The 286500-nt window shown below is 45.2% G+C and overlaps 12 protein-coding genes across 23 annotated transcripts; 6 read left to right on the top strand and 6 right to left on the bottom strand.

Annotated features, from left to right (window-relative positions):
- Nucleotides 1-4129: 4129 nt before the first annotated feature.
- LOC119194805 (testis-specific serine/threonine-protein kinase 2) lies at nucleotides 4130-5240 on the bottom strand. Its single transcript, XM_062562028.1, has 2 exons — nucleotides 5108-5240; nucleotides 4130-5021 (listed from the first exon to the last, which is right to left on the bottom strand). The coding sequence occupies exon 2, from the start codon at nucleotides 5007-5009 to the stop codon at nucleotides 4305-4307; it is 705 nt and encodes a 234-aa protein (XP_062418012.1). The 5' UTR covers nucleotides 5010-5021; nucleotides 5108-5240; the 3' UTR covers nucleotides 4130-4304.
- A 57142-nt stretch (nucleotides 5241-62382) lies between these two features.
- Nucleotides 62383-78499, top strand: bnc1 (basonuclin zinc finger protein 1). 2 transcript variants are annotated; one of them, XM_037452169.2, is made up of 6 exons: nucleotides 62383-62438; nucleotides 62528-62744; nucleotides 70202-70304; nucleotides 70651-70886; nucleotides 72217-74324; nucleotides 75486-78499. In XM_037452169.2, the coding sequence occupies exons 2-6, from the start codon at nucleotides 62730-62732 to the stop codon at nucleotides 76291-76293; spliced, it is 3270 nt and encodes a 1089-aa protein (XP_037308066.2). In that variant the 5' UTR covers nucleotides 62383-62438; nucleotides 62528-62729; the 3' UTR covers nucleotides 76294-78499. The 2 variants fall into 2 exon arrangements, with proteins under 2 accessions (XP_037308066.2, XP_037308075.2); XM_037452178.2 differs by lacking the exons at nucleotides 62383-62438; nucleotides 62528-62744 and adding an exon at nucleotides 64963-65024.
- Nucleotides 78500-84509: 6010 nt separating this feature from the next.
- sh3gl3a (SH3-domain GRB2-like 3a) lies at nucleotides 84510-102409 on the top strand. Of its 6 annotated transcripts, XM_037448738.2 has the most exons (11): nucleotides 84511-84733; nucleotides 97308-97376; nucleotides 97640-97712; nucleotides 97801-97944; nucleotides 98098-98231; nucleotides 98429-98587; nucleotides 98929-99032; nucleotides 99598-99713; nucleotides 99810-99842; nucleotides 100299-100364; nucleotides 100573-102409. In XM_037448738.2, the coding sequence occupies exons 1-11, from the start codon at nucleotides 84689-84691 to the stop codon at nucleotides 100830-100832; spliced, it is 1203 nt and encodes a 400-aa protein (XP_037304635.2). In that variant the 5' UTR covers nucleotides 84511-84688; the 3' UTR covers nucleotides 100833-102409. The 6 variants fall into 6 exon arrangements, with proteins under 6 accessions (XP_037304617.2, XP_037304635.2, XP_037304645.2 ...); XM_037448720.2 differs by having other exon boundaries at nucleotides 84510-84733; nucleotides 99598-99842; nucleotides 100582-102409; XM_037448748.2 differs by lacking the exon at nucleotides 100299-100364.
- Nucleotides 102410-104844: 2435 nt separating this feature from the next.
- Nucleotides 104845-106041, bottom strand: gjd6 (gap junction protein delta 6). The gene has a single exon (XM_062561664.1). It carries the CDS (start codon nucleotides 106039-106041, stop codon nucleotides 104845-104847), a length of 1197 nt encoding a protein of 398 aa, XP_062417648.1.
- Nucleotides 106042-109490: 3449 nt separating this feature from the next.
- On the top strand, nucleotides 109491-114497 carry zgc:158785 (uncharacterized protein LOC791214 homolog). Its single transcript, XM_037453719.2, has 6 exons — nucleotides 109491-109916; nucleotides 110455-110552; nucleotides 110672-110862; nucleotides 112097-112292; nucleotides 113407-113616; nucleotides 114294-114497. The coding sequence occupies exons 3-6, from the start codon at nucleotides 110717-110719 to the stop codon at nucleotides 114450-114452; spliced, it is 711 nt and encodes a 236-aa protein (XP_037309616.2). The 5' UTR covers nucleotides 109491-109916; nucleotides 110455-110552; nucleotides 110672-110716; the 3' UTR covers nucleotides 114453-114497.
- Nucleotides 114498-115088: 591 nt separating this feature from the next.
- lmnl3 (lamin L3) lies at nucleotides 115089-121266 on the bottom strand. 2 transcript variants are annotated; one of them, XM_037453706.2, is made up of 12 exons: nucleotides 120258-121266; nucleotides 119535-119691; nucleotides 118742-118867; nucleotides 118443-118613; nucleotides 118226-118351; nucleotides 117840-118060; nucleotides 117532-117751; nucleotides 116697-116804; nucleotides 116483-116599; nucleotides 116075-116182; nucleotides 115895-115949; nucleotides 115089-115320 (listed from the first exon to the last, which is right to left on the bottom strand). In XM_037453706.2, exons 1-11 carry the CDS (start codon nucleotides 120659-120661, stop codon nucleotides 115914-115916), a joined length of 1794 nt encoding a protein of 597 aa, XP_037309603.2. In that variant the 5' UTR covers nucleotides 120662-121266; the 3' UTR covers nucleotides 115089-115320; nucleotides 115895-115913. The 2 variants fall into 2 exon arrangements, with proteins under 2 accessions (XP_037309603.2, XP_037309594.2); XM_037453697.2 differs by lacking the exon at nucleotides 115895-115949 and having other exon boundaries at nucleotides 120258-121265.
- Nucleotides 121267-124142: 2876 nt separating this feature from the next.
- adamtsl3 (ADAMTS-like 3) lies at nucleotides 124143-210434 on the top strand. Of its 4 annotated transcripts, XM_037488224.2 has the most exons (32): nucleotides 124143-124648; nucleotides 126642-126756; nucleotides 139243-139353; nucleotides 174329-174456; nucleotides 181588-181633; nucleotides 183106-183342; nucleotides 187007-187133; nucleotides 190077-190151; nucleotides 190334-190491; nucleotides 191329-191440; nucleotides 191552-191690; nucleotides 191849-191899; nucleotides 192794-193004; nucleotides 193178-193325; nucleotides 193869-193953; nucleotides 196170-196450; nucleotides 196535-196664; nucleotides 197857-198067; nucleotides 198158-198337; nucleotides 199048-199201; nucleotides 200011-200730; nucleotides 201439-201667; nucleotides 201993-202120; nucleotides 202239-202376; nucleotides 202810-202992; nucleotides 203120-203245; nucleotides 205053-205307; nucleotides 205572-205755; nucleotides 207182-207386; nucleotides 207471-207574; nucleotides 208011-208225; nucleotides 208436-210434. In XM_037488224.2, the coding sequence occupies exons 2-32, from the start codon at nucleotides 126691-126693 to the stop codon at nucleotides 208549-208551; spliced, it is 5253 nt and encodes a 1750-aa protein (XP_037344121.2). In that variant the 5' UTR covers nucleotides 124143-124648; nucleotides 126642-126690; the 3' UTR covers nucleotides 208552-210434. The 4 variants fall into 4 exon arrangements, with proteins under 4 accessions (XP_037344121.2, XP_062417647.1, XP_062417646.1 ...); XM_062561661.1 differs by lacking the exon at nucleotides 124143-124648 and having other exon boundaries at nucleotides 125663-126756; XM_062561662.1 differs by lacking the exons at nucleotides 124143-124648; nucleotides 139243-139353 and having other exon boundaries at nucleotides 125662-126756.
- Nucleotides 210435-213242: 2808 nt separating this feature from the next.
- On the bottom strand, nucleotides 213243-218070 carry zgc:153993 (uncharacterized protein LOC767645 homolog). The gene is made up of 6 exons (XM_037454948.2): nucleotides 217743-218070; nucleotides 216618-216666; nucleotides 216224-216385; nucleotides 215364-215496; nucleotides 215132-215236; nucleotides 213243-215018 (listed from the first exon to the last, which is right to left on the bottom strand). Exons 1-6 carry the CDS (start codon nucleotides 217810-217812, stop codon nucleotides 214920-214922), a joined length of 618 nt encoding a protein of 205 aa, XP_037310845.1. The 5' UTR covers nucleotides 217813-218070; the 3' UTR covers nucleotides 213243-214919.
- A 9251-nt stretch (nucleotides 218071-227321) lies between these two features.
- On the top strand, nucleotides 227322-271426 carry ano1a (anoctamin 1, calcium activated chloride channel a). 2 transcript variants are annotated; one of them, XM_037450330.2, is made up of 25 exons: nucleotides 227322-227451; nucleotides 233938-234077; nucleotides 239640-239987; nucleotides 242504-242602; nucleotides 242820-242971; nucleotides 246150-246204; nucleotides 247043-247094; nucleotides 248632-248687; nucleotides 248835-248876; nucleotides 253498-253562; nucleotides 254300-254434; nucleotides 256286-256446; nucleotides 257292-257377; nucleotides 259364-259435; nucleotides 259955-260029; nucleotides 261969-262170; nucleotides 262406-262517; nucleotides 262650-262707; nucleotides 263627-263727; nucleotides 264187-264317; nucleotides 266001-266153; nucleotides 267084-267136; nucleotides 267225-267409; nucleotides 268038-268143; nucleotides 268626-271426. In XM_037450330.2, exons 2-25 carry the CDS (start codon nucleotides 233982-233984, stop codon nucleotides 268917-268919), a joined length of 2889 nt encoding a protein of 962 aa, XP_037306227.2. In that variant the 5' UTR covers nucleotides 227322-227451; nucleotides 233938-233981; the 3' UTR covers nucleotides 268920-271426. The 2 variants fall into 2 exon arrangements, with proteins under 2 accessions (XP_037306227.2, XP_037306219.2); XM_037450322.2 differs by lacking the exon at nucleotides 227322-227451 and adding an exon at nucleotides 228878-229296.
- Nucleotides 271427-272107: 681 nt separating this feature from the next.
- On the top strand, nucleotides 272108-274408 carry LOC119195422 (FAS-associated death domain protein-like). Its single transcript, XM_037450355.2, has 2 exons — nucleotides 272108-272671; nucleotides 273369-274408. The coding sequence occupies exons 1-2, from the start codon at nucleotides 272371-272373 to the stop codon at nucleotides 273635-273637; spliced, it is 570 nt and encodes a 189-aa protein (XP_037306252.2). The 5' UTR covers nucleotides 272108-272370; the 3' UTR covers nucleotides 273638-274408.
- A 921-nt stretch (nucleotides 274409-275329) lies between these two features.
- On the bottom strand, nucleotides 275330-279782 carry LOC134127355 (hatching enzyme 1.2-like). Its single transcript, XM_062562084.1, has 8 exons — nucleotides 279720-279782; nucleotides 278811-278871; nucleotides 278410-278565; nucleotides 278019-278139; nucleotides 277218-277396; nucleotides 276636-276717; nucleotides 276187-276311; nucleotides 275330-275546 (listed from the first exon to the last, which is right to left on the bottom strand). Coding segments are annotated over exons 1-8 (786 nt in total). The 5' UTR covers nucleotides 279780-279782; the 3' UTR covers nucleotides 275330-275544.
- A 2964-nt stretch (nucleotides 279783-282746) lies between these two features.
- On the bottom strand, nucleotides 282747-285388 carry LOC119195523 (low choriolytic enzyme-like). Its single transcript, XM_062561992.1, has 6 exons — nucleotides 285311-285388; nucleotides 284134-284183; nucleotides 283684-283862; nucleotides 283179-283260; nucleotides 282960-283084; nucleotides 282747-282870 (listed from the first exon to the last, which is right to left on the bottom strand). Coding segments are annotated over exons 1-6 (516 nt in total). The 3' UTR covers nucleotides 282747-282868.
- Nucleotides 285389-286500: the final 1112 nt, after the last annotated feature.

The following is a 286500-nucleotide window of genomic DNA, read 5'->3' as shown; positions in this document are numbered from 1 at the left end:
TGTGTCAGCAAACAATTTAGAGAAAGACACTCTTCACTTCCTGCTGGATAAAGTGATGGAGGACATGGCTGAGCTCACTGAAGACGTGGTTTTGGAAGTTGACCAAACAGTGCACTGTAAATGCAAACATGGTATTTAATTAAAAATAGTAAATTGACTTAAATCAGTTTGATTAAAATGCTCTTAACACTCGCTTTTATTAAGTTACTTGTAATTTGTGGTTGGAAAATCTCACCAGCTCAGTCTGCTTGAACTGGATTCACTTAGAAAAAGTACGTTTTTGATAATTGTCATTTGTTTCTGTGCTGGAATGTAGCTAAGTACATTTACCAAATACTGCACTTAAGTACTAAGTATTTTAAGTACTTGAGTTTTTTTCATATTACTTTCTACTTTTACTCCACTACATTTCAGAGGGAAACATGTTTTACATCACTGCATATGTAATAAGAGCCATTTTCTTCTATTGATTATGCTACTTTTTACTTTTAATATTTCAAGTATTTTTTTGTGGTCATATGTTACTTACTTAATTAAAATTTTCACTGCAGGACATGTACTTGTAACAGAGTAGTTTCACGGAGTGGTATTAGTACTTTTGCTTTGTTAGGGTTTTGAAAACTTCGCCCGCTTTTTTTTTTTTTACGACCTGCGCAAATCCGTCCTCTCTTCACCTGACGGTGCAACGGCTCTCGCGTTTATCAGCATTCTTGTGCTTGGCACACTCATTTGGTGAGTCATATTTAACCCTTGTTTAGACCGTTTTCTCTCTGTAAGTAAGCGCCATGTGTTTCGTGCTTGCTAGTAGCCTCGTGATGTGTGCAGTGATGTCGGCTAACGCTAGCTCAACTATATTATAAAAAACGTGGGTCGTAATGTTGGGTGAAGCTTGGTCAATGCTTTATTATTTGTTATATATTTCTTCATCAGTGTTGTAAATAGGGAACATTAAAGACTGTCAGGTCAAAGTTGAGGAGAAACGTTAGTGTAACGGTCACATGCACGAGCGCACCCGCTGCCGGAGGACTGACTCACAATGATGCATCATTTTAGTTTAAGCTAGGCTGCCAATTTCGGTAACCATGCTAATTGAGCTCAATTTAGCCACCAACAATAACAGTCTGTGCTTGTCAAAGACCGGTGTGTGACTGGGGATATCTCCACAGTCAACTAACTTAATGTTATCTTATTCCACCCTGCTCACTCAACGCTAATATTAACTCTAATGTTACTATGTGTAGTCGTGCAGTGCTTGCCTGATTACACGAGGGACGCAGTGAGAGCCCACAGGTACAGACAAAAGTGTCTCCTTATCTGAAAAGATCTTAACACCCAGTCTATCATAGGGAAAGTATTTGCCGGCATACTCAGTGGCCTAAGTTATTCTTTTAGGTCGTGTTGTCTATAATCTGTACATTATAACACTGTCTTTGTGGGTAGTAGGCCTGTGATAGAGTTTTTACTGAACTCAAGATGTTTGTGAGTTGTGGAGAGCTTTGGTTGTGTTAAATTGTTTTTTTTTTGTTGTCATTTACCTTTTGTACTGCAGCGTTCATTTGGTAGCTGTTCATGTCTTGAAGTTCAAAGATTAAAAGCTTGACTATTAGATACATTTTTGTATTTCTATAGCTCTGGTATTTCAAATCTGATACTGCACGTTAGTGTTTTTTTCTTTCTATTTTGCTGGCCTTGATGCTAAAAACCTTTCTTTCCGTTCAGATTTTTAAGACGACAAAAGAACTCCCTATGCAGTGGACGTGTAAGTACTGCACATTTTGTGCTGAAAAGGGGCTACTTACTGAAGCATTACCGCTTAAAACATGGGTGCCACACCCTAATATCACCACTACGGTGCCTTCATGAGGAGTGCCTGTGCCACTAGCAACATGGCACACTCAAAAGGACCGAGGGAACGTGGGTGGAAACCGCTTTCCTTTGTCAGCTCATCTCACAAATGATGGACCAATCAATAAAAAAGGAGCTTGCTGTACACAACATGGTTGAACGATGGCCAGCACTCTTCACAGAGAGACAGGTGAGATATTTTTGTTCTCAATCGATCACAGGCCTATTACCTAAAACAACGGCACAAACTGCTATACGAAGAGTGTGTGAAACTGCGCGCTGCAGAAACCACCCAAACAAGCTCCAGCCAGTTCACTTCATTCAAGACTGGGAGATGAAAACAGGATTTTTTTATTTATATGTGCACCTTATGGAGCTTTGTTTTCAAAAAATACTCCTGTTATACACTATTTATGTTTACATATTATTATTTGAACGGCTGAGCATTTGTTTATTGTTTAATTTATTATTTATTCATTTTTATTTATTTGATTTTGCAACTCCTTACTGAAATAGCTGGTTTCAATTAAACGACTAATGACACGTCATATTTGGCTTTAACTTTGCTTTGACATTTGCGTTCAGGTTTTCTTCCCTTTAATGTGGAGAAAATATCGGGATATATACCGTATATCGATATCCAGCCAAAATATACTGCGTTATGACTTTTGGTCTATATCGCCCAGCCCTAGTTGACATAGGTTTATAATTTGTGCTTTGGGAAAACTTTGAACAGTTGTAATGTGTCAGGCAGGTGGCGGCTGAGGAGGAGGACTCGGACGCAGAGTGAGGGTTCAGCTGACAATTCTTTTACTCTTCACAAAAAGGCCAAAACTCAAAATCACTCGTAGCGAGGAAATATAGCAGGATCAAAAAAATGACAGGACCATCTCCACCGGACTAGATTCTTGGCGTGGGGCTGGTGCGCAGGGTGCACATGACAAGACACACTGGCACAGGACCAGGGGCGACGCAGACTGTGGCCCTCTCTCGACCTGGGACGGCGAGAACGGACTCGGGAGTCCCGGCTCGCAGGTTTCGGGAGAACGGAGAACGGTCGTTTCCGCAATTGGAACAGCAGCTGACTTGATGACGTCACCACGTCAGCTGGTCTCGCTAATACGCTTTAATTTAGTTTTTGACTTAAATATTTTACTATTATCAAGCTTTTGTTTCATTTAAAATTAGAAATGGTATATAATATTGAGCACCAGAAGTTCTGCTGCCGGTTTAGAGTCTCGAGGACGGTCTCCTCGTGTCATTTAATTAAAACATCGTTAGTTTTAATGCACAATGATGGACAATAAACAAGCTGCACTCTGCGGATACAGACAATACGTTAAAGTATTGTCCTCAAACAGACGTAACCGCTGAACATATACATCTTTTGTTAGAACATGTTCAGTTGCTAACAAGACCATCACGTAGTAAACAGCTGCTAATTGGTGCTGCCATGAGGTCTAATTGGCCTAATAGGGTCAATTGTTTCTGTCCCTTTAAAAGCATCAGTTAAGTAGCACTTTGGCGTGCTGAAGAGAAGGCTGAACGGGGGCTGGCCTTCTCTTCAGCACAGGAAAGTGTCTTACTCGCTGCCAACCATAACATAGACATAAGGTTACCGTACAGAAACCCTGTTTTCTTCTCCTTGTAACCTCGGGACCAAAACGTTCATCAATGCAGTGCCGGTAGATCCCTTCCTTTGAAGAAACAGTTCTGACTGCCTCTTTCATGAGCCCAAATGTTTAATCATGATTAATCACATTTATGTCTGTTAACTCAAAATTAATCACAATCAATCACAAATTTGTTATCTGTGTCCCTTCATTCTTTTTTTCCCCATTTTTTTTCCTTCATTTTAATGCTCGTATAAACATGGAAAAGTGGATTGGCTTGCTTTATGCAAATATTTTATTTTACTTTAAAACAACATTGCCAAACAGGGCGGTACGAAATAAAATCATCCCTATAGTGCAGTTAAACCATGGCTTAATATTTTCTTTTTTTTCATGTTTGCTGTGAACAAAGCAGTCAGGGTTCATTGTTTCTGAAATAAGAGGCCTAACAGTTACCAGTACAAGGTAAGCCTACTACTTCTTTGCTTTCTGCCAGCTGCTCAAAGGGGGGGGAGACAATCCGTCAGAACGCCTCTCAGCGGCGCCGCGCTCCCCTCGGCAGCTGAGCTGACCACACGTGCTATATGTCAAAAAGTGTTATTGTCTAAGTTATGGTGAATCAAAAAAGGAATAAAAGGTCATGATATAGTATTTATTCAAAGTTCGTTTAATTTGTCGTAGTACGTGAAAAATATATCATCTAATTTATGTCAACATACAAAAAGTCACTGTAAAAACCAGCATACTTTTCAGCCGAAACATCAACCCATAGTGATAAGAACAAACAAAAAGCATAACAACAGGATAATTTCACAAAAATGCATGTTGTTAATTCATGTATTTATTTCAAGTTTTGTCAGCAGGTGACGGTTCGTCCACCGGTTCTTTGATGGCTTTTGAAAGTTTATCTTCCTCTGTTCCCTTTTCCTTTGGAGTTTCTTCCTTCTCAGGGCTGGCGTTTGATGTGGTGGCCACCTCCTCGTCCTCCAACTTCATGTCCCGCAAAATCCAGGAACTCTTCAAAATGTTGCCGATTGTAATTCTGTCCTCCGCAACAGGGTGCAGGATCCTGTGGATGAGGTCCTTTGCGTCAGATGAAACGGACCTGATGCCGGGGAAGCTGATGTCATGCTGAATTTGAATTTTCAACATCTTCTTAATGCTGCTGGAATCAAAGGGCATTACAGCAAAGAGCATCATGAACAGCATGACACCCATGCTCCACACGTCAGACACTTTGGGGTTGTACGGTGAACTTCTCAGAATCTCAGGTGCTGCATACGACGAGGTGCCACAGAAGGTTTTACTCAGTATCATATGCCCACCGGCGTAAGTAATCCTCTTACTGAACCCAAAGTCACACACTTTGAGGTTAAAATGCGTGTCCAGCAGCGTGTTTTCACATTTCAGGTCTCTGTGAGCCACGTCACTGTTGTGAAGATATTGGACCGCATTGCAGAGCTGCGTGAAAAGCCTACAGCCTGAATCTTCAGGTAGGGCCCCCTCTACATCGATATGCTTCAGGAGGTCTCCTTTCACACATAACTCCATTACCACAAAGACCTACAGGTGCAAAAGTAGATGGAAAATGGTAAATGGACTTGTAGTGCATTTATAGTTTGTGCCGGCCACACATCAAGTATACCTACTCATCCGTCAAAGACTGCCCGCTCGACCTCTGACCCAAAGCACATGGTGTCATTTAAAAGTGAAATAGTTGTAAAAGAGAAAAAATAATTGGACCACCAATTGAAGCACTTTTGTGAGTTTCTGAGCTGGCTGAAATTGTCTGTTGTTTTACTCTGTTGGGCATTTTGTCTTGTCATTTACGGTTTTATTTTGAAATAACAACTCCTCTCGTTTCAGGTCACTTGCCCTTCCTCATGTGTCACCAGTCTGATTGTCTTCCCTGATTCCTGATTGTGTCCACCTGTTCCCCACTCCCCCTCCATGTGTATTAATAGTCTGCGTCTCCCTTTGTCCTGTGCCAGTGTGTTTCGTCATTACCCATGAGTTCTACCTCGTTCTGCCACGTCACAGGTTCCTTTTTGTTATCATTCAGGATCTTCGATCGGCCCAGTGCCTTCACCTCCACGCAGGTTGTTTTTTGGTTTTGCTAAAGTTTTGTATACCTAGGTTAGATCCAACGTTAATCTTTCATAGTTCTTAGTTTTTCCTCCGGAAGGAGTGATTTTGTTTTTGAGACGTTGCCTCCCTCAATAGAGTGCGTTTTGTTATTTTGATAAAATTTAAAAGCATTTTTGTTTTTGATAGTTCTATAGCTAAACTTCTTCCTGGTTTATTTTATCGGAAGAAGTGTGACCTAGGATAATTTCATAGCCCGCCTTAGACTTTGTCTGGAGGACCTTGGCTGAGTAAATAAAGACTCTCTTACCTACCTGAGAACCCTGCGCCTGCTTCCTATTTTTCCTGAGCGTGACAAATTCAGGGGGATTTCTGTTCATATTTAACCAGGGGTGTCAAACTAGCTAGGGGGCCACATATTGTCTACTTTGATGTCACGCAGGCCGGACCAGTAAGATCATTAGCGAAGGGGGGGGGGAGAGATGTCGTCGTTCCCCCTGGTCTAACGCATGCACTTACTAGTTCAGACTTTTTTGTTTATTTTGTCGATAGAAGTAATTTGATAGCCTTTCCTCAAAGGCAGGACATTTTGTTTCATTCCCCAAAAACCACACGGAGAGCCAATATTATATTTAAAAGCAATGTGTTCAAATATGCATGAGCATTCTGTTGTTTTCAAATGAATCACTTTTATACAATCCGTACTTGTAAGAGTTTGCCATACAATTAATATTATTGAAAGATATTTTGGTAAATGGTCCGTATTTGTCTAAGTTTATGACCATTCAAAGCTCTTCAACACTTCATGTCATTCACCACACCACACCCCATTGACAGACATAGTGACCAACACACACACACATATGGTGAAGCTGGGGATCGAACAGCTGATCCTTTGATTGAATTCTTAATTATAACTCCATACCAAAGTGACAATGGTGTTGGAAACAATGACTCGTGGATATTTCAGCACATCATAATTGCCGTAAGCCTCACTAGAGCGGCTTCAAAGCAGGATATATATTATTAAGGTTTCTGAAATGTTAAAGCAACTAGACTGTATGAGGTTATAACACACTTGCTGCAAGGAAAGTATACGCTTTGGAACATTTTCAGTGAGCTGAACTGAACTGGAGCTCTTTTTTGTTAACTACCATTGATATTAAAGGCAAGGAAATATATCCGTGTTACCTTGCCCGTGTGCCATTTGAAGATATCAAGAGTCCTGACAATGTTGGGATGGTTCAAAGTCTTAATAATCTCCATTTCCCGATGCAGAAACGTTTCCAAGTCAACGGAAGTGAACTTCTTTTTGTCTATAATCTTGATGGCAACCCTTTTCCTCAGGCAGGTAGAGGAGGCACACACAACCTTGCCAAACATGCCTTCTCCCAGGTTGCTGACAAAGGTGTAACCGTGGCTCTCCATGAACATTTTACTCATCGTGAATGTTATGACGAGGGCCGAGTTCCGCCCAAAACACCATCTTGTTTTGTTGTGGAATGCCAGTAGGTCCGGGTCAGAACCGTGTATGTTCTAGAGGGAAACTTCTTCAGAACTCTGCTTTGGAACTGCATGCAGCGGGATGAGCAGAAGCTTTGTTTTTGATAGGAAATACATTCCTCTAAACGTAGTAGACAAGACATTATTCAACCAATGCTCAGATTTTTGGTCAGTGACACACCTGTCAGGTGACTGACATGTCTAAACACATCTACTACTCTTATGTTCAATAAAACGTTGTTGGCCATGATTCATTTGTTTTTTTAAATGTACATAACCTACACACAGGAAGTGACAGCATAACAGCTTGTTGATTATTAATGAAACTTATCTTCCTACTTCAGTCCTTGCTTTTTACAAGTAATAACTGCTATAAACAATTTGTTAGTCGTTCTCAGAGGTGCTATTTGTTTTTTTGTTTTATTTATCCTCAGTATTTGTAAAAACAAGAGCTTTTGTGAGACGGCTGCACTTTTTGGTGTTTCCAGCAGAGAGCAGCAGAACACAACCATCGACTTTAGATGAGACAAGTCTATGCTTCTCTAGCAATGTTTCATTTACGTGACATGTATGAAGAGGCACTAGATACTAAGACAGGCGTATTTATGTATTCGGGAGTAGAGAAAGCAAGCTCACATGTCTTCTTAGTAAAGAGCCGTGATCCCGTTTTGGCACCATGATGCGTGTGCCCTGTGGGGAGCAGCAGAGGCGAGGACAAATCCAAGACTGCCTCACGTGCTTCTCATCGGCCTCCTGCAGATGTTGGTGGACTGCTGACACGGTGTCACGTTGCGCTATTTCAACATCGGGAAAACCGTTAGTCCACAACGATTAGCGGCCTTCTATCCGTCTCTGCGGCGGTTCTTCTCTGAACACGTCCACTTCTTCTGCTGTTCACCTCCTCGGCTGCTAACACCTCGACAACAGGTGGCCGGATGGAGAGAGAGGGATTTCTGAGGCGCTGTCATCTTGTTGTATGAGGCTTTTAAGCTTAATGGCATTAGACCCGAGCCACCGGGCTCCATCACGTCCTTGTTCTGTTAGATTCAGAAACGCTCTAAAACTTTTGTGTTCTCTCTCTCTCTCGCACCGTGACTGCTGCTCATTGGTGCACGAAAACCCTGATAAATCTGGCTTTCCATGGCTGCCAGTGGTGCAACTGTCAACTCCCATGATCCTAAATAGCCACAGTCATAACAATGCCTGCGACCAGCCACAACACTTCACAGCCACGAAGCCCCCCCCCCCGGCGCGCTCAATTTATCCTACATTTCGCGCGTTCACACTGACCGTCGCGTGGCGTTAGTGTTAGTTGGCCGAGAGGCCTCCCGACACCCGGCGCGGTGCACCTTCCGTCCTGTCCGACCTGAAGGGGAGACGACCCCGGCCCGGCAAACCGCCGCCATTTGGTCTGCGGCTGACACCCGGCGCGCTGAATAAATGATCTAAATGCTCGCCGGAGATTATTTTGCCACTGCCGCCCCTCAGCAATGACATGGGGTGAGGGGGGGGGGGGGGGGGCGTGTGTGTCCCCCCCCCCCCCCCTCCCCCCGTGGCCCCTTGGATGGCCAGCCAAGATGAATATGAGGAAATGAGGCAGACATTCAGTAAATAATAGTTGCCATTGTGCCCCTCGGCAAGCTTTAGGACCGGGGTAGGCTGGAGGGGCGAGGAGGGGGGGGGGGCTCTGCATGATATGCCAGGGCCCGAAATGGGCACCCAGAACCCAGAGCTGTCACCCCTGCGGAAAACATCACCCTCGCCTCCACAATTTGTGCACTTAACACTTCAGTTGGCACATGACAGGTGCTTATTTCCCCGCACTGGCGTTCCCCCCCCCCAGTGATGCCTCTGAGCCCGCGGCACACGGCATCTGGTGTGGATGTCTGTCCGTGATGCTGCTCGTTGCTCCCGTGTGCGACTACACCAGTGATACTGTTCATGTCTGCTCCGCCTGTAGTGTGTGTGTGTGTGTGTGTGTGTGTAACGGATAGAGGACTCGAATGTCAAAGGCCAGACAGAGCCACATTGATGCGTTTTTTTATTATTTTTATTTTAGTCTGGTTCATTTTCACAGTAAATTAAGTGGAGTCCCATCCACTGCGCATTAACGTAAAGGAAATTGAAATGTGAAAATAATGCGTTCACAAATCTGCCTCTACAAGTATTCATTATGAGCAGGCCCGAGCTTCTGAAAGATGATTTGTATCCGATATCTGATCTATAACCCGAGTACGGTGATGCACTCGCACTCACCTCATGAACAACTAAGAGACCCGCCCCTGTCATTGTTTCGACCTTGCGTGTCACACTCCATCGCCCGTGAGTCCAAAAGGATGCGCGTGGCGGTAGGGTTGCGGGTTAGAGTCCTGATTCCCGAGTTTGAAACGTCCCCCCCCCCCCTTCCCCTTCGGTCAGCGTTGGTTCTCCCAAAGAAATCCCATAGCATCCATACCGGTGGATGTAAGCAGTAATGTTCAGCACCCCCTGAACATGGTTAAGACTCACACACTTCCGGTTTCCTAAATGTTTTTACACTTCTTTCCGGAAACTGCGTGACAGTAGGCACTTTCATTATAACAATAATTATAATAATTTAATGCTGCTATATATATGAAGGCAGCATCCATTTTCATTCTGAACTGTCCACTAAAGCAGTTTAGTTTTTTTGTTCTTCTTTCTAGTCAAGTGAAAACCTAATAATAGAGCTAAGAACGTGTGTGTGTATTCATCAGCGTTATGACTGTGGGGGGAGGGGGGGGGGGGGGGGGGGCTCTTGATAAAGTGGCAAACCATATGAATTCGTGTCCAATAGTTTTCTTGTAAGCGCAGGTGCAAATGGCGGCGCTGGTGTTGCTGCAGTATCTTGCTGTTTGGCCTTGAACGTACCCGTTCTCCCCGGTGCGATGAATAATTGAATTGTCTTGTTGGGGCCGCCTCTCGCCGCCGCGCCCCGGAGTGACGTTCCGACGGATATTGTAATCACACTTGTCATGCTTAACGCCTTTTTTCGCTTCTTGTAGTCAAAGTCACGGTTTCATCCTTTCGCTCTCAAATCCCACGGCCCCCGTGGTTGACGATTCAGAAACACAAGTGGGACTCCTCCTTTTTTGTCCTTGTCAATCACAAGGAGCCCGACTTCTTCTTTCCTGGAGGCCGCGGTCGAGACTTGTGGGAAGGGTTGTCAGGTGGCATTACTGTCCCACTAAGGCTGCTAAATGCCAGCTTTTTGAAATGACAAAGAATCGTGGATGCATTGTTTAACAGATCAGGCATTTATAAGAAGCCGCTCTATGGCTGTCTCTAAGCTGGAATTATTCTGTATTAATGATAAATTCCATTAAGAAAACATGTCTAATGTATTGAATTAGTCTGTCTATCAATACCCTCTGACTTCCACATCCTCTCAGTGTCTCTCAGCCCCAAACACATGGGCTCTTTGCTTTTTAAGTCAAGAATAATGTATTTATTTTCTACGAGCAGTGGGTTACTCAAGCAGGGGGGAACACTGCGTTTGTTGGGGGCCTTTGTATTCCACAGAGAAAATATTGCTTGTTGCTTGAGGGGAAGTGAATGTCACAAACGCTGGAGGCGCTGTGACAACGTATCCTCCATTCTTACTCAACAAATGAGGAATAACTATCGATCACACGTCAATTCCCACTCGTCCCAACTGTCTTTTGAAAACTAGTTAGAATCAAGCAAGAAAACTACTTTTGTTGTATTTGGTAAAATATAGTGAAATACCGTGATAGGGTAAGGCCTAAACTATAAATGATGGGCCTCTCCAGTTCATAGATCTATTTCTATGGCTTATGTAGACAGCAGCACTAAAAAATGAAGTTTATTTCCTGCCACACACTTTACATAAGTGCACCTGTAAAACAGGAAAAGCATTTAGTATTTAGTGCACAGAAGTTAAAATGTCCTCTGTGTTTGAAGCATTAGGTTTTTTATTTAGAGATCACTAAAAATACTATTTTTTTATGTTCAGCAGCAAATGAAACGTCTCCATCTCCAACACCTCTGTCCTTTTTGACATGATAATTTACAAAACATCTATACTTCAGCGCGGCGTCTCTACCGCTGATGTTACAGTGAGAAATTCAAATACAGCTTGTGATTATCATACAACATTCAATCCACTTAACCGGTAAAGTGTTCATTTCAGTGGCAACCAGTTTCAGTAAACATCCCAGTATCATTCAATGCGAAAAAATGGGGAAGCTAACTTTGAAGTTACACATTTAAAATTGATTCCAACATCTTATTCAAACAATTTAGTATACTAATGAATATATATATATATATATATATATATATATATATATATATATATATATATTAAATTAAGAATATTCAGAATCTGATATAACTACCATATCCTAACTATTATAAATAACCAATATGAATGCATTATATTAAAGGATAAATAAATGACAAGTATTTACATAAAATCTGTCTCTATATATATATATAATATTTCTTTCACGCCGGTCCCGGTCAGCCGGATCTGGGTCCAGCTGTTTTACATCTAGTTTCAAAGTTTTTGTCCATATTGACTATTTATAAAATGTATTTTTAATATTGCCTTCTACGGACCAGCCGCCAAATAACCAAATAACCACGGTGAGATGAAACTTATATCAGATTATAAATATCATGCCATAAATAATGTAACTCACCTAAATTAACCACTTAAAAGACAATTCACCAAGATGATCTCACACATCTCACACATGAAATAATAAAAATCAAAAGACAACACATACACATCGAGTGAAAGGGAGTCTCTCCAGCGACAACCAAAGCGCACACGGGTTTGGGGGCCCGGTGTTATCGGCCCCTCCGAGCTGCACTGCGCCGGGTGGAGGCCTGGACCTGACGCATGAGGAAGGAGAAGCCAGCTGTGAGCCAGAGCCAGGTGGTCCCAGTCCCAATACCCCCCACCACATCAGCCCACCGCTGGCCTGATTGGCATTAATTGTCAGGTCGGGTGGGGGGGGTCATGGGAGAACAAAGGGTGAGGTGGGTGGGGGAAGGGCTGAGCTGGAAAAGCTGTAGGGTGTAGGTACCCACTGGGCTAGTATCATCATTAGCTATATAGGTGTTATCCAACCCACGCTGTCATTATAATGCTCAGAAATGCAATAAGTCGAATAAAATTCTACTTAACTGTTTGAAAGGTGCAGATTTTCTTGCATGCTAGAAAGTGTTACTTCACCAGCCATATACAGTACAGTCAGAGACTAATGACGCACTTAAACCCATTCATGATTCTTAATGGCTAGAAGAAAAACAATGTTTTGAGAATCTAACAACCATAATTTTAACCTGGGAACTAAGCTTAGTAGCAGCTCAAAGTTAAGTGAGTTTGCCATGAGAAAGATTTCTTTTTGGACTTCTTTATGCCAATATCAGGATTCATATCAAAGAGAACTTTGATTACGTGGTACATTCACAGCATGTACTTTTGCTCACCGGTTTTAGAGGCACATAATAGGAAGTATGCTTTATATAATGCTGAGTACACATTAAGCCTTGCCCTCCACGTCGGAGTAAAAGCCTTAGAGGACTTTTCAAAAGAATAAGGAATAGCTCCACCACCATTAAATAGCTGTTATTTCTATTACCTTTCCAAGATGAACTCAGATACAATAATAATATCTGTGTGCTGGTCTATTATTCCTTTCTTAAAGGGGTTGACCCAACGTTTTGGTGAAAGCATTACATGGACGTCTTCTATGAATAAACCACAGGTTGAGCCTAACAGGTGTTTATACACACCCATCTATTCAGTTAGTCATTTTCTATACCACTTATCCTTACAGCCGGGCGACTGAAGTCGATCCCGGCTACACGGGGGTGCGAGAAAGGCTAAACACTGGACCGGCTACCAGTCGATCGCAGGGCTGACACAGAGGCCCCACGACCCTTTACTCTCACATTCGGAATCACCACTTGACCGGAGCCCCACAGCCTGTTTTTGGCCTGCGCGTGGAAGCCGGAGTAAACGGGGAGAACATGCCAACACCCCCCCCCCCCCCCCCCCCCTGCTGGGTGCTTCTGAACCCAGGACCATGCTTACCACCACGCCACTATACGGCCCTTGTATCTAGCCACTATTTATTAAGAAAAACATACAAAAAAAACATACAAAGTTTCGAACTGATGTGTGAATATGCACTTGTGACCAATTACTGGCATAGGCGCCATGTTAAGCCTGAAGTTGTATTGTAAACATCTTTTGCACCAGATACTTTAACTGGCTAGATTTGATTTATCCAACACACATGAGGGAATACGGTCCAACGCTTTAGTGTGACCCCGCACAGAAAGCAGGGCATTTTGCCATCAGCGTCCCGCTGACCGTGGACATCCTGCGTCGAACACAAATCAATACCGGGACTAAAATCACACGTTTTATGAGGCAGATGTAGCGGCCTATTGAATTCACCGTGGCTTTTAAGGCCGCTCCTCACAGGCCAGGTCTCAAGATAAACATAACCCCCGTGACTCCCTGTTACTGTTCGTTGAACAGTTCAGACAAACCGGCCGAATGAACCGAGGCTCTTAATTCACTCGTGTGACAGTTACTTTTCAGGGACTAAAAAACTCTCCCTTTCTTAGGAAAAAACCTTTTTATCCTCATGTTTTTACCCATCTCTTTTTTTTTCTCGCCTGAACCCGGGCGAATTCATCCTTTCTTCGCTCCGTGCAGAATGGATGGCAGCGTCGGAGTTAATTGTTCAGGCATGTGCTTGGCTTCCTGGTGGAGAGTGGATGTGGATCAGGGCGGGGGGGGGTCAGGGTTCACAATGACATCTTTTTTTTCCGGGCCCTGGAAATGGAGGAGAGGCCACGAGAGAGTGCTGAACACGGGGGTGAATAGGAGTTCCACCAAGGCACTTAAACCCGTCTCTATACAGCGCCAACAAAGGAGAAAAATCATCTCGCTCCGCGGAGACGCTGCTTCATAGAAACTTGTTAGACATGACACTTGGCCAAACAAAGAGCCTCCATTGGTCCGTGTGAAAGCACTGTGACATACAGTAAATTGGCTTTTGACGGAGAACTCTTTGAAATTTTAAACAAACAAAGTTTTAGATCAAAAAAAAAAAATTCAATTACTTGCATTCATGTTTCTCAGGTAGGTTTCACGCTGAAAGGTCTGCCGATGGACGAGTTCAAACGGAAGCTTGAATCAAAGTGTCCAACGACAAACTGAAAACCAGGAAACTTTACCTCTCCTACCAGTCAGAGTTACTGAACTTAACACACAGTATATGGTTTAATGCATTTTAATGAAAAATGAATGAATTTTAAAAAACCAAAAACCTGAGCCATAGACATCCAATACCTTTACAATAAAAACAGTATCTCCATCTCAGCTCTGCTGCTACAGTGTTAACATTGCCGGCATAATGTTTTCCTGTGCACTGCACTTCTACTTAGTTCCACGAGGCACGTCGTATCGCCTGTGGCCAAAGCGCTGTAGAAAAACAGAAGTTAAAGAGACATGGAAGTTTCTCAATACAAAGAAAGCGGCTGCAAACAAGTAGCTTGAGCATAAACTGTCTCAAGTACTTTTCTAGTGAAAACAATTCAACTTCTATAGAGTTGGGATCAGACTATAGACACTTGGGTGAGCGGGCAGGATGAAAGAAGGAGCAAACACATCTATGGGAGCTCAGGCCCCCCCCCCAATCAAGTCCAGCATCTCGTGGCATTACTTCAGCCAGCTTAAGCCATTTCGGGACACCAAATTGCACTGCAGTCGGACTATGATCCATGGTAATTTGTCTCCGCTTCTGCTGTTTGGTTCCTTTTAACTTAGTTCAGCATAAGTGCAGGTTGAGCAGAGGCAGGAAATCGCGGGGGTATTTAACAAGGCTTGTGTAAGTGATTGTGGCAGATCCTGCCAGCGAACAGCAGGTCCACAGCCCCCCCCCCCCCCCGCACCCTTTTCACTGAGCCCAGCGGAGGGCCTGCATTGATGTGGATAAGGGAATTATCCCTACTCTGGTGACTTGGACTGGAGGACAGTGGAAATTCAATTAAACCAATCTATGTTTTCAATATCCCAAGCCCGCGTACTAACTGTAAGGCTGGATTTGGACGTCTACAGCAGCCCCCCTGGGTTAAAGGTGCTGCCTCGGGGGGGAGAGCGAGTTAATCGGCTTGAGAGGGTTAGTCCGGACCTAATGTGTTATTTGGAGTCGGACGTAAAGCTGGACTTTAGGGCGGGCGCCCCGAGTCACCGCGGGGGGGGGCGGACAGCGCAGTTAGCTGGGGTGTGTTTTCTCTCATGTGGGACATTTGTAGATCATTAACAATTCAGCGCAGCGCGGAGCGAGAAATAACCACGAGACCCGATCGGGTTGGAGCCGGGCCACTCTGTGCAGCGATGGAGAACAGGGCAGATGGTCGTGACCTTCTGAGGCTCCCGGGGGGTTTCACATTCAGGGGGGGGTGGTCAGTCAGCAGGAAGGAGACCAGCACACATGATCCAAATGAGAACGAGAACATTCTTCGGATTATAGGCATGAAGAGTGAGACGGGACGACATGGGAATAGTGAGAGAAAAACTGGGTCAGGAAGGAGCAAAAGTTGCACTTTTGGTTATGTATCACATTTTTACACAAATTGTGGAAATATATGTATCATAGGAAGGCCTAAAATGAGCTGTTCGTCATAGCGGCTGTTCATGTGGGTGGTTGTGCCCGCTAAGCATTCTGTCTTGGACCGCTTCCTTTCACCTCACGTGGCCACGTCTTCACCCCACGTCTCACCCTCACGTGGCCACGTCTTCACCCCACGTCTCACCCTCACGTGGCCACGTCTTCACCCCACGTCTCACCCTCACGTGGCCACGTCTTCACCCCACGTCTCACCCTCACGTGGCCACGTCTTCACCCCACGTCTCACCCTCACGTGGCCACGTCTTCACTCCACGTCTCACCCTCACGTGGCCACGTCTTCACCCCACGTCTCACCCTCACGTGGCCACGTCTTCACCCCACGTCTCACCCTCACGTGGCCACGTCTTCACCCCACGTCTCACCCTCACGTGGCCACGTCTTCACGCCACGTCTCATCCTCACGTGCCAGTGAAGACAGCACAAACAAAAGGCTCAGTATTCAATCCAACATGAGAAGCTCTATTTAATTGCCAATATAGTTTATGAGTTATTAAATATTTTATGCAGGTCCATTCAGATATATTATATCACATTATAGCACTTATATCACACCTTGTTTTAATTGCAATATAATTTCCAAATGCTTTATGTTAATCATTCATGAAATAGTAAATGAGTATTCATGAGCTTCATTTAAGAATGACCACCATGGAGCTCCATACATTCCCAGTGCTTACCATACAAATAAGGGTGAATAATCCTGTGATTATGAAGTCATCAAAAAATCATATTAGTATGTTCACCTGTGTCCAATATGAATAGTGGCCCAAGGAAGTATCACATGTCTGAGTGATGAATGTCACTCCAGAGGTGTCTGGCAGAGCAATGTCTGATGATATTTAATTGACGGGTAGAGTGCATATCTCCACAGCTTCAGGGCGATAACTCAATAATGATTGACTGGCACTCCCCTGTGCGCCTATGTGTTGTGTTACACTCTGTCTAGTACTAACTGCATATTAATTGTCACGATCAAGTCATTTTACAGGAGCAGCGCATTGCCAGTAACTGGATAACAATCACGTAATGGTCAAGGGCAAGAGTATCTGGATTAACAACTGAACCAGGACTGAGGTTTTTTCACATTTGTCCGAGGCAGCGCTGTGTTGTTGGCAGCGTTATCAGCTACTTGCACACGGCACACATCATATGTGGAGAGGAAAACAAGATGTCAGTGGGTTTAAAGGACAAAACGTGGCAGGTGGGATACGAGGAAGCAATGGAGCTAAGATGGCGCGCACTAGCTAACACAGAAAGGGGTTAGCCACAACCGCTAGCCTTTATGTTAGCTCATAGTAAACATTATACATTTTTATGTTGTCTATTTAATGCCATCCTCTTTCCGTGTCCTCCATCCTGGGTTATTCATTTTGTTTAAATGAAGCATTTGGGACGATTTAAAGCAGACCAGGTGTGTGTAGTTCTCAGGCAAAACATTTGCATTCATGTTTTCACATAGAAGTAGTGATTATTTGAAAGCTTTTAACCGCGCTAGTCGGCCCACAACATTGGTCCAAATTGTTGGAAATATTCATGAAATGTTGTGGATTTCCTTAATGAATCTTTTGGTTTTCATCAAAGGGAAATATGTTGACAACTACTGTATAGGGTGGATGTCTGTAGACCATTAGAGAAAAAAAGATTTCTCCAATTCTGCAAAGCTCCTTTCCATTTTGGTACTGAAGAGCAAGCTTCTCTTGAGAAATATTTTGGAAAATGCAATTTTACATTTTCAATAACAAAGGGCAGAACTTCAGTGGACTGGAGAAAATAATGGATGTTTAGTGTGACACCCACAGAGACACCTAAGTTTTTAGTTTGAAAGGATTTCTTCATGTGTGTGAGTAACGGTACAGAGGATGTGACCAGGCCGGGGGGGGGGGGGGGGGGGGAGTCTAGAGTGAATAAAACGAGGCCCGATACAACATATAAAAAACTCCGAGGCATATCTGCCTCTCTCCCTTTCCCTCTCTCACCCCCCACACCCCCCCTCACATTTGTGGGTAATGGATTTTTATCAGGGCAACAGTATCAGGGCTGATTTTGACGAGTCCCCAGGCTGCTCTGCGATTCCTTTTGAAATCCCTTTCTTTAGTAGTCTTGCTCAAGTAGCCTGAGGCCATGGCCCTCCGAGATCACAATGTTATTAATACAAACACGTCAAACCGCATGCTGAAATTCAAAACAGAGGTGCCAAAATGTCAAAGTGTCAAACTCCTGAAATATAAATTACGCTTTAATATTCCTAAGCACTACACAAAATATGCTTCGGCGCATTAACAAAGCACGGGAGCGCACAAGTGTTAAATATTTCAGTGTAATGTCACCAATTGCAGCAGCGGAGGGGATTGGCTGACGGCTGTGATGTGATGTTTCAGGAAGCCGACAGGATTAATGACTGGACTTTGTATGCCACCCTGTCACCCCCCCCCTCCCTCCTTAACCCCCGCCCTGCTTCAGCATGTAATCGCCCTGTAGTGGACTCAGCGATGTCTGCTGAGAGCAGAACAAAACTGTAGCTAATTAGCTAAAATCCCCCCATTTCTTTATTTTCTGCTGTGCATGCTCGGTGCTGTTTGGAGATTTGATCTGAAACGACAAATGACTAAATCTCTTTGGGATAATGAATCCCCCTCCGAAATCCCCCCCCCCCCCCCCCCCCCCAGCTATGAGAAGAATATTTTTCTTTTTTCACTTCTATTATGGGATAGGAGTGGTCAATAACCAAGACTCCCATCAGAATCTGTCTCATGGACATAATTATCACATTCACAGTGTGCTTACAAAACCCCCACCAGACCGCATTCTAGTTTAGGCTTGTTTATTTTATGTACTTACTATTTGTAATGTCACTGGCAATAAAGGTACTAGAAGCACTACTGTATCGTCAATAATGTACAGTTCAAGGGTTTCCTGTCGTGAACAACACCCTGGTACGTTATTGACAATAAAGTACTGCCTAGAGTACCTTACTGCTTAAAAATAATATCACTACAGACAAAGGTCCAGAACCAGAATTTTTGTTTAATTTAGCTCATCCTTCTCCCTCGTCCAAACCCAACGCCCACATTACCCGACCACAGGCTGCGGCTGATGCAGCCTGGAGCTCTACCCTGCAGCAGAGATAAGCAGCGTGCATGAGAGGTCTGGCATCATCACTTCTTCTGCTGGCTCAAATGGAATCACTTAGACTCCCCACTGCTCCATTTGGAGCGATCTCTCTCTGAACTGTTTCACAGTAAAATAAGGTACCGGCAGCGGAGATTTACTGTTATTCTACGGTTAATCTGCTAATCCGTGTAACAGCCTCTTATTTTAGATCAATGAGTGAATGAACTTTACCTCGGCTCCTCTGCTGATCTCATTCTTCATACGTGCTATCATCAAGAAATGTATTACAATGAGGCTTTGTTCAACTTTTGTAAAGAATATGTTCTCCCCCAAAAAACGGGAACAGTCCTTTAAAATACTAATAATAGATAACATTTATTTCATTTCATTTCATTTGAACACGCCAAAACTATATATGGATCAAAAACACATTAAACGGTATTATTTTTGCACTGTTGATTCGAAGTAGCACTTACACACAAGTGCATTAAAAATATTCAATGGGTTTCATTTAATTTCAGTAGTAAATAGGAAAATAAATCGTGTTATTAACTTTTAACCTCTAATTGCTCCGTATGTAACTGAATAGAGTTATCCTTTTTAAATATCAACCTTCCTTAATGAAGCAGCCCTCTCTCTGCTGACATCTGTCCGTGGCGCACCAGAACACTCCATTGCATTAAAGGCCCGGGAAGCACAGCCTCATTACAACATCAATATTTACAGCTCTGTTTTCCCTCACTGGTAGCCCACCAGTTGGCATCTGCCGCACCAGTTAACGGCCAGCTAAGCGCCCCCGCCGCACGCTCCTTGCCACGTAAAAAAGGCGCCTGTCACTTTCAGTGGCCATTGGCGTCTGACGCGAAGGCCTCAGTGACCGGAGAGGGTGGGAACCATCCGGAAAGGCAGAGTTACCTGATGTGTTTTGTCACCTCTTCCGGTTGCCTGAGCAGGCCTCGGTGTTGGCGCGTTGGCCCGCGGGGGCCGGGGGGTGTCGGCCCGCATCGGCGGCGGGCCGCTCTCCGCCCGCCAGCCCCCCCGTCATGACATCTGAGACTAGCCAGGCCGGCCCGCCGAGAGCAAACTGTCAGTCAGCCGGCGCGGGACCTTGAAGCGCTGACCTGCTCGCTGAACTGGACCGCGCTGCACAGCTCTCCTGTGCCGGGAGTGGGGGGGGGGAGGAGAGGATGTGTGATATACCTTCTGTCGCTCTTCTCCCCTCTCGCCCCGCATCCGGGAATGCAGCTGGTTTCTAAGAAGAAGAGTTCAATCTGCAGTTTTTTTTTGTCTTCATTTTTGAATTCTGGCTCACCCGCCTCGTATATGCGGTGCCATTAAATCCATATTCTGAAAGTATATATACTGTGTTCTGCATATAGTTTGTGTCTACCTATCTACCTCCCTTACCCAGGAAGGAAGGGCAGGGTTTCGGGCTGCTTTGCTCACAACATTTCCAACTTTCCCTGTGAAAGCAAAACCATCTGGTAAAACAACACTTACTTACTAATGCTCAAATGCAAGGGAACACATATCACTTAATACTTATAATGTTGTCATTTTTGTGTCTGTTAAAAGGATTTCTTTTTTTTGGTCTTCCTTCACCAGTGAGTCTCGGTGATGAAACGGAGCCAGACACAAACCAGTGATCCCTGCATTCCTCCTGAGTCCTGACATACTTATCTGCAACACATACCACTCTGGCAGGGGTCAGCTGCTGGCAGAGAGACAGAGGGGGGGGGGGGGGGGGGGGGCTGTGTGTTTTCTTTGGGGGAGGGAGGGAGCGGGGGCTCACTGTACCTGGAGGGGACTGAGGAGAGCCCCGGCAACAACCCAAGGAGGGGGGGGACTGCTGTTTCAGAGAAGAACCAATTATATATATATATGTGTGTGTGTGTGTGTGTGTGTGTAGCTGGTCTCAACTGCTGCTTTGCAAGGGGAACGGCAAGGTCCATAATCCAGTTAGAGGTAAAAAAAGGGGGGGGGGGGGAGGGGGGGACGGGTAGGTAGCCCCCAGCCCAACAGCAGGCCGGCTCACAGGTCACTGAACCCCCCCACCCCCCTGCACCGCCTCCTCCTTCTCCCTTGCTCCTCAGCACCACCACCCCAACCTCCTCAGCCTCCCGTCGGGGGGGGGGGGGGGGGGGGGATTACCGAGGAGGAAACATCTGAGGTCAACAGATAAACAACAGCCTGAGCGAGGTACTGTAGCCACCCTTTGGTTGCATCATTCTCCCACCTCACATGGTTAGGGACCGATGGGAAGTGTTTGATCCTGCAGAGTTAAGTCCATCGCATGGACACTGGGAGCCCGGGCTAAGCTCTTCAGAGGCATACCTACAGGGGGGGGGGGGGCCGCGCTGTTGATAGCCAAGATGCGGCGGAATTTAGAAATACGTGGGTGGAGGCGTGGGGGGGATGCAAACAGATGCATGCGCTATCAGGGCTCGGTCCTCTCATCTTGTTTAAGGCTTACAAAATTGTTGTGAAATTGTGGGGAGATTTTCAAAATTATCCCCAAATGGGCTGATGTACTTCAAAAGTGACATCAAAATACTTTGATTCAACACATATATCTTTCAAAGTTGGTAATATTTGATATAAGTGCCTTTAGCATTCATGTAAACAACACAGATGTGACCAAAGCGGCGCGTTGCCCGTCTTTGATCCCCCCCCCCCCCCCGTCTCCGCTTTGATCCGGCTCGCCGAGTAAAACATGTATTTTCCGAGGGGGGGGGGGAATACAGGCCGACACGGCGGTGAAATGGCCCTGGCAGCGTCAGCCAAACATGGGCTCAGGCTGTGGACGCACAGGGCCCGGCAAATTAACTAAACATACTTAGCCGTCTCACAAGTTCAGGGCCTGCGAGCCTCGGCGAGCCTCGGCGAATTGTGAGGCGCCGCTCTCCTAATAACGCATTTACGAGGGGGCCCCCCCCCCACCCCCTCCTCGCGCCACATTCGCAGATTAATGTAGGGAGGTCGACACGCGCTGCACTGATAGCCGATTTGTAACGAGCAGAAAGCGGGGAAAGAGCTCGCAAGAAAAGGAGAGCCGGCCCCGAGCTAACGCATCTGACCTTCCAGGACGCGGCCGCCACCCCCGCCGGCGCCGCCGCCGCCTCTCCACCGCCAGCGCGGTTGCGAATCATTTGCGCTAATTGGCTTTGAGGGCAATTAGCGCGGCGCGAGGACACCGGAGGAGGAATGCTGGGGAGAAAAGTGGCGCAGGAGGGGAAAAAAAATGCATATTGATGCTTAGCATCAAAAAGCACGCCTCTTTGAAGTGCTGCTGCGGTGTCAGCGTGTGACGGGAGAGCTGATGAGGATAAAAGAAAATACTGGACAGGAGACGGGCTCCTGGCTGCAAACAGAGGCCTTGCAGCAGCAGCAGCGCGTGAGTGTGAGGCTGCGCGTTGGTGTGCGAGTAGACGCGCGTTCCTGTGAAGGAGAGGAAGCGTTTGATTGACAGTCCTCAGTTGTATTTGACTGACTTGGGAAGCACTAGAGTGGATACAGTCAGGACCTTGAAGCAATGACCTGCTCGCTGAAAAGAAGCGCGCTGCACACCTCTCCTGTGCCCAGACTATAATTTACCTTCTCTGTGTGTTTTTATGCACTTTATTAACATGCACTTTTCATCAGATCAAACAAATATATGTAATAAATAAATGTAATTAGGTCTGGGTCACAATGGGTGAAAATTACCTAAAAGTAATTACACATATGGGCAGAACAGCAGATTTTTATTTAACAAACACCTTTAACTAAGAAACCCTTTCGCTCCCATTTCCATCACACAGTTAGACACTAAGTGTCTTATTTCAGTGGTCAAATTGATATTGTGTCAGCTTTGTGCCGTCGTCCCGTGCACCGACCCGCTCCATTCGCACATGGGCATAGTTCGACATGTTTGCCCTGTGGGGAACTTTGCCCTCTCACTACGAGGTGATGTATGGATAAATTAGGGATATTCGGGAAAGGTCCTTTTAGATATATCTTCCTCAGTAGCTGACATAAGGCAACTAGTGTGCTCATTGCTTTTATTTTAAGACGAGACAGAAAACAATGTTCTCTTTTCAACCCACGGTATTCACCACTATGTTTTTAGGGGCCCGCTTCTGTCCTTTGGCCAGTATTGTGTTTGTTATGCTGATTAAGAACTGACGAACCGGCAGCCGTCGGCCCTCAGTGTCTGTCACTCTGACTCAGTGGCTAAGCTCTGCTGTGGCTGGTAATTTCTCTCCCCTCTCTCACCCCTGGAGGGCAACAATAGGCCCGTAAAACCCAATGAGAGCAGGCCTGTGCAGCGAGAGAGAATAAAGAGCGCTCGGATAAAGAGAGACGTAAAAGAGAGTGCACGTGTTCCCCTCCGTGCGAGCATGTCGGAGAGCCCGGTTTAGTCCTCCGGAGCTGTGAATGGGCCTCACCTCTGGGCACAATGCGGGTCTCAGCTTGACAGCTGACACTATAATTCCCCCATCGTGACCCCTGATAGGCGGGGTCAGTGCAATATCACCATCACGCTGGCCGCCGAGGGTCCGGCCCGGGGGGAGGTGGAGTTTCTCGTCCCCCCCCCCCCGCTTCCCCCTCGCAGACACAATGTGAATCCAATTACCCGCTTTGTCTCCCCGGCCAAGATGCATGGCCGGGAAACCCTGGGTGAGGGAGAATAACACCGCTGTCGTTGCGATTTCACAACCTTCCCCAAACTGTTTTCTATCTTCAGTGTGAATACGTGGAAGGGGGGGGGTTTGATTTTGATCACGTTAGTCCGGCTAGAGTTGCTCAGCGTGGAGATCGCTTGCTTTTAACAGCGTGTGCACCACGTTGCTCATTTGCTCGCCTCAGCTTTAAATACTCACCTGTGGTCGTGAAAATATTAGGGGAAAAAAAAAAGACCTTTCTTGAGTAATAGCACAATTTGAGTTGATCACAATTCCTCAATAACCAAATAAAGGATCAGTGTGAGCCTCTACCGAAGCGCCGGAGGAAACATGCACGCTAGCAATCAGCTGCTCACCAAGTTAAAGGCAGGTGGCCTTGAGTCGTGTGAAGGGACGGTCCGTACATGATATACATGTCCGAGCTACAACCAACTGGCTGATGCCTGACTTTCAACATTGGTTAACCAAAATGATTATTTTTGGCTGTAGTTATTCTTAGGATATCATTATTTTGTTCATATAATTAACGTAACAGACAGTTTTGGGAATATTATTTATATATATATATATATATATATATATATATATACATACATTTTCAATTCACAAAATCTAAATCATTTGAGGATTTTGAATGTTTTTTTTACAAAAAGAAAAAGAAAAAACATCAGGATTGTCTTTAACACATCTGCTTATCGGCTACATCTTGAGAGCTTCTGTTTTCTAACGTGTACTCAAATAACAACCAACCAACTCACCTTCTTTATACTTAGTATATGTTAAAAGCAACATTAAAATCAGTTCACCCATAGTACAAGCAAGATATCAAATATACAGTACGCTTTTTATTGTAAAGATTCTTGTAGTGACTTCAGGTCCATTTATCGACTTGTTTTTCTCTCACGAGCAAACATGCTCTCGGAGGCCCGTCTTTGACAAGTGCTGTGAACATGCTGTGCCTTACAGCAATGTAAATATCACAGGCTCACGTTTCTGCAGCCGCCACTCTCTGACCCAACTTATTGATTTCCCCCCCCCCTTTTGAAAAATACATTTGAAAAAGGCCCTAAGCTATCTGACACACACTGGCTGCTCTCTTGGCCCCTCGGGCATTTCATGGGAGCAGCAGGGAGTTTTGGCAAGACGAGAGGTCAGGGGTCATCCTGTCGGGGCCATGTCCTGCAGGTCCCCCTCCCTTGATACTGACGCTCAAATAAATCTCCAACCCCGCTCTACCGACGACGCAACATGAAAGCGGGCACAGCCGTTACCGCCGGTTACCACAGCAGACAGGCACCACCTCTCTGTTTAAAGTTTACTCCTCCACCTCCTTCTCCTTTCTCCTGTTCTGGTCCTTATCAGGCCCCCACCTCCCCAGTCACTCCTCGGATTCCCGTCTTTCCTTCCTGGGCCTGGAGAAACTGGCCTTGGCCCGGCCGGTCCGGTCTGACAGAAGACACGACACGCGAGCACAATGGAGCTCTGTGGCTGCCCCGGCTCGCTCTAATCTAATCGCAACGCTCACTCCGCCTCAAGGCTGTCCACTCGCGCTGGACATTCCATCCCATCAGAAAATAAATGCAACGTGGGATTCTGATAAAAAATGTATTTTACAGCCCGGTTGTACATCTTTGCTTTGCTGCGATCTCTCAGTCGCAGGTATGGATATGTGTGCATAAGTTGTTGAGGTTGCACTTGTTGAGGTAGTAACTGTCTGCTGCCTAACCAGATTAAGTGCTGCACTTTAAAAGATGACAAAAAAGTGGTCCGGACATAGCCCCCGTTTTTTGGACGGAATGAGAGTGAGGATGTGTTGACCCCCCCGCCCACAAACTCACAAATTCATCAATCCTGGAAAATCGCAATTTTGATTAAAAAAAAAACCAAGCCTGAGCAGGAGTTATTGTCGTTGTATTTCATGTATTTGAAAAACATCGCACACCAACACACACTGTCCATCTATGCGTAGCACACCCGGCATTCCACAAAGCACAGCGCCATCAGCTTTGGTGTTTCTGTCATTTAACGAAGTCCACGGCGTGGTCCGCCTGTGCTCCGCCCTCTTGCATGTGAGATCAAAGCTGACGCCTTTATTGATTACTAAGTTATTCATCCGTTTCACGGAAAGCTGACGTTCGAGCACAGGCTCCGCTTCAGCAAAACTGCTTCGCAGCAACATGCTATTACACGGTCACACTCAAAATCTATTGTGAGGAATTTCACTCAAGGGAAAGCCCTCCGGGATCCGGTTACACTATTAGACCTCATCAATCTGTGGCGGTCGCTGCGTTCCACGACTCGCTGTGTGATGAAGGGTCCTCGTTTCCGTTCCGAGGGGCTCAGATTCCTTTAACGCTTTTTGTCCACCCGCAGTTTAGACACAGTCCTATTTGGAAAAATGAAAAACATCCAGTGACGTATATATTTAGCTACTTTGCCAAGTGACAAAGTCTAACGTCAGTAGTAAGGATGAGAAGAAGAAATGAGGATTGCACCAATCTGACATACCGATTACTGTCTTAGGGAATCAATGTGTGTATCGGTTGTGTTCCCACTACCAGGGACACAGTATTATTCTGCTTTGTCCATTTCAATGGAAGTCGTTCCATGTTCTATTCAAATGCTTTTGACGTGAATAATTTAAACCATCAGTGTTCCAAAATGCTCTCTTCCTTTGACTCATCATTGCCTAACTGTCTGCCAAGACACGTTTCTTGTATGTCTGACATCTTTTGGTATTCCTGATCCCGATTAACCAGTTATTGACTTGTATGTCATATGTTGGCAATAAATGTTTCCTAATTCCTGATCCAGTGTTTGACAGGATACATTATTGTGGGATATCTGCAGTCTGCGAGAAACAACATCATGTTGAATTGAAGCGTAAAATGACAAAATCACACTGAAGCATGATGACAATCAAAACCCATGCAAAATTTAGTTTAAATAAGATGATGTGTGTATAATATAACTGTGTTAGCCTACAAAGCTTGAGATTACACCTCTGTGACCTTTAAATATTCACACCACATTTAACGCCGCGCTTCGGTGATTGACAACTGTCAAATGGAGGGAGGAGGCTTGTTGTGTGAAGTCTATGTATTGATCCGGCTGTCCACAGGTGGTAGATATATTTGACTGACTTTACATAGGAAGGTGAGCATCCAGACCCTCTGTCCAAAGTCATTAAGTTGTTTTGTACATGATTGTGTGAAGATGTGCATCTATTGATGTTTGCGGTTGGAGGAGCATGACAAGGCAGTGCTGTGACTGACCCGAGGTATTATTAAGTCGAGCAAAACCACAAATAACACTGATATCATACAAGGTATGTGTACATTCTCAAATGGGATTAGGGTTAGGGTTATGAATGAAACCAAATTGCAGTCTTGCTCAAGTTCTTCCTGTGCCATCTTAAGTTTAAAATGTGCACAGTTGCTTCACACATTCAGTTGTGGGTGGGGTTTAATTTAAGATGTGACAGTCATGCATTTTGTTTCAACTCCGTACATTATATCGAAGGCAACTTAACCAAAACCGTGAGGCCAAATGGTGGTTCAAAGAGAGGTGAGCCTGGGTGTGGATGAAAACAAATACTCATTTCAATCAAAGGGGATGCAAAGAAAACACGGTGGTTTCCCCCCCCCCACAACCCTGCACGCTAGAAAGCAGTGCCCCACACCGCTCAGCCATTTGTTGCTCTTAGCCGCTGCACAAACACACGCCGCACAGCCCGTCCCTGTCTGAGCCTATAAGTCACACTCAGTCCTGACCCTGAGGGTGCAAAGAGTGATGGCTTCAGGAAAGGGGGACTTCCTCTGAGAGCAAAGGAGACCAGAGGGGTGGTGGTGGTGAGGAAGCGCAGTGTGTGGTAGTACTGTGAGGACGGCTGTTCAACACTTGTCCCTGAGCAGCCACGTGCACGTGCTGCCGGATCAGAGGACCCCGAGGAGAAGCGAGACGGACCCAAGGGACGTCTGGAGAGAGGGCTGATTTATGCCCCACAGAGGACTCATCGCCTTCCCCATATGGTTGTCACATGTGCGCAGGGGACACAGGTGAGGAGAGGCTGGGGGAGAAAGCATGTGACTGGGACAAGGCTTGGAAGTGAAAGAGAGGCCTGATTTGATATTGAGTAGCTGACCACAACTAGGTTCTCTGGGGGTAACCTGTGTTTGTCTCCACGGCAACGAGCAGCTCCGTCACGTTCTTCTCGTTTCAACAGCCAACCTTAAGAGGTAAGAGGGAGCGGTCTTCAAAGTTCCAGTCCTTAAGATTTCAGTCCGGGTGGGTCTGACAACACTCCCAGTTGCCACGGTAACAGTGAAGTCGCCGAGGGTCAACAAGGGGGTCAGGTCACCAATCCTAAAAAAAATAAAACGAAAGCAGAAGCGCCATGAGGACATGACATGCGTTGTGTTTGAAGCACCCCCCCCCCCTCCCACAGCGGCTCAGGTTACAAGCGGAGGCGAGGAAGACGGAGAGGAAGAGAGCAGAGAAGATATCAGGACACGCAGCATCAGAAAGACATGGTGCAACACAGAAAGAGTTGCCGCTAATCAGGGGGGGGGGGACAGAAGGTGAGGTGTTTGGGAGGTGTGTTTGAGACGGACAAGGGGACTAAACCTATTGAACAGTATAGCTCATTGGCCCTCTCAATGGATCCCCCTTGTTGTCTCCCTCCAGCCTTGCAGCCAGTAATTTGCTTTGTCTCGGTCCACATCTCCCTTAACTTGTTCTGCTGGAGTTTCCAGGAGAAGAAGAAGTGAAGTCTTTGCTTCACCCTCAGGTCTTGCTGGAGTCTCCTGAGCTCATCCTTGTCTCCAGACCTAAGAACTGAGTGAATTTCTGCTCCGATTCTCCGGCTAAACTCACACTACATCTTTCCCTCGCTCACAAACAAGCCGCCCCTTGGTACTTGAGCTCCTTCCCCATTCCCTGCTCGGAGTAGGCCATCCATTGGTTTCTTGCTGAGAACCATGGCCTCCAATTCAGTGCTGATCCTCATCCTACTACGTCTTGGTATCGATGTGATGGTTCAAAACTTTAAATCAGCTGTAAAGCTTGATTATCATTCGTTTTTGTGTGCATTCATTAAATTACATGGCACTATTAAACTCTGTAAATGCACTCTCCATTACCCTCAACACTCGTAGGTCTAAATGTTTCCCAGAGGGAAATATAAAATAATGAGCAAGGATAGTTATGTGAATTATGAGGAGAAGGCTGTTTTTACAACATTTTAAGATAAGTCTTTGCCTTTCTCCAGACAGAACTAGCCTACCGTGAAACTAACGAAGTAGCCACAGATAAATAATGAAGAGGAATTCTTGACAATTATTCCGCTAACATCTTCTGAATGTCAAGTGACTCTCAAGTCCTGAACCAAAAGGTCGTCATCAAAGGCTAAAGCCTGATGGTCTTGACAAGCTCTTCGTCTCAGTCTAAACATCTTCCTCGTGCCTGGTCTGTTCTGGTCCTTTACCCAGACAGCCCCGACCAAAATGCTGTTTCTTCTTTTTTCATGTCTCTCTCTCTCTTTCTCTCTCTCTCTTGAATTGCCACCAGTATTCTGCAGGTGAAATTTTCAGATCTGTCCCAAAGGAGACTGGGGGGTGATCTGTGTTCAGGTGTGAGATGAAGCTAGGAGGAAGGTTAAGGGGGGGGAGGTGGTTGGAGGGCAATGAGGAAGCTGGAGCTGCAGGTAACAGTCAGAGGACGCGGCAGCGAGAGACGATGGGGGATAAAAGGAGGTCGGGGGGGGGCTGTGCATGTGCTCGGTGTCATCTGACTTTCAGGCTGGCTTGCTGATCTCCTCTGATGTACAGTACATGACATGGGCCTGGAAGCCCAGGCCCTAATCAAGGCAACAGCGGCTGCAGTGCCCACCCCCCTTCTTCTCTCTTTCCCCTGACGGAGCCGGGGCCCACGGGAGGCCAACACACCGGCAGCTGCGTCTGCCTCGTCTCCCTCCTCCCCTCCAGTCAGGTGGAATGAGGGGATTGGAGAGGACTGGAAGTGGAACAGAAGGGTATCAGAGTAAAGCCGGAGATATTTGCATGCCTCCAAACGCTTCAGAGCCTCCAATTAGCATGGGGGGGGCCCCCGCTGCCGGCCGCGGGACCTGACCACGGCGGGGCCAGCGGTGGCATTCCTGGGCCGAAGGGGGATTAACACACCCCTGCTCTGGATGGGGATGTGCCAGCGCCGTGACCCGACCATGACCCTGTGCCCAGAACCCGTGAGGTCACACCTTGATCTGTGACATCCAGGCTGAAGCTGCAGTTCCTCATTTGTTTGAATTTCACGTTTAGGACATTTAGGTTGTGAAGGGGGGTCAAATCACAACAAAAGGAAAACCACCAATACTAAGTGCGTTCTGCTTTGAAATTGATACAATAGCTATTGCAGTCTATTTCAACTTCATTTATGACCACAGGGTCAATTTGAAATGGGCATACTAGTTAATTAAAAGTTAAATAAGTACATTTTGTCACAGACAAAACACCATTGCTGGTTGTAATAGCAATGCAATCTGCTTTTGGCTCGCAGAGACTTTGGGCACCTGTCAATCAGCCGATTTTGTAGCATTCAATATAAAGCTAAATAACCAATTGACTTGATTTATGTAAGCAAACAATCAGCTATGTTCATAAACCTGAGCTCTCAGTGCTCACCCTTTATTTGGAGCCATCTCTGATTTATGTTCTAGTCTCTAACGAATGCTGTTGAAGCTGGGCAAACACATTGCATTTTTAATGCTTTCAGATGACATCCCCGGTTATGTTTAGTTTGATCTACATCTTTCACCAGTGGCGGCTGACGGTCACAAACCCCGGCTTGAGTTCCCTTCACCTCCACGGATCAGTTTTCCCATTTTTATCTCAGTGTTTGTATGAATGTATGTCTATATATACACTCACCCAGGGCCGGCGCTAGCCATTTGGGTGCCCTAAGCACAAATGCTTGGTGGTGCCCCCCCCCCCCCAACCAACGAACCAACCAACCACCACCAAAGGAATAACAACCATTCAGAATGTCTTAGTTAGGTTCTCTTTATTCCCCAAATAACTTCTAAACATAAATAATTTACATAAACAAACATGAAAAGAAATAAATTATATAAAAGATAAAATTATAAATTATAAATACCAAATACCACCACAATTACTAAAAACACAGATTTGGAACTGAACATTGTAAATGCAGAAAGTATTCAAGTATATAACCGTGTAAGTAATAATGTGCACATTTCTTCAGTAAATAATATACATAAGTGCAAATAATAATAATAATAAAGTGCAAACTGCACAGTAGAATTTACTTTACCATCTCTATAAAAGAGACCATTCTGCTATCCGATAGAACTATATTACAAACATTTTCACTACCATCAGTTGTCAAAGGCCCTACAGAGGCACACGCCTGCATTTCCTAGCTGCAAAATCAGCTCTCAGGTCATATGATAGTTTCTGCGCCACGTCCCCATTGATGCTGATGACAGCCAGACCACTTAAACGTTCCTGCCCCATTGATGAGCGCAGGTACGTTTTGATTAGTTTGAGCTTTGAAAAGCTTCGCTCAGCAGAGGTAACTGTGACAGGGAGAGTCAGTGCAATACGAAGAGCAAACCACAGATTGGGATATACCTCTTGAAGCCGATTGTTATGCAAAAACGTAAATGATAACATGAAAAACAAATGATAACAGAAACGGTAACGGTAACAGAAACTTGGGGCGGCCCGCGGACGAGTACCGAATACGGCCCACCGGCGGTCCGTGCGGACATTATGAGGCGAGTACATGTGGGCAGCCGGCCAACCGGTGGCCGCTAGCAACGGTCCTCACGAGACAAAGTTTGGGGACCCCTGATTTAAATCATTGTCTTAGCTGAGAGCGACGCGCGAGCATCATCCCGCTGTCTCTTGTTTCCGCCCCCGACTCTTGATGCCTTTTCGAAGCCGTTTCAAAGCAGTCTGCCACATTTGAGATTTGAGGCATAATGGAACAAACCACTGGGAGGTGGGGGGAGGGGGGGCCGCACAGGAGGTTCCCCCTTTTCTCCACTAATTTGGTCTAGGCCTATTACTTTTTGACTTTGTATTGATTTTGCATCTTAGCATGCTTTAGACATATTTTATTTGTTATTTATACTAGTAGCCTACTGTGATGATTTTTCACGTCCCAGATTTTTTGGTGCCCCCCCCAGGCACTTGGTGCCCTACGCGCAGCGCGTGATGTGCGTGTGCGGAGCGCCGGCACTGCACTCACCGGCCACTTTATTAGGTACCCCATGCTAGTAACGAGTTGGACCCCCTTTTGCCTTCAGAACTGCCTCAATTCTTCGTTGCATAGATTCAACAAGGTGCTGGAAGCATTCCTCAGGGAGTTTGGTCCATATTGACATGATGGCAGCACACAGTTGCCGCAGATTTGTCGGCTGCACATCCATGATGCGAATCTCCCGTTCCACCACATCCCAAAGATGCTCTATTGGATTGAGATCTGGTGATTGTGGAGGCCATTTGAGTACAGCGAACTCATTGTCATGTTCAAGAAACCAGTCTGAGATGATTCCAGCTTTATGACATGGCGCATTATCCTGCTGAAAGTAGCCATCAGAAGTTGGGTACATTGTGGTCATAAAGGGATGGACATGGTCAGCAACAATACTCAGGTAGGCTGTGGCGTTGCAACGATGCTCAATTGGTACCAAGGGGCCCAAAGAGTGCCAAGAAAATATTCCCCACACCATGACACCACCACCACCAGCCTGAACCGTTGATACAAGGCAGGATGGATCCATGCTTTCATGTTGTAGACGCCTGACCCTACCATCCGAATGTCGCAGCAGAAATCGAGACTCATCAGACCAGGCAACGTTTTTCCAATCTTCTATTGTCCAATTTCGATGAGCTTGTGCAAATTGTAGCCTCAGTTTCCTGTTCTTAGCTGAAAGGAGTGGCACCCAGTGTGGTCTTCTGCTGCTGTAGCCCATCTGCCTCAAAGTTGGACGTACTGTGCGTTCAGAGATGCTCTTATGCCCACCTTGGTTGTAACGGGTGGTTATTTGAGTCACTGTTGCCCTTCTATCAGCTCGAACCAGTCTGGCCATTCTCCTCTGACCTCTGGCATCAACAAGGCATTTCCGCCCACAGAACTGCCGCTCACTGGATGTTTTTTCTTTTTCGGACCATTCTCTGTAAACCCTAGAGATGGTTGTGCGTGAAAATCCCAGTAGATTAGCAGTTTCTGAAATACTCAGACCAGCCCTTTTGGCACCAACAATCATGCCATGTTCAAAGTCACTCAAATCACCTTTCTTCCCCATACTGATGCTCGGTTTGAACTGCAGGAGATTGTCTTGACAATGTCTACATGCCTAAATGCACTGAGTTGCCGCCATGTGATTGGCTGCTTAGAAATTAAGTGTTAACGAGCAGTTGGACAGGTGTACCTAATAAAGTGGCCGGTGAGTGTATATGTCAGCGTGAGTCATCATTCATCAAGAGTATTTTACATGAGTGGGAAAACCATTTTCTGTCTGTAAGGAGCTGCGGAGTTAGAAAATTATTAATTGCGACATTTCGATCCTTACAATAAACCTCTGTCCGGGGGAAGGCCCAAAAGGGAAGACATAATGAACCAGCAGACTCGAGCACAGAGTACAAAAGAATGGGGTCCAAGGGACTTGAGTTCCCGTGATGGGAGTTGAAGCAGAGAAGAAGGGAGTGTCTCCAGCTGAACAATCAATACCATCCCTGCAGAATGCACTGCTCTGACATCTAAAAAGCCTTTAGAAAAAAAAGGACGCTCTTACGTCTGTGTCTGAGGTAGAAAAGAGCAGATTGTATGTGCGAGAATGAACATGCGCAGTCTACAAACGGACACCTAATGCATCGTATGCTTTTGAAAGGTCTGTGAAGAGCTGTGTATGTAACAAGCACCCTTTATCCCTGCATACACTGATACATGTAATATGTCCTGGAGGCTTTCTCCCAACCGCAACTCAGTACAGAGAGTTCTTCAGCTGTGAAAACACAAACTGGTAAAACCCATATGGTTCTGACAGAAGAACAGACGTTTATCGTTTTTCACACATCCTTCAATGGTTAAAACGGGCTTCACGAGTGTCATTTTTTTTTCCCCTGTCTAATTAAGTGCACAACAGGTTTGTACCCAGCAGCTTCACTAAAGATGATTGCCTCAACTTGTTAGATGTTTTCTGTGTTCAAACACAGCTCAGCAACACATATTAGAAATAGCAGATTAGCTGCCAGTCCTTTTTCTATGACAATGTGTTTTAAAATTCAAGGTCCCAAGCAGCACAATAAAGCATTGCTTCCCAGAGTCTTACAGGCCAAAGAGCTGTAGAATCAGGGCTGGTTTTACATCTCACCACAGGAGAACAGAATGTGACATTGACATGAACCACGTTTTTTCATAAAAAGCAACATTAATATCTTTGAAAGATGTGCAGTTATGCTTCAGCCGTGACGGTTGACAGCTCCCAGTTACTGATTATTACTGTGAATCAATAACATGTCTGGCATGCAAGCTTTCTCAATACTCACAAAGTGAACTGACTATAACGTCAACTGTACAAGTTTAAATTAAAGGTAATAAATCAAGTCAACCTTTACAGTGAAAGCTTAAGCTAAGCTAAGCTAGCTGTTCCACACTAAAACGTCTCATAGGCTCAGATGGAGCAGCATGAGTTCAGAGACACAACTTTACTCTTTAGTCCACCAAATCTTTCTTCTTTCTTCTTAAAGAATAAAAGAAATGCATTTCATTTGTATTGATTGTTTTGACCTTCTCAAACAAATCTGTATTGGCATCAGAAACATTTCTGAAAGGAATCTGGTTCCCAGAATCTCGGAAACACGACAACTTTTGTCCACAGAGACGGCTCAAATCTGAGGATGGTCCTTTATTCAAATTCATAAGTATTTGAGTAGTTATTAGGTTAATACAAGTATAAATCATTTCATTGCTATGGCTATGGCTTCAGGCAGTCCAACCTCTTTACACACAACAGTGTTACATATAGAAGCTGGAAAGAGTCAGACTTGTACCCGTGTTATATTTCCATATGTGTTTAAATCGTCATTGTTTCTGAAGCCGCAGTACATTTCTGCTGATGGAAACACGTCGACCTGTTTGCCCTCCCCAGCCCCCGCCGACTCATCGGGACATGAACGCAGAAAAAGCTTGAGCTGCTCGAACTTGAAAATATTCCCCGTGCTTTCGTGGCTGTGAGTGGACGTTGTTGGAAAAACACAACGCCGGTGGAACCTTTAACGCTAACATTTTGCGACCTATTTGAAAGAAGAAAAAAAAAGAATGAACCTTTTGGGTTGGGTCCTTGAAGGCAGCAGCAGAACTACATCGTAAACTTTCACTGTTGTTGTTGTAGTCAGAGCTGCAGACCAGCAGAGCCAGAGCGTAGGAGAGCAGAGAGTGAATATTTCAGCATGGTTGGAGGCATTAGTGGTGTCAGTGGTGGGATGAGGGTGCCTGTGTGTGTGTGTGTGTTTGGGGGGGGGGGTTGGGGTTAGCAGATAGCGGAGCACATCTGGCGGTGGGGCGGGAAGGAGGTAGGGGTTGGTGGGGGTGGGGGGCCCAGGGTGCAGCCCGTGGCAGCTCCCCTCCCCGTACCAGCCCGTGGAAGGGAGCTGCCTGTCTGTCGCACCCTGATTTATGCACGGCTAATGTCAGAGGAAAGCAATGTGGAAACTGTGGCATAAACACTGAATACCGGCAGAGTTTAGAGATTATGATTCAGAGTCCGGGAGGACTGCTCCTCCAACACAACTTTGACCGCACCATCTCCCTCTCTGTCTCTCACACACACACTCACGCACACACACACACACACACGCTGAGACGTAGCAGCCGTCCCTAGTTTTTAGGGCTTATCTATACAGCTTGCATTTTTTCAGGGTAATTTCTTGTGCTAACCCCCCCCTTCTCTGCTGGTTCAGGTGATCGTCCCAGACGTTTGGTGTTATCACCTCTCGTTCTGCTCTTTGAATTATCGCCTGTATAATTCCAGCCAAACACACTGTTGTCACGACCCCCCCCCCCCCCCCCCCAAATCGGCGGTTTCTCTGATAGCGTTCATGGCAGTGTGGGTTGTACTGTCCTAATTTATGTGTGCGAACGCTACACGCTACACAGCTGCCTTTTTTTTGTGTGTAGGTGTTTGGCTGCGCCGAGGCCCTGAGTGCAGCCAGCCAGGCAAGGAGTTCTCCCAGCGTCTGAAACATTAATGCAGAAACCCGATTAGCCATGCCGTCACAGGCCTCCTCCTCGTTGCCTATTGATTTTCCGTCCGCTCGCCCTCCTCCTTCAAAAAAAGGCCGCGAGGGGAGACTCTTAAGAGCCAGAGCACCTCTCCTGCTCTCCCAGGCCTCCTCTGGTCCGGGCCTTCTCGCCGATACAGCCCTGCTGATTTCTACTGAGACTTCGGAGGGGCTGTAGACTTCTGACGATAACCCTAGGTGCTGTAGGAGTGGGTTTTTTGGGGGGGGGTAGATACGCGGGTGAACTGGGGAGGGGCGCACGAGTCAGTCAGGCTGTGGAGCTGCAGTGATCATGGAGGGCTAATCGGCCTGATCAGTATGCCGGGGTGGAGAAGAGCGCACTCCAGAGAGAGAAGCTGTGTAATCAGAGATGAAAGTTGTTCAGGATCTGGTGAGCTTGACTCTCTCTCTCTCTCTCTCCTCTGGTTTCACTGACCTGGAGCGCTCTCACTCACCCGGGGGGGGGGGAACGAGCGTCTCTGGGCTGAGCCCGGAGGTGTGGACTATCCACACAATGAGTTGTCGAGCTCCACACTGTTTATCAGGGAACGTGGCCAAAGGTTCCCTGGAAAATGAGGTGCAGTGAGGATTTTTCTGTCTGCAAAAGTCACTACGAGGTGAAATTGAACCAATTTACAGTTGAACCAACCGCTTGGTCAGTCATTATTTCCTCTCATTTTAAACTAAGCACCTTTCTACAGTCGGTCTGGGACACTCCGGGGAAGTACGGTGAGTTTCCTCCTGTTACACGCGTGTTTGGAAAATCAACCTCAGTGTACAGTTTCCCGTCATATCTTTGAAAAATAGTTTCAGTTCACTAAACTTACATTAAGTGCATCGCAAACGACTAAACTATAGTGAAATAAATAGATAAAACCTTGACTTCCAAAGCAGAATTCAACAAAGTTAAATAAATTTTAAATATAAATATTACTCAAACAGATTAATGTTTAATGTCATATACTGTAATATATGTTACATCATCAACAAAGACTTGCTCATATACAACCACAGTACGCTACTTGACTAGTAGTTTAACATGAAATTCCATCAAAAAAGTGACATTGTATGCTCAATGAGACAAGAAACCGCATCTTGCTTGAGGTGACATGGCCAAAGGGGGCCACCTACAGGGCACACTCACTGGCCACATAACTCGGCTGGCTTCGGGTCATGAGGCTAAGGGGCCGTGGTTAATGTCAAACCTTTCTTACGTAAGCCCTGAAAGTTCAGACTTCCCTCTCTTATTTGATGAAAGAGGAGTTCTGCTTTTGCCGATGATATTGCGTCCAAGATCAATTGTGCTACCGGCTATACTTTGAGACTCAATAAAATCTATACTTGGTCCTAATGTGGAGTCAGACATTAGGACTTTTGGTGATATTGGTGATTTTGTAGTATTGAAGACAATCACACCCTGTGGTGAAAAACAGCCTCATGGTATTTGGATTGTATATTTAGAAGGTGAAATCATATTGAAGTTGTTGCCTTGACTTTATTCTCTCTCATGAAACCAAGGGCTTGGCCTTGCATCCATTTTTGCATCGAATTTCAATTTCAAATCCTTCCTTCCTTCCTTCCTTCCTTCCTTCCTTCCTTCCTCCTTGAATAGCACAGATTGGAGATGCCGCAATTGGAGCGACATTAATCTGAACCCAGTCGGTGCTCATTAGATGTGAATGTGACTATGACTAGACCAGCCAAAGCGCAGTGGATTGTGCTTTTTGTCTCATGCTTAAACAGACAAATGTGTAGGCGTGTTAAAGTAGCTGCTATTTGCCTGATGAACATGACTCACGCTCTTTAGTGAGCACCATATTATTATAACATTACCACCTGGTAGAGAAGACCCTCCACGGCCATATTCCTGCAGAAGCCAAAATAGAATCATTTATCACTAGCCCTGATGAGCGCATTTTTGGGAGAAGGTCTCTGCGTGAGGGAGACAGACGCAGAGAGCGGGCCACGGAAAACCTGCGCCAAAGAAGCCTCGTCGCTCAGGGCTGCTTTCGGGCGCCGTTAAATCGGTTGTTGACACACGCGGTCGGCTGTGTGCAAACATCTCATTTGGCCAATTATTCCCTTCGCAGAGGTGGTGCAGTCGGGGTGAGGATCGCAAGTGGGGATTCGGCAGAGACGGAAGGACCTTGTCTCCCGCGGGGTGATAATGGAGCTACCAGATGTGTTTTGAAGGAAAAAGGAGCAGGAGCACCGCGAGCCCTGGGTGGCCTGCCACATGTCCGACCTGGGGGAATGTGTGTGTGTGTGTGTGTGTGTGTGTGTGTGAGGGAGTGTAAGCATACTTTTGTCCATGACCATGTCGATGTGTGTGCAGGTGTACGGGCAGGCCCCTGATGTTTATTGGACCACCCCGGGGGTGCAACTCGCCGCAACCAACCCTCTTCGCCACACAAACACCTACACACGGCGGCGGGGGTGCGCGACAAGCCTCCGTCGCACCGCACAGTCCTACGATTGATTGTGCTCGGGGAGAAGATGGCGACTCAGTGTAAATGTGGCTGTTTATCAGAGCGTATCAGAGCTTTCTAGCATTGATAGTTGTGTAAAAGCGGGACGCCGCGTCCACGGCGGGCCACAGTGTGTTGTGTGAATGAGACCCGAGTGCTTGCTTTGATTGTCTGATTGTGTTTGCGATTCCCCAGGAGTGATGGATGGCTCGGGGATAAAGCCCACCCCCCCCCCACCACCACCACCACTCCCCATCCAAAGGCCGCCGGGCCCTCCTGCTCTAATCAATGACATGTTAAGCTGGCAGGCTTTTGAAGTGAGGGGTTCCAGAGGGGCGCTGAGGGGGTGAAGGGTAGTGGTGTGTGTCTGTGTGTGTGTGTGTGGGAGGGGTGTGTGACAGAGGAGTTGAGGGGTATTGATGATGTGCGGCAATGGGACACAAGGGAAGAAAAAAAAAAAGCGAACGAGGGATAAAGGGAGTCCAGGGGCAGGCTTTAGGAGGGCGGGGGGGGGGGGGGGGTGACAAGGAGCAAAAGCCAGTCTGGAACCCATCACACCAACTGGAGTGACTGGGCGGGGAGCTGATGGCTCATCCTGCTGGGTCCCAACAGGTCACGCTCAAACCTGTCCCCAAACAGAAATACCAGCATGTTTTTGTTGGGGGGGGGGGGGGGGGGTTTCTGCCGTTTTGTTCTTTCACATACAAAGAAACGTTATTAGTTTGAGTATTTTACTTTTAATGCAGGTCTTTTTCCTGTCCACGATATGTATCATTCTTACACGGCGCAGGAATCCTAGGAATTGATTAAGGTGAAAGGGTGAGGCCTATATCCCTAGCACCATCTTTTTCCCCTTCTAGAAGATTTTGAGAGGTCTCGCTCCACGTCGAAGGACTGATGATCTGACAACGATTCGTTACCCTTCCTAGACTTTGCACTGGTCATAGATTTGTCACAGTGAAAAAGTGATGCATTGCTGCAAGGTAGATCTGGTGCTGTTAGCCGTGTGGCTTTGTTTTTGGAGAAATGGTCCATTTTTTGGTAATTAGTTTTGTTATAATGAGCAGTAAGAATTGCAGAACAGCATGACAGCAGTGGAGGTACTGATCCGAGGGAATAAATGGCTGACAGACACCCTCCGGTTTGGATGAAGGACCGATAAAGCACAGAAGTCTGGGATCGTAGGGATTGCCATCGGGACTACAGTGTGTGGTTTCATTTAGAGTTATGTAAAAAGGTTGTCTTTTTGTGTTCTTCCACCAGAAAGTCCTTCAAATTGACTTTAAAGCAAACATAGGCAAAAGTCTTAAAACATGTGAGAGGGCCCTCCCTAATGCCAGAGCAACATATTAGTCATCATTAATAAAGAAAAATAATCAAAATCCAAGGGTTTTCTTTAGTGTATTCCTATAGACCTCCGCAGTAGTGACTTAATTAACCTGTTTAATGATAGGACTATTAGTGACTAATTTAAGTGAATTAGCATCTCTCCTACCAACAAGGCTGCGCACCTTTTAGTCTTTAATGGATATCACAAATCTCTCTTTGTTAGCAGGTGAGACACCACTGTCCTTCATAGCAGCTGTTATCCAACTTTTACTTAAGAAACCTACTTTCGCTAACTATAGTGCTACCTCTAACTTTCCACCAGAAAATGACTCAGGTGGGTGACTTTCTACATAACAATGATTTGCATGAGGATTGTCAGTCAGAATTCGGATCATAAAAAGCAAGCAAGTTAGTCCTGGAGTTCCACAAGGTTCTGTGCTTGAATTTGATTCCCCTTGTACATGCTTCCTTTCGGCAACATGATGTGAAAACACTAAACCATTTTTAATAGTTGTTTAATTGCTAAGCAGACAATGATCAATTTTAATTATTGATTAAAACTCGTTTTTTAGGGCCCCTGCTCGAAAATGGCATACCCATGTGTATAGAAATTGCTGGTCTGCATGCCATGTATTTCTCTGTCTATTTGAATTATCTAAATATAAGTATATATGTTGCATGACAAAATAAAGATGGCAATAAAAATAAAAAAAGTTCCAGGTTCATCTAAAATAACGAGCACTTTAAAACCTCCAAACCTCTACCAGATCATAGCACACTATCTAAAAATTCTCTCTGCAAAGACAATTTTGATAAAGTGATTGACAATTCTTTAGAGATTGTTTGAGTAAAAACAGTTTAGTATAAATTTCCAAAATCTTTTGGATCATTTTGTGCCAAACTGCCACTTATGCATCACGAATAATGCATCTCAAACACATGTGTAGGGCTGTTTAAAAAATAAGAAAACAGACGTCTATGTATTTTAACATGAAAAAAAAGACAACTGGCCTGTCATTCCGCGAGGCTCTTTCTACGCGACGGATTGGCCAATTAGCGTGGTTGACACCTCATTCGACCACATCCTAGTTTGATTGCATATCCCCTTCATGTCTACTAACCCTCCTGTCATTTCAGATCCTCCCACATGATCAGCTAATTACCCTCACCTGGTTCTCCTTGGCCCTCTCACCTGCAGCACATCCCCTCGTCAGCCCCTCACCATTTAAGCCCGTCACATTCTGTTGTTCCCTAACAGATTGTCTTGTGTGTTTAACAAGTTTTCCTGCATTTCTAAATTAGCCTGACATACTTCTTCTTCGGTGCTGGCGATCCGACCGGCGACAGGCGACACTGGACAGGGCCGCGAGTTTGAAAAGTTTGTGTTGACCGATCTCAACGCATACTTTTTTACCTTGCCTGATCTTCAAGTAAATCCACCTGTCTCTCGCATCGTTGTCAGAGTCGTGCTTTTGGGTTCCATTATGTATGGATACAGGTCACCATTGACAGCACTGTTAGCCAACCAGAATCAGCAGATTGTCTTCATGGGAATGGGTCGGGCTTGCAAACCAAACCATATAACCGTTGAATCTTACACCAAAGAACAAAAGCTTGTACTGGCTAACAGGAAGTTGCCTCATGGTAACGGCTCTTAATAGTGTTTTTTTGGCCGCTGGTCAAATTTGTCATGGCTAAGATAAGGGCTATTTTTACTATCTTTTGTCAAAAACAATTTCTGTTGATGTTATTTGACTATAACACTTCGTTAGGGCTGGCTCAGGACAGCCTGGACCAGCCCTTACACATACGCTGAGCTCCTCTCTCCTTCTGTAAGAATCCACGTCCCCTTAATCCATCCATCCATCCATCTTCAAACTGCTTATCCTGTACTCAGGGTCACGGGGGGGGCTGGAGTCCATCCCAGCCAACCAAGAGACGGGGGTCCCCTTAATGTACATCCCTAATTTAGTTTCCTTCGGGGAGTCTTTGTGCTTTCTTTTCTCTGAGGTTTCTGTGGATGGGGGTTCTAACTGGACCCTCGTCCTTCCTCCTGCTGCTAGCATTATTTCCATTAGTCACTTTTATTTCTTCCTGTTCAAAGTTCTTTGTGGTTAGTTTGTCTTGTGTCGATAGGGTCCTACAGAGGATGTCTTACACATTCAAGATTGTTAAGGCAGATTTGTGATTTTGAGATCCAAATAAACCAATTTTGATGTTGAAAATGTCACTGCTTTCCTTCCCTTGCCAGTTCAGTACTCCAGAGAAAGTATGTTGCAAAGTATTAAGGCTGCTTTTTGTAACTCTGCAAAGCTTCTCGCTTTGTGCGAGTCTGACATTTTGTGTTTAGTTTTGAATATGTCCGTATGCTTGCATCCAAGGTTGCAGCCTGTGTGTTTGTGGCTCCTACACATCCACGTGCACGTGTAAAATCCCCGCGACTATGAATATGTGCCTCTTGCACTTGTGTTTGCGAGCATGTGAGTGTTGGTGCACGCTGCGGAGCCCTGGGAACTTGGCATCGTGTCAGCGCTGTGTGTCTCAGCAGTGAGGGGGAGCTGCTGTGTTTCTCTGCCCTGTGCTGGATCCCCTTTCAGCCTGACACAATCCCACAATCCAACAGCTCCGGGCGCTCAGCTGCAGCCTCCTCAACACCAGCGCTAACTCACCATGCTCTCATACCTACCCAGATCACGGTCTCAACTCCCCGAGATTTGGCCGCTGTCAGCTGCAGTGGTGCGCCAGCTAGAATGTACTTTACTAGAATTCTGTGTATGGTTTGTTGGGGAAAAGATCATTATGTTTTGGTTCATTTAAAAACAAGAAGATAAAATGCAGGTCTGAAACATTAAACTCGGCCTCCATGAAAGTTGGAACTACCACACATCCTTTCAACACTTTTACTTTCTGCTTTCCCAGATGGGTGTCAGAATAAAGCCTTTAAACTTTACAAAAACATCACTCTGTATTCATTAGTTTCAGATAGTTTGTGTTCCTGTACAACTCATACCTGTACATATTTCTACACATAACCATCTAGTAGTTATTAATCTGAAATGATTTTGTTTGAATCTCATGTCCAGTTCAATGCGACACCATAAGGTGAGCTGATGGAGCTCTCCCATCAGTGTTAGTGTGCATCATCATCATCAGCAGCAGCAACAAAAGCTCTCCCAGATGGACCTTCACAAGATTGCTATTGATTGATTCGCCTCAGAGTGGTGGTGATAGTATGACAAACAGCAGTCATTTCCCCCCCCCGACCCGGATCACTTTGGCCCTCTAGCGAAGCCTTTATCACAAGAGTGTCCGAGGTTTCCTGGAAGTGCTCTTGTGCCACTGGGGAACCGGGTGACCAATGAGCCAGTGGATCAGATGACACTGCGGCAACAATCTCTTTCGTGGCTCCAGGATGTGAATGTGACCAATCTCTACCCATAACGGCACGCCCGTCCCTTAGAAATGACTAAGCCCCCAGAAAGGTCCGGTTCAGGGGTTCTCTCGAAATCTGCTTTACTCTCGTCACGTGTGCCCTCGCTCTCCATAATACTAACGCATGCATGTAAACCAAGAGGGACTTACTTGGTGATGGGGACAGCCCAGAGGTCCATGATCTGTTTTGTCTGAGGAATATGCAGACCTATCGAGCCTGTAGTGTATTAGCTTTCAGTATCACACAAAGTTAAGTTGATGACCTGTAGGTTGCAAACCCAGTCGAAAGCCTACACAAACCCCTTAAGGCATGCACCTTAATCAACTTTTAAGTTGTCACCAAAATCCTCTGTTTGACAGTCGTAGCGTCTATTATCATGTGTCAGGTCCTGATTGCGATCAACCTCAAAACTGAATCCGAACGCATCAACGCAGGTGGAGGACAGAAGGTACTGCGCTGCTTTCCCTATGTGGTTACACTGTGACTTTTAGATGGGTACAACTTTAGATTAGGTGTGTTGGGACGGCATGTCAGTTCCCGCTTATCACATGCATATAGCGTCTACTGAGAATGCATATTTCTGTTAACAGGAAACATACAGAGGCTGAGTGATACATGTCTACAGTCTGAAATTTAACTTCACTTTAGTCTTTAGTTTTGCTCGGTTTAGGCAAGAAAGGTGCATGGCTAGGCTTTGATTTAGCTTTAGCTTGGTCTAACAGGACTCAAAGAGCAGTCTTCCTGATGAAAGTCACGTGTTCATGTGATCCTCTTTCTCAGGTCACTTGCTAAAAGGCCTCTACCTTTTAGTTATATCTGTGACAGTGAAAATGGTTTGGTTTGTTTTTCGTCTCCCATCTTTGGTACCCTATCTTCCTTTTAATGAGTGTAATTTCTAAGAAACCAATATGAATGTCCTTGTTTGTTTGGCCAAACAGTCCAAATGTGGCCAACTGTTCCATTTATTCTGATATACATACAGAGAACACTGGAAAATCATTGAATAATCACGAAGTTGAAACTTGTTGAAGTTCTTGTTAAACTTGTTGTTAGATATCGTATTTATTTAACTCTCCTGTTAATCAACTAGATACCACAGTGCTTACAGCACCATAGTTTCTAATAAAGTTCCAACCCCTCACTTCTATCATCCTTATTTGCTTTGTTTCCAAACAGGACAACAGCCACCGGCTATTTGAACAATTTACAAGGAAGAAGTAGCCAGAGCGACGTTCAATTATAATAAAATGCTGAACGCTGGAACATTTTTTTTCAAATCAAATCAAGTTGTCCTGTTTGAGCGTGCTCTGTTTTCCTTTGTGAACCAATGCAAACAGACTACAAGTCACAGCAAATGAAGCCCTTTGATATATGTCAGTATCACAGCCTATCAAAGCTACCCCAGCGCTCAGGGAGCCACCCTGCTGCAGACACAGACAGTGCCACATCAGCACTGTGTGTGTGTGTGTGTGTGTGTGTGTGTCTCTGCATGTGAGCGCATGTGTCTCTCATCTGTGTGTGTGTCTATGTACTCTAAATGCTGACTGATGTAACTAAGGCTTTGTCAGCCCTTTGGCATAGGTGGAACAGGTGTGACTCTGCCACAGAGCGTGGCTCAGACAAGCCATATCACGGCACAATGAGGTCATTGTGCAACACACACATTCCTACCAAGGGCCCTCGGACTTTTACGGGCGGGGAGGTAGCCATCTGTGTGTGTTGCTGCTGCAGGTGAGGGGGGATTTTGGACGAGATTTTCTGTATGAAAGAGATGTGTGCTCACCAGCTGCGTGTCACTACACTCTCTGAAAGACACACACACACACACAAAGACAGACCAAGTGGCGATTCTCTTGCATTTTAAAAACAGCGTCTTGTGTGAGAGTGGGTCGGCTGGGTTTTTTTCCGAGCATTTCACTCTTGTCTCAGATACCTTCAAGACTGCGTGGGGGGGGCATCAGTACGATATGGATGTTACAACGGGGATGAAATCATCCGGTCTGGCTCATTCGGTGGCATCTGTAGTTGTTTGGTTTCCTGGCTGACACCTCGGCCTCCGTGTCCTAACGCTGAGACACGGCACATTTAACATTCTAACCCCCCCCCCCCCCCTTCGGCGGTTTTCCCCTGGACATGGTTTGCCGTGTTCCGTGGGACGGGCGGTGTTCAGTGTGTGTGTGTGTGTGTGTGTTTGTCTTTGTGATGTTTGGTGACTGGGTCCCTTCTAGCTGCTTCACAGTTTAACCAGCCTTGACTTGCTTTGTGGTGACATGTCTTTACTACACTGGCTGGATGACTGGGAGGATCTGCTCTGTGTGTGTGTGTGTGTGGATCAGAGTGGGTGTAGGGCTCGAGGCTGACTGCTGGGCTATGCTTGAAAGACTTCTGGCATGTGCTGGTGCCTGCATTTTTCACCCTTGACTGGAAGCATATGCTGCAGCACAATCGAGACAGTGTTAGACGGGCTTGGCGTGAGGGACCCAGGCGGCTTCCTCCACATCTGGCAGTGCTTGGCCCTCCTTCCAGGTGAGTCACATCCCCCGGGAGGGTGGCTCTGCTGCGGCCCTCGGCCCCTCAGCGCACGGGCATCTGGAAGTGTCTGGATCCGTCTTGCAGTCACATCTATCTCCACATGCTTTTCCAATTTCGTCACCCGGCCACCTCCGCGGCCCCCATCCACTCGCTGACCCCTGCTGTCTGCCAATTAGCCCCGCCTCCTCGCTCATAGTGACATGGTATAGAAAGGAAGATGACCAAAATGGAAAACGCCGCTGATGTGTTGAGCATGTGGTCACTTTTGCATGGGTATAAATATGAATGAAATGATGTTTTTTTAGATTTTTACTTGGCTCATTAAACTAGTCGTAGCATCTATATTGGTTGCAATGATGCAGTGGCTGAAAACATTGCAACATCTCTCTCAAGAATAAGTTTGACCTGGAAAGAAATGAAAGCACATCATTCCAAACAAACACAAATTGTAGTCCCTCATAGGAGTTAAGATGACCAGTGAAACCCAAACTGGGAATATCCATCATGGTTTAAACAATGTAAATTGTTGATACATTTGATACATGTTGATACATACGTTTCATTTATATGTTTAGTTCCCAACATTCACCTATTATCACAGAGTTGTGAGTTGTGAATGTATACTTAACATAATTCTAAACATACTAAATACAATAGGGAAATAAGACAGTAGGGGTTGGATTACCTAGTATCCAAAGTCACACACATGGATGCAGGCCTTTGCATTTAACCCATTCCAAGATTAAATTGGGGTGCTGTGAAACACCTGGGGGGGCAACCTCCCTCGTGGACACTTTAACATGTTTAACATGAACGGCATTAAACTGTCAACCTCGAATCCTAATTATGGCATCTACAATGTCTTTCAATGTATTATACAGAGAGGAAAGGACATCAATTACAGCCTTTCTATGTGTTGTGTTCTTGGTAATCTGGAGGGTGTGATGGCATGTTACACATTTTCTTGAATCGTTTTTCCATAAAAGTAAATAACCAAGCCTAGCATGTCAAAGTGTGTGTGTGTGTGTGTGTGTGTGTGTGTGTGTGTGTGTGTGTGTGTGTGTGTGTGTGTGTGTGTGTGTGTGTGTGTGTGTGTGTGTGTGTGTGTGTGTGTGTGTGTGTGTGTGTGTGTGTGTGTGTGTGTGTGTGCGTGCGTGCAATGGGGAGGTAAGAGGAGGGGGAGTTAAGAAGAGGTGGAGGGGTCCCCCCCCCCCCCCCCCCCCCGCTCTGACCCTTAAACAGGAATGTCCCAAACAGCATGGATAATTATGTCCCCTAGCCTGATGGCTGTTGGGGAGGCCCAGCTGTGTGTGTCTGTGTGTGAGTGCGAGTGTAGCTCTGGGGAAAAAGAGGGGAGGGGAGGGGAGGGGGGGGGTTGACTGATGGGACCTGCATGTGTCAGAGCGGATTGATCATGACACAAACAGATGTATGTTGGTGGAAAACATATCGGTGTCCGTGTGGAGCGGGTCCATCCTGATCATTAAAGAGATGAAAATAAACATCTTGCTCTGATTAACGCCGGCCGTCCCAGCGGGCGCGTCAGCTGGGACGGCCGACACGACGCGCCGCGCCGCGGCTCTACGCACGGGCTTTTACATAAATGTGTTTTTAGAAACCGGTGAGCCGTGCTGCAGCTGTAATCGGCGTCAGCCTTGTGTCAGCCTCCAGGTCAATCAAGTGGGCCGCCCTGCTTTTCTCCTCTGTGCGTCTAAATAGAGACCCCGGAATGAATAACGAGGAAAACATGTTGGCTTTTTTTTTTCACAAATACAGCCATGTTCTCCCTAAACACCATCTCGTTCTCTCTCTCTTTATCTGTAGCACTCTCTCTTTCTGAAACACACACACGCGGCCTCACCCTCTCAGAGGCTATTTAGAAAGGAATGCTGCCAGAGTCTCACATTTCACTAAGGAAGCAGAAAAACAGGGAGAGAGTGAGTGACATCGAAATTTACGGGGAAAAAAAAAGATCAAGTGGGAGTTCACTTTGGTCCAAGATGTTGTCACAGAGACGTGTATCATTTGAGCGTTGCATTATAAACGTACCTCTGTGTGCTACTGACTGACTGCTGCTGACAACTAATGAAGTCAACACACAGGGGATTCGCCCAATTTGTGTGTGTGTGTTTGAGTGCGAGCATTAGAAACATCCTTTCTTCCTGATTGTCTCTTGGAGGCAACGCATTTTTTCCGGGTCCTGTGAGAGTGGGTCAGTGTCGAGAAGAGAAGCTGGCCGTGTTGTGAGAACCCACGCACCATCTCCTGGGATTCCCACGTCTTTTTGTGTGCCCACCTGAAAGATCTGAAATGCATTCGGCCCAACCTGTACTGGGGAAAACACGTCAAAATCGACGGCGTCGGGTCCTTCTGACGCTCCCGCTAATGGGTCTTGTGCGCTGATACGTTTTTGAAGACATCAGTTCTGCAACGTCCGCCTTCCTAATGAGGCACCTCTCGTCTCTTATGTTGAAATCATAGCCTCAGAGAAGATTTTCTGTGTGAGCATCGATCAGCCCAGACTTGTAAAACAGCTTTCACAATCCAATCCTCTCCTTTGCTGTATTCATTTCAAATTGCCTCAGAGAGGCCGTCTTGGGCCAAGCTGTGATTCAAAGCTGTGCAGTTACTCAATCATAACATTCTGCACCTAGTTTTATTGTTTGTCTATTTAAAAAACAAAAAGGTAAAATAGTAAATCACTTTGCATGCAACTGTTTTTTTTTTTTTTTTACAAGACAGCTAATCACAGCCAAGGGACTGTCCTCAAAGGGACAGCATTTCACTTCAGCTATTGATCCCTGCAACCAACTCCACTATGTTCCCCATTATTAGGTGTATTTATTAAAACAGCAGGGCATGCAGCAGCTTTGAGAGACAGTACCAAGTCAGCGGCAGCAGTTAGAATGTTTGTTTTAGCAGATATCGCTGCTGCCCAAATGTCTTTAAAATGAACGTCCCGCTGTAATCCCCAACATCCTTTTGAAAATGTTGAGTTCATTTTTTGTTCTGGACAGATCTTTAACCGCAACCATTTTATGACTGACTATTATTTTTGACTCAAGGGACTTGGGTTTGTTCCTCTTTCTCAGTCTCTTTATTCTGTTAACCAACATAACATAAATAACCTTTTCTGCCGCTCTAGCTATATTAGTCATGGTAACTAATTAACAATGTAGAGATGCAGAATTCTAAAATAATATAGATTGGAGTGGTCTTTGTACATTAGATGAATTCACACACAAATTCAAATTCTTTGGCAACCAGTTGGCTAATCTAGTTAGCTCATCTTTAGCCAAAACCCCCTGCTTCGGGCCAGGGAATCATTTGGTTCATTGCAGTTTATGTTGAAACTATTTGTTGAAGTGTTAATTGGGCAAACTGGATCGAAGAAACTGAAAAACTTTGTACCTGATATATGTATATAGGTATCTGCATCCAACCCCAAATCTATAAAGATACTTTACTTTTTAAATTACTCACATAAACTACGAAATACAGAATCCGAAGATCTCAACATCAACCGGTTCCATTGGAATTATCGTCATGAAAGGTATATTTACATTTCCTTCTCCATCTAGTGAGGGTTGAGGTAAAAGTAGATATGGCATCCATGAGTCTTTTGGTTAAATTTTCTTAATTGCTAAATAAATACCTTTTGTACAGATCTCTCTTTTACCAGCCCAAAGCGAGCAACCAAAGCAAATAATGCTGCTTTCACCTCACTCTGCTGACCCTAACACCATAGGCCACCATAGCATGCTTGGGACCCTTTGGGTACGGCTTTGCTCAGTGTCAAGTCTCATCTGCTACAAGCCCCGACACAGCCCCGACACAGCCATGCCACAACACGAGCCCTAAAGTGATCAGGCTCTCTGTTCTGCTTCCTTGCGAACACAGACTTCTGTAATCTGAATCATCACCCAGGTTAAAGCTTTCAGAGCTCTTCGGAAAATTTCACAACTACACAGTGACAGCAGGTCTTTGTAGGACCAAGGCATTGTCATGGCAAATGTGAACAAAAAAGGCTATTCCAGGAGGCTTTACTTATAAACCCACAAAATAACACTGTACAACTTAGTCAGGGACTTGGACTGATTTGCACAATCTTGGTCAGAAAATATGTCAATAAGATCCTCCGGGTACAGCTGCATGTTTGAAAATAGAAGTCCACATCACCTCGGATATTTGCCGTTATTGGGCAAAGTTAATGCAGCAATTTTTTATGTGGTGTCATAAAGAGCTTGCAAAGACTCTGATTGAACCTATCATAAGTGTTGGATGGACCAAATGTCATGAATGAAGAGTGTTTGCTCCACTTTGTGTCGTATGAAGCAAAAATAATGGTGTATAATGCATTATCTCATTATAAGGGCAGCTTCGAAATGTAGTAATCCCGATCTGGGTTCCAAAATAGGAGAATTGTTTGGTCATTTATTGGTAGCGAATGCCAATATCAGCCTAAAGACTATGCAAACCAAGAAACTCTTGAATATATAATTATAATATTTCTGCTTTTTCTGGATTTTAAAAAATGGATTCCACAAGCACTAGGGAATGTGTTTTCTGACTCGATTTCTGCTCTTGGCTAAAAGGGAGCGATGTTCCCTCTTCTAAGTCAGAGCAAGACGCAGCAGATCAAAGATGGCATTGAGGCAGGGTGAGAAGGGGTCAGATGCAGTGGTGTGTTTGTTTGGACCACAGTTAGAGGAAAAGTGGAAAGTCCAGCGGTGGTTAATTGGTGTGTTTAGGTCTGAGGTCATGAGGGTGGCAATAGGAACACACGGCTCCGCCCTGAGCGGCAGATGGATGTACAGCCACCACAGAGATGCTGCCCAATCTAATCACAACTAAACACCAGTAAGACACGGACAGGCCTTTCTTCTCCTCCTCTCCGACTCCCCCCTCCCAAAGCTCTCGCTGTGTCCAAAGCCCAGGGGAGGTCACAATGTGTCCCGCTCCCAGCGGCAATGAACCTGTTGGTAAGCTCCCTGCCACCCCCTCACCGCCGAGCACCACCTCCTATTTCTGAAAATACCCCAGAGGCTTGCATGGCCGCAGGGGGTTCAGGATCAAGCGGGAGGAGAGATGATCATGAAATAGGGATTATTTTATTGCTCTTGATCTTCTTCTTTTATAAAACTTTTATGTTTATCCTTTGTAGTGCTGCCCCGATATCTGATTTGCCCTCCATGACTGTTGTGGTCAAAAGAAGTCACATAATAAATGCTTTATTGCTAACTGGGGTTGGTCTGCAAATCATTTTGCAACTTAAAAAACCCATCCGCAGTCCAGTCTGAGGCCTCCTACTTTGAAATCATAGGTACATTGTTACTTTTGTTTCCTGTACTACAGAGTATGGAAGGGCTATATTCACACAGGATAAGGAGAATGGGACTCAGTAGAGTGAATAATTATTGGTATAATACATACATGTTCTCTCTAGAACTCTAAATAGCTGCCTACAGCTCTGCTTAGTCCTCTCTTTCATGCAGAGATGTACTAGTGTATGGTAAATGGTGATTGCACTTGCATCTGTATTCTTATTTACTGGGCTGACTGCACAATCACTAATCAAAAGTAGTTAAAATCCCTAAACAAGAATATTGGACAAGAAAGTAACGGGGGAGCAAAGACATTTGAGAAAATATAAGAAGCAGCTTGGAGCCACAGACTTTACAACAACAAAAAAACTTAAGTGCCACGCAGTAAAGCAGGTTTAATCAAAATGAGTAGTTGCCCTATGCTCATCTCATGCATGATCTGTAACAGGACGTGGACCTGACCAACCCTTCACAGGATAATCATGCATATGTAATGTATTGTTGGATGCATTCTGCAAAACGTGTGTCCACAAGGAAATTAATCTAGTTTTAGCCTTTGTCGACATGTGGCCACAGTCTCTTTCTCTCTATCCCACTGTGTTGACACCCATACCCCAATTGGATGCAAGGACACTAGGGAAAATACTATGAAAGGTGCAGCTTGGCGTTTAAATTGTTCCCTTTGTGCCTGCTCCCTGCTGAAGTGTGTGTGAGAGTGTGCGTCTGTTCATTTGAGTTTTCACTAAGATTACAGAGGTAGGGTTCCCCATCAATACCCTCTGTAAAGGCCAGTGCCTCTTGTCGATGCTGTTCTGCCATTGGTCGGGGCTGGATGAGCCGTAGTTTGGATATGACCACCAATCAAGACAACACTTTTTACTGCAAAAGTACTCCACCACGTTGACTTTGTCCGAAGAGTTGGGCATTTTAAAATGGGGGTAAATGGGGATTAAACAACATTTGGAGTCAGATTTCCACATTTTTTTGAATGATTATGAACATCCACCATTCTTCATTCCTCTTCTGCCATATCTGCCTGTACAGAGGCTGGTTACGGGAAAGGACAAGGCAGCAGATGTCCCCGTACGAGTCATTGTGCTCATGAGTTGCTATGAGCTCTCTCAGGAAGTATGTTGCCGATATGAGTGTTTGTCTGGGTGCACAAGAAAGCTGGAAGGAAGGTCACAGGTCAAGCAGGGCTGAAGCTTCTGGTTGCAGCACTCACACTCCCATGGTCTCAGTCTGACTCACATTGGGTCTGGTTAGCTTCTGTCGTCCGTCTACACAGCTAGAAGATGCTGAAAGGACAGAGCCTTACCACTGGACTGAATAATACTGTCAGTACCTGTGAAACTGCTCAAAGGCTGTTGGTGTCAGAGAAGCCAGAGGTCAGGGTAGGGCTAAGCTACACAACCTTGAGCCGAGTGTGTTTTTGCTGGGGGACCCTTAAATGAGGTAGATCCTCCCATGAACCTGCATCCTTTAGTTCACATGTGTCAAACTCAAGCCCCCCCGCGTTCGGTCCAACTGGGCAGCATCTGGCCCGAACCTGAAATGAGTTTGACACCCCTGCTCTAGTTGAATCGAATGTTCTGGGAGCAATCGAAGATAAATGAAATACAGCTAGATGGCACACACATTGCAGATCGCCAGCAGCTGGGTCTGCGAGGGCCACTGCTCTGTTGTGGGATTGGCAACATCACCCCATTACATATTTCTGTGGTATCCGAGGAAAGGTTACTCATCATTTTTCAGGCGTTTTCCTACAAAAGCCTGCCAAACGTGTCAATATCTGCTAGTTACATCCACAAGGCCGAAGATGATTTGCCTTAAAATAACCATGGTACGGTGCCGTTACGGAACGTACGGGAAACATGCCTCTTGCTACTATCTCGGCTCCCATTGCTGTTTGAAACTCTTACTCACCTCTGGTCTTTTTTCTGGTGCTTATGTCCTGATCGATGATTGCCAATCAAGGACTCGGGCGAGTGACACGCAAATTGGCCAATTGGTCGACTGTTGTTCATATATTTACATGAGTGGCACTGTTTTGAAAGTGTCAGATTCTTGTGTCTGCGTGCAATGTGTACCATGTTGAATTTCAGCTTGGCTGCAAAGCCCTGTTTCAAATTTGAGGGGCAAAAAGGTCTGTGGGTAATCTTGAGTCACTGGGTCAGAATTTCTAGAAAAGAGACACGTCTGTTTTATTCTATGGTGCAACAAGACACACAAATCAAGCACCATCTAACAGCTTAAAGAGACAAACTTCGCAACAGATTTCTCCAACTCACACTAAGACCATGAATAATAATAATACGTAAGTATAAATAAAGATGTTGAGAGAGTTTATAAACCCCCAGCTTAATACAAACCTCAATACTACTTATTCTGTGGTAGTAATGGCAGACTCCCGCAAAGAGTCCAGCAAAGTTTCCAGTTGTGCCTCATCATCGTCACCGTTGGCGCCCCCTCTCACATTCCTTACACATGAAATATTGTCACTACACATTCCTGAGTTACAACTGACTTCCTGCTACGATTAGAAGCTTAGTCTTACAAATGCAGTTGAAACCCTGTTGCTGTTTCTTTTTTTCATTCTGAGGTGATTACATTTTTTTCTGATATTTGCAAACGGCCACTGTGGTTCCCGACAATGAGGGTGCCTAATATTTCAATGTTGACTCCCAAAATAAGTAGCAGGGGGGATGCTGAAGACTGAGAGGGAGAGCCACAGGTTGGGTCTTGCATAGTGGCCTTGAGACCTAGTACTGCACTATCCCTTTATCCGAGGCTCCTGGGCCGCTGAGTGTGTCTCTGTGTCCCCCCGTCCCCCTGCTGAGAGATTCCAGAGGCTCCTCTCTTGGCCTCTCGGGGCTCCCGGGTCACTCGTTTGTCATCACGACCTCTGACCCCTATGGGCCAGTGTGCCTGGGAGGAATGTGGGAGATGTTTACCTTCGCTGAGACTGATGGCGTCCAGGTGGCTCTTTCTCCCTCCTTTTTTTTCCCTTTTCTTTCAATTTTGTGTTTTTTTTACCCTAAGCCAAGCATCAGGCCAGCCGAAGAGAATAATGCAGAACCCATCATGCTGTTGGTGTTCTCGCGGTTAGTACCAGTGTCGGCCAACACAGGTGTTCTCCCTGGATCTTTAGGCTCCGGCACATTTGTGGACAAACTGTTTACATGTGTGTCAGAATGCATGTGAGGCTTGCTTTGACTGGAAAGTAATGAGAGAGGGAGAGAGGAGGAGCTATTGATTGGCTCTCCGTCTGGGTTCGGTCAGAGAACACACTCCACTTCCCAGAGTTTGTCTGTCTATCAGACGGTGAGCCGAGTGGCTAGACAGAGAGGGCATTCACTAATAAGTAATGGACCCCCATTTCCAGCTCCCTCCGCCCTCCACTTCAACATGGTGCCATCTATCACTCTCGCACCGGACCCTCCCAGTGGCTCCTTGCTGGGTCCTCATCTAACTGGAAACTCTTGGAAAGTTTCCTGCCCTCCCCTGCCCCCAGCCCCCTCAGCCCCTTTTAAAGAGCCCATTAAACAGTGTTGTAATGCAAACAGTGAGTCCAAAGAGAGCGAGGGCCAGGTGTCGGGTGCGGAGGGGATGAGTGTCTAATGCAGCCATTACGAGTGGCGGGGGGGTGGGGGTGGATTATCATAAAAGCATCTCCCCTCCCTCTAATGTGGACACGTCTGATCAATACCAGACTCTGGGGAGGGGGTGGAGGGATGAGAGGTTGAAGGATGAGAGAGAGGGAGCAGCTTTATTAATTTGTCTACCGGTGGAGCGCTCTGTCGCCGCTCCATGGGATGGGGGGACAATTAATATAATCCTGTAGTTTCCCAGTCAAAATATTCCATACACTCAAACCGCCCATGCAAAAAAAAAACGTCCCAATCAGCACTCATTGTGTACATATACGTATATGTACCGGTCACCACTTCAGGTCCCAATTGGTATGGTGCCTCTGAGAAACACAAGAGGCAGGTCATTGACAATGAATTCATTATTAGTTGCTATTCTGATTCCTTGAACCCTAAAATTATTTCAAAGAGGTCCACAAAGTATTTAAAAAAAACATTCAACTCAACTGTAAACTTTTAACGTTCCACTACTACCTTTTTACACAACATTTTTCCTCATATTATTAGGCATCATGTTTCATTGTGCAGTCCAGCATGAAAGCCACACCTTGGCATGAACTGAATAGAAGCAGATTTCACGCCTCCCTTTAGGCACATGTAAATGTATGATTTTTAAAATTGTGGATTCAAAAGTACATAGTTTACCTTTAGCAAAAAAAAGGTGCAACGTAACCATTTAGTTCCTGATGTGTAGAAAGTGTGCAGAGGACAGAGCTGCTGAGCTGTTTTCCTTTCTGCTAATGCCTTTACCTGCAGGTGTGTCCGACCCGTGTCCTTAGAGGGGATGCCTTCTCACCATTTCAGTTTCAGCTGGTTCTCCCAGCCCCTGTCCCTGGACAACTCAGCTCTAGACTCAAATGAGATGGAACTTGAAAAACATCCTTGTCACCGAGGATCCTAAATGAGATTCTCACCACTAGGTGGAAAGTAACATTTAAGGGTGACTCATATATTTTATGGTCACGCACAAAGCACATTTGACAGATAGATGGCAGTTGCAGTTGAATCAGGAATGCTTTATGGTCTGTGGCTTTCAACACTGTGAGAAGTTGTACAACAGTAGATTGGAAGTGTTTCCTATTGAGTTTCCCACAGATGATCAATCCCAGACCGTGTTTAAAGGAGGCATTTCTCCACTACTGGGCTCATTTCCACTGTAATTGTGTGTATCTCAACCTGGTTTTACAAAAATACATGACATATACACAATGTGTTGGCACTGTAGAAACAATGCTAATGGAAATTCAGTTAGGATTCTTTTTCATAGCCAACACAAGCAGGAGAGGACGTGGATGGTTTAAATGATACAGGACTTTCAACCACAAGACAGGAAATGGAGACTGGTGTTTGTTAAGTGTTGTTAAGTCCCAGTGAAGTTGTGTACAAGCTGTTTTTCCTTAAGGACTAAGTAGTTTTGCTGCCCAAAGCTTGTGGTTCCTCCCACATATTTCTGTGAGATTTTGTTGGTTTATCTTCATAAAGCACTCCAGCTAGTCCTGCTTGCCAGCTACCTTTGATGAACCATGGATGTATGGAAAGTAATTTCAAAAAAGGCTAAATAAATGTGTGGATCTGTGTTCCAGAAGTAAGGAACTCAAATCCACATTACATTGACATCTTGTAATGACTGTAAATGCCTTAGGCATGACCTCAGCAGTATGTTGTGTCATTCACTGCATCCCAGTTCCCCTTCATTTAAAAGGAAAATCCAATATCATTCATTCCATATTTAAATACCATGGCTGAACACATCATTGCACATCTATTATAGGAATACCATTTTGGGCATGTATAGCGTTAGCGTCTATGCCTTATGTCTAACTTGTTTGACATTCATCCAATTCATTCTGTGAATTTAATTCAATTCAACTATATAGTGAAACCTGCATCAAGATTACGCTTAAGTGCGCTGGGAGCATGTCAAACGCACTCTTATTCTGAAGCAGAGAACCACGCATGAAGCCACGCGAGCACTAGCTTGATTTTAGCAAAAACGATCCAACGCAATCTCACAAAAACACATGAAGGAAAGCCTTACCGGCGCATCATCCGTTTGTTGAATATAACGTCTGTATGTATTAAATTGTAGAGACAATACTTTTTTGTGTGTTTTTGTGTGAACCAGGGTGTAACAAAGCGTTCAGTAACCTGCGAGGGGCTACTGGCTGCTGCAGCCTTGGAGATGAAGCCAACTTGGAAGTGCCAAAACACACATTTTGTTCTTCACATCCTAACACCTTGGACCTGTTCGCCATCCAAGCAGTGTCTTCGTGCTCCGATGGTGAGGGCCGGAGCCCCCCCACTTTGCGCTTCACAACGTCCATTCAGAACCATGTGACGTCGAAGAGACTGCCCATATCAGTCTGTGTGTGTGAGTGTGTGACGTGTGGGCCCAGAGATGTTCGTTCATCGTAGGTCGGTGTAGGTGTTGCAATAGCACCAGTTACATCTCAACTGGAAAGTATTTCATTATTGTAGAAGAGCCAAAAACAACACAGAAGGCTTTTTCCGTGGAAAAAAGGTATTTGTTAAAAGTTCAGAGTACATCTTTCATCTAATGTTACAGACCTTTTCCAAAGACGTCTTCTCCAAAGACATGTTGGGGGTCAGGTCAGTGTACGGTCCCACCACCAGCCCTGAAATTAGGGCTCCCTCAAAAAGTGTAATTGAACTTCTGGCTAGCAATGATAGAGACAAATAAGGATTTCATGTGTAACCAGTCATTTGTTTAAAGCTGATATCCACCAACCTTGTTCAGCAATTCTTTGCCTACTATTTGCCATATGTGTACTGAGCTTGGTAGCATTAGTATCGCTTCCATTTACCTTGTGTCTTCTGCTTTGCCTACCAACTAAAGAGAGAAGAATATATTCATAGTAAGCTCTAATCTCCCATGCTCTTCTTTCAGCATGTGAAGTGCACTCAGTGGACAGCTCTGCTATCACTAATGCTGTTTTATATAAAACAAAAATGGTATGAAGCCCTGCACCTCCCACACACAAGCAGCCTTGACCTCCTCTCATGCTGCATGGTGAGAGCGCTCTGCTCACTTTTTCTGGTTCCATCGTTTTCCATCTCCTTCACACCTAATCGTGCAGCTACTGTTGCATGGATAACACACACTAGCACGGGAAAACAAATGAATCCTGAAATGTTGTACACAATTGTGATATTCAGGCTGTCAAAAAATACCTGTGACATGTCGAGATCTTTCACCAGTACAGATTCCTCTCCTCCCAATTTAAAGTAGTCTCTCTGCTCTCTATGTGATTTCCAGTGACCCAGTGAGAGTGTCTGTAATGAATAATAGCGTGGAATGACAGGTAAACCTGGGGCCATTTGGCGTGGTGGCTGGAGCCTGGTACGGACAGTTTGCAGGCAGCAGGGAGGTAATAGCTCCTCTTTTGGCCTTTTTTAAGGTCAACTAAAGTGAGGAAAGGCAGGCCGACACTTAGACAACACGTGGCATGAACATAGAGGCACACACGCACACACACACACAGTCCCCTTCTTTTGCAGTTTCTGCTTGATAAGATAGTCAGCAGTTCACTTTAACACAAAGCCAGCAAAAGCTACTTTTATTTCGGTACGAGGCACTTATTTGAAGTAATAGCAAACAGATTATAGAATAGCCATCAGCAGATTAGAATAGATAATCAATCGATTAAAACAAATTAACTAATTAATCACACGTTTTGAATTTTATTAATCTTGATTAATGGCGATCAATAAATGTTATTTTTAATGAATGTTAAAATTTGGGGCAATTTTTTAACCTTTATAATAACATTTATGCTTTGGTTAAAATAAACAATATATACTAAATTGTGCTTAGTGTAAATGCAATTGTCATGACAGTAATAAGACTGACATGTAATTTAACTGACACTTTTATCCAAAGCGACGTACATAGCAGGAAGTAGCCTACAGATAAGTGTTTTCTTCAAAACAAAGAGACAACATAAATCATACTCAATCAATTTGATTTGTATTTCTTTGTAGTTTCACGTGTGTTAAACAATATGTGAAGTAATGTCAGACAGCCTGGGTTTAAACCCTGAGCCAGCCGCAGTCTCCACTAATTATATTTTACCCAAATAGAGGATCGTCTGTTTAGCACAAGATGGCAGTAACTTATGAGGAGAGGAAACATCTCTCACTGGCTGACGTTAGCTGACGTTAGCTAGCTAGCAAGCCTTCGTAGCTAACATGAAATAGCTAAGAACGTTTGATTCTTCCTGCACACGCTACATCAGTCAACTGGCAACTGGACCAAGTCATAAAGGCTACGATATTTTTGACAAGATCAAAAAATTAAATTGAAATTATTGTTAGATAAAAAATGGCGGCATGTTTTTCTCCCTCCCAGTGATATCGGGGGCAAAATGATATTTCTTCGGGGCAATTTTGCCCTTAGCCCTCGTGTATTTCCGACCCTGCCCATTCTCACTGAAATAAACTTAAACATACTTTTTACAGAGAAATCTACTTTTTTTTGTTTTCTCTTGGTTAAGACTTGTTTTAATCAATTCAAGTTAAAAAAGCAATGGTGTGAACGTGATTACAATACTAAAAGTGAGGTAAAATAAGTCTTGGTTGCGCAAAGGACAGCCCTGTCTCCAATGTCTGTTTGATGCCCAGGGCAACTGAAGCATTGATTTAACACCAAAAGCATTTTAATCACATTAGGTTTTTCACAGCATTTTCATCATAAATTGAATTGAAAATGAATTCAGGCGTGTCCTTAAATTATCACAAGGTCGCACATCTGATGTAAACGCACACGATCAGCTAAAAGTATTGTCAAACCAAAAAACAACAGCAATGACACGAGAAGCATTTCGCTTGGGTTCATCAAATATAGGAAGTGTGAAATAGTTTGTAACTCTGCCAGAGCTGCTCATCTGCTGAAATACTCAATCCCGTTTGGCTCCCCCCCCCCAGGAAGACTAATGACAGACATGTAAGTAGGCAGCGTGACCTGCACATGGAGTTTATTTGCTGTGGTTTTAGCTGCAGCTTCCACGCTCGAACCCCTGGGGTGCGAATCCGTCTGCTGTGCTCCAGCCGAGGGAGCAGCAATCTGACAAGCAGTGCGGACCTAATCCAGGCCAGGTCTGGGGCTCTACTTGGTATGCATCCCTTAGGTATGGAATAAATAGAAGGCCGGTAAGCAGATCTACTTGCCTGGACGACCGCAGGGGAGTGGAGGGCTTTCCAACCTAGCGTTACATGCCCCGACGGGTTGCATCTCATCCATACATGTAACCTCATAACATTTTGGGCTTTTCACAAATAAGAACAGCTTTGATCTCCTGTGCAAAGTGATGCAGTTTTAATGTTAAACTTCAAGGGTCATTAGTGGCGTTTTTGTCAGTTAGCGAGGCTTCTCTGCAAATCTCTGAATGCTAGGGCAGGAAATGTGGCTAGCCTAGAGGTTGGAGAGGCGCCCTTTTGATTGCAGGGTTGTCAGGTTGAGATCCACACTGGGAAAATGGGGGTGTCTCAAGTGGATGAGTAACACTCCGCCTGCTCTTGCGGAGTTACCTCACCCTCCTCCCATTGTTTCGGTGGAAAATACGCAGAAGAATTTCGGTACAGAGGAGATCATTTTGGGCTAAATTAAGTAACTCAGGTAGGCGGCGTCAGTTAAGTACGCACGCTACGAAGCAATGGTGACTCATTGTGGCGTTACACGAGGCACAAGCAGTGTTCTCTTGTGTATCAGTACGGGTGTCCACGTCGTTGTCAATAAAACAACAAACGGCGATCTTTCAACCAGGAAACCGCCACTTACTAAACTACTATAATGCTCCTAACATAAGTTTCCTGTGATACAGAAGTTTATTTTGAAAAGTCTGTACGCATGCAGTGAGCAGGGAGGGTTTGTACGTGGCCTGACTTCCTTTGCTGCAGCCCTGCACGTCCCAAAACAAGGACAGCCTGTCCGCTGATAGTCAGAAGGATCAACAAGAAGGAGAAGTCTTTTTTTTTTTTGGTTCACTTCTGTAACTCCACTGAACCTTTAAAGTGTGTCTCAACCTGGCATTCCCCCCACTCCAAACTCCCTTCCTCCCTTAAGCTGCCACAGGTGGAGCTCACCAGGTGTACCTGTTTAAACTTGCTGTGTAATTTGTGGATTAGCAGATCCCTCTAATGGCTAAAATCATCAGAGCTTTCACTCTGCCACAGAGGGGGAGGAGGGAGGGAGGAAGAAATAGAAAGGCAAATGACAGGAGAGTACGAGTAATGGACAATGGTTGAAAATCCACGACTATAACCCTCGTTAAACTTGACCTCATTTATCCTGTATAATAATCATCATATATTGAATATTAACATATCATTTGAAGGGGAAAAAAAGGAATTTAGTTCCAATTCCATTTTTCAGTCGTTCAGTAGTGTTAATTAAATCCTTGTCGATATTCGTCGACTTGTGGACAGAAAAGAACTGTGTGTCGCTGAACCCGGTTTGTGAAAGCTCCCGTCCTGGGTCCGTTCAGGTTCACACCAACGGGCAGAAACTGTGGCTCGTCATGTATCGGGAATCAGGAATCGTTTGTTGCCGTCATATGTCAGACATACATGGAATTTGACTTGGCGGTTGGTGCATGACGGCAGACTGTACGACAATGGACGACAGACAACGTAGTGCAGGTATATATATAGGTATATATACCAGGTACATATAGGTATACATATGTAGGGTCACACCTCACAGCCCCACTAGTTACGTCCAGAAAATCGCAAATATATTCATGTCCATTTAGAAGTAACTGAAACATTTTAACCGTCACTTGAGAGTGAAGTGTGCGATCACAGCTGTCTTTAACTGCCTCTCTCCCCTTGATCCCATGACATAAGTTGTGTTGTGCCCTCAACTTTCCCCCAAACACACTTCAGTTTTGTTAGTGGGACTTTTAGCACTGCAACATTTCTTTAGCTTTCACACAATTGACAGCATTTGTCATCTTGCACGTTCGTGCCAATAAGCACCTGAGGATTTTAAACCTTAATAGATGAAAATACAGGATAACCAGGAAGCCATCTGTCGTCTTAACTATGCTGAAAGTCCCAAAGAATTCAAACTGATATTCAAAAAAGAGAGACGCACACGACACCTTTCCACACTTTGATACACTGGACACATTTCAGTCCAAAGACGAGTTAGTGTTGAGGTTCGATACCCGCAGCGGGTATCCGCGTATTCCTAAAGATCCGGGTTTTTTTTGTCATGTGTGAAGTCCCCCTCCTCCGGAGAACCACTCGACACAGACACTGACACATTCCTGACGGCACAAGGCATAACTTGTTATGGAGGCTGTTCGCAGAGCAGTGTTAAGGTGAATCCAGACACACACACACACACACACTGGGCTGTGTGCACCAAGAGGGGCAACGTTGATTTAGGGCATTACTCAGACAGCGAGCGAGCGAGGGGGTGGGGGGGGGGATAGAGGCAGAGTCTCCCCTGACTGCATTAGGAGAGCCTCCAGCCTTTGTGATTCCTTTTGATCAAATCTCTGTGAAAGATGAGTGTCATGCCCTCTTCCAGCCAGCTGTGAGGGGACTGCCCTGTGACTCCGACGGGGGTAGAGACGCGCACGCACGCGTGTGTGTGTGTGTGTGTCCGCGTGCCAGAGAGGCCGTGCACACCTCCGTGTGTGTGTGTGTGTGTGTGTGTGTGCGCAGGCTAGGGAGGGAGCAGGCAGCTCCTGAGGTGAGAATGCCGAGTGGGAGGATCTCATTCCAATCCCTGTGCCCAGTTTCAACACACACACACACACACACACACACACACACACACACTGAACATCTTGAGTAGTTTAGAGCCAGTCCACGGCAACATTAGAGGAGAGAAAGCAGAGGAGGTGCGTGTGTGTGTGTGTGTCTGCATCTGTGCCATGAGAGTAAAAGCACAGTGACTACTACTTCTCTTCTCTTTTTTTTTTTTTTTTAGTGGTGTGGTGTTTCAGTGTGTGTGCGTGTGTGAGTGTGTGACGACAGAGCACATGTGTGTCCGTGCTGTTGGAGGAGATGCTGCAGGGCGCGATGGCTCTCTTGCGTTAGTATCCGTGCGGACGGGAGAGTTGCAGCCAGTTGTTTTGTGGGACTCGCGGGGAATGGCAAACTCACCGGTATCCTTGGAAACATCCGACTGAATGACAATGGCCGAGGTAAGAGATCTCCACTGCTGGTTTGTGTGCGCTCGCTCACACCGAGGCGAGCTGGATGGCGTTTACACGGAGCAGAGTGACAGGCGGAAGGGTTTCAGACTTTTAGGAGCAGTGTTTTGGTGCGTGGGCTCTTGTTTGACGAGAGACATGTGCAGGTCCACAGTGCAGTTGTGCTGCGTGTCCAGATGTGTTTTTCAGTGTCTTAGTCTTAGTCATGTGTTAGTAGTTAGTAGTTGTTACAGTGTGATCAATAGAGCGTTGAACCTTTTTGGATACCTTACTTTTGAGAAAAATAATTTTTCTTTTAAAAGTGCTCCAAATCTAAAAGAACACGTGAAATGACTGCTATTTATGCCCACTTCTCTTCTTTTAGTAGATCTCGATAAAGTCTTCACAACTCATCTCAAAAGCTGACATTGTATACTTGCCTTTCTTTAAAAGATTTGAACTGAAAGTGAGATTGTCCTCACATGCCAAGAAGTCAAAGTCAGTGGTGAATGATTCTCTATTTCTCTTCTTCTGAATTCTTTGTTCTGTAATTGTACTTATTTCATTCCAATCAATCCTTTAGATTTAGAGTTTATCAGATTAACTTAACAATTGTATATTAAGGGATATTCGATCCTAAACGCCACTTCCACCCCTGTTTTAGAGACAGTAATCTATCCTTCTGTTCTCCCCTGGGCCTGTTCTCCTTCCCGCCGCCTGTGGCCCGGCCCGGCCTGCCTTATCCTCCTTAGCCTCAGGTAGCCTCAGGTAGCCTCAGGTAGCCTCAGGTAGCCTCAGGTAGCCTCTTGGCCCACAGTCTATTGCAATGAGATTTAAGAGCAGCCCAATGTTTCACTGTGTCCAAAATGCAACAATTAGCTGAGCTCTGTTTTTGGTGAGGCAGTATCCAGCGGCCACACACTTGCCATACCTGAGTGTGTATGTGTGTGTGTGTGTGTGTGTAATCTGTGCTAAACAGTGGAGGGAGAAACGCTTGTAGTTGATTTTGTTAAAGAGACAAACAGATTGTCCAGACAGACGGGAGGGTGAATGAATGAAGCAGACCGACAACACTAATTGTGTTATCCCATTGTTTTATTCATGAATACAAATCTGAGAGACGCTTACTTTTTGTACAATGTATCATCTAATCCATTATTACACTCACATTTAACCAGAAAGTCACTGAACAAAAAACAGATATTTGAATGTGACGGACTCAAAACATTTAAACGTTTTAAAATGAACATTAAATACGACATTGTCATTGTTTTAGTAATTAAAAAAAAAATGTTTACATAATAATAACAGATATAAGAAATAAGCACAAACACAATTATTAAAAAAGCCTTTTTTAATTCAATAAATCAAATTCTGTTTTGCTTTTTTTTCTGTCTTTCTTGCACATTTCATGCTCCTCCAACAGGTTGCTTTTTATTGTGTGACACCATTACTGTGTATGTGTGTGTGTGCGACACAGAAATGTGAGTAGAGTGGCCCTGTGCGGCTTCAACAAACTAATGTCCTCTCTCTGTGCTTCTCTCGTCTCCTTCTGTCTACCTTTCTGTGGGCGTCTCTCTGTTCTCCTTTAGTGCTGCAGGGCACACACACACACACACACACAGGAAACACAGCACAGGGCCCCTGCTCGTCGCACGGTGTGTGACTGTGTGTGACTGTAGCCCGCCAGCGCCGTCGGCTTCATTAGGCCTATGATGGCCCATCCGTGAAAGGATGAGGGGGGGGGGGGTTATAGTGTTTGTATCTGATCCAGCCTTTTACTCCCTTCAGCGTCTCCTAGAGCTGCGAAACACCCCTCTGGTCCCGGGTGCCCCCCCCGAACGCCCCCCAACTAGACGCACTCACAGCAGCAGCCACCCGTCGCGTCCGGCCCCGCTCTGCCACCAAAAGGCTTGCGCGGATTTGTCAGCCAGATGTGACAGGATTGTCAGGAGGCAGGCAGTGGGAGGTAGAGGGGGGGGGTGGGGGGTGCAGGGGGGGTGATCTGATATTAATCAGAGCGTAGCTGGGAGCAAAACTCTCTCAGACTCGGTGTACTAACATGTTCCCCTCATTCACTCCCTCTCTGAGCCAAACACTCCCTCTCTAAAGGGGAGACACATACACCGGGAAGCCAACCCAACTTTGGCTCCCCCCCCCCCCCCTCCCCCCCCCCATCACCATCACCACCACCACCCCCACCCCGGCACCCTTCTCCTCTACACAAGCTCACTCTCTTTTAAGGCTTTTGCATTTGAGGAAGTCATTCTTTTTTTCCTCATGGACACTCAGGTAAACATCTGTTCCCTCTCCTTTGTTTGCACTGATGTTGTAGCGTGTGAGTGTGACCTGGTGTTTCTGTGACTGCTTTCTTGTGATTGACTGGCGGATGAGTATGAAATAATGAGTTGTTCACGCCGTCTTTGGGCTGTATGGGCTCCCTAATAGGCTCAGAAGCAGCCTGTCACTACTTGTACTCGCATGCTTCTTACCGGGCTCGTCTTCTCCCTTTTTGAAGTCCAATGTGCTGCGTGTTAAAAGGAGCGCGGCATTTCATTCGCTTCGTTCTTTGAAGTGCGACTCACGCGAGGTCAGTGAAGCGCGGGCCGGGGCGGCTCTGGGGCTGAGGGGGGGGGGTTGTCTGTAATAAGTATAATGTCACCTCTTTTTCTCTCTTTCTTGTTTTTTATCCGGGGCTGTGTGTTGAAAGTGCTCCCTCTTTCTTCGGGAGGGTGACATTAAATCAGGGGCCGGGGGGGCCAGGGGCCCGAATCCCGTGGCCCCCGCCGAGCGGCTCATGTATCCTAACCTCGCTTTAACCAACGCTTGTCATCAATTAACATTTTACTGCCTCGCTGTCACATACACAACTTGGACCAGGGCGTGATTTATTCATGACCGTGCACGGCACACACACACACACACACACACACACACACACACACACAGAGAGCCTGTGGGGCCAGGTGTAGTTAACGTGGTCCCCGTTGTGGTGCTGAGCTGGGTTTGTTGGTGGAAGTCGGCGTTATTAGCAGGATATCGGGGTGTTACCAAGAACACCGTCCTCCTACTGGATTCCTCAGGGTTTTCTGTGTGTTCCGGCTATGATATGTTAAGTTATTTATTTTCCCTGTTTTTGTGTGTGTGTGTGTGTGTGGGTGTGTGAGTGTGTGTGTAAATGAATGCTCAGCTTTTCTCTTGAGCAGGCTGTTTGCTTTTTACTGTCTATTTACTACTTTAATAGTTTTGCTTTAATTTCACGTGCTAAATTAACCTAAGCTCACTTTGTCCCCCAATTTTCCACGTGAACTCCTTTTAAAATGTAATTTCCTTTTTAACTCCAGAGTAAAATTGAGAAAAAGTTATTTCTAATGAAATATTTTCCTCAAATTTGAGTTTTTAAAGTGAATGAATCAATCCTTTTTAAAGGCAGAAAATAGGGCGTCCATCACAACCTCCTACGGTCTGAAGATCTCTTTTTATTTCTTCTTTCAGTTTGAACAACAATTCAAAATCTGAAAGAAATGAACAAAAAATAACAACCAAATTCTTTTGTTTTTCATTTTCTTCTGTTATTCATCTTGGTCAATGAACCGATTCCACTCACTTCTTTACACGGGATTAATAAATAACAATAGAAACATTTGTAACTAGAATTGTGAAAGTGACTGAGGAGGTTTTCAATGAAATGTGTTTAATTCATAATAACACATTTATATTTTTCATCAAGGAAAACTCTCGCTGGCTTTATTCCCCCTGTGCCATAATTCTCTCGTAAAGTGATTCATGGCTGCTAGTAAATCGCGATCTGCTTCGCTCTCACTCGGCCGTCGTCGCTCTTCCTCTTCCTCGGAGCTGCTCATCACCCGCTTGTTATTCTCTCTCTGGCACCAGAACCGCGTTGTTCCCCCCCCCCATCGAGTGTCACTTTGTGGCGGGCCCGCTGCTAATTGATTCGTTTTCCGGCGCATTTAGCCGCCCGTCTCTGTCCGAGCAGCTGTTTGCCTCTGCTGAGTCTCTAAAGCGCCGTGACTCTTCAGGACGCGTATAGGATGTTATGCATTTTCTCTTTTGTGCGTGTGTGTGTGTAAAAAAAAAAAAAATGAAATGATGATGTTCCATTTTGACCCGAGCGAGCATATTTTCTTTCTGTCTCATAATGGACGGATATTTCCATATTATATCCATGCATTGTGTATCTACAAGTCACCACACGGATCAGGGGTCAGATACTTCTTTTAAATTTCTATTGATTTTATGCCGTCCATTCAAAGTGCATTTTTGAAAAAGGCTTTTTTAATGGAACTCTTTTTCTTTGCTGCAAAGGAATCAGGAAACAGTTCCCCAAAGAAATACCTCAATCGAATATTTAAGTTTAGAAAGAAATAGAAAAAGCAATTTTTCTCCCATAATCAGAGCAATGTGATTACATATCAGGTGTATGAACACGGCTGCGGTTGAAAACCTCCCCCATGTGAGTTGAGATCAATTACCGTCCGAACATTGGGGTCCTTACCGACCAATCAAAGGCCGAGTGGGACGGGTCAAACTCAGTGACTAAAAAGTAAATCGATCAAACTGCTGTAAGATAACGGGCCCAACTGCCAATTGCTGTGAAAGGAGCTATTCAGCATGCGGAGGAGGGGCCACTTCTTTAAACAACACAGTTGTGCAAAAGACAAAACGCTTTCTTATAACAATTAGCACTTGAAATGATGAAGGCACTTTAAATGAAGGGTGGTACCAAAGGTAAACCGCGCTTTGGTGTTTCATTTGTACCGATTTTTACTGAAGATTTTGTTCGACCAGATGAACAAACGTAACAACGACAAAGATCTCAGCCAGACAGTAATGAGAAAAAAGCATCGTGCCTTCTAAATAAATCTGCTTTGAATTGTAACACTAGTACTCAGCAAAGGAAGCATGCCTACGCTCCCCCACTCCTGTTATACTCCGTTTTTTTAAAACTGAAATTCCTGAATTATTCAGGATTGTGCTGAATTGTTCAGCAAACAGCTAAATTTGCAATATGGATATAATGTGTTCACTTTAAACCAGTCCAATCCGATGCAAACATCGGAGCTGTGTCGAGGTTCTTTGTGTGCCGACCCACGCATACACACTCAGTATCCCGGGCTTTGGACTTACTTCTACGCCTTCCCTCTCTCTAACCTCCCGTCACGACCTCCATCTCTGCGTCCTATTCAGCGTGCCCTCTGAGTGCAAGTGGACCGGCGCTGAAGGACTGGTGTCCACAATCAAGATGTGCACAAGGAGCCTGAATGGGCTTTCACTTTAAAAGTAAAAAGAAAATGGCGCTGCCAGAGCTCCACGATTCACAATCACACATGTAGCGTCTCCGTTAGTGAATATGCTGGGGGGTTTATCACTATTTCTACAGGTCAACATTGTTCACAAACACTGGATCTCAATAATAGGCTTAATTCAAGCTGCACTAACTCTGTTGGAGTGTGCTCCCACGGGAAAAAGTGTCCAAATTTGTTGACAAAAAAAATAAAATAGATCTGACTATTCTGTCAAATATTTTTTTTTATCTGTACTATGAAAATATTTCTTGAGGTTTTACTAAAGGCCGCCCTTATTGTAACACATACATGAACAAAGCCCAATGGTAATTGGAGCGGTGTGTGTGAGTGTGAGGCGGTGGAGGTGTGGGTGGAGGTGGCGGGGTCGACGTGTGGCCCCCGCCGTTAAACACCACTGACACAAAGAACAAGCGACGCCGCGTTAGCTCGGGCTTCACTTACCCAGCAGCATCATTTTGTGCAATTAGTCTTCTTGTCATCGACTTCGGTGATGCGTGCCAGCAGCCGTGGCTCCGTTGTGACAACAGAGAAGAGAGAGAGAGGGTCACCGAGCCCTGGCCTGCCCCACGCCGCCATGTTTCTTCTTCTGTTCCTCTTTCTTCTTCTTTGCAGTAACTCAAAAATGAATTGTTAATCAAGATAAACGACCTGGAGCACACTGCGCATAGGAATGTGTGTGTGTGTGTTACAGGCTGGTGAGCTAGCAGGGGGGCACCTGATTGAGATGTATATTAGGGGTAGCAGCAGGAGGAGGTGGGCTGGGATTAGCCTAATTGGGCCGTGTTGGTTCTCGGTGCTCTGTAATGATGGGATTATGTCGCTGAGAGACGAGCAAAAGGGCTTTTTTTTAATGATTTTTTTCACACCCCATCACTGTCCGGAGCAGACTGAGGTAGCCGGCCCGGAGACAAAACTGACAAACGGATGTCATGGGACCGAGGGCTGGAGCAGCCACACTGTTTCAAGGCCAGGTAGCTGCCGCCCGCCCTTATGTCTCAGGTCAGTTTATCCGTCCTAATGAGGAAAGGTTATTGTAAGGTGAAATAACGCAATACCAAACCTCAAGGACAAGCCCAGCCTCAAGCGCAGGAGCCAAGCGGCTGACTAAATGATGAGGAGGAGGAGCGGGAGGTCCCATCCCCACCCACCCGCGCTCCGCATCCCCTCTGCGCCCGTGGAGAGGCAGTGATCTCCAGCAAGGAGCTAAGCATGCCGCTCATGTATGCCGTAGCCCCGCTGATCATGCATTATAGATGCGGAGGGAGGGAGGCCGCGTAGCACAGCCACTCTGAGGTTTTCGGCGTGTAGTACAGCGGCTTTGATCATAAATCTGTTGATGCTTTATACTCAGTTCCTAGCGTGTAAAGGGTTGATTCTGTCCGGGGCACAGGGACTCAGAGACATTTTTAGTGAAACAGAGTGCTGGAGTCCTCTCCGCTGCCGAGTCAGCAGCTACCCACTAAACCTGACTCATTAGGGCCATTCACTCCTCTCTTGTGTGTGTGTGTGTGTGTGTCCACTTACTCTACTTTTCTGCACGTTGATCCTGAAAAGATAAAAACCCATTAGCAGACAAGCTAATGGACGGAGTCCCTTGACCTCTGTAGGTGTGTGTTTGTGTGTCTGCCTTGGGCATTGATTGATTAGGAGGGTTTTGGTGGTCCAGGTGTGTCCGAGACCTTTCATTAGGCCTACTGTAGATAGGACCGACCCTGCAGCACTTTGATTTTTAAACGGCAAAATTCCATATATATTTATATATATATATATATAGAAAGTCAAACTTTTTTAATTTGCTACCTCCGAGCTCTACTCATATTCTTCTTAAGGTTTACAAAAAGTTATGTCAGGCTACTGTTGGTGGAATCCTTCACATCATCGACAATATTTGAATTCTGTAAATAGCTGCAGCCCCTAAAAAGATACTGTGCCTTCAGTTTGCATAATTCAGATAACAGAAGCATCCGCTGCTTCATAAAAGTATTGGCAGAAGAGAAAACATCGACCGGGCAATATATGTATCTCAGCAAGTCCCAACTGTAGACGGGTGGTACTGTGGGTTGTAAAAACCGGAGTATGTTTCTTTTGTGTTGGCGCTCATTAAAAGAAGAGAAAAAACTGTGTCTTTCTTTGTGTTGACAGGCTATCTGCTGCACTTTGGTGAACTGTAACTGTGACAGCTTCAAGCCTGGGAAGCTGAAGAGGAGGCAGTGTGAAAACTGCAAGCATGGCTGGGTAGCGCACGGTAAGACCTCGCTGCGACGACATTCCACTCAGGCCATTTTCACTCACATTTCATTCGTTTCAGAGATTCCTGCCTTTTTAAAAAGTATCAACCTATTTTAAAGTGTTCGATGGTGTCATGATCACACAGCTCTGATGTTCATTTTTTCATTTATTAACTATTGCTCATACACATGAATCACATCTCTAAGGAAATCTAAGGAGATCTTTTACATGAACTCAAACCACTGGTTTTCATGGCGATATTGATATATAGACTGTGGTTTTGTATTTTTCAGCATCGCTTACATGAATGAACCTTACATCCATAAAATCTAATTAAGTCAAATCTGCTGTGTGTATTCCAGCCCTGAGTAAACTGAAGGTCCACCACATGTACCAGAGCAGCCAGGTGGAGATTGTGCACTCCAACGTGGTGTTTGATATCTGCAGCCTGATGCTGTACGGCACCCAGGCCATCCCCATCCGCCTCAAGATCCTCCTGGACCGTCTGTTCTCTGTGCTCAAGCAGGAGGAGGTCATCCAGATCCTCAACGCACTGGACTGGACCCTGCAGGACTACATTCGTGGATACGTCCTCCAGGTAAGCTCTAATAAAGACATTAAAGCAGTGCATGCTTTAGGGCGGGCTACCATGTGATCAACAGTGTACTGCCAATTAGAACTATAATACAATTTCACAAAGATGTCTTCTCCCTTCCTTCAGTCCTAATGTAATGCTAGATCAACACATTGTGGCTCTGCTCTTAATACATAGCCATAAGATTGATATCAATCTTTTCATTTAAATTTTGGAAGGTAGTTCCCAACTATCTCGGGCATAGTGTGTCACATCATTATTTTCAGGGTGGAAAGCCTCTAAAATTGCCTGGAAGCAAAAACGCAACCCTTAAACTGTGAGTATACTATATTTGAAGGAGAGAGAGAAGTGAGAGGGAATTATTAAGGAAGACGTGGGAGGAAGCTGGAGAAGATTGGTCAGGAAAACAGGGCTGAAGACAGGAGAGAGATGGTATGTAGCGACCAATACCATGAACCCCCTAGTTGCTGTGGTACAACCAGCTCGGGGAGGTCTCCAAACGTGCTGGGTAGATTTGTAAATATTATTTCTTATGCTTCAGATTTTCTCTCAAGCTGAAGCCAAGCCGACCAAGGCCTGGGCTGCAGGCACGATGTCAGTGCGAGCTCTCAGTTCGATTAGTACATCATCAAGTATTCAAGTCGGGGTGCGTTTAATTCATGTTAGCTCATCTAATTGCGAACGTAGAGTCAGAATCCTCGACAGGCGCCCAATGAATGCTCTGTGATGAAATATTAAACACGGTCATGGCACGAAGCTGCTTTTCCCTTTGAAAGACACCCAAACTCACATGTGATTACCGCTGGGCTAAGGGAGAGAGGACCCACTTGATCAATGTGAACCGCCCTGTGATCACCCCAGCCCTACTAGTGTGTCTACATGTATATGTATGTGTTTGGTGCAAGGTTTTTTGCAAGCCTTTGGGAGTCCGTGTATGTGTTTGCTATTATGCCTGGATGCACGTCCTCACTCGGATGTGTGTGTGTTCTCTATCCGCTTGAAGTAAATCCACATGATTTAAATGAAGAGAAATGACCTATGAGATGAAACACTGGAAGTCAGTGTAATGAGGGTTCTGCGCTGCCCGCTCATATTAACGCTCAATCTGATTCCTTCATTTAGCTGCCCTGCCACTCTGCTTTATAGGGTGTGTCATCTTACCCACTCTGTGAATATTTATGAGCAACCCAACAGACATTTATAATGCTAATGATGAAATTGCTCTCGCCCTTCTTTCTCTTTTTTGTTCCCCTTCCCCCTTCCTTCTCAATCTATTTCATATTCCCGCTTCTGTTCTCACCTACTCTCCCCCTTCTCCCTGCCCTCTGTGCAGGATGTAGCCGGTAAGGTCCTGGACCGTTGGGCCATCATGACTTTCGAGGAAGAGATCGCCACACTGCAGCAGTTTTTGCGTTTCGGCGAAACCAAGTCCATAGTGGAGCTGATGGCTCTGCAAGACAAGGAGGGCCAGGCTGTGTTGGTTCCTAGCACCCGCACCAACTCTGATATCCGCACCTTCATCGAGCGCAACACGCCTCGCACCGCTGCCAACCTCTCAACAGCCAAAATCGATAAACTGAGCAGCAGTAGCATGCACCACTTTGAGAACTTTGTCAACAGCATGGCTTTCATGCTGCCTTTCCAGCTGTTAGGCTCGGTTCCTGCACCGTTCCTGGGCTCACCGGCGGGAGCACCACAGCACCCACAGCACCCACAACACCAGCAGCACCAGCAGCCATGCCATGGGTCAATGGAGCAGCAGAGTCACAGGCGAGACGATCAAAGCTGTGATGGTCTAGGGAGGGATAACCCCCTCACTCTTTCACACCCTCCTGAGAGCAGCCTGCTAGGTTCCAGCTCTGTCTCATTCACTGCTGATCTAGAACGAAGTGGAGACAGGAAAATGGACATCATCTCCGCCACAACCAAGATTGAGGCAGAGGACTTCTCCACAAGTGACAACTACTCGGAAGGACCCTCGACTCCGTGCACGCCCTCCATGAGCTCGGACATAACACAGATGTCGCCTGAGAGCAAGATGCGCTGCCTGGAAAGGAATGGGAGCGGCGGCGGAGGGGTCTCAGCAGGCAGCGGGGGCGTATGCTCTCTGAAGAAAGGCAGAGTGTACTGCAACGCCTGTGAGAAGACATTTTACGACAAAGGCACGCTGAAAATCCACTACAATGCAGTGCATCTGAAGATCAAGCACAAGTGTACGATCGATGGCTGCAACATGGTTTTCAGCTCCCTGCGCAGTCGCAATCGCCATAGTGCCAACCCAAATCCACGGCTACACATGCCTATGAACCGTAACAACCGGGACAAAGACATCCGGGGCAGCTTGTCTGGTGATGAGGGCTCTCCGGGAGAGAAGAGGCCTGAATATGGAATCCCCACCCCCGTCTGCGCTGCAGAAAGCCATAAGTCAGTGCCCAGCTACATGGTGAGCCATGTGGACACTGGCTCTAAACTCCACAGCAGTTTGTTCCCCAACATGGGCCAGAGTGGCATCCTCTTCCCCAATCTGAAAACAGTACAGCCAGTGCTGCCTTTCTACCGCAGCCTGGTAACCCCGGCGGAGCTTGCCAACACCCCGGGGACACTACCCTCCCTTCCTCTATTATCCTCCTCTGTACCCATCAAACCAATTGCAGCCCCTGAACCCTGCATGACGGACCCCATACCAAAGAAAAAGTCTCGGAAGTCAAGCATGCCAATAAAGATAGAGAAGGAGCTGGTGGAGCGAGATGAGCTGATGGATAAGGGAAGCAGCTCCGAGGACGAGGCTCCTTTTCAGGGCCGAGACACAGAGGAGTGTGAAAGACTTCGAGGAGAAAGGCATATGTACACAAGACAAGCTGGGGACGAGAGAGAGACGAGAGGAGGTTACATTGGCGAGGAGAAAGAAAGGGAGGGCCACAAGAACTTGTTGGACAACACTTTGGATCGTGAAATGACCGCGAGGGAGGACAAAGATGATGGGCCGACGCAAGCCGAAACAGGGGTCTTCTCCTCCACGGCTTCCCCGTTGGAGGACAGACTGATGGAGAATCACTGTGACAACAGCTTGCTTTGTCAGCCCCCCAAAGGCAATGAAGAGAGGGACGAGAGGGATCATGCAAGCACTCAGCGTGCAGCTGACAAGATCGCAAGGCTCGGATGGGATGACAGCGAGCACAAGCAGTTAAACGGGGGCCCTCTCCAGCTCGTAGACCGTGAGAGAGAGGGATCGGTCGGCTGTGTAGATGACTACGGGGACTTAGGCTTTTCCCAACTCGACCCCAACGGTGACCTTCCACACCACTGTGAGATCTGCAGTAAGACCTTTAAGAACCCCTACAGTGTTAAAATGCACTACCAGAATGTCCACCTGAAGGAGATGCACATGTGCACCGTGGACGGCTGCAATGCTGCCTTCCCCTCCCGCAGGAGCCGAGACAGGTGAGAGGCACTCAACAAATGTGGGTCGCTGACTAATTAAAGCGTGTCTAGTTCCAAGGGTGCAAGGGCTCAACTATAATTTGTTTTTTTTTGTTCAAATGAACAGCACATTCGGTTGTCCTCGCGGCTTCTCTTAGCAGACACCCTGTATATCGGTAATAAGGCATCTAATATTTTCTTCTCTAACATGGACTGCTGAAAATGTAGAAATGTAGTTTCTGGCAGTGTGTACTTACTAAAAGCGTTAGAAAGGATGTTTGGAAAGGAAAGGGCAGAGTCGTACTCATTCACAAAACAGAAATTTCCGTGCGAGCGTCCACCCAGGATTTGGGTAAACTAAAGAAAATAAACATTTTAAGACGTGACACACAGATGGTATGTGTGGACACGGGGCAAGTCACAAAATAATTATACAGCTTTTACGGCTGCTGAACCTAAGACAGAAATAAACTAATTAGTCCTTTCTCTGTGCAGATATTTGGTCCAAAATTGGGAAATGAGCTGGATAAGCTCATTGGACTAATTCACAAACTACACAACGGTACACATTATAAGCAACGTCAGAGAGTTGGTGGTGGCGCATTTTTTACGGGTTCCATGCAGTTTTGGGAAATATCGCTGCCCCTTTAGTTGATCAAGACCTTCAGCTCTGATCATTTCTTTTTCTTTTGTTTTCTCTGACATTGTTGTGCCTTCTCTTCTCTTGGTGCATTGGCCAATTGTATATTACCATGGCCATAAGATGCTCAAAGGAGAAAAATGCGCTTAGCTACAAACATTGTTGCCGTCTAAGCGCTGTAATATAATTTGTGTAATATATGTTTTGAGACGGGTAGAGGGGTTTATGTCATGCACCCACATAAATTGGTTAAAAGGAAGCCAATTATTGTGTGAAACGTTTGACTTAATGTTAATGTATTTGTTTCTTTAAATGTTCTCTATGAACAATATAAATAGTGGTAGAAAAAAAAAGAATTTATTTGGCATGAATGGGAAAGAAATTGCTGACCTAATCATCATTAGGCTTTATGAAATTCTTGCATTCTTTTTTTATTGCTTTAATTTTAGGTCCTCAGTCTGTTTTAGTTTTTTTGTATCGCCTTTTGAACGATTAAAGTTACTCACTATGTAGTGCTTAATACTTTCTTTTTTTATCTACAGACACAGTGCAAATTTGAACCTGCACCACAAGCTGCTGACCAAAGACTCATTCAGCCCAGCCAACCCCCTGTACTTGCCCTCTTCCCACTGTATCGACAGAGACCCGGTTACTCTGGACTACTACCAAGACCAGCGGGACAGGGATCTACCCCATCGAGACCCCACCAGCCAGACGTCCGTCATCTTTCGGGGACACAATCGCATGGGCCTCGTCTTCCCAATGAGCAAAATGTCCACTGCACCAAACAGTGCCGAGGTGTCTCCTTTGGCAGACATGGAGGCTTCAGGAGGCGGAGGGGAAGCCGATGGAAACGGGGAGGACGGGGCAGTGTTGGACCTGAGCACCTCCTCTTCCGCCCCACCTCGTGGCGGCGGCAGCGTCCGTTCCTCCTGGGACTCTGACGGTGCCGTTAGCGAGGAAGGGGTCGAGGAGGACGAGGAGCTCCACATGGAGGACAGTGACGAGAGCTGCGATGGAATGGGCGCGGGGAGGCCGGGGCGCGAGGAGCTGGTGCTCGCGGGGGAGAGAACCCTGGGCTGCATCGGGGGAGGACAAGGCGGGCTTCAGGGAGGTGGGGGCGGGTCTCCGATAACCTGCCACGTCTGCCAAAAGGTCTACAGCAACAAAGGCACGTTCAGGGCCCATTACAAAACTGTCCACCTGCGACTGCTTCACAAGTGCAAAGTCCCCGGCTGCGACACATCCTTCTCCTCTGTGCGGAGCAGGAACCGGCACAGCCAGAACCCAAACCTTCACAGGAACCTAGCCGTTAGCTCCGGCGGGAGCTCCACCATGGAGCAAGAGTAGGGATCGGCGCTCATGTTCCAACATGACCCTTTGGTTGTAATTGTCATTTGTGTTGTTGTCGATGAGTTTGGGCACCTGCAGAAGGCTCACCAGTTAGCACTTTTTCAAAATTCCATACCGTGTATATCCTGCTGTGATATTTTGGGGGAAAAAGTGAGGAAAAAAAAATAAAGTACGATTAGAAGTTAAATGTCTGTGGCAAAATAAAACTTTAAGATGGTTGTGTTCCCTCACCAACGTATAAAGAATCACCGGAACATTGACTATTTTTCAATGATTCCTCTGCATCGGTTTGCCTTACATCCCACTTCAAAGATTCAAAAGATGTCTTTGTTTGAACTGAGACTGTCCGTGTGTTGTCCAAGTGAGAGTTGAGTATCATAGGAGTTGTTTTCTTTCTTGTGTTTTTGTTGTCAGATGTTCACATCACACCTGTGAAGCTGTGCAAAATGTATTGATCAAAAACAGTAGTGAAGTAACCTCGACATATTTTGTTCATTTGGACAATGTTTCTTGAAAAATAGTCTTTGTTGAAAAGCTGTTGTGTTGTGAGCTTGACCAATAAGTTATTGTATTGTGTTATATATGATCTGTCTTTACTGTTCCGGTTGTTGCATACTGCTAATGTTGACCAAAGATTTTTCAGTCCACAGGTATGTATAGAAACCTTTTCCTAATGTGTGAGGGGTATGCAGTATTAAATGGGGCCACTCAGTCTTATTCCGTCTTATTTGTGATTAACAGCAGTATTCATGGACGGGCTCTGTTGTAAGATAAGGTCAAATTCACCAAACTAAAACATAAAAGAACAGTTTTTGATTGATCGCGGTATAATTAAATATTTTGAGGCGTATTTTGATGGTGTTTTTGTAAAAGAAATCTGCTCATGGGACTAGACTTGATTTAGGCATTGCTCTTGTACTGTTTGTGTGGTTGCTTGCAGTATCCTGACTGACTGGACAATAAGCAGGAAGATATGCTGTGTCTGGTGGTTAGAAGCATGTACTGTGAATGAGTCAAACACTGATAGAAAATAACAATGGTAATAATAGAAAATGATAATAATTGCCCCACATAAGCACACCGGCAAAAAAGAACTGGTAAACCCAAATGTTTATTGAACTGTATATTCTGTGAATAGAGTAATTTGTTATCTGAAAGAAACCAAAAAATATACTGTATAAAAAAGACTCATTTCACCTCTACAATTACATGTTTTTCTTTTAATTTTCCTTTTTTTAAATCAATGAACAAGTACGGTGGACCTCATGCAGGAACCACTCATATGAACGGGTGTGTTCTTAAGTGTACCGGTGATTTAGGAACATGCCACATTTACCACACATTTCCGAGTGGCCTGTGGCAGCCTGTGGCAGGGTTCATGTACAGTTTGTCACAAATGGATTGGCTATTTTTGTCATTTGAGCTGTTTTTTAAAAAATACTGAAAAGAATTAGAACTACGCTATTTATGACACTATTGTGTTCCCAGTTTCCTGCACTTCCAATTAAAGGCTAATGTAATTTTATTTAAATTGACCGTTATGCCATTGGACAACACTATTAATTTCAACATGAATATCTCAAACTGAAAAAGAACCTTAAGAAATTGAAACGTAGCGATACATATTTCCTCTGGAAGCATTCCTTCTTCATTTCGTTTGACAGTACGATCCTCACGTGAAAGCTCTGGGAGATTCCTTAATTGCGTTATTGATGCTGATAGACTTATGGACTTTTCCTTTATGGATCTCTGAATGCAGCACTTCAAAACAGGACACATGTGGCAGGACGTGTTGCCCTATGTTGTCTTATTCGGCTGTTAATTATGCTGACACGTAATATGCATTATTGCAGGCTCATTTACGCACATTAAATGTACTCGGTTATCTGAAGCTAGCAGGGTTTCGTGAATCCAACATGGCAAACTAGCATGAAAGAAGAGAAAGTTAAGATGAGAATATGAAAATGGTCTTGCATGAGGTTCGTTATGTTATTATTTCACTACAGTGTATTGTTTTAGTTTCGCTCTGCATTCTGCCTTTGTTTTTATTTGGTATTTAAATGCAATGCAGCAGATTTCGGATCCCATTTGTATGTTGTTCCGATTTGTAAAAAAGAAAAATGGAGTAAAGCTGACATATGTTGATTGGTGTTCATATTTCCTTTGATTTAATGTTACAATATTAATTTCAATTAAATAAAAAGCCATATGTTTGCACATGTTTCAAACGTGTTTTTTATCCACCAACATCGAAAAAAGAAAAGAGGGGGAATGTGGCTTCGCTCATCTCGACAGCGATGCCATGTGATCCGGACTCCCGAGAGTCCTTGTAATACTCTGTGTTGGGCGGAGCAGCAACCGAGCCGCTAACAGGCACACGAAGCAGACGCTGCTGAGAGGATTACATACTGCAGAAAGCATTCAGCTCAGCATATCAGAGGAAACCATTTAAAGGATGAGTTCACCCCAAATTACAACGTATATATTTTTCATTCAACTCTTTTCAGAGTGGTTTTAATGTTTAAAAAACCGAACACTTACTCTGGAAATATTGTCCACAGGCTTCTCCTGGAGGGAATGTTCTGAAATGACTTGACTGACAGTTCCTATATCAAAACCAGATAAGAATAAGAGTAGACAGGGGTAACTAAAAAATAGGGGGTTTTTTTGCATTTAGGGTTCACTGACCCTTTAAGGCACCGAGATGATCCGTCTGATGAGTTGGTGCGAGTCCAAATCAGCGTGTTTGGATGAAGTTCAATCATGGGCGATTGTCTTGGTTATAGCAGAGCAACCTGTCTCCTTTTCATATACATACACACATATACCCTGTATGTACTGTATATGTACAAGGTTAGGGATTCGGTGGCATTGAGCCCAAGGCTTATCTTATGATCTCTCCGCAGTGAAAGGATGTAAGGTCCAAAAAAATAACTGTGTTCAAATAAATCTCTGCTTGACCCCTGCAACGATACCCTGCCCACGTTGGTAAAAACCAACCCAAACAGGTAGACCACAGGCACAGCAACAGCAGCGTGTAAAAAGCTTTTGTATTACTTTTAGATTTTTGTGATTGCTTTTGGCATGACATAAAGGGAAAGGGCCACATAGATGGGAGTCACATTCAGCAGTTATTCAAATTTGCATTGCTCCAAAATGGCACGTACTTCACTCCCAACAAAAAATAGCTCTCCCAATTATTGAAGAGGTGAACTAATCGCAGTAGTACTGCTATGCAAAGTTAAAGGGCATGAATGGAAATGGACAGGGACAGCGGAAGTATAGTTGGGCCCACATTGAAAAAGCGAGGAGGGCAAATCTGTTACGCAACATGCCAAAGTATTGCACTACTACAGAGGGCTGAAAGCCTTGCATAACTCAACAATTCAACCCACCCGTCACATTTACTGTACATTAGTGAGCCTGCAGAGCTGTTCCCTCATCACTCTGGAGCCGAAAAGCCCAGTTCAGACAAGTGGCCTCATCCTTTCCTCTAGCACGTTGCAGAAATCTAGTACCACTCAGAGAGGGCACGACGGGTTATTTCAGTCCCTCCTGTGTGCGGTATGTAGGCGACAATATTCAGCAGAGAACCTGGTTGATCTGTAGAGGTGGAGCACTCGCTCAGCTTCCTCCACAGTGCAGTTGGAACAACTTGCATCTTTGGGGCTATTTTTGAGAAGCAGCGGAACGCTTTCAGAAAGCATCCAGTGGTGAAAGTGACCCTTCTCCCACTGTCCGTGTGCACGCCGGTAGCTAGCTCACAGCTAGCTCACAGCTAGCGTCTGAACTGGAACTGCCTGAAACATTCAGTAGTTAAAGGTGCATGAATAACTAGGGCTGCACAATTAATCAAATATTAATCAGAGTCACGATTTTGACGTTTAAAGCGAGTGCTTCAGTCTTAGCCTCCACCAGCAGCCATCCACCATGGGGTTAGTTTTTTGTGGTGTTGTCATTGCAAGAAATTTGCTGTATATTTTACTGATAAAAAGAATGGAAATCTGGGTTAAGGAGAACTCTTATTTTGGTGAAAAGACTGTAAGTTGGCAGGATCACCGCACATTGGTACAACGGAAGCATTGCACCATATTTTTGTTTTCTTTTGGTCTATTTGAATGGGATAGTAAAAACATTTTGTCCCAATGAATGGGGATGAAGAGTGATCAGGATGGTCATTAAATTGCACAAGGAATAACACAGAGTTATTCTGCTCATGTAAGAGTTCGGCAGAAGTAAAACAGGGACAATCTTGTTTCAGCCATGTTTCTACCATCTATTGAACCATTGGTAAGGTCTTACACAACTGCAATATCACCCAAAAACTGTTGGGGGAAGAGAGAAACCTGACCAAGCAGATGAGTAAGCAGGTTGGAAACCCTTGTTAGTCAATGCTATTGGTGATGTACTGAAGTTTTGGTCACAATAACAACACTTATATTATCTCTGAAGCCTTAATGCAGTCAGCAGAGGTAAAAAACATTAACTTCATGGTGCTCCTCTAGTCACAGTCGCACCACGCTGTATAAGGGCCCTTTCTAGCACACTATTTGTGTTTTTAAAACTTCAAAGTTATGAAAACAGTGGGATATTACGTATTTTACCTCATGGAATTGTTCAAATCAATTTTGGCACCTAAAACAAAATACATTGGCTGAGGGAGTTAAACTAAGGTTTTAACTCATTGCTGGTTTTTGAACTCATTTCCTCGAGCTTTCTGTATAATGCTGTAAAAGTGGACTGAGATTTGGATTTATCTCGAAAACAAAAAAGTCTTCTGATTTACAGATATCTTCTTCCACACTGAAACGTACGGAAAAAAACGTATTTCTGGGCCCCATCAAAGAACAAGTTGTATTTCCACTATTTTTACAAAGTCTAATTGGCTTTGAAAGGCCGGGGCTCTCCCCGGGGGCTATTACAGACCAACAAACTTCCACAACGGCTGTATCTGCGGGGGGGGGGGAGGATTAGGGCCACATGTGAAAAATGTCTGGGTCTGTGAGGGCTCACGGATTCCACAACGCACACTGTCGATCCCTCCAGTAAAAATCAAAAACACTAGACAAGTGCAGCTTTAGTCACGTTCCCCAATCTCAGCTACAGCGGCGTCTGCAATGTCGTTGTGACCATCCGACTACTAAAACGAATAAACTGATATTATTTTTCATGTGTGTGACGTAAATCACAACCCTGCCCGGAAAATCGGAAGATTCCCATGCTTCTCGTGAGAAAACCTCGGGCTGAAAGTAAAGTTTGCTGTGAGCCAGCACCTGGGAGGGATACGCGCACGCTACTGTGAGCTTCCCAAACAGTGAAACTGAGCCCTCTGAAAAACACTGCTTCTGATCCCCCACATGTTCCAGAGAGGGGTCTTTCTGGGGCACTGACACCGGATCCCACCTCTCGGTCCAGTGAGGGGGGGGGGGGGGTCGCAGAACTAGACGATACGGCAGAGAAGGGGGGAGAGAATGGATTGTCCACGGGTGCTTGGGAAGCTGAGGACGGGGGGGGGGGGTATTACCGCCTGGCACAGCGGCCAGATGGACGGCAGATGACTTTTGTTCTTGCAAATACTGAGAAGAAGGAGGAGGAGGAGGAGAAGGAGGGAGACGAGAAAAAGTTGCCAAAGCAGAAGGAAGGAGGGACGGGACGAGGGGGACAGAGGGGGACAGTGGAGTCACGCTTAAATGACAGGGAGCATATGACAGCCGCCATTTAAAATGCCCTCTGAATATCCTATAACCAGTCGAATATCCGACGGTATTACTTCAAAAGTTTTATTAAGGGATTAAGCACATAACCATACATAAGTCCAGTTTCTCGTAAGCACGCAGGACAGCACAGGGGGGAGAAGCTGCTGCTCGGCCGCCCCCTGCTGCTGGATGTGACTAAGTCCTGGGCCAGCCTGTGCTGCTCTCTGGTGGTGAAGACCACCAAACGCAGGCAACGGTCCCTGCACAACACCTCAACAGTTTATGCCAGTGGTTCCCAAAGTGGGGGTCCTTTTTTTTTGTTTTCTTATGATGAAACGCTGTACCTCTACCCCAGGGAAGCAGGGTCTTACTGCTGCTTTCTTTCAGGTTTCTTCCTTTTTTTAACCCCGATAACGTTTTTTTTCTGTATAAATATGAGTCCTAGGACACAGGAGGTTGTTTTGTGCAGATTGTAAAGCCCCGTTGAGCTAATTTGTTAATGATGGAATATACAAGATAAACTGAAACCCTAACAATCTTCTTGCATTGTTTCCTGTTTTATTTTGAAGTTCCCGGCATCTTTCTCAATGTGTTTATTTTACTTCCTGTCTTTTTAGTCTCCCTTCCATAATTCTGTGCTTAACCTGTGGCTGCATCCTTCCACTTTGCGTCACAAGCTTTTCTTCTGCCGCGCCTGTTGCATAGCAACCTGCTGTGCATGACATTAAAAGCCTTGTAACTCCAATATTTTACTTAACACTATATGAAAACGTCCATTGTATATGAGGTATGCACGGTATTGGGTGATATCATTAAAAAACAACTAACCCTCTGTTGTGCAATTCTTTAATAACATTTGACAATATAGTGGCTTTTTACTACCAATGATGGTCATCAGCTAAAGTTCCTAAAGACCTCTCCTTAAGGTGCGTCCTGGGGGACAGGTATGACATGAAGTCCTTTTTACCTAATATGCAACGGTTTCTACCAACACCAATCTACCAGTCATCAGCAGTTACATAAGCTCTATTTCTTAGAAGACTTCTTCAAATCCCCACGCTCACCGGTCACTCTGATTTACATTTTGCCATGGGTTCCTGGACCCTATCTCAATGGACAATTTAAGCCGCGCTGAACTCCATCTTTAGCTCAACCTCCTATCTGGAGCGAGATCACATTTTTTAGGATGATCAACTGATACCCAAACAAAAACCCTCATGCTAACTAGAAATTAAGAGGTTCAGTATACTGAGCTCTTTAACTACCCGCAAAACATGGGAGGACGGTTCATTCAGAATAGGACAAAGAAATGCAAAAATGTAGTATTTAAACTGTATAAAAGTATTTAAACTGAAAAAAGCCTACAACTTCTTCTGTAAAGCAGCACTATATACTGTTATATATTATATATATGCCCTCACTTCATGACATTTTTGACGGAAACATATGACTTCTAGTTCTCGCAATGATCCAATCCAAATATTCGAGTAATTTATGTAAAATTTACAAATCATGATTATAAAAGAGGAGTTCTCCATTTCAAAATCCTCTTACAGTGTTTTTGTTGAGCGTTGTGAACATTTTTAACACTTTTAAAGTCATCGTTTCCCTCCGCCACAATGTCTTCCGCGCGAGCCTGTCAGCCAATGGGGTTTGAGATGTGGCAACATCTCTGCGATTCAGGAAAGCCTGTCCTCCTCCGCCACTCAGCGAGTCACATCAGATAAACATAACACAGTCTCCGGTTTTTATTTTCAAAATAAAATGTATCCGACCAATACCTGACAACACTGGTGAAACTGACAGTGAGATATTCTGTGTTCTGCAGGCTTTTATTGAATAAGGCAGGTAGAGCAATCAAATCAATTTCAGCAAACATCCCCAGTTGATTTAATGCAAACAGTTACGGTATTATTACAGTACTGCTTTGCAAATAAATATTTATTCCAATATGAGGGAAATGAACACTTCGACGTTTTTATGTTTGTCACCCTCACAGGCAATTCTGTGTAATACCCGCCTTCGTGGAAACGCACAAGCTACGGGCAAATGTTGCCCCAGGCTATTTAGAGACCCTCATTGGCTAGATTTGATGTCACACATGTTTTAATTTTGATCAGCAATTGGCTAAAGTGCTTCTTAGAACCGCCTTCTGCGGACAAGTTTGAGATTGCCCCTTGTGCATCTCAAACACGGATGAAGACAGGACGTGCATATGACAGGCAGGGACGTGCAGGAAAAGCATACATTTTGCGCATATATCATATTATTACAAATATTACTGGGTACAATAAGTATTTTTAGAAACACAAAAATTTACATTTTAATCATTTAATATTATGTTTTATTCTCTTTTTCCCTTCTTTGGGCTCAACAAGGGGCGCTCTGGGTGGGGGGTGGGGCCACACCCCATTGCCCTCAATTGGCCAGCCGCCACTGGAGAAGCAATCAAAACGCTCAGTTTAACACTTTTACTTTGAAGACAACACGTCTGTTTCCGGTCTTGTCTTGGTGCTGCACCCGAACTTGACTGCGCTCAGGTCCCCGTCTCCCTCGCTGCAGTGTTGACCGCCTGTGACTGATGAGCGCAACGTTTTGGACTGACCGGGCTATTTCTCCAACGTACATTTCCCACGTTTGCGGAGGGTTTCACGAGAGGTCCTCCACCGAGGCGAAGCTGCACACCCGGGTCCAAGATGTCTGTGGCCGGGCTGAAAAAGCAGTTCCACAAAGCCAGTCAGGTACGGAGACGCCTGTTATTGCGCGTCCATAACAACAATTGTTCGGATGTGCACCGTGTTTGCGAAGGACGGGGAACCGAATCGGGTGATTGGCAGAAACGTAAAGCGGCAAACTGTGAGATCTTAAATGTAAAAGTGTTGGGTCAGTAACTGATTTGAGGCATGTTGAAGATATTTGGTAAACGTTACTTTTTCATTCAGATAAGTTCTGCACGGAGGCAAACACACCCGAGAGATGCGACGATTTACCGTGTTGTCACATGTGGGCGGACAAACACTCGTAGTTTGGGTTCCTTTCAGCCGGTTGTGGGAACAATGTGGCGTTAGGCACGTATCGGCATCGTTATTGACGTGTTCTTCAGCTCGCAGCACTCAAACACAAACACAGTATCACACAGTAGAAGGAGGTCCCGTTGTTCCCGACCCACTGTCACAGGAACCTGAGGATATCGTAATCGAAAGGTGAAAATGGTATTAAACCTTTTGTTTTGAAAATAATCAACAGTGTGTGTCTTTACATACTTTATAAAACGTAAAACCTGTACTGCAGCTTGGTGTATTAAATCTCATATATTACAACTTACTGAATGTTATGTGAGAGGCAACGCGTCAATTAAGCCTGTTTTTTACTATAGAACAGAGGCATTACTATTACTATCAAGTTTGTCCTGATGTGATATTTACGAACCACCCATCTAGGAATGGTCTCGTCCCCGTGTGCGGTGGTTTGAAGCCCCGTCTCCAGGTGGGAACGGGTCGGGTTCGACCAGAGTTTGGCCCACGTGGTCTGTCCTAGCCCACACGTCATCACGATGAGTCACCTCAAGGTTTAGTGTGTGACCGTAGACACCCAGATATCTAATGATCATTGATGGAACACACCGACCCCTTTGTTGTTAGACCGATGCTAAATCCCAACGCCAGTCAGCGGTTACAAAGGCCTGAGCATTTGACTTGGTTGAAGTCATAAATGGTGTCTTAAACGGTGCAGAGAAGCCCCTCCACGTGTTAAAGAGAAGGGGGATAAGTGGCAAACGGACCACTTTACGCTCTGCTAGGCTAAGCTCTCATTTTCACTGATAAGAGCGTGAACGCACCAAAAAACAAACTATTCACTTTGCCACATCGTCAGAACGCTAAATCACTCCCATGGTTCACCACGAGGGCGACCAGGAGGGCGCACGGATTGATGACATCACTAATTGTGCGAGGGGAGTGTGTGTCACATCAGTTGTATTCCAGCGTGCACCAGCTAAATGTCAACCTGCCACTTCCTGTTGGTGTGCTGCTCTGTGCTTCTCAGGGTCATTGCGGTTGTTGGGTCTCCTCCGCGGGCGGAACTGAACACTGAAGCAGACGTTCGGTTTCTCTTTCACAGCCGCTTCCAGTAGACCTAACGGCGCCGGAGCCTGTTCCTCTCGCGGCCCAAATTAACCACAGGCCTTTTACTTTTGCAGACAAGGCGTCGGGTTTACGTATGAGCGTCTACAATATTTCCCACCTGTGTATTCTGAGCGTTGTTCTGGTTGAACATTTTTGTCAGCCACGGTTTCCTGCTTCTGCAAAACTCACAGAGAAACGGTCAAACCAAAACGACCAGAAAAAGCAAACAAGTTTTAGAGTGTCATGACCGAAAAATACTGTTTGGGATTTCACCTGTTTCCTGAAGTGGAAATATAGAGAAACTGGGGAGGATGCCAGCAATAGATAAAAGGGAGGGGAAGGAACCTTCCTGTTTATTTCCAGATCTGTTTTTCCACTGCTGAGGGGGGGCAATGGGAACGCAGTTGGATATAATTGCCAACCTTTTACTATATTTATTAGCTTCGTCAGCTTGATATTGTTTCGGGATTCACCAATGATAAGGAAGGTTTTGGGTAAGAAAAGAATGGAGGGATTCCCCCTTTCAAACGTCTTATTATTAACAGCCAACATATTCAGTTAACAATGACGGAACACTGAAAAGTCCAAACATCCTCGTATTTGATGCTGAAAGCAGAGGATAAAATTCTCATCATATTATCAAAATGGTTGCCTAACACTTAAAAAATAGCTTTGTGTATTTTTGTTGAAACAGAACTTAGTCACAAGTCGGTCAGACTATAATGCCTTTGTCTCCCAACTCCGCTTCAACTCCATCTCACTCATGAACAACACCCCAATATGTTCCTAAATAAATGACGGATGAGTAATATAGAAACTGTGCCTGAGATGTTGGCTGAGGGCACCAACCTGTCCGGCCTCCGTGTCTTCACAGCGCCGTAGTTTCTGATCTGCTGCACAAAGTCCACAGTGCAGGTGGGACCTGTGGTAGCTTTATTGCCATGACGTGTCATGCACAGAAATGGCAGGCCGTGTCATAAAAAACCTGCAATTTCTACTCTCCCTCAGAGAGATACTCCAAGAAGCATGTTTGCTGCAGTGTTGGAGTCCAGCTCATGTTTTATCCTGGTGGTGGAGTCAATCCCAGTGGTACACACAGGACTGGTTACCAGTCAATCGCAGGACTGACATGGAGACAACTCTCACATTGACACACTTGTTTTTTGTCCTTGGAGTGTGGGAGGAAGCCGGAGAGACCCCACGCAGACACGGGAGAAACATGCACACGGAGTCTAGTGCTGGCCAGGTTTGAACCGAGGACCTTCTTGCTGTTAGGGGACAGCGCTAACCGCCACCCCATGGTGCCACCCCTATGTGTCATGTGTTTGCCAATCATTCAAGTGACAATGGGAAAACAGATCAAATGTCCATTTCACAACGTCAAAAGAAATGTGCAGATGCAACCAGCCTAAAGCGGTGAAGGCCAAAGCATATTCATACGCAGAGTGAGACATGTCTACCCTCTTTTAGACAGAAATGAAATGCTGTTGTGTTGATAAGATCAATAACACACGATATTTAGTTTGTTTAGTAAAAGAAGAAGGAATAGACCAGTTCTGTAGGAAGGTTAACCTTTAATGGCTTATGTGGTGTTCTGGCACTATGAAGAAAAGAAAACCTTGAGACTTCATAGGGATGGCGTATGTGCCGCTTATAAATATATAATAATAATAGTATAATAATAAAATGTTAGGGGAAACAGTAGTATGGTATATTAAAAAGTAGCCTCAGGGGAACACACTCGGATCTCGTCTTAAAAACTAATGAGCCACGTCATGTTATCACTAAACTGGGTACAGATGTTAATGTGCTCCAGATGCTGCCTACCCCACAAACTGCCATCCACTGGCTTCAGACAGAGCCGATACCTCTGTGAAATGAGTGCATCAGCATATGAGCTCATTATCCTCCAGTGAGGCCTCCCTGTAGCATCAAAGCCTTCCGGCTGACGACATGATGGACGGGAACTTCCCAAAAAATGAACTCACTTTAAAAGGGGTCTAGAATACTGCTGTTGTCTGTGTGGTTAAGAGTTTTTTAAATATTTTTAAGTAAGTACTTCATACAAGGACACATGTTCAATGCGTGCAACATATAACACATCATTTTAAAAGTTCAGCTCCAAATGTACCACATGACAATTTTGCAACAGCATGTAAATGTTATCTTTGGTCTTTGTCACGGTGACTGAGCATCTGTGGCTTAGAGATGATCATTCACACAGCTGCCAGAGGTCTCAACCTCCAGAAAACAGACCGCATATGTTTCAGTGTGCTGGTAGGGAGTTCTCTGCTGATGCTCTGCAGGGGTAAAAGGACTATGAGTCATCACAGTGGTGGGCCGTCATGGTCTAAACCTCATCCTGAACATGCATTTTATTTGGATTTATTCTATTCCCCATACTCTATTCTCTTGATTTCACCGTGCTGCTTCTAGTCTCAGCTCGAGATTTGGAGGGTTGGCCTTCATGTTATACTTTTATCCAATCATATTTCAGACGCCATGGGTTGCCAGGTTACAAGAGAATCCACAGTGTGCGAGCAAAAACAAAGCTGGAGGGTTAATCAATCAGAAGTCCAGTTGGCGACACCAGGGCCAGCGAGCACGCATAAAATGGTACGACGTGTAGGACCTTTACGCACTAGTGAGAGGCGGAACTATGCAGAGCTGGCAAACTAAACCCGGTGATGTCAATCTGTGTCAATCTACACGCTGATGGAGGAGAAGAGATCGATTGGCTCGCAGATATACTCACAATTTTCATTAGGCTCATTTTCAAGAAAGGCTAGATAGCGTGAGGAGGGGTCTGCAGGTTGGAGACTTGTGGAAATGCTGCGGCTTGAGTAAATTGATGGTGTTTTACTACCCAAGTAAGGAAATTCAGGAAGGGACCAGCGTGTATATGATCAATATGAAAAGGCGATATTAATAGACAAAAGGAGCCACTATGTGATACAGGATGGAAGAGGTGCTTGTGTTTAGTCGCCACTATGGCAACACCACGCTGGTTTTAGACGTATGACTGTTGTCCTTCTTATTGTAGTGCTGCTTCTTCTCGTTTAGTGATTGGCGGTTAAGCTTCGAGGTTCACAGAGATTTGATGTGTTTTTCATTATGTCAATCCTTCCCTGTGGAAGCCAGCGCCTGCATGACGCGGAATGGATCTAGATCCTTGGATGGATGGATACGTAGAGATTGTTTTTTTGTTGAGTAGTGGAGCGGTCAGCCACATGGACTCTGACCCACGTGGTATTTAAGGAAGTTGATCAGATACCAGAGCTTGATGGAAGGTTTTAACACTGGTAAATACTGCGTAAACCACAGCCCTGGTTTCCTGCCTTTCATCTCCCTCTCCACTATTATAGAAAACATGCAACTGTTTAGAGTCCTTTCTGTTTCTTCACATAGTTCATTTGGAAAAACACTGTAATAAGAAATTAACCTTGCGCAGATCTATTAGTATTAATATTCATCGACTAATTGATATGAAATGTCAAGTTCATTTATCACTGTGAGAAGTGCTTTGATTTTTTAAATTTGTACTATGGTCAATAATATGAGATACATATTTTTGTGTCCGAGTATGTTTCTTAAATTTAAACTAATTGCATCAATTCATGACATATATTATTTAATTATCTAAAACCTATCCAGTTTCAATACATTTTAAGTTTATTAAAATAAAATAAATGTTATGATGTTTTGATCCCTATAACCCTGGAAATGTTGGGTGGCGCAACCATCTGAGCAAGTAAACAGGCTTTTAAAACTATTAACATATTTAAATGTTAATAAATTCAATATAGATTAGTATGGCACACTGCTATTGTTGAAAAAAATCAAATAAACCATTTTTTAATACTAAAGATTTTAAGCTGTTGAGATAATTAAAAGAATTGTGTCCGGCAATTTGCATTTACAACAGTGAATAATATGGTACTTTTATTTTGAAGTGCAGCACAATTAACAGGATATTGCATCATCAATCTTGGTAGGAAACACGATTCGGGGCTTGACTGTGATTTTATGTTGCACTCAGACCATAGGGCCTGAGTGAAGGAACAATAATCCCATCAGATCTGTACAGCGCTCATCAGCTAATGAGGCTGCTGATGGTAAAGGGAAGTGTGTCCGTGCTCTGTGGCCTCTAACCAGCCAATTAGCATGACGTAGGACCATTAATACCATTATCAATCAGACTTGTCACATGCATTTTTTTTCAGAAAAGATGAATGCATTTTCCTGTCAGTCACCTGATTGTTGAAGAACTCACTGTTAATATCTGGAGAATATTCTCCCCTGATGCAGAGCAGTATCGTGTGGCTTTGTGGGTTCAGAGTTAAACGCATCTTTTCAAATGTAACACATCATTTATTCCCGACACAACTCCCATAAAATAAAAAAAAACTTTTTTGCTGCATCCTCTCCACCTTTTTAGTAAACCTCTGTGGTAAACACATTTAAGTTAAGTTAATTTGTTATTATAAAAGCTCATATGTTGCAGTAGTAAGATCGCTAGATGTTGACTTCTAACTGCATTGGACTCAGTTTCCCTCTTCTCTGTCTCCCCTTCAGAGGAGGAAGGTGATCTGTCCACACCACCTCAGTCAGACCTGAACTCTGTCTGAATCGGACCACATGTGGTCTACCGATGTTACATTGTGACTAAGTGTTTTTATGCAAATAACAACCAGATATGACCACATATAGAAATAACAAAAACATTTAATTCTGTTTCGAAACCAGGAGGCAATGTGAAAAGGTCCAAACAACTTTCCCAAAAGAAAAGAGCCTGAAAATGTTAATATCGAGCCCTGCAACAAACAGTCAAAAAGAGCCAAAGGCCTCAAAGGACACTTAAACATTGCAAAGCACAGGTAGTGTGGGGTGATCTGTGCCGGGGGGGTGGGGGGGGGTTGTGGATCCACCCCCTGTTTCTGTAAAACCAAACTAAAAAGAAAAAAAGAAATTGGTCATGGTCTATGATTAAGGTTTTTTTATTGTAGTGTCTAAACAATTATAGACAAGTTTGAAAACATTACACAAATATTTTAGTGCTTTAGCAAATTTTAGACCAACACCCATCATGCCACGCACTTATAAACAGAAGACAGGCAGGGCTTAACTCCTCTTGTGGAGTTGCACAGAGCAGTGAAAGAGGTTCAACAGCGAAAGACCATACGTCTGGTGACAAGGGAGATGAAGATCTGCAGGATGACCTTAAAAAGACTCATGGAGAAGAAAAAGATGAGAGAAGAAACAAAGACAGGGTATAAGAGAACAGGACTTGCTAACCAAGTCTTCAAAGAATATATGGAGACAGAGCTAGACGATCATATAAAAGGCACTAGCAGCAATGTTTTTATGGCATAAGTGCAATGTAAGAAGTCTGTGGATGGAAAGCCCATCTTTACATTTAAAGAAAATTACGAAGGATTCATCCCTAGAGCCGATGTGCTCAAGAAACTACCCACATCCCAAAAACTTGGTGGTACAGCCAGAAGGGAGCAGAAGTTAATATTTCCCTGCAGCATTGACATGTGGGATGTTAAGTAGTAGGCCAGATTCAGACCACTTAGACCTCACAGGGGGTAATCTGGAGAAGTGAGGAGATGGGAATGGCTCAAATCTGTTTGACTTGAGCCTACCTGCCATTTGTTTAAGTTAGCTAACATTCATTTTACTTTTGAGTTTGAACTAGGACTCTGATTTCTTTAGTTTTATTGTAGTTTGTAAGTTATTGTTCGCAGGGATGCACCACATCCTGAAATGTATGTACATCCTTAAGTTGAAGGCGTTACTGTCCTGGCCTCACTTTAAAGTCACTTTGAGTAAAAACTGGCACAGCTTAAGGCTGCACGGTTAACACAGTCTACTGGTAGAAGATGTCCGTACGGTGTTATGCCGTGACGTCTGACGTTGCTCTTCGGCAGGCAGCAGAATTTATTTTTACACGTCATCGCGAAGCGGTCGGAGCACCTTGTCTTACGTGTGTTGAGATTGAGTCACGGTTAAAACTTTATTACAATGAATAACCCACAACAAACACTCCTTAACAGGGTTAAACACCACGACAGCTTGTGACACTAGCAATTGTACATTTATAAAAAGTCCCCCTCCAAACTGCATGCTGGGTACAACTCACAACAAGAAGTAACTCTGCTGCTAAATGAAAACACGCAAAAGAGCGACACAGGAGGAACAACGAGAGACCAGAGATGCAGAGCTGTGTCTGTTTGGAGGGTTTTTGGTTTTGTAAATCTCTGGTGGCAACACTAGCAACCACAACGTGCTAACTCGCTAACAGGCTAACAGGCTAACACGCTAACGAGCTACTTTGCCAGCCAGTTACGAGCAAGTTGACCAACAAGCGGCAAACAGGTTTTCGGTAGGCGGCGGCGGCCATTTTGAATCAATGTGTTTACTTGAAAATTCAATACGGTCTTTATACCGGGATACCGTCTTTATACCGTGATGGGGATTATGGCCTTAGGGTGCAGCCCTCGCACATCTCACCCAGCTTTCCCCTGCTGGTGGGCCTCTTCCTTCCTGCTCACACTGAAAGGTAAACATGAAGACATCAGGAAACCTGAGTAAACCCTCCAAACATAACTTCAGAGCTTTGGTTTCACACACACACACACACACACACACACACACACACACACACATATAATAACAATGCTGTTGGGTAGATAACAGTGTGTGTACAGTGCTGAATGAATGGCTCCTTTCCGGGTTTTATCTAACCAAGGACATCTCAAGCTTTTCAACTCACACACACACACATGAGGCACTTTTACACCAAAGAAAACTCAAACGTGCGAAACATTTAGCTTTTGTTTGTCTAGAAGGGAATTGTACCGATGTAGGCGTTTATGCAGAGATCAAATCTGTTAGTAATAGTAAACTTCTGATGTATTAGTCAGCTCGGGGAGCCATGAAGCCCTGCATTGATAACACTGTGGTCTTTGCTATTGAGCCAGTTGTACAGTCCACTATCCTCCTTTCATTGAACCTATCAGCTATTTTAAAAAGTTCTCGTTAAGATTCTGATCACACTGGTTTCATCCTCTGTCCCTTCATTTCAGACGTGGCTCTGTGGGTTTGATCAAAAGTCTTGTGCTTTGTCTCTCTATTGGCTTCACTTTCTGGTTTTGAATGTACACAGATGAGTCGGTGCATCCTTGGTTAAAAGCTGCGTTCTTATCGTCCACCGTGTGAAACAACGTCTCTGACTCACCTTCTCTCGGGCTGTTGGGTGTCTCTTGTCATTGCTGGTTGTGTGTTTATCTCACTCGAGGCTTATCGGAATACACGTCATCGGTCGGTGTTTCCTGTACCGCTGAACAAGTACCGTGAATGCAAGAAGAGCCGGGCTGCTTCAAACAGAAGCACTATGTCTAAATCTTATATGTCTCCATTATCTATCAGTTTTGATTCCATGGTCCAGATCCAACCCCTACAACCGCAGATAAGGGTTGTTAAAAAAGCCTCTGGTGAATTGTGAAAGCTGTGTTCTTTTTAGGGGTCCACTACGACCCACCTCTCCGTAACGGTGCTGTCGCGTTCACCCCTCTCCTCTGGGAAGACGATACAGTTCAGCTAACGCACACAAACACACCACAGTTCCTGTGTACGTGTGTGGAGGCCAGTGATTCAGCGCCTCCAGAGATTCCACGTGTTTGTTGTTGTTGTTGTTGAGGGGAAGCTGCTGTTTCCTCCTGCAGGCCGTGCGGCGTCACTTTCCCTGGTATCGGTGGCATGCGTCAGCTGATCTGCGAACAGACCGTGTGTCACACAACGCCTCACTCTTGTTTTTTCACTTTTCACTGGTATCTAGTGTTCTGCTCCAAACTCGTTTCCCACAAGATGCTCCGTGAAGGAAAAGGAGTCCGTCCTCTACGTTATCTCTGCATTGAAATAATTGGTTTGAGCCCATATTAAACACCCCGTGAAATAGCAGTAATTAAATTAACCTTGCTGTCTTTAAACCCGACCTTTTCTTATTAGTGATTTAATCTAAAGTAAAGTCACTACCAAGAGGCTCAGACCATTTCACCTTTTCCACTGCAGGATTAATGAGTTTTACAGAAATAAATGGGCTTCATCTGACACTTTGTTCTAATTAGTTTCTTGGTAAAAAGATACATTTTATAGATTTACTTAATACTTATTTTTCATGCTAGTCAACTCCAACAGTACACTCAACAAATACGCCTCCCGTCTGGTGCTCTAATCATTATAACTAACATTACATGGTTGTACAAATTTTGTACAAATTTATTAAGAGATTTATTGTATGATTTGTTTTTTTCCATATATTGAAATCCCAGCCAACAACGGTGTTAATTTGCTGGCTCTCGTGACATCAAAGTCCAGCATGTGGGCCCCATACCTAGAATCATTTTCACACCCATGCTATTGAGTATCTGAAGTGGCACAAAGCACTGCAGTCGTGTGCATTGTGGGGGCTGAAGGGGAGACTGGTGGAGGGAGCCTGAAGGCATCCACCCCCTCCATCAGGGGAAGTGAGATCAGGTGTGCCTGGAGACACACACCTGGGACCTCGTCTCCTCATCAAGGAGTGGCTACAAAAGGAGAAGCAGGGAGGACGTCAGAGGGCAGACGTGAGCTCCAGGGCGGGGAAGGAAGAATCGGCCCCCGGGGGGGGCCATGCTGGTCGTCTCAATTCGTTTGGAAATGACCTTGATCTGTTGTTTTGTTTCGTCACGTTGTTTTATTAAAAAACTATTACTACGTAGCATCCGCGTCTGAGTGCTGCGCTGCCATTAGGTTGGAGTCCTTGGTGCAATCCGGTTACACTCTACTGCACTACTTAATACAGTATTAAGTAGTGTGTGTAAAGCTGTGTTGTCTGCACACTGCTGTGAACAGTCTGAAGCTGCCCCCCCCCAGGGCCGCCTGTGAAGCCCTGTGTTCAGAGTACAGGAAGAAGGAACACACTCACAACCACAACACAGTCGCACAATCAAAGCAGGACTGCAGACAAAGGCTCGCTCCAGGCGTCGTCTCTGATGTGTGATTTAAAAGCTCACCTCTTGGAGGAGACCCAGTTCCCTCATGTCACAAAGTACTGAAAAGTATCTTCATTTAAATACACTTTCATCTTTACTCTTCATTGATCTTTTCTGTTGGTCACTGGTTCTCTAAAGTATCTTTTTTTTTTTTTTAATCATTGGTTGAATACACAGCATTAATGGGTACTTTATTGTTCACGTTAATTGAACTGCATCAGGGCCCTGGGTTTACGTAGCAGCCTACGAGAGGATGGATCAGACTAAAAGGATGTGCGCTGGTACCTTCCTGCTCATAGAAAGGCTCCGGCTCCCTCGGTCGGCTAATTTTATCCAGGCTGTGACCCATTTGGTGCCTGCGACTCTCCTCCCGCCGGCAGCACGGCTGGTGGAGCCTCTCTGAACACCTGTCCAAGGGCCGGGTTTGTGGTAAATCGGCCTAGTTAATGTTTAGCGTTATTTTATGTCTGTTGAACTGCTTCCTCCAGTGCTCTTGATGTCATTTAACGACACACCACGGCCCCACCCAGCTCCTCTCACCCCCACCCATCCAGCACAGCAGCGTTCATTCCACCAGGAACGTCCTCTCGAGTAGTGTTTTTAGATGTATGCTGAAGGGCATGATCCACTGTTTGGGAGCGCGCTGTTGTATGTGTACATCTCCCATCTTCTCCATAATCCATCACAAAACACCATCAGAGGCTAAACATCGTGCATTGATGAAACCACTGATACTTCCATGAGACATTGACCCATCACCAAATGCATTTCTGCACGTGCACGCCAGGCTTCAGCAGTATCTGCACAACAAGGAATGGTGAGGGGCTCCTCTCTGGAAGCTGAGATGGGCGACATGCTGCTGTGACTTGAGACACACACACACAATGACGTCACCGCTGAAGGGCCAATGGGTCTGTCGAGGGAATCGGCTCAAAGGTGCAGCAAACCAGAACTGCTGCCAGTTTGGTTATCAGGGGTCGAGGGTGGACTTGGTCACTGATAACACTTCAATATTCCAACTGCCTGGGCTTTCGTATAATTATATAATATAAACGTCTTAATCATAAGGTGACTAATAACGCCAACTCAGATGACACGCACCATGTGTCACTTACACCCAGGATGTCCTATTGCGCTGTAAGGCTGTAGCTTCGCAGTATAACTTGACCCGCCTCGTGGTCATGAGACGGGTCATTGAGTGAGCCGAATGTCTCTGGGTCAGACCCCAAGGACGTCCAGGGCTCCTACCTTGCCCCCGTCTGTGTGAAGTTCTGAGGGCAGGTTACACACATCCACCCATCTCCACCTCACAGTCTTTACAGAAAACAGAAGCAGGCTGCCAGCCATTTCATAGAAACTCAAAGTTCATGAAATATCAACACAAGCAATGCAGAGTCCACTCAAAGTTCATGAAATATCAACACAAGCAATGCAGAGTCCACAAGTGGAGGACGGAAAAGAAGTGGACTCATGTACGAGTTTGCTCCAAATTGGGTTTTAAAAAGGTAGTGTTGGTGAATTAAAACACATTATTAAAGGAGGTCCTGAACTGGGATAGGGAGGATTTATTCAGTATTAGACCCTGAACTGACCGACTGCCCTAAATCTGTTTGTATTAGTCCACTATTTTTCCTCACAGCATTTTAATCCTCTTTAAATCTACCAGAGGAATGCCGTCAAAAGTTCCATTACATTTTAGAGCTGTGCAAGGATCAGAGTATTACTGTGAGGGTATAATACCATTGTATTAACGTTTAGCAAAATAACAAATGTCTCCCTCACACTAATTATCATGTGCATGTTTAAAGAGCTCACTGATCATAGACTAATGTTTACAATGTTTACTGAGGGAATAAATTGAGAGAAGAAGAGTCATTTTCTCAGTCAACCAGACCTCTTTTTCTGGAGTTCAGTAACGGCAAATAGTAGATGGACTCTACTTGCATTTGGATCAGTACAGGTGAATCCAATGAAAGAAATAGGAACAAACCCCTAACAGCAGGCAGCGTAAGAAGGGGCCTGAAGGAAGGAGAAGAGGGAAAACTAGGCTGAGATTGGACGTGTTGACTGTGTGAAAAAAAAAACCCAATCCCTCCTCCCTTGGTCCCACACACCCGGCCCCCTATAATTCTCTCTCTGCTGTCCTTGTGCAGCTGCTCAGTGAGAAGATCAGCGGGGCGGAGGGGACCAAGCTGGATGAAGACTTCATGGAGATGGAGAGGGTGAGTTCAGTCCAGGTGTCTCACCGTGGATACATGAGGCAGGGCAAGTTTATTCATATTTTATTAAGCCCATTTAAGTATTATCAGTAAGATAAAGATTACGCTATGTAAATAATCTAAATGAGCTCAACATCTGAGACATTATAAAATCACTCCTCATTTCTTGGCTGAAATTGATCTCGTTGATTCTTAGGGGGACGACGTTAACGTTTAGTCATTATGCAGCATCTTTTTTTAAACATTCTTGTCTTGCGCCTTTTCAGAAGATCGAAGTGACCAACAAGTCCGTGTTCGACCTCTTGTCAAAAACAACGGAATACCTCCAGCCGAACCCAGGTACGGCACAGCGGATGCATCCGAGTTTCCGACTTTATCCGCCACTACAGCGGCGTGTGACTGTGGGGTCCCGTGTCCTCCTCCGCAGCCTCTCGGGCCAAGCTGAACATGCTGAACACGGTGTCCAAGATGCGAGGTCAGGTGTCGACCACGGGCTACCCCCAGACCGAAGGCCTGCTGGGAGACTGCATGCTGCGCTACGGCCACGAGCTGGGGGAGGACTCTGTGTTCGGTAACGCTTCTCATAGTCGTGGGACGTAGATCTGTACAAATGTTCTTGTCACTCTGAAGCGTTGTTGTTTCGGGATCTGCTTCAGTGTTCATTCCGGTCTTCAAAGGGTTCTGGTTGAACTGGACAGATGTGCTGTGGCCCTCTGTCTTGCAGGCTGTGCTCTGGTGGAAATGGGCGAGGCCATGAGGCAGATGGCCGACGTGAAGGACGCCCTGGACATAAGTGTCAAACAGAACTTCCTCGACCCTCTGCAGAATCTACAGGACAAGGACCTCAAAGAGATCACGGTACAACATTCTAGTGTTCTGACCCATCCGGGAGAGTCTCTGCAGTCCCGTGCTTGTTACCATGGGTACAGGAGGTGTAACGGTCCAGAGACGGAAACGCCCAGGGTCCTGTGTGACGGTTCCTGCTTCCATACGAAAGGAACAACAAGACTGACCAAATGAACTCTGGCTTTGGTGTGTTGGCGCTGTGTTTGCAGCACCACCTGAAGAAGATGGAGGGCCGCCGGTTGGACTTCGACTACAAGAAGAAGCGCCACGGGAGAATCCCCGACGAGGAGATCCGGCAGGCCGTGGAGAAGTTCGACGAGAGCAGAGAGCTGGCGGAGAGGAGCATGTTCAACTTCCTGGAGAATGACGTAAGAGAGGAATTGTAGGAGTCACACGGTGGTTGATGTTGTGCCTGTAAAGGGAGACACGGTGATCCATTAAACCAGCGCGGCTAACTAAGAAGCCATTTTAAATTCATCTCAAAATACAGGTATATTGGGACATTAGGTCATTTTACTTCTGCCTTGGAGAGGCTAAAGTCAGGTGTGCTAACACATTGCTTAGCCATATGACACAGCGTAGGTGACACCACACAGGGGTGTGTGTGGCCAGCATCAAACAGGAGGCAACCCCTTACAAAAAAATGTCCCGATATACCGGAATCCACCCTAGCACTTGGTTATTGCTTGTGTGTTCTTGTGGTCAATAGGTGGAGCAGGCGAGACAGCTACTGGCGCTGATCCAGGCGGCCACAGAGTACCACAGGCAGTCACGTGAGATCCTGCAGGAGCTCAGTGCAAAGCTGCAGAGGAGGTGAGGAAAGCGACCTCACTTTGCCGCCAGTAACTACTTTGCAGTTCACGCAATCAAACTCATCCACTCCAGCTCTGACTAACATTAAAATATGCAAACAAAGCACGAGAGCTTCATCATTTAGTTCCTGCGTGACCTCTACGAAAGAGAAAAGTGTGAGACAGCAGGAAGAGGTGCACACTAATTAGTGTGTGTTTATTGTAATTCTGACTGTGGCCTCCAGAGGCTCAAGGGAACTAAAGGCATTCATTCTCTTTTTAAATAAACTTACAACATACAGTCTGTACACAGAAATGATTCATATATTCAGACTAGTATTAAGAATAATGATGTATAAAGAACGATGATAACATAAGTAGTAATAGTGTCAGTGATAGTATTAATGACACCAGCAGTTTATGTCAACAGTAATAATTAAGTTGCCACATTCCTTCTTCCAGGTGAGTTTTGAAACACACCGTGCATATACTGAGAGTAGATCACAGAGAAGCAGCAGTGTGTAACCGGATGATTTATGTGTGTTCGTCCCCCCCCCCCCCCCCCCCCCATACCCTCCGGCCCCCAGGATATCCACAGCCAGCAGCCGGCCCAGGAGAGACTTCAACCTGAGGTCCATCAGGAGCAGCGTGGACTCCAGTCAGCACAACGGCCTGTCCTCCAGCTCCTCGCTCAGACCCGCCGGTACCGCCCCACCGCGTCTCTTCCCTCAGTCACATGGTTCATGCTCTCCTTCGCCGTCAAGTCTGTACATTCTTTTCTTTCTATTATCCCATACAGATGTCCAGATCAACCCCGCAGTGAATGGTAAAAGTAGGTGTTCCTTCATACAGAGCAGGTGGTGGTATTTATCCTCCCTCAACACAGGCAGATGGCTTTAACTGACAAATAATACACATAACATAATAAGACCGTTAAAGGTTATGATTATTAATCAAGTAATGTGGCTATTACAGCACTAAATATTAAATTGCTGTTATTTATAGATGGGAAATAAACTGCTTATCCACATTAAACTCCAAACGTTAGCGGGTCAGAGCTGTTGTGGCTTTCAACAGTTTGATCCTGTTCACATTGGTGCCGACGTTGTAACAAACACCGCCGCCCTCTAGTGGTCGAGGCCCGACACAACTAGCACACACGCAGCCTGCTGTGGAGCACTGTAGATCCAAAGGGCCATTCGTGATTATCACGTCATCATAAACCGAGTGTGTTTTCTTGTGGTCTTATGCTCAAAAACATCTTCATTTGTCTTCACATCTCATCCAGCTGTTCATATAACATCTGTCCCACTGTCATGGCCCGAGAGCCCCACCATCAATGGCAGTGTTCATCGTGAGTAGCACACGCAGACGCACACGCAGACTCTGCACACACATAACCAGCAACTGCTGAATGGGATGTCAGGCGAAACACACGAAACAAAGTAGAGTTTAAAGGTCATTCCCGATCTTGGATGTATGGATTTCCTCAGTTGTCATGGAGATGTGCCGACCAGTTAGCGTAACCTCATCCACTCTCTCTTTCCGCCGTTTTCCGTCAGCACCGTCAGGTTGCTCAGCTCAGCTGACACGTGTCCCGGTCTCTTCCTGCGGGGCAGCGGGCGAGCTGCTGGACCAGCCGTGCTGCCGCTCCCTCTACGACTTTGAGCCCGAGAACGAGGGCGAGCTGGGCTTCAAGGAGGGCGACGTCATCATCCTCACCAACCGCATCGACGACAACTGGTACGAGGGCATGATCAGCGGCGAGTCCGGCTTCTTCCCCGTCAACTACGTGGAGGTCCTCGTCCCCCTGCCCCAGTGAAGCCCGTCCCGGGGGGAGGAGACTGTCTGTCCTCTGGGGCAGTTGTTCTGTCCCGACGAGACTAGGGATCAAATGTCACCGGTTGAATTGTTGTCTCTGTCGATATTCACGAACCCAATAGAGCGACTGAGAACCAAGCGGCACCCGGCCGCCCTGGTGGGGCCCCTTTGGGTCCTCTGGGTGCGGCCAGGGGGGAGAGATGCCTAATCCACCCCGCCGTGACCACTACAAACAAATGACATGCTTTCATTGGCTTTATACAAAAGTAACATTGTACTCATTCCAGGGTATTTTCTGCTCTTCATGTAGTAACCGCCCCAAAAAAGACAGGGAGGGTGTGTGTGTGGCTGATGGGTGTCTCGTATCATGCTGACAAAGTAGCAGCTAGCTAAAGAGCCTCTAGGGTCAAAGTATGAACACAGTCAGGTGACCTAGCCTTTAAAGAGTTATTTGTCGGTTCAGCAGAAATCAAAGGTTCAAATGAATGTATTTCGTATAATCTTTCAAAATGTCCGTTGAAATCGTCTTGACATCCCGAAAGTAACGGATGAATCCCATGCGCCGTCAAAAAGAGAAAATGTGACACTTGTGGAAGCACTGAAATGAGCCAATGATCCATGATGAGGTTCGTAATGATCCGACTTTTCACTGGAATCACTGGACCGGATGCTTTTCAGGACCCATCGTTCTCTACTAGAGTTCACGAGAGAGAGCTTAGCAAAAAGCATCAATGTGAACTGACCCGTCTTAAAGAAAAAATGGCCAAATTTTCTCTCTCCCTAGAAAAACTTGACTTTGTCTGCCACACAGCTGTAATTGCACAGATCCTTTTCTATTTTGTCTTTCATGTGGTGCGTTGTTCTTTTTGACTGCTTTATGGTTTCCCTGTTCCCCGTCTCTTGAGAGGCAAAGTTGTTGTGCTAGAGGGGGGGCGGGGTGGATTTTCAGCAGAAGTAGATTCCTTTTGAGCTAAAAGGATTAAATATGACTGCTGAAAGCAGACTCCAGACGATGGCTAGCACTTGTCCTGGTTTCTACTGTTCGCTAAAGGCTAATAAGGTGTCCTGCTCCTAAGTGGCCAAAGAACAACAGCTATAAAAGCTGCTTCAAATAATCCCTGATGTAAGCCATATTAGTTTCTAACCCAAACCTCCATCTGTTATGATTAGCAGGAGGAGGAGTGATTAGAAGGTTTATTTACGGAACCCCGGTGGTAGAAGTGCTACCAAAGACTACCAGCCATGTTTCAGGAAGGCTCAGCTCAACAGAAGGGTTTAGATGATCTGGATGAAGGACTCGTCTCTCCTCTCCCTCTCTCACTGGGACACGGTGTAAGGACCGTAGCGCCCCCTCCTGGTCAGACTGGGAGGAACGCCTTGTCGCACTGAAACCCAATGAAAGCGCCTTTTGAAAATGTCCTCTAATGCACTGAAGCTTTAGACTCTGCCCATGTATATAGACATGCACCTTTTATCTTTGTTCATATTTTGTTTCGCTTTTTCGTCAACGTTGCACTTAATTTTTCACAACAATGATAGAATCACCGCCATATATATATATATATATATATATATATATATATATATATATATATATATATATATATAAAGATATGTGTGTGTGTGTGGGAGTCAGATACTTATATTTGTGAAACACAGATGTTCTTTGGTCTGCACTATATTGAATCCACTATCTCACTTGTATAGATGGTAACAATGAGCTGATCCAATAGAAACTCCTTCCAGCTCTCTTCATTGTGGCCATGCTGGTGAACTGGTTCCCATCAGGGTTGAGGGTTGAGCACCTTGGGAGCCTCAGTCGTCTTTACGATATTGACCCATCAGACAAGAGGGGGAAAGAGACAAAGAACCCTACGGCCTTTTTGAATACCTCAACTGTACATTTATTAGAAATTTTTTTTGGATCATACTTTAGTAAGAAACTTCTTTGTTTTCTACAGTTGCTGGTAAGCTTTTAGTATGATACATTTGCAGGAAATTTATATCATCGATTTAAAAAGTAGAAGTGATCTTTTTTTATTTCTAATTTTTAAAGCAGCGTTGGGTATGACAACACTTTGATGTGGAATTATTGTTTCTCGGAACATCTTCCCTCCAGATTGTATTCTAATTGGCTATTTGTTCCATTATGTACTCACTAGGTTCGTTAAGTTGTCTTTTAATGTGTTGTGGACCAACTCAACTATATGTATACACCACAGAGAAACTAAATACAAAGTGTGGATATTTGGATTTAATGATTTTCTTTTGATTGACATTATGGATTTTAAACACATGTTGCCGTCTGCAACACAGTCAAAACAATACATCACAGGAATGTGCATCGAGAGGTTTAATTCTGCATTTTGATTCCAGACACCGGAGAAGAAGACTGAAACCTGCACTAGTTCTAGATGCAATCATCACGAAATGTATGGGCTCATCCTTACTAACCCTCCATTCCCAAAGTGATTCACCAACCAGACCAACTGACTATTGACGTCCACTTGTCAACCTCACTGCAGAATTCTCTTCAGTCTTCGTTGTACAAACGTTAAAAGGTAAAGCACACGTGTTGCACAGATGTGTTTCATTTCTTTTAGTAGCATAATGAATGCAAAAGGTGTTTTGTAGATGTTGTGAATGATTTTATTGATATATATATATATATATATATATATTGCAAAAATAAAGTACATATGGAGCCACCGTTAACATGAGTTTGTTTGTGTTTGGCTTAATCTGTCAATCACACTACATGACCAATTTCTATACTTTTGGTTGCGTTGCTGTTTTTCAGGGTATTTTATTTCCAATGCATCGGGAATTCAAATGCTAAAGCAAACCAAAATGTTTAGGGGAATAGTGTCCGAGTCCAAGTTGTGGACACATGGCCAGCTACAATAGCACCTTCTCAGTTTGATGTGACAGCGTTGAGCTGCATAGAACCTATCCACAGCGTCGAGGATGAACTAGGGACTTCTGTGTTACCTGATTACCCAACATTGGTGTTGGACCTACAGAAAAAAAATATGACTAAGTGGACATCCCCGTTCTCGGCCTAACTGGGGTTAGCAGCATTAATGTTTTCAGGCTTTAAGACACCCAGCACTGGCATGCAAACCGGTTATTCTTGGAAAGAGCATTTGGGTGTCTCCACTCAACAACAATGACAACTGTTGTGATGGTTCCAAGAGACAGGGCTGTGGGTGATTCTGTCCCGGTAGCGCTACATGTTAAGAGTTAATAGATAAGACATTTATCCAGAAGATGAATCCAATTATAACAATGGATATCGTACGTTTAACCTGGAGGATCCTTAGTCTACATAGAAAACCTCACGTCAGATCTGAAACCACCCTGGAATGGATTCTACCTTCACAAAGGTCCCAATGCTTTTGTTGTGTAGTTATTGTTGAAGCTGGTGTTGATTCATTTCTTAAACATTTTACAAGCCGCAGTTTTTTTGTTCTCCAGAATTTTGTTGCAATTTAATGAGAGCTGTGAGCAATAATTGATTGCTGTTTAATTTTGTTAGCATTCATATCTTTATTTGATGGATTCAGTAGAAATACAGACGGGAGAGAGAGAGGGAGAGAGAGGGGCGTATAGCACGTCAACATCGGTCCCCTGTTATAGCTGTATGGTCACATGTAACCAGTAGCCCACTGGACAACCCACTCTGTCACTTCTGTTAATGCCATACAGTCCTTGCTCTGTGACCATTGATTTAACACACTTCCCAAATCCTGATCATCACAACCCTCTGAAATGTGATATTAATTGAAAGGCTAGTTCATTGTACGTAATAAGAAATCTGAATTTTGTATTTACTTTTCTGGTTCTGAATGAATAGGCCAACAAACAATTCTAATTACTTTGTGTTGAATAAAGAACCTTAAACTATGTTTGTAATTTGTATGAGCCCACATTGTGAACTATTATATGTTGTTGGGGACACTTTAAGTTCCAAAGTGACGAGTCGCACTGGTAGAGGCAGCAATGGTTGTAGCCTATATCCAGACCTCCGCACTCCTCTGTTTGGACTCTCTGATCGCCATCTTACTCTTTAGAGGCTGCCTCTCTCCTTTATGGGAGTCCTGTGACTTTGTTTGACCTGGTCTTGTCTCTCGGGCCTCCTCACGCTCCCTCATCCTGCCACAGTTCACAGCGCAGGTCCAGTCAGGCTGGTGACCCACCACCAGGTCCAAAGTGGGCAGCGAAGTGGTGCTGGTCGCGCCCTTGTAGCCTAAAGAGGTTGTGAGACAGGGGCTGTCTGGGGGGAAGGTTTCATACCCCCCCCTCATACCTGGACAGCCTCCCCAGGACGCCCTCTCCTTCAGCCTCACAGCCTGTCTGATCTTCTTCCAGCCCAGGTGGTTAAGTTCCAGCAGGTTGAGCATGATACAGAAAATCCCCACACAAAACATGAAGAGCAAGAATATGGTCTTCTCAGTGGGCCTGGAGACGTAGCAGTCCACCGGCTGGCTGCACGGGACAGACGTACAAAGGAAATGGACAGGTACCTGGAAGCCAAACAGCTTCCACTGGGCCACCACAAAACTCACCTCCAGAACAGCCCGCAAACACACATGGAAGATGTAACATTTAGACAGAACCCCTCCGGAGACCTCTGCAGTTCCCTCTACGACGGTGTAACCTTGAGCGTGGCTCAAGGGCATTGTTTTGTCGGGTTCTCCCCTCAAGAGGTTGTGAGCAGTAACGCCCTCGAGCACATCCGCCAAACTGTGACCCAAGTGCTTATGGGAGCGGATGGAGCAGCTGTCCGAGTCGCAGCTCCGATCAAAAACCTCGCGTCCACTGCGTGGCCCGAGATCCAGGCCCCCCGACTTTGAGATGCCCCCTAGTCCAAGCCTTTGCCTTTGGGTGCAATTGTGGGGCAGCTTGGACAGGTTGTGCCACGTGTAGATGATGAAGCAGAGGGATGGCGTGGAGACGCTGATGATGTGGAAGACCCAGAAGCGAGGTTGCGAGATTGGCGCGAACGCGTCGTAGCAGACGGTGGAGCATCCCGGCTGCAGCGTGTTGCACACAAACATCTCCTGCTCGTCGGTGTACACGTCCTCAGTGGCCACCGCAACGATGAGCAGCCGAAAGATGACCATGACGGTGAGCCACAGGCGACCGATCATGGTGGAGTGCTGGTGGACAGCGTCCAGGAGTCTCTTGAGCAGGGTCCACTCCGTCATGGCGGTCGGAGGCTGCCGGCTGCTTGGAGGAAGGACGAGCTGCCTGGAGAAGGGCAGTCTGATCTGGTCCGATCCACTTCTCCTCCGCCCAGACTCCTACCCTGCTTGACTTGACATCGTAAACCTGTTTGCAGAAGACCTGATTGGGGCTTCCCAACCCGGCCTCGTCCACACTGTCTGGTTTTGAGGTTTTGATTCTGAAGTCTAGGAACGTCTTGTAGAATCAGAGCACCTCTCCTCTGTGGCGGTCGCCTGCTCTCTGCCTGGCTGCTTTGAGAGCACTGGGGCCATTGCGAGAGAGAGCCACCTCATCTTTCATAGATAAGGATGTCCACTTGACATAAGTCACTTGGCTTGTCTTCGCGATCCATTTTAAAACCGAGAGACCTTACCCTTCCTCTATCGGAGGACCTGCTGATAGTGCCAACTGATAGAGCATTCTTCGCTCATTAGTCCTCTAATAGCAAATGTGCTCTTCCTTTAATGGAGACGCATATTTTCACTGATGACCAGTAGAGAAGAGCAGGCTCACTGTTAAACTCTGGATAACACACACTGGACACTGTTGAATGGGTAACGCAGAGCTGGATGTCAGGAAACATGTGACTGAGAACTACTTTTGAAGGTTTGGGGGAAATAAAGTATTCCAGTTCAATGTGGTGTCTGGTGAGGTTTGCGGTTCCAGGTCTCGTTTTGAGTGCTCCTCTCCAGCCACTTGCCAAACCTCTTATCTGCGTTTTAAAAAAAGACCCTTGAAAGGTCTGCTAGCATCAAATCGTTGTGTCCCCAGATAAAACACTCAGTGACCCCTTTCCTTACTTCAAACAGTCCCTGCAAGCCCCGTCTGAGTCTCTGTCTCAGAGCTCTGCCCACAGCCTATTTATGACATGGACAGGGACATTGGATGCAGCGGGAGATGAGGGACCAACACGTATATATTCTCATATATTCTTAGGTGGATCTTTAAGGAGCTGATGGCAAAATCTGAGCGTATCATTTTTTAACGTTCCGCAGCGGACCATCTGATCGTATTAAGTGAAAGCCAGTGTAGAGGTTGTTTTGGTGCAACTGTGTGTGGGTCTGTGATCAGGTGTGTGCGAAGCTTTGTTTTTGTCTACGGCGAATCTCACATTTTGCTGAAGTAAACTGCCCAATATATTGGAGACCTCATTGAGATAGTGACGGCTCAGGATTTCCTAGACAGATCTGAACACTTAATCACACAATACATATAGAGATATAAGATGAAATTAGGAGCCTACCTACATAATTAGACTTTAAGAGAAACACCTTCATTGTTCTATTCTGTAAATAAATTGAATAGATAATATCCCAAAAAAGTGACACATTTAAGATGAAGAAATCTCTGACTACATGTAGACCCAAAATAAAGAATATCATCAATTTGGATATTTCTGAGTAAAGGTCCAAAATTTTACGTATTCAGAAATGCACTCATTCAAATTGATCAGTCATTGAACTGATGTAGATATTTCACATGGAAATGGAAAGTATCATAATGAATAACATTAAATTGCATAATTCTATGCTCGTAGTCGTCAGATATTATTATTCCCTTTTCCAACAAACTTAAAAATCAAAGAATGAACTAATTTTTCTCAAGATTTTCCGATATTTTGTTATAATTTATAAAGGGGAGAACAAAGACATTTTCTGCCTTTTGTTAATATTTACTTTATATGAATTGTGTATACACCCATAGACCCTTGTTGGTACTTTGGTAAATTTCTCATGGCATGCAGGTAGAGCTCAAAGCACATGTGAGAGTGAACGTCCAGACAGCTTCCAACAGTGCTGTTGTCCCCAATCGATCCAGACAGAGCCACACGCTGGATTAACATCTTTTAATGGCCTTTAAGGGACCCGATGAAGAGGGGTCGATGGACTGGAAAGTGGCCCCTCGCTTTTCGTGGGATTAGAGAGGGGCCCAGTCTCGCCTAACACAAAAGCCAATGGTGGAGGCGGGCAAAAGGGTCCGCTGACCCAAACAGACCAAAGATGTATCCCAGACACAACATCAGCCGACCCAGACCTGCAGCTCAAACGGGCCTTGTGCACCACGGGTGAGGACAGGAAGTGGCTTTTTCGCTCCAGAGGGGCGTGTCTTCTATGTCGTTATCCACTGCGTCTGGGCTGTCCGGGGAATTATCCACCCTCTCAGTCTGTTCATGAAGGCATTCCCAGTGATGTGTGTTCCCTCTGGGCTTTGTCAGGAGCAGCCCGGGAATGAATAACAGACGGGATTAGAGGGAAGAGGGCGAGACGCAGAGAGACTGGTGCTCTGCCAGCGAGAGAGGCTCCTTTTTTCTCCCCATTTATCTCCGCTTTTGTGGAGAAAAGGAAAACAGCCTATGAGCATGAATGGAAGGGCTTCTTTTAGATCAGAAGCTGGACTCTGAACCTATTCCACGCAGATATGTTTAAGTGAGTGTAGCTCAAAACTGTCTAGTTTAAAAATCTAAAATAATGAGTATGTAATCATGCTGTGTCTTATTACTCTGTCCCAGAACAAGAACGTTGAAGTCAAAGGGGACGTTAGAGGATGACGTCTCTAGAATGCTTCTGCATGACACAGCGTGTACTGAGAGCTTTCAGAGATAGTGATGGACGAGGGGGAGTGCTCTTGGGGCCGATCCAGGGGCTCGATTTGAGGTAACGAGGGTTGGTCAGCTGAGAGCGAGCAGAGAAGCAAGAGACCGGGAATCCAGAAGAGCAGATTGGCAGCAGGAGAAAAAAAACGACTAGAGTCCCTCCTGTGGCCCCTGGCGTAGATGGAAAATGGTGGCGCTGACTTTAACGCAGTCGATCAGATGATGGGACCGAGGTTTGCAGAAGCTCCATTGTTACACAAGGAGAGCACAAGTAACGGCTGGAGGAGAAGCTGAGACAAATCCGTGGTTTCATTATTCAAGAATTAACGGTTTGATTTTGTTTGGTGGGTGTAGATAAAAACAGGAATTAAATGGGCCGCGCCATTTATCCTAAAAATGGTCTCCATGTGTCTGTTAACATAAAGAAGTTGAAGTGGTTATTTGCTGGTGTCCCTTCTTGCTGTGGCCGCATTTAATGCCTCATACGAAGTTTGAGGTTAACAGAAGCTCTGTGGATTTTCATGTTTTTATTCTAAAAAAGAATTGAATCAGGTCTTCAAAGGATTGCCATCACGATTCAAAGATGGTAACAGTGTAGTGCACTGGGGGCTACTTCTTTTAGCCAAGGGACACATTTCTACTTTGTTCCTCTGCTTGTCCGCACTCGATAACTCTCGGACTTCCATCCCGCCGATGCTGATGCTGATTGGAGCGATGACCCCTCTCCTCTCCAGACCCCTCCTTGGCTGGAGGGGGCCCCTCCCTGGCTGCTGCTCCACCAGAGCAAGGGCTCGCTCTGAAGCCCCCCTAACATGATTAAGGGGGGGGGGAGGCGATGTGATGAGGTGCCGCTGCGCTCGGTTAAAAAAATGACCCTGGTGTGATTTCCATTTGCATTCCCCTCCGTCTAATCCCTCACTATTCTCACTGGCGCTAATCTGCTGGCGGGCTTCGGGAGGAGAAGCCTCCACACACACAGACTGGTGATCGGAGGGGGAGGCTGCTGCCGTTTACACCATCGGAGTGTACGCCATCGGCGAGTGTTTGCGGGCTTCTTGTGCTCTGACACGGCTCAGGGTTTCACAGGGGCTGCTGAGGGTTCGTGGTAAACAGGGAGAGACCCTGGATCCGATGCATTTGACTTCCAGCGGGAGGACTCGAGGCGACTGTGCGTCCTGTGGTTTAAACCTCTGATGTAGGAGAAGGGAAGCTCTGTTACACGTCCTATGAGCAGGAGGGACCTTTCTGTTGGATTGCACACAGGTAAGTGCATGTTCAGCTCAAATTGTTGGAACGGTTGACAAAGGGATGCTGCATGAGAAAATAAGTCCGGACAATGAGAATTTGACTGTCTATTTTTATTTTATTGCATTAAATCTGTAAAAACAACATGATACTCCCTAAAATTATTATTAAGGCTAACATGTCCATGCCCAATAACCTGTTTGAGGGAAATATCTGGATTTTTCGCCCCCCGCTATGTGGACTATGTGTTGATGTGTTGACTATGCGAAGACGTTTGTCCTGTGTGCGTCGCATTGTGTCGTCCTGTGCGTCCTGTCAACGCCTCAGACTCGGCTAACGCCATCTAGTAAGCACACACATCGATCTCCTCACGCTCAAAGAGAAGGTTTTTCTCAAATTTCGAAATAGTGGTTCCATCCTAAAGTGTCATACTTATTTTGAGCCTCAGCAGTGAAGCTATGTATCATCCTGGGGGGCAAAATGCACCTCTTAACTATCCTTGAGTGTCAATATTATCTCTGTCTGCTAATATGTGAAATTCAATCACTTTTCGCAGTTTTCAAGTTGTCTCACAGTTTCCTGCCTGCACAGCGGCGTGGTGGTCAGATAATGCAAATCGGAGCTCATTCAGGTGCCAGACAGTAGAAAGCTTTGGTAGGACATTTATTACGGGTCTGCACATCACGTAGTGGAACATATGGAACTCTGGTACATCCTGAAGTGCTATGAGGAGAGGTGCTTGACATGCTGCACCTGCGTTCGTCTGCTGACAGAAACGATGCTCCTGGCGCGAGGCATTGGCCCCTCATAGAGCGGACATGACGGCAGAGGAACTCCCCGCCCCGTGGGTCCCGGGCCCCGTAGGGGGGGTCCACTTAACGGAGGGACTCGACAGCTGCAGCCCAGAAGTGACACGCTCTCACACAGACACGCCCGGTGAGGAATGTACAGCGACCACAGACAGGTAACCCAGGACATGTACCTCTCCTCATGGACAGATCGCTGTGACAGTAGGCCTGCGTTAACGGGACGCTGTATTCCACATGTGTCATGTCAAGAAAAATGTGTTAGTCGGGTTGTCTCGTGTCTGTCTTGTGAGTTCCTATTTTATTTTGAAAATGAACCTTCCTCTCCCCCTTCCTCCTGTGTCGGTCTGATTGTCTGCCCCTGATTGTTTCCACCTGTGCCCCCACCCTGTGTGTATATATTGTCTGAGTCTCCCTTTGTCCTGTGCCAGTTCGTCTCGTCCCAAGCCTCCACGGAACCAGCGTATTTATCGATTAAACCCGCCACGATTCCTCTGCACCTTGTTTACGCCCGTGTTTATGTTTTAGATTTGCTCTTAGATTGAGTGTAGGTTTTTTTCCTCGCCCACAAGTGATTCTCATTTCAGCAGCTCATTGCCCTTCTTTTTGTAAATAAACTTTTGGTTGGTTTGGGTTCAGGACCACTGTGACAACATATTCCACAAATTCAAAACAGAATGGGTTTAGTGGTTGAATGCTTGGAGTCAGCAGACCTCCATTCAAACTCTGATTCATGATGTCTTCTCAAAGTAAAGTTATGTTTAGTTCCCGCTTATGTTATACACACATGGTCGTTATTTCAAAATAATCATCCAGATCTTTCAGGTCAAGTTAGTGTTCAGTTTGTTTGAGTTGAAGCAACAAAGAAATGGTTTTGGTTTGTTACGTGAATGGGACTTTCTCTTTCTTTATTGCACTGACACAGATGAGTTTGAAGGGGGAAGTGCGTTTGATGCACTTCTAGGGGTGCAAAGCAGCGTCATGTCTGTCAATATAAATGAGTAAAGAAAGGTTTGCTGCTTTGCCGAGAGTAGAAACCTAATGCGGCGTGTGCTTTACAAGTCTGACCCCAACCGAAGCACCGGCCAAGGTCAAAGTTGGCCTCAGGTCTACTATGTCTGTAAATCAAAGGTCTAATTAAATAATGACATTACAGGATTCCTTGTATATAGACGACCGGTTATTTACCACTTAAGCTGTTTGGATTTGTGGATCAGTGTTTAAGGGTGACACTGTTATCTTTTAGTATTAACAATCCCAAAATAAGTTCAAACCAATCGGAGGCCTTGACCGTCTGTGTGAGGGATTACTGACACGGAGGCGTCTCATGGAGCCACCATCACCGGTAGAGTCGGTGTTGACAGAGGTCCTCTTCCGCTCTGTGTGGCGCAGGGAGGAGCCGTTTTGCAGGATCTGCCACGAGGGCCCGGCCCCGGGGGAGCTGCTGTCCCCCTGCGAGTGCTGCGGTAGCCTGGCCATGGTGCACCGGTCCTGCCTGGAGCGCTGGCTCACGGCCTCCAACAGCAGCCACTGTGAACTCTGCCACCACCAGTTTGCGCTGGAGCGGCTGCCGAAGCCCCTGACGGAGGTAAGCTCGTCGCAGTGCACAACGAGCATGGAACCCACCCACGCATTCCTTCCACAATCGATTCAAGCACTGTGTTTGTCGAGAGCAAACCACTGCTGTCATTAATACTGCAGAGGAAGAAAGGAGATACAGTAGGCCTGCTCTTTTTTTTTTAGTTTTACCTAATGAGACCGCAGGAGTCAGTGGGAGGAGCCGTGGTGCGTTCGGGTTCGAGGGCATCCTTCTTGCACCCCTAAAGCCACTTAGCCCGAGAGCCAGATTAGACGGTGTGCTCTGCCCCGGCTGCACACGGCAGCAGAGTGTGTCAGTGGCCTTGTTGTCCTTCTGCAGGCAGTAATCTGCTGATTAAGCACCATGCTCTCCACCAGGTTAAGTAGTGGACAGCATTAGCCGGCTGTCAGCCAATGCGGGACCCAAGAGCTCGGATACACAGCAACGCATGCACCATACCTTACATTAGTGTCAGGATGGTAGAAGTGCTGTGTGTGCAGCTACAGTGTGGATGGCACCTTAATCTTTACCTTCACACGTGACCTTACTTCCACCCATTTAATCAGACACCTGTTTCTCTTTTAGAATAGAATTCTCACAATAAAGGTTACTTTGAATAGCACACAGGAATTTGTTGTTAGTTATTTGTTTTTATACCATCTTGGTTTAGCTTAGTTCATGAATAATATAAGTGAATCCATTAATACAATAATAAAGCACATCCTTACCAGATATTTTAGGGATCTTAAATGCTACTCAGATGCTAAAAAATTCAAATCACTTAATAATCAAGTTAACTATTTTTATTTATTAAAAACTATTCTAAAAATGCTATGTCTTATTCACAACTTTGCAGACAAACACCAACTAAATATCTCTTTCCACATGCCAACGCTGTTTAGGATCTTGTAGCATGCTGTAAATAAGGACTATGCACACATATGCAATCTATTCTAATTCGTATGTTTATACTCAACAGTATGAAACAAGACCTGCTCACATGTAACACACTTCCCACCCAGCTGATACGTACTTGTCCACATTGGGCTCAAATAGCCCCTCCAACAGTGTGCTTTTAATAACCAGCCTTCACGGTGGTCCTTTCCCCCCCCCCACCCCCCAGTGGCTGTGTTCTCCGTCCGTGCAGCAGCAGAGGAGGAGGACGCTGTGGGGCGACGCAGTGTGTTTCCTGTTCATCACCCCACTGGCCGGCCTGTCGGGGTGGCTGTGTGTTCAGGGCGCCATGGAGCTCTACTACACCAACGGCATGGAGGCCCTGGGGCTGCTGGTCCTCACGCTGGCCCTCTTCAGCATATACGTCTTCTGGACCCTGGTGCGTTCAATCGCTCTTCTCTTTACCCACTTTAAGTCTAAATCCAGCCTCGTGTGGCAGAATGTTGGTGATACGTTTGCTGTAGCACCATTTTTATTTTTTATTCCAGTCAAAAAAAACAAACAGCAAACGAGGAATTAGCTGTAAATTATAACCACATCACAAAAATTGCAATATTGAACTTTGAGTAGAAGTGCATTCTTGACCACATACTTTTCCCCATGGCATTTAATACACATTACATTGGTCTTCATCAGCCAATAGGCTTTACCCAGTTGTCGTCATGAGGACTATGGACAGAAGGCTCATTTCCAATGCACGGTCAGGTCCAACTCAACTCGCTTTGGGTACTTTCTCATTGTCTTTAACGTGGCTCTTGGTGGATTGGCGACCAAACAGAAAGCTCCTCACATCCTTGATGCACATGTATGGCACAATTGAGTGAAAAAGCAGCCTCTGGTGGTGGTAGGTTGACTATTTACAAATCCCAGGTGCAGGAGCTATAACACACTACTGATTATTCTTTCTTGGTTCATCTCATTTCAAACTTGTCAAGGTGGTCATTTGAAAGGAAAACTGAAACTTGCCAGATCATGCGTTTGGAAATGCAGCAGTTATGAAACGTGTAACATCACTAAACCTTTGACCAGCTGTTCTGACGCCAGTTTGTTTCTCAGGTATCTGTGCGCTATCACGTGAATTTGTTCCAGACGTGGAAGAGGACCAACAAGAGAGTGAGGTTGCGGATTCCCTTGCTCGCCCACAGCCGACCTGCCCGACTGAGCCGGTCCATAAACACCTTCTGCAAAGGCACCAACAAAGAGACTATGGTGTAGACGCCAGTCATCACGGCAACGGAGCCAAAGACATGATGAATCCTGGGGGGGTCGGGGGGGATTGTCACCTTCCTCTAGAACAATTACAGTAAAGAATCAAATGGAAGAAATCTCTAAACCTTTGTGTCAGTTCCTCGGAATCAGAAGACAAATCACGGCACTTGACATGTGACCTGGAGACAAAGCAGTTTATATCCTCATCGCATGAGATTTCCAATTGGTGACAATCTGAGGAAACCTTGCAGTTCTATAATCTAATTATAGAACCAAATCTTAGCGGTTCTGACCCAGGCGTGCCACGGAGAAGTGACTAGTCGTCTTAGTGTACAATATTTTGGTTGGTAGGCCATCCAGATGCCCAAAGCAGGGTCTACAAGTAGATGCCCATCCACAGGAGACATGGATTCAAACCACGGTTGCTGTGCTCGGCAGTCCAGTTGAAAGAATAAAACCAAAAACCATCTCCATGGCTGGATACCATGAGCCAAATTATTTTTGTAATTGTGCACATAACATTTGTTGGTCATGTGTCAACCATCCCTTAAAGTCCTGCTGCTAAATGTTTGTGTTTAGGTGTTATGTGAAGACATTAAAGAACACAGCTTTACTGTAATGAGCAGTCTTTAATACTAGGAGTTCCCCATAAATACAACTTTATTATTCTAACGGTTTTATTTCACACACATTTAAAATCAAGGCAAAGCTCACGTCTCGCGTCGTAGGAGCCATGAAACAAGTGAGGAACGCGGTTCACCTAAGGAGACAGGAGTGGAGCTCCTTTGAGCCAGAGAGCAGCAGATGTTTCTCCGAGGTCAAAGCCGCTCAGAAGCGATCACATGACTGCACAGCTCCCCTCTTTAGTCAGATCCTGAAAAAAAAAAAAAAAAAACGAACCACAGCATTATCATATTGATCAAATATACAATGACTACCACAGGAAACGTGCCGAGTTCAGCAGATATGGGGATTGGGCTGAAGTCATTTTAATTGAAGTGTTACTGTTGGTTAAGTGTGTAACAGCTTTTAGAAGTTAGGGGTGCATTCAAAATCACATACAGTTCTGTGGACTTTAAGTTTGTTTAAAGGCCAGGAGCCCATTGGCTGATTGAGCCACTTTCTTTGACTTACACCATAAATCACACTTTGGATTTGGCCTGCCTCATAATGACTGACACGTATTGAATACAACATAGTGTTCTGTATCAAAGCCCGACTTCTTGATTAATGAGGCATTTTTTTGCCATTATGCATACGTTGTATAAAACAAGAAGCACATCAACAAAGCTGAATGCAGCATGAATCTGCCACTTTTAAAGGAAATAAAATGAAAGGATGAATGTAAATGTCCATTCAGAACAACTCTTCACTACACCAAACGAGAATGATGGGGTTCAAGCGGATTTGGATGGAGCACCACTTCCCCGAGCCATGCAGAGCCTCACCTCTACAGCACGCTGTCACTCAAGAGACAGAACAACACTTCTTCTTCTTCCTCCTCTTTGGTCGCAGCGAAGTCAGAACAAAACAGACGTCAGGTTTCACGCACTAACGCATTTGGGCCCGTTCCCTGTAGAGCGCGTCACGCTGAGCTTATGAAGCGCGTTTAGGAGAAAAGCCGTTACCTGTCTCCGGAGGTGCTGGACGTCACTGCCCGTCACATACTCTTCATCAAACTCCAGTTCTGCTTCCTGGCCTCCGTCCTGGATGCACACCCGGTGCTCCGCCATTTCCTGGAAGGGAAGTCACATGGAGAGTAAGACATTTGATCATATTCCAATCCAGCGAGATTCCTTGCGCAATGACATGTTTTAAGGCAATGCCTCCTGGAGAATACGGCCTGCAGCCATTTTGGACATTGGATGGTGTAACAGGTCCTCAACAGGGTAAATCAACCCACACAGGACTCATATCTGCATCAGATGTTTATATCTATGAATCCTGAAGCGTAGCTTTATTAAGAGAAAGGTGCATCACTTAGACGTGGGACAAAGCACCTCCCAGAATGCACCTCCACAAAACTCTCCACTCACCGTATGGTTTGGGTCCAGAAGAACCACCTTCACGTGAGTGAAAGGGCCCCAGCTTCTGTGGTCCTGGAGAACCAGGTCCCCAGAATCAGCCTCCGCCGCTGCACCTGCAGCCCAGATCTGACCCAACACGTCACCCGTTAATTCACGTCAGCGCTAGACGGCACGCACGGGCTCCTCTGCAGGAACGCTGCTTCAATAAGGAGCAACTACTCACTGTGAGTGTCTGCCCACCAGCTAGGGTGCAGGAGGAGGGGATGTGGAAGGAGAGGTCCTCAGAGTCCGGGTACAGCTTCCGCACCACCCAACCACCCAGCGGCGTCTCCTGGAAAATACACAAGTTCATTCAGGACCAAGGGATAACTATGGTCAGGTTACTTGGTGCAGTCTCCTGCCTACAATGCAACAGCAGAGCATCTCAAATGTTCCAATTCAACCAAAGTTGGTCAATGTGTTCTACAGAACATAAAAATCATAAATACACACAAGCCATACATACACCATTTCTAAATAATAAATATGACCAGAGAAGTTTCACAAATGACTCAACGAGTGCTGAACCACGAAGTCCACGTCCAACTGTGGGAGAGCAAATGTTCCAAAAAGATTCAGGAGCTCTACAACATAGACAGCGAGTATTTACACATTTTAAAAATTTGTATGGATATGTCAAAGTAAAATATGGAGAAGAGGGGACATTTAACTGTTGACCTTTGCCACATTACTACTCCACGCATGTTAGATGTTACAGTGAATCCTCGTTTGGGTGAAAATCACAACAGTTCACATGAATATATGAAGAGTGTGGAGTCTGTTGTACTCTTGTTTTTTTTTTCTTCTCATGATGCATCGTGCCATCTTTGCACACTCATTGACCTTCTATTGTGCGTGCCAAGTGGATAAAGTGACAATAAGCCAATTAATAATTCAAAGCAGCGTTTAGGGGCAGTTAGAGACTCGTCTCAGTCAAACTAGGACAAACCAAGTCTTGATTCTGAAACGCACAAATGAAGTCAAAGCCCAAAAAGGTATCTGTCAAGCAGCTGCTTTACCGCCTCAGAGTTGTTCTTCAGTCGGACGTATTTTCCGTCCACGTCGACCTCCTCCACGCTCACGGCGCCGCGCTGCGCCGACCGGCCCGACATTTTGGGGGCGGGCGACGCTCCGGACGCTCCGTCGTGTTTCCGCTTCTTGCCTCCGAGCTTGCGGCTTGCGTGCTTGTGAGTCCGGGCTATGGCGGCATGCTGGGAAGGGCTCGGCGACAGCTGCAACCTGAGGAACACACTCACTTATTTATTTTTCTTTCTCCCCAGTCGCCACGCTAGGGTTGCGATGACATTCGACGGAATCGCAGCCGAACCTCTGCTCCTCCACCTCCAGCATCTTCCTGTAGGCGTTGATCTCCATGTCCAGCGCGAGCTTGACGTCGAGGAGGTTCTCGTAGTCCTCCAGCTGGGCGAACATCTGGCTTCGCATAGTCAGCAGCTCGTGCTCCTTCTGACTGAGTCGCTGCTGCCAAACCTCCCGCTCCCCGTCAAGAGTCCTCTCCAGCTCCTGGTGGCGGCTCTCCAGGACCATTTTCTGACGGAGCGAAGGAGACAAACGTTAGCAGCAAGAAAGAAACGACTTTGGAAGCAACCTGCTCAGGACGCCATTACATCTTCACAAAGAGCATGGTGGTCTGATGCTTCATCAATGGGGGGGGGGGGGGAATGTTAAATATAGCTCCTTTAAAAAGAGACCCACATCTTTCTGGTACTGCTGGAGCTGAGAGCTGAGGCTCTCCACTCTGAGCTTGGTGGTCTCCAGTTCCTCTTTGATGGCCGACGCAACGCAGTTCTTCTCCAGCGCCGCCTGCTGGGCATTCTGCAACTGGAGCAAAGAAATGAAGATTTTTTTAAAAAGCAGAAACTTTGAGTAATGCGAGGAGAAGGCTTCAGGAGCTCAAGTTGAGCACGAGCACCTTTGAGCTGAAGGTCCTGTCGATCTCCTCCTTGTAGAGCTGCACCTGGGACTCGTGTTCCTGGCGGAGTTGCTGCATCGTCTCGGCCAGTTTACTGTCAAACTCCCTCCGCCGCCCCGAGTCCAGCTCCACTATGCGGCTCTCGTGGCGGCTTCGGATCTCCAGGATCTCCTTCAAAACAGGAATAAAAGCACAGTGCTGAGTGGGAAAACAACAGAAGGAAGGACGGGAATTGGTGGAGTTCTAAAAATTGTGTTGAGGTGAACGTTGGTGATCGCACACATTGTGTGTCTTTCTACCTGCTCACTGATGTTCCTCTCCAGTCCCAGCTGTTCACGGAGCGTCTGCACCTGGTTCTCCAAGTCCACTCTCTTCAGGATCTCAGAGTTCAGCTGGTTCTTGGTCGCTGCAAGTGTGTCCTCTACCTGATGACACCCCACCCCAGACAGTTAGAACATCTGAAACACAAGGCGGAACATGGCTTCTGGGCTGCTTTTTTTCTGGCTTTACATCCTGCCAAGAGTGGCCTCAGATTCCTCTTCTTGGGTTAGGGTTGTCTCAGGGTTATACTTCAGGTCAGCCTCCATAAGCTGCTAGAGGTCTATACTGCTGAAAGGACTTCCTAGCATCTCCTCTCCCTCCTCCTGTATGAATTGATGTCCCATTAGAGGATCTACTCAACATCCCCTGCCCCAATTATCTTTCATATGCATTAAATATATTGCACATCTTACACATTGTTCATTCTGTTAACATTCCATCCCGATAGAGGGATCCCTACTCTGCAGTAGGGGGGGGGGGGTTCCTGTACTGATAAGAGGCAGTTAATGCATTTGTTTTCTGGTGAATCAAATATAAAATAGTCCACATTCTTATTACCAATTTAGATGAAATTTGTCATCCAGTTTCCATTGTGCCAAAGAAAAGAAGAAAGAAAGGGTTGAAGCACTTTTCCATTGAGGGAATTGCAATCTGCCCTTATCTAAGCTACCAGTTTAAAAGTAGAGGCTTTAAAGACCTCAGACGTGCACAGTTAGCTCCCGTGGCCATGTATTCACTCAGCACGTGGGGACCCGTAGCGTCCGGTCATACGTTTTCCAGCTGGCTTTTCTGCTCAGCGAAGTCGTCGTTGAGCCTCCGGCTGTCCGACAGCAGCTTGGTGAACGCAGCCTCTTTGGCACTCAGAGTCCCTTCAACTTTCCTCCACTGGGCCAACGCGTTCGCCAGCTCACTCTCCTTCTTCTGGTTCCTGGGTGGGAGATCAGCGAGACACACGGGGACATCAAAGACAGTACGGTTATCGGTGCGGCCTTGCTTCCTGTCACACATGCGGATCACTACCCAACAGTCTCGTCAATATAGTGTCAGCAGTTAAGGGTTACAGCAATCTTATTCAGTAATAAACCCAATATCAGAGTAGACAACAGCATTGGAGCATGAAGAAAACAAGACTTCCTCTTGCAGTCTATTTGATGGTACAGAACAATGCAGTTTGGGGACATCTGTAAATAAAAAGGAAGTTTAGGTCCCTTTCTAGAACCCCACTGAGTGCCGCGATGCAGGAACACAACTAGAACCATGCAGGAGACACCTGCCGCAAGGAGGAGGAAACTCCAGACCAGACTGACACGTCCAAAGGTCTCCTCCATCCGTGACGCGCCGGTGCATGCGCAAAAACGCAGGGCTAGATCGCATTAAGCAAGACCCTTAGTGAGCCGGGTCTGGTGGAAAGAATTTCCCGGCATGGAGGGATGGATGGATGGATGGATGGATGGATGGATGGGTGGGTGGATGGATGGATGCTAACGCAACTACCTGCTTTGAAGTTTCTGGTACTCGTCGCAGAGATTTCCATAGTCGATCTGTAACCGGGCCCTCTCGCCGGCCATGCCGTCCAGGGACTTCCGGACATCGGCCAGCTCCTCCTCGTACAGCCGCCGGACGTTGCTCATCTCTCGGCTTTTCGAATCGTCTTTTTCCTCCAGCTGGAACATTATGGAGGAGCGCTCGCTCTCCAGCTCCTGGACCCGCTGGATGTAGTTGGCGAGGCGGTCGTTGAGGCACCGGAGCTCATCCTTCTCCTGGATGCGGTACATACGGTTCGGGCTGGTGCCGGATGCGGCCGGCATGGGGGTAGCGACGCGGCGGCTGGCGGAGCGGCTGGCACGGCCGGCGCGGCCGCCGGAGCCGGCAGCGGGGGTCGAGGTGGCGGAGGCCATGGCGGCGACCGGCTGGGCGAGACACTCCGGAGGAACGATCTGCGGCTGGTCGCTTACGTCGTCGCGTCGCTTCTAGAAGGAAACGATGGGCCGCGGCGGGTTTACGTTCCGTTCCGTTCCGTTCCTAACGTTGTATTAACGGAGGAAGAGGACCAGTCACGTGGATGCTCTCCGGTAATAATGTCCGGTCACCGCGGCACGTGAACAGCCTGGTCCCGGTGGTCGCTGCTTGTTATGGGGCTCCTCTCCCTACGCGCACACGGTGCACAGCTGAAATGAATCATATGTGATGAGTGGACGCACTGACGGTGAAGAGTCGCCACGAGCAGCGCCAAGCGACGCGAAACACGCGCTCACTTCCGGAAGGGATTTTCAAAAGAATACGCACTCGACAGGTTGGGTTTTGGGGTGTGTAATACTAGCAACTATCGAAGTAACAAAACCTCCTTATTGTAACCTACAGCAATTGTTATTGTCTAGACAATCGTCACGTGTTTTAATAAACAGTTTGTTTACGTCGCTATGGTCACAGAGGACAATCTTTGTATTTGAACGTCTATGAACTAAACTCAATTATAGAAGTTTAGATTGTTTTCCAAGTAGCCTTGAAGTGGCCTTTCTTCAAATCCTGTGACCATAAAACACGTTATACTTTCAAAACCTATAACCTTTATGATACAATTGCCCAATGATAAGCGATCTAAAACATTGGCTAGTTAGAGATAACTATCGCACATAAAAAATAATATAAAATGAGTAGTCGTGGCTCATTGTAACATGTTAAATGTAATATTATTTCACCTATGAAGACTAACAAGTTGAGTGAGTTTAATCAAAAAGTACATTTTCACGAGTTGAGTACGGTAAGTATTATTTGAACATTTTAAGACAAATAAAATAGGTAAATGGTAAATCATTGAGTTATTTAACAACAAATCTAAAAGACATTTAACGTTTATGAAAGGAAATATAATTTTTATTTATATATACATCTCAATTGAGAAGGAAGAAAATAAAACCATGAAGCATTGACTACATGTTCACTTCAGTACAGATCAATGTGCAATTCTACAAAAAAAAGTTACAATAGAGCGTAGTTCTACATTTTGGAACGTTTTTTTTCAGGACGACCTTTACTTTGAAAAACTGTATAGCTTCCGTTATTTTCGTTAATAGCACTCAGTCTAGCTTGACTAGAGGGCATTCCTGCAGTGAATCAGCTGATAGAGATGACTGTTCATAAAGCGGTGGCTGATCATGAGACTAAAATGTTGTTGTTGTTTTCCCTACTTTTAAAACGTAATGTTTCTCATCCTTCATTGGTTGAAGTAACGCCCTACATTTAGGTCGACGATATTCAACAATGGATCCCCTGATCTAGTCTGTAATAACCTAACCCTGTTATTAAGAGCATCATTTCTTCACCAATCCCAAATTTCTCTCAAAATGCTGCTGCACATATTTACATGAAAGGTGGCGGCAGACCTCCATCCCACACGGCTTTACTTGTGGAATAATCTAGCATTCATGTGTTCATATACAGTAAGGGGTCACTCTGAGTGGTAGTTATTTCACGCTCAGTGACTGGTTAACGAGACGCGTGGTCTAAACACTACAGTCTTATAAGTGCTCCATATATCAGTGCAGGAGGTGTCCACAGTGCTCGGTGTTGCACACTGGCAGACCCTCAGGCCCTCAGCTCACTCAAGTATTTGTTCATTAGTCAGAGTCCAAACCTGCCCCTCCAGACACTGCCAGCTTCTATTCTTCACCTCGTAATAAAAGCCTCGGTGTGTGTGTGTGTGTGTGTGTGTGTGTGTGTGTGTTGCACTGAGGTGAATGATAAACGCTGACAGACACCAGGCGGCCGCCTGCACGGGGAAACGGTCCAATTGGGATGTTGGAAGTCCAGAACCTTTACTTCCATTTGAGCCCTCAGCTGTTTCTGCGTTTCATTTGAAAAGTCCCTTGTTTTCTGTAACAATTAGCACTAGACTGGCCATAGGTTTTATCCATGTTATTGTCAACAAAGCACAACACTGTGTGACGCGTCCCTCTCGTACTGGTACCGTACCTCGAGAATATGAGAGCTTTGCAGCTCTTTCTTCTCTTCCACACGGGCCCTCGGGGTGATCCGGTTCCTCAGGCGATCTCATTCGGGACAAAAACCTACGCCTCTGAAGTGATGCTGATGCCGTGAGGCTTTAAGCGGTCCGTGTTCCAGGCCAATCAAAGATATGCTGCACTTTTCAAACTTCTTCTGTCAGCGGATTATTCATTTGTGACCTTCAGGTGAGTTTTTAAGACTCCTTTTCGGGTTTTCCAAAGGCATCACTTTATGTTTGCAAACTGAATTAAATTCATTCGATAAAAACCAGAGAATCCTGCACATCCACACATGGATGAGTGAGGTATGGTTTGAACTGACCGCTTCATGTGAGTTCTGATCATTGAGAGGACCATGTGACTCATCTGAGACACGTGTGCTTAGCTGATGAAGAGGAGAAAGAAGTTCTTGCAGGTGGAGGAGGAAGCCAAAGTCTACTTTTATAATTATGCTTGAAAGTTTCTTATGAGTGAACATCGCAAGCATCCTACAGAGGATAGTAAAAAAAAAACATAACTCTCAGTGTACACAAGGGGGCGCTCCACTTACTGTGGACGGATCACAGCAGCATGCCGGGAAACTACAGGGGAAAGATTTACATTTTGAGAGGGTTTTGTGTGTAAGCAAAAATACGGACCGCTGCAACATCATTTGATCATATTTTAAATATTATGTTGACCATTATTCTGTTATTTTCTCCCTGTGACTAAATAAATTCTATCTGAGTGTTATACAAATGACTTCTTATTATTCTAAAAGGTCTGACAATGCAGGGTTTTGAAACAATTAAACATCCAAAGTCGTTCCCTCTGTACAATTTTGTTGAACCAATGCATTTATTCTCCAAAATCAAATAGTATGTTTAATTTAATTAAAATAAGGCAATACTTAAATGAACTAATTACCTTAAGTGGCAATAAATGTTACAGTTTTGAGTTGTTATATACATGTTTAGCTTAAACGAGTTATTTGATTCCACTTAGACTAAAGAAAATAAAAACTTTAGGTGGGCGAATGATTTTTGTTAAAGATGAATAATTGAGACATCAATATACTGCGTCCCTGAATGAATGGGGTTCAATTTCATTTGGACACCATGACTTCACTGGCGAATTTGCACTATTCACAGCATTTACCACACATATTGTGACGTGACAATACTGTACATGTGACCAACATGTGTTGGACTGAGCAGACCGACTACAACCATTTGAACCCACGTGTTCTGCTCCTCAGCACCGCACGGGACAGCGGACGGGCATCGTTTCGTCAAGCTGCAGAGGAGGGTCCGGCCGGAAATGACTTGGGGCATCCTTTCAAAATTCAAGCGTGTTCTTAATCCCCTAGGGATGTTGAATGCGTTCACTGATGCTTCCTTGCTGATAGGAATCAGCAGACGAGCCATTTCAAAACCAACTTCGATTCCACATCTGATCAGGGCCCTTGTGTTTCTAGGATACCATTCGACTTAATGCCTCCCTAGGTGGACCTGTGACACAATCCCGCCCGTCGTTTGTCACAGCATCACAGCGCGTTGTGTTCGCGTGCGTTTTACTCTGAAAGGGGATTAGCGGAAGCTGCGTGTCTGCGTGTGACTTGCCCATGGCTCCAAGTTGCGTGTCCGGCAGGCTGACGGGTTGTCCGCCGCCCGGAGCCTGAAGACACTTTACCTCCTGCGACACCGCAGCCGTCCCTCTCTGTCCCTCTGTGTCCCTCTCTGCCTCCTCCCGGCCACGTGTGTCTCGCGCTGTGGACGCTGGGGGAACCGGGAACCGGGACCCGGGACTCGGCGGAGACACGCACTGCTTGTCGAGAATAACAGATGTTGCATCTCCATAGGAGCGCATAGGTAGCGCAGGACCCCCCCCCCTCCTCAGAAGGTAAGGTGTTTATTTCTCTCCCTCACGCCAGGTCGGAAGCGGAAGGCTCATCCCCGCGCACTCACCCCGCGGGGTCTCGGTGCGGCGGATCCGCGTGATTCCACGAACACGCACCGCTGCGGGAGGGGTCGATTTACCTTTAGAAACTTGTAAAGTCGCTGTGGTCTTTGCACACGCTTCGTGGTCCACTCGGGATGAGAGGCGCATGGTGGGGGGGGGGGTGATCCGCCGGGGCCGCGCACGGTGTTCGTGCACGCAGGTGGATTCCTGCTGTAGAATGTGATGTTCATAAAGACATAAAAACCTGCCGTTGGACTGACTCTTGTTGCTTTTGTTTCATTTATAATTTAATGAAACGCTGAAAAATGAATGAATGTTTTTTAAAGGCAGAGAACCCAAACTTATGTGCATGAAATGTCACCTTTACATCATTACAACTCTCTACTTAAAGTTAATATATCAATTAAAATCCATAAAATGAGATGTAACAGTCCTTAATGTGGGGCAGTTTATAAAAAAAATACAAAATACATTTCGATTGGCCTTTACAGATGACACCATCTGATCCGCTGTATTTACTAGAGGGCTAAACTAACTCCTTTCCAAGAGATGCTAAATGTTAATGTTTGCTTAGTTGTGATGCTGAGTGCCTCTAAAGACTAGACGAGCCTAATGAAACACTCTTTAATCACACAGTCTGTGAGTATCAGAACAATGAAAAGTGTTTTGACAATTGTCCTACGAGATTATATCAGGCAACATACTCGTGAGGATTCCAGAGACCCTGCCCCGACATCTTACCCCTATCTTTTGGGGGGTGGGGGGGGGGGGAGCGCAGAGCACAGGAGGCTGTTGGATACTGCCAGGTGCCAAGAGGTCCAGGGGACCCCTTCGGTTTCCATTTCAATCAAGAAAAACTGCCAATTTTCAAAATCTACGCAGTAAATAGGTAGCTTAAAAATCAAAGTAGTGAAGTAATGGGATTGCGTATGAAATCAAGATTGTCTGTTACTGGTAGCCCACTTACTACGGGAACAAAAGATCCCACCCTCGGACGCAGAGTAGGTGACACTGCCTTGTCTTCCTACTCGTTCTGTTGTATATCGTTCTAAATAAAGCACATGTCGTTCATATTTACATTTGAGTTACTTATATTTTACAAGAAACATTCATAATTCAAGTTCTAAACGCCCCCAGTGGATCAGTTTACTCCCTCCCACATCATCATGTGTGACCTCATATGAGAAGGAAGGACCCCGAGCTGATGATGACACGTATGTTACCTTGTTTGAAGTCCCCAGGAGTAGTGCACGAGTTGGAAGCAAATTTAGCACAGTGGCCAAAAGGTGGAATGGCAATTTCAAGGTTTGTCTTGTGATGCCTTTGGGCCTGAAAAGAATTCCCCCTAAACCATTACACTGAGAAAGAGACATCTGTCAATTGGTGGAGAATTTATTTTTTAGTTCAACCTTTGAACACATGATTGGTTCTGAAAAGTTGTAAAATACCCAGATAGACAAATCCTGAGTTGTTTTCCTTCCTTCGTTCGTGTGAGTGAGCCGAGAAGGAGGCTGGACTGAGGGTTTCGAGGAAAAGCCAGTCTCTGCTCCATGGTCCTCACGCTTTGGGTTGTGAGACATGCACAGTGGAAGTGGAGCTGGATGTTAGCGGGTCACAACAGACAGCGCTAGAAACACATTACGCATATAAGATATTGCAGATTGCATAGTAAGAACTCTTATATTGTGGTTTGTTTAATCTTGCGGGGCCATTTTTAATTCACTGCTCATTGGAGAAGAAGCCACAATAAGTCCTGAAGTGACATCCTCGGCTCTACTAATGGTTGCAGAGCCTCAACTGACTAAGCTGTGGAGCTCAATCTGAGTATGCTTTTTAAATCTCTTCTTGGAAATACAACCTTTGTGGTGTTATGTAATCACAGTCGCCGAGTGCAGAAACGTTTGAACTTGATGTCTCTACTTCTCGTACGCAGGTTGAAGCTCACCAAGCTGAAGAGAGACCCAGACGTGGGGGAATTCCTGATGAAGATGGAGTCATTGGTCTTCTGGAGGGCTGTCTTCATCTTCTTCTCACTTCCTCCTATCCAGGTACTACAAATGGATGGACGGATAGATGGATGGATAAATAGAGGGATGGATGGATGGTTGAATGAATAGATGGATAGATGGATGGACAGCTAGACAAATGAATGGTTGAATAGACAAGTTGAAGGTTGGATGGAGAGATGGAAGGATGGATGGATGAATAGATTGATGGACTGGTGAATAGACAGGTTGATGGTTGGATGAATGGATTGATGGATGGACTGATGAATAGACAGGTTGATGGTTGGTTGGATGAATGGATGAATAGATTGGATGGACTGGTGAATAGACAGGTTGATGGTTGGATGAATAGATTGGTGGATGGACTGATGAATAGACAGGTTGATGGTTGGATGGAGGGATGGATGGATTGGTAGATGGACTGATGAATAGACAGGTTGATGGTTGGATGGAGGGATGGATGGATTGGTAGATGGACTGATGAATAGACAGGTTGATGGTTGGATGGAGGGATAGATGGATTGGTAGATGGACTGATGAATAGACAGGTTGATGGTTGGATGGAGGGATGAATAGATTGATGGATGGACTGATGTATAGACAGGTTGTTGGTTGGATGGAGGGATGGATGGATTAATGAATAGATAGGTGGATAGTTGAATGAATGAATAGATTGATGGATGGACTGATGAATAGACAGGCTGATGGTTGGATGGAGGGATGGATGGATTAATGAATGGACAGATGGCTGCACTGGCTTCACAATTTTCTATTTACCACCTTTGGGAAACACATTCCTGACCCCTCGCTGTACTTCAAACAGATACTTGTATGTTTTGTGTGGTTATTGTAGATTTCCTCTCATACCTTCTGGCTCACATGGTGTCATCATCACAGAATTTAGTGGATCAAATGAACATGTACCACACCACAGAAGCCTTGCTAGGGCTCCCACTAGGGCTGTCAGCCCCGTTGGCTAATTGGATCTCAGCAGCCCGAATCACATTGTTAATGCAGGTCAAGGCGCTGCTGGGTAGTGTGTCTCTGTGCATGTGTATTAGCAGAGTAAATGTCACCTCTTTATATGAAGCAAAAAGGATTGTGGATTTCTCTGGCAAATATAGCAGCTCCTTAATCCCTGACAACAGGCTGCTGTGGAACCACAGCCGACTCCATCATCGAGCCAGAGGAAACATCTTTGTTTATAAAGGCAGGAATCATTCTTCCGTCTATTTTCAGGACCAGTACTTGCTTTTATGGTGCGCTATGAGTTTAAGAATGAGGGTTTGGACAGAGTGTTTCTGCCTCATAAACTCAACACTGCCCCTTGGAATTTGAGGTTTTTAAAAAAGTTGATTCATCGAGTGCAATAAAAGTTGTGGATTTGAAGTGTCGAAACCACTGTTGGGATTAAACTCTAATTTAAAGTATTCCTTCCTATTAGTTGCATTAATACAAATAAACACATAAGATAAGTCAAACATTGTAACAAAGTTTATTTGGACTCACTGTATTTTTCTGTTTTCTTTAATTGAACTGCACATGAAAACTGGGGGTCAGAGTGTAAGAAAAGTTTGTAATATTCCAATGAAAGATGCTTTTTATAATGGGAATTATCACATTTTGAATCTTATTATCCAATATTTCTAGTAATCCTGTAGCTCATAACTAAAATTTCTATTATCTTACCTAAATAAATGGCATCGGCAGTATTATTGAGTTATTGTAAGTTGGTTAGAGCTTGTATTATAAAGTCCTAATTCTGTTTGAACTGTCTTTATTACAATCTACATTAGACCTGTTTATAGCTCTTCTCAATGCTACAAGTGAGCAGGACGACTCTCACACACCAAACAAACACTTTTTCAAAGAATGCACATACACATCCTACAAGACTGGTTTGCCCTGGGAAATAATGTAGGAGACAGGATGCTTCATTTCCTGTTCTTTTAATGAAAGCAATTATTTTGTTTCCACTTAATACCAATGCTATTTACTAACAACTGCTAACATTGCAATTCACAAATAATCTCAAAAGTACACAACCATTTTTCAGATACACATGTCTTTTGAACGTAAAGATGGGCCACTGTCCATCAAAATCATCACAGGCAGCCAGGTAATAAAAGAGCATGGACCAGTTTACAAAGTAACTCCCAGTCAGAGACATGGTTTAGTCTGAAGCACCTGCACTGAGGTTATGGTCCGAGCTGCAGCAAAGCAAACCCAAGCACGAGGGAACTCAAATCCTTAAAAATCTACACAGCCACGACTGTGGCTTCACTGAGACGGACACTTCAAAGCTTCTATGCTTGGTAATCATGGTCCAAATTAGTGTTTTTTTCATAATCATTATACATGCATCATCCTAAACATTCCACATCTAATGAGCACTGTAATGCCTCATTATTCATTGTGCATCATTGTGTATGACGAGGAATAAGCATGAGCTCCTCTCAGAGGGATTGCACTGTTGGTTGTGTGTAGCGGGTTCGTGCTTGTGTGCTGTCCAGGGTACTGAAACGCAGCACACGAGATCAATAGACAGTTTCAACAATGCACCGTATTCTTTATTTTACGTGTTCACGTGGGCTACCATATATTTATTCATACATTCGATTATAGGTCACTTTTGAGCATTATTTTCGAGCTGTTTTCGTTTCAATGGCGCGTCTTTTCATTATCATCTCCCCTCCCACCAGCGTTTTAACGCACAGGCTTACTCATGCCCCCATGCCTACGCTAATAGAGACACACAGGTAGCGGGGATTTTTACTCCCACAATCAGCTGTGTGGTCACGTTGGTACGGAGAGAGTTTGTGTGTGTGTGTGTGTGTGTGTGTGTGCGCGCGATAGAGTGGTACAGTTGACCTGCAGTGACCTGGCCGCTGTCGAAGCAGCCTCCCGGTGCTTCTCGGCTCTTACTTGGTTCCTGTGACTATTGGACCAGCTCCTTCTCTGTCCTCGTGTTCTGCTTTTGAGCCTCCGTCTGCCCGCCCTCCTCATCCGTGGCGGCTCAGCTGCAGCCTGCATGTCTGACCCCTCACAGAGATGTGGAGGGATGGAAGTTAGGATAACGGAAAGCAGAGGGAAGGTTAATATTCAGGTGCTCCAACCTGCCTTTGAATAAGTCAAACACACACACACACACACTGTGACCTTACGCTCACGGTCTGCTACCTGCCAAGCCTTAAAGTCTTATTGCACACTTTATTGTGTAATAAAGAAAGAGAACACAATTCAGTTCTTGTGCGTTGTGTGTGCATAAGTGTGTGTGTGTGTGTGTCTGGATTCCTCCAGTAAACTCTACACGATTTAACATGAACATAGAAGTGCTTCTTTATTCTGTTGGCAATAATTGGATTTTTTCGCAGCCCAGAATATTTGAAAGGACTCAACGCGATCGATATGGCGGCCCGGCAGAGAGAAGTAAGACAGTCACCAAGGCAACAATTAAGCTTCATTTCAGACCAGATCACCAACAATAGAACACTAGCCAAGATGACGGGAGTTATTCCAGCTCTCTCATGTTCCTGCTCGCCCGCCTTTCAGCAGATGTTTTTCACTCTTTCGATCCGTCCCCGCGGCTCACTTTGGTGGTCGTGCCCCCTGTGTGCGTCCCATCGCACGCGGATGCTGAGCCAGCACGGCGTCCTGTGATGGCATCGGACCAGGTACCCCGGAGATCTTGGCACGACAACCGTAACAAGGTTCTGCCAAACTTTTGTCATCACATTGCACTTCCCCACACAAAGGGCAGGAATCTGGAGCATTTGCTTTCTCACTTCCCAACCCAACAGATCACTGCCACTTCATGACAGAATGTTATAAAATGATATTGTGACTAGCCGAGTCATGCATTGGACCTTCCAATGAGAGGCAGCGCTGACTGATTTATCCTGGGATGGGTCCGGATTCAGTTCGGAAAACATCACGGGGACGAGTGAAGAGCAGAACAGCGATGATATAATAAGGAGCGGCAGCATAAACATGGTTTCTATTTGGGAGCAAGAGCAGAAAGTTCCAGCAGAGTGTCGTCTTTCTGAGAGAAAACAGACGGTATTTACAGCAAACCGCAGTAAATAAATGAGATATAGAGGGTAAATAAGCTGTCCAGTCGGTCGGATAATTACCATTGAACCCAATTATGACTGCTACTTTGAGGAAAGACAGCGTGAGCCCACCGGGGGCGGAAGGCATTTGGTGCAGATGCAGCCGCAGCGCTTTCTTTTCTTTTTTTTCCCCCTCCGTAACCCTCCCAAAACTGACTGAAGCCGATGCTCCTCCCTCACCGTGATGACACCGCGTCCAACAATCGGCTGAATCGAAATGCTAAACTCATCCAGATGTGTTCAGTTGTAATGCGGTGAAATGCAGTTATTGGTGAGAAACACGAGGCGGACCCTCACAGGTTCAGAATGAATTAGCAGTGAACGGATGCTGAGGAGAGGAAGCCGCCTGGGATGAAGCACAGAGGAGGTTTTGTTGTTGTTGACATTTCACTGATATTGAGACACCCCCATTAACATCATGTAGGAGTATCCTGGCATGATAATTCTTTAAAAGCATAGCTTAGTTAGCTGTATAATGGATGGGGCGGGGGGGGGGGGGTGCAGTGTGTGGGTGAGAGAGCATGTGTGTAGGGCAGGATGTCTGCTTGTCAGGCTGCAGGATGGAGGCCAATATCAATTTTCATCAATATTGAGATCAGGATTATTTATATATTTGAGGCTGCAGGGTGACTCCTCTCATCTTGCTCTCCGCCTGGTGGTTGGCTGACCTTTATTCGAGGAAGCGCTTGATTTGATATGTAGCAGAGCTACATGAAATGTCAATATTCCTGACAATCATACTCATTAAATTGTAATTACTTAAAATGCGGTTAATTGTGCAGCCCTATGTTCAGGTGATAATAATTGGCTCAACAGATATTACCTTCTTCTTTTTTTTTTGGCGTGTGGCCAACAGGTCGCCGGGCTGTGGGAGGTGTGTTTGGTGCCTGCCCGGGTGGGGTCAGGGGTGAAGTGTATTATACGGACTTTGCGCTGTAAAGTGAGAAGTGAAGGAATGTGTTGGGTACATTGGAACAAAGTGGTGTGACTGAATGTGGATGAGGTGATGGTGGGGGTGGGGGGGGGGGGGGGGCGCTCTACTGTGCACGCTTGGCTGGTCGCGTGGATTATGCCCAGCTGATGTGGGATCAGAATCACGCCTGATTGCCTTTTATTGTCCGGGTGTTTTTTCAGACGTGCGGCGACATTCAGCGCTCCGGGGTTCGGTTCTCACTGACCCCCCTTTTCTTTTAAAACTAAAAATAGGGAAGGCGGGGGAATGTCTCAGGAGAAGACAATGCGCGCTGGTCGGCGTTATCGCCCAGCCACGAGGGACCGGGGAGGGGTGGAGGACAGAGGAGAATACAAAGGCAGCCAGAAGGGTGTAGTGACAACGTGGGAGCTTCATGTTTCCTGTTGGCCCGGGCCTTCCTGGTGCCAGCCTCTTCCTGTCATCCCTCAGCCTCACAGCTGTTCAAACACACTCCGTTGACAGAACCGGCTGGGCCTTTTCCCGCCTCAAGCCGCGCAGGCAGAATCCCTCACCAGCACCAGCTTCTTCCTCCTCCTCCTCCTCCTCCTCCTCCTCTCCCTCCTCCCACGTACTCGCGAACAACAGCCAGACGGGATCCCCGAGCCTTTTCCTCTCACCCTCCTCTGAGCAGCATTGTCCGTGATGCCAACAGTGGATGAGGTATGGCTTGGAGGAATGCGGCGCGCTGTGGCCATTGTGTGGAGGAATGGTGACGGAGGTGGTGGAGGAGCACAGAGCAGCCGGCGGGTAGAAGCAAAAGGGCACCACGACAAGAAAAGACTCTTTTTCTGGTGACCTTTTTTTTTTTTTTAAGGTTACCTAACAATGTGTTCCACAATTTCATTTTTGGGGACGGTAGTTGAAAAATACATCAATCCACCGGTGTGTGTTGACAGAACTGCTTCTCGAATGTACACACACTTTATTTCTGTAACGTTTGAGATATATATATATATATATATATATAAAAGCAGTTGTTAGGTCCACTTAAGACAAATTATTAAGAATTGTATGAAAACCATGAGTTTGTTATGATTGCATTAATTTATGAAAAAAATGTATCATTTACATTCATTCAGTTTAACTAATTTACCTATTGACATTGTTACAATATTGACTGTGATTATTATCTGTACAAATATCTCACAATTACACACACACACACACACACTTTATTTGACAACGTACGATTAGGCTCCAATGTTATTCTCGTTGTTAACGAGTGTCTTAATAATCAAACACTAGAATAATTGCTAGTGCTATCATTAGCACTACTAATGTTGTATTAGCACACGGTAATTAGCATCTTACACGGCCTCAGTTTTTCCAATGACCGTCATTACAGGGCCCTTAATACAAAGCGCTGCTCAGTACCTCGCTGACCTTTAGCCGAGGCCCCCCCCCCCCACAAAAGTACCTCCTCCACGTAGGCTATTGGCCAGCTGGAAAAGCAAGACGACGCGCCCAAAGGTGCATAATAAAGTCAGTCCAGGCTGAACAGAGCCGTGGGAGACAGTCGGGGTGGAAGTGCACGTTGAGAACGTCCCCCATCGCCACGACTCTGCAGCGCAGGAAGGGCTAATGGGGACAAACTGGTGCGTGATCCCACTTTTATCGCGGGTGCACATCAGGGACAGGATTAGGGCCCCCAGGTTGGAGCGGGGCTCAGCAGCCTTGAATGTGCATTGTTGTATTGTTGTTGGGGGTCTTTCATTCCCCTTTAGTGTGAGGGTCTGTGCACTGGTAGATTTTTCAGTGAACTTGTGACAAATTGTGTCCATTAGACGGTAACCGGCCTTAGCGCCACAGCCAGGAAAAGGCTTTCAGTGTCAATCATCTCGCCCTTAGTCCTCCACACTTTCAGGGCCAGCTCTGTTCAAAGGAAACCCAAACCCAATTAAGGGAAAATATCATTTTGACCACGTGAAACGACAGCTGGAACAAAGATTAAATGAAGTCATGTGTCATTTTGGCGTCATGTGCCTCTCGTTTGTTGTGAGTCTTGTTTTGGTGGTTTGCATTCAGCCTCAAAGGAACAAATGTGTAGTTCCTTTAGGAGAGAAGACTACTCTCTGAGAGTGGCTTTGTTTATATCTCACACACACACACACACACACACACACACACACAGCTCAGGCTCAACGTCAGCTCTGGTATTTCAGCTAAAGGTGAGGAGGGAAAAGATCAACGCAGGTCTCTGCAACACGCAGATCGCAGTGAGCCGTCACCAGGGCCCCCGGGCCCCCCCTCCTCCTCTCATTCTTCTTACTTATTCCTTTCCCACCATCTCTGTCCTTGTAACCTCGCCAATGCTAACTCACTTACAACCACTTCCAAGTTTCACGTCTAGTAGTTTTAAAAGCCGGTGACTTGTTTTGTTGGGAAATAGAAGCAGCAGCTGAGGGGGGCGGAGCTCAAGGGGTTAAGCCCCGCCCTAAAGCGCACCGACTCAAATGGATCATCGTTTTATCAGAAGAGAGATTGACAACATTGACTCATGTTTACCATTTTTGCTGCGGGAATAAATCAAGAGAGAAGTGGAGTTATTTTTTTCAAAGACCCTGGTGGACATTAGAGAGATTACATATTTTAAGCCCTGAAAATACATTCAATTATCCTAAATACATATTACTCCAGTGAGGAAATCCATCCATAATAACCATTTTAAGGAAGTACTATTGATTCTAAATTTTGGGGAAAGGGTTGCGAAAGGGAAGCGATGGCCGACCGGGCCTCGCTGTGCACGCGCTCCGAGTTCTATTCATGGAGCTCTCCGGGGTTCTCGTATCTTCAAGTATCTCTTAATTATCTGAAGAGGTAAGCTGTGTTACATTACATGGACACAAAATAACACCCCCCCCCCCCACACACACACACACACGGCGACATTGCATCTTACAGTCAGAGCCTTACATGGTGCTACACATTCTAGTTGTTCCTCCTCCTCCTCCACGCTGAGTAGATACACCTCCAGTGTGAATGGAACAGAATCCATGGGGGCATCTACTATCCCAGAGTTCAGGTTACCCACTAAGCTCCTCACACGTGAACAGAAGCCCACTCACGGATATATTGGGCCCCCCATTAAGGGCGACCTCTCCACTCCTTACCACTTTCACACGGACACACGACTCCGAGTGAACGAGTGGCCCCCGAGCCTTTGCGACAATGCATCTACCTCATCATTAAACGGGTTACATAGGCCTCCTGCAGCGCGTTTCTGCCATGGGAAGAGCGGCACATGTTCAAACTCACGGCTGATAGTCACAAACACCGAGGATAAATCCCACAGCAACTATAGTGCAGAAGTCTACTGTGACAGGTTCCTCCAACAACCACTCAGGTCCTGAGTATTTACAGGGACATTAAACAGTGGAACTATTTTAAACACTCTGGATACGAAATAAACAAAAGAAGAGGAAGAACCTCAGGAGAGGAAGGAGGCTTATCCACAAACCTCCCCTGTTTAAACTGAATCTGAATTTGACATAATTACTCTTCAATAATGCCAAAAATTATGGGTTTTTTTAAATATTCATTTCATGTTGGTATAGTCTTGCGTTTTTGTTACAGTAAGTTTCCCTTATTGAGTTTAAATGTCTCATGTTCCAATGAGGATCCAAGTTTTATTCGATCAAAGCGTCCTCTGTTCTTCTAAAATACCCACAATCCTTTGCCCGCCAATTGGTAACAGAGACGTGCTGGTTAATTTCATTACTCTCTACCTGTGTTGTTCGGCTTTGAGGGAAGCTTTTTATCGTATGTTTTCTGCATTTTGTATTTCGTAATCACCGTTGGTTTTATAAGCGGTTTGTTTCCCAGTGGCCTGCCAGCTGCCCTTTGTACCTTTCTAAGTATTTCTCAGTCAAAGTAGCTTTATCTCATCCCAGGTCGGCATTAGGGTCTCTCTTGTTTGTGCTGCTTCAGCCACATCACAGAATTGTGTGTTTCCGTTCAATCTCGGTCCCCCCGGCAAGAGGAAAGTGTCTCGAGTGTGAGTGTCCAGTTGGGATGGGAGACCGTTTGCAGTCACTCTTAACACCAATTCAGAAATAGTTAGGTGGATAATCACATTTCTTTAGTTTTTTTTGGGGGGGGTCATTGGTTAGTGCAGAAAACAGCGCGTGGCGAGCCTGTAAACTCCAGGGGTGGACGGCTGAGGGTCAAAATAGATGCTGTATATTTAGACATGATGAGATCAAAGCCTTTCCTCCCCCTCTTTCAGCCTCTATAATAAGGAAAGATTATGTTACAGTAGTCAGCGTGTTGTGCTGAATTAAACGAAGGACAGACTGATCCGTGTTACGTGTTGATGGAAAGAGAAGATTCACCGGGTTTGTTTAGAGAGAAATGTCACTTACTGGATCTATGTCCTACACATGGTGCTAATAAAGGGTTAGTAAGGGGTATCCAGGTATCAGGCAGGTATGTGGTGTGTTGTGTTAAGTGACAGCGAAGCTTTGTTGTGGGATCGCGGGTGAATACCAATGTTTAGGCATTAATCGCATGGTTTCATTCCCATTTCTTCTCACCCAATTCGACTATTGTGTAGCTAAATAACGGCCTAAAATGACCAAATGGTCATTTTTTAAACAGCGAGTTGAAAGCGACTTTTGAAGTAGTCATGTAGAGATGTGTGCTGTTCCTTGCGGCCAACAACACAATAGTTAGTTGATTTGTTCAAATGCATTTTTGTAATACAGAGTTTCTGGCGAGAAAGTTGAGGTAGATGATCAGGAATCAAGAATTTACAGACAGCAAGCGATAAGACATCGTGGAAGTACGTGGGACTTACTTATTTACAACAGTGGAACCCTCAGCGCTATAATTCCTACTCGTTTCAAACGTGCACACATACTAACTAGTGAGGATGAATCAAATGAAATATCTCGAGCTGAATGCCCAAGTTAACTGAAATGTTACATTACGTTCATTCGGATGGACCGGACACATTAGCAGTGCAGTGACTCCCATCATTATTCAAAGGGGACGGGAGAAACAGCACAGGATGATGAAGAGGAAGTAAGCAGTGAGTGACCCTGTGTTACAACCAATCGGTGCTGGACGAGGAATGACTGAATCCTCTGCCATTGTGTACCTGGCCAATCAGCAAAGAATATAACACGCAAACTGGTGCCTGCGTCTCCTCCCTCACACGCCATGTAACAGCTGCCTCCTGCGGGACCGGGTGCTGGCCCCCCCCGGGACGCGCGCCGCCCTCTTTGTATTATTATCTCGGTATCGGCTCCCTTGAAGCTATCCAGTGATCCTGTGCGAATCCCTTCTCTCCCCCCCCCCTCCAGGGAGCTGGCAGGGTGACACTGGCCTTCCACTGGTGTGTAAACTCAATCAGGAAAGCGCTCCATTGCTCGGCTCCGACTCAGCAGCTCCACAGCAGCCTGACTTTCTGCCGCTGTGTGTGTGTGTGTGTGTGTGTGTGTGTGTGTGTGTGTGTGGCCTTGTATGGACAGACCCCTGTCAGACGCCACCTTGTGTTTTCACTTCTTGGTGTATAGCACCAAAGAGAGCTGCAGAAAACCCTGTAGTTTTAGGATAACCAGGTTAAAGAGGAAGTGCAATATATTGTGATAAAAGTATTAAGATGATGTGACTCGTATTTTAAATGATGGTTAATTAAAGCATCATATGATAAAAATGTGTACTTACTAGGTTTAAAAGGCACAGATGACCGGGGGAATGTATGGGGTAAGAAGAAGTGGGATTACAGCATAACGGTAATGCTGCTCCTTCATTGGCTGCTGTTATTCAGAGGAAGGATCACAGGAAGCAGGAAGTGAGGCCTCTCACAGTTAATTGAGCACAATGCATTGCCGTGTTGCCGTTAAACGCGTGGTCAGAAAGATGGAATTCAAATCCGAGGATTGGAAGCAGAGATTAGATGACACGGATTGCGTCATCAAACATTTACTTTGCCATCGGAGCCGCTGTGACAACAAGTAAAAACACGGCAGCAGAGGAAATGCACACAGGGAGGAGCTTGCTTTGTATTGCCCATCAATGGGAAACACTAATTGATTAGAACAAGGTAAAAGAATGTAGGCCAGAGGAATGGATTCTTAAATTCGTATTAATGACCGGGAAAACTGTAAAACCGTGATATTTTTTCCTGACAATGATATCAAATGATATATCATCATTTTGTATAGACTGCAGGCAGGAGGCACTATTTGAGTAAAGACGTGTTCATGTTTTAGATTTAAAGCTTCTATTGAGGTTTCTTAATTAGGCTTCACTTGTCTGTCATCACATGGTATGATGTCATAAGAGCGTGAGGTTTCTGTGGTTGCGTAACCGATAGTGCTGTTGGAAAGCGTCCACGCGTGCGTCCCGATAGAAAGCAGGCACACCAGGGTTTTTTTGAAATGTTACTCCAAAACATGAAGGGCAGAGGCTATATTACGCAGCTGTGTTATTCATCACACATTTTGTTTTTTGAGGGCGACACAAAGGAGTAGAAACATCATTTGGCATCACTTCTCCTCTTCTTGGGCCGGAGCCTGGAAGACGCTCAACTCGGACAAAACGGTCCATGACGAGTTATGCGTTGTCATGGTAACGCGACGTGTTGCAAAGTGCTGTCCTGTGTTTGGTACTTCCACCGTTCATTGGCCTGAGGTTCTTGGACTTTAATACAACCAAACTGTACCGTTGCTAAGCAACCAACGTGTCACTTCTGCGTTTCCTGTGAGTGGCAACACTCACTCTGAAAGGGTTAAGACGAGAACACGGGCATCTCCCAGAGAGAGAGAGAGAGAGAGAGAGAGAGAGAGAGGTTACTAGGGGATGAAGGGGAGCCGGTGCAGACGGTCCTCAGGGAGACAGAGCCAGCAGAGGTCCTTGTGCTGGGTCCGTCTCTAAGTGGCTCTAAAAGCATGCAGGACTCACCACTTCTGACAATCTCTACGGGCGGATCGTCTGTCTCGCACACAAGTCGAGGGGGGGCGGCCCCTCACGTGCACGCTCACTGGGGAGTCCTCCAGATGCCAGATGCCAGTTGTTCCCGTTCCCTCCCTGCCTTTTGGAGTATGCTGCTCATTCAAAAGTCCAGTCTTTGTGTATGCATCACAGCCAAATAGGAAATAGTCAAGCGGGGTCGAAATGATGAAGAATGAGCACAGCCTTAATCTCCTGGTGAGATGCAGGAGGGGGGGGGTGGGGGGGCTGGCCTGTTGGGGGACGTGATTTCACAGCCTCTGATTAGAAGAATCAGAAATGTTTGCTTTTCTTCAGATTTATAGACAAAATGGAATAAGAATTTTGACTGTTCAAATGTATTTTCTGAAAAATGAGTACGATGAGTCGATGAGGTCAACCTATTTCCATATCAAACATTTATCTTCAGAAAATGTGTGATACAATTTTTCCTCATATTTTTGTCATTAATATGTGTGTGTGTGTGTGTGTGTGTGTGTGTGTGCACAGAGTCAGCCCCAGAGAGCAGTGTTCCTGCCTGAGTTCTCCCTCTCCCCTCAGGGCAGCTTCATGGAGGACGCTACAGAAGATCAGCTTCTGACCTACAAGTATGACGACCAGGTCAGTGGCACACGCCTCCTTCTCCTCCTGCGGTCCATGATTTCCTCGATTGTAGTCCATGTCAGCAGAAACACTGGAACACACACACACACACACACACACACACACAACTGGAGCGTATCCAAAAGCACCAAGGGATGAAACAATAGATAAAACAGCTTTATTGGCACGGTGAAATGATTCTATTTATTCAATAATTTCAATTCACAGAAAAGAGTAAAAATGGGTTATGGGTTAAAAAACTATTATGAATTGATCAAATTGGTTTGATACCTCCATGTACTTTCATGTTGGGAAGTTCCAATCCAGATCTACTTGGATTACAGACGCCCCCCTTTGAGGTTTTAAAAGGAGATGCCGATCATCTGGAGACGAGCGTTTGTACCTGAGGGCCCAGTGCGGTGTGCACACAATCACCTGGATATGTTGGACCCGTCCCACGTGGGCGTCCCACATGGGACGATATTTATTTTTCATCTATAAAAATGACTCAACAGAAAAGATTAGCAAATAAACAACTGTATTTTTAATAGTTCTATTAGTTTGTCATTAGTAGTTTCACCGACGAGTCAATCGTAACTTTTTCATGTTGCTGTAAAAAAAAACGTCTCCTTCGAACATTTACTACACCGACTTACCAAACCTACACTGCACTAGACAACGCTTGAATCACTTCAACTCATCTTTAACCAGCATACTCACTTCAGGGGAAGCACATTGAATCAACCTCGTTGGTGAACTGTCTGAATGCGACCATTGAACTTTATGGAACCTCCACGTGTCATCAGATGATCCATTGTGGGATCCACTCGTTGCTATTCCTCTCCCTGAGGGCACGGAATCCAACAGGACCCAATTAAAAGGGTTGATCACACACCTGGCCTTCTCTGTCTTTAGAGTGGCCCTCGGGCACTGTGAGCCATCTCGGTCCCGTAAATTTATTCTCACGAACCTCTGTCCGCTTTGATGAGAAGGCGATGAGAAGCACTCCTCTACTTTATACGCGACACTGAAGAAGAAACCTCCACGTCGTGTCGAAGGGAATCGATTTTCGCCCCAGTGGCACCCATTCTTCTCCTTAGGTTTTTAATGAGGGAATGCGAGAAATCGGGTTAAGAAGTTGAGAGAGCGGTGCGTTTTGGACGCACATCATACAAGTGAACCTTGTTTGGAGATACTGTGCTCGGGATGAGCTGCCTGGACCCGTCTGCAGGGCTCAGCGCCGTTGTTTTTCTTGCGTGGAGGCTGCGCAAAGGCTGAGGATGTCACTGTGCTGCTGTGAGCTGTAATCTGCACAGAGGCCCAGTGAGGAAACCATCTCGTTTTACCTTTCAGGGGAGATTGGGCTCACGTTATGTAAGCCCATGTTATAAGCTCAAAGAGATCCAGTTACATGCAGGAGGTCTCTGGCTGCATCCGATCGTCTGTAGTGGAATATTGGTTGTTGCTTTAAATCCGTCTTATCTCCTATTGTTGGAAATAAATGCTCACTAGAATCAGGGTTACGTATTTTTGACCTCTACGTGGACCCTGATCGGAGCCCTGTTCTGTTTTTCCAGTAACCCCGTAGGATAGTGTTAGAATCGTGTAGTGATATGAGTAACCTTGGTAACAGCAGCATGCAATCTGTCCTTCCATTAGTCATCAGATGCACAGGGCGCCGACACATCCGACATTGACGAACATTCAAAGTGTGACACACGTGAAAGACGCACTGCTTAGTGAATGGGCCGACGTGGACAGTTATACTGCAATTTGATGTCACACTTTGTTGCTACCGTTTTAAAGCCTTGAGTTTGGCATTTTTTTGGAGCCAGAATGACCACACTTGTGCCTGTGGAGAAACTGGCTCCTGTTGCTGTCAGTTAGCACGATTTCACTTCTTTATGCACTTTAAACACCAGGTACATTTACAAAAGAACAATGTGAGCCGAGAGGGTCGGTAATGTCTGTGAGCTGAAGGCCACCGTAGCTTCTCCACGCGCTCAGACCATCCGACGGGGATTCGGTCGCTTGCAATCTGCAGCCTCGTCACTAGATGTCGCTAAATCTGGGCACTGTGCCTTTGAACGTGAACAGAACTTAATCACAATATAAGAAAGGAAATGGGAGATTTGTCATCATTTATATGGCACAGCATGTTCTAATTGATGAATTATTGTGCTTAGACCAACTGTGAAAGTATTTCACTGTAACTAAATATTCTTTTGCTAAAAGAAGCTCTTGTTGTATTTGATGATTGGTGTCCAACCTTGGATGGATGAGTTTGTTGAACATACTATGAAAATGCTCTAAATACAGAACTAATACAAAATGATGTATCTAATGAGATTCTCAAGTCAAGTAACATTATTAGGAACATGTTATTTAGTGCTCGTATGCTGTATTAGATTACCAAATAAAGTACCAAAAGAAGTGCCCTTGTGGACTGCACTGCTTCCCTTGACAATGTTTAATTGAGCTACTGTGAACAGAATGTCACACAAAAAGCCTGCGTTAAAGCAAAAGTTCCTCTTGGGCTACTTAAGGGCTCCTGACACTAAACACTTTGCAGGAAGTCTTGAATTTCATTGATAGTAGCTCAACATTTATTGTAAAAAGCCATTGTGACGACATGTAAATTCATGCTAAATGTATAAATGTATCTAGACAATGCGAGGCGGTCGGCCATGATAACTAACATATCAAAACACTGGGACACATTTCCTCATCACGGCCTGGTTCCAACAGGACCGCCTACAAAGGGTAACCGGCTGCATTTCAAAGGAGCTTCGGCTCCCTCCTCCTAGATGGCGGTGTGTAGTCCCACAGGGTCAAACAAAGCGCTACAACAGCAGCTTTTGTTCACTCAGGTGAGAGAGCTATAGCAAAGGTGCACAGATGCTATAGAAGCAACGTCATTGTAATGACTGCCTGTGGGACTCTGATAATGCTCATCTTGTTGTCTGTGCCTCCTGCAGCAGACCCGAGTCCACCAGTGGGTACAAATGAGAGTAACCCAACCTAACGTATCGACCGATCAGAATAACGCTGTGTGGCGGCACGGTGAGTCGTCACCACGCCACTGCGGACCGTAGAATCGGCTGATGTCGACAGCCAATTCTTGCCTGGTGTTGTTGGAAATGCTCTCGAATTCGATGTAAAGCGGTTCAGTGGATATCTGCAGACATTTGTGTATTTTCTCTCTCTTGCCCACCCTGATAGAGGGATCCCTCCTCAGCCTCTCTCCCTACGGTTTCCTTCCTGTTCTGGGGGCAGTTGTTCCTTTGCTGATGACTGGGTTCTGGGACCGCAGATGTCTCATAGGAACAGATTGCAAAGCCCCCTAAAGGCCAATTTGTGACTGTGGGCTATACAAAATTAACTGAACTTAACTGAATTAAAATGGTCGTATGGCTATATTCATTGGAATGATACTTAACTTGAGAGTGTGGAGGGGGGGGGGGGGGGGGCAGGCTTTCAACTGGGATGTTCTTAAGAGCCCACATTCATTGATTCCTTTAAATAAAAAAAACTTGACTTCTATTTTGAAACGTAATACTTTCCAGAAATCTGACTTAAGGCCTTTATTACAGGTGAAATCCTTTTGTTGTACCAGTCGCCCCAAAAACACATCCATCAGTTCAAGCCCAGTTCCATAAATGTACTACACCATTAGTCGTTGTCAGATCACATTGTAATGAACTTCCCCAAACTGGTCCTCCTATGACCAGAGAGAAAAGTGTGGGAAACTTTCAGCAGGGTTTATTAAGTGCAACAGACAGGTCTCTTAACAACATTGAAGCTCCACCAGATAGAAATAAAGTGGATTAATGAGGCCTTCAGGGTCTTTATCGGAAAGTGTTGAGTTGGAATGTTTAAAAAGTTAAGAAGCAATTGATATACATATATATATATATGTATCAATCAATTAACTCTTAATATAATAACTCTTCATTATCAAAATTGCGATTATGGGAGAAAAATATGGATTGCATACTATCGAATGTAGACTTGAATGAGGTATGAAGGATGTTCAGAGGCAGATATTCAACAGTGGCCTGGAACTGATACTGTATAAACTACCGCTGCACAAAATCAATGCATGAAAAGTGCATCACAAATGTGTTTTGCACTAAAGCACGAGACACGCTGTGGTAATGCTTGAAAATGTCGACTTTTTTATATGACTGTATTCCCACCGCCCATGTAGACACGTGTATAATATAATAATAATAATGTAATGCTCTTAAATTGGAATTACTTTGATGGTCCAAAAACCAGTATGAGGATTCAATCAATTGAATCGAACCATTTCCATCCAACGACCTTTAAGTACATCTCTGTCATGAGGTTAATGAAGGAATAAAATATCTGTAGGACACAACCGCTAATGTTTTTTAGTTTTTCAGTTTGAAACGTTCTAAATAGTTTCTGCTAAATACCCCACCGACCCCTGAAATGATGTAAGATCAGGAAAGGCCAAAGCGGTGAATGACACCTCCTGTTTGGTTGCAATCCTTTAGTCTGGATTCAGTCCGACTCTCATTCACAGGCAGCCAAGTCGTTAAATAAATGCACCACGTGGGCTCGTAGTGTGACCGGCTCCTCCAGGAAAGAGGGGGGGGGGGGGGGGGGCGGCAGCCCCATCTGAGGCTCCATTTCTCTCTCCTTCTCCTTGTGGTTGTAACTTTTCTAACGCAATTCCTCCCTTTTGTGTTTTGTTTCACAGTCTCTGGGTTGCTCTTTCTAACTCTATCTCCTGTCTACGGGGGGGGGGGGGGGGGCTACACTAAGATGAAGACAAGAAGCGCTCCTTACCTCCTGCTGCGCCGCCTCGCCACGTTATCGTGGAATTTAAAAAAAGACTATTTTGTTAGAACGATGCCGTGGTTTTGTTGATAACTCCGTCGGAGCGGTTAATAACGCCGTTTTTCTGCTCCATAAAGCTCCCATACGGCCGATGTGATTGAGGAGATGGTAGGAGAAGATCAATGAGTCAATGAGGAGGAGATCTTGAGTTCGACCCAGAGGGGGACGCCAGCTGATGTGGCCTGTGAGGGGGTTCAAACGTATTACCAGTAACACGCCACGCCCCTGGGACCAGGGACCATTGACACAGAGAGTTTATGTACGTTTTAATGTGCTTTATGGCTCATGATATGTGCCGGGCAGCGTGCTGGGGGGGGGGTTAGGAGAGAAGCTGCGGTCGGGTGTTCTTTTAGAATATTTCATTTGAATACCATGATGCCATTTTAATTGACTTTAGTTAAATACAGATTTTAAATACGCCTGTCGATTCCTCTTCTCGTGTATCATTATCAGAGTGAGATATTTCACATCAGAACACACTCACAGGTGTTTCCCCTTATCCTGACATTTCCCAGATAGACAAAGTAGTTGCAGAAATATTCCCTTTTTTCATCAAGGATACGCCATTTTTTTGAGCAGAGGCCAAAAAGCAGGCTGGAGTGTAACATGAATGGGCCTTGTGTCACCTGGCGTCAGTACGTGAGGGGCACACATAGCCTCACCAGACTCGCTCTGCTCACGGCTGGTTGCTATGACAGCACAACCAAAACCTCATCCGCATGAATCTGAAAATACCTCCACATATGACTCATTTCTTTTAATCTGTATTTATTAACCCCGCCTAATGAAGAATCTCCATTTCATTTCAAACCAATCATTCAGCCCTTGGTAACCTAACGGTATATAAACCCTCCCTGCTTAAGAAATAAAGGAAGATGGCAAACATTTCTTTTTTTTTTCCTGAATCGCCTAAAATAAAAATCCTTTACAGGGTGTCCATCCGTATAAAACGTGGACATAAAGTGCCAAGAAGCTCTGTGAGTCACACAAGATGTCCTCACAGTGCTTTGAAATGTTCTTCAAGTACATTTAGTCTACGTTTAGTCAAGTGAAGAACATCACTTTGCTGCCATTAACGTTCAGATGTCAATGAAACATATGAATAATGAATAATCATCATCATTATCGTGACATTTGCATCTTTCACTCTAACACATCCTCTATGACAAATGCTACTATCAGAGAACCAAATCAAAGGCATTTCAAAATTTGATCAAAATTTGATGTTGAATTTCACCAGAAATAGACATTAGAGTTTGCTTTAACGATACTGCAAAAAAAAACATCACATTTTGAGCTCACCCAAGAAAGCGTGATGGATTTACCGCTGACCGACTGTCACGTGACAGAAACGAGGCTAAACTATAGGCTGCTAAACACAGAGCGCTTTTTGTTGAATCAATTATCAACGTTTTTCTCTGGTAACTGTGTTTCCAGCTCTCTCTCCGTGGAGCAATGGTTGCGCTGTTTCCATGGAGGTACAGCACCTTTTTTTATTGCAGTGAAATTGAAACCCCCCGGACGGGTGTAGTGTGACACGAGTGAGTGTGTGGAGCGGACTTGGGGGGGGGGCTGAATGGGGCCAGTGGGCCCAGCAGCTCCGCTACACACATCCTCCAAATCCCCAAACCCAGCCCCAGCTCCCTGTCCCATTCAAGGACGCTCTGAGTAATTTAGGCCCGCAGAAAAGAGGGTTCTTTTGGTATGGTTTTGAGTTGCAGTGATGGGGGGGCTGTTGATGTGCTGTGGTGATCTCATAAAGCGTGGCTGATGTTTCTACAGATAGACGTGGCTACACGGTGGGCTCTTTGAAAGTAGTGAGTTTTCATTCAGTTTCAAACTGAAATGTTGCTTCCAACTAGTTGTGGAATGACTTCGAGGTTCTGACCTCTCAACGTGTCCACGTCTCCTTGAAATGATGTTCTCTTACAACTTAACCAAATCCCTGTGTGTTTGTCATCATCATCATCGTCTTCACGTGTAACCCACGTTATGTCAATGTGACACACAAACGGAGGTCTGTTTTGCAAATCCGTTCCACTCCAACTTCCACCATCCGTGGACTTTGAATATATCAAGACAAAAGGCTTTCGTCTGAGATTGAAACTACTCCCTGCATACCAATATGTTTTTATTCTTTTTAAACATTTCTTTGATTCTGGCTCTGCTGTGACACCCTTCATACTAATTAGAGCCAACTAGAATGCTGCTTACTCCTCCCCTGCAGCATCGCACATGACCCGCAGACAGACACCCGCCAGGTGACGGTGTCCAAGTACCGGTTTGTATTTGTGCTTCTGGATCCCTTGTTTGTCCGCGAGCACACGTGAGAGGAGGCCCATTGAGCACTGAGTGATCGGCCGCGACATCTGGCTTTAACACTTCTCTCCTGTGGTTGTCTTGGAACTGGGCCTGTGGTTGGCTTATGAAGCTGCCGAAAGAGAAACAGAACTGCTGCACTACCTGCCAGCTATGGAACACACCTACACACACACACACACACACACACACACACGCACAAGGGCTTGTATACCAGCCACTGTGTGGAACATCTGGAACACACTGTGAGGTATGGCAGAGGGAAACATGCAGCGAAATGCATTTCATTCACCCCGACATGCATACATCCAACAATGCACGCGCACACACACACACACACACACACCATGCTGCGCACGCACTTACGAGGGATCTAAAGACATCACAGGGCCGAGGCTTTAATAGCTTGTGTTTTCTCAGTGACCCACAAGGCCTCTCCACGCAGAAGGCGGTGTACCGTTTGAAGGGCCGCGTGCACATCGTGTCCGACCTTTTCTCGGAGCCCATTAATCACACGGTGAGTGTCGTCGCGGCATTAAGCCGGCGGATAGCGAGCTGGACATTGTGTCCCTGGAGGAGCTGCAGGCTTTGGCAGGAAGGCCCGGCCTGTTGGTCAAGGAACGAAGGTGGTGGGAGATCTGCATGCACCTATCAGCTAGCCACTCCGGGTTAAGATGAGACCAGACCGGCAGGCTGGCGACCTTGGATGAGGTATTCGTGTAGGCAAGCGTCTGCTCTGCTCTGAGGGGCCCCCCGGGACCACTACCGGCTGCCCTGTGAAAAAACATACCCCCTTCCACAAAGCAGAGAAACCTCTACGGGAGCCCGAGAGGCCAGTTGGAAGAAGGAACCCCTGTGACCCCTGATCCCTTTGTCTCAGGTGATTGTGTGGAAAAAAGGTTCTGGCAGGTGACAGCGTTCACGTTTTCTTTGAAGTGGGTTTTAATTTCCCATTCTCTCCAAACACAAAGTTCACACACTGTCGTGTCTTTTTCTGGGCGTGGCGCTCGTCTGCAGTGGGGGGAAAACAGGGAAGCTTTTAGTCCTTCGTGGAACATGAGGTCGTGAACACATCCCATAACAGAGATGGACTGAACATTCCGTTTTGATGGGTTTTCTTTGGGTTCTGAGGACGTGCTGAAACAGTCGGTGTCAGTCGCTTCTCCTCCAACTCGGCCAGTCGACGGTTGATTTGGAGGACGCCAGAACCACTGGTAGGTGGGATGAACGAGAGCGTTTGGATGCTCAGCCAGGTGAAGTACGCGTGTCCCGCTGGATTCTGATGGCTTAGAGGATTACCTATTTGTTTTGGGTTTGTACTTCACAATCATTCATAATCCCGGTCCATAATCCCTGCTGATTATTATATGTTCACTTGATTATGCGTCTTCAGAGCTGAAGGCGATGAATATCTGTGACTACTGGAGTCTTTCGATGTCTATTGAAAGCTTTCCCATTGAACAACGAATGCTAGATGTAAGGAGTTTTCCTGAAAGGAGGAATATTGTTTTATTAGTTATTTGACGCCTTTGCTTGACTGCGTTTTCAAAGGAGTGCGTGTGTGTGTGTGTGTGTGTGTGTGTGTGTGTGAGAGAGAGAATACGGTTGACAAGGTTCAACAAGCCCAGCAAAAGACGGTAGAAGAAGAAGTTCTCAGCCAAGCTGACTGACTGGGATTGTGCGTGTGTGTGCATGCGTGTGTGTGCATGCGTGTGCGTGCGTGTGCATGTAAAGTTGTTGCTCCTCGAGGGATTTATTCGGTTCTATTCTGGTCCAAATAGAACCCGAGCGCGCCCTGAGTGTCTCTGGTTCGCCGGCAGAGAATAGAAGCTTTCTTGTGTAACTTTATGACTCTGACGTGATCCCTAAAAATAGGGGTGTTTTTAAAACTTGTGACATTTTGCGTAAGTCCTCTCGTGTCTGCTCCGCCGCTTCATTCCAGGCACAAAGGGGGCATAAATTGCCTGCCAGGAAGCGCACAAAGAGATCTGCCATGAGCAGAAATACAGCACACTGAAGCGCCTCTCCTCATTTAAATCATGCTTTGTGAATACATTGCACACAAAGTCCATCTCACGCCGCCTTTCACGGTCTGCTGTCTTCATGTCCCTTTTCTGGCAGTTCTGTGGAAAAAGGTGTCGACAATTCTTCCAAAGAGGTGAGATCATTCCTCCCTGTTAACCCGAAACAAAATACACACGATTTTCAGTTTACTTCATAATTGCACCAGTGTCTGCTTCTCATGCAGTGAGAGTTCTTCTAGAATGTCTCTCTTGTTAAAAGAAAGCCAATATGGAAATAAGAAAACAAGGATTTCAGGCTGGGACACACTAAAACTGACAGAATTACGACTTTCTTGATAATATTCAGACTTTTTTTACATGGTTATGTGAGGTGCTTTTAGCCACAATCTGAGTTTTAACAACAGTAGAATACTACCTGCACAATTTCTACTGTGGTACCAGCAGTGGACTGCAATGGAAAGATAAATATATCTAACATTGAGACCATTTTCACTTTTTTCAACCTGCGTAAGGGAGCCCCTTCTGACAGGGAACTGAAGTAGTCTGTGGAAGTGGTTTGCTCTCTTCAAAAGCACCAGACTCCATTGACAGAAACATTCATTTGACCTCACAGCACACAGGAGATGCCGCTGATGCTGCTGATCGCTGGCCTGATCGCTTCGTTAGCTCCACTTTCATATGGCGATAAGAATGAATTATCCACAGAAATGTCAACGTCTTTGAAAGGCATTAGAAATTAGCATTGGGAAGATGATCCACACTGTCAATGCCGAAAAATGACATTCCCTCATACCAGATATATTTTTGTGTCAATATCTAGATACTAACTAAGCCGAAAAACTTTCAAACAATTAACTAGCAAGTGAATATATTCATTTTAAAAAAGCCCCCCTTAAATTATTTATCACTATATATTTATGTTGGTAATGGCATTCAATTAAACTATTGTTTCTCACATGGACAAGTCGGTTATATCTCTAACACGCTACATAGGAGCGTGTGTTTTCTCCAGCTTCAAATCGCCGTCTAATAGTCTGCCATCATGCTCATGCGCACATCCCCGGGCACTAGGACCTTGGGGAGGCCGCTGCGCTGCTTTTCTCACTCTCCGTCCCTCGTCAACGACAGCTGCGTTTCTACCGTTAGCCCACAACTCTACGTACAACATGCTACATGTCAAACTGTAAGTACAGGTGGTTACACAATATGGCTAACAAGTGTTACCTGGTTACATCTAGGTTTACTTGACGGAAATTAAAGGGAATATTCTAGTGGGATATGGTTAAACACTAAGTTAATTAGCTAGCTAGCTTTTTCATTAAGAAGTGTCTCCAGCGGGCGAATTCCAAATAACATCTCTCGATTCTTTGCATTGATATCTCTCTCTCTAGTGTTTCGAAACAATAATATAATTTCTTATAGAATGATGTTGTTATTCAGTTAATTCTAGAGAAACAGAAAATGTCAGTGTTCCTCATAATGCTATTGTACGTGTATATCATCCGATTCATTGGGCAGATGGATGTAAAAAGATGCTTCAGGAGAGTCAGTGGAGAGAAGCAGGAGTCAAGGAGCCGGTGGGATGGAGGTCAGTGGTCTACAGCTCTAGATAGAAACCAGTGGAGTTTTTAAAAGTTGCCCTGTGGAAGAAATGTCTGAACTGTTTGAAACCACGAAGAGATACCGGCTAAGCCCCGCCCCTCTTTGAATGCTAGCAACGCGCCCGAATTCACCCGTGGTTAAATCTGACAGAACTGTCAAAATAGTCCAGTTGTAGTTTCGTGGCGGTGCAGGGAAGGTTTTTAGGCCAACTAATGGTGCAGTTCTTTTGTGTCCCTACCAAGACCCAAACCAAAAACTGACTCGCTCTACAGTTCAGTACTGGGCGGATGAATACACTCAACAAATAGTTCCTACGTGTTAACTACAGCTAAAACCCACAAATTTTTCACATTTTTACATTTCTGTTCGAATAGGTTTATAAATTGCACGTTGCCCACTGAGCTTGTATGGTTTGTAGATGTATTTTAGGACTCAAATTTGGTCAGATGGTAGACTAGTGAGAATATTTGTGGGTCTAGAGCAGTGGTTCTCAACTGGCGGGTCGCGACCCATGGAGGAAAAAAAAAGAAAATTCATGTGATTTTATTTTGAAGGGACTTTCTGTAATGCAGCGGAGTGTCGTTTTTTTTTTGGCTCTTCCGTCCATGTTGTTTGGCGCCGCAAGACAACCGCTAGCACCCCCCCCCCCCCCCCCCCCCCCCAGTCGGGGGTGCTAGCGTTTAAGTAGGCGTTTGGTGAAAGGGACAGTGACTTAAAGTGTCTGTAACAGGTCATGTCTGTAATCACGGCGGGACACAGGGGACCAAGGCAGACCAACGCTGCATTTATACAAAAAAAAAAGAGGTATTCTTGATGCAGACTAGACCGAGTAATGGTGATATAAGTACTATGTCTGTAACACTGTTTGCAACACGGGTACTTTCACAAGTATGTTACAGCTGCAAGCAATACTTGCATCATATACCAAGTCTAAACCCTTCTCAGTGCTGGTTCTCCCCCTTTCTCCTTATTTTCTCTCCTCGGTTCCCCGAGTCACGGCAGCAGTCACGTAGCCTCCCAGCCAGTGGAAAAGTGATTGAAATAAACACGGCAATGAATGCAAAGCGCTCCACCCGTCCCTCTCCATCTCCTTCTGTTCGGGCATGGACGAGGGCACCTCTGTTGTAACCACAGTAACCGCCCCCCCCATTCCCACTTTGACAACACACACACACACACACACACGATCATTTACTTTACCCACACATACTTTAATTACAGGGGAGTGAGATGGGGGGTCAAATTGGATTGGCATGGTATTTTTTGACAAAAAGGCCCTATGCATAGATTTTACGCTACATTACCCTCTCTGGGGAAAAGCACTTGGGCCTTTTGTGTTCTACAGAGCTCCAAGTACAACCACTTTGTCCCAAAATAACACGCTGTTCAAACTGCTTCAATCAACAAGTCACACACACGTATACTCAGAATCTGAGTAATATGTGAAACGCTGTTAAGTTGAATAAGAGAGTAAAGGGCAGCAAACAATGAAAGAGGCCTGTGTGTTGAAGGACATTTCAGTTTGGTCGGAGGAGCTCAACACAGGAGACGTTGCCCAAACCAGCCCAGACACTATCAATCACTATTCACTCACATGACTTCATTCACATTCCCCATCCAGAGATCTCCTTGACCTCCAGGGCACAAGCTCCCTTCCATAACCTTTAGGCCAATATCAAGCATCTCAATATTTCATTTGCAACTCCTGCAGTTTTCACTTGTTTTTATCTTACTTCAGTCTATTTCTAATGAGCCTATAGCTAAAGAAATTAACTATTTATTGTCATTAAGTATTTACTTTTACTTTTTAAAATTCATCGGCACTCTTGAAGTTGCATAAAAACGCAATATTCAAATGAAAAGTGAATAAAAGATTGGAATTTTATTGATAAAATAACTTATTAATGATGCATTATGTGCTAATTAGAGCTGGTGTGAAGAAGTTGAACACATCGGTAATCCACAAAATATCCAAAATGCTGTCTGCTGTTAATCAACCTTAACATGGATTAGAGCTCAGAGAACAACGTCAGTAACAGCAAAGAGGACATTTGCCAGTTTGTCATGAATATCTCCTTCAGTCAAAGTTCTGAAACCGTGACTGAAGCTACTGCCAAAGTGGTTAAAATAACATCTATGATTGCAATATTAATTGTTTATAGAATAGAAGCCCGATACCCACAAAAGACTGTGATAAATGCTGTTGCTATACAGCTGAATAAATACTTGTTGTTTTCCAACACAATAGCTTTATTATCTTCAAACTTCAAGCGTCTTCTTCCGAGGTGTTTCAAAGGACACTGTTGACTAATTTATTCAGCACTGTTTGATGAATATAATTTAATTATCCTGAGCGAATGCTTTGATAAAATTCCCAATTGGAGCGTCTTGATGATCACAGCACTCTCCTCAGAGGCAACTCAAACAACATATGTAAAGCAGACGACACAGATAGTTTGACCTCTATCTTTCCTTGTGAAGATGCTGTGAGGAAACGATGATGCCAGCTCAAGCGAACGGTTTGCCCCAAATGTTGGATGCAAGTGAGAAGCAGCTCGGACTGCTGGGACATGCTTCCCTTGGTGCTGATGCAAGCCGGATCACATTAATGATGTTGCTCCTTATTCCCTGCACCTAATTGTTTTTGGCCCAGAACCCTTGAACAACATCACACTGGAATAAATATTTACAGCACAGAGCAGCTTCAGCTGAATTTCTTTAGCTGCACTGCGGCAAACTTTGCCAAACTAGGACTTGTATAGTTTCTTCTAACCTCTTTTTGCTCCTCTGTGTCTTCCGCTCTCTACAGGAGGGCTAACACATGAGTTACACTCATCATATTACCAATTTCCCTCCGAGTGACACTCTCAGGTTTTACATTGCTGCTTAATCCCTAAGTGGAAAAGCGAGTTTCTCATAAACGCACAAATACATGAATCCATATTCAAGGAGAGCAGCGGCTGTTTGTGAAGACGCCATTCAAACCGATGGTGACAAGAATAACCCTGACACCACCAAGTGACTCACTCAGTGTTCTGTGTTTGTGTGCAACTCGTGCAGTGGGGACATAAATCTGCTTTCTCAGTCCCATCGGGGGACCTTTCCCAGGATCCATACATTCCAGGGCGAGGACATGGCTAAGGCTAAGTGATGCAAACCAAGTTGTGTATGGGTTAAGTAATTATCATGTGTGGTACACTGATGTATTTATTGTACATTTTAAGTTGGAAAAAAATAGAACAAAGCATGGTAACAAACCATCCGTTGAAAAAGAGTGAGACTTTGTTTTGGGGTGTCATTCTGTCATAGAAAAGCGAGCCAGGCAACCTTTGATCGAACTGCCCCTCTCTGCAGCACCGCTCTATATGATCAAGATGCTCTTACCTTATTGTCTAAAGCATCGGCTCATGTTAAAAGCTTGTTAACTTCCATCATCAACATTCACACATCTCTTTGATGATGTCTATAACTGTTATGTCTTTAAAGCGTAGCAGGCCAAATAAGAGCAGCATTTTGCACAAGACACCATGATTGGATCGAATTAAATCTGATAGATGGGAATTGTGCACTGTGTGAACATGTGCTCGAGCAAATGGATCAAAAGCACTTTATTGTCTGTGATGTCTTGGACACAGAACTAGGTCACAGTAGTCTTTCAAGCCGGGAGCTCCACCTGGATGGATTTCCATGACCCGCTACTTTCCACCTGATCCAGCCGCTGCACCTTTCCCTGAAACCATGGTTACATGCTGTTGTGTTTACCAGTGGACGCTCTGATTCCCTGACACGACGACCTTCTGAGTGTTTCTGCAGAAGTAGTGGCTCAGCTAGCAGAGCCTCCCGCCAACCACACACACACACACACATCTGTTAAGAGCGTTCATTTGGTGTCTGCTTTACTGTGCGGTGATGATAAATTGTTGGCACCTTTATTGAAAATGAAATGCATGCAGTATGAGCAGTATGACGTGAGAGAGGTTTCACCATTTTAATTGTGATGACCTTTCTCAGGATACTGAGTCCTGCTGGCACGTTAACGCATAGTTTCCAACGCATCTATGTAACGTGGATCTTACTATTAGGCCCTTGCAGCAGATTCAGTGATTTTGGGGGCCACAGTATTCACTATGTTAATAAGGTTATTGATCTCTGTGAAGTGCATCTTTTACTCTTATTTCCCCTTATGGCCCCTGTGACACAAACTGAACACTGGACAGGTGGTTGGGGGCATTAAGTTCATTCATTGCATTCATGTAAACTATCCAGGTGAATTCACCTTTAACTTCTAGTTCTATACAGGCAGCTGATAGAGATCCGCTCTGATAATCGCACTGTACTGTGTAGCAGCTAAAGCTCAGTCAAAATAACTTAAATCAAAGGTTATACACATTTAGAATTAAGTGAGTGTTGCTTACCAAAAATGCTGATTGGGATGGATGAATGAACGGATAAATACATTTCCATGCTTGGACCTAGTGACTAGGCAATAACAGACGAGGGCGTTAACCTTCCGCTGCTCTCTATGAATCTCTATAAACAAAAAGCTTTCCAAATGCGGCCTTGAATCCATGACATTAACTGGTAATGTGTTATTTAGACTAGGAATGAATTTAACATTTAAAAACAAGTGTCCCCATGAGATCACTTCACTGTTTTGCTGATGGCTGGGGTAAAAAGTGTGACTGGAAATACCAGCAGCACCCTGTTAATTGGGTTTTTTTGAGGGTGCAACACATTAAGAAAATAGTCACATAAGATTAGTTTACCTAAGACGGCTCTTTGTGTCCGGTGCAGTCGTGGTATTTTGTCAGTCAATGTTGAAGTCGAACAATGTTATTTTTAAGAAGAAAAGTGGATTTTTTTAATCAACTCACAACTGTCTACTCTACAATAATTAAACATCGCTTACTATTTACAATAAATGACATAGTCACAAGGAAAACAGTTTGAATGCTGAAGCAAACTCCTCTGAATGTTGTTAGCTGAAGGGATGTTCCCCTTGCCCTCAGCCTCATACATATGTAGTCATCTCCATGGTGTAGATATCGGTTAGAAGGTTTCTGCTCGTAGGCCAGTACCCTCTTTTCACAGGTCCGATCACTGAAACATACAGAGCTGGCTGACATGTAGTGGCTGTAGTTATTTAGAGGGTAACCCAGACTGATGATGTTAACATCTGCCATTAAATTCCATGGTGGATTTGTTAAAAATGGAGAAATAACAAAAACAAAGGTATGATTTGTGGTCACCAAGGTATTTCATGAGAAGATGGGCTTTTGTCTGCACATAACAGACATTACAGTGGCTTACTTCAGCCCAGTACAGCCTCCTAACAATGGATAATCATTCAAAGCCGCTCTTACTCATCAAATTTATTTTCCTTATTGTTATTTCTCAGAAGTCCTTTTTGAAGACCTTTGGCGCCGACATATTCTGCACACTATGATCAACTCGGATATCTAGTTGCATTTAAGAAAAATGCTCCTGCAGTGTTGGGAATGGGTAATGGGAAACGAGTCCTGTCTAAAAGCCCTTAGTTGGGAGTTCTTCTACCGAATGTTCCCAGATGACCAAAACAGGAAGTTCTACACTTCAATGAATTGATATCTTTGCTTGGGGAGTGGAATGACTCTGACAAGTACACAATGTACCGATGGGAAAAACTGATATTCATTTCCTTCTGGTAAGGTCCTCTTGGCGGTTGTCCTCGTTGTCCTCTTTGTCCTATAGGAAGTTTACTACTTACTGAAAAACATACTAAATGTTTATCATTTGCCAGGACGACTGATGCACTTTTTCTCATTCGATAGATTATCTTCCAGCAGTTGTGCTTCTTTAACAATCACTCAGTACTGGCTGAATGTGCGTGATGCTCTTGTGAAGAAGTGCCTTTATTTTTAGCGGTGGTCCTCACAGAGAATTGAAGCGCCAGGCCTCCGTGCAGAGGTTCATAAATACATAAATAACTAGAAGGTTCCAGAGTGCAGACCTCCGGCGAGGCCATTTCCATGAGTGAAAAACAATTTGCATCCGCCCTGTGATTCAGATCTGCTCCAACATTTTACGACTTCTCCCACGCCTAACCCTTCCATCAGGTTTCATGTAAATTAGGCCAGCGGGCCAACATTCAAACCAACAGAACAGACTCGTCGGGGTCTCTGCTCTGATTTTCCTGTGATGTGGACTTATTCCAACATGTACAATCTGCGTGCGAGTCGAGGAAACCGACTCAGCTGGCACGTCCAACAGCAATCTGAACTGGTTAGTGGGACACTTTGCTTTCTGTCAGCATCGGCATGTTAATGTGAGTCGGCAGCGGGTGTAACTTCACCACTAATTGAAGCACAGTGGTGCAGATGGGACTGGGCCAGGGCAGGCTGTACCTGGTGTGTGCAATGAGTGGGGGTGCTGCTCAACATGCCAGTAGAGACCAATTAACTGCCTTCCACTTGACCCTCCTAAACCCTTGTGTCAGGGTGAGACCTCCTGCACAGGTCTGCAGGGCTCCACAGCTGACAGACCGGAGCTCCTCACACCAGTAGCTCATCTCAGACCCGCAGACTTTGGTCCAGATCGAGAGATGCCCTACCGATTGTGACGTCTGTACACCAAAAAGACTAAACAGGTTCCGACTGAGTACCTGCAAAATGTCTATGAGGTAGTGCCCACATGTACCAGAATGCACTGCACACCAGCCTCTGACGCGCCGATGGTCCCGGCCACCACTTTCCTCTCGCGCGGCTGAGTGGGAAGAATGTTGCACTCAGTGGGAGCAGTGATGCTGCGCTTTGGTCCAGAGGACCGCTGGCAGCTCAGGAGTGAGTTTGGTGGTTGAGATGCTGTCGGTCATCCTGGTTCCCAGTCTGCTTTTGTTCAGCATTAAGAGAAATTGTCTGCTCGTCTCATCAGAGGAAACTTCTCCAAACAGTAGAAGTCTGGTAGGGAGAGAAGCTGATGCTGATTCTCCAGAGAATCGTCACACTGAATTTCAATCAGTTCTAATTGCTCTCTTCCACTTCTTCTGCATCCAGTGAAAAAGAAGCCGCAAACGTGTGATTTCCTTCTCCATGACTGAAAAGGCGCTGACTGGATTCAGACACATATTCCCCCATTTTAGCAGGGCAGCGTGGGGCAGTGCGCTGCGGTGAAGGCTCACAGTTGTGACTCAAAGAGACGGAGCACAGAATGCGTTCATGAGTGCATCCAGCCGTGGTACCAGCTGCTCTTTGCCCTGTAGTCTCTTGTTCGGCGTGTTGGGATGATTTAAAGTCAGGTCTGCCCACCATGAAGGGTCAGTGACCTCATGGAGAGGTCCACCCTGATCTTACAAAAACGTGTCGATATTTGATCTGAGGGAATAAACCCTCTGCAGCGCGGAGCACCTCTGGGTGCTAGAGTAGGTATTCAGCATCCACATCAGAGAGGAACGCTGCAGAGTCTCTGTGGTAAAGTTTCACAACTGTGTTCAACTAAGAAGTGCGATACATATACATTACATTTTTAGACTTTGATACTGACATTTTGATTAAAAATGGATGGCGGGCTGCAGTTCGGACCCCTGGTTTAAGTCATTTAAAACTTCTTCACAGCAGTTACTGCCGTTTGATACTTGAAAGTCATCTTCAACATCCCATGAACACATTTGAATGCAGGCACTGGATGAGCACAGACGTAAAAGAAATGTGTGTATCCACTGTGTGAATTGAATGGGTGCTTCCTTGGCCCATGCTCCAGCATCCCACAAAGCTCTTCAGAAACATGGCTAGTAGATACTCAGTAGTCCTGCTGACCAACAGTCCAACAAAAAAAGAACCTTCTTGATGGAGGTAATTATCTTAGGTATTTGACTCAAACTGCAGGGAAGGGAGTCTGTGATATGTGGAGAGGAAATGTTCTAAACGTATCTATATGCCACTAGATCCATTTTGTAATAAGATGCTAACTTCTCCCAAATTCAGCTTTATTTCATTTTTTTTTTTTCATTGTGTCGGAAATTACAAACATATCCTGTGTATGTTTAATTATTCATTAGTGCAGCGGAGCTCATAAAGACCAAACTATAGGGACAATATTGCATATTTCAACATTTAGCAGTCACCAAGTCAAGCCTCCTCAACTTTTATCTCCAGATGTAGAGCCAAGGACTTCCTCAAGGGAAGGTTACCACGGCTGAGAATTATAAACAACAAAACTGGCTCAACAAGACGTTTGAATGGATAGAACTTCCATGGTTCTACTGACCCAGAGTGGGGTCTCCGAGGTAAACCATTGTACAGCCTAAACCACTGTAAGCTTATTTTATGGAGTTTTCTTCCAACAAACAACTGAAGTTCCAGCAGGTAAAAATGGCTATAAGGCTTTTATTGTGAAATTTACCAACGGACATCAAGCTCCTCCTTCAAGGTCGAGATGCGTAATGGAGTTTGTGTTTGGTCCGGACCACATAAATGACATTGGTTCTGTGTGAAAGCAGTTGGGACAAAATATTCAGTTTGGAAAAACACATTGACCGGCCAATAACCCCCCCCCCCCCCCCTCCAGTGAGAAAGGCGCTGAGGACCTTTTGACTGCAAATGCAAGTCCACAAAAAAATGCATCCATCCATCTTCAAAGCCGCTTATCCCGGCTGGGATTGACTGCAGCAACGGCTTTGGAGATGAATGGTCCCAAAACATAATAGCGCTAATATTTAGGTTTCCGATGTAGACATAATGAAATTGTGTTAATTCGTGGCTGTTGGAGACCACATGATCTGTGTGCTGGGCTCCAACCGCAGTAACCTCATTACCACCACGCCGAGGTGTTCCATTACAATGTGCCTTGGCCTCGGCAAGCTAGTAATATGCCACAGAAAATACAGACTAGAGTCGTTTTATGTCCAGACTTTGTCCTATTGCCCACTCGTATTGAAATTATTTCCACTGAGGACAATTACATGAACACTAGTATATCTGCTTTGAGTCTGACTGTTTTTTGTCATATTGAGGGTTTTTAAACCGTTATTATTTTACCTGGTTTTATTATTCAGAGTGAGTTTATAGAGTCTGATGGAGTCCGTCAGATTGAACCTTCTGTTTCCGTCAGATCACCAGCCACAGGAAGCCAAACAAACAGAACAACAGTCAAACCAAAGCTCATCAGGAAAGAACCACGTCCACACTCTGGATCCGAGCAACTCAAGCCATCATTACATTGTCAAAGGCTACTCCTTGGCTTGTTCTTTTGCGTCTCTTAGTCTCATCTTTTCACATGTATTTTAGTCACACCTATCCTTTATTGAATGCACTTGGTCATGTGACTCAGTCTTTGAGTTTATAGGATATTCAGTGCGACCACGGTCCACTAATATGTGATCTGAGGAGCTGCACAGTAGCAATCGGGAGTTTAATATCTTTCTCAGAAGCAACACAACCGTCGCGCTCACATTTGCAGCTCCACGCGGTCCCCGGCGGTCTGGGGAGTGGCCCCCGCAATAATACCGCCCTGATTTTTATGCTGCTGCTGTCCCCCACTGTGCCTTGTCGGCCTCTAAAGTGCTCTTGCCGAGCTGCTGTGGTATTATAGCTGTCAGCCCGGACTGCAGCATCTCATCGGACGTTCCCTTATCCTCGATCCCTGTGTTTCCAAAGCACCAGCTGCTGCACCCGATAACTCACTGCAGCCGCACTGGGAGGGAATCAAGATGCTAAATATATGTGCGCCTGTGTGTGTGTGTGTGTGTTTGTGTGAGGGAATGTGTGTGCTGCTACATTGAGGCAGCCTTGATGTTCTTCGAACCAACATGTACCCTTTGAATCATGGTGACTTACACAGTACATTGCCATGATTAAAAGGCTGCGTGGGTTTGGGGGTATGGGGCGGACCATGTTGTGCGTGACAGCCCTAACACGTTCGCAGGCTCGTTAGTGAAAGGGCAACACAAGATGTTTCATAAATGTGACAAGGAGGAGGACTTGAACTTTCTATTGGTCATTGTTGGGTGGAACTGGAACATTTTTCACTTGTGGTTCAATTGCTAAAAAGTACCATGGTTATAAAGAGTATAGTATTAGCCACAGTACTAAGCAACTCAAGTGTTTGGTGGAGGTTACTGTGAGATTGTGGTTAGGATGAATCAAAGTGAAAGTGTATTCACAGGCTGCATAAAGGTCAAATTCATTACACATCCACCTCCACAAACTTTCACCCCTCCCTTATTATACGGAGGCTGCACTTTTTACTGCGTTATGTGCAGAATCATCCCACTGAACCTTTTTTTCCTGGGGGGTCCGGCCGAGTTGAAGAAGGGGGTACCGCCTGACCCGGGACCGTGAAGGAGAGGGGCTTCACTGCCCGTAGCTGCCTTGGTGTTGCTTCTCACGCTAAAGCAGCAGTAAACATGGTCCATGTCGAGTAACTGGCTTTTGACAGCGCTAATGTGCCCAGTGACAGATTGCACTGGGTAACTCCACTGGTTCCTACAGGGCGGCATCATTTCCTCATTCTGCGTCTCCTAATTAGGTGTTGAGTGACAACACGGGGATACCGACCTGCTATGGAGCTGAGGCACGGAATTCGAGTCAATAACAAGGAGCTCTTGCATTAGGCCGGGTTCCTCCATTTAATTATTCAGAGCAGGTATAATTGCATTGCTAGTGAAAAGAGACGTGTCCAATAAAAGGGGTCATTTCAGGAGTCTGGGGTTCATTCTGTCCTTTCAAGTGAGGGGGGGGGGGGGGGGTTAAAAAGCTGTTGCTTCTGTTCCGTACTGAATAGGGATGAATATCATTTGGGTTTTTTCCCATATGGGTGCTAACCCGTTTTATTTTTTTATTGCCAAAGCAAATTCTTCAAATTGAACAATATATTAACTGTTTAAATACAGTATTTTCTATATGTAAAAACCAAAAGGGATGATTGGAATTTAGGGAATAGTAATATTTATTATTTAGTGCTACACAGAAGAGCTGCATTAGGCACGTGAGCATATAGTTGTTCTACTGTGTGACAGAACTTATTAACACTTTGCATCCAACGATCTCCTGTTATTCGCGTGACGAAATGAAGTCACGTGTCTGCAGAACGTCGCTAAACACTGACTGGGAGAAGAGAGGAGGGTCGTTGGGGACTCGCGCTGTGACCCCTGGTGTGCTCACCTGCGTGACGGATTGGTTCAAGTTAGCCTGACATCACCTGCGATGTGGGATCAGTGCTGCAGACGCAGACACTCTGGTAATCTGGTGTCGGGCTGAAGCTGGGCATTAATAGATAACAACTGGTGCCCTGGTGACAATTCCTCCTGCTTCTATCTGCTCTCAACCCCTCCACCTCTCTCACATACACACTTCTGTCCTCTGCCTTCACATCCCATAATAGCTAATAGCTAATAGCTGGAAGATTCTTCTGTGAATCACTATGTTGGAGGCTGTCCACCTCCGCTTGTAACACCCAATGCTGGGTGTTACATCAAAGGACCAGACGAACACAGCTTGTTTTTCACTTCCTGTATATGAAGTGAAGATAATTCTACAACTATCTAATCATATCAGTCCTCAGCTTGTTGTCTTTCAAAGTTCTTTTAAATCCCCTTAACTAAGTGGTTGGAGTGTTTTATGGAGATGTGGAGCCCAGGAGCTGGGAGAGCTTATAGCAGTTTGTTTAAATGATATCTTGTGAAAAGTGGTATGCACAGTGTGTATTTTGAATGTTTTTTTACACAGTCACATGTCACAGGGCCCGTGGGGGCCCCTGTTTAGGCAATAATAATACTGTATAAAAAGAGCATGTGACCTCCTCCATATGCTGACTGTCCTGCTCATCGTACTACCTCAAGATTAAGTGGATTACTTATGATTGAGTGGATTGTTTACGGATCATAGTCCATTACCTTTTGTAGGTATAGCTACAAATGGTGTAAGAGAACTAGCTGCTTCAAGTTGTAGCTGACGAAGGTGCAGCATGTGCCAGTGAAAGAGTACGGTCTGCCAGCACAGAGAAGATAGAGTTAAAAGAGAGGGGAACTAGGGAGAGGGAAGGAACCCCAAATAATTGGGCTAGAGAGATGCAGTAGTTTCACATTTGGCAGGACATATGGTCTCTAACAGTAGTCCCCAACCATGCGGCCGCACAATGAATCACCTTTTTTTCTAGAAAAATGTTTCATTGTGTTTATCTGCCACCTTCAAGCCCGGTCCTTGAAATATTTTCCAACATGAAACCGGTCTGTGAGGGGAAAAACAGGTTGGGGACTCCTGGTCTATACCAATATAGCATTCAAGGTTTTTTCTCAATGAAGCAGCTCAATTTCCAAAAATCTAATCTGCATACCATATGGCCTCTAGAGATGTTTTCCCATTGACTTACGTTAGTAAAAAGACGTTGCTAACACAGCGGATCATTTAGTTTTTTCCGGATACAAACTTCCCAGGACCATGACATGAATTGCCTAATTTTATCATTTGGATCCTAAAGTTTTAAAAAATATACCAACAGTGAAATCTAAGGTTGCTCTTCCTTCTTTGAGGCATGTCCTGCAGAAGCTTGAAGTCTGAAGATCCACCGCACAACTTTCACAGGAAAGAATAAGAGCGTTGGACACTTCCCTTCTTGGATTAATGGGTGGATCTGCACATTTTTTCTGCAGACCACTTTTATCTGGACATGTGTGTCATAGTTCAAGTCAATGACACTTACGGCGTGAGGTACGTGGCCTTTCCATAATTGCATTACCGGTAATCACAAGGAGCTTCATGGAGGCCGAGAGCGACCAATCAGACAGATACTGGCCACAGGTCCAATAGCAAAGTAAGGAGAATAAACTAGCTGAAGGTCAAGGAGAAAATACTCTTCTTCTACACATCAGACAGGTGTGAAGTAGTGTGCCCATTCACAATTGTTTACATCATCAAAAACACCTTTCACAATAAAAAAGAGAGAAGTGAGGACAAGTTCCTGAGATCCGGACTGGATGTGCACGGTAAATGATGAGCGGTTACACCACGTGGGTCCTCCCATGTGTCAGACTGTGTCTCTTTGGAGCTTCATCAGAGGGAGCCGGACCGCGCAGGGTTCTGATCATTTGCCCAGCAGGCCCCGGGACTCATTTCCTCCACTCGTACTATTGTGATCTCTCCACCACTCTCTTCCCTCCTGATCCCGCAGCTCTATTTCCTTTTCTCCCTTCGCTCTCTGCCGGCACTCTTTTGATGTGCGCTCTGTGGTTGGTGCTCATCAGAAATACTCGCCCCAAATGCACAGAATGGCTGTGCCTCCTTCTCCCTCTCGCTCTGTAAAGAGAGACGGTGTGTTTCACTGGTGCACTTAAAATGTTAGCTGAAACCAGCAGAAGGTTTGATAATTTCCTCGGTCTGAAGAGAATAGGAATTCTTTAAACACGCTGTAATTCACCTTATTTACCCATTTCAAGGTAATCCATATTTGAAATAATGAAAGGTTAAATGATGGTTTCGATGTAATCTCCACCAACAGGATGAAATTTACATTTTTTTGTATGCGTTATAATCTATGCATACTTGTATATAAGCATGTCAGTGATTACATGTAGTGCAAAGTGCTCAGAAGAATAAAAAGTTACTATACAATAAAGTACATAACCAAGAGGTGTATTTATTAAACTGTTGAGTACGTCATGTGACCACTTCTTCTAGTCCGGAGCACGAGTTCAAGTCAGTCCGCCCTCTTGGTTCAGGTTGCTTAATGAGTCCAGATCAACAATAACTTGTGTAGCTGAACGTATTTCATTGAAGTCTGATACCTCTGCAGTGTTTCCTCTAGGTTAAAGGGAGGGGGGGTAGTAGTCGGGTGACTGATGTGTGGAACAGCTGTGAATGGAAAAATAACAAAACAAAAAATTATACTTTTTTTTCACACCTTTTCGAGGGGGGGGAGGGGGCTGTTATAATGGTAGGGGAAACACTGCTGTGTTTGATGGAAGGGAGACCTGGTTTAACAGTGATGTGGAAACCTGCCTGCTGACCCCAGACTATGTTATTATAGTAACGAGCTAATCCTCGTTACATGTAATCCATGGTTAGGGTTAGTTGGTTATCAACTACCTATTATTAGCCAGCTACTATGGTGAATAAAATGCAATTACTTGTTGCTTTGAGGAGGAGGAGGGTGTTGGTGATCAGCCAAGGCGCTGCTTATGGGTGCATGAAAGATCTACCTTCCTGTTCCCAGATGGACTCTTTTACGTGTGTTGCTGTATCTTTTGTGACTCATGTCATATATCTACTCTGTGAAACCCCAACCACAAGCTTCTCAATCTTGGTATATTTTGGGGGCACCGGTAACTAAGGTAGAACCTCAGTACCTTCACTGCTCGTCCTGATTGGTCAGCTGTCAAAACGTCACCCAACGCTTTTCTGAAAAGTCGTCCTAAGTCCCTAAGCCTCGTTTGTTTGGTGGTGTATACCAGTGGCGTGTACTGGTATAGGTGAATGTTTTTCTGATCTCACTTCACATTGCTCAAGTGGCATATTGTTTGGGAGCAGAAATTATCCTTGAGTTTCATTCCTTGTTGAAACTCCTGTATCTCCTATTACAACCTATTAATGTGAATCTGCATTGAAGTTGTTGTTAAATCCCAAAGCAATTTCTTAAGAAACGAGAAGAAGTCATGTCAAAGCAAAGTTCAGCCCTCCATCAGGAGCGTTGTAAAACCTCATCTCAATCGTGACTCCGATCCTTCACCGAAGAGCAGCGTGTGAAGGCCAAATGCAGCAGATAGACATTGGGTTTTGAAAAGGAGGAGGGCACTCACTGGGAAAGTATTCACATCAAATGCTGGCCGGTTCCAGTTTTATGTTTTGCACTTCCTGTTGCCCTTCAATTTTGGCCCAATCAGGAACATTTTTCTCCAGCGTAGTATTGAATGACTGAAAAGAATGAAGCCAAAGCTGGTGGGTAGTTAGTGATTAAATTGGAGAGAGGAACAATGGATTGATTGTAGTGGAATTGTATAAATATTTTCCTGCTGGTGCTTTGACTGCCCTGCCTTCTCATTGGCTCGGACTCCAGCCAGGGATTAGGAATGGGTTCCAATCCCAGAAAAGAGGCCCTGACAGCAGCACACGGTGTTGCCATCAAAAGTAGCAGAACAAACCTTATTTAACGAGAGCACATCTCTAGGACTTTAGTCACCGCTGCTGTAACTGTTCCAAACAACTAAACTGTGCGCCAAACAAAGGCTTTTTTTCCTTGCAGGTCGCACTCAACAGATTTGAATTGAACTCTGTACATTACTGTGTAATGCATGTTGACTGTAACACTTCCTCTTTAGCTCTAGGCTCCTTAAGCCTAATGCTCCAACACGCTACGTTGTAGTTGGCCTCTTTTAGTTTGCCTTTTGTCTAGCAACATGCTTACACACATACGTGCATCCATTTATTGATACCATTGTCAACAATTGGTTTGTAGAGTGCTGTTTCGGAAGCCTTGAGTTCGACGACTCGCCCGTGGCCATCTTGGATGGCGGACCTCACCGCCATGGCTTTTTTCGTAGCCAGTAGTGACCGTTACATGGCAGTCACACACTTAAGCATACTCAGCTTTTGGCTTTAAATGGACCATAACTTAATAAATGAGAACCACTCTATTGAGGAGACCTTAAGCTAGAGGTTGAGACCATGAGTTCATTAAAAGCCCACCACGTTGACTATAGAGGGACAGGTAGAGTCCGTTTCTCATAGACTTCCATATAATCTGACTTCATTTTGCATCCACAGGACAGGACACAGGACACATTTTTTTCACTTGCAAGCAGAGTTTGTTGTCTGATTGACATTCCTAGAGATGTGACATTCCTAAAGACGTGCATATATATATATATATATATATATATATATATATATACATACCACGATACATTCATGCAATTGTGTTACAGTGGCCTGCAGATCTGGAGAAGAACAATTTCCTAATCGGCAGTGGTAACAGGATGGAGTTGTTTTACTTTGGGGTGAAACAACAGTGGAGAGTAGTGAGGACAAATAAGTCAATCACTGTATGAATTAGTTAATGAAATCAATAAACCGATTTTCAATAAGATCCAATCACTGCAACATTGAGGAATGAACAGCTGTTTCTCCAGGGCAGTTCCATTCTCCGGTCGCCGATGACGTCCACGTGTGGTGTGTTTAACAAAGACGTGCATTCCTCTTTCACCGAGAGAAAACAAACACATTGTGCATTGAATTTAAATTGTGTATCTCCCAGGGACCAGAGGCCATCTGCTCTTGAACTCGGCATGGAGAGACAAAAGAAATCATCTCAGTACGATGACGGGACAAACCTACACTGTTAATACAAAGAGAATAAATACAGAGCACTTTTTCTCTGCCAAAAGTTTTTTTTTTTTTATTCAAATAATAATTGAGGTGATAGAAAACAGCGCAGTGTGTCTGAGTCCTTGCCCCGAGGCGACATGAGAGCAACTCCCCCTGAATGAGAAGGGATTCACAGTCAGAGCCTCCCATTTCTCACAAATACCCTTTACGGTTTTTCCCGGGCTTTAAGCAGTGACGTGCGGTGAGGTTTCTGGCTGGGAGGACGGACTCTTTCAAAGTCAGATTCACAAATTCAACAAAGTCGCATGAATTCACCATTCAACTGGCTGCTTGCACATTGTCTCCTGGTTATGTTTCATATCCCGTATCGTGTACTCTTTTATAATACGGGTAGATGAAATCAAGCGTTCTGATTGGTTGAGAGTGAGTCACGGGGTATACTGAATTGAGCCATGATGTACCTGTTTCAGTGCGGTGATCAAAATAACAGTTAGAATTGGCGTTTGGTTTTAAGCTCAGTAGCATCTGTCTTATGAGACATTTGCTCGTCTTTGGTCGGTCCGATTCAGACTGTATGTTTTCAGTCTTAAAAGACTGATGCACTTGACGTTCGCCACTTGACGTTCGCTACTTGACTGTTTTAGCTAGCACATGCTAACTATGCCATCAGTCTGTAATACGTGATGCAAAAACAACGACAGCAGAAGGAGCCCGTGTGCTCAACACGCCCCCTTCAGGGAGACGGAGGTACTGGCTCAGCCTCCAGCAGTGAAAAGCAGGAAGGGAGGCGCACAGCTCAGCTGCCTCCCTCACTGAGGCGTTATGTCAGATTAACAAGACTAAAAGACGTGAAATACAGGACCCAGGCTATGTGGTGTGAGGACATGTGATAAAACTGTACGAACATCACATTGGTGACATATAGACACATTAATTACACATGCTCAAATTCAAAAACACAAGCAGCTCAACTGAGTTTTTGAGGGAGTGAGTTCACTGAAGTTACTTACAAATGACTCACAGGTCTGGCCATTTAAAACTGCAGCATTACCATCGATATTCACCTCATGGAATACTAGTAAGATGTTTGCTTCTTTGAAAATGACAAAGGGTCACTCTGGTGTTGAGGAACAGAACGTAAAAGGCTCTCCTACAAATACACTTCTGTATGTAAGTCACTACAAAATAAAACAGGAAGCCACCATACGAGTTGTTACATCTGTGGAGACTTTATGCATACTTACCTTATTTGTCCTAAAACTATTTCAAACCCTCTTTATGGAGATAATAAATCACGGGAGATCTGGGCTCACTTTCATTAAAGACATATTCAAGAAGATTTTCGCTTCTACAACTGGGGTTTGAACACAAATGGCTGTGATGGATCACTCTTCATCTCCGGCTCTCCCACATCTCACTTTAACAGGAAAATACTGACACACACACACACACACACACACACACACAGACATTTTCAAAGTCAAGTGCTCAATGCTAATTTCCTCAGGTAGGTACTGCAAGATTGTTTGCTGCTCAGGATTTAAAATGTAATTAAAAGTCAATGAAGAGCAAAATTGCTATTTTGCAGGCAACATCTAAAGCGTGCTCGCAATAGGAAATAAAGCAATGGCCCGCTGAGAAGAAAGGACCCCTGTGTAATGTTCATTTTAGTGACAAAAAGGACAGTTAAAATGAAAATTTCCACGTGATAGAATTAGAGCCACTTTAGGAGATGAGTCAGCAGCCGTGTGGGTGCAACCGATATTCTTCTGCAGGGGGTACAGATATGACAAAAAGCCCTTATTGAGAGGTGAACAGAGGAATGAGATGGTCTCGTGGCAGCAAAATACATGAAATACCATTTACTGCAAATAGCCTGTATTGGAATAATGGCAGATTGGGAGAAGTTTTGTTGCCTCCCATTGGCTATCAACATTCCATATTCAAATGGATATTGTGTGCATGCTTTTATGAAATCTGAACCATGAAAGTTAGTTGCAGTCATGTCCATTGGATTCACAGCTGATACAGTGACGTTCCGGTCACATGGGGGTTCATGTACTGATTTAATTAGGAGATTCCTGCTTGTTTCCCTGGATTTACTTCACCTCCCGCTCTAGTGGGTTTTCGCCTGTAGTTCTGACTGTCTCCCTTGTCCCTGATTGTCTCTTGTTGGTAGTCTTTGGGTTGTGGTGTAGTCCTGGTCCCTGTTGGCCCACGAGGCGTTTTTATTTTACTCCCTCTCTCCTGCTCTTGGACTTATCGTAGTTTAGCAGTAAACTGTAGTGCTTATTACAATGCGTTGTACATTTTCTCTCTTTTTCTCGTTCATCATTGATATCCACAGTGCTTGCATGGTTTGTAGAGAAGAAGAGGTGCACTGCACACCTGTATAAAAGATTAACACCACTGGTGTAAACCAGGTACCAGGAGGAAGGGTTTTTTTCTCTTAAAAAGGATCAGGGTGCAATATATTTCTTTAAAAAAAACGAAATTTAACTTAATATTAAATTTTAACTGCAAAGATACAAATCTCTCAATAACAATGGCAGCATAACTGCCTCAAAACAAAGAATACATGTGTCAATCAAAGCCAGGAGTTACTAGCAGAGCCCTTCCTTGGTGAGCCCTTCTGTCTCTGACCAAAAGTCGATAAAAATATCGATCTGGCTTTGTTTTCATCTACAAACACAACTGAGTGCACCTTTACCAACGTGTTCCCGTTGTGGCGCTGGTGAAGCACACATGCAGCAGGGAGCAGGAACGCATAAGACCCACATCGTCTGGTTTGTTTGAAGAGAGAGAACACGGTCACATTAATGACCATGTTTGCCTTGCAGCAAACCAGCTGTAGGATTTCTTCCCCTCAACAGTATCTGGACCTTTGAGCCCCCCGAGGAGGTGGGGGTGGGGGCAGTGGAAACCAGAGACACAGGCAGCACGTGTATTCGCTCCATCAGTGGAAAGGGCGTGTAGGAGCTTTGACTGCTCGATGGTCACCTTGACTCACCCACCTCTGCCCTCAGAGAGGCAGCGGGCAGGATTTGCATGACGCATACCGACAGAAACATTTGGCCGAATGAGCATTGCTGCTGTCTCTCTGCTGAGGACTACCTTACCCAGGCAGAAAACCCACAATGCTCAACATCTGCTTGGATGCTTTTAGACTGCTAGATGACTCCATGAATGTCAGTGAAACCGCCCGATGAGATCCGCTTCCCAGATTTCCGTCTTCTTTCTTCTAAACAAAATCGCTCCGCACAATAACGGGATACGGACTTGGTCAAAAGATCGAGGGGGTTTTTTCCGCTTCTTGGCCACCTAAAGTCCCCATGTGACACCTCCGCCGCTGTGATTCAATACAGCTTCTCTCCAGAGCCATTCCATCTTTAGCCGGTGGTTATTTGTCCTGTTGCTGTGCGTGATGTCATTGAGTCTCATAGACGTCTGCTGGTGCACAGCTCTACATAATTGGCTGCGCTCGGTAAACACAAGTCTCCCGGATTTGATAAACAGCTGAGCTTTGTGTATAGAAGGCCCCGGCGTGCTGTTGATCAGGACTTGCGTTTTTATTCATCCGTGCGTGGCATTTGGAGGCCAGGTCTCCCAGCGCGAGGGCTCTGCTGCGATCAGCCGGGGAATGAGCTTAATCGTTTCTAATGAGTCCAGAGTCCAACCAATGAGACGGAATTTAACCGCTCAAAGCAATCCAGCAGATCCTTGTTGCCTATCTTCACCGTGAGAAAGAACAGAAAAAATCGTATTTTTCCCAAATCTGGTCATTTGAATTCTCTGAAATGTGGAGTTCCACTTTTATGAAAGATGATGTGTTAGTAAAGTAATCCCATACGTTTACCGGAGGTGTGCTCACCAGCCCCCCTTTTTCTTTTCTCCAGGGAGGAGGGGGGACCGCGGGGTTCACAGCAATAATACAAGCTGAAAGGTAGTGGCGGAGCACATCGGTCTGTCCTTCCTGGCCCCCCAAATATGAGGTCAGGGAGAGCTTGGATTTGTTACTTTAGTTGAAACGACTCTAAGGTTAATCTACCGCTTGTATACGCTCCATCAGCCATGTAAATAGTGCCTGTCTGTGTGTGTTGGTGCATGAGGTCGGGATGCTGAGTGGGGCATCATGACACTGTGTCCTGTCCTCGATAGTGAAGATTCATACGGACTCCAGCAGATATAAAAAGTTGAAATGTACATTATCTGTACAGTAGTTTATTGTCAGTTTGCACCGACAATACATGTGGATGGAGGCGAGGGATTACATCACCCGAAGTGATGGAAGCCAGTTGAGCATATTATTAAACATACTTCATAACTAATAGACTGTATCCTGCATTCAGCACTCTCATCCAAATTAGGGCGGAGGCAGATTTCTCAAATCAGCACACAAAGTGAGATGAATGCTGCCGGCTGTTTTCGCCTGTGTTGATGAAAATGATGCAAGTCTGTTTGCTATCTGTGAAAGTCTGCAGGAGATCGAGTGCGGAGCAGCCCAATAGGCTCTGCGCTTACAAAACATGTACACGTTTTATGACAGAGAGCCAAATCTATGATGCAATTTGGGGTTTTTGGACAAAAAAAAAGGAATGAATCAATAAATAAATCCTTGAATTAATAAATGAATGGATTCACCCAACAGTGGCCCAAAGTTGGAGAAAGGAAAGTTGGAAATGTTTTGGTTGATAAATTATTGGGTAAAGAATATAGAAATAAATCCAAACGTACAATTTCAGAAAATGTGCTGTGCCCTAAAAAGAAATTCTGGAACTTGGTAAACATTGAAAAGGTCTCATAAGCAGAGGTGTACAAATACTTACCTTACTTAAGTAGAAGTTTTGGGTATCTATACTTTACTTGAGTATTTCTTTTTCAGACGACCTTTTACTTCTATTCCTTCCATTTGAAAAAATAGCCTTGTTTCTCCTATTTTTAAAATAACCTATCCAGATAGACCACCTCACCCGGATTGAGTGAATTAGATTGTGGTTGGATGAGAAGTGTAAACATTTACCATCCAGACATCCTATTGGTTTTTCTGCAGAAGAGCATCTTGATGACCATGGGTTTGCCGTAAATGTTTTTTTCAAACTTCTGCCACAACACAGCGACCGGAGCAGCGTGTGTGTACGTCCTCTGACTCGTGTCATTTGGCCGTCACTGGAAAATGGGACCTGGTTTTATTGAAGTCATACAGCATGCGGGTCCATACTGTTGTTTTATCGCCTCGTTTCAATCATCCGAACGGCAGGTCACGTGATCTGAAGGCACCTTCCCATCACATTGTAACAGACTGACTTGTTCTGGGAGCGAGGTCACACATTAAGAGTTTGTTTCCCTTGCATTACTTTTACTTTTATACTTTAAGTAGTTTTGAAACCAGTACTTTTATACTTTTACTCAAAAAAACCCACTTGAGTTGATACTTCTACAAAAGTCTTCTTAAACCTGAATATCTATACTTCTTCTTGAGTAGTGAATGTGAATACTTTTGACACCTCTGCTCATAAGGAATATTTCTGTTCTCGTTCTCTCCACTGCCGCATTCACCACACGGCTTCATCTTTATCTCAAGGTTTGTACACAGGGGGGGTTCATATATTATTCATGAACGGATATATAGGACATATTCATTTGAAATGGCTTATTTTTTTTTTATTCGCATGGCTTGTCTGTCGTTAACCTGCAAATGCTAGATTTCCCCTTTTTAACGAGCTGCAAATGTCTATCCAAACACAACAGTTCACGTGCCATTCCATTGGAATAGTTCTCGGCCTTGTTTTGGTTCCATCATCTAGTCATTCACGAGACTTATTGCAGTCCTTTCTTGTTATTTCTTATTTGATGTATAAACCGTTTTTAATTGCTGTCGCTGTAATGAACCAATTCTCCCTTTGTACTGAGTCCGGGGTTCAGGTGTTGTAATAGAAAGTAGCACCAACACTACAACACGGGGACTATTGTAGTCTCGAGCTCAGTGTTTGTTCTCTGAGCCCGGCTCGAGGACTCCACATCCACCTTTCCTTGTGCAAGACCCTTAACACCAAATGGCTCTGAGGCGGTGCCAGTGTAGGGCACAATTGATGACTACATACTGTACACATGTCGTTTCAATCACATCTCTGAATGACATTTAATCACGTGAATGGAGACATCTGCCTTGCAGGTCTCATCCGGGTCGCCAGTAGACACAGCGGGCCGGAGACGGATGCCCCCCCCCCCCATGCTGCTGGTGTTACTGGTTGTTGGAGGTCTGTGGTGGCCGACAACAAAAGGTGGTTTCGTCCCACTGGCGGCGTGCCGACGGGTCGAACCCCTCCCTGGCGGATGTCTTCGGGTGCAGCGGGGGAAATGAAAAGTGGGAGAGTGCCGAGCTCCAGCGCTCTGCCATCAGTCCGCCGCGCACACATCCACCCCGCCAACGGGAGCCCGCCATCGGCTGGGGCGGGGGCTGAGAAGAGTTTGGCTGTGGCCCAGTGGTCGGGGGCCTGGGAGGCAGGGTGAAATGGGCCCTGTGGAGGCATGTCAGAAATGTTAATTCTGGTTGACCAGGCATAAATAACACTGTCAGAAGAATTAGAGTTAGTTCCTGTGCTTTGGCTGTAACTCGCATGGAAAGCAAGGTTCTGGTAGAGGGCCCGTGTTACACTTCTCCAGGACATCGCAGCACAGGTCGGAGGACACAACTTGGAAGCACTTTGGAAAGTTTGGTTCTTTTGTTCTCTCACTTATTTCCCATAAATATTTAATTGTGCTTCACTTCTCCTCTTCCTACTGTACACACACACACTCACTCACACACACACACACACACGTGTTCCGGGTATGCAATTTCTTTTTCTTTGGCACTATAGGCTCTGCGGTGACATCACTGACCCAAGGGAAGCCAATTTTCCTATTTTCTGTGACACTGAGCCAGGAAAAGGCTCTCTCTTTCCATCACTCCCTCTCCGCTTCAAAGTCTCTCCCCGCTGTTACATCTGAGCTTTTAACGCGGCTGATAAGAAAGGAGAAGGGTCGGGGCTGAGACACGAGGGGGGGGCAGGGGGGCTGCTGCAGCTCGGTGGGTGTCTCACAGGACGGTGAGGTTCTGCTGCTGTTCAGTGGCCACGGAGGGTAAACCGATGCGTGTGTTTAGTGTTTCAGGAGCCCATTACTCACTGCTGGGACTCTTCTGATGGGACTGTGTGTTACATTCAGCTGGCTTCAGCAGCTTTTTATCCAAAGCTACTTCCAATCATGCGTTCAACCAACGGGGTCCGGACCCAGAACAGCCACAGGCAAGACAATACAATTTCCTCATGAAAGCCAAATGACAAAGTGTTATAAGAGCCATTATAAGCTTTTTGCGACAAAGTTTATTGGCTTTTTCCAGAAATATTATGGCGTGAGTAATGCAGCAAAATAAGGTTCATCCAGGAGGACCCACATGTGTCACAGCCAAAGGTTTCAAATGAAACGTGATCTCAGATCATTACAAAACCTCCCCCGCTTCCAATTATAGCTCAAACCACGTTTCACCACGGCTCTCACACCTGTCAGTCTTAACAATATATCACAATCATTAAAGATGCAATGTTTTACATGTTGACTGGGAGTTTCATTTCTTTCCAAATAGCCACGTTGTTCAGGATGAGAGTGAGCGAGAGGGCCCGAGGTTCTGGGGACAGAGTTACACTTTCCTCAGCTTTTGCCACGTAAATAAATCAATCACGTCATGAATGGACATATTCAAAATGTGCACTCTGCAGTTCTCTGTATTGGTACTGTAAGGAAAGGAAACGTTCCTACAAACACGTCAGAACACGCTTGGGGTGGAAGCCACTGGGTGTGTAACCCCATTGAAATGTGTTAATTTGTGGGGGTTTTTCGGTCCTTCTGTAGGCCTCCAGGATGACTCGCTCCGATGAAGACAGGGACATCGGCTGGGACGCCTGGGGCCCCTGGAGTGAGTGCTCACGCACCTGCGGCGGAGGAGCCTCCTACTCTCTACGCCGCTGTCTCAACGGAGGGTGAGCCTCATTTCTGAGAGCGGTGAAACCAAGCAGATGCATCCAGTGTGTGTGTGTGTGTGATCCCTGCTTCATGAAACCTCTACGCTCAATCTGCATTCTGAACAGCACAAAGGATCCTGCATAGACGTTTGCCTGATCCTTTCACTTATTAGGGGAGAAAATGCTTTGGCCAAAGGTTGGTTGTCAACATCATTGATTATGGTTGGTCTAAGGTGGATTGAAGCCACAGTGCAGCCTCACACCCTTTATGGTTTTCAGTTGTCTGAACGTTCACACTTAGACTCTTAGAGTCATATTGGTTTGACTGCATCTGCCCTAAGGCACCTGTTTTGCTATTTGAGTAAACGAATAAACAGTAAATGAAGAATTTCTGAATGTTTTTGATGAAATATCTTTTTCAGACTACTAGGTCATTGTGTATGGACTGCCCGATAGATCAACATCTGCATCTCGAGGTGCTTTAAGCCGTACAGACTGCAAACAAAAATAGGTAATAATACAATCGCAAAGCCTGTGGTTCGGGGGACAAACTGAAATCAAGATCTCTATAACCTTTTAAAATGTCATTTCATCACATTGATCTCTTCTTAATTTGTTGTGAGTCCATTTGAAATCTCACAAAGGCCCAACTAAGCTGTTGTATGTAGTTTTCACCACGCTGTCCATCAGTTATGATGATACCGTAGTGCTAATTAAAGGCAGGGATCAGTGGGGGGGGGAACAGTGTAACGTCACTAAAAACGAGCTTTATTGAACAGAGGGAAAGAAGCAGCTCAAAGCTCAGACGGGGTCCAGGCCGTCTCCCCTGTCGGAAGCCAAGGAGACAGCGTCTGGACCGGGTGCGTCCAGTGTCTTCCTCGCGCTGATAAAAGCGCCGAGTGCGTGGGTTTTCAGACCGCTGCTGTTTTGAAAGGCCACATCCAGACTGTCTGCTCTCATTGCGAGCCTGTCTCTGCTCAGCCATGTGCTGCCTGTTCAGGAAGTGATCACAGGCGATCCGTTTCAGACGCTGCCCCGTGGTATTGTTCTATGGCCTCCTGGCAACACGCTTGTCTCCGTTATCTGACTGCAGCCCTGCGTCCTCACCCACGCTGCTGCTGCTGGAACCTCCAACGCCTTCTCCTGCTTCTTAATTGGTACCATGTGGCTGTGAGTTGAGAATTCATAGTAGTGAACAAGAGCAAGAAATAGCAGGTAATGTGACCTGTAAACCGGCCCTGTGGTTTGCAGAGGTGTGGTTTGCAGTGATGTGACTTGGACTCGAGTCAGACTCGAGTCCAAGTCACATGACTCGAGTCTGACTCGAGTCATGTGACTTGGACTCGAGTCAGACTCGAGTCCAAGTCACATGACTCGAGTCTGACTCGAGTCATGCATTTGATGACTTGAGACTCGACTCGACAAAACGTACAAAGACTTGCAACTCGAATTGGACTTGAATACCGATGACTCGTGACTTGACTTGGACTCGAGCCTTTTGACTCGAGAAGACTTGCTACTTCCCATGAAAACTGGGGGAAAACATTTTCACACCACCGCGCCGCTCTGTTTATCAAAACATTAAAAAAATGTGCGCCACCTGTATGCAGAGAGCGCGCTGCCTGAACAACATCCAATCACTGCAGTCCATTTGACCGTATCAACGAGACAGCTCGTTCATGGTTACAAAAATCGGGATTTTTGAACCCGGATTCAGACTCCGATGGAAATCCTCGCCAACATTATGGCAACGTCCGTTTTAAAGTAGTGTGATGAGCTGAGTTAAAGTTATTAGTTAATCAGTTATGCAGATGTTGCATGTGTTCACGTTATGCTCCGTTACCAGCTGTAGTTACGCGAGACAACCCGAGTTTTGGGGGGGGTGTATGCGGAAGTGTTCGTTCGGCGTGGTGACGGCCAACAGTGACCAAAGTTGAGTTGTTTTATATAAATAAATGCAGCGGAGTTGCAAGTCATCGCCTCCTTATTTACGCTGCAGCATTGGGGTGAGCGTTACAGCACTATAACACAGTCACAGTCGATCCACCATTACCCTTCCCTTCGTAGTCTAGGTCTGTGAGGCAGCGCACCATCACCCAGGGTTCCCCGTCCCCACTATAATAAAAGGACTCGAAATGACTCGAAAATAAAATGGTACGACTTGTGACTCGACTTGGGACTTGCTTTGTCTTTGACTCGACTTGACTCGGGACTCGAGGGCAATGACTTGAGACTTGCTTGTGACTTGCCTAACAGTGACTTGATCCCACCTCTGGTGGTTTGTCCGGAGGAGGCTTTAATGGTTGTGCTTTGTCGTCTCTGGGCCCGTGTCGCTCCACTGAAGGTTTCCTGTGGGGCAAAGAGTTGCTCGTATGTGGTGGAGAGCTACGGCACTCACACTCTCATCAGTCTCTCATCCCCTATTACCCGTCATGCATGCTGATTGCAATAGAACCAGGTCTGTTTCACAGAAAGCTCATAAGACTCATGTTATCCTGAACAATAGCATGCTAACGGAATGTGATTTCATAAACCTACTCTGATATTACTTTTAAAGCTGCTCTCTGAACATAAACATACAGAAGCTGCTACCCTTCAGCACAGAATGGTGTGTGTGTGTGTGTGTGTGTGTGATCACAGCTTCTCGTGTGCTTTTAGTGCATGTTTGCCCATGTGAGCGTTCACACTGCTGGTTGCATTGTTAGTGCTGTTAGCTTCATTAGTTGTGATCCACTGTAAGGACATCCAGATGTTGCCAATTGTACATACTTAACATGCATTTGTTTCATTGTCTTTAAAGAATTTACATTATGTTTACTTAACTGTTTAAGTCCAATTCAGCTGGAAAAGCTCCCCTTTAATGAGGAATTGCTTTAAACTGAAAGGCTACTTCAATTATTTTTGTAAACTGGTTTTAAATCTTTGTCAGGAAGAGATGGACCCAGATCTCTGACTACAGGGGTCCATTTGGGCCTCGCCGCCTTGTTTGGGCCCTAATTACAGCTGTTATTAATGCAGCTGTACTCTGCTCCCTCTCCTTGAGACATTCCTTAAATGGAATTGGTTTCACAGATGTCAACAATTAAAAAAAAAAGTCAAATTAAATATTCTGTTCTGGTCCAAAGAAACTGGAAATCAAATTAACTTTATCTTTGTTCTTTATAGTGCAGAAAATTGTGCTCTCTGATTGAATATTGCAGTCACATCAAAGCAACGAAACACAACTGCGTTTCTCTTGATGTAGTTACACGGTTCTTAATTAAATCCTCCATTTGAAGACTTACAGGTGATACTTGAGGTTAAAGACTTTCTTTACATTGTGTCCGTCATGTGCGACCATAACATTGCGATGAAACGTCTGTGGTCCGTACCGGGTCGGGGTCGAAGGGCATCACGTGATCATGTGATCGTTAACGCTGCACAAAGCCTGAATGAACAGCTGCTGCTGTGTTCATATGCTAGTGGACTTTATGGAATACATGAAGAGAGAAAGGACTTCACAAAGCTTTGTTTAATAAACTCCCACAGTGTACAAGATAAGTACTTGTGTACTTGCTTCATGCAGCAGGTTCATATTTAAAGATGTACGGAATGTACAAACGAGTACATTCAAACTATTCCCAAGTAAACAATAACAACAAACATGATCATTTAAAGGACACGGTAGAGGGTGAAGGCTCTCCTAACCTTTGGCCACCTCTGGCAGTACGTCGTCCTTCAGTCAGAGGGCGCCGGCTCGGTCCCCGGCTCGCCCAGTGTCCGTGTGTCCTTGGGCAAGACGCTTGAGGCCAAAGGGGGAGCAAATGTCGGTTACTGATGAGCATCATGGGGGGGGTGACTGGATGAATGATGACGTGGAGTGTTAAAGAGCTTTGAGCATTTGGAGAACGTTTTGACTGGAGGCTTGAGACAGCGTCTTGTTCTTGGACGTCTCGCTTGGAGAAAGGCAGACTTTGTAATTATGATTTGGAACTTTGGAAGCAGCACTTTTCTGACATCATAACGAAAAACAATAACGGCGCCACGCGCCTTACATGCTGCAAACCCTCCAGGGTCAGTGGCTGCTCATCTCCTACAAACACATCTCTGCTGTCAGGTGTCTTCACACAAGCCCTAAAGACTGATGGTATTCAAGCACTCCTAAAGAAGGCCTTTTTGATGCCTTCCTGTGAGGCTTTCGGATCACATCACTCCAGTACTCAGGTCTTTACACTGGCTTCCTGTCAAACCAACCTGTTGGTTCTTAGAGCTCTGAATGGTTTAGAGCCAAAGTTCATTTCTAATCTGCTGATACCTTTATGAGCCGCCAGGAACCCTCAGGTCCTCTGGGACGGGTCTACTTTCTGTTCCCAGAGTCAGAATTAAACCTGGAGAAGCAGCAGTGAGTTTTTCTGCTCCACGAATCTGGAACAAAGTCCCAGAAAGCTGCAGGTCTGCCGAGTCCCTCGGCCCCTTTAAATCCAGATTCAAGACTTTAATTAACTGTTCTGACCAACGCTTGTTTTATGTAATACATGTTTTTTAGCACTTTGAATTGCCTTGATGAATGTGCTACACAAATCAAATAGCTTTACTGTGCATTATGCATCTCTGCAGGCATGACATGAGAAACATGTGTGCTAAGCTAACATATGTCTGTCTGTGTATTTTCATATTATTTATGTGTGTCCAAAGGGTACCCAGGCATCCATGAACCTAGCAGTGAATACTAGATGTACACATGGTTTATACAACAACTTATTTTTCACAATCCATTTAGTAGGTTGTGAAGTTGAATGTTAGAAAAATGACCATCGGTGTTTCACAAATACCAGGATGGACTCCTCCAACGTCTTCTTTTGTCCCCACCCGAAACGCATGCAGCTTCCTGTCCTCCAACGAGGGGAAGCGAGCCCAGACCCGGCTTGCCGTGGCCCGTGTGTTGTGAGAACAGAACGGACCTGGTCTGTGTCGACGCTCAAAGGAGTGATAACATGTGACTACTGAAACACAACTCGACTCACTCCACAACAGAATCAGCCTGCATGCAGAAAAATCCTTTGTCTCTTTATTATAATAATAATAATAATAATAGTAATGTTTGCAGTTTAATGTTCACATTTTTGGGGAAGTGTTCGGTTATTTACTGACATAACCTCAACAATAAAAGTTGTAAATGAATTGTTGAACGATCGCTAAACAGAAAGCACATCTATCATATCTTAATGATGTTTTCAAAAACTGTTGCGATATTATAATTAGAAAAATCTTTTGATTCCCGACTCAACCTGAATGTGTATATGATAGCTTTCCAATGCTGATTGAGTCTGAGGCAAGAAGGGCTGGCTCCATGTGTCCTTCTAGACTAAATCTTATAAATGAACATGTGTATTTACTAGGGCCCGACTCCGAGTACAAGGACCCACACCCAACCCACACTGCACCAGATGACTGGTTTAAGGACCAGGGTAACTAAGACCACGTCTGAAAAAATAACCAATGTTCTGAATGTCCTTGAAAGTATTGGTCTACTTAAAAAAACCTAGTTTACAGAAGGTCTACTTACCTATAGGCTACCTGAATTTCTGAAAGTACTATATTTCTAAATATGCTATTTCTACACTGGAATTGGTTGAACAAAAATAAAAATCCATGTGAAAAAAATTACTTCTCACTGTTCTCAGGTCAAATATTTGTATGTATAATATATGTGATTATTTTCGATTAATTAATTACGAAGCCTCTAATTAATTAGATTAATATTTTTAATTGAGTCCCGGCCCTAGTATTTACATGTTCATTTTTAAGATTTAGTCTAAAAGACTCAGACAGCCTGTATTCTAGACACCGTTGTTTAATTGTATTTTTTTCTATACATACATTTAGGCATAACTGGCATATTTTAGAACGCTTTCCATGCCCATCATTGGGATGGAAATCAGGAATGACATGTCTCTTTTGCTTTATGGCATTACAAAACCAGGACGATGACCTGGTATTTTGAAAAGCCATAGAAAAGAATACTCAATAGGACATCCTGCCGGGACCCACTTCCTCTCACTTTAGTAGTTTTTTCTCTGTAAAATATGAAAACAGGAAGTCCGAAAAGAAGATAAAGCTTAAATGTCAGTGTTGCACTAAGCCGTAATGGGCCCATGACTAGAATAGATCTACAGTCCTGATGGGTATCCTTTCCCCTAAAAAGCTACCTGGGGGAGCAATGGGCCGGTTCCACTGTGGAAAACAGGCGTATTTACTCAATACTCAGTGGTTGGTGATTGAGTCCCATGTGTACAGGCCGGCTGTTCTCCCCTGCAAGGCCCAAAGGTGCCTTTTAATGATGCTTTTAGAATCCTGCTCAAGCTCCCGAGGTGGTTGAGTGCATGTTTGTCACTCGCAATGTTCCCACCTGTCATGCTATGTGGAGGAAAACCATTTACAAATTCAAATGTCCATTAAACGATTGACAAAATGAAAGTGTAGAGGCCTTAAGTGATTGTTGTTTTTGTAAAAAAAAAAAAAAGCTCTGTACTTTAGCGAGTCAAATGCAATTTGAGCTGAACTGAGGAATGAGCTGCATTTTAAATGTTGGTGGTACGTCCTGGCCTCCTGACGTCCCCGTACTGTATTGAACATGTTCATGTTTCTCCATCATTTCTCCAACATTGCTCCCATGTGCTCTGGTTGCTACACACATTACACCCATCCCCAGACGCACAAGCGGTTTGCCTGTGAGCACTTGTGTTCTTGTTGAGACTCTGAGGCGGCGGAGCGGGTTGCAGCGTCGCCTGGAGCACACGCGCGCTCTCTTCACCCCGGGGATAAATGAGCTGCTAACCGTTTATCTTACTGTTATTGTAAGGCGGCAGGAGAAGTGTGCGCTTTGGTGCTGGAAAGCACACACCCCCAGATCGGCTGTTATTGTTGCTAACGAGGCAGAACGGATTTAACAGCATGTGGCTGCTGTCATGGGGGAAAGGAACCTTCTGCGGTTCTTTCTGAAGCTGTGTGTGTGTGTGTGTGTGTGTGCATATGTCTGGGTTCAGATCTGCTTGACATGTTGAGCTCTTCCAGCTGGATTATTCCAATATTTGATTCTGGTTGAAGCTTGTGCTGGTAGTGGTGTGTTTTTATTTCACGTCCCACTGTTTCCCTGACCTTCCTTTGCAGAAGCTGCGTCGGCAAAAACATCCGCTACAGAACGTGCAGCAACAGGGTAAGTGGGAACGATATTCATTTCAAACTTGAAAAAAAACGAAACCAGAAAGGGTTTAGCTGCACGTTGACACCTTTTTAAAATAAAATGGCAGAATGTGTAGTTTGACCCAGAACCGCTTGTCCAGAGGCTCCAGGGGTCCTGGTGGTTCTGTCGGTGACGTGATTAAAGAGCCACAAAGTCCGCAGAGGGACAAGCAGCCTGAACAGAATTGTCCTATGAGCACTCTATAACAGGCCCGTTGCTAAGTTCCCTTCAGCACCAGGAGCTCCTGCTGAGTCTCGTTCACCTGCTCAATGTGCCAGCTGCTGTCAGACACACACACACACACACACACACCGACACACTCACACAAACACCTGAGGTGTTTGACACCGCTCCTGCTGCTTCGAACACAAAGACAAGTTTGGATATTTTCCCAAAGCCATTTTTTCTTCATTTTGAATGATACAAAATATATACAGTACCAGTCCAAAGTTTGGAAACATTTTGTCGTTTAATTTGATGACAAATTGGGTCCAAACTTTGGACTGGTGCCGTACAGGGAAAAGTGATTATTGACATTAGTTTGGAGTGTGGAAAGGAAAACACTACTGTGTCAGTTGGACTGAATGTACCTGTATAGTTTACATTTTCTATTATATATATATATATATATATATATATATATATATATATATATAATTCTTCTCCTGTGTGGCTGATGACATCAGCGTTTAGTAATTGGAATTTCTAAATGAATGCTCACCAACCCTATGATAACCTCCATTATTTAAAGCAGGGAACTGTTGTTGGGATGGGCATCACTAGTTCTTTAATATTCATAGAGTATGTCACCAATGTGTGTGCCTCTCCCGTCCCAAGCAAATAGAACACAACAAGTGTTGAACGTTAAACCAAAATTAGAAGTGATGGAATTGTGGAGAGTGTAACTGATCCAAACCTGTATAACATCTCTTATTCACTCTTATTGGTTGCCACCCGAACTCATTTGCTGGGATGAAAGAACGTGCGGTCATTGGGCCGTTCATTGTGCTGATTTCTAATGGTCTTCAGTGCGCATTCCTTAATCCCAGTGATGGTGTTAACACTAGTCATCAACACAGTGATCTGAAGTTAGGAGTGTATGCAGCTCCTGAAGGGGCCGCTGCTAAAGGTCGCATCGACACACAGTGAGATGAGAATAAGAGAAGTTTCTCTCATGTTGAATGCATTTCCTTCAATTAAACATTTGAAATAGGTATCTAGCTCTGTTTGGTGGATCAAACTGAAATATAAAGAATAGGACACACATGACATGTGAAATGGAATAAGAAAGAAACAATCGTGAATGGATAAAGTAAAGATTACACGCATGCATTTGTGACTAAGTGTGTCTAGGGCCAATCATTTTTCATACAGTGTAAAAACGTCCTTTAAATGCCAATTATTTAAGTGAGACTAAAAGTAAAAGTCCTTGTTGTCTTCCTCAGGCCTGCCCACCAGAGTCCGGTGACTTCCGGGCCCAGCAGTGTTCGGCCCACAACGACATCAAGTACCAGGGGGTCACCCACGATTGGTCCCCGTCCCCTTATGACCCCTCAGCGCCCTGCGCACTGCGCTGCCAGACCAAGGGGAGAAGTGTCACCGTGGAACTGGCTCCCAAGGTGCTGGACGGGACACAGTGTCGGGCGGACGCCCTGGACATGTGCATCAGTGGAGTGTGTCAGGTGAGCTGCTGTTGTGTCTGACCATGTCCTAATGATTCCAAGATAACTGCTCAAAGCTTGCGTGGGTTAGGATACTCGTAGTAATGAGAGGGGACATCAAACTGTGGTCCCCACAGCGTCATCATCGTGTCACTGCATCTATTCTGGGGACGAGCTTTGTTTTGGGATGCACAGCGCTGGATGTGCTGTGGAACGCTTCCTGTCCCAGGCGGGCTGCTTGATGAGAAGCTGTTTGAGGCAGGCAGGAGGAGGAGGAGGAGGAGGAGGAGGAGGAGGAGGAGGAGGAGGAGGAGGAGGAGGAGGAGGAGGAGGAGGAGGAGGAGGAGGAGGAGGAGGAGGAGGAGGAGGAGGAGGAGGAGGAGGAGGAGGAGGAGGAGGAGGAGGAGGAGGAGGAGGAGGAGGAGGAGGAGGAGGAGGAGGAGGAGGAGGAGGAGGAGGAGGAGGAGGAGGAGGAGGAGGAGGAGGAGGAGGAGGAGGAGGAGGAGGAGGAGGAGGAGGAGGAGGAGGAGGAGGAGGAGGAGGAGGAGGAGGAGGAGGAGGAGGAGGAGGAGGAGGAGGAGGAGGAGGAGGAGGAGGAGGAGGAGGAGGAGGAGGAGGAGGAGGAGGAGGAGGAGGAGGAGGAGGAGGAGGAGGAGGAGGAGGAGGAGGAGGAGGAGGAGGAGGAGGAGGAGGAGGAGGAGGAGGAGGAGGAGGAGGAGGAGGAGGAGGAGGAGGAGGAGGAGGAGGATCACGCTCGACAGATTCATTTTCCAAACAATTATTTACACTCTGTGGCATGCGGGTGATGTGGAGGAAACCCATTACAAGCCTCTCACTAGGTCTTCTTGAATTTGAACTGTCTTAAGTGGAAGCTTTGGACAGCTTGTTTGGATTGCTAGACAGATGCTGTTTGAAGATGAATATAACATATAATATTTGGGATTTGGCATTTTTAGGGCACTCAAGTCAAACCCCAGAGACCTGTACACAAGGGTGATGGTCCCTGAACTCCCAGAGCTGACAAATGGCCATGAACACACTGTCATCATGACCAATGCAATGGCATGTATACAACTGGATGCCCTGGATCCACACCAAGACGCCGTCCCATCCACTGGGACCTACAATAGATTCTGAGGGAAAGCTCCTATTTTTTTTCCAGCCTTTGAGGCTCTCGTTCAGGGCTCCAGGAAACACACCAACCAATTATTCTAAGCTGCTGGAAAACAATAAATATCATTGATGATGGGTGTGATGCTATGACCACATACCTTCTTTATACTCACTATCACTCCATGTCTGAGAAAAAAGGCTGAACAAAGGTGTTGTCATAGTTACCACCGTGGTGGGGTATTAGAGGTATTACATGCCTCTAATCCTCGCAGATACACCTGCTGTGATTTACAGCCTGATCTCGTTCTTGGATTTGCAAGAACAATGAAGAGTTGTTAATAAACTGTGTTCGTTTTATCTTCAAGAAATAATTTGTCAAAAATCTAGAAGATATATGGATTAACTATTAAATATAACACTAATATTCACTTCCAAATACGTAATGCATAACATGACTGTGACAATAAGCTGTTAATAGTTTACTAGTGCGATTGGTAATATTTTACAATAAATTCACAATTAAAATAAAACATCTGTTATTTCACATCACCCAGACTGACCAGTAATAGAAGTATAAGTACTAGTTTACACAACTACTACACTGAAACGTCTTTATTCCAAGTCACCTGTCTTCTTAAGAAAGGGCTCAGACCGTTGGACATAAAGGTCCCAACCACAGCGTGTCGCTCTGACGTGCCTTTGGAGACATTTCACAAGGACACAGGCAGAACCCCCCCCCCCCAACCCCTCCACTTTACCCACCAGCTCAACCTCCTTTGAAGAATGCGCCAGAATCTTTCCTAGAAGGGCTCAGGCTGCTTCTGGAGCATCAGCGGACTGACAACACCAACAATCAGGCCGGACACACTCGAGTACCTGTTGGCAGTGATGTCCCATGGATGACAGATGTGTGCTCAAACAGCAGCTGATGGATGACCTTGTTGGCATGGCGATAGGCCCATGGGCATGTCAGGGATGAAACGGCATCACGTGGCTGGCGATGGAGACGGAAGCTCAGGACGGGGTGCAGGGCTGCCGTGGTACTGTGGTTCTAAATTAGTCAGTGATGGAATGAGGCCAGTCCTTCCTCTGCTGCATGTGTACGGATTAATAATACAACACACAGCAGCATGACATCCACTTGTATACAAGGAGCAGAGATGAAGAAATGAAATTCCATGGAGAAAAGGGGGGTGTGTGTGTGTGTGTGTGTGTGTGTGTGTGTTTTGTGCGTTCAGCATGTCTACAGCTTGTGTGTGTCTGTGCGCGTGAGCACGAGAAAACTTGATTAAATAACAATGGAAGAACAATACAACGAAGATAGATGTGATAGGATAAGCAATATTAATCTGACATAAGATATTTGTGGTCTTCCATTCAAGGAGAAGCACTGAACAAACCAGGGAGGAACCGACTTTCCTCTGATTGCTGTTGGGCAATGATCTCACTTTTGGGAGGCCACCTGTCATTGTTGAGAAGACATTATTGATAAGGGGAATTCAAAGGTTCATAAAGTGTCGTTAAACTATGATGCTCTGCTCTCTAGCGTCATCTCTGAAGCTTATGCTGGAGGGCATTTTAACATTCAAAGAACCACACGTTATGCTCAGGAAAGAATGGGATTGGCATTCATTTAACTGACAAATGACTCATCTGACTATTGGTTTACAAATGAGTCCACTAAGGTGCATGTTGATGTGTCCTCTGGTCAGACACTTCACCCCAAAATGCCCTCGTAGTTCTGACTATGGTGTGTGGATGTCAGTTACTGATGGGCAGGTATCACTGTGTGTGTGTGTGTGTATATATATATATATATATATATGGAGGGTGGGTGTTACAATGCTAACCACGCAGGAGCACCAGCCAGAAGGTGCCAAATCTCTTCCCCTGCTGCTACCCCCTGAAACCATTAACATCCACACTAAAGCAATAGAAGGATCTATCATGACATGACATCAGACATCGTGGTAACTTGAGAATTCCTGCTAGTCAGACTAGATGTTTAAAACGAGGGACTCGTTAACGTCTCGTCTCCCTCTTGATCCACGGGTGTTAACGTTGAATCACAAAAGGATCGGGCAAACTACAGAATACCAAGATACTAGATTAAGGTGCCAGAGGTCGAGGTGGTCCTTGTTCACTCGTTGCGTTTTTTAATCTTCCACCAGTGTAGCCCTGCAGCAAGGCCACGCCACCCATCAGGGAGGTTCATGCCTCACCAGGGTGACAGCAATCGGACTGGCTGCTTCTGAAATGCTGCAGTTCCATCCCCCTCCCTGGAAAATGGAAGTTTATTCGGGAGCACAATTTATTGTAATTCTGAACATGTATAACGTATACGTGAGATAAGGGATCACCAACATTCCCCCCTCGACTGAATAATGAGAACCAGAACATTCAAGAGACCGATATTTTGTACCTTTTAATTGAGAAATAATGATTTTTTTTAGTCTGCCTTCTCGCGATCATCCGATAATCAATCAATCATTGAATGATCATTGCATGTCAATCAGGTCTTACTCATTATGATACACCCATCTCTCTTCATGTTCATATAATGTGTGTGCAGGAGGTGGGGTGTGATCGCCAGCTGGGCAGTGGCGCCCGGGAGGATAACTGCGGCGTCTGCGGCGGGGACGGCTCCACGTGCCGGCTGGTACGAGGACAGGCCCTGCTCCACCTCACGCCAGAACAATGTACGTCCTGCCGTGCTGCTCGGTGTCCTCGTTCCCTCCGCTTTCACTCCTCAGCCCCAGGCTCACCCAGCTGACCCTCAGTCCTCCTTTTAGAGAACACATCTCTGCTCGTTTCATAGCAGAAATACTCACAAATTGTGTTTTATACATGAATTAATCGCCACAAAAACATTAGAATATTCTTGTACAAACATTCCACCAAAGTCCACATATGAAAAAATAACATCAAATTTACCAATATTTCCGACAAAAATAGGTAAATACTTATAAATAAATGTATGTATGTATTTTGACTGTCAACACATTATATTTGTATTTTGTGCCAAACAGTTGAACCTGCATTTACTAACTTCTTGACATCTGTGGACTACGTGTGTGTGTGTGTGTCTGGTGTCTCTCAATTCATAACTTAAAATAGGGCATTAATGACTATTACTAATATTTCAATGGCTTACACCCCCGTCAGGTCTTCTCTGACTAAATAGTTCACTGTATACGGCAAGGCTTTCATTCCTGATGACAGCTTAAAGTCAAGGAGCTACTTGCTAAACTCAGCTGAGCTAACGTCAACAAGTCAACCCAGTTGATGTACGCTTTGTTTGGGTCGTTTGCCCGTGCCACACTGCTGGAGTCCACAAGTCAGATTATTGGCTTAGTTCCTTTCACCGCCCCACCCCCCCACCCCCATATCCTACCTGAGTATAGCGTAAGAGTTCGCCCTTGTTTGTGGCGCGATTATGGCGGTATAAAATGATTCCGTAAACTACAAGAAGTTGATTGATCATTATGACTTTTTCTGTGAGCTCCTGCATATATTTTGACGGCTGCTGGAAACCGCCGTGGTCCAATGATGCTGCAGTTCATCTTCAACTAGCCAATTGACATAAGAGGGAACATATTTAGTGGCTAAAACTACATAACAAGCAAGGGGCAGGCAAGATGGACACCAACTTTAACTTAATAGAACTAAGAATAGAATGAACAGTTGTTGCGCTCCTTGCTGCCCGTGTGCATTATTCTTGTGTTTGGTGGACTTGGAGTGTGTTTGTGTCACGGTTTGGGTTTACTTCCTGTTTTATTTTGTAGTTTCATGCCTCTTGTGTCCCTGGGGTAACTTCACTTCCTGCCTTGTCCTGTCTTCCACTCTGACTATCTGCCGAGTCCCTGATTGTTTCCACCTGTGTCCGATCACCTGCACCCCCCCCCCCCCCCTGTGTATTTAAGCCCTGTGAGTCTTATATGTTCCTGGTCCCCCGGCTGCCTATCCCCCCCCCCCCCCTTGAGCATTTTTTGATTTTGAAGTGGGCTAATAAAGTCTGGACAGCACATCACTTGTTGAGAGAGTGGCCAAGGCTCTGCTTTAAATATGGGGGGAGGTGCTCAGACAGTCCAGCTTGTGTGGTTCAGGCATCTGATGCCTCCCTTTTTAGAGCTTTTTCCAGGCACGGCCAGCTGGTAAGAGAGCCAGAGCACACTGGAGGGACTGGATCTCATGTGGCCTGTGGCTGCCTCGGGGTTTCCCAGGAAGAGCTCGACAGCGTTGCTGGGAACACCGACATGTGGAACATCCTCCTACGTAGCCCCTGATTAGAAATGCATGAAGTCTGCCAAAGTGTGACTGAAATGTATTTTAATTAAATTATCGCATAAAGATATTACATTTATAATATGGCATGCTGCAAGGGTTTAATATTTATGATAGCAATGATAATGATGCACTTTTGAGATGGAATACCCAACAATAGGAGCAAAAATATATTCCAACTAATATTTATATAGATATGCTTGCATTAAATAAAATTCAACGGGCCTATTAAAACACTTAAAAGTTAAAATATAAAAGGAACCAAACCCTCTGTGAGATAACGTAATCCAACATTGCAGGATAGCAGCTCAAATGATAAAAAACACCCAAAATGATGAATTTTTTTTGAAGATGGAACTTCATTTTAAAAAGAGCGTATGAATGTCACTGGTGGAAACTGACATGTCCTCCCTGGCATTTCTAAAACTAACAAGGGCGGCGCACAGTCATTGGTTGAAACTCAGGGCCGCTGAATAAGCGTCATTATTTAGCCCAAAACCAGCTGAATGGTGACCTTGTGAATCTGGAAACAACGGCAGTGACATGTTAATTACCCAAACATCAGCGGTTTTGTTCATCACTGTGGTCCTCACAAACAGACTGAACTAGTCAGCTGGTCCTTGTAATAGTTTTAAAACCTTAGAGGGAATGTGCAAACCTCAGCAATAAGAGAAGGAGTCAGTGAGGTGAACTCCCTCTGGCACACGTGGTTTTGCACTTGCCAGTGTCCATTCAATGAAATTAGTTTTTATGGCCCAAAATACAATATCACTGTATTTGAGGGATTTGGTCATCCTTGCATTACATAAGGAGAATTTGATTTAAAACAGTTTAGTGGGCTTCATTAAATCACAATGAAATGTTCTTGTCTCTTTAGTAGGATATGATATTAAATGGTGTTGAAGGCAATATAGGAGCTTACAAGGCAAGTACAGAGACAATTCCTTTGTCTGATGGGGCCATTAGTGATGTTTTACCAGTGCTGTCTTCTTGCCAATGATGCACTAAAGTGTTTTGTAGGAGGGTGAAGTTGGTGATGATTCTGTGGGTTTATCACTGTGACTAACAACGTTTGCATGTGATCCATTGAAGGCATTGATCATGTCTTTTGACTTCTCCAATTCTAGTAAATTGAGTGTAAATTGAAAAAAATTGCAACCTATCAACTCTGCTTTGAGGACTACAAATCTGTAGGGCCCAATTGGGGAAAGATGCCGACACAACAGGGAGAGTGTTTCACATACGGTACCAGACAAAATGAGGGTGGATAATTCTCTTAATGCATTGCCCCCAACATCTGATATCATATGAATTCTACTGTTGAAATGCAACCTTTCCCACCGTGTGTCTGCCTGCAGCTATGAAGACAGTGGTGGAGGTGCCATTAGGAAGTCGCCTTTTCAGACTGCATGCCAAAGGACCGAATACTCTAGGTGAGTCACAAGCGTTCATAAAGACATCAACTGGCGTCTCCTGGCCGTAGACACATACATTTCAAAGAGCTATCATATCATAAGTGATTGTGCCTGCGTCTTGATAAAGATAATATGTGAATATTAAGTCCACACAAAGGTCTTTCACAGTAATAACGTCTGTCTTGCTCTGTTTCCCTCAGTTACTGAAGCCATCTCTCTTAAGGGGAGAGTAGAGGAGATCAGTCTGGTGTCGCCGGGCTCATATGTGATAGGAAACACCTCTTTGGACCTCCAGAGGGGGACGGACAGGCAGACACTCAGGACACATGGACCACTCAACGCTGATTTCATTATCAAGGTGGACCAAAGAAAACCGACTTAGCTGTTTACTGAAAACATATTTCATTAAGTGTGGGCTTGGATGGGGCGTCACCAGGCGTCCCAACCAATGAGGGCGTTGGAGGCGGGCCTAAGACTGAGCTTAAAGCTCACGTGACGGGTGGAGATTTGAAAAAAAAAATCTCTTACATGGACCTTCCATCTTAAATCTCTTGCAGATGGCGAAGTTGATAGAACCAAAGTTATTTCTAACCACTTGTGTCTTTAAATACAAACAAGCCTGCTCTTAAAACTCTTAATGCGAGTGACCCTGCCTTCTCTTCATCACCAATAGCAAAACTACTGCTGCTCGCTGATGGGAGAAAAATGTTTCCGGTACCGGTTAAGAAAAAAATAAAATAGATTTATGATTTTTATTGTTTTCAATTGGAAAGTGGTGGAACACTTTTGTGAGAGCAGGTTGCTCACACTCTCAGTGATCAGCAATATTTAGATTTCCATTCATTAATATGTACTCTATACTTCAGGGTGAGTGATCAAAACGCCTGTGACAAAAAAGCATTGCCAAAGTGCTGGATACACTGCATTTTGTTAATTGTGTAACATATTATATTTGAAAATGTAAATTGTATTACACTCTTCTTTACATAATTTACAAACTGTTTTTTTCTCTCCTTAATAACAGATTAGTTCCCATTTTATGAAATGTCATTTTGTATTTTGTAAGTGATATTCCTCTCCTTCAGAGGGTTTCTCTTCACCAAGCTCTTCTTTGCTTACCTATTATTATTTACTTAATCTCTATTGTACATATATTTAACGTGACAATGTTCTTTTTAATATTCACGTTGTGTAGATGAAGTACGGAGGCTCTAAGGATACAGTCGTCCAGTTTCTCTTCTACCAGCCCATCAGGTACCAGTGGAGAGAGACGGACTTCTTCCCCTGCTCGGTTACCTGTGGAGGAGGTGAGTTGGCCACAGGTGTCTTTTTCTAACAGCGTTTGAATATCCAGCGTCACTTTGTAGCTATCTGCAAGTTTTTCGGGTAACATACTCTTGAGCGCTTTCCTCCTGCAGGCTATCAGCTGAACTCTGCAGAGTGCACGGACATCAGATCCAACCAGACCCTGCCCGAGCATCACTGTAACAGCTACCCTGAAAACACCAAACCCACACCCAAACTCAAGGAGTGCAACATGGACCCCTGTCCAGAGAGGTCTCATATTGTTGTTACATTCCATTAACCGTTCAGCCTTGTATTACTAAATGGTAAAGAATAACATTGCTGTTTCTTAGAAATGTGCTTATCACTGTGAACCAAATACTGTTGTTACAACAGACATTCATTGTTTGGTGATGTTTCGTCTCTTCCAGTGATGGATTTAAAGAGGTGTTGCCATACGACCATTTCCAACCTCTGCCTCGGTGAGTGGCCATTGTTTCTTTTAAGAGTGACTCCGTTGCTGTCTCTCTTCTCTCTGATGTAACACAAGACGTGAGTCTTTTACATAATTACTTGTTCAAATACATCCTGTGAAGTAACCGGAAGTAAAAGACGTAATAAGGATTCAATCCACATGAAAAATCGATATAATAGCATTACGATCACATTACTATAACATGTGAATCGTATTAATCAGTTGGCCTGACTCATTGGCCCAATTCCATTCACCACACTCAAAGAATTTGAGGCTCTTGTGAAGTTGACAAGGGTTTAGTTCAGTCCCACTTTCATATAACACCAAGAACGCTTTGGAATGGAGAAGTAAAAAGAGGTAAACCAAGCGGGCGCAGGTGGTAAATGGACTTTTCATGTCTTGTGACAAACTCAAAGTGCTTTAACACCACATGACATCATTCACCCATTCACACCCATTCATGACAGGACCTAGCATCCACAGTGGCACCTGTCCATCAGTAACTAACATTCACACACTGTAGTCACAGCTAGAGGAGCAATGCTGGGTTTAAGTGTCTTTTCCAAGGACACGTGGACATGCAGGTTAGCCGGGCCTGGGATCAGAACCACCAACCCTCTGATTGGAGGCCGCGCTCCCCACTCACCCACAGTCTCCCAGACTGGCAAATTAGATTTACCAAAACACTAAGGGTTACACAATGAACATTTAAAAAAAACAAAATCAGATGGAGAATTATATAAATACATTATATGAAATGTTACATGTAGAATTCACACTGGACTAACATGTTCACATTTGACTTGAGAAGAAATGCACCTGTTACAGAAATGTCTGCGAAAGCCAGTTGAGCGGTTTGATAACGCCCATCAGGCTCTGAGCGTCGCGTGTGTTTGCCCAGCTGGGAGCAGGGCCCCTGGACCCAGTGCTCGGCGTCCTGCGGCCAAGGAGGCGGGTGGCAGGTTCGCAGCATGCTGTGCATGGAGGAGGACATGCAGGGACGCTTCTCCCAAGTAGACGAGTGGAAGTGCACCCACTCCCCCCGACCTGTCGCCCGACAGATCTGCAACGCCTTCGCCTGCCCCCAGTGGGTGGCCATGGAGTGGTCTCAGGTCAGTGGGTCATTGTCCTCGCTTGTATTCTCTCTCAATTAATCTCGAGGGTCCACTAGGTCATTAACGCTAGAGGAAAACAGAAAAACATTAATTATTCAAATAAACTAAGCGACCCCCTCAACCAGAAACGGAGTGGCACCCCTAAAGTGTGTGTTGCTGTCTACCTGCAGTGCACGGTGACGTGTGGTCATGGTCTGCGTTACCGCGTGGTTCTGTGCATCGACCACCGCGGGCAGCACATCGGAGGCTGCGGGGCGTCACTCAAACCCCATGTTAAGGAAGATTGCCTGGTCCCCGTTGCCTGCCATAAGCCCCGAGGTAGGACGCCGTTCAAATGCACACTCAAACTTGAGTGAATAGAATGAATGAAAGTACCTTCCCTTCTGTCTCTTCACTTGGTGCTGCAGCCCCAGTGGTCCTTCCCAATGCTCAGTCCCCAGCGACCACTGATGGAGCAGAAGCACAGATTTCAATTACCGCCACTGTTGTTTGAGCTAAATATCATTAGCATATGATGCATAACAGGGCAACATCCTCAAGGACATTCAGAACCAATCTGAGATTGAGTTCAGTTGACTGTGTCTCCGGCTTTCTTTTGAGTAAAGATATTATATTAAGCAAAAATAATCGCAAATACAGTCTGAACCCTTGATTTTGTTGAACTGTTCCCATGTGAATGAGTGATTACAAAATGTTTAACAATACCCTGCTTGTTGTTGTCATTTTACATGAAATGTTCCGCATTATATTCAGTTTGACCAAGCCTTCTTCTTTGATGGGTGAGGACTAGTGCTCTGAGAATGTCCCTGATCCCCAGTGTCAGATTGGGTGTAAACAACTTCCTTTGTGCCTTTCTGTCAGACTCCGTGCCAGTGGAGGCCAAGGTGCCCTGGTTAAAACAACCTCACCAGGTGGAAGAACAGCGTGGTGCTACAGAGGACCCCACGTGAGCACACACACACATTAATTATTTTAATTAGAACACGGGTAGAAATCCTGCGCTCTGATTGGGGCAGAGTGAGTCACGGGGGGGGGGGGGGGTGCATTATTTAGCGCTAAGGTACATTTGCTGTTCACATTGACCCGAGCATTGCATGTCACTGCTCACTATTTTTCCTCTAGACTGATGAAATGTGATGCACAACGTTTAGTGGTGAAAGGCAACTTTTTACTTAATTTTTATAATTTCTCTGGTAACCGTGTTATAAAAGCAATGAGGTTCTTCAGGCTGTACTTTATCTTTATTAATGTAACAGTCCGAGGGTTGCCTAACTACACCCTGGAACTGTTACATTATTGGACGATAAAGTACAGCCTCTCGTACCTTATTGCTTTAATATAATCGTAGCTGTCTACAGAGACACAGAGGTCTTTAACAAGGCTGCCTCAACATATTCGCTCTGGTCTGATGGAGTCCGTTTTTTCTATTTGATCTGATACGTTTGACCAGTGCACAAATTAAAGCAGGTATCAAATTATTATTTGCGTATTTCCAATAACAAGTTTGAATGTCAGTTCAAATTAAAGGGGCTTTGGATGGTGACTTTATGTATTTATTTATTATCTTGCGACCTTGAGCGTCCGTGAAAGCTTCTAAGTGGAGCGTTGTTCTGTCCCCTTTAGTCTTCCCCCGTCCGAGTGGATCATTGAACCAACACTGTGGCTGGACATTGCTTTCTCTATAGATACAGCCATTTCAGCAGTACAGTACAGTATTTGATTAAATCAGCAGATATTGAAAAATAAAAACATCGATCAATAACTAAGTTTTTTTTTATATTTTCAAACCTATCACTTGTACAGTGTTTATTTTCTATGTTCATTTGTTTACATTCATGCATTAAATTGGATGATACTTAAATTGCAGATAGAAGGTGGTGTGCTTTAATGTACTGATTCGATACACACACACACACACACACACAGAGCTTATCCAGGGCTAACTTAGTCTTTCCGGCAGCGGATAAGCGTGTGATTATTGCCTGCCGCTCTGGGCCTGGTCGGCTCTGATAGCCTCCCTGGGATCCATTAGTGGTCTGCATAACGTTCATTAATTCAATTCATAATCCAGCAACAAAAAAACCAAAAAGTACATTAAACACACATCCCCTGATTATTTGACTGGTGGCTCTGAAGAGCCTAAAGCACCCTGCTTAAAAGAGAAAAATGTACACTATAACAGTAACATAAAAGTGTGAATAGAAGTATACATCATGTCACAGCCAGGACCCTGATATTCATTTTAGATGCAGCTCAGTAGAAGTGCTTAGAACTTAACTGTGGTGTATAATTGTTAAACGTTGTCACCTAAGTTGTAAGCATAAGCACACTTATGGTTTGATACCATTAATAAATTGAACATTTTTATTCCAATCCATTTATTCCATTTCCGCGTAAAAAGTGACCATTAAGCATCATCCTGTAACGTAGTGTATAACTCATAGGTTATTGGTGCAAATGTAAGTCTTTCCTAAATGCTTCCTTAAATGTCAAGATTATGTACGGCACCACTTCTAATAATGACTTTTACCAGTGAAATCACCAATCCCTGATTGTTGGTTAGTCCATTACTTTGTAATAAATAAATGAGCCGCCTTCAACGACCTTCTTGGTGAGTGAGCGTGTGATGCAGCCACCGGAGGCTGTTCAGAGTGACTTAAACCGCCAGCACCACATACGGTGATCTGTCACAGAAATCCACCCATCCGGCAGCACGAGTGCCTTTTCACAACCAGCCATCCGCTGCAGTGCACGGGGTCGCACATTAGAAGACGGCCGTTTGGGTTCCTGATCCCAAGTGATACTGAACGTGTGTCGGCTCAGGCGTCTTATCGTTTGACTGAGGGGGAAAAAACCTCACAGTTCCATCAATGCAGCACACTACTAACAGCATGATAACGACTATCCCACCTTAAACAGGTTATTTTTAAACATCAGCAACCACCAACGCTCTTTGAGTCATGCGTCACTCAAGACGTGACTCCAGATGTGCTCTTCTCAATTACACCACTAAAAGCAGATGAGATTTAAAGGCCAACAGTCTGATCACCCTTCTACATTGGATTAGATACCCTTTTTCTCTCTATCTTGTGCATTTTGTGATTTGAATCGGATTACTGTTGCTCTTCCTGGCTGCAGATCGTTCTCCATCCCTGTGCTTAGGTTTGTGCCCGGGCCCTGGTCCGCCTGCAGCACCGCGTGTGGGCCTGGCGAGCAGACCCGGGAGGTGAAGTGCCAGGTGCTGCTCTCATTCACCAAGACCGAGGTGGACCTTCCAGAGGAGGAGTGTGGTGAAGAAAGACCGCAGGTGTTGAGGCCTTGCAACCAAGGGCCATGTAGCAATGTTCCACACCTCTCTGTGCCGGGCCTGGACATGCACACCACGGAGCTGTACCGATGGGACGACAGGGGATTCACTGTTTGCTCAGCCACGTGCGCCGCTGGTAAGGTTGCTGGGCAGTTTAAATGAACCTTTGTCCACTTCTGTCATCCTTTCATGTCCAGCTGATGGTGTGTATGTTCTGTAGGGAAGCAGACGGGCGTTGTGAGGTGTGTAAGCAGGAAGCAGGGCGAGGATGTGGATGATTCTCTGTGTGACTCATCCAGCAAGCCCCCAGTGATAGTCCGCATCTGTGCCCCCGAGCCGTGCCCCCCAAGGTAAGAACCCCCAAGGCTACGACCACATACAATGTTTTCAGGCGACCCAGTCAACCTACTCGGCTTCTGATCCTGTCTCCAAGAATCGCTGCCTGCTGAAGGTTTGCTAGTTAAAGGCGTCAGTGTCCCACCATAACCTCCAGTATGCACAAAGGTGTGACAGCACGTTGATTGGTGCTTGAAGGTTTAATTACTATCAAAGTCCTCCAAAGTATCCCAGTAAGTTATCATATGGTCTTGTGTTTAGAGGGAAACTAAACAGAGCTGCCTACATCACTAGAATAAACACTGGGATTAGAGCTGGAGTGCAGTCAGAGTGTTCGCCACCATTGCAGAGAGCTGTTTCTTTTGGAGGAGTTTATAGGCCAAATTGTTCCACCCAAAACAAATACCTTACTGAATAAACTGAGTCACTCTCAGTCAGGCTGGGGCTGAGGAGGAAATGCCATTGTGTGGCTACTGGATACAGGGACGGGCTTCAATGGATCCATCTGTGTTTTAATCAGATCGCTGTTTATCTGATAAAATAAGGTAATGAAGGCTAAAGGTTCACTTAAACCTTTAAGCCGTTCCTAACTCAAAAATAAATCAATTGATGAAACAAAAGTAAAGGAAACAATTAACTTTGATGAACTGAAAGCACACTGAAAAGAATAAAGTTTCTAGATGAAAACACAGGCAACAGACGACTGGATAACTGACGACTTGCACATTTTGTAACTCTCCACTAGTGTGAAGTGTGTGACCCGTCTGGTGACATGAAATGTGACACTGCTCATTTCCAAAACTAAAGTCGGCGCAATTCTTTGAACGTCTAATTTTTAATACTAGAAAATGTATCAAATTGCTTCGTTCAAGAAATGATTTATATTGTACCTGCAATGACTATGGGCAACCTGCATAATGTGATTATATTTTCAACCTATTTGTTCACATAATGTTTGTCTTGCAGTTGATACATACATTATTCAAGCAGAACAAGGTTAAGAGACAATCGCATTGAGATTAATGCCACTTAAAAAATGATGGTGGATTAGGTAAGAATTTCTCATTTTGCCCCGATTCCTCCATCCTCAGTACAAGACACGTAATCGCTACTGCAAGACGCCAGAGGTGTAATGGATGAAATGTCTCCCCTTCCACCCTAATATTTAGCAGTAGTTTGTGTCTGACCTGTTCCCCCCCCTTGCAGATGGGAGGTGACCGCATGGACCAGCTGCTCGGCATCCTGCGGCGTTGGCATCCAAACCAGGAGTGTGTTCTGCATGCGCCTGTTATCAGTGGACCAGCAGGACATTCTGACCGTGTCAGAGGACGAGTGCAGGGAATTCAAACCTGCCATCCTGCAGCCCTGCAACCAGGTGGACTGTCCTCCAGCCTGGGAGACGGAGCCTTGGCAACAGGTGTGTGTGTGTGTGTGTGTGTGTGTTCTCTCTTATGCATGTTTGTGTGTGTGCATAAAGAACTGATTCAACCCTGCTTCCTCTGTCCAGTGCTCCCAGTCCTGTGGTGGGGGTGTCCAGTTGCGGAAGGTCTACTGTAAGCGGCTCCTGTCCACAGGGGCCCGTAGCAGGCTGGGAGACGGGGCTTGTTTGGGGGGCAAACCTGCTACGAACAGAGGATGCAGCAGCATTGACTGTGAGCCCTATTTGTCAGCAGGAGAATGGGGAAAGGTGAGTGATAGACATGATGGTTTCCCTTTTGAACTGAAGCCAACGCAAGTGCTTAATTGTAACAGCAGTGTGTTCGGCGAAATCAGTTATTTTCATGGAAATCAATGGGATCACAGGGTTTGCTGTGATCAGGCAGGCAAATCGCAGCCATTAACCAGCAGCAAAATGCTGAAATCACCAATTCTGATATCTGAAGAGCCTCTGTGTCGCGCCCTGAGGCCGCCCCCATGAGGTCTGTTTGCGATTGTTGGGGCAGAGACGTTCATGCCAGTGGCCTGCTGGGGGTCCTTCTGTAGGGCTCGGCCAGTCCTTACTAAACTAAATGTTGCAATTTTATTTTGAAAAAAAGACATGTAACGATCAGAAACGTTTCCTGTGTCCGTATGCATGCAACCGGTAGAAATGTCGTACACAGGCAGCAACCTCCAGATGGACAAAGGGGCTTTAACATGGTGTTTGCTCACCACAGAAATAAACACACTTGACCGACATCTTTCTGGTCCAAACTGCTTTTGAACTCAATTCCTCAACATACTAAAACACGGACCGGACCTTTTTTCACATTCATCTTCACATGAACATTGATGTCCTTTGGAGGTGTTGTCGAAGTGAAAAGATGAGGAGGATGAATTCAGTTGGACCTGGCACGTAGAGGCGCTCAAACCTCTGAGTCGAGTTGTGTTGCTGAACTGTTGTGTATGAATCTGCAGTGCTCGGTGTCCTGTGGTTTGGGGATTCAGCGCAGGGAGCCCGTGTGTCTCCAGCAGACCACCATGGGCGACCAGGTGAAAGTGGCCAGGGAGCTGTGCTCGGGGCTGGCCCACCCCCCCCTCGTAAGAACCTGCCAGATGATGGGCTGTCCCAGTAAGGAGCCTCACAAACATCACATGTTCACATTCAAAACCCTTTTTCATGCCACTCTCCGATGCTTGAAGGATATGCCAGTATTTAAGGACAGTTTCAATCGCATAAGTTCTGTATTTCAGAACTGGATTGTATTTATTGGGCTTTTATTGAAGGAAAATATGATTTGCTCTCCTCCTAACTCGATGAATTTGATTGACAGAATAAGTTAATTAAGTTGTGTTGAGGAACTGCACCTATTGACCCAACATTTCCAAACTTTTTTAATCAAGTATAATTGGCAGGGCTTAATGAGCTTCCCACCCACAACAAGTGGGAAAATCAATTATCCACCGCTTTGCAGACATCCTTTGATTACAACATCTCTGATTGCTATCAGATCGGACAATTTGTATAAAAGTGTCAAGTGTTAACACACACATGCAGATAGAGCGTTCACACACGTTTTACCACTGTACCAAGTCCTCTGTGAGCCTTCTGAACAGCTGCAGTGCTCCTTGGTATAGATTCCTTCATTTACCTTCAGTGGTGGACAGACTGTACTTCTATATCTCTTGTTCAAGACTTCCAACGACTCAAAGGGTCCGTTTCTCAACTTCTTCTCAAACAACCTGTTTGTTGAGTAATAATCCCTTCGCCTTGAACCGCTTTCAAATTCTGAAAGAGCTTTACATTTTAATTTGAGTTGGATTTGCTGTTCATTGATTGACCATCTCTTTTTGCTTATATGGACCTAAAAATGACAGAATCATCCGTTCATTTGTTTTAATTGTTGACTGCATTACAAATGACCCTCCCTCCGCCCATAGAGCCCGAGATGAGACGCAAAGAAAACCAAAAGAACCAAATCAGGCAGACAGTGAGACGTCCCACAAAGACCAGAGGCTATGAGCATGGGGTGAAGCAGTGTCCCACGCTCATGGCCGTGCACAAAATCTACATCCAAACCCGCAAGGAGAAGCGCCTCCACCTAACTGTTGGTGGCCACGCTTACCTCCTACCCAACACCTCCTTAGTCATCAAATGCCCCGTCAGGAGGTTCCCCAAGTCCCACGTCCGCTGGCTCAAAGATGGACGTCCCCTGCCCAGCTCCAAGCACCTGGACATCACCCAATTCGGCTCCCTGAAGATCCAGCTTCTGTCTGCCGAGGACGTGGGGGTGTATGCGTGTGTTGCCGGACCCGCCTCCGACATCTTCACCCTCCAGCTTCTAGGTGGTGGCAGCAAAGCGACTGGCAGGCTGACCAGTCCTCCCAAATGGGACCAAACGCTGCCCAGTTGCCACAGACACCACGCGGGCGTGTCCCAGCTGACCGGGGCCGGGGTCCGTGTGTCTTTGCTGCCTCCTGGTGGCCAGGAGGCCCTACTGCAGCCGCAGGTGGAGGAGAGACTGATAAATATCACCCTGAAGGCTGACGGAGGAGAGATCCAACAGGAGCAGGCGTCGCAACTCATTTCCTCTCTGCTGACACACACGTCTGCTGCCCAGCTGTGGACGGGGACCACGGGAGGTGGAGGACAGGCTGAAGGTAGTTACAAGCGGCGTATGCCGAGCTTTGAAGCGGTTGTAAAGTGAATGTTAATTAGGTAAATCCAGAGTTCTTTCTTTGGGCCAATCAGCCTTGGGCCAATTTTACCAACAGTCTCATTGGGTCTCTTTCTCTCCACCTGGAAAGGGTAGAGTTTAGTTGAAATGATTGAATGATTCGATATTGAGAGAATAATTGGGTGATTGTTCTCGTCTGGACAGCCTTTCGCCTCTAGAGTGGGGTTTGGCTTGTAAATTGAACTACTCTATTTCCATTCTCCAGACATCAGAGCACATCATGCTGTTAAATTCTAGGATATTCTCCATTGACATATCTTCAGTGTATGAACCTCATGAATAAAAATGCACAAGCTGTTATGTATTTCTTTGTAATATTTTCTTGGAATGGCGCAATGGAAAATCAGAGCTACTATTCCCAATTTCTCCATTTAAAAAATGGATCAATATATATGTAATGTTGGAGTTAATAGTGATTAGCCAAACATAATTATCAGCCAAAAAGGGCAACCTTTTAAACAGGTACCTTGTACCATCAGCTGTAAATTAAAAGCAAAACAAAGTAACGTACATACGTACAAAAAAAATATTTGATGTGAAAACCTTTAATATAATGTTAATCTGTTAATGTTATGGTCTCAGATCCAGGGATAAAGCTTCACGCAGTGTTTGTATCGGTTTTGTCTCCCAGACAGACGTCCCGACTGGTCGAAACCCCCCTTCGTGCAACGAGCAGCAATCGTCAGGCAGCTGCTGACCCGTCCGCTGGCATTTCAGAAGAACATCAACATCAGCATCGGACAGAGCGCCCTCCTGACCAACGCCACCCGATCCCTGGCCATCCGCTGTCCTGCGGAGGGCGTCCCTCCTCCCAAGGTCAGCTGGACAAAGGATGGCGCTCTGCTGCTTCCCACTGACAGGTAACACCCCTCAGCTGCTGCTACGAGTCAAATCACAGTGTATACAGTTTTCTTTCAATGAACTCTTATCATGGAAACTCCAAATCAAGACACTCACACCCGCGGCATCAAAACCACCAGTTATAAGTTATCAGAAAAATGAACGCATACATATATATATGTGTGTGTGTGTGTGTGTGTGTATAGACTATGCTCAGAGAATTATCTACTAGAAATGAATGGAAGTTGATTTCAAAATCCCCAAAAGCACTACTTTGTGTGTGTGTGTGTGTGTGTGTGTGTTTATACTGTGACACAGGAAGGTGTTTTCTGTGTCTGTCTGTAGGGTCTCCTGGGACATCTCTGGAGGACTCCGCATCCTTCAACCCAGAGTGTCTGACAGGGGACAGTACAAGTGCACAGTCACCAACACACTGGGCTCCGACTCAGAGACGTCTCAGCTGCTGGTGGCAGGTGACGATCTACCATCTGTCACCGTGATACGTGGCCATAAATGATACAGGAGCTTTGTCTGAATGCAAAGGAGATCACTGCCAGTAACAGATACTCTTTCTCCTGTGTGGCGCTTCAGAACCACCAGCCATAGCGGTGTCATGGGGGAACGTGTCGGACCACGGCGGGGTGTTGGGACAAAGCTTGAGGTCCGCGGTCGGCGGGCGAGTCAGTGTTCGCCCTGGAGCCAACCTCACGCTGGACTGCCCCGTTACCGGTATGTATGTATGATGAGTTAAATATGCCTCTCATTGACGTCCTGCCACTGAAGGCAGCACCCTTCCTCCAAGGTGCAGGACCGTCATGGTAGAGTCCTGTGTGTTGTTGACTTTGTGGACAGGACATGGCAGGGATTGAACTGCTCTGAATAACTATCTATAATAGAATCGACAGCAGTGGTTAGTTAAGTTAGTTGGAGACTGCCTGCGATGATGCAAAGCGAGGCTGTGTGTAATAAGGAAGATAGATCGGTCGGGCTCAATGGCTCAAAGCCAGTTTATTGTTGTTATTAAAACGATGATGGCTACAGCAATGTTGTACTTAGATAGTGAATTGAATTCTGCCCTATGCAGAATAATTCTACTCTAATATGGATCTGTAATGTGTTGCCAATACTTTTCATTGGACCTTCTGCTCTCTCTGTCCGTCAGGATTTCCTCCGCCCACAGTGACGTGGAACAAAAAGAACGGACCCTCCGGGGCCGCTGCTGTTTCACTGCCTTCTGGCTCGCTTTGGATCAGGAATGTTTCTCTGCACCACCGAGGCATCTACACATGCACCACTACCAACGCCGTCGGAAAGTCCACAGCTTCTACCGTCCTGCAGGTCTACGGTGGGTTCGCACTCATCAGACGGTGCAAAGCTGTCCCTTCTGATCGTAGTCTCCATCTGGAATAACGTTTTGTGCATTTCTCTTTGTGAATGTGTGTGTGTGTGTGTGTGTGTGTGTGTGTGTTCAGATCATCGCCCTGCTGGGGTTGGCAGCGTCGGTCCAGTCTCACAGGAGCTGAACAGAAGAAGGGTCCTCATGGCGTCACACCGCGGGACCAGTGTGCTTATCAAGCCTGGAGACGTTCTACGTATAGGTACGCCACAGGTCCTGCACAATGTCACCTGTAAAGTCCCTCCACTCATTCACTTCCACGGAGACTGATCCTCTCAGAGAGGATGACTGACAGATGGTGCTGGTTTAGTTCTGGTTTGCACCATCTTGCTTTGCAGATTGAGTCATCATAGCAACATGATGTAGGGCCCCACCAGGGGACAAAACATCACACAACATGTTCCTTCAGAATATTCTCGGCCTGATTCAGAGTGACAGACGACTCTGCCATTGACACAGCATGAAGAGCAGCCCCGTTGTCATGGTAATAATAAAGGTACATGAGGACTCCCAAATGTAGCAGCCGGAACAAAACGCCCACGAGGAGCCTGGATGAGGATCAACCTCTTGGTTCTAAACGTATACCACAACCAAGACTGCTCCTAATTAATGTCAGGTGGTTGTGAAATAAGAGGAAATAAAGAAAACAGGCTAACCCAGCAACAGGACATCGTTACAGAAACGGGGTTTACCATCACCGCGGCGATAGGATGCACGACCCGAGTAAGGAGAGCAGGAGAGAGGCCTGCTGCTCAGACTTAGTAACAGTTAATGGACAATGTTTCCCAGTTGTTGATTCCAGCCTGGTATCTGCCCGGGTACGTCACCAGTTTTTTGTGGCTGCTGTTGACTTTTCTGGCGATGCCAATTCTGAAAACCATCAACAGATCATCAGCAGACACATGACCAAGCGGCGTTTTCATTCATTTTAAATCCAACAAAACATCACATCTATTTGACCTAAATTCTATATTTCCAACATATTATATATATTATAATAATCATAATAATATGAGACATAATATGAAAATTCCAATGCCAAGTTCTTGTTAACTTTTACTGAGAAGCCATAGAAAGCACTCTGAATGCAAACATGACAAACTGGCATTACAGGATAGGATGGCTCCTTGGTACCATCTACTGAGGATCCATGGAGGGAGCAGCTGCTGCATCTGTGAGAGTCCTGCAATCCTCATATAGCTGTCCAACCCTGGTGTAGATGACACCAAAGAAAAGCAGAGCTTTGGCCTGGAGATTCCTCTTCGACAGTCGACAGCGCGCCGTGTGACCTTTAGGAATATTCAAAGATATATTATCTTGAGTGCAGTCAAGAGGTCGCCATTCGGGGGCTTAGAGACATTTCTTCCTACATTTGCGACGGACGCCGCTACACAACAAGGCTTTTGTTTGGTGCACTTGATGAGTTAAAGGTCCAGTGAGGACCAAGTTCAAGTTAAAGGAGATTCATCTTGTTGTCTTACGCACACACTCACATAAGCACACACACAGTTCCGCCTCGTGGTGTCTTATTGCTAAGCCACAATCGTGCATGAAGTAATTTCTCCACTTCTCCCTCTCACATTATTTAGTCATAATAACATCATGTTTTCATCCTTGTAGCATTGTTAGAAGACTAACCACGTGGCACAATGTGTATTCAGCTCTCTTCCTCTAATATTCCTTCACATCACTCCACTGACTAAATCAATTTCACTCATTTTCTAAAATGTCATTTAGCTACGTAATTGCTTTTATCCTGTTTGTGTTGGTTTTATACAGATTTTTCAGACAGATCTTCTGAAAGCATTCCCATTTTAATCTACAAATAAAGTTACTGGCCATCAATAATCTGACCTCCATATCAATGATGAATTGTCTTTTTTTATACCGCAAAATCGTCCTCTTTTTGCCCACATCGTTTCCTCCTAACCGAGGACGTCTGTAGGACCTGTAAACAGAACCCGGTGCATTTGATGCTCTATTGAAATGTTCTCTTTGGTCCTTGTAAGGCTGTCCAGTCCTGGCTGGCCACAGAGTGCCGGTGCTGTGGGCCTTCAACCACCTGACCCTGAAGGACGTGTCCAGTGCAGAGCAGACCCCGGCTCCTGGTCCCGATCGGCGCCTGCAGTACCGGATGCTGGCGGGGAGTCGTGTCCTCGAGGTGGATACGCTGCGGGTCAAGTTCTCAGGCCGGTACCGGTGCCAGACCATGACCAACGGTACCAGACAAACGCTGTCTGCCTGGATCGACGTTCACATTGAAGGTGAGCAGTGAGTCGATCGGATCTAAATCCATTCTTATCCTCTTCTTATTCTTTATCCTAAATATATTTTTGAAGCAGTTCATTAGTTATAATAGTCTCTTCTAATACAATCATTGTCAAGGAGACAAATAAATGGACAGAAAATAAAGTGGTGTCCATCAGTTTGCTCTGTTGAACCCTCCCACAGAGTAGATGACTGAATGGGACGTCCTTCATTGACTTCCTGAGGCGGTGTTGAGCTTATGCTGTGCCCTTTGACCTCAGAGACCAGCTGGCGTGTAGGGGACTGGAGCACATGCAGTGCCACTTGTGGGAACAGAGGAAGCGGGCTGCGCAGGGTGGACTGTGTCAATCGGGATGGAAAGGCTGTGCAGCCCTCCATGTGTCAGCACAGCCCGAAACCCGCCCCGCCCCCAGTCAGCTGCAACAGACACGACTGTCCTCCCAGGTACGCTCGCACGCCGTGGTCAGTGACATACGTGACTCAGGCTGACCGCTTTAAACACAAACGTGTCCCCAAAACATCGTCACGTCCATCTCAGTAGTAGAGACATGACCTGCTGGTATTCCATTTATTGTGTTTCATTTGGCTGTGTTTTTACTACCAGCTGAGGCCGTATATTTAACACTAACAAAAGGTATATCTCCAACTAATGCATTCAAACCACGGTATTAAATGTGCAAAATACAGGGATTATTGTCATTGGAACAATGTTTACAATTATTAGTTTTATCAGTTAACATTGATAATAAATTTTACGGCATGTCACAGAAACTGAATTTAACAAATGTCCATTCAATGGTTTCTTACTATCGTGATTTGAAGATTTTAGTGTGTAATATTCCGCAGAATAGAGAAGTTTAATTTAAGTTGGTTCTGCGGAAGCTTCTCCCCGTCTCTCCAAAGGTTCAGTTTTTCATGTCTCACAGGGTGTGTTATTTTATTATTTTTACAACATTATGTGATTGGCTGCACATCTAAACATCAGGACGCGTATTTAAGTGTTTTCTGTAATTAACACTTAAATACGCTTAAATTGTACTTATAATGGCACTTTTCTATAACATGTTTTGAAACTGCTTATTTGATGAACATTGTACTTTCTTGTTACTTGTCCTTCTGAGTTTGTATCTCTATGTGGAAATGCACTTATTGTACGTCGCTTTGGAGAAAAGCGTCCGCTAAATGACATGTGATGTAATGTAAACATAACTCCGCCCCTTGTAGTCACCAGGCATTCTGTGACCGTCCTATCTGGCTCCATCTGGTGACCAAATCTGGAATTACAGCAACATTTAATGAAAACCTAAAGCTTCTTCAATTAAACATTCAATTAAACATAATATGGCATGCATTACATCATCACAAAGTTCATTTATTTCAGTAATTCAACTTAACCATCTACCAGGACATTTTAGAGCACTTCATGCTTCCTTCAGCAGACGAGCTTTATGCAGATGCTGACTTCATTGTCCAGCAGGACTTGGCACCTGCCCACACTGCTAAAAAGATTCTGAGATTTTGAATTTGGGGTTTTCATTTCAAAATTATATTAAATAAAGGCTTGAAATATCTTACTTTGCTTGTAATGAGCCTATATAATATATTAGTTTCACCTTTGAAGTTGAACTTTTGCACGGATGTATATATGTTAATGTTCATATTTACATGATTGACGTTTTTTCCTATTTATTACTTTCATGCCAATAAATCAAATTTAATACAGACGTGATTAATAGAGAGCGACACAAAGAACAAAAGAAGATTGTGGCGTGTTACATACTCTATATGTATATGTATGATGGAGCTGATAAGCAGCACAGCTTGGTCCCACGTAGTGATGTGTTTCTCTTGTGCCGTGTCATCGGTTCAGATGGCTGGTATCGGAGTGGTCCAAGTGTTCAGCCTCATGCGGGGGGGGCTGGAGGAGGAGGCAGGTGTCCTGTCAGCAGGTGGATGCCAGAGGCGCCGTGAGGAGCCTGACAGCAGCTTCCTGTGAGCAGATGAACCGCCCCCCGGACTCTGAGCAGTGCACAGCCAATCGCTGTCCAGCCTGGGTAACCAGTCCGTGGGGGAAGGTACGCGCTCCGTCACACACTGATGTGTGTACGCCAATCTACACAGAATCAAGTGTTACGGGTCATTTCTTTTCTCAATTTCAGTGTTCAGGGAGGTGTTTGGGCGCAGCCTCCACCATTCAGAAGAGATCTGTCCTCTGCCAACATGTCAATGGCTCCTCGTACCCAGACTGTGATCTCAGAGACAGGTACACACACACATGTTCAAACATCACATCAAGTGACACAAGGAGAAACGGTGACCTTCTCTGATGTGATGTGTTTGAGTGTTAAGATGCACAGTGCCTTCATTTCCACTCCAACTTTAAGTTACCGCTGATACTGACTTATCATTATTATTATTATTATTATTACCATAAGTGTTTCAGCGCGACCTATGACCTATGATCAGATCAGTTTACAATTTTGTTTGCTGCAAAGCCAAGTTGGTAAAAGCAAATCAGCCTAATTAGTATGATAGATTATTCTTTTTGGAACCCCCCCCCCCCCCCCCCCCCAGGTCTGCGTATGTAACATTTTCTTAATGAAGTCCCAGCTTTTCCTCTGCACGGTTCTGCAGAAAACACAATAGTTTTGTCCTGTGAAACGGGTCCCAGCACTAAAACTACAACTTGTGTGATGAAGGCCTCCGTCGGTGCGTAACTGCTCCTCCGCCCGCTGTGATGTGGCGTGGCGTCCTGGCGCGTGGCGGCCGTGCACCGTGCTCTGTGGCAGCGGCTTTCAATCCCGCAGGGTGGACTGTGTTCAGCGCGCGAGTGGCAGGGCGGTGGCTGACCAGAACTGTGCCTGGCTGCAGCAGCCCCCCACCTGGCAGCACTGCAACACCACCAGCTGTGGGAGTAAGTGTGTGTGTGTGTGTGTGCACCCCACAGTGTTTTATTTCCTTTATTAACTAGTTGTCAAACAACGGACAGTTCGATCCAAAGTAAATATTAGTTTAATATCTGCCAGCAGTCCGTTCCAGGGACTTTTCTAGAGAAATACCATATGAGTGTGTGGCCGAGGAATTATGGGACCTGTAGTACATCATCATGTTTCCCCACATGCAGGTGAATGCAAGGACACCACCCAGTACTGCAGTGTGGTGAGGAGACTGAAGCTGTGTCACCTGGAGATGTACAAACAGAGGTGCTGTGGCTCATGTTCACATCTGGACTCCCCTTAGCAGCCGTGAGCATCATAACCACGCCCCATTTTGTACAACCGATAGCCCCCCGTGAGGCCAATGACTACAAGGACACAATCAATGAAAGGGTGCACATCATCTACGAAACAAGTGCACATATTTAAACGGGACACCATTCAGTCCATTTTCTTCTTTAAAGGAACATGAACAGCTTGGACTCGATAATCCTTTTATGAGAACAAGTGGATCAAATTGAGGTTTGGGTCATTATGTTGGTGTGGCCCAGCCAAATGCCTCGTGCATGTACCTCTGCTGCCCTGTTAACAACCCTTAGGTTGGTTGGCTAGTATTTTCCTTTATTAGTTTTGAGTCATGTTATCCACTGCTGACATAATTGAGGTTCATCACTTTAGCAGAAGATTATTGCAGTCATACACCCAAATATTATATAATATCATGTAAAATATTAAAGCTAAATTCCAGCTGAGATTTGGAAACTTAGTTGAGCTGTACTGTCCCAACCACTTTATATGGAGGGTGAAATATGTCCAATGATATATTAGACATTGGTTATCATACTAACAATAACCAAATAGTATGAAATCCAGAAGATGATTTATAATCTAAGCTCAACATTTACATGGCTTCCAGTTTCCCGTGTTTTAGTGTCTTGTGATGCTGTTCCAGAGGTTTTCCAATCCAGATTCATTTAAGTGTTTAGTAGGCACAATAAATTCAAGGATGAGAGATTCTTGGCCGGTTTAGGGGAGATTAGAGGAGGTTTGGTGAAGAGTCTCCTTTGACGAGGCACCTGCAGTAGACAGTAGAAAAGACTCGTATCACAAACCTGACCGGGGCATCACAGTCGGATTTGAGAAAAGCAAGAAGAAGAAGAAAAAGAGTGAAAGATCCAACGTACCACGGCTGATTAAGATTAGAATGAACCGGTAGTCCAGGTGTACCAAGGAGGGGATTATGGTCCGTACAGGGAAACATGATGTTTAGCGATAGAGTCAACGACATCTTAAATGTTCTGCCCCAAACCATCCACACTGTCTTCTACAGCCCAGAGGCCCCCGAGTGTCTCACAGGGGCACAAACGACGTATGAACACGACGGCTGGGTTCCTGCAGTAGGAGTTAGTTGTTGGATTCCCAGTATCATTGGTTTTGGATCCACTGGCTGGTGTGAATGGAGTCAAAGAGCAGCCGCTGATGGTGGAGCTTCAGTGTTTCCATCCCTCAGTGACCACAGACCACATCTACAGTTCCTGCTAAAACACGGACTTCAACAGACAGGTCATTGTGCACAGCGGTCCTCGACCCCCGGGCCGCATGAAATGCAAATAAAAAAAATAATAATAATTTAAGACAATGACCGGATTCTCTCCCAATTACATGCACTTGTCCCTCGGGCGCTATTTTTGCCGTGCGCAGCGACTACTACCATGAAACCATGAACCATGAACCATGAAACCATGAAACCATGAACCATGAACCATGAAACCATGAAGAAGGGTGGGGACCACAGGTTTATCACACCGATATGCTGCATTGTAATAATATGTTTTGAATATACTGTGTTCTAAGTGCAATATCCTATATTAAGTATATGTAGATTGTGTGTGACTTTTATTTTCTTACATCGTCGGGGTCAAGTTGTCTTTTTAACTCCTGTTGAAGATCTTGGTCACTCATCTGGTTCTAGTTGCATGTGAGAAGTGACATCTCCAATGTTTTCTATCTCCATTTGTGAAATCCATCTGGGTGACTTTCTCCATGGTGGGCCTTTGCCACGATGGCTTTACAGTGTTTACCTGATGTGGTAACACTGGTCCTGATGAAATATGATGTAGTACAATACAATATTTGAGTTCTTTAGAACTTGGCAGAGGAATAAAGACAGTTTAATCACTTTGCTCATCTTTGTCTGCATTGATTTTAAATGAACAAACCAAACTAACCTCCATCCACTTCTCAAAGTATGTGGCAACGGGATCCTGAAAGAAATCCTTATTTGAAAGTGGGATGTATATGATTTTGTCCAATGTACATTTTTGTTAAATATATCCTTACCTCTATGCAAATTACAAAAACAATATGTAGGAACTGAGTGATGCTTGCAGCTGGACACGAGGATGGGATCTTTTTAGGTAAGTTCAGAGCATGGCGACACTGATCCGACCCGACTTTGCCCATTCAACCCTGACCCAGTGACCTGAACACTGCTGCAACTACCTGCAAACACGGTCCAAGCCCTCTTTTACACCTACAGCCCCCATTACGCCACGTTTAGCTCTTCATACCATCTGTTTGCGATATGCACTGAATATTTTCACCAGTTCAGCAACCTCACATAGTTTCTGTTCTATATCTGCATTATTTAATGTTAGTTTCATCTGCCTACTGTTTTTGCCTAATTTATTACCAAATAGTACCAGGTCAGGCCATAAGCCACCCTCGATATGGTGCTTTATTTATTCATAGTCTGTATATAATATTTATGATACTTCCTGTTGCACTTCTGGTTGGATTCCAATTTGCATGTTGTTGCTCTGTACTTGTACGTGTGCAACGACAATAAAGTTGACTAATCTAATCTACAGGGCCAGTGGGGGGAGTCCCAATGCTCCCTGTGCTCACGGGGGAGGGGCTGGCGATGGAATGTCCACAGCTGGTTGATTCTGCAGGGGGGAGGTTCTGCTGAGCCGGTATCAGACACGGCTCCTCTCGGTTGGTGCATCTCTGGTCTCTCGTCGTTGCTCCTGCGTCGCTCTTTTGCGTGTTTTCATGTAGCAGCAGGGTTACTTCTTGTTGTGAGTTGTACCCAGCATGCAGTTGGGCGGGGACATTTTTACGAATGTACAATTATTAGTGTTACAAATTGTTTAATTATGTGTCACAGGCTGTTGTGTTGTGGTGTTTCACCCTGAGAGTGTTGTGGGTTATTAACGCCGTTATAAAGTTATAACCATGACTCGATCTCAACAAGACAAGTAGCTCAAGTAGCCGTTGATGCTTTGGTTCTTAGTCATTTTAATTAATGGCATGTTATAATTATTTGGGTGAGCTGTGGATTATTTTCAGGTGTAATCTTTACAGATGAGGTTTTATCGGCGTTTATCACAATTTAATTGGTTGTTGATTTCAAGAGTTTCACAAAATCAGCCCCCCATTTGGCTTTTAAATTGTTACGTGTGTGTGTGTGTGTGTGTGTGTGTGCGTACTGAGACTGATGCCACCGTTCTCATAGACATCACATTGAATGTTTTCCCTTGCATTGCACAGGGTGAATCCGTCCCTGGTAGTCCTCGGTACCTGAGGCCAGGCAGCCAGCATCCGTTGCCTCCGGGAGGGACATCTGCTCATGTGGTGGTGATCATACACCTCCCACCCCCAAGCAGAGGAGAACTCTTTGATTGGGTCCAGAGAAGGAGAGTATCATTGCATCATCATACGAGGCCGTGTGAAGAAATACGACACGGCGTCCTGTACGTATGGGCTGAAGGTCGCTAAGCCGGCTTCAACGTGTCCCTTCGGCTTCGGCCTCTAATATTCTCAGAGAAAAAGAGCAAACAAGGTACTACAAAAAAGATCTGTACCTGCGCATACTGGAATGTCTCCTCTTTAAGAGCTTCCTTTGAATAGAAGGTTATAGCTGCTTTATTGTGACATGGTTTCGTTTAAGGACATTTCTAAACGCTAAATCTGCTGCCTGGACTCCATGCAGTCCAGCTGCATTGTTTGCCAGGACCGCGTCTGCAATGGCAGACACCTGTTCAACACTAAAGATTCCATTAAATTCCTCTGCCGACCTGCAAAAAGCAGGTCAAACCTGCACCACAGTCACATGAATGGGATTTCTAAAACATGCCGATGACTGTAGACGGCTGGTTCTGCTAACAAAGGCATCACTGGAATACACAGTGGTACACATTACAAAAACACTGTGACTGATCTGTTCTCATTCCGATGAAGCCTGTGGTCACTTTGCACGCAGAGGTGGCATCTTTTATAGATGGAGGGGAACCGTTTGCGGATTGAAGCGTTGTGCAAACAAGCTCAGGCGCGTTAGAGCTTTAGAGTTACTAGCTGTGAATAGAGCTTTTCCTTTTGTTCAACACAGTGACTCCAATGAAGCTTGGGGACTTCCGGTGTGTGAACAATGTGTGACGAGAAGACTTCTGACTTCTGAGAAGACTTGTGATGATGAAGATAAAGTGGATTTTAACCTAACCGGTTCTGTCTGAATCTGTGGCTCGCACACACACTCCCTCACTGCAGGGGCTGGTGTGTTTTCCCTCTGTGGTCGCAAGCCTCACGAGAGTGTGTGTGGGTTTTGGAGGCCCATTTTCAGCGTTCTGTCCAGTGTGGCGGAGCAAGTCCGTCCCAGTTCCGTCATCCGTGACCAGCATTGATTTTTGAAAAATATGCCGCATTCTCACCCAATTCCACGTGCTTGTGCCTTTTGACACATTTCAACTCGCTTGTCACAGGACGATTAGCGGCACACCTTGAAGGTGCGGCTGGAGGCCGCCGCCCTGGCTGATAACGCCAGTTCAAAGGTTAGAGGTAAGTGTGAAAGGCGGCTCCCAGCTACGACCTCAAAACAGTGGGAGTAGTGAATGTACTTTTGGTTTAGTTGTTTGTAATGTTTGTGTCGTTCGGTTCCACATCTTTAAACTGTGAAGTTTACACCCCCCCCCCCCCCCCCTAAAAGAACTGCCATAGTGAATATGTAAATTCTTATTTTAATTCTTGGTTGCCCAGGAACAGCCAATGAGCGATGTACAACACATTTGTGTTTTCATTTATTCACAGAAATGGAGTCCAATAGTAAAATAATCAGGAGGTCCCATTACATTTCTTTTCTCCTCTTTAGAAACCACCACCGAACCAGCAGATGAATAGTGTGATATCCCTCTCAAAAGTGCACAAAACATTTGGTAGCAAAAACACCTGAGAAAAGCTCACTTGGCACAAGACAACAGCCCAGAGGTGTTCCCATATGAATCCTCCATTCGGTCACCTGACCCCGACACGTCTCACTCGACCAAAAAGGCATCATTTTGGAATCGCTTCATTTGAACCTGAAAGCCGCAGAGAAGCGTTTCTCGTACTGAGAAGTCGAGTCTTCTGCTTTGCACACAGCTCCCCCTCTTTAGCTAGCGATTACAGAGGTTTTTAAAAGCTTCCCAAAATAACTGTTCATTTAAAAAATAGATTGGGAGAAGTGAGCGTGTTAAGATGAAGTGGAAATACTGCAGACACAAACATGACGGGGGGCCCATTCTGCACATATGTCCCCCAAAAGTAGGCACAGATAACTGCTCCAGTACATCAAGGAAAAGAAGTCCTCTCTCTAAAAACAGGACCATTCACAGTGGAAGGGAAATGGAAATAATGATGATAATAAAAATATACAAAGTGTGTTCTCCTGAATCTTGAGTGAAAGGCCGGACCACGACGTACAAACGGATGCGATGTGTTTGTCTTCAACAGGACACGCGTGTCTTGTGTCTCAGGTGGCGCTCATCCTCGATGACTCCGTGCTGGGTTGGTGCAAGCAGCCTCCTGGTAACCCATGGTTACGCTCATCGTTAGGTTCATAGCGGTTTGGGGTTATCTTGACACATGGGGTGCTCACGCTTTATCGGCTCGCCAGCTACTTTTTAAAAATCGACTATGTCGTGGCGATCTAAACAGTCTCACTCTAAACCCCCCCCCCAATAGAGTTATGGCAGGGTCCTAATCGTTTTTCTACACGGACAACATTAAAACGATGTTTTAACTAACTTGTTTACTTAAAATCTCAAATGAACTCTTGGGAAGAAATTCTGTAAAACGAGTCTCCAATTTAACGTTCCCTTTGTAGAAGTAGGAAATTACAATGTGCAGTTTATATGAACTCTCGCAATTTTACTCATGTTGAGAATGAAAACTGATCTGAAAATTGACCCCGTGGTGTAGCCCTCAGTTTGTCTTACTTTGTTTGTTGGGAAAACCATGTTGCACCCAAACAAACTGGTCCTGGTCCACTACTGGTCCACTACTGGGCCACTACTGGGCCAAGCCAACACCATGAAGCCACTACGCAGGAATACAACATCTAAATACATACACTTTGATTATAAGTCTGTTAGGAGTCATGATCACAGCCCCTTCTGACTGCTACAAGGTGAGCTGCAGCAGCTCTTGTGCTTCCATCTGGTTGCTGCTGAAGGATGATGGAGATGCCCAGTGGACTTTTTTTTGTTTTTTTTTTGTTCTTGGATCCTGAGAAGAGGGTACAATGCTTATCCTCCATTTGATGATTAAAAGGTGGTTGTGATTAATAGTCCTTTGTTAACTAGCTGTGTTTTTCCCAGGTGATGGGACTGCAGCCTTGGTTTGGAGGCTCCGATGCTCTCAGCGCGTCTTCCTGTAGTAAACAAGAGCTACCACCAATGCAACCGATGCTACGATGGCTACATTCCTCCATCGAGAAAAACCACTGATCACCCCCACCTGAAGAGATGGAGAAAGCACGACTCAGGGCTTTGGAGCATATGGTCAAAGCCCTAAAGCATCATTTCTAATGAATAATACAAACGGACAGCCTGTTGTTTGTGGTCACTCACCCAGCCGCCCTGCTGCACGATCCAGGGGTAGAGTCGCTCTTTGATGAACCGGAGAACCCAGCCAATGACTATCCTGATGTTCTCTAGGTGGTTGGAGGTCAGTGCCTTTGGAAATAGAAGCCCATATGAAATAAAAGCCCAGCTGCAGAACGCAGATGGATGTGCAAGAATGACATTTAAAAGAGGCAACAAGGCTTCAAATGTGTGTGTTTTGTGTGTTTCTGGGCGTTACCTTGTAGATGAGTCGGTAGGCCAGATGGAACAGAGCCACCACGCGACCCCAGTTGATGCCATCGTCGAAGATGCTTTTGGCGACCTTCATGAAGATGTCCTGAGCACAGTTGCCCTGAACCTGGCTGATCAGCCTGAGGAGGGAGAAACCGACTCAAATTTTGAATTTGACCTCACTTATCGTCATCCTTCTGGTCTTGCTCCGCTTCACCCGGTGCTGATGCGGATTCCGTTTCCATCCTTACCTTTAATTACCATTGACGCCAGGTGATACATTTGACTCACAGGATGTGCAACTCAGTGTGAAGCACAATCCTGGCGGTAGCGTGCCTCCACCTACCGGTCGAGTTGCATTTCCCATCTCTGACTGTTCCAAATGTCATTTTGTCACCAGCTTAACCTGCCACATGGGCTTCCCAAAATTCAAGACATTCCCTTAACGGATCAACAACCCGAAAAGATAATGCCTTGACGAGGGCTGGGCGGTTTACCGGTAGAAGATGTTCTTACGGTAAGAATCTCTCACATACCGTTCATACCGGTGTTACGCCATAACAACTGACATTACTCTCGCCTCTAGTGGCAGGCACAACATGCTAACGAGCTAACAAGCTAACACGCTAAGGAGCTAACTCGCCGTCACATACCGGGTCAGAATCTGTCTAAATGCAGTGATGTGGATGTTTGGCCACAGCGCGCAGCCCTGTCCGTGACTAAAGCTGACGAGGTCGACTCACCAGGGAGGAAACTATGAGCGACTATTTGACTCGGCTGACGAAGTGAACTCAAGGGCACATGGTGTGAAAGAGCCCCCGTAGACTGGCAATAACTCGGGTGTGTACGGGGGGGGGCCCAGCGTACCGTTGGAGCTCGGCGTTCCTGTTCATCTCATCTGCGATCTTCATGAGCTGCCGCACCACTTCTTTGATTTGTGGATCCTGTTGTTCACCGGGCCTTCCTCCCAGGTGTTCAGGCGACAGGTTCTGACTCGGGTCCTCTGCGTTTATACGGGAGACCACATACCTGGGACGGAGGAGACAGCGTCACTGAGGACATGCCACAAATCCAAAAAGGGACATTTCAAATGGCTGGGAACAACTCTAAAAAGTACCCACTGGATTTCACAATTTGTTTGAAAAAAATGCTAACTTCTCTCTCCTGAAGATCACACATGCTCTCAGATTACTGTTGTATTAGATGTTTTTTTACCAGTTCCACTGCACCAAGTAGTTATTCAAGTAATGATGAGACTTACCCTCTAAGGACCACTGCTCCTTGCTCCATGATGGGATCATCGACCACATCTAGAACAAGGAGAAGACTTTATAATACCCATAATTACCCTCGGTTGGTTAGAATGTAGAGAACCCATGTGTCACATTATCCAAAATAGAAATATGGCCTCCCAGCCCCTGTTATTGTGGGAAAGTGAGTTGTTCTAACAAGAAATGTTGATTTGTGTTTGATGTGCAATTTCAAAAAGCTCAATAATGTATTCTTAAGGCTATACCTCTGCGACATTTTATAAATACTTTACAATGATAATGAATCGATTATTCGAAGGTTCGTCTTCGTATGACGTCACCGACCCAACAACATCTTGGGCTCGTTGCTCGTTTGATGAGCACGTAGCGCACCGAGGGACTTGTTCCAATTCTTCATGAAATAAAGTTATGTTAAATAAAGACAGCGGGGGAAAAAAACCAATTTGTTCATGGTAAATAAAGTGATATCAAATAAAGAGAGCGGAAAAAAACCCGCCGCGAACGCAGTGACCCCGGAACCAGCGTCCGGACCCGCGCGTTTATTGCCTTGTTGTGTCACCAGCCGCACGTATAGCACACCTCACCGGACAGAGCCCACGCGAGGCCTTCACATTGTACCCGCATTCCTCCCGCCTCGGTCCCCGGCAGTCTGTACCCACAGCGGGTCGAGACACGCCGCACCTCGCTGCTATTACAAGGGGTTTGAACGGCCCGCGGGGGAAGAATACGTCTGTAACACGCGTCCAATGTGCACTTAATGGCAGCGTTACACTTCACAGCTAACGGCGGCTAAACCGGTGGGAGACCGAGGTATCCGCTCTGAAGCCACCGTGCTTTAGAAAAGTTAGAGAGGGAGAGAGGGAGTACCGGCCGGGCTCTGGTTCGACGCAGCAGCGGCCCGACGTCCCTCGGAGAACCGCAACAGACGCCTCGCTTCGGGCTTGGTTTGGGGGGTAAGGAGCACCCCCCCCCCCCCCCCCGCTCCCCCCGGCTCCCCACAACAAACCCTCACTCCAACATGCCCGGTACTTCCACGGAGCACCGTGTGTGTGTGTGTGTGTGTGTGTCACGGGGGGGGGGGTGCTGTGCGTACACCTGCCGCGGGCTGCACGTACCTTCCCCTCCCTCCGCGCCCTGAGGTTCCCGGTCGCCGTCGTCTTGCTTTTCTTTCCGGCTGTCGGCCATAACTTTAGTCAAACGTCGGTCAGCGCGGAGCGCGGGCGGCTCTCGGAGCGACGGACGGACGGCGATCTGCGACGTTTCCTCCCGGGCGGCGAGCGCGAGCTTGTGCCGAATCGAAGTCACAGAAGTCCGGACGCCGGGCCGATCCGTTCCATGAAGAGCGTTCGCCTTCTGCACGAGAACAAGGAAATGAGGCGGAAGCGTGCAGTGGCCGCTGGGTGATGTTTCTCCTTCACCTCCTCCCTCAGCCGGAGCACCGAGGAGCGAGAAACCTCACCCGCGTTTACCGGAAACCCATCGGCGCCACGAGTAATCTGATCAAAGGAAGATGCCCGCAGGACGATAGTTACATCGGACATTTTTAAACTAAAAAATAACCTACATGAAAATACGCACTGTTATAAAAGCATTTTCCTTGGCACATTTACCTTTTATTTTTGTCAAAGGACAATGTAACCAAACAGGAGCACTGCACTGTTCCACCACACACCTGTTGATGCTTTTGAATCCAACCTCAATTCTCATAGATTCTCAGGCTGGAATCCACAACCGTTCCATACCGTTATAATAGAATTGCAGGTCAAGTAAAGTCATATAATGGCATTTCTAATAAAGCCCTAGGTGATTTCACTACTTTTATGCTGTGATCCTTATTTCACTTTTTTCGACATGCGTGCTGAGGCCCGCGTGTGAATTGAGACGATCCATACCGACTCCCCTATGGAGCTAAACCAGTCTGTCCACTCCTCAGCTGAGTGGAGAATAAATCCCGGAAGAAATAAACACGTTTGACACACGGCACCTTGAGGAGAGAGAATCAAATCCCAAATGTGGATCAGGAAGGTCAGCTTTGATTCCACTAGAGACACCAGAACTCACCATGATTCACAGTGTCACTGTTTGTTTAATTTAACACAACCAGACAAACTATATAATACTATATACACATGATCAACATTTCAAACAGGAGTACGTAACGGTGGTAAAGTGGCCTGTTAGTGAATTTTGCCCTCGTATTTTACAAGATCTCTCAGAAAGCAGCAGTTTGTGTCACATCTGTACATCAACAGTTACAACAATCTTATTCAAGAGTTTAATGAAATAAGTGCATTAGTGTTTTATCTGTGAAAGTGACCGATGTTACCATTCAAAACATTTCCGATTGACCAAGGAACAGATCAAATGTTACTCGAGTGGGAGTCACTCATCCTTGACATTTAATCAGTACTTGTTTTCATCCGTGACTGAGAACGATTGCTCACACAAATGTGCACGGCCGCATTCACTCTGCGTTTTCTTAGCGAGTGACTGGATTTCTGTAAACCTGCTTTTGTCTCCAGCTGCAGCTGTGGTGGTTCACGGAGAAGCAAGGTGACCTTTTGAACAGCCGTTTGTTGAACTCCACAGAGAGGGATCCTATGTGCACCGCTGTTCTGCGGGGAAACTGTCAACGACCTCTTTCAAAAGGTTGCATTCAGGTTCCAAAAGGATGTGAGCGTACAGCTGCCTCAACCCTGCGTCTTGTCCTCGAAGATCAACCTTCGGATGCTTGCTATGTCAACCAAAAACAGCCATATTTGGCAGGTCCATAAAGGATCGGAGGAATCGACTTAACCACCTCACATTGGTGTGGTGTACGTCACCATAGTGAGCCTGGATGTCACGCAGGAACTGCTGAAACTGTCAGAGGTACAGAGCTTCAGAGCGAATAGAATGGAGCGCCTCTGCCACTGGTTTCATAACATCATCACGTCGGAGATGAGCCTGCTGGTGAACTTCTGCTCCTTCTTCGCCGACTTTATTGCAGATCAGTGTGGACGTTTCCCTTTGGCGCACCATCGCTGATGATCCCGCAGCTCCTCTTAAAAAAAAAAAGTAGTAATCAAGGGGTGTCCGATGCACGAGTGCTTTCCTCGCAGGCTAATGAGAAATCATCCAAAGGCCCTCCTCTGTCCCCCCCCAAGGATGACTCGGGAAATGTGTTATCGATGAAACTTTTTCTGAATACATGAGATCAGAAAAAGTTCTTCTCCCATTCATTGTCCTTGGAACACGTTTGAGATTCAATGCTCTGAGAGGGAGTGGCTAAAGTTCACAGACTTTGGTTGAACTTGCCGGGATCTTGAAAATAACACAGTGAAAACGATTCACTTGGTTGGTGTTCCGCCACAAGGTGGCGACGACGAACCACAGACAGAACTCTGGCGCCTGTGTGACAACACTTTGAGACAATGGCCATTGGACCATTGGGCCATTGGGCCATTGGGTGGAGCAGCGTAGGGCTATGATTTGATGATCCCTCCTCCCTCCACCACACCACACCCTCCCAGCAGCGCCACTCAACCAAAACCTGCATAGCAGGTCTGTGCTCAGCCACCAGGAAGGAAGTGCGTGGTCCTGACGGACAGTAACTTTCCACCGAGCCCCTGAGCAGGCTGTCGGAGTTACAAAGCCTCCCAGGCAACACGAGTGTCATCATTCGTCATCATTTTAATTGCTTTAATGTGTCCCAGTGTTTGGAATGGTGCAACAAATGGGATTGTTTAGCCAGCATTACTGAAATATTACAACCCCAACGTGTGGTGTGTGGCTGGGCACCCGGGTGCACGGGTTTTGCGTCGCTGTGTCGTGCAGACAGACTGAAGCCAAACCCAGTTCTCACACAGTGTATCCGGCAACTTGATCCAAAGGCAAACACAAGGAACAGAGCTAGGGTGCAAACTAAGACCAAAACAAAGCTTTAGCACAAACCTCCCTTTATGTACGGTTTGGGAAATCTATGTTACCCTACCTAACTAATAGTAATCGTCCAAAATGAGGATTGTGCCTTACATGTGAGAGTCTTTTCTCATTTGAGCTCTAAATTATGGGCAATGTTAGTCTTTTCTGGGTCATTTGACTCATGTGAAAGTTTACTTTAAGTTAATTAGATGTAGCTCAAAGATTATGTAGTTATGAATGATATCATTCCCCTGTATCTGGGGCTTTGAGCAACTCTCTGTTTTCTTTTGACTTTCCCCAGCGGCCCTATTTATATTTTAAAGTAATCGCCCCTCCCCTTTCTCCTGATACAGTAAACAACACATAACTGCAGGTAGACTGAAACGGGTCAAATGGAGGGCACGTCTGTAAAACATTCCGTCGTTTTAACTCGTCGACGATAAACTCCTCTGCTGAAGGATCCGCCAAGACACGTCCCGACAAAGCAGGTGCTTCAGTCTCGTTGGACGTTTGCACGGGGTGTTTAACCCATTAGAAGGGTGCCTGTTTTAATCTTTTCATCCGTTTCAAGCAGCACTTGCAATCCTCCACGGGCCTTACAAACATCTGAGTCCTATGCAAAGCAACGGGACATTCTTTCCCGCCTCTCTCTGGGACCGCCCACCTGCTAAGTGAGGAAACGCATCCATTTGTAAATATATATATTTACTCAACATCAAGTTGCAAGAGGTCGGGCTAAAGAGACGGGCTGACGTTGTTGCTGGGTTCTTTGCTGGATTTATCCACTTTTCATTAGAAAAGTGTAGGCAACACTGGGCTTTGAGTTTTTATCTTGTTCTTTTTCTAAATTGCTAAAAAACACACTTTGCCTAGTTGTCACCATGACCTAACGTGACCCCGACTGACCCTATCTTTAACCCTGCAACATTAAGGCAACGTTCATTTCTTCCTCATAAGAGAGACTGTGTAAAGAACCCTGCACACACACACAGACACACACACACACACACACACTCACGGTTAAGCAGGTACTTGTTTTATTTGCTGTCAGGAGCTTTCTGTTCTAAAGTGACAGAGACGTATAGGTGTTAACCTGCATTTATTCATTTCAGCCTGGACGTCAGGGAGGCAGAATCTGCCGCTTGTGTGGACTTCATTCTGACTCGAACAGTTTTATTGCGGCTTGTGAGAGCATCACTCTCATAAGGTTGCTGAGTTGTATCCCAGCCCCCCCCCCCCCCCCCCAGACCGCCACGGTCTGTCCCTTCCTGTGAGAAAATGCCCCTAATCTCACCGTCGGCTGCGGGGGGGGGGGGGTCCAAACTAACAGCCTGTTTTAATTTCAGCCTTGTCATGACAGGAAGTGTGTGTGCGTTGGAGGCATAGAAGAGGGGGGGGGGACTACAGGAAGCAGGGAGGACGGTGCATGGGAATCAGTTAATGGAGTTATTTTTGCTGGGGACACTGGTGTGAGGAGGGCTGCTTGACCCAGGTCTCACACTGATGCTAAATACGGCATCCAGAGCTAATATTAGCGTTACCAGTCATCTGTCACGGGATGTGCACGTTTGGGATGGAGATAAATACAAGGGAACCTTGTACAATAAGAGAAGACATCAGGAGACAATTCAATTAAATCAGGAACTCAGCTTCAACAGAAATTAATGCAGAGGAACTACCCAAAGTCTTTATTCCTATAAACTATATTCCTCTTTCAGTATTTTTGATGAAAATGGGGAAACTGTGAAGCTCTAATAACAGTGAACGTGTGCCTCACCCTGTTTGCACTTTGTTATCAATATCAGGAAACAGGGAAGACTGCCCCACACCTTACAACAACACTCAAATTGAATTTGTTTTTGTAATATTGTAATTCTCACAGGAGCCACATGTCTGTCTGAGATGTTTTCTCAGATGTTTCTTCAGCGTTTCAGCTTCTGGTTTGGTTTGGTAGGTCATTGCGATGTTACTGGAAAAGCCGGTTTGATGCAAACTGAAGCGACTGAGGAATGAACCCGCGGCGTCACATACACACCGATGGCTGGTTTGTCTTCACGTGCCACAAGTAGCAACGTGACAGCTTGCTCTTCGGAGTCACAGCAGGAAACAGTAGTTTAAGACGATCGGGGGGTCAGGGGGTCCCGTCTCTCTGTCCCCGCTCCCGACGGGATCATTATCATTCCATAACGTCAGCCATGCCATGCCATGCCATGCCAGTGAGTTCTTTGTTACATATTCAAAGTTTATCTTACTTTATCCAACTATCAGAAGTCATTTATTACCGCGTACGTTACTCCTAGAGGAATTTGGCTTGGTGATTGGTGCAATATAAGAATATATGAATAAGATGAAGTAAAATACAATTAAAATGTACAAGCAAAATTAATTATAAAAGATTAAAAAAAACAGAAAAAAAACAGGTATGTATGTACATATGTTTCCATGGTGAGAAATCACTGTGCAAATGTTTCTGGGGATTGTTTTTTTTAAACACAAACCATGATCTTTTTTCACACTTGAACCATGCGTGTTGTTGCCTAAACTAACCCATGCTTCCATGACGCGAATCATATGACGTTGTGTGTTTCTGCAAACACAACACGGCGCTGATATAAACAAAATAGTTGTAGTGAAAGGGTTGCTGATAGATAGATGGATGCTAGATAGATAGATACTTTATTTGCAACAATGTGCTCACAAAGGTCACTACGGTGGAGCCCCCAAAGAAACTACCAGTGTCCAGTGTCTTTTCACAGAGTTAACAGCCATACAAAAACGTATCTTCTTTTTGCAGTGGGTGGCAAAAGGGAATCTCAACCACGGATGTCATTAAAAGTAAAAACGCACTCCACTCATAAACACATTGAATACAAGCCCTCAAAATAAAGATCTCAGGTTCCAAGGAGTCTCACAGCACACATCGCATTGATGGTCAGAGACACAATAATGCTTTGTTACTGGTCCAAATATTCCTCTTCACATTTCCATCAGATGTCCAGAGGACAATTTATTCTCTGGTGGGAAGCTGTGAGCACTCAGAGGTGAGAGACACTCACACCTTCAGTCTGAGAGCCGGCCAACTCTTCAGGTACGTGTGAGCAGTATGTTCCCTCGTCAATGGCCTTATTCCTTGGCTTTTGGTTTTTGCCCTGCATCATCCTTCAGAGATTGAAATGAATGAAGTGGGTGTTTCAATACAATGTGATGGGAGTTGGGGCGTTCATCATTTTTGAGTTATTGGCAACTGGATGTTGCAGGTTTGGTGTAGAGGATGAGACTTCATCATTGACCACATGAAAGACAGCGGGCACCACGCCTTCAGTCAGTGGTTAAAGGAGATTACTCTAATGTTCAGTGTCAAAAGCAGACCAGTAAAAATATCTATGTGTGTGCACAACATCTTCAAACCTAACACGTTAGGTTATCAGGAATCAGGAATCAAGAAACGTTTATGGCCATCATATGTTAGACATACATGGAATTTGACTTGGCGGTTGGTGCATGACGGCAGACAGTACAATAATGACAACGTAGTGCAGTAAAGATAAAAATAAAATAAAAATATATGCTATGGGTTAGTACGCTAAAGCTATGGGTTAGTAAGTTGATAAATAAAAATAAAGATAAAGTGCACCAGCTAAACAGAAAGTGACAAGTGAAAGTGACAAAGTGAATGTACATGAGAGTGAGAGTCAATCAGAGGGGGCCCCGGGCTCTGTTGATGAGCCCGACTGCCAAAGGGAAGAAACTGTTGGTGTAGATGGAGGTCTTAGTCCTGATGGACCTCAGCCTCCTGCCGGATGGGAGGAAACAGTTCATGTCCAGGGTGGGAGGGGTCGGCTGCAATCTTTCTGGCCCGCTTCAAAGTCCTGGAAGCGAACGAGTCCTGGAGAGACGGCAGATTGCAGCCAATCACCCTCTCTGCAGAGTGGATGACACACTGCAACCTGCCCTTGTCCTTGGCAGTGGCTGCAGCGTACCACACGGTGATGGAGGAGCAGGGGATGGACTCCATGATGGCCGTGTATGCATGCATTTGGAAGTGGTGTTTCACAGGCTAGTATTTCTGTTAACGAATTGGCATACAATGGCTTGTCTGATATCTAACAGATTAATTCTGTTATTTATACTGCCTTAGAGTCGACCCACGCCGACCCGCCCACGTGAGCTCTCTACTCCCGATTTCTGGTCAGACCCTCGAAAGATGTTCCATACGAATGATCGTGCATTGCAAGTGATTCTGATTGGCTCGTGGGTTAACAAGAACCACGAAAAGAAAACAGAATGAACATCTTCTCAATGCTAACCATTCTTTTTCCTTGTTTTTTTACTTTTCAAGCTCAACTACTGTAAAATGTACAAGAGTTCGCAAAAGGATGCTAACGCAGAGAGAGGCCTCCATCGTCATGGTAAACCTTTTCCGGGGATTTTTTCACTTGTTTCCGGATCGCCAAAATGACCATCAATGCTGTCAACATATCCAGGATTCTAATTCTGGCCTTCAAAATAAATGTAAAGTAAATGTAAAGCTCCTTGCAAATACAGAGAAACTTCTCAAAGCACATACCACGGTATGTTTCCACTGCTTTCTCTCGTCCACGTTACTTTCCTGTAGTAATTAGACATCTTGATTCTCTGACTTGTATGAATTAACATTTCTTAAGTTACAGTAGGAAACTGCGTTGTGTTCATCCTGCCGGCTATAAAAAACAATACTACAGACGGCGCACAATTCTGCTGAAACTTTGATGTAATTTACAGTCCCATTTTACTCCTCCACCAGAACTGTTGCCACAACTCTATGTTCGGTGTCATCCGTGAGTCAGCATCAGAGCTATGACTCACAGGGTGGAAGGGGCTCTGCCGACCTTCAGTGAGAACAGCGCCGAAGACTTTCCCTTGGAAATATGCATGTGTGTGGGACGATATACACACTCACAGGGAGCCTGAGAGGGCTTATGTGGGGTGAAGAGCTGCACAGAGCCGCGGCCTCGTCCTAGTGTAGCGGCGCTATACATAGATGGAGTTTTATCATCTTTTCAGAGTTTACTTTTCTTGCATCTTTGCTGCCGACTGTAGAACTGAACTGCATTGCTGGGAAATAACTATTTACACATTTCTAATTAATTTCCTCTTTTTTTTTAATGTTGCCGTTAAAAGCTGCACAGAGAAAAATAAAAGTAATGTGGTAAAAAGAAGGGTTTTGTTCATGGCAGCTCGTTGTCATGGTTGTGTGTGTGAAGGTCTGGGTGTGGTTTGCAAAACAACACCCAGGGCCATGAAACTCTGGGTATTTGTTAGAAACACAATAGGTTCACTGAGCTCATGCAAATGCACCTTTCCTTTCCCCCGGAAGTAGTGCTGCACTGGCATCAACCTGCAGCACTGGGGAGACCCGAATTACAGGCTCACACCAGCGTCTCTACTGACACATATTTGGGAAATGTTGTTCAAGGACCACTCTTTTCTTTTGATATGTGTGCGTGTGTCTGCGTGTGTGTGTCTGCGCGTGTGTGTGTATGCCCACCACAGAGCAAGTCCAAGCACACACTGAATCTGTTGTCCGAGACGTTCAACCTCCTTTGGTTCCCCTGCTCTGGTTCAGTTACTTTCTGAACTTCACTCTCTGTGTTGAATTGGATCGATGGAGACAGTACGGGTGAGTGCATGAGTTCCCCTTGTAGGCCAGCGCTGAGACAAACGTATTCACACTCCTACAGGAAGAGACTCCCCACACAAACCCTCGGCTGAAAACCGTTTTTTTATTTTTTTTATTTGACTGTGAGGACATGCTAAATTCCACACTAGATCCTGTGGCTTGGGCAGCTTCGCACACCCCATGAGGACAGTTCAGCTCCTGTCACACTCGAGCACTGCTTTACTCAACACGTTTCAGAAATACACAGTGACGTGTGGTTAATGTTGTGGAACAATGAGATTCAGGTGAAAAAGAGGATCAATAATAATGTACAAATGTAACTAGGGATGAATTACTCATTGGCCCAATCAGGTGCCCAAGGGTTTTACAGCCCCCCCTGTCCTTATAATAAAAAAAAGAAATACAAGAAATACAAGACAACAACAAAGAGACTCCCAGACAATATGTTAAAGGGGGCAAAATAACCACAAGAGACACAAAATGACCACAAAGAGAAACCAAATGATTACAAAGGTACAGAGAATTAATGCATGGAGGTACTACTACAAAGGGCCACAGAAGAAATCCCCCCCAAAGAGCCAAAAAGAACCACAAGCAGACACACTGTTAGGAAAGAAAGACCAACACTCAGGGATTCTGTCTTTTTGTACCAATATTCATACAACATAAATAACGCTGATAAGATCTCTGGTCCCAGACCAGCTGGTTCCCACGCAGTAGAAGTGATCATGTCATGTGTCCTCAGATGACACGATGCAGTGTGTGTGTGTGTGCGTGTGTGTGTGTGTGTGTGTGTGTGTGTTTAAACGTCCTTGCCATCTACTACAAGTCCACACACGCCTGTTTGGGAATGTGTGCCTGCTATGGGAAGACTCGCTTTAAGCTTGGCTAAAATCTTTGTGCCTGGGTTCTTTTCAGATATTCAAAATGAATAAATAAAAAAAAAATAAAAGGCAGACGGATAGGGCCATAATTGGATATGTATTATAGGCTTTGTTGTAGAATGTGTGGTCTCTGGGCTTCCGGGACAATAAGCAGTCCCACGTCTCTCCTTCGTCACGTTGCACCACCCACCAACGACGTTCTCCCGCAGTCGCTGTGCGGGAGTGGGAGGAGATAATTTACCTGAGGAGGGCTATAGAAGCACTTCCTCCTCACACACACACAAACACACACACACACAGGTGAGGGGGAATTGTTACCTGTGCGTACTGCTGTCCATCTTCCTACTCAAACTGCTGAACTTCAACTCTGGAGAAAAGGTAAATTATCCATTTGCAAATCACGTGCCGCGTAAAAACTAGTCCGAAACCTTTCATATGGACGCAGTCATCTAATTGGACGCCACATTGTGACTTGGAAATGACTCGTGACTCGTTTCGGGTAAAGTCGGATTGGTGCGCTTTGTCTTGAGGGACAGTTTGACAGGATTTTATCGATTCGTGTCCACTCCCCCATTTTGACCAATTAAGACTTAATTAAGACTTGTATACGCGGGCGATAATGTGCATGTAAATGCTTGTTATGAACAGCGGTGCGCAGGGAAGGCTGTTTGTAGTATGAACACAATGCGCTCTCCACGTCTCAAGCCGCTGTAAACAGACAGTTGTGCGCGGGGGGGCTTCCTTCTGGGGAGGGCTCCGTATCGACCAGTTGGGGTCCCCGCGAGGTGTCCGAAGGGTCCTCTCTTCTCTCCCTGCCGCGAGGCACTGCTGCCCGCTCGTGCGCCTCCGACTACCTCGCGCCTACTGGAGGAGTCCAGCGCGCGTGGGCGGCACCAGCTGGCGCAGTGATTCTGGAGAACAATGCTGCGTTCACGCTCTTTGGAGATCCTGGAGATCACACTACTCGCACGCCTCATGGTAACATACACTGGAAAAGTATTGTAACTAGTACTACTACTAATGTTATAGAAAAAAATAGGATAATCAGCTCTGGCGGAAAACATCTAAATATGCTGATATATTATTGCTCTAATTATTATAAATAACCTTTTATAAATTAAGTGAACAATGTAAATATATACAGGGGGAATATTGGGGCAGATAATTCGGTCACTCTGTGTTGTAATATGAGCTTTTCTCACCTTTTGTTGACTTAGCCAGGCCGGTCATACCTACACACGTGGGACCTTGTCCCACTGGCTTGTTCATTTCTTTTTAGTGACTAATGCTCCTAACAGGTGGAGTAAGTGTAGCAAAAGAAGCAGGTTCCACCCACTGTTAGCACTGCTTCTGTTTGCCCTGTTTACCACTGCTAGCGTCTAGCTGCAGGCTCAGCCTTGTCGTCGCGATGGATATGTTTGGAAAATCAAATTTGGGACCTTTTGAAAACACCTCCTCTGCTTCCTTGATTCTCAGAGACTCCTCTACCCACCTTGAATTAAAAACTAACTTTTTTTTGACACAACAAAAATGTATTTTATGAATCCAGCTCAGAAATGATATATGCACATATACACTTTACACATTTAGCATATAGGAAGTCATACTCTCCCACCAATGCATTTTATATACGGTTATTTTTAGGGAAGGATCCACTTCACAACTCTTGTGGCAATAACTATGAAATAAGCCGTGGCCAGGTGAAACGGGTTGTCTCTATTTCCTACGGGCCGCGAATGCAACATCATTCTAGTATGTTTTTGGCACGACTTTGGCTCAGCTTCCCTTTGCGCGAGTGGTTCATCCCATTGAGATGGAGAACGCCGTCACGCGCGGACGCGATGCTTTAGCACAGCGGGCTCTCATTCTGACGGAGGTGTCATCCAGGCAGGATTTGTTCAAGCCTTCTGTGATGATCTCCCTGAGATAACCACTCACAATTTTGAAAACCTCCTGGGGAAAATATTTCGCTTCAAAAAGCCAACAATTTGACCATTATGTCCCCTAGGCTGCTTCTAAAGAATGAATAAGTGGCACAGCTGTCCGTTCAGCGTTTCCACGCAACAGCGCAGGCTGCTGTGAAGCCACGGAATACACGCGCGAGGGATAGATGCTGTAGCGGAGAGCGCGCCGGCACAGTGAAGAGCTTTTTAGACCCAATGGAGCGACAGGGCGACCGAGGCGATGAGCTGTTCGGGGGCGCAAGTCGCCGCGAGGAGCCCGGTAAGAGCGCTTTGATGACCACGTTTCCACCCGAAGCGCGCGGGTTTCTGATGCCCGTGAGGATGATGTGATGCTATCCGTCTGTTTGCACTTTAATGTTGATGCTGATGCTGATGTCCCTTTGAACAAGCCGTGGCTCCAGGTGGATAGTTACAGCTGGTAACGCACAGGAGCGCACCGACATGGCAACAGATGTTACTTTGAGGGGTTCCTCGCGCACCTGGAGCCCATTAATCATACAGGGATACTTCAGATGAAATGATATCAATTTGTATATAAAAAGCCAGCTGCTGCAAATGAGAACATTCACTTGAAACAGTAAAGTTATGACTCCTTACCTCCTTCCATATGGAGGCCAGAAATAATCATCATCTTAACCTTTTCAGGGCTAACCAATAAAGGTTAATTCTGATTTAAGACCTGTTGCCAAAACGTCTTTGTCTTTGGGGAACGTTATGTCCTTGTGGAATACCTGTAACTACCAATTAAAGCATCATGTAAAACATTCCATGTGCTTTTTTTTTTAACCAGACCAAAAAAGATAATTATGCATTCTAGGGTGAATGCGAGCTGTGCAGTGCAGGAAGGTGGATGTAGGTGAAAAATAAAGATAACATCTAGTCCGTTTGGTTCCTGCGCACATGACCAGTCAGCAACAACAAAAATAATACCAACAAACATAGTTGCCGTGAAGAAACCAGTTTAGTATTTTGCATTTGCGTATCTCATGGCTTTCTATTGCGATGCATACCCCCCCCCCCCCAGCCTTTATGCCAAAGTGGTTTGGCACCAGTGTAATGGCACAATGCTACTTTGGCCTTTGCTCCTAAGGGAGGGTAGTCATTAGGTTCACCACCACAAAGATTTCAGAGTTAGGACAGGACTATGACCATTCCTAGACCTGCCTAAGAGTATTTATACCGATAAAGGTGTGAAAGTCGAGGACCACGCCCCTTGGGAGTGGTGACTACGCCCCTTGGGAGTGGTCTCCTGGTGCGTTCAATGTAGCTCGGATTTTGATCACCTACTAACCAGTCAGCATTCCGACTCTCACAGACCTTAGTTTGTTTTTAGCTCCAGACAGATTCCAACAGAATCTAAGGAGTGGCTCCGTAAGAAGCATCTCAAGGTCCTGGAGTGGCCGAGCCAGTCTTCAGACCTGAACCCAACAGGAAATCTTTAGAAGGAGCTGAAAGTCAGTGTTGCCCAGCGACAGCCTCAAAACCTGAAGGATCTGTAGAAGGTCTGTATGGAGGAGTGGGCCAAAATCCCTGCTGCAGTGTGTGCCAACATGGTCAAGAACTACAGGAAACGTATGATGTCTGTAATGGCAAACAAAGGTTTCTGTACCAAATATTAAGTTTGATACCTACTAATGTATCAAATACTTATGTCATGCAATATAATTTTATTAATCATACAATGGGATTTTCTGGATTCTTGGTTTGGATTCAGTCACTCACCGTTGAAGAGTACATACGATGCAAATGACCGACTCCTACATGCTTTGTATGTGGGAAAACCTGCAGAGTCGGCAGTGTATCAAATACTTGAGTTTCCAATGCACAACGTTTGATTTACATCACTTACCAACACATCACTTTGATTTTAGGTGTTCTTCCACAGACAACGGATTGGACTGTGAACAGATAACTGCGGAAATGGAGCAGCAGCTGCAGCATAATGTTCTGTGATTAATGAAGCAGGAATATTGTTTGAGAGGGACTGGAGAGACAATCCTAATGACAGAAGCATAGAAAGTTGCCTCACAGTGAAAGCAGGAAAAAGCAATTCACTGGAGCTCTCCCATCAATGAGTCAAAAGACCAGTCAAGCAAATTCTATTTCTAAAGACCAATATCACAAGTTGCCCTCAGGATGGTTTTCTATCTGTACAGAGTGGCACCCCCTCTTAATGCTGCGTTCACACCAAAAGCAAAGTGAATTTTTGCAACACTTTACTCTGCTGACTAGTTTTAGTTATTTTGCATCCCAATTTTTTCACTTTATTCACGCCTGAGAGGGGCGTGGCTTCTTAGCTTATAAAATATTTCAACTTTGGGCGATTTTACTTGCTTTGCTTTTTCGCGTCAAACCCGCCGCCCGTTTAAAATTTGCCTCATTCGCGACCAGGCGCGTCTGGGCCTTGACTTTTGCATAGGATCTATTCACGCAAATAACTCTCTTTGCTTTTGATGTGAAAGCAGCAGGGAACTTTCTAAAAAGAAGAGGATAGATTGTAAACATGTGAGATGCACTCAAGTCGGCATTACCGAATGGGAGAGGTTGAATGTCCTGAAGGAAAAAGCTCCAGATAACAACATCTGGAATGAAACCCTGACGGGGAAAGGGAGAAGGATGTCCCAAGGCAGATGATGCTCCACAGAGGAGTGAAAAGAGAGCGAGATGGGCTCAACCCCTGGACACTCATGTGCTTGTGGGACTACAAACAAAATGCTGGCTTAAGAGATGCAGTGTGTAATCTTACTGAAACTATAAACAGAATTCCTGTTAGCAGGACAAACACAGACTTAAGTTCTGGACCTAATGGATCCACTGAGATTGAGACTGATCACCGGGGGGATGAAAGCTTACAAGTAAAAGCCTGAAGAATAAGCAACTAAGGTGACCAGATGAAGGATGGATTTAAAAGCCTCATTTCTTTCGAGCTGTGCTTGATAGGTCGAGCTTGGAGGCAGCAGGGTGACGAGGACTCTAAAGCCTGGGGGGGAAAAATCTGTTTCCTGGATTCTGACTCCCTGTTTTCCTACGGCAACGTGGTAGTAGTCAGTGAAATGGTTTTTATGATCCTGGAAGATCCTAATAACTGCCCAAATTTAGCCAGGCTGGCTTCACTATACTCTGTAGCAGGTCTTTTCAAAGGTTGAGATTGTAGGTCTCCATCACACAGACAAGGCACGAATGAAGGCACCCCCCCCCCCTTTTAATATACCTGCTTAGCTTCTCTTTATTCCTGGATACCTATAAAAGAGTGATTATGTAATTTGATCCCACACACACAGATGTCTGTGCATTGGCTCTGGATTTTCCATGCATACTGTACACTCACTGTTAAAAGACTGACTCCAGAAGGTCAATCACGCATCCGAAGGCGGCAGCTTTCTTAAACATCTTCCCATGTATGCAGTGAAGCACTGTGGTAGCTTCAGCTATCGGGCCTTTTAAAGCACTTCCAATACGCTGATCTGCTTCCAAAAGACAATTCACCACGTTGAACATTTGCATTATAGATATGTGGTCTCAACAGCTATGATGAATGCTGCCCAGGCCATTTAAGAGAGACTCTCATTTCATAGCTGGATGCTAATCATCAGTCACTCTAGCATGATGTTTCTGACGCACAACTCTTCCTGTCAGAACCATGATGATTTTTTTTTAGTTTTGGGGTCAGTTGACATGCCAGATACCCAAAGTAATGTGTAGATGCAACCATGCATGTTTGCTGAAATTTGATCTCTTTTAAACAGACGGGGGCGAACATTTAAAGTAACAACTAACGCCGTGTTTGCCAGACGCTGTGCTCAAGGACGCGATCATTTAGGTGAATGTTATCGAATTGAAAACAATTTCCCTCTTTCAACAGGTAATGCACTCAGAGTTATGTCTTGCAGCATCTCCCGTTATAATCTGTTACAAACCAGAACTTTTTCTTCAATGACGGTTCCTTTTTGTTAATTAACGATATCGATACAGAGAGTTTTGTAAATTTGATCATGAGACTGTGGCCCGCTAAGGGAGCAGGTAAAGGCAGACTCCAATTATGAACTCCATTGTGTGCTTATTATTGCATCTGTGACTTTATTTTGTAACGGCTGCATTACAGCTTCTTGTTAAATGCGATCTGTGCTCCCTCGGGGTAATACTAACTAAAAACCAATCAACCTTTTCTGAGACCATACTCTGTACAATTGTACAGTAATGACATCAGATCAACCATGTGACGGCTGGATCGGTGCACAAAAGGCCCACGGTCATTTGTCATTTAATACACAGGAGCAGCACGTAATGGAGCATGACTATTGATCGAGCGAGGCGTCCATCGGTATCCATAGTGACCGCTTTTGAAGTGTGAAGAGCGGTGACGGCCTCCCGCAATTTATCTGGAGCGTTTCTTCCGTTCATCCAGCAGTGTGCCGTGATGATGTTTCCTGACCTGACATCATGTCCGGCAGGGCACTGAGCTGCAACGGGATGAAATGTTGTTTAGGTGGAAACAAAACTGATGACCCAATATAAAGTATTTTTCTCAAAGGTTTTAAATGATTCCGACATGGGCAGTTTATGCAAGATATGTGGAGGCCCTGCTATGGTTCGATATAACTTTAGACTAAAATGACAAGATTTGATCATTTTTAATTTATTTATCTTATGTGCAGCGCTGCCCATGGAAGGGCAAAGAGGACCACGGGGTGAGGGGATCCCTGCTCCTCAGCGTCGGTTAACACCCTTAAAACGGCGTCTTTTAGTTTTAAATATATGCCATATCTCAACTGTTTTGGTGTTTCATTTCATATTACGGCAGCCCAACAAAAACAGGCATTAAAATCAGCACACGCTGCATGATCTTTGAGACAATAACTCGAGTTTCTGATGTGACATTCCTCTCTTCCTCCCTCCCCAGATTCTCCCACCCTGGCTTGTCGACGCTCTGTTAGCCCAGAGGAGATGAGGAGGAACGACAACTACCTGCCAGTCGCTGGCGAGGAGAAGAATATGGATGTGGACTTTATGAACACCGATGCCATGAGCAACGAGTCCATAGTAAGACACTACATTATTTTGTTATTATCATGATTGGCGGGGTCCAAACGGGAAATATTTTGAACTGTATGCGAAAGGTTCTACACAACTTCCATCTGTGGTTTAATGGTTTCACCCAGAACTCTTCTATGCTGGTTCTATTCGGAACCTTTCCACTTTCTGAGGGTACTAAAAGAAACCCATCTAGGGGGTTCTACCAGAGACCAGTTATATAAATGTTGTGAAAAATCTCTAAATTAAAAAGAACCCGGTGCTTAAACTCTGGCTTTGCCAGTATTCCAACCATCTATGGTCAAAAGCTGCAGTTCATAAAATTGTATTATCACTTCATAAATATTACATATTACTGCGTACAGTGTGTAGTTTTAGCAGCCCCAAAAAAGGTTTTCTACAGTAATATGTGGCTCCAGTTTAGGTAGCTTAGAAAATAAGTGATTTCCCAGGATGTAACGGTTGCTTGGATCCGAGTGATGCCATTAATGCACACATTAATTATAGTGTCCAGGAGGGGAAAGTATTCATTAAGATTTTGTTGAGCCACAGTGTTGTGTGAAAATGTTGCATCAGCACATTTACTGTGTGTACAATCAGTGTACACTATAAAAACTGAATGAAATCTTAAAGCATTCATTGCGACTGTGCCTTCAAGTAAATGGCCTCAGTGTTGTTGAGTCTTAAAGGGAGAGCTTGAATGGGTTATGAAGGCTAATAGAAGGTCGTAGCACATACAGGTAGGCAAATGTACGATTCTCTCTCTATGCTCAGGTACAGTATTCGCCCCCCCCCCCCCCTTGAACTTTTTCCCCCTTTTTACAAACTAGAATTCAAATAGGAATTTTGCCATTTGAATATCACAACCTTAATGAAAAAAAATAATAAACAATAATGAAAACAAAAAAGTCTGCTGGATGCTTATGAATTTACCCCCCTGAATCACTACTTGCTAGAACCCCCCCCCCCCTTTTGCTGTAATTACAGCTGCAACTCTTTTGGGTTGTCTCCACCAGCTTTGCCCATCTAGAGATGGACATGTTTGTCCATTCTTCTTGGCAAGAAACTTTCAACAAATTTTCAGATCTTGCCATTGATTGGATCGAGTTCTCGGCTTTGACTGGGCCATTTAAAACATTAACATGCTTGGATCCAAACCAGGGGTGCCCAAACGGCATTGGGTCATTGTCCTGCTGGAAGATGAACTTCTGCCCAAGTCTCAAGTCTTGTGCACACTGCATCATGTTTTCTTTAAGGATTGTCCTGTATTTGGCTCCATCCATCTTTACATAGCGTTTTGCATCGTTTTCCATTGTGTTCTCATCTGACCACATGTTTGCGGTGTCTCTCACTTGTGGCAAAATCCAAACGGGATTTCTTATGGTTCACTTTTAACACCATTAAAGCCAAATCTGTGAAGTACACGGCGAATAGTAGTCCTGTGGGCAGATTCTACCACCTCAGCTGTGGATCTTTGCAGCTCCTCCAGAGTCCCCATGGGCCTCTTGGTAGCTTCTCTGATTCATTTTCTCCTTGTCTGAGCTAATTGGTGATCTCCTTGGTCTTTGTGATGCTCTTTGTTCAGTAATGCTCTCTAACAAACTCTTAGGCCTTCACAGAACAGGTGTATTTACACTGGGATTAAATTGCAAAGAGGTAGACCGTATTTACTAACTTTGACTTTTAAAGGCTGTTTAGAGCGTCTAAATGTCTCTCCTCCGGTGCAGTTTTTCACATCTCGCGGGGTGTGTTCATTGTTTTACAGCCTGATGGGATTGGCTGCCCATTACCTACCTCTCTAGCTCCACCTGGGGACAAAATCAGGAAGGCCTCACTCACCTAATCAGACCTTACCTCATCAATATCACAATGTCAATATCAATGATTACACCTTTGACCGAAAGCTTCTTCAAGTGAACATAATATGGCATGCATTGCATCATCATGATCATCTAATATGTAATACATGCATGTGTAATATGCTCATCATCAACATGAATCATGGATATTTAACCTATTTTATGGTCTAAAATGGGACAACAGCGTCCATTAGTAAGCACGGATCACCAATTAGCATTAGCATTAGTTTTCCGTTAGCTCCCGCGGTCGTCCACGCCTGCGTGGCGTGATTTTTCGTGGGTAATGGCAGGCGATGTACTGTCACTGGCACTGTCTACTGGCGATCTATTGGGTCCCCGAAATAGGTTATTGTACTACCTCTATGTATTTACAGTCTTCTGCTCCGTATAATAACCCAGCGGGGCTCCGAGCTGTAGCATATTCTTGAACATTTACATTTTCTCATAGACTCACCCAGTTTCAGAGGAGCAGGAAGTGATTTTACATGTCAAATGAATGCAACAGAATGGTGAGCGTAATCGCAGTGAAGTGGCTGTAGAGAGCGCAGCGCTTGAAGTGCCACTTGAGCTGAAGGATATCCTTCAAGCTCAGCAGCTCTAATCAGGCGGCTACACCAACCAATGGACTTGGGGGGGAAGACTGTTTTCTCCCCGTCTTGACTTTAGGAGCAGTTTCATGATTAGGACCAAGTAAATCATAAATTCGGCAGGAAAGCAGCCATGGCCAATTTCAGGGCATGTGAAATGGGCTTAAGACAACATATGCATAATTGATTAATGCATGCGGCCAATGGCGCAAAAGACACATGTTGTCAGGGCTCAGAGGACGTTTTGGTGCCAAATGTGCTTCTGCTTGGCAACATGAGGCGTACTTGTGGGCAAACAATCAGATGTTCCATTTTAGACATGTTTGTGTTTACTGTGGTGAGTAAGGACAAAAGAAGTAAAACTCTAATGTCTTATCTCTCAGGACTCTGGAGATAAATGCCAGATTTATTACGACCCTGTGGCCTTTACACGTTGCTGAAGGTACAATTTAGATTGGAAGCCTTCGAAATGCAAAAGAAAACGGACTGTTCCAGCTACATGCAGCTGGCTGCTGCTATCAAAAACACATATTGACTTGAAAACTGCTGGGTTGTCTCTGCCCTGAGCTTATTATGGCTCAGATGTGTGTGTGTGTGTGTGTGTGTGTGTTTGCGTGGGTGGTTGTGTGCATGTGGAAGCCCACAGGAGAGGAGAACCTCATTTCCCGGTGGCTTAGTGAGAAAGAAGTTCCTACTGGCGAATGATGCATACACCACCACATCCTCAAGTGCCCTCTGAGGAGTGACCTCCGGCCTTTGCAGCTATGACTACTTCCTGTCGAGCGAGGGCTGTGTGTGTGTGTGTGTGTGTGTGTGTGTGTGTGCATGGGGCTGTTTATACACATTCACACGCACAAGACCCTCATCATACAATGACAGACACTCATGAAAACACAGTGTTCTGTTCATTCATCTCCTGCCATGTCAATATTAGTTTATGGCTCTTTTATCTTATCTTCAACATACATCGTTGTGCGATTGTCCCTCTATCACCATGTAAACATCCGTGTTGGATGGCGGCTGCTTTTAGGGCTTACACAAATTTCCCACACAGCACGTGATGTAGTCAGACTCCGTTATTCTGGTCTCTCTCTCAACGTTGCTGCATACAAGCCAAGTTGTACACCTGGTCCCGTCTACAACTGGCTCTTGAGCTATGTTCACTGGCAAGTCGCTAACTTTGTCTGCTATTTAATGCGAGGCTCCCAACTCGTATCTACAATCATGTGTGACTTCTAGATAATCGAACTAGAGAACACAGCGGCTGAGGGGAAAACCTAATGAACTATTAAAGCGTTTTGCATGCGGTCTTCTGGTCCTTGTAAGACGGCAACCTCCAGTTCTGAGAAATGAAGACCTGCATTCTCTCTAGAAACTAATGGGGGTGACCCCTCTGACTGCAACAAGAAGCCAAACTGTATGGAAGTCACTTTATTCTTGTGGTCAATCTCTGGTTTCCGGTCTTCAGCACAGCATGATGTTCATTTGCTAAGTTGCGGTCCATTCAGAATCAAGCAGAACATGGAGCATGGTGTGCTTTTCTTTCGGGCTTAATGTGATTGACGCGTCGCTGCTGCTACCGGAGCTGTATGCGGTGTCTCTACCTCACTGCTCAATCCAACTATGATCATTCATTCATTCATTCATTTAAAAATTAATAAACACAATACGTCATGGCAGTCAACCTGCAATATGACCTTCAAGACTCTATTTAGATACAAACCGTAAAGCACACCTTCTTCCTGTTTGGGTCACTTCATTGGAGCTGCTAGCATGGGTATAACTAGTTTAATCTTGTTTTGACACAGCATCATACACCAGACTATTTGTAGCACATACTTCCTTTTGAGGATAATGTGATTATACAAGGCCACAGTTGTTTTTTCCCTGTGGCGTTCTGATTTTATAGTAACTTAATTCCCCATAAAGCATAATTGTCATGTAACGTAATCAAAACATGTATCTGTTTATACAGTGTGATGAACAGACCGGTAGTTGTACAGTGTGTTAACTTGCCGCAGGTCAGTGGAAGCTGTGGAGGATCTTTGTGTTAACCGAAGCATACACACACACACACACACACACACACACACACACACACACACTCAGGGTTACACACAATAGCCTGGAGTTCAGTTCACCCAGTGACAGGACTCCGCTTTAACGAGAAGAATAAGACTGGACAAGGTCAGACGGATGGTTTTATTTGTTATTTATTTTTTGAAACGCCGTAAAATACATTAGAAAATGAAACTGGAAAATAAAAGGTTGTGCTCCAATGACATCAAATTTCCGTATTTCACGCCAATGATTATTTTTAGTCTTAAATAACCTCCATCATCTCACATTCATCAAAGCAGCCACCTAAAAATCAAAACAAATGTAGTGTACATAAAACGGACCTAATTGAATGCATTTATTAGGGCATGGAATTCCTTGACCTTCCTCCTCCTTTGAAACTGATCCCAATTTTCCAACAGAAAGCACCTCTACGTCAACGTTTCAGGACGGTAATGATTTAAATAAAAAATGTCAACTTTGGCGGCTAATTCTTTTATTATATCAATGGAACACTCTGAGCTAATGTTCATTTACTTAGATGTTCCCTTTTTAAATTCTCCAGGCACAGATCTCCTCATCATGTGAATACACTCTGTGGCCAGGAAAGCATCTTGGTACTTGGATGTGGAATTTGGGGATTTTGGGGACTGACGGATGCATTTGAGCGGGAAATGGTCTGCAGCCACTTCGACCATCACTTGAGCCGAGGGACACAGGATTAGAGCTGGGGAAATGCATTTTTTACATATCATCTTTTCTTTCTAACATTTTTGTGACGCTTTCACGTTACTTGGTTTTACGAGTAATAGTAGATATTATTACTACTCGATTCTGTCCACCTCAGGTTTTCCTACCTTAAACCATTTTGGAATGTATGCTTCCATGTGAATGCCCTAGTAGGTTACTGCTCAAATGTTGATGATTGCATGTGACTGAAAAGTCCCCATGTGCTTGAGACTGACCCATCAAATCACTATCATACACCACTGGAGAGTGTTGACCATGTATGTATTTAAGAACACATGTCACTATACATAATCTATTGCATTCTGTCTCGCTTTTAGCCCATGAAAAATCTCTACGCGGATGAGGGCTCCCCTCTGTATTCCCGGCTCGGCCCCTACTTTACGGATGGCCGGCGGCGGGTGGACTACGTGCTGGCCTACCACATCCAGAAGCCCGGCAGCATCCGGCGCCAGCCCTCCAGGTTCGGCGAGGACGGCTTCTTCCGCCGGCTGCGGCGCAGCCTGAGCATGAGGAGCAGCCGCGCGCCGCTGCAGCCGAAGGAGGACCCCGAGATCGCCGCCCAGGAGCAGCGGGCGGACTACAACGAGGACGACAAGCGCTTTAGGCGCGACGAGTTCGAGGAAAACCTCCTGGAGACGGGGCTGGAGCTGGAAAAAGACGAAGGGGTGAGGGCTGAAAGTGGAGTGGTCACTTGGCAGTGGTCCCCTTTAGCTGTTGACCCTGCACCAGCCAAACCGCCCAGTCCCTCAGTGTCCACGCAGCTTCCAATCACAACGGCGGGAGCCTGACATAGCTAAGAGCAAATTATTCTTCATGTCATGTTTTTGAGGCATTCACGCTGATAGATGACATGGCTTGGTGAAAGCAGGTGTAAGATCATATCACTGATGGTGCACAACCTGAAGGTGACGGGACTCGACCCCCTGGGAACATGTATGAGGGAGAGATTTGAATTTGATTTGGATTCCTCTCGGTATCTTAGAGTTTTGATTCTCTGACCTTTGATTTTCTCATTGTGTGGCCCTACAGAAGAGGTGTGTCTAAGCCCATGCTTCAGGGCCATTTGGGATCGGTGTGTGTGTGTACTGAGTCAACATTCCACTTTAGTGAGTTGGGATTTGGCTGTTTGTGAGAATAGCTTGAGGGCAGGAGTGTGTGACGCTGTGCAGTCCGTAACAGAAGGTGCATTACATGACCCTTGTTGTGTGTGTGCGCGTTTGTAGGACTGCATGACAATGTTTCACAGGGTAACACAGTGCAGCTCATTTAAATTACTATATCTAACTTTCATTAACGTCAAAGTCTGTTATATTTATGATTCGCTCCAGTATTATATTCATTTATATTCTCCTTACTTATTTGTATTTGTTGGGAAAACACCTGTTATTTCGAAAAAAGGTAAATTAGAAAAGCTTGAAATTCAATTGTATATCTTTTATATTAATTCATTTTTTAGTATCTACTAACAACTTCAGACGTTGTAGTTACTTAAGATCTGATTGAGAGAACAGTGCTTTGGTGTCTTCTGAACGGTGCCAATGGAAAACACAATTCAGGCCGTGTAGTTTATCTGTTAAATGACATCATGAATGGATGCTTACTTATGGTGAACAACGCATACAATGTTCATTTTTAAAGGCTGATTGATCAAAGTTGAATGTGTTGACACACTTGTCATCTGATCTGACGCGGGGCATTGAGTTGACTGATGTTTGGTAGAGGGAGCACTGTGTGTCACTGCTGTGTATTTGCTGCATGACCACACAATACTTCTGTTTTTCCTTAGTCATTTTGTAGTCAGTCCTCTGTAGAAAAGACAAATGGAGCTAAATTGACTCTTCATGCAGTGAATCATCCATTCAAAAAGTGCATGAGCAGCTCTGTGACATAATGCAGTTTGATTCTGAATGTGTCCAAAAAGAGGCTTTCAGCAATGCCTGTTTTGTCACTAAATTACTTTAAAGTTTGAGGCACTTGAATACGGAGGCCCGAGTGTTCAATTGACAGACTTTTAAGTAGTTAGATGATACACAATGCAGTGATGGATTATGGATTTATTCCACTTTCCACTGGCAGCTTTGTTTGATTTTTAAAAGGCGAAAGCAGCCACCAGAGAAAAATAAATCCTAGACCACTGACAAGCTACACCGGGTGCACTAGGGTCTGGCACAGGGACGGGGATCACGTTTACATTTTTCAAACTTGCGTTAACCATAGATCTTATTTCAGGCATCCTTCCGAAATATTCTTCGAGAAATCCATTGATTTCCACAACAAGGGAACAGGACCTCAATGCCTGGTGTGAGGACTATGCAGCGCTCTATATTAACCTGGACAAATCAGAGAAAGAGAAAAGTAATAATATTGGTCGTTCTGCACAAAATGAATATAATATTCAAGTGCAAGACAGATGGGTAGGTAATCCCACTCACTTTTGTCTTCATACCACTAACGCAAAATTACACTTCCCGAATTTCCATCTGATGAAGCGTAATTGAAGTTACAGTACTTGGTGTTAATGCAACTTCTTCAACAGTGAGCTGAGGATACACGTATTATTTGAAACCATTACAATGCAGTCATTTAACCAGAGCTCCATTTGGTCATTAGGTTTCCACAGTTACGCCATTTAATTTAGAAAAGCATCATCAGCATCAGCATTTTCATTTCATTCAACGCTGATCCTTCCGACTTAAATCGAGAGCAACAACCGGAGATCAATTACTCGAAGATATTAATTGTTTCTGCATGATTCCAGGTGCAGTAACCTTGTTAAACAAAAGTTTTACTTAATCAGTCCATACTTAGTGTCAGCAGACGGAAATAAAACCGCACCAAGCTCCGTGATGTGCGCAGCCAGTTCGAACTGGTTCTGTATCCAGACAGGTCAGTGTGCCGAGCTGGAGGGTGTGAAGTGAGTCTGGCAGTAGACGAGTGGTTTTACATAACAGTAGCTGCAGAGAGAAAAAGATCCCATATGCAATGATAGAAGAAGCATTTTAGCAGCAGATGCAGTGGCGTTTGCGCACAGGAACCCGGACTCTACCAGACAGCAGAGCTCTGAATCCGACAGAAGAGCCACTTGGGGCTCTGCCACGTTCAAATCTATTATCAGTTGTGCTTTATACCTGTTTAAAAAAGCAGAAATCGCTCCAATGTCCAAAACTTTGTTGCCTTCCAGGGTAAGATCCCAGGAATCGGCTTCCTGAAGGTCCATGCTCCCTGGAACGTTCTGTGTCGAGAGGCCGAGTTCATGAAGCTCAAGATGCCGACGAAGAAGGTACTCCTCCAATCAACCGACGCTGCATTGGTCTCAACGCATTCATGTCCTGAGCCTGACTGAAACGGCTGCACTGCTGAGTGTGATGTTCAAAGTTTCACGTTAATCTGTGATTTGCATTCACGTCGCATCACAACAACAGCTGATGGAACCAGATTATGGACACAATCCCGTAACCTTCGGAAAACCTCACGACACTCTTCTGCCTCCTCTGCAGGTTTACGAGGTGAAGCAAGGCAGTAACGTGGTGGAGAAGATCCGACTGTTCATTCACAAAGTCACAGCTCCTCTGCACCCGAAAGTGGACCCCAACCGGCCACAAAGCGTCAAGTCGCTGTCTCACCCGTTCTCTAGGGAGAAACAGCATCTGTGAGTGGAACTGACCAATATTTCCCAGATGTGTAGATTGGTAGACTTTTGGCTTCGCAGACAGTAGATGGTCCGATATGTCGCCGCTGGAAAAGGAGAGGTCGACGTTGGTCTATTTGTCCCGTAGCTTGTGTGGCGTTGGCTATTAAGAGCGTTTCCTGGACGTAGCTAGGTCATTGGGTAGCCTAAAGTTCCCTGGGCAGACAGATGTTTTGTGAAAAATGTGACTTATTGTACAAACCGCTTTATGAGGATTAGTTAAACTATGCCAGCCTAAGTAACTTACTGCCCTCATCTTTAAGTGTCACGGACAGTGTTTTTTCAAAATAAACCTCCATGTTCTCAGTTTTAAAAATGGACTTCCAAAGTAGTTTGTCTTCATCTACGCCGTCTTTGCCGCTCTTCATAGAATTGACCGTCCAATAATGTTGATCCGTCCATTTGTCTGGAGTTGGGTTGCCGTGGCAGCGTTCCCAGCCGGTTGACCCTCACCTGCCACATCTTCCAAAAGAGGTTCCTGGGGCAGCTGGGAGACGTAATCCCTCCAGTGTGTCCTGGGTGTCTTCCCACGGGGTCTCTTACCAGTTGGTGCCCTCAAAAACCTCCAGTTAGATGCCCGAACCACCTCAGCGTGCTCCTTTTGACACCAAGATCCCTCCAGATGCGTGAGCTCCTTCCAGAGGGCCAATGATGGAGGGCGTTGTGTTTGTCGTGTGAGGAGCGTGTTGGACAGACGCTAGCAGGTGAACAAAGCGGATCATTTAGCAGCTAAAGAGAGCTGCTGGAGAGCAAAACTGAGCTAAAAGGAGAAGAGTGGAAGAATTTCCCATTATGCCCCAAAAAGCATTTTGCCATCAATGCTAATTTATGTCTGACAAGCAGGTGTTGGCTCGCAGCAACAGCTCCGCGTTCACAGCTTGTTCCGCCCTCCCATGTGACTAATCACATGTGTTCAGCCTTAACATGTTGATATCGAAGATAGGAACCTCCGTGTGGTTAAACAGGCAGTACACAAATGTCTAGATTCTCCAATTTCATCCAGGTTAGTAGAGAAATGGCGTTGGCACGTTATCATAAATGTGGTGTAATATCAGGGGAGAGGCAGAATAGGTGACTCCAATTCTGAACATCCAAGAAAGAAAATCCCATGAACTACCATGATTATCTCACAGTTCAGTCTGATATTTCAGGGTTGGTGAGATACCGAGATCATGGTGAAAAATCCTTTCCGGCCGTTGGATGGCATTCATTTTCGTCTGATTGAAAGACTATTTTGCAGAGAGCTTTCACATTTTGGAGTGTAATGAAGTGTTTTTCCATTTTTCCAAGGTGTAAATGTAACCCCTCCCCCCCCCCCAAAAAAAGTATTTTAACAGCCTGACAGGAAGGCTGAAGTGAGACATTCGCTTTCTCTTCCTCGAGGAAATCACAAGACCTCTACATTTCCAACACTCTGTTGGAGAATACCAAAAAAAACGGACTAGATTAACTACAAACGGACATCGTGACTTCCTGTCGAGTCCCAACACACTTCCAAAGGCAGTGATCAGAGAAGAAGAATGCCTTAGCATAAATGTCAGCCTGCTGGGACATATGGAGGAGAGAGTGGGCAGTGGGCAGCTATATTTACATCTCTGACTAACAGCTAGTAGGAGATCTCCCTCCACATCTTCTCCATCACTTCGGTTCTGATAACAATGCAGGCTTCCTCCATGAGATTAAGCCTAGTCAAAGATTATACAGTGTAGGGTGGCTTTCAAATGTTAAACCCCATCCATTTAAAACCTGTCTTTCTTCCACATGCTGCTACTATATTTAGACCGGTCTTACATTGGAGGCAAAGTGGGAAACACTGAAAAGGTCTCTGCTTGTTGTGTGCCAACGAGCAGCACCAGCCACACAGGTAGAAAGTGACAGCAGCGGCCCACCTAGTGTTTGGATGAGATGCGCACACACTTGGAAGAATTCCGTCCATATGTAATGACGGCGCAGAACTAGGAGGCTAAGCAAGAAAAGAAATTGGACGACAACAACAGGTTACGTTCAGAGACATTAAAGATTTCATTTAGCAGGAAAATGTTTGCTTAATTTTACACCTTCTTCCCATGAAACAGTCCAATGGCTGACGACACAGACGTTTCACATACTATTACATGCAATTAGCCATAACATAAAATTGCAGTAATATCAGTGGTGCGCCCGATCGTTTAACTCCGTTTGGATCGGAACACTGATCAGAGCATCATAGATCTAATCAGGGGTTCCCGTACCAATTAATATGATGTTCTTTCATGTATAGTTTCAGAATTATACGATTCGACGTTAAGTGTGAGGTGACATTATACATATATTCCTACTTGGTGTCATTCAAAATTGTATTGGTCAGGTGGTAGAGTTTAAAAATAATGTTGTTTTTGGCTTAGGGTTAGCATTGTACAGGCTCAGAATTAGCTTTCTTTAAGACAATTGAAAGAAAAAAGATTTATTATAATAATACATTTCATATTCCATAGCCTGTTATCACTGCGGTTGTTGCCTTCACTCCTCCTGCCAGCAGGCACGCCACAATTTCTAAAGATGTATAGTTTTTTTGCGGCTGCTTCCAGAACAGGGCGAAGCACAGAGGCGATAACGGAATAGATAATGGGGGGGCGTGACCCTCAAAACAGTCCTGGGGAAGTGAGCGCATGCACGGAGGTAATTGATCTCATACGGGAATGTGGTTTACAAGAAGCTCATTTCAGGGGGGGAACTACTGAAGCTGGATTAAGGAAACCAAAGTCATTGATGTAGATAAAGCACGTGCAGTGATGCAAAGGAACTGTTTGGAACATGATTAGCAGGACACAGGATGGACTGGTGGATCATTGGTAGACCTTTCTTGCATCTCTTTGATTTGACATTGCACTTATTGTACTTGTGTCAACCTACATAATTGTCACTTCTTGGTTATTTTAGTATTTGGAAATGCCCTTTTTTGCATTGACTTACTAAGCTCATTGTGTGTGAGCTGTACAGCAAAAGCCACTTCAGCATTTGTCAGCACATTTATCTGTCCTATACAGTGAGTGTTGTTCATCTTGGTTCTCCTCTATTTGTCTTTCTCATCCCTACTATTAAATTATATGTGTTACTATCAAAAAACTAAAACCACCTGTCATGTTCTTTCCCCCCCCAGATTTGATCTTTCTGACCGGGACAAGTTCTTTGACAGCAAGACCAGGAACTCAATTGTAAGTATTGGTTGTAATAGATGACACTGCAGACTTCAAACTTTGAGCCTCTACGTAACCCTCTGGTCAGATCTGCATGTGTCGTTTTCCTCTTTCCGTGAGTGTGCAGACCTTTTCAAAATAAAACTTCAGGGTTCACAGGAAACCACTTTATTTTAAAGCTTGGGCAAAGAAACCTCCTTGGTTTAGTCAACAAAACTCCTAGGTGTTAGCAACTAAAGTAAAGTTTAGGAAAATAAATATGCAGAGTAGGTTATGTAATACCAGTTAACTTCACTAAATAGGTGAATAGCATGTCCCTTCTCCACACCAGCCGTAGAGTGCCGTAGTCCGAAGCCTCGGGCCACAAACCAAGCTCCCAGGCGTGATATCGGCTCCTTTACAAACAGTGTTTAATTCAGCACAATGACGGCCAGGTATGACATCTTTTATTCATGGTTGTTAAATTCCCCTCCTCTAACATGGACCCTGTTATCCCCGATAATCGCTCCCCTGACTAAGACCCTCTTTGTGAATCCCATGAAAAACCACTAAATTCTGCTCATTTGCGTCCGTGTGCTGCTCCGTTGGCACACGCGCATCCACCTACACAGCACCTCGCAGGGCTTGACTGATGACTAGCTAATATGATTGGCTCCTCATTACTGGATAGAATCCTCAATCGGTGCCGTCGTTGGCTCCCAGCGAAGCCCCCCCCCCCCCAATCGATAAAACGCTCAGCCTGCCCGAGCACGAACATTACAAAGGTCGCCAGTCTGAATGCTGATTTTTCCCCTCTTAACAACATCACCTGTGCTATTAAACAAGTAAAATAATCACTGCCTTCTTGTATCGACAGGTCTACGAGGTACTGAAGAGGACTAGATGCACTAGAGCCAAATACTCCATGGGTAAGATCTCTGCCTGTCTCTCTAATACGAGCGCCGATGTTGAATTCATGTAGGTGCTGTGTTTATCGGAGTAAAGTGTAATTACCGCCTCAGGAGAGGGCGAGCAGTTGTCTTCTCTGACCAACTAGTCTAGTAAACTCTGATTTGGATCGACATCGGAATGGCTGGAATATAAAGTCTGCCGACTGCCCGCTTCTTACTCGCGAGGCCAAACTCCCGACTCAACGTGCAGATTCATCCTCCCGAGAGAAAGGAACCTGTTGATGCTGCCATTTTGTTAAAGCCAACTGTGCTTCTGTCGTTTACACATTGCCAACTGGTCAGATTGTTCAGCCTTGCCTGAGGTCAACTGCCTCTGGAGTGTTGTGTGTGTGGGTGAAGTCACTTGGAGAACCTCTGATAGGTTATTTTCTGATGATGGAAAGGTAAATAAAAGACAAACAAAAAAAGGGCATATCTTTAAAGCAGTGGTTCTCAACTGGTCTGGCTCCGGGAGCCACCATCACCCCTTAATGACAAGCCGCGACCCAAATGGAGCAACATTCTCAACTTCTCATTTTATATTCAGGATGTTTAATTATCCTAAAAACCCAATGTCTCCCCCATATCAGAATGGTTTGACCCAACCTGCCACACGCTGCTGAAAACATGGACGAGTCGGCAAAAAAAACGACACTCCTCTGCATTAAAAAAGTCCCTTCAAAATAAAATCACAGGAGGATTTTTTTTGTTTTATTTATATATATATATTTATTGTTTTCTCGACCTTTAAGACCGTGATTCAACCTCTGCATGGGAAAATCAAAATTAGAATAAAATATATATATATATATATATATATATATATATATATATATATATATATATATATATATATATTTTTATTCTAATTTTGATTTTCCCATGCAGAGGCCCGCGACCCATTAAAAACGGGTGGGTCGCGACCCACCAGTTGAGAATCACGGCCTTAAAGGTCGAGAAAGTCCACACAGTCTACTTTACATGAAGTCACATTTGCTTCAAAGCGTCGCAGTCGTTCCCACTAGAGAAAAGATCTAGGCTTCCAAAGACAATCAACATCGAGGTTTAATTAATGCGCTGCCTGAGGATCAATTGTTGAGCGGCAACAATTTCTCAACAATTACAGAAGATTGCTTGCGATTGACTTTTGTTTGGCACCACTCTTGGATGTTGCTTTGATGACCTTTCCTACACTTTCACCACACACCCTCTTATCACAAATAGGAACGCTGGGCACAAATTTAATGTTCCAATATACCAAAATGACCCTTTAAGGTTTGCTTCCTGCTTTCCTCTAAATATATACCAAACCGTGTACAACTCTGCGATGGAGCCTCGTCCATCTTGGAAAACATCCTCCACATATGTAGTTCTTTACCAAGAAGTCATCCATTGGCTCTGCAAAGAGGACATGGAACAACAGTCATGTCTGGCTATGACTTTCAGTTTTAGTGTTTAGTTTAACTGCATGCGTCTCCTCGTGGATTATAACCCTGTTGACTGTGCCTCATCACAGGGATTACCAGTCTGCTGGCCAACGGCGTCTACACATCTGCTTATTCTCTGCATGATGTGAGTATCACCGTCTCACTTGAAAGCCTCGTCATCCCTGCTGGCCTCTGTAAGGGTTGATAGATTGCTGCTAATCCACTGACTTGTAATGTGAAAAGCAGTTAGTCATGATGTGCATGATGAGAAAAAGTGTATTCATCGTTTCAGGGAGACATCGAGGGTGTGAACGCAGAAGCCAACGACCGGAAGGTAAGTTGATCAATTCCACCAGTCAATACATTGAGTCAGATGTCAACACGGCAACACTTCTCGTTAATTAACGAACAATCGTCGGCCAAAAGGAAACCGGGACAGAACACAAGCTGAAACCATACTGCACTGCCTTTACGTCCACTATAGCAGCTCAAATCTACTCGTACCGTGCAGACACGGCTAGCAACCAGAGCAGTGCTATGGTGTCCTCGTATTGGTGCGTTTGAGCCAATGAGATGTTTGATCCTCTTCAGGGGTTTTGATAGCTGACTTGGCAGGTTTCTCAAATGAGGTCAGAACTCTGCTATTATTATTATTATTATTATCATCATAAGTATGTTGGACCAAACCGTAGCTGTGGCTTAATTTATTGGACATCAGCTTTTCTTCCACCCTTCCCGTTGCCTAGCAACCTGCTGGGTTTGACAGTGAAAGCCTTAAAACCCCCAAAGAATCATAAAATGCACGTTCACCTCCGGAGCATGATGAATGAAGCTAAGCCAGGTACTTTCAGCTTAGAGTAATGCAAACTTAAGGCAGAGAGAATCAATCACTACTCGACAAAACCACGACAGCAAACACATTTATTAACTTGTATTTGAAGGCTTTTTATTTTTCCTTAGATAGGATACAAGCTATTTTAACTGTAACTTAAGATATTACAGAACATGTGCAAGCTACAGTAGCTGAATGTCACAACACACATGATGCATCTCTTCAGCTTGATGCTTCCTCCTGCTCCATAAAATGTAAACTTAGTTTATAATCACACCCCAAAGAGAGGAGCAAAGCAACCCAGTTCAGTTTCTTTGTGTATTTATTCTCAGGTTACGGACTTAGAAAGTGATATTTCAGGGTCATAACTTGTCTACTTGAGCTCACTTTTATCCATTTCGGTTCATAATATGAAGTATTTATAAACTCATCACAGCCTTTAGAAAGAGGTTTGTCGACCTCAGGTTGTAAGTTAAGGTATTAAAGTGACTTTTCATTATTAACTACGAACGAGCTAGGTAGTTATTCCAGTGAATTTTATTCCTTAGTGAGCTCCCGCTGGCGGCTCAGCCGTCTCCATCTTTGAATTAATTAAATCTTCAAATTTGCTTAGGGAGGTTCCTAACTGAGTGAAGTGAACGCCACGACAAGAGCTGTTCATATTCTCTAAATGCTAAGAGAAGGAGCGTCAATGCTTCCCTTCCCCACTCCTTTAGCATAGGTACCACTGGACCATCCTTTACCGGAGGAAAGAAGATAAATCTGCCCCACAGTTGGTTGCGGCGGCATGTTTTTAAGAGCGACGTATCGTCCAGGAAACTCGGGCGGTCTCCTCTCTGGCATCGTCTTCACTCACTGCCGTGTTATTATGGAGGAAGAGACACAATTGGTTACTTCCCCACAGCTGAGGCCACTTCCCGGCACCTCAGTCTGAACCAATCCCTCGGCAACCACGCCCCCCCCACAAGAGCCTTCGGTCTTCTTCTTGAACCCAGTGCTGCTCTAGTGACAGAAACAGGCCACTCGGTGAATCACACCCTGTGATGCGTGACAAACTACCACGCCAACGCCACATGCATCCCTGAGCCTTTACCTCCTACAGGCGAAACTACGAGCTGACATTGAGGCTGAAGTCATCTCCTCCCCTGCTAACGCTCTCCATAATTACACTGTGGGCTGTGTCACTAAGGCAACCGCCTAATAATTCCCCCTCTCGTGTTCTCAAGCAACAGCAAAAGCTTTAGCTCTGTGCTTATGAAGTGCCTCCGCATCAACATACAAACATATATTTATTTATATATACAAAAACATCCCAATCCCATGTGTACATGCTAAGAAATGGACACATTGTCTTTAGGCTCAATCTACCCTCTGAATATCTGCCTCTTGTTGCCTCACTGCTCTGCCTATGATTAGAGTGCGATCCTGTGTGGAGAGAAAAAAAAAAAAGAGAAAAGCTTTTCACAGTGATTCATGTGCTCTTTGCCTACTAGCAGTAGGACCGGAGCCCATGATGATCATCGGTGTAAAGACCGGATCACACACCAGTGATTTGCATATAAATTGTGTTTGGAAACGCACATGCTCAGGGTGTTTGTCAGTGTGGTTTTTAGGGGGGGGACGTCTAAGAACGCGCTCGTTCAGTCTTACATTTGCTATGTAACATCATACATTGAGGGGGGAATTGGCCTCCTCATATACAATTTGAATTCACAGAGAACGTCAGTCTTTCCTGAGTTTTATTAAAATAGCTAAAATTCAAGTTTGCAGTTGTGAATCTCCCAGAGGTCGAGCCAGAGAGAGGTACGGAACGAAGGATAAATTGACAAGTATTTTCATAATTGTGCACACACACACACACACACACACACAGGTAGACCCCCAAAGGTTTCTATTTGTCACAACGAAAAACCACAAAATAAAGACTTATTCATCCAAATAACATAAAAATGAAAGCATTACATTTTGAAAGAATTGGCAGGTTAAACTTGAAAAAGTTGCGTTTCAATGTCACATCCTACATGTGAGACATTGTAGTATTATATTACTGCACGGGGATGCTTTTATAATCAATTATATTCTATGCAGCATTTGCTGAACAACATTTAACCTGAAAATTTGGCTCCGGGAAAAGCATACAACAATATATTAAATTTAATGACGTGAAGTATTTCTGGGTGGATAATAATAATGGATTTAGTCCTTAAATTGTTTTGAATAAAATAGTTCCTTTTGATTCTTCACTTAATCAAGAATATTATTAAATATTATATTTATTTTTGAATGCTAGATGCAATATTTTAAATTTTATTTTTTCATTTGTCAAATCTTATTATTACTTTCAGACTTTGGACATCTCTAATGAACCTAAAGTCCTCTGACAGCTTGGTCCAGAGAGCAGGACGTCTTTAACTGAAGGCCCCCCTCACCAGACCTCAATCTAGTTCTAATTCTGAGACCCGAGAGGCCCGGGTGCATGTGTGGTTTGAACGTGTTGATCAATGGCCTTTTATTGTGGATATTTTTTAACTCTCTGGCCTTCGGATATTATCGGACATTAGGCAGACCAGTTGTATCAGTTGTGTTTAAGTATACAAATGTAAGTGTGTGTGTGGGCAGGCTTTTCCACAAGTCAAAGTGCATTGCTTCGGTGTACAGTTGAGGAAGTTTTTCAGCCTGATTTGTAACTTCTCTTATTATCTCTTACCCCTCTGCGTTGACGCCTTTTCTTCTTCAAATGATAACAACTTTGGCCTGGATTTGGCACCATACAATCCATCTTATCAAACATTACCAAAACGAATCTACCTGCAGTGCTTTTCGAACATCCTGAACAACCAAATACAACTCCAGCATCTCCAAGACGAGGCAATGAGTGAATCTAGCTAAGCTCTACTGCTACTTGGTTTGAGTACATGTTATTTAGCTGACGCTTTTATCCAAAGCGACTTGCATTACATTTTTGCCTGGGGAGCAATTAGGGGTCAGGTGTCTTGCTCAGGGACACTTCGACATGGCACACGGAGCGGCTGGGATTCGAAACCACCAACCTTGCGGACCCCAGCGCACTGCACTGTTCCATGCGCCACCATCGCCATTCTGATGTCAAACTGTGTGATTGTAATAAATGACTAACTGAGCCAGTGTTAAAGTTCTAGTGAGAATTGGAAAGCAGTGAATGCTGGGATTGTCAACGATGGTTTGTTCTGGAGTTAAAGACCGGACCAAAATCCCTGCTGGATTGGAACTAGGTCCCCCCTTTAAAATGAGTGCGGCTGTATGGTACGGCTCGCAGGTTGGTCTTTGATTGCATTGATTTTCCGTCATCCAGCACCTCCTTTGGATGGTTTGTTGTCTCCCTGTACACTGCAAGCTCAATACCCGGATACACTGCATCAATGGGTTTAGAGCGCATTATTCAAATGTAATTGAAAAATACATCTGCATATACTGCATCTCCAGTGCATCAGAGACCTGCCTGTGATTCACAGTGATGAATAATGAATCATCATAAAAGCCAGTGGGCAAATAATATCTGATCACCGTAAACAAGTAAAGGCTAGCAGCTAATAAGAGGCCGGGTCCATTAAGTTCCAAATAATTCAGCATGTTTCCACAGCAACAACGGAGTCATGTGACACGTGCCTCGTCGCTGCTCCGTTTCTCTTTTTCATTCCTCCTCCACTTTGTTGTTCTTTCTATAAGCCTGGACAAATTACTCTTATACTTCCTGTACTTTTCAAATCAAAAGCGTATTCTTCCGTCTTGGCAAATCCGTTTAATACTGCAAATGAAAAAATGGATCAATTTCTTATTTAAATAATCACTGAAATGTATATATTCTGCTTATTTGGAGCCTTACCCACCAGCTCTGGGAGCTTGTGATGGATCACCATTTGTTGACATCTCATAGAACACAATGATCCATTTAATCACTTAGTAGATTCTTATCTAGCACATTGTATTTGAATACCAACTTAGAGATTATTCTATTTCCTTTTAAGAGAACGTGGACTACACTGAATTCATCAAGCAAACAAGTGAAACAAAGGATTATTTGTTTGCTTTAATGGGAAGGTTGTGCAGCCTGCTCTAATTGTGTACAATTTGCCTCTCCTCACAGCTGCTGTACGAGGAGTGGGCCAGCTACAGCGTCTTCTACAAGTACCAGCCTATTGGACTCATCAGGTCAGCTGAATGGGATCCAGGGAGCAGACTCGGGGTCTGAGGGTCTCCTGTTTAACGCACTCTGCTCAGGGGATGTAGCACCAATGTCACTCAATAAATACCAGGCCTTTGGTAATGATTCAAGATAATGAACAAAGGGCCTCCCCAATCTCATTCGTGCAAGCCGTGCAGAGAAACATTTCACCATTTTTAGTGCTGCGAGCCGTGCAGCAGATCTGCGCTCGTTCCCTTTTTCTTTTTTGTTCGGATCCGACCACGACTTTTAGGATCCATTGATGTTATCATTAAACTTCTGTGTCCAAATCATGTTATTTTCTTACGTAAGTCAACATTTTTTTAATCAACTTCAGACCTTTTCATCTTTTTTCAAATGATTGATCCCACCACACCTGCCATGAAACGGTCTTGCAAACAATTGTCCTTCCAATTCCTTCCAAGCCTCTGGAAATGGGGATGATTGTGTAAAAATGGCTGTAATTCCTAAACTGTTAAGGTTAATCTGTTGAATTAAAGCTGAAAGTTTACATGTTAAATGTTCACTGCTGCACACGTTGCGTTGGAAGGCTTGCTCACATTTGTCCAATCCAACGCAATGGATTAGCTGATCTTGTCCGTATAGAAGCTAAAGAAGCATTAACTCTTGTATCAACCTTTTAGGGTGAGGTATTTTGATGGGTTTGACAGTTATGTACTAATGTTGAAAATGATCTAAACATCACAGGCTTCTCTTTCAACAGGAAGTACTTTGGGGAGAAGGTTGGACTATACTTTGCCTGGTTAGGGGTCTACACTCAAATGCTGATCCCTGCAGCCATTGTTGGAGTCATCGTGTTCCTCTACGGCTGTGCCACCGTTGATGATAACATACCGAGGTACAACACATACAATCATTTTCTCTAATCATCTGTTTCGTCTCTTCCTGCTGAAACTCCCCTTCATTTTGTTACTTATACTTTTGCAGCTGCACCGTTATTCGCGGTTATCGAACTAGCCAGCTGACGGTAAATGGTGGAACACAATTGACTGATCTGCAAATCTTTGCCACACATGCTTACATGTGACACATGTGACAGCAGACACAATTCTGTCTACGCTAAGTTCATACTGAGTTGAAACAGTTCCGATAGACTGTATACAAGAGGTGGACGTAGTGACCCATTGCTTTGTGGACTGCCGCTGTGAAACCTTGAGTTCTACCATTTAGGTAGAACTCAAGGTCGGCAGTCGTCTGGTTTTTTATGTAACTGTGAATAGAACATATCATATTTTGATATTTCAATTGCAGTAGTATTCGATTTTATTCCATCACATTGTAATGTGATAGAGTGCTTTACTTTTTGGATATGTTTCATCAAATTAGAAGACAGTGTCCCATGCCTTTGAGTTATATCAAAACAGGAGGAAAAAGCAACAACCAAAGAGTGTATTTTTTTATCTTGTAAATCTGGAATCCTAATATAAAAAAGTCAAATTCAGCTGAGGCATCTTGCATGTTTCCATGTTGCTCCAAATACCAGCAGGGTGCTCCTCGCACAGTCCATAGACCTGCAAGGGGGGGTTAACTGGCTCGAAGCTGTGAATGTCTGTCTCTGTCTATATCCCCGCCCTGTGTGTCAGTGACTGGTGACCTGTCCTGGGGGGGGGGGGGGGACAGCCCGCCTCTGTCAGTGTCAGCAGTGAAAAACCGACCGTAGCGCAATGCTCGCTCCAAAGCGTCATTGCAACATTCAAATGGCTCCTCTGACGGTTTACTTCCACCAAAGAACCAGTCATGCAAACAAAAGCACGGCACCCCCCCCCTTCCCCCCCCCCCCCCCAAATCCCAGCTACTGGCAGGAGCTAGAAACACTGCTGGAATACACTGTGGTTCAGCAGGAAACGCGTTACCGTTAAAGTGACAAACTGGGCACTTAACTGAAAGGGTCGGGTAGATTTCCTTATTATTGGCACAAAATCGCTTATCAAATATGTTCAACCAGGCAAATATGTGCTATATATCTGCACACATTTCCAGAACAGAAATGGAAATGTGGCCAGGTTCAAAATTCTTGATTCATTTTGTTGACCTGTAATTATTTGATATCTCTTTACATTACTCCATAAATCAGTAAATACTGTTAAAAGTAAAGGTTTGGCTGTATATTTTGTATTAGAAAAAATAGAAATCTAGAAAGAACCAACGGTTTGTGTGAGCGTATGCTACTCAGCCTGAAAACAAACATCTTTAAAGATATTCGTTGTTAAGTTCCATAAATGTTGAATCCTCTACAGGTGGATATGGTACAGAAAACGAATAGATATCAGCACAAACCACTTCTTCTAGTTATGTAAAAATCATACGTTTGAACACGTTTGAAACGTGAAATTAAGCATTAGTAGTTTGATTGGTAAATTTAGTACAATTTAAGTGACAAACCTAAATGTGGGGAATGATGTAGGTTTTGGTGTGTTTTTAGCTAATGGGGTCTTCCCTAGATATTGATTGAGTTATGACCAATTTGCACCACAGTAGACATGACAACCCCTTGAGTGTTGAGCATTACACAATAACTGTGAATTAGCTTGGATTTACACAAGCATATACACACACATACACACATGGATTCCCTCCGTTGTAGGTTAGAAAAGCATCAGGGTACATACACATGACGAGAAGAAAGGATCTTGCTAACCCTGTGTCCCTTTCACCAATGCATCTGTTTCATCCGCCCCTGTTGTGTCAGTATGGAGATCTGTGACCCCAGGAACAACATCACCATGTGTCCGCTGTGCGACCGCGCCTGCAGCTACTGGAAGCTGGTGACGGCGTGCGGCACAGCGCGGGCCAGCCACCTGTTCGACAACCCGGCCACCGTCTTCTTCTCCATCTTCATGGCCCTCTGGGGTGAGATCTGAAAAACTGGTTCTGCCATTATTCTGTAGGAAGGATGCTGGATCAACGGAATAGGCCGTCGGGTACCAAAAAGACATGGGTCATGGCACCAAGTGGCCCCCTTTAGGGGAATGTGTACTGTGGTTTTACGTTTCTAGCAGCAGACTCTTCCTCAGCCCCTTGGTGTGAGGCCAGATTATCCTCCAATGATACATTGGCGGGACTTTTGGCGGGACGAACGGCTCGGGGCTCACGTGGCGTGTACGCTAGGTAACCGTTGGGTACGCACCGAGCCGCTCATCCCCTTGGTGTCGAGCCCGGCCACGCTGCCATCTGTTTGCAGCAGCAGCAGCAGCAGGGCCGCGGACCAGGGGAGGTGTTTGTGTGTTTGGATGAAGCCGTTGTCTGACCGAGTCCCAGCATGCCGGCCATCTGGACCCGACGGTGGACAATGCCATCAATCTCAATGTAGTTGTTACAAATCACTACGGTGGCAACACCAGTGTGCACGTGCGCAAAACTAAAATATTTCTGCATGCTGCAGACTGTTGCCTTATTTTCAAATCATCCTTTGAAAAGACCCAAACCGACAGGGAGTTATCCACTGACGGGGGGGGGGGGGGCTTGAATTAAAGCCTTCAAGCTTTCTTCGTATTGTATTGTATTTTTGTTTATTTGCCACTTCTTGGATAAATCTATTGTTTTCTCGTAGGATAATACCCCTTCCCCGGCTCGTCCATCATTATTGTTGGGCCCTAATACAACGTTGTTGGCCGCTTCAGGACTGCACACATGTTGGCCGCGTTTGAGCGCGGAAAGACCGGCAATTTGAAAAGCTGCTCTGTTTGCTTACGCAGCCGTTCTCTTCATGGAGCACTGGAAGCGGCGACAGATGCGGCTCAACTACATCTGGGACCTGACTGGATTCGGAGAGGAGGAAGAGGTGAGGCGACGCTGCAAAGCGACATTTCCCCCATTCGCACATTGAAAGGTATACCTGCAAGGGGGGGTCCGAGCTGAAGAAGAAAAAGCTGCAACGGGGGGGGGTGGGGTTGGAGAATTGGGGCAAACCGAAAGCGTCTGCTTGAGGAAACGAATGTCTCCAGCCCCCACATAGACATATTAACGTGTGAGAGAATACAGACGCCTCCCACTGCATTTACCGGAAAAGTCCCAGAGTATTGAGCACGACATGGAGGTCAGCATGGGAACGCACCTCGTCTGCGCTCTGCAGTGAGTCAGCCCCCCCCTGCAAACACGGTCCCACTCAGACGCCACGGCCTCGGGCTGCTTTTTCAATCATGATGCAACGGAACAATCCCCCCACCTCCATCTTTCTGTTTTGCCTTTAACGATGGAGCGTTTTCACCTTCAGAGACAGATGACTGACTTTGTGTTGTGTGTGTGTGTGTGTTCTCTGTGTGTGGTGTGTTCCGCAGGAGGAGCTCAAGGTTTGGATCCGACTTGTTTTACATTTGCTTTAACTCACCATCTCTCCTCTTTCTTTTGCCTGGCAGTTTGAGAGTGGTTCTGCGGTCGCCAACACTGACCTTTTGTTCTCCGTCCAGCTGCCTAGGGTCCTTCCACCCGACGCCCTCTTCATCCCTTTGCTGTCTCACGTGGTCTTTTTTTTCCCCCCTTTCGTTGGATTCTTTCTTGGTCTCTGAGGTTTGTCCTACCGCTGGTCTTCCCCGTGGCCTCTTATTGGTGCGGCCTCTCTTCACGGCGCTGCTGGTGTCGTTGATGGGAGCGTGGTTGGACCGTTTATTGACGCGTACCTGAGAAAACCCTCCATGATCACAAGATGCTCAGAACGCATAGTCAAGTATTCTACCTTTTAATAGAACATATGGATACTACATTTTTATCCCATTCTTTTATAAAATGGATTTAACCGGTATGATGAGTTTTGCTCCTGGAGACTGACGTTTCTGATATTGTTGAGTAATGATGCAATGAAGAAAACGGCTATCAAGGGAAGTCTTTGTCCAATTTGTTCTCTTCTACTGTAGAAGAAACCCCAAAAGGCCCGAAGCTCACTTTGAATTGGGCCCACGTGGACATATTAGCTGGGAAAACAGTGATTTGTCAAACACATACATTTCTCAATGTTTTTCCTCTAACAAGACCAAAAGAGATCAATGCTGCAGGATAGCTGGTTCTAATTTGCGCATTATATAAGGTTGAATCACTTATTAAAGGCGTAGCTTTTTACTGAAGTTTACTAAAATAACTTCTCTTCAGAAGGTTTAATGAGGCAATGAAATCATATCACAAGTCATTTCCTCATAGACGTGCATCCAATTTGACTTATTTTTGCCACCGCCCCCTGAAGGCCATTTAGGAGAATGCAGTTTTAAGGCAGTTGAGGATGGACTTCAGTCTCCTCTTGTGTCAACTCAAGGTGATAAAATGTCCTTGTTGTGTTTACAGTTTGTTTCATTGAGGCAAAGCAGCCAGAAAGAAATAATAGATGCAGCTTAAGTGAAGTAGCTGTAAGGACCGAAATACTATTGCTTTTGAATGTGAATAAAGAGCAATCGTAGCACACATGAAGTTTTAGTTTTTTTAGTCCATAGGCAGCTTTGGTCTGCTTTGGGGCTTTTTGTGTCCATCTTCACTCAATCCGTCTCTCTACACGTCAGCTTGACTTGTGGAACATTGACCCACTAACCCCTCAGCTTGTTTTTATTTTAGCGATATTTTCCTCATTCCTCTTGGCTGGATGCAGACTGGGTCTCCGCATTTTTTTTTTTTTACCTTTTCTTGCACACAACGCTTTACTCAAATTTAAACACAACATTTGGCAAAACCTCCACGCAAACAGGCCGCTGATTCTGGAATAACACTAAACACGTTGTTGTCTTGTACACGCACTGCTTCGTTTATCTGTACTTGTAGCATCCGAACTGATATTTTCTCTTTCCAGGATCACAACCGAGCAGAGTACGACTTCCGGGTCATGAAAAAGACAAGGAAACAAGACAATTCCACTCCGAAGGTAAAACTGATGACAGTTACTGCGCAGTCAGAGGAACGGGGAATAAAACAGTGGTTATCTTTTAAAGATGAGCCAAATAGAATATAGGAATGTATAGTATAAATGTTATGGATGTAATAACAGTTATGAAACAACACACGTAGATGAAACATTTTTGTACGTTTTAACACCAATAACCAGAAGTGACACATTTAACAGGAGCATGTCTGAATGGATTATCATCCTTTTGTTTTGTGACAAGGTGCCATCTTACTTCTCATCAAACGCGCACACACACACACACTCGCATGCACATGCTCACACACTCCTGAGCTTTCTGACCCAGTTCTCAAGATGTCTGGATGTGACATGATGGCTCAAAGTGGATTTAACTGCATCACTTGTGTGTGTGTGTGTGTGTGTACACGTTATTGGGAGCGACAGGACACATGACTAAACCGTTGACGTTTATGTTTCAGATATTCTTCATGTGTTCTCCATGTTCTTGACAAAACCCTGTGTGTGTGTGTGTGTGTTCAGGCAGAGAAGGTGAAGCTGACCTGTACGGACCGAATGCCAGCTTACCTGACTACTGTGGTGATGATGGGCTTCATGGTGAGTCTCTGCGGCATCACGTCTCCTCGCCTCTCTATTTCTAACAAATGACATTTAAAGCTAAGTGCACTTTTTTTTTTTTTTGCTCAAGTGTCCAGTTGGGCTCTAGTGCTCTGGTTTTCTTTCAGCTATCAAAGGAGAAACTTTGACCTTTAGCTTAACATTAAAAAGGTGGATGCTGGTGTGTGCGCTTGGGGATCTGAAGCCCCTCTTAACTGGACCAACGCAGCGGTGGTGGTGGGATGAGTCTGTGAGAATAGTCCACTTTTTATGCATATCGATGCTTTCATCTCAGCAGGGTAACAAGTGTGTAAATAGTTAATAAAGGCAAAAGTTTGTTTGCCATCAATCAGTATCGTCGTTTTAACATTAATCAGGCTGCCACCCTGTCACAAACATTCTATGCTAATGCTTTTATTATCCACAATTTCAAATGAGTTAAAACAGGATTCTTAAGCTTAAAATGTTACACAAACTACACTCACCGGCCACTTTATTAGGTACCCCATGCTAGTAACGGGTTGGACCCCCTTTTGCCTTCAGAACTGCCTCAATTCTTCGTGGCATAGATTCAACAAGGTGCTGGAAGCATTCCTCAGGGAGTTTGGTCCATATTGACATGATGGCATCACACAGTTGCCGCAGATTTGTCGGCTGCACATCCATGATGCGAATCTCCCGTTCCACCACATCCCAAAGATGCTCTATTGGATTGAGATCTGGTGATTGTGGAGGCCATTTGAGTACAGCGAACTCATTGTCATGTTCAAGAAACCAGTCTGAGATGATTCCAGCTTTATGACATGGCGCTTTATCCTGCTGAAAGTAGCCATCAGAAGTTGGGTACATTGTGGTCATAAAGGGATGGACATGGTCAGCAACAATACTCAGGTAGGCTGTGGCGTTGCAACGATGCTCAATTGGTACCAAGGGGCCCAAAGAGTGCCAAGAAAATATTCCCCACACCATGACACCACCACCACCAGCCTGAACCGTTGATACAAGGCAGGATGGATCCATCCATGGATTCATGTTGTAGACGCCAAATTCTGACCCTACCATCCGAATGTCGCAGCAGAACTCGAGACTCATCAGACCAGGCAACGTTTTTCCAATCTTCTATTGTCCAATTTTGATGAGCTTGTGCAAATTGTAGCCTCAGTTTCCTGTTCTTAGCTGAAAGGAGTGGCACCCAGTGTGGTCTTCTGCTGCTGTAGCCCATCTGCCTCAAAGTTCGACGTACTGTGCGTTCAGAGATGCTCTTATGCCCACCTTGGTTGTAACGGGTGGTTATTTGAGTCACTGTTGCCCTTCTATCAGCTCGAACCAGTCTGGCCATTCTCCTCTGACCTCTGGCATCAACAAGGCATTTCCGCCCACAGAACTGCCGCTCACTGGATGTTTTTTCTTTTTCGGACCATTCTCTGTAAACCCTAGAGATGGTTGTGCGTGAAAATCCCAGTAGATTAGCAGTTTCTGAAATACTCAGACCAGCCCTTCTGGCACCAACAATCATGCCACGTTCAAAGTCACTCAAATCAACTTTCTTCCCCATACTGATGCTCGGTTTGAACTGCAGGAGATTGTCTTGACAATGTCTACATGCCTAAATGCACTGAGTTGCCGCCATGTGATTGGCTGCTTAGAAATTAAGTGTTAACGAGCAGTTGGACAGGTGTACCTAATAAAGTGGCCGGTGAGTGTATATGCAAACAAATATAACACATTACATCGTATTATCGTGTGCATCTTTCTAGGGATTGGGCATTTTGACAGTGTAACAAAATGTCCCAAAACTGGCCTAACCTGGGTTTTCTCGAGTAATTATTTAATAATAAATATTATTTGTGTCTTTACTGGATCGCCATTAGCTGACCCCTTAGCGGCGTCTTCCCAGGGTCCACAGGTTGTCCCATTGATGATCTCCTCCATTTTTTAGATCCTCGTGACGTTCGCAATAGTCTTCGGGGTCATCCTGTACCGGATCAGCATCAAGGCGGCGCTGCACATGAGCACCTACACTGTAGCGCGGTCCAACATCCGGGCCACTGTCAAGACCACCGGCGCCATCATCAACCTCATCGTCATCATCATCATGGATGAAATCTACGGTGCCATCGCCCGCTGGCTCACCACACTGGGTCAGTTCCGCTTTCACCGTTGACCCCTGAAAGGCACAAACTGATCCACGATCCAAACCTTAGATCCTGACTACACATGGACTGAGAAAATCCTCACCTTACCGACTAAAATGTCACAATTAATGGAGGAAATTACAACCAAACATCTGGAAAAGTAAACCGTCAATGACCCCTCGTGGCACCTACAGCCCCGGAATGCTTTGAGCTGTTAAGGCAATGTTGTCTCCTTTTTCAGAGGTTCCAAAGACGGACAAGAGCTACGAAGAGCGTCTCATCTTCAAAACATTTGTGCTGAAGTTTGTCAATGCGTTCACGCCCATCGTCTATCTGGCCTTCTTCAGGGGACGGTAAAACCAGGACTCCTCACTGCTCTTGTTTTTGTGAATTTCTGTGTCGAACAATTGTCTGGGTACACCTTAGTTCCTAAACCGCTACTGCACTCTCAAGTGCCCCATGTGATGGTTGTGTTTGCCTCACAGGCTTGTTGGGCGGCCCGGAAACTACCTGTACGTGGTCGGGTCGTACAGAATGGAAGAGGTAATTAACACTTTGTATTTTTCACATTATATACCTTTTCGATGTTCCTCAAATGGGAGGAAATAGTGCCTTAGTGGTTTCAGGGGAGGAGCATTCCACACTTGGTGCGTGTTTGTGGCAGCAGGACTGCGCTTGTGGAATTGAATGAAAATAAATAACACTTTGTGTTCATGGCAACGAAGGATCACTTCCCCCCTCCCAACCCCCCCCCGCCCTAGTGCTCTTTGGCTTAGATTAAGAACATATATCAAGCTGTAATACATACACCATTCAACCTGAACCCAGGCTGCTGTCTCATGCAGATCATTCAGGGTTGAGCTGATCAGATGTATGGGTTGAAATAACGACTTTAACGAGATAAAGCGAGAGAGAGAAGGGTCGGTTCTGGCCGCTGAGACGGCCCATTGATGCATTAAGAACATCCATCAGCAGGTGGATAACTGCCTCTCAGAGGCGTCTCGGACAATCAGATTTTCAATCTGCCTTGAATGCTTCTTGGATGCATTTACACGTAGCTTTTAAGCGATCCTATATCTTCCTCCCCCGCCCCAGACACATGAAGCCACTCCCTGACGAAATGTCGCATGAGTTTTGACAGCAAAGCAAGCAGAGCTGGTGTCGTTGTCGCCTCGTGAGTCTGCGTGTCATGTTGTCAAAATGTGGTCCTGATGCAGATTCAAGTTCTCCCTGTGAATAGATATCATCAACATCATCAGAACCGTCTGGCATGCATTCATGAAACGTAATGGGCATCACAATCGACGTTATGTGGTGCCAAAACAAGGTGTTCTTTTAGCAGCATTTTTGCGTTCTTGACGCACTGTCAACCCTCAGAACTCCCTCGCCTCCCTCCCCGCGCAGTCGGCTGCCTCATGTCCGACTTCACCCTCTGACAGATGTTCCCGTCCTCTCCCTGCAGTGTGCCCACGCGGGCTGCCTCATGGAGCTGTGCATCCAGTTGTGCATCACCATGCTGGGCAAGCAGCTCATCCAGAACAACCTGTTTGAGGTTGGCATACCGTGAGTGAAGAGCATACACGTGCAACCTCCGACGCCGCCATGACACAGACACGCATCATCACGCGGGCTCGGACATGATTCATCGGAGCGCCTGTCTGCTGACACACTTACCTGGGAACTCGAACAACACCTTGCCGGAGTCTTTCAACCTGCAATTTTCTCTGCCTTTGTTTGGTTTCCACTCTTTGCCACATAAAGCACACTTCTGAACATAGAATAGATGCAATATTAGTCAGCGTTTCTGCTGCCATTCAGGGGCGGCCGCTCTAAACGCATCCCCTAAAGTCCCACAATTGTTTTATTTTTTTTATTTTTTAAGTTGTAAAAATGAATTGCACCCTATTGTTTTTCATGGGAGAAGTGTTTCTAATATTTTGTCCACCACATGGCTATCAGGGTGGGCTGAACAACAGGAACACCTGTCTTTTAAGGTGATTCATATGATTTGCTTCCACGCAGGAAGCTAAAAAAACTGCTCCGGAAGAGGAAGTCCGACTTGGAGGAAGAGGTGAACAAAACGCTGCAGCGCCACGAGAAAGACCACATCCTGGGTCCCTTCGTTGGCCTCAGCCCCGAGTACATGGAGATGAGTGAGTCCAAACGCACACAAGTTATGGTTTTTATTTTCATTTTTTATTTTCCCCTGTACAGTTGGAAAAAAAACAAGGTCCGAAACCATTCCGAACCAAATAGTGTTTTTTGGCAGCCTTCAGAAGAGGCTTTTGTTCCTGGTGGAACCTTTTATCAAGATCCCGCCCTTTGAGAGGTTCTACAGAGACCATCTATTCAGAACCTTCTAAGATTACCCAGTAGGGACCCTGTCCACCCCTCATTTGTACCCGGTTTCTTCTACAACCGTCTGTGGGCGTTCTACAGAGAAGCCAATTCTATTCCATTGATTTCATGTAGAATCTAGTTACGGGTTTAATTGGAGATGGAAATCGAGGAGAAGGCAGAACTTTCCACACCTTAACCCTCGCGTTACCGACTGTCTTCAGGTGAGGTTTGTAGTTCTGTCGACCCTGACTCGGAGTAGAGTGAATATGAGCCTTTAGGAGGAGCTTGTTGTATTTCGGTCAAACAAAGAAAGGCTGCGTCCTCTTTATTAAAATCACTTTAATAATCACACGCGAGTCAAATCAAACGCACTCGGGTTCTCCCGTGTCGTTGCTCCTGCTTCACATCTGTTCACGTGGAGGAACACTGTGGTTGACCTCGGATTTGATAAAGAAAGTTCAATCTAATTTCCCAGCACAGTTATTCATTGAGGGATGTGGAAACCTTGGATAGGTCGAGCTGCATGTGCGCCTGTGGACGCGTGCGTTAATACAAGTTAAGCAGATTACAGCTTTTAATTTGGCCGGGCGCGTCTCACGGCTGTCACGGCCCTTTTTGGATCTATATTGTTCAGCTTTTTTCTCCTCTGAGGGAAGGAGATGATGGAGCCTGGTAGAAGCTTATGACAATATAACTGAGAGAGATGATTAGAGCTACTTGAAGCTTGGCGCTCTGTTCTTTCTGTCCTGGTTTAATATTTAGTGTCTATAACAAAGTGCCACCAGCAGAGCATAAATTGTCTCTCCGATGGTCGACCTGTGTGCACCTCCTGTGTGCACCTTCGTGAAGCAGAGCCTCACAAATGCATGTGAATGAACCGTGGTCCCCCACTGCATCCGAGCGCCTCTCTCAACCGATTACTTGTCAAGCGGCGCAGCATTGATAGATGGTAGTAATTGTCACACAGGTCGGTCAGGTGTAAAAAAACGATTTGGTGCCTGTGTAATATGTACTTTATATGCATATTGATCAGTCCACCTTATAAACGAATGAGTTTTTGGTTGACCTGATGTTTGTGTTATTTCCACCAGTGCCCTCGAAAATGTTTTGACAACAATAACGGAAGCGTAATCAGTAATGAGTCGGTCTTAATGAAAGAACCCGCTTGATGCTTCATCTCCAGGTCGTCTCGTGAGTTTAATCGCATTAGTTCTAAGTTTCGTTCGATGCCCGTTTAGCCAAGCCAACACTGCTCCTCGGTGGCAGCTCAAAGAACTGGCAGCCATCGTTGCAACCTTTTGAGTATACGTTCATCAATGAGCACAAACGAATGTGATGGTTCCAGCAGTATGTGTGAGATGACCCCTGGACAGACTCCCTACAACAAAAACCTCACGGGCCGCGACTCGCGATCGTAATTCAAATATGAAATGACTAAAATACTGGAAGATGATAATGTGCTTTGATTACAAATAGCTTCTCGTCTGTGTCTCCAGTCATCCAGTTCGGGATGGTGACTCTCTTCGTTGCGTCCTTCCCTCTGGCTCCACTTTTCGCTCTTCTCAATAACATCATCGAGATTCGCCTGGACGCCAAGAAGTTCGTCATGGAGCTGCGCAGGCCGATCGCAGCCAAAGCCAAAGACATTGGTGGGTGTCCGTCGACCCCGACTGAAAGGAGATGTCCATCCCATTCAATGTTTTAGATACACAGCCTTCCAAAAGGTGAAGAAGTCCAAGAGGAGAGCCTGGACGAGAAGGAGAGCAGATGTGCGAATCATTTTGATAAAACTCATCTCTTCTTCAAACACAGGCTGTATTCAGAAACTGTGCCTTTTTTAAAACAAGCCAGCAGTATTTCTGTACCTTTTGTGTCACAACAATATGATACATTTTCACAGTTTTAAACATTCCTAATGTCTGAATTGAGATGCCCCCTGGTTGGGTTAGAGTTGAGCTCAAGGAGTAAAAAAGGATGCACCGCTTGGTTACAGTGTATGTGAATGACATCAGCTTGCAGGAAGTAAACAGGGACCCAAGCTGTTCCCTAGCAACGCACTTCGGGGGGGGGGGGGGGTGCTTATACGCAAGTATTCAAACAAAAGAAACGTGTGAACCTGGAATTGAGCATGGTATGCCCCCTTTAAATCTGCTAATTAGCTAATCCTAATTCACGTATGTTTAGAGCACACAAACAACAAGTGAGACTCCTAAATTGATTGGAGAGGTAGAAAATAAGAGACAAAAGTGGCAAATGATGACCCATTAAAACAGAAATGGGTTTAAAAAACCTTTGAAAGGAAGACAATGAAGGTGCAAGAGACATTTCTGAAATGAGGTTCGAGTTTGAGGAGCCCGATTAATGCTAAAGTTCCAGGAACCTATGGTCCATGTCAACAGTAATATCGTAGAGCTGTTCTTAGCAAATTCAACCTAAAAGTAAAATAAACTTTCCTGCAACCCAAGGCACAGTGGAGTCTCTCCACCTCTGTGCTTGTGCCCTCTGGTGGTTGCTGGTAATAACTGACCCCACATGGACGTGTTGAAGCTGACAGCCTCTCTCTCCCCGTCTCGTTGCAGGCATCTGGTACAACCTCCTGAGAGGCCTCAGCAAGGTAGCGGTCATCGTCAACGTGAGTGTCTCGTGTCCGCGCGGTACCTTTTTTAAAGTCATGAACGCGGTGAGCTTCTCCAGGCTGAAGTAAGTTCTCCGTCCCGCAGGCCTTTGTCATCTCCTTCACCTCGGACTTCATCCCTCGGCTGGTCTACCAGTACATGTACAGCGTGGACGGCACCATGCACGGCTTCGTCAACCACACGCTGTCTTACTTCAACGTCAGCGACTTCCAGCCGGGCACAGACCCCATCCAGCCCATGCACTTGGGCTACAAGGTGGAAATCTGCAGGTACGGTTTAACCCCAAAAGGAATTTTTGTGTGTGTGTGTGTGTATAGGACCTATTACATTAAGTAAACAGAATGTACCAAATACCCCAGGGGTTCTCTCCTTTCCCAACCATATTCTATTTTTCTCAATCATTTTATTACACATTGATCCTCTGAAGTGTCCTCTTGTAAGTGCTGTCTCTTGCTTTCAGTTTTGTCTTTAAGGTTTTCAACCATTATTCTATATATCCATATGGAACCCGACCTAAACTATACTTTACTATAAAAAACAGTGAACCTGGACACTGATTGTTCTTCTAATGAATCATTTTAAGGGCCACTGTGTAGCATTTGTAGGCGGTAATTGGATTACAGTGTGAATAAGTGTGTCTAATTTCTTGTGTAGAGATGCAGCGCCACATTTCGACAGTAACCCGGCGCCGACCAACAAAACACTCGAGACTCTAGAAGGGATCTTTTGTGTTTTCATGTTCGCCCCCCCCCCCCACGCGCTCAGCAGAAGTGTCAGTCCTCTGCAATCTGTAAACTCTCCCAGGCCAAGCCGGCCAAATCCTAAAAACTCTCAAGCCACGATACCCCGGGCAGTTGTTTATCGTGTCTATTTCTCCTTTTGTAATGTTGTCTGCAGGTATAAGGACTACAGGGAGCCCCCCTCGTCCAGCACACCGTACGAACTGTCCAAGGAGTTCTGGGCCGTCCTGGCCGCCCGCCTGGCATTCGTCGTAGTCTTTCAGGTTTTGAGCCACACACAGATACCAGGGCACACATGCTGCACGCCTCGACACAGTTGTACTTCCTATATGTCGCTGTTGCTTTAAAGTCGGTGCACAGTCTGAACGGAGCCGCATGGGTTATTTTGTTCCTGGCGTACATTTTTTACCATCTGCTCCGTCATTCTTGGACCTCATTCTGTGTTATGTGGGGTTTTTAGCGGGAGGTTTTCTGAGCTCCTGTTATTCCCTTCCATGCTTGTGTGAAGCTCTTGTGTTTGGAGGCCTATTCCCATCAGGAAAAGAACACATTTTACAAACCAATAATGACTCCCTTTAGCCTTTGAGAAGCAGAGCACATCATTCTTACAAATGAAACATTTATAGAGCACAAAACAACAAATGCTTCAGTACAATCCTGTTAGCTTTTCTTAGCGACCGTTAGCGCTCGGATTAGCCGGCCGTGAACAGGATGTCCGCTCTGTGTCCCCCTCGGTCCTGTGCAGAACGTGGTGATGCTGATGAGCGACTTCGTGGACTGGCTGATCCCGGACATCCCCAAGGACATCAGCCTGCAGATCCACAAGGAGAAGATCCTCATGGTGGAACTCTTCATGAAGGAGGAGCAGGGCAAAAGGCTGGCAGCGCTCGACAACCACAACCTCGACAACTTCGCCTCCCCCTCGTCGCCCAATCGGGGCTCGCCGCGGGCCCGCTCGCGACCCTCCGCGCACGACGAGGACTGGGGGAACGAGCGCCAAGAGCGGGAAGCCAACGGGTCGCCCGTTTACAGAGTTTAAACTGTTCAATCGGCTCCTCAAAGCCAGGCTGTCATCAAACGAAGATCACTACACGTTATTTACAAGCTATAGTGTATTTAAGGGGAACAAGCCATTAGCGTCACTTGACTCGGGGAGAGGGGGGGGAGTTCCTTGCCATTGCCCTTCAGTACGACTGAGGAAACGCCGCCAAACCCCTGCTGCAAACTCCTGTCAATAAGAAGTTCACACCTGCCACCTTTCCCACGGGACCTGAATGCAGCCTTCACTGAAGGCCGCTTCTGTCCAAATGGTACCCCTGAGAAGAGTTTCCGCCTGACGCGTGCCATTGAGCTCAGAAACCCAGGGCGCAGATACCTTTTTACTTTTGCACAATTATACACAAATGCAGGAATTTGAATGATGTACTATTTTGAATGTGCAGCGTCGGCGGCCTGTTGGGATCTGTAGGACCTGCTGCGCCGAGCGGCCTTTTCATTTCCACTACTCTTGTTCACGAGCACCACTGTGCTGGTTTGTTACGTTTGTCTGAGCGGACCTCCTGACCGTGCTCAGTGGCATTTTCTCCTGGAAGCACAAGTCGCGTTATTCCTTCCAATGAACTGGAATTTTTAAAGCTTCAATTTACAGCACAAACAAAGTGACGTCATTTTCCATCTCAGTGTCTTTCTTTTTCGTCGAAAGCAGAAAAAAAACGTATTCTCACTGCATAAAGTCCCCGCTCAAATAATTAATCTGACCACCATCGAAGAGCATGACGGGCGGCCACATAACCGCTCAAGGCCACTCTTCAATGTTTTCTGCCACTCGCAATCTCAGAATATCTGAAAACATTATGGAAAGGTTAGTTAGTATTTTGAAATATGTCTCTCTCTCTCCATCAGCTTCAATCTTTGAGCTCAAACTTACACTTACAGCTACAGTTTCTGTGCTGCAACTTATCAAACTCTCACTTGTGTTTTTCCCTTTAGTGAGACTTCTCCTTGGGCGAGACTTGTGAAGCAATAACAAACATACCAGATGAAGGTTTTCTCTATAAAGTTCTGTCCATGAAATCTGATAATTACTACCTGAGCATGGCTAAAGCGAGCAAGGTTGGTCACGTTGGTACAAATGCATGGGACAGAAAATGAAAATACCAAAGTTACACTTTCAAAAGTGATGATGTGTCAGTGTTGTGTTTTCATCTTGCGTCTGCTGCCCCCTGGTGGATGCAAAATCTGTCAATGCATGTAGTATATTACAGTATAATTGTAATCAAACTCTAAACAAGAGGGTCCAGCATTTAATCTTTAACTCACTTGTCCTTTTTGTGTGTTTTGGGGCATTCTGCAGAGTTTTCTTGGACTAAATCCCCGTCCGTTGTTGACTGATTTTTTTTTTTTTTTTTTCATCCGACACATATGAAAACACACCTTTGCATATCGTTGAGCTGCCAGCTGTATTTATTAGAGGGTTGTTTACTAAAAATATAACTCGATATCAGAAGTGTAGCGGCATAAGTCCGTGCATGCAGCGTGTGCCATTAGAGAACTGCATCTTGGGACAAAGGGGATTGAGGGATCTTGATCCTCTTACTTAAAAGGACTAATTTTGCCTGTCTTGATTCCTCGAGAAAGCGGAAAACAAGGTTCCGTTATGGAGCGACCGTCCCACCCTTTCTTGTATCCTCCTCTCTGGCTCGTTTTGAGCGTTCATCATACAAAGGGATACAAACCAGGACGGGCGACACTGCCGTCAACTTTTCAAGGACAAAAGACTGAATTGTATTTTGTATTCATTAAGCTGCAAAAGGAACACACGGGAGTGACTGGACACCACCTTGAAGAACGTAAGACTGAAAGATGGGAGCCTCACAAATCCTGCCCCCCCCCCCACTGTACATAGCTACATGCTCCCAGAGTTGAGCCCTAAACCCAGACTGGCAGAATGTATTCTTATTATTTTTTATTACGGTGATGTATAATCACTGTGAAGTCAATGTTGTGAATCTGTTTTTTTTTAAATAATTTTGTGACGATGCGTTTTTTGAGCGAATGAACATGTTGAGGTTTTATCAGCCCTCAAGGGACCAGTGAGCTATACTCCGTTGTGGTGTCTTCATTTTGATTCGTTCATGTAGAATAGATCAATAAAGACCGTATTAGCCACTAAATGCTGTTACTTCTTTCCAGGATGTTACTTTTCTTTGACCAAATCTTATACTCCGTGTGCACGTAGTGTTAGCGTTTCCCAAATCTCTTTGAAACCTGATGTCATATGTAAAGACACAGACACACACACACACACACACACACACCTCCACCCAACGCCAATCATGAGACGTCCTTCTGTCGCTGTGTTTAATGTACAGCATCCTTTAAACCCTGCAAGTTGTGATATGCCTGATCTCTATTATAATGTATGTCGAAGCGCATTTCATGTGAGTGTTTATGCATGTGTAACCAATTTGTCCTTGTCCGATATTTTGAGTTTCCTTTATTTCTTTTCTGTAAACCAACTCCAAATAAATGAGAGAACAACCTGGAGAGCAATTTTTTTATTGAAAATCCCTGCATTTCACCTTGCTTAGGTATACTTAGCTGATTTCTACCACTATTGCAGAGCTTTAAAGGTTCTCTGTTTGAGCATCAGAATGCTGAGTGTCCCACTCACTGGAGACCAGGCCGCAGCGTGCAATGCTCCGATTCCGGGGGTTTCCACTGGTTACGCCGTCTCCACTGACTGGGTTGTTGTGGAAGCACAAGAGTCCAGCAAACTTGTTTTTATGTTAAGTTTTGAATCTCAAAAATGAATGTTTCTTTCGTCCACAGCCAAAAGATGAGTGCTTTTACTTAAAAATAGATATTTTTTCTGAACGGGTAACTTGGTGTTTGTTTGAAACGTTATTCACACCAAGTGACGTTAACTAGGTCAGTGTAGATATTGTACAACTGGCACACAGCAAAGTAAAAAAAAAAGAATATATAAGTAGCTGAATGTCACCACAGGCATTGTTCTTTCTCCCCTTCTGCCTGACTGTTGTGTTGGTAGATATTCAAGGGATTTCTGTATTGTATCTTGAATTTAAAAGTGACCTCCACCTTCCCCGCTGCCTCCATCTGGAATAAATTCAACCCTCGTCGGCCCGCACTGCATGATGGGATATGCTGTGTCGCTTTGACGTGTCCTCCTAATTGGCGTTAGAGGCCTGCGTCCATCATCCGCGTTCAGAGGAGCTACTTTTTTGCTATTTTTGAGAAATGAACTCGGGGCAATCAACTCCTTAAATATTTGCACATTTACAGTATGGCCTGAACACCTGTTAGCTTTTTGTTTGTAGTGTATATTTTGTGTACTTTCTTGGATAAGCTCAAAAACAACGACAGGATACATCTAGTGCATTTTGTATTGGAACGTCGTGACAACCGGAAGTGAAAGTAAAAGCCGGAGTTTCCTGGTTCGGACGCACAGTGTCTGCTTCTGAAGCGACATGAGCTCTTTAAAGTTCAACAAACTTTTGCTGGATATTTCCAACCAGCTGACCCAGGATCAGCTGGACAAAATGAAGTTCCTGTTGAAAGACATGGTCGGTAAAAAGGAGCTGGAGAAGATCACGAGCGGGACGCAGCTGTTTCAGGTGCTGACGGAGAGACGCCAACTAGGGGGCGACCAGACGGAGTATCTGTCCAAGTTGCTCCAAGACATTCACCGAGCAGACCTCTCGGACAAATTGGACAACTTTGAAAACGGTTCCGCGTTCTGCGACGACCAACCGGACCCCTCGGAGAGAGGTAGGCTCGAGCCCGCCGCGCGTCACCCGCGACCCTGACCGCCGCGAGCAGTGGTCCGCGCGCTTTTATTACGTCAATCATCCGGCCCGGGCCATGGATATGTTAGATGTATTTGACAAATACGTTCCATCATTCTTGGGGAGACTTCAACATGACGGCAGGGGTGATTATATGTGTCTTTGCTTTCACTGGTATACACCACAGTATGGTTCCCAAAAAAAAACCCGTGGATCCTACGTTTCCCACAATGCAACTTAACGGCTTCACTTGGTTCAGCCAACAATCTGTTTCATTTCCACCTCTCGGTCACTAATATGTGCGTAACCATGGTGTAGACATTGGGGGGGGGCACTTTTGATTATTATGCACAAAATTGATTTATCTCGTTTACATTTAACATTTAATGATTACGTTTAAATTTGCAGCAGAATGCCAAGAAAAAAGAAAAGCCATGTTCATTTTTTTTTCATGCGCCTCAAAATATCTGTGCACGTGCCTGTTGTTACCAAATCATGATGGAACTACCTGCTGTCAGACTGGTAACGACAGGCCAGTCTGTGATGCTCAGGTGTCCGGAGGGGAAGTTGCATTTTAAATGTTAATGTAATAATGCTTTGTTTCCCACACATTAGACACAAAAAAGCTTTTCTTTCTTTTTTTTTTTAAACCCTCAATGTCTGGCCTTCTCCCTTGTCAGCTAAACTGGATACTGCCACCGATGTGATCGCCGAGAACCTGGGAAAGCCGTGGCGCAGGCTGGGCCGGAGGCTGGGTTTGACCGATGTCAAGCTGGATTCGGTCTCCGCGAGGCACACGGACCTGGAGGAGACGGCCAGGGAGATGCTGAAGGAGTGGCGGAAGAGTCGGGGGGCCGAGGCCCGAGCGTCGGATCTGGTGGAAGCTCTGAGGCGCTGCGACCTAAACCTGACTGCCGACAAAGTGGTGGACAAACTTTCAACCCCCTGACGTGGACGGGTTGTTTAACAGATGACGCATGAACTCCGGGAGAGAAAAGGGAGATTTGATTAACCTTTTTTGAGAAAGCAATGAATAAAAATCACAAAAGGTCACAAAAAAAAGTTGGGCTAATGGTGTTCTGTTTCGTTAATTCTTCTTGATTGGATTAAATCCTGATCTGAGCCTAAAAACTGGGATTTCAAAGCAAATCTGATCCTGTAGATTCAGATTAGGGAATCCAGTCCTACCTTTGAATAAAAGACTGCTGAACCCAATAAAAGCTGTTGAGTGTTTCTAAACTTTATTGGGAAATCTGGAACCAGTTTGATCCTAAAAATCAGGCTTACCCCGATCCCACCTGTTATGACCCAGAGTGTCATAATAAAGTGCAGCTCTCCTCCCTGCCTGAGGGGGTTGCTGTTATATTTCGCCTTGCTCTGTGTCTGTTCTTCTTTGCAGTTGATTGGACGTCTGTGTATAAAAGGGATCCTGTGAGAGCCAGCCCGGTATCTTCTTTTGCCGGTCTCTCCAGCTTCCTACCGGGCCATGCTGCACTTCGTGGATTTTTGGGTGGGGGCGGTGAGAAGCCTTTTTGTTTGTTCATGTTTTCTCCTGTTTTCGGGTAGGGAGATAGGTAAGACACTTGTATTTGGTTTGTTTCTTTGTGTGTTCTAGGGAAGGTAGGGGACCTGCACAGATTGTTTTGTTTGTTGTTTTGGGCCACGCTCACCCTGAGGTTCATGACCTCGAACTGAAATAAATACCCCTTGTGAATGATAACGCTGCAGCATTGATCCTAATTTGGGAGGTGGGGAGACTCTTGTGTATGCTTTTTCCGGCTCCCCTAAGCCGGGCGTAACAGGGGACCTGCACATATGTTTTTTTTGGGCCACGCTCACTCTGAAGGGAGCTCATGACCGCGTACTTACAATACGTAACGATCGTAAATGATAATGCTGCGGCATTGGTCCTAATTTGGGAGGTGGGAAGACTTTTGTATGCTGCCCTCTGGCTCCCTTAGGCCGGGGGTAACATCACCTCAGAGGTGGATTGGAGGGAGAACACGTGTAAAAGTTTGAACAGCCTAACTAACTGCTCCCAAAGCTCTTTGTTTGATACAGATATAGTTACTCTAGAAGCTTGAATGCAAGTGGCAGCGTAGATGTCGAAGTACATACGAAGGGGACATTGTCATCTTGAATGTCACCCTTTGGTTTGTGGACTGCAGCTACAAAGCCTTGAGTTTGTGGATGTCATCAGACAACATAAGTTACCGTATTTGGAATGTGGAGGAGACGTATAGAGACATATAGAGACGGCATATACATCACTGGTAGCAGCAGCCAGCTGTGAATCACAGTAAGCCCCCCCTAAATCATTCTCCACTTCGTCTATTCTTAACCTTCAATGGACGTTGATGTTTCCAGTGAACACCATGCTGCATTGAAGAAGAATTGTAACTGGAGATTGAGACCATGAAAGACTGAATGCGGTGTTAACTTTAGTGTTTGAGGTGCTGTTAATCAGCACTTTGAGCTAAGCTAAGCTAATCAGCAGCTCACTGCGGTTTCATATATTGTATAGATTCTGCCCACAAGGAAATACCAGTTTGCTTCCCGAAATGCCAAACTATTCATTATAAAAATGTGTTTTCTGACTTGGCATAAAATCCAAAGAATAGTAATAAGATGCTTTATTTTTGGATCAAAACATATACAATTGTTGACATTGTTTTATGTGACATGAGGATCGAAATGAAAGGGTATTTTTAAGTGAACATCTTAATCTACAAAGTGCCCATGCCTTTTGTCACTCCATTATCAAACAGTAGAAGCAGCGGGCTGCAAAACACCTCATGTGTTTCATCGCTGTGCTCATGATGTCATCAGGGAGGCGGGGCAAAGCTCAATTGCAGTTTCTGCAGAATGGAGAAAACGCGTCATTCGGATGGAGTCTCAAGAGGGACTGGTCATAATAAGTCAAGTCACATTAAGTGTCTCAAATCAACACTCATGCCTGTATACACAAAGTTTTGTATTTTTGTTCTGACCAGCTGCCCTCACAAGGTGTTTACTGTTGAATACAGTATTCCCCCAATTGGCCCTTACTACTTTGTTATATCACTGAAGTTTGACCCTCTTGCTCATATATCTGCTGCGCTGAGGCTTGTAGGTCAGAAACGCCTACTGTCTTACGAGTGCTAAAATGTGACCAGATGCATTGTAAAGCATTTTACCGTATATCAATTAGGATTACTATCACAATGCTGGCATACTACATATATCGGAATATACTTCATTTCTACTAGATTTTGATAGTGAGAGACGGACAGGGGCTATGATACATAGCACAGTCCCCATGATGACTAGACTCAAACCTGGGCTTCTTCTGCCGTGAGTCCAAAAGGGCACAGGCTGCATCCAGTGGGGCAGCAACAGAAGGAAGTGCAGTCCTACCACATGACTTCTTCATATATAAGGCCTCTTTTAGTATAAATGGACTATGGGGAATTAAGTTTTACTGTGGTTTTGTGTCTTTAAACATTTGCATAAACTTACAGCACTGGTACAGCCTGTTGAGCCTGGTGATGTCACTCTGGCTCATCTGGGTGGCCTGGCCCAAGGACACGTTGCTGTTAGGAATGGGCACCATGGTGGGCTGGTTGTTCTTGGAGAAGGCGTACCTGGAGAGTCAGCGGCGCCACAACGCATGGCGGGTTAGGATTGAGTTTCAATGGAAACAACCCCTGGTGCATCTAGGGAATTTGGTTCTTTAATATGTCATGTGGTTATGTTTAAGAGCTGATCCCTGTTGGTTCTGCTGCTTCCCCAGAGTCCCTAATGAGTTAACCAGTAGCTGTAACTCCTACAGGAAATACAAGCTCATTATGTGGTAATGATGAGAAACGGACAAAGAAACACTAGAAAGTCCTAACATCTCCACAGTGATAGGAGCTACATAAAAAGGGAAATGTTAGAACTAAATGACACAGACATGTCATCCATACTTCTCGTATTGCATGACGGAGCCGTAGTCGTAAGCAGTTCCCTGATTCAGGGTGGCAATCTTGTCGAAGTTGTGCCACTTGCCTGCGGGATGAGAGTATACATTCATTTAAAATTACAGACATTTCCCGCTTCAAAGATAAGTGAGAATATTAATATGTCTGTCCCTCAAACATGATCTCAATTGGTTTTGGCAAGTTTTTTAGAGTGCCAAAATTGTAACAATCAGTTCTCACCCTCACCAGTACATGTATGCTTTAACCATCTATTGGTCTTGAGTCCAGTCTGCAGTGAATTATTTTTTCCAGACAAAATGTAGTTAATGGGTTTTTAATTTCTCTTGGCTTGAGAAGCCGCGGGTTTAGCCCGACGCTCACAAGATAAATCCCCCCCCCCCCGAGAGTGAAAACGACAATCCACATGGCCAAACCTCTCGTCAAATTGGCTGTTTTCACATTGATCTGAGCGCAAAGTAGGCCTTTTTGATCTTTTTATCCTCAAACAATGAAATGGCCTCTGCTTCCAAGACGACCCCCAAAGACTTCAAACGACCAGTCATGGAGCAGTCAGGGAAGCTGCCTCACCGTCGATGATGTTTTCCCACTGCACCCTGATGTAGTCGTCCCTGTCGGAGCGGGTCTGCTCGTGGTTGAAGCCCAGGGCGTGGAGCAACTCGTGCTGGACGGTGCCGTAGTACAGGCAGCCCTGACGGCTCAGAGACACAGTCTGAGCGCCGCCCTGACGACCCACGGACGAGTAGCAGCTGTTGGCGCACAGAAAACACGGCAGGATGGAGAAATCGTGCAGAATATCGGCGTGTAGGATTGTGTCGTGTTCAAAAATGAAGAAACTCCAGACGGACAGAAGACATCTTGGATTGGAAAGGTAAAATCAAAAGTATTTAGTAAAGGGAAAGGTATTGTAATAAAAAGAACATCTCGGCTGAGGATCTGCTGGTTTCTGCCATGAACAGACCACAGAGAAGCTCTGACTACCCCGTAGTGCTGTCTCTTGTTTCCACCAACCAAGAACTATGGGTACACAGGTATTTATACAGGTCAGTAAAGGTGTGAAAGGCCTTGTCCAGGCCCCTGGTCATGTGACGCCTCCTGGTGCGGTCAAGTTGACTAGTTATTTACAGAATATGGTGGTGCAATGAGGTATTTCACTGGACGGTGCGTTCGACGTATCTCGGATTTTCCAAAGTTTCTCGGTCAATATAAGTGGTGCTATCAAGTATCGCATGCATGCATTTTGGTTGATTACACTAGATTTAATACAATCATAGCCGTGCATTGGTATTATTCTATTGACTAGCGTCAAACAAATGGAGGGCGGTTGAAGGTGTCGAACGTTGGAGGGTAAGGATGAGTTGTGACGCCTACCCCTCCCTGGACTCGATGCTCAGCCACTCGTTGTCTCCGTTCTGGTAGGGCCTGAAACGGATGCAGGACATCAAGGAGAAGGACTCCAGTCCACGAATGATGATGGACTGCTCTCGGGAGGCTGACAGTGGAAATATGACAGGTTGAAAATATCTCCTGCTGCAGGGCTTTAACTTCACCTGAATGATTTATGTTGTGTAATGTTAATTAAACTGCACAATGCACTTTGTCACTGACAGCCTCGGGTTGTTATTATAAGTATCCCTTTTAGGTCCTCACAGAGAAATAAAACATTTTTGTTCCCATAAGTCAACTGATGAGGTTGTGCAAAAAAATTCCTAGGGAAGGGACTGAAAAAAGAATGAACGTTAAAGAAAGACTCCCTGCTCACAGTAGTCGTTGGCGATGTAGTAGGGGATGTAGACCTTTCCATCGGTCCACTTCTTCCACAGGCAGTCTCTGGAGGTGCAGGGGTCTGCGTTCCTCTCGGCCTCAGACTTGATAGCAATGTCGCCTCCGATCAGGATGGGCTCGTCCGAGTCGGGGTCTGCGAGAGCACCGCGGGTGTTGGGGGGTCAGGTGGATTCACGCAGCAGTTTATTATTCCGTACAGATTGTGCAACGGTTTAGTTGTACGGTGTTGTTGTTGTTAATGTTGTTGTGGTGTTGCAGGGGCAACCCATTCTTGCAAAAAAAAATGTTGCATTCAATGGTACCCTTCTTTTGTGTCAATATGTCGGATGATATGGCCTCTGCAACAAAACGGTTAAGTTGGGGAAAAGCTTTACTCACTGCGGTCTCTGTTAGCTCTCTCCAGCAGCTCGCTCACAGAAAGCTCCCTGGAGGCTTCCTCCTCAGCGGTAGCAACATCTGCACAACATGGGAGACAGCAACAGCTGGACTATAGGTAGCTGAGTGAGCTCAAATATATATGTGTGTCTGAGTGTGTATATATATATATAAAGGGCTTTCATTTCGTTCTTACCTTTCTGTAATCGTCCACAGCAACATGGAAAAAGAAGGGCCAAATATATTAGGATTTTTCTTTTTCTGTAATTAACACTTAAATACGCTTAAATTGTACTTATAATGGCACTTTTCTATAACATGTTTTGAAACTGCTTATTTGATGAACATTGTACTTTCTTACTGTTACTGTTCTTATTGTTACCTGGTCTTCTGAGTTTGTATCTCTATGTGGAAATGCACTTATTGTACGTCGCTTTGGATAAAAGCGTCAGCTAAATGACATGTAATGTAATTATTAGGTTGATACTTAAAAATCCCGAGCCCAAAATCGCAAATTAAGAATTTCCCTCAGAGGGCCAGAGAGACACCTCAAAACGGCATATATGAATAGATAGGAAATACAAATACATTTAAATAGAAATCAAAAAGGAATAATTAATGATGAAACTATGCCTGAATGTGTTCAAGTTCAAAATATATCTGTGCTAGTACTTGATAAATCATTAAATATTTACCACTATTCTCTATATCTATCTCTCTTCCTGGACAATGTTCTTTACAAGGTGTGGCTGCAACCCTAAAAAAACCATTTCATTTTAAAGTGTTGATTGTTTAAATTTTAGGTTGTTGGAACTTGTTTTTTGAGGGTCCCCCTTTTTTTGCCACATTTATGATATTAACTTCCAATTGCGCTGTTTGGAGCCTTTGTGTCCATGTCGTGGAATATTTTACCTCGGCCCAGCAAGAGGACACCAGCAGCAGGCTCACGAGAGACCAAGAGGAGACCAACATGGCTGCAACTGACCTGCAGCGACCACAGAGCGCGAGGACGGTGAGGAAAGAGATGAACTGAAAACATTACTCGCACTGAGGAAAAAATTACAAAGTCATATAAGTTATGTGATATATTATTCCGGTGGGGTTCTTACCTGAATGTCTTAACAGAGAGTAAGTGTCCTGCTGTTACCCATTGCCAGTCTTATATACAGTCCAGGTAATAATGATCAACATGATATAACAGTATGCAAACACCACAGCACACCTTTATCACTAAAAATGGCAAATCCTGCAGTTGTGCATCTCGTGTGAAGCACTTTAATAGTCCCAGGTGTGTCAACTTGTGGTGCCAGCTTTTTGTGTGCAGATGTTGTAATAGTTGAATATATCCCAAGGTTCATCATTTGTGTAGTTTCAAAAAGCAAATTCTGAGGAAACAAAGCAATATGTTAACTCTATATATATAATCACATTGTAAATACTACCTATACACTCAAATGTCATTTGAAAATGGTCACCTTATTCACCTGTGGTGAAGATGACATTGTTATATCACTCTACTGCACTGTTCCTTTAGCCCAATAAAATATAATGTATTAATACATATAGAAATGGCCTGCATTGTTGTGCACAACAAAGAACAATTCTTAATCATACTCAAAATGTTCAAGCTCACCACAAGTGTTTTCCCACTTGCATTCTGGGATAAGAAGATTGACAACACAGTGATAAGTGATAAGAGCTGTTTTAACTCACTAAATGCTAAGGAAAGGACCTTCGATGCTTCCCTACTTAGTTTTTCAAAGAGGTGAAGCAATCGTGGTAAGGAATAGACATTAGAAGGTCATTTGTGTTGACTATTTGAATCCAGCATAGGCCGACTCTATAGATATACTACTATATGAGTTACATGTGATAAATTGTGCTACAAGAGCCAGTTGTTGGGTTTTGGCAAATGCACAAAAAAAGAAGACTGTTGTGTAATCTTTGGAATGGTGTTCCGGTCCGACTCACGTCGTGACAGATCCACTTCCTCCCGAAGGTATTGGATGGGGTCTAGCTTGAGTGGCACGTCACATAAGATTCCTAATAACCCAAAGCAGTACTTGCTTAATCTATAAATCTCCATTGATTCCCCTGTCCCCAATTTGCCCATCGCAACAAATTTTGGAGCAAGAAACTACATTGATGGAGTCCACTTTTCTTTTGTTTTTGAGAATTGTATAAATACCCCTGGATACCGGTGATATGTGTTCAACATTACAACATTTTTGCAATGGGTGTGAGGACATCTTGTATAATCCCGCTATCGTCCTGATTCCCTTAAAACCTCTTTAAACATGTCATGTTGGAGAGCCTGAGTTCAGGAAACATCGTTCACCCTTTCTGAAGGAAAAAATAAAAATAAAAAACCCACGCAGCTCTTATCAGTGTGGGACACCTGACCCACTGTTATCAATCTGCCCCCCACGCCCCTCCTGCCCATAATAGGAAACTGAGGAGATAAGGCCAGGCAGACACACTCTGTACGCGGCTAGTGGGGACGGTTCATTGCACCCACAGCTATCAGGCCCAATACATTTAATATAACTCAATGTATTCTCATTGTGCAAGCTGTGCTTTTTACACATTTATTTGTACTTCTAAATACACATTGTAACCGCTAAACCGCTAAACCATTTTTTGTCACGGTTTGGCCTTGTATGTATCCTGTTTTATTTTGTAGTTTTATGTCTCTTGTTCCTGGGGTTAGCCTCACTTCCTGCCTTGTCCTGTGATTGTCTGCAGTGCCTGATTGTTTCCACCTGTGTCCAATCACCTGCACCTCCCTTGTGTATTTAAGCCCTGTGTGCCTGGTACCCGCGTCATTACATGTTGTTTAATGTCCCCTGGTGAGTGTGCATGTTTCTGTTGGCTTTTGTCCCCGTTTTGGGAATTCTTTAAATAATACCCTTTTAGAAATCTGCATTTGAGTCCTCCCTCCATACCTGCACCACCTGGCCTATGACATTTTTTGCAAAAATAATTATTTGTTGAGATATACATAAAACACAAAACTTCATATCTCTTACAAAAGCAAATACTTTGGGGAAAATAATTTGAACTTTTCTATTTTTGCATGAAGAATTTATACACAAACACCACCTTATTTTATTTATACACAAACACCCCACACCGACTTCACACTGAAGTGCTGCACACGTAGGACACTGTTATCCAAAGTCTTTGGCATTATCATTTAGAGCCAGCTGTGAAACACAAATGCAGTTAGTTTATCATCAGTACACTCAAAAGTGTAGTTTGTTTTTTAATTGCCAAGACACAAGCGGTTTTTTAAAAATGTTATTGCTTACAATAAAAGCAGATTGCTGCTTGAAAAAAAAATTCTCACACTTTATTGCAAAAGATTATGTCTTATAATCCACATTAGACCAAGTAATTAGATCAAATCGCGAGCTGGAAGTGATTCAGAATGCCAGAATGCTGAATGAATGGACCTCCAGGGACACGGCCGAGTCCCCTGCTGAGGACGTCACTTCGACTTACGGGACTGCTGGCGTGTACTCTGACAAAGACGATATCGGTTGGTTGTGACCTGCCCGGGGTTCTAAATGGATCGGACCATTGAACTGTGAGTCAGACTTTATTTTGTGTGTGTGTGAATTTTTATTTTTTTACAGCTTCTTCTATTGTTTTTGATTGTTATTTATATTGCCCCCAAAAGGGTAAATATTAGAGTCAGTAGTCACAGTCAGTAAACTCTAACTTCTAATGTGCAACTGGCTGCTATTAAGGCTTTGATACTTATATTAAAATACGTTCCTTTTTTAAATATTTAGTCGTTCAGACGTTTTAAAGGTGCTAATCCCACTTGGCATCATACCAGAATAAATACATGAATGACTGAATATATGCTTAGAAAACCTACACAGGTGTGATGGAAGAATACAAAGGGAGGAGTGTGTGTCCATTGAACGTGTCTTTATTGTCGGATCTTTAGCTAACGTGCAGATGAGTTCACATCTGTTGCTGCAGCTGTTCAGAGAGCAGTAGGAGACGATCTTGGTCCTTCTGCGTCCTGTCAGGACATCTGGGCAGCCTTCTTCTGTAACAGGGGACAGCACAGAGGATCAGGTCAAAAAGTGAGTGATGGTGTAACATGGATATTCACACAGGGCTCATGTGGACACTCACAGCAGCTGTAGAGCGTGTTGAGCCTGGCGATGTCGTTGCGGCTCATCTCCTTGGCGTTGCCTAAGGACACGTTGGCGTTGGGGATGGGGACCATGGTGGGCTGGTTGTTCTTAGAGAAGGCGTACCTGCAAGAGGACGCGGGCCGTGGAAGGGGGAACAGAAGTGCATGCTACACATGATGACCCAAAGCAGGGCAGAGGTGGAGCCATTTGGTCTCACTTGTGGTACTGCATGACAGAGCCGTAGTCGTAGGGAGTTCCCTGGTTCAGGGTGGCGATCTTATTAAAGTTGTGCTCCATTCCTGGTAAAAAAGAAGAGGAAATCTAGTTGGCATTAAAGTTACATTGCTTGGTTTGCGTTCACTCCGACTGGTTCTATAACAGCAGTGACCCAATGAGCTCCTGCTTCCTGGAGGGTCAATGATTTGTTCAGAAAGTGGTGTTGTGCCTCTTTCCGTCCACTAGGGTTCCCCAGAGAGCAACCATACTGCCACTCAAAAGCAGGAGATTAAAACAAAATTCATTGCATTCATCATTTCTTAATCCTGAACAAATTTGAACATGCATGTTTTCTGTAGAAGTGAATGCTTTCAGGAAGCTACCCAGTGTTTTAAAGTCACTGACAGACGTGAAAGAGCCGGCAGCTCCTTTTCAAAATGAATGCATAGTCTGCAGCTCACTGGCTCTCCTCTTTACTATACGAGAAGAACAAATAGCTGCAGTACCAGATATGACGTTCTGCAGCATGACTCTGATGTGGTTGTCCCTGTCGGAGCGGGTTAGCTCGTGGTTGAAGCCCAGAGCGTGGAGCAGCTCGTGCTGGACGGTGCCGTGGTACAGGCATCCGCTGCGGGCCAGAGACACCACCTGCTTCCCACCACGACGGCCGACGTAGGACCAGCAGCTGGACGGGGTCAGAGATGGGTGGATGGATACAGAATGTCTGTCAAAGTGGCAAATACACCAGCTACGTACTGAGCAGGTAGCTACATGAGCTATCAGAATAGATCACGTACCTGCCTTCTCAGCGTGGGGTTTGTTAGATAACTTAAAAAGAGAAGCCTGGATGGGGACTGTAACAAGTCTGGGTTCTGGGGGAGGGGTTCCGGAAATGAAGAAGAATGCAAGGTTGGTTATGAGTTTGGATTTTTATTGTTTTTGTTCTGCTCGCTGACTCTCGGTCGCGACGTTCAGTCCCGTTGGCCCCCGTTCTCCCTTCTCTCTCCTACAGGGGTTTTTAAGCACAGGCACAATCAGGTTCTACCTGATTATCATTGTTCTCACCTGGCGCCGTTCCCTGAGCCGCTCCCCCTCTTTCTCCTCTGCAGCCGAGCAAACACCACGCCCGCCACCACATACCCCCACCGTCCGACTTAGGCCGGGGAGCCGCCCCCGGCCTATTGCCCGCCTTGAAGTTAAAAGGCTGTAAAGCCAGATACCACCGAGCGATCCGGGCGTTGGTATCCTTCATGCGGTGGAGCCATTGGAGAAGGGCGTGGTCCGAACAGAGGGTGACCACCGTGGTGTACCTGGCCTCCCTCCTCGGACAAAACGGCCCCCAGCCCCCTGTCCGATGTGTCGGTCTGCAGAGTAAAGGGGAGAGAAAAGTTAGGGGTGTGGAGGAGCGGTTCCCCACAGAGATTCTGTTTTACCTTCTCAAACGCCCGCTGGCGCTGCTTCGACCACTGGACCGGATCTGACGTACCCTTCCGGGTCAGGTCGGTCAAGGGGTCTTCTAATCGTAATGTAAACAAAACAACCAAGTGTGTGTATAAGTGTGTGTGTGTTGTAGGGTACTTGGTGTGTCCCTAACTCCCTCCTTATCAGACTTGTGTTTGCATGCTCGGCACATCCTGCTTCCCCTCTGACCTTGAAATCTTCAACAAAACAGGGCAATGATTCTCCAACTTAGCACTAGGAAAAAGCTTTTGATTATCAGGTTAGAGGAGGAGAGACATGCTACAAACTACATGAAGTTACAGATAAAAGTCAACGTCACACTGGCTCTTAAAGTAGACCGGTCAGAAATAGAATTGTAGAACATGAAGCTTTGTGGATAAAGTGCACCGTTTGACCCAAACTGCATCATCATCATCATCTAAAAGAGATGAAGTAATACTGGTGGGGAACAAGGTGCTTAATAACTCGGCTGAGGTGTAAATAAATGCACAATTTGACCTCCTGACCCCGTCTTTGTGACTAGCGGCTTCATATGTGAGGCAGGAGGTCGTTGGTGTGTGTGATGGTGACAGAGGCCGTTGATCGTGCATTTCTTTCAACATTTCAAAGTGTTGACTAATAACCAAATGTCTCACTGCGCTGCCATCACCGCTCCTCTCGCCGTGGTCCTACCTCATCGTCGGCCCAACAGCAGGCGGCCAGCAGCAGCAGAGCCACAGCTGAGAACCTGAACACAGACATGCGAGCCATCCTTAGTAGACCTGCAGGACAGAGACCGGAGTCAGCTTCAGCTTGTGCTGCATAAAGTCCCCGCTCAAATAATTAATCTGACCACCATCGAAGAGCATGACGGGCGGCCACATAACCGCTCAAGGCCACTCTTCAATGTTTTCTGCCACTCGCAATCTCAGAATATCTGAAAACATTATGGAAAGGTTTGTTAGTATTGTAGCGACCCTGTTGGGGACTCGGTCAGGTTGCGTCATTCCAGGCGCTCCGGCCAATCGGACGGGACGTGGGAGGGTCTGGCCGGGGTAGCATGACGTAGTTCCGGTTGTTGTGTTGTTGTGTGGTTTACCGAGTGAGCTGGGAATACCGTGTCCGATGCTGTTGTGTTTCGCTAAATAAAAGGATCTCTGCCCTGCAACTAATCGCCTCAGCGTGTTGAGTAATTCACCACGCCCGGACATTACATTGGTGTCAGAAGTGTCTTTGTACGGACGATATCGTTGAACCCGGTGGAAAGCTAGCGGTTAGCCTGCTGTGGGCATGGATCGTGTCGGCGGGACGAGCGGCTACGTTACGGTAAAGGAAGAGAGGAAAGAAGCGGAGGAGGGAGCTAGCGGGTGGTCGAAAGACATGGCCAGAAGTTTCGACGGGGCTACTAGGGGCGCGAGGGCTCGTTTGAGAGAGTCTGCAGTGAGGATGGCTAGGGACGCTGGCATCAGTCCCGCAGCGGATTTTCCCGCGGTTTCTCCAGGGAATGTAGCGTCAAACTACAATGGCGGCGCCCATCGCTCGGCAGTCCCTACGGTAAAAACACCGAAATACGACGGTAGGGCGCCATGGGAGGCTTTCCTGGCTCAATTTGAATTGCTGTCGCATGCAGGGGAATGGTCCAATGAGACTAAGGCACTTCAGCTGGCGCTGTGTCTCACGGTGGATGCGCTGTCATGCCTGCTGCTGCTGAGCCCCGAAGACAGACGTTGTTACCCAGCGCTGGTAGGGTCGCTCCAGAGGCGGTCAAACTCCTGCGGAATGAACTAAAAAATCGCTGCAGAAGACCGGGAGAGCCGCTGCGGGCGTTGGCAAACGATGTGGAAAGTTTGTCACGGAGGGCTTATGCCCACATGCCCCCTGAA

This window comes from Pungitius pungitius, chromosome 4, assembly GCF_949316345.1.
Source record: "Pungitius pungitius chromosome 4, fPunPun2.1, whole genome shotgun sequence".
Taxonomy (NCBI): Eukaryota; Metazoa; Chordata; class Actinopteri; order Perciformes; family Gasterosteidae; genus Pungitius; species Pungitius pungitius.
The sequence above is the reverse complement of the archived record's forward strand: the minus strand, read 5'-3'. Positions and strand labels throughout refer to the sequence as shown.

What these genes read in the sequence shown, in the direction of transcription:
- LOC119194805 (XM_062562028.1), bottom strand. Translation starts at nt 5,009, where the DNA reads ATGGAGTTATGTGTGAAAGGAGACCTCCTGAAGCATATCGATGTAGAG.
- bnc1 (XM_037452169.2), top strand. An exon ending in GCATGGCTGGGTAGCGCACG is followed by an intron (nt 70,305 to 70,650) that starts GTAAGACCTCGC and finishes TGTGTATTCCAG; the next exon opens with CCCTGAGTAAACTGAAGGTC. An exon ending in TCCCGCAGGAGCCGAGACAG is followed by an intron (nt 74,325 to 75,485) that starts GTGAGAGGCACT and finishes TTTTATCTACAG; the next exon opens with ACACAGTGCAAATTTGAACC.
- sh3gl3a (XM_037448710.2), top strand. Translation starts at nt 84,689, where the DNA reads ATGTCTGTGGCCGGGCTGAAAAAGCAGTTCCACAAAGCCAGTCAG. An exon ending in ATACCTCCAGCCGAACCCAG is followed by an intron (nt 97,713 to 97,800) that starts GTACGGCACAGC and finishes CCTCCTCCGCAG; the next exon opens with CCTCTCGGGCCAAGCTGAAC. An exon ending in AGTGCAAAGCTGCAGAGGAG is followed by an intron (nt 99,033 to 99,597) that starts GTGAGGAAAGCG and finishes TCCGGCCCCCAG; the next exon opens with GATATCCACAGCCAGCAGCC.
- gjd6 (XM_062561664.1), bottom strand. Translation starts at nt 106,041, where the DNA reads ATGACGGAGTGGACCCTGCTCAAGAGACTCCTGGACGCTGTCCACCAG.
- zgc:158785 (XM_037453719.2), top strand. Translation starts at nt 110,717, where the DNA reads ATGACGGCAGAGGAACTCCCCGCCCCGTGGGTCCCGGGCCCCGTAGGG. An exon ending in TGCCGAAGCCCCTGACGGAG is followed by an intron (nt 112,293 to 113,406) that starts GTAAGCTCGTCG and finishes CCCACCCCCCAG; the next exon opens with TGGCTGTGTTCTCCGTCCGT. An exon ending in TATACGTCTTCTGGACCCTG is followed by an intron (nt 113,617 to 114,293) that starts GTGCGTTCAATC and finishes TTTGTTTCTCAG; the next exon opens with GTATCTGTGCGCTATCACGT.
- lmnl3 (XM_037453706.2), bottom strand. Translation starts at nt 120,661, where the DNA reads ATGGCCTCCGCCACCTCGACCCCCGCTGCCGGCTCCGGCGGCCGCGCC. An exon ending in CTGGAGGTGGAGGAGCAGAG is followed by an intron (nt 117,752 to 117,839) that starts GTTCGGCTGCGA and finishes TGTGTTCCTCAG; the next exon opens with GTTGCAGCTGTCGCCGAGCC. An exon ending in TGAAGAACAACTCTGAGGCG is followed by an intron (nt 116,805 to 117,531) that starts GTAAAGCAGCTG and finishes TGTATTTTCCAG; the next exon opens with GAGACGCCGCTGGGTGGTTG.
- adamtsl3 (XM_062561661.1), top strand. Translation starts at nt 126,535, where the DNA reads ATGCTTTTTAAATCTCTTCTTGGAAATACAACCTTTGTGGTGTTATGT. An exon ending in ATGGACCCCTGTCCAGAGAG is followed by an intron (nt 191,691 to 191,848) that starts GTCTCATATTGT and finishes CGTCTCTTCCAG; the next exon opens with TGATGGATTTAAAGAGGTGT. An exon ending in AGGTGGAGGACAGGCTGAAG is followed by an intron (nt 200,731 to 201,438) that starts GTAGTTACAAGC and finishes TTTGTCTCCCAG; the next exon opens with ACAGACGTCCCGACTGGTCG.
- zgc:153993 (XM_037454948.2), bottom strand. Translation starts at nt 217,812, where the DNA reads ATGGCCGACAGCCGGAAAGAAAAGCAAGACGACGGCGACCGGGAACCT. An exon ending in GGGCGCGGAGGGAGGGGAAG is followed by an intron (nt 216,667 to 217,742) that starts GTACGTGCAGCC and finishes TCCTTGTTCTAG; the next exon opens with ATGTGGTCGATGATCCCATC. An exon ending in AGGAACGCCGAGCTCCAACG is followed by an intron (nt 215,497 to 216,223) that starts GTACGCTGGGCC and finishes CTCCCTCCTCAG; the next exon opens with GCTGATCAGCCAGGTTCAGG.
- ano1a (XM_037450322.2), top strand. Translation starts at nt 229,233, where the DNA reads ATGGAGCGACAGGGCGACCGAGGCGATGAGCTGTTCGGGGGCGCAAGT. An exon ending in CCATGAGCAACGAGTCCATA is followed by an intron (nt 234,078 to 239,639) that starts GTAAGACACTAC and finishes TCTCGCTTTTAG; the next exon opens with CCCATGAAAAATCTCTACGC. An exon ending in CTGCTTATTCTCTGCATGAT is followed by an intron (nt 248,688 to 248,834) that starts GTGAGTATCACC and finishes TCATCGTTTCAG; the next exon opens with GGAGACATCGAGGGTGTGAA.
- LOC119195422 (XM_037450355.2), top strand. Translation starts at nt 272,371, where the DNA reads ATGAGCTCTTTAAAGTTCAACAAACTTTTGCTGGATATTTCCAACCAG. An exon ending in ACCGGACCCCTCGGAGAGAG is followed by an intron (nt 272,672 to 273,368) that starts GTAGGCTCGAGC and finishes CTCCCTTGTCAG; the next exon opens with CTAAACTGGATACTGCCACC.
- LOC134127355 (XM_062562084.1), bottom strand. Translation starts at nt 279,779, where the DNA reads ATGTTGGTCTCCTCTTGGTCTCTCGTGAGCCTGCTGCTGGTGTCCTCT. An exon ending in CTACATCGCCAACGACTACT is followed by an intron (nt 278,140 to 278,409) that starts GTGAGCAGGGAG and finishes TTCCACTGTCAG; the next exon opens with CCTCCCGAGAGCAGTCCATC. An exon ending in TCCGTCATGCAATACGAGAA is followed by an intron (nt 276,312 to 276,635) that starts GTATGGATGACA and finishes CTGACTCTCCAG; the next exon opens with GTACGCCTTCTCCAAGAACA.
- LOC119195523 (XM_062561992.1), bottom strand. Translation starts at nt 285,388, where the DNA reads ATGGCTCGCATGTCTGTGTTCAGGTTCTCAGCTGTGGCTCTGCTGCTG. An exon ending in ACTGAACGTCGCGACCGAGA is followed by an intron (nt 283,863 to 284,133) that starts GTCAGCGAGCAG and finishes GACCCCGTCCAG; the next exon opens with CTGCTGGTCCTACGTCGGCC. An exon ending in GCTGCAGAACGTCATATCTG is followed by an intron (nt 283,261 to 283,683) that starts GTACTGCAGCTA and finishes CTTTTTTACCAG; the next exon opens with GAATGGAGCACAACTTTAAT.